We start from the raw sequence: 243793 nt of genomic DNA, 5'->3' as shown, positions 1-243793 counted from the left end.
TGTGTTTGCGTGCTAACATTTGAATGTATGAGACACAGACAATCTAATGTTACATAGTTCCGTAAAAAAATGTTCAACCTATTGAAACCATGAATATATATATATATATATATATGTGTGTGTGTGTGTGTGTGTGTGTGTGTGTGTGTGTGTGTGTGTGTGTGTGTGTGTGTGTGTGTGTGTTTTACTCCAAACCAGAAATACTAAATTGCTAATGGTGCTAGATAAACTGTTGTAGGGTTACTACAGTTTGTTTGACTGATCCTTATAGGAGCCATTTCTTTGCCATCCATCCAGTAGTTGTTGAAACATTTCAGGATCTGACTGACCAACATTTCCATCCCTAGAGCCACACCACCAGCAAACCTTAAAAAAACTAAACTTGTCAGACACTTAATGACACACACACACTGCTCCTTCACCACCCGAGGCCCTTTACTAGGTGTGATCCAACTTATGGCACTCACATGTACTTGTGACAGCGTGTGAAATGTTCCAGTCAAAGCGGCTGCAGCGGCTCGGGCTATCGGCTGCCTCCTTTAAGGCCTATCTGCTGGGCTGGCAGTCGCCTGATGAGAAGTAGACAGAGACATGGAGGGCAGGAGAGGGGGGGGGGTGCTGTCACACACAATGTGATTGGCAGCTTCTCTCTTTTGCTTGTCTTGTGAGAAACTAAGTGAGGGGATTTTAGTGGTGGCATGTTGCATGTCACTGACACCTGAGTGGTGTTATTCAAGGGAAAATCCAGTTTTTGGACTTGGACTTACTGTCACCGACCAGAATTTACAGGCCTCTCGTCCAACTATTCTCCATCATATCATATTGAATTCAAAACTTCAAACAAAAGCTTTATTTATAGAGACACCACTGATAAACGACACGTCACTGGAGCTTATGGGATCAGTGGAGCACATTTTCGTCCTTGAGAGTCAGGCTTCTGCTAAGCAAGCAATACAAACGGCTGCAAATAAACATTAGATACAAGGTTAATGCACTTTCAAATATAGACTTATTACTAATTTAGAGTTTAAAATGTGAAGACTAAGAGAGTAACAGGCCAGGTAAAGGAGGCATACATTTTTTTGTGCAGGTTTAAGACACATTTCACATCTGTCAACAAGAATCCGATCACCTGACCACGCTACAGGTAATGCAAATATTCTAAACTAAGTCAAGCATGGGGTCAAATGATTACATCTGTATGTATAGGATGAAGAAAGGCATATGTATGGTGTATCTTCTGAATTTGCAATATGAGGTTGATGCAGCATCAGGATAAAATAAGCATTTAATTTGAAGAAAATACCTGCTAATCTGAAAAAAGGGCAAAACACAATATCTTTCTTTTGTGTTGCATTTTCTGCCTATCAAGATGCATTCAATTCCAGTTGTAAGACATTCTTGCATATCCAATTCTTGTGTCTCTATTTTTCTAATGCAGTGTGTGACAGTAGAGGGCGCTCTAAACTGCTGCAATGTGTGGGGTTGAATTGAGGAGAAGCTCCTTAGTCAGTCTAGTCTCGTTACTGGAGGAGTGATGTGTTTTAGGTGCAGTTTGACTTTCAGCAGCCATGAATACTGCAGAAACAGATGGGGAAATTATGTCTTTGGCAAGAGGCTTGATATTAATCTCTCGAAATCATATACATAAATCTAAAGTAAATGTTGTTTATTAAGCATCATTATGGCTAAAATTAATGAGATCAAGAAGAAAAATCCATTTGGATGCGAGATTTAGAATAAAAACACACTAAGAGGCATTCAGAACCACTGTTCTGTGTAAACTGTTAATGTAATGTTAGCTGTAATCAGATTATCATAATCAAATCACATGTCAGTCACCAGCTTTCAGTCCACATTGACCTAAGAAATTCAGTCTTATGTTGGTTTATTATGAAAGTTTGGTTATAAATTATACCATAAATAATTGGAGTCAACTGAAGCCTGATATTTCATAATAAACAAATGTTAAATTGTCTGGTGCTTTAATTAAATTCAACATGAGTTCCTGATTTGAAATAATAGCCCTGTTCATTATTATATCTTTTCGAGTGCTTTTAATTAAAGGCGACCCCTTGCTTTGTTCGCATGCTGTAATGCGGGTTGTCTAGATGAAGCTCAATAGGAACCCAGCATAATTCAAGTTTTGGGAGGGAAGAAGATGAGAAGGAGGAGGAGGAGGAGGAGGAAGAAGAGGAGGAGGAGGAGGAGGAGGAGAGCTGGTGGGGGTTATTATACTATTGTCCGCCCCTTAATCCGGTTGGCTCAGAGACTGCCCGCAGGGCAATTTGTAAGTGGTTTGCAGAGCTGCCAATCAAAGCAAACATCCTCTCCTCAGGCTGTGGCTTCGAAACCTCTCAGTTGCTGTGTGGAGAGATTTGACGGTGGGACACTCCTGTACATGGACCCATCACTGCAATCCCCCTGCTCACACACACACACACACACACGCATGTAATGCCTCGGTGAAATTTGGACGTACACGGTGGAGAAAACACGCATGTGAATATTTCATTTTTGCATGTCAGAAGAGGAGGAACTGGTCGCCTTGTCTGCGGCTGTTTGTCTTTTCTTATCGCTTCTCCCCCCCTATGTCACTCTAATTAATCGGAGGCATGTGGAATCGCACCAAGATTTGCTTCCCAATAGTGTGCCTGCTGTTGACGTTATGGACGGAGGTAAGGATGTTTTAATTCAAAATATTTTTCTTCTGCTCCCTCACAAATAAAATATTTAAATTACAAATGTCAAAAGTTGGTGGGCGTGGGCAGATGTATTTGCTCTCAGGCGTTGCATATTAGCATCACATTAATCGATAATTGATTTACGTAGCGGTCAGTTGTGGAGCATGTGCTCATGTTACCATGACAAGATTGAAGTCTGAGGAATTGATACAGGCTACTCTCCATTTTGGTTTATATTTCTAAGAGCCCTGTGCATTTATTTGTTCATTTTTTTAAAGGAGAATTAGGCCTGAACCAAGAAGTTGTAAGTTGCATGGCATCAATTGGTTGGTGCAGCGGTTAATTTGCCCCCGTCAGAGTAACGTGATTGTCTAAATCCCCAACATGCAAGCTGTAGGCTGTTCACGTGCTCCCTTCATGATGCAACACATTATTTGGGAATATTAAACCCAATATGGTTTAACGATTTTAATTTCCCAGTCAGGCACTTGTTAGGCCACTTGTCCCAATAATTTGACGGACCAATTTGAGCGAATCACGCCGTGTAAGCATGCGAATATATAGGCCTATATTTAAATGTGGTCTTTTTTAAAATGTTGTTTCTAGGTGTCCCAGTCAACCGGCTATTTCGAGCTGCAGCTGATCTCCGTGGAGAATGTAAACGGCGAGTTGGCGGACGGGGAGTGCTGCGACGGCTCCAGGAGCTCCACAGACCTGCGCTGCATCCGAGACGAGTGCGATACGTACTTTAAGATCTGCCTGAAGGAGTACCAGATGGTGGTCAAAACCACCGGCTTATGCACGTTTGGAGCTGGATCTACGCAAGTTCTTGGTGGAAATATGTTTTCTTTTAAGGGAGCGAAGAATAACCCGAATAAAATCGACGAAAGTGGCAAGATTTTGATCCCTTTCCAGTTCGCCTGGCCGGTGAGTTCTGTTTTCTTGCTCCAATTTAGTGTTTATGTGTTGTATATGTTTGTACACAAGCCGTGTGAACGTCAAACAATCATGTTAAAATAGATTGGAGCCCCTCTTCCTTTCAGAATTCATTTAGTAGATTACAGCAGCACTGATACAGATAGAAGTTCACATTCAGAGTTTGTTTGCAGACTACAGTACCTGTTACTATCATTTCAATTAATTGTGTGGTCTATAAAACCTCAGAAAGCATTGCAATATATCACATTCTTCTTTAGTCAGACAAGCAACCAAAAAAACCCCCAAATACTTACGTTTAATATCATGTTAGACCAAGAAAAGTAGCAAATTCTGACATTTCACAACATGCAAACCTTGGATTTAGGACGCTGTTCTTGAAAAGTGATTTATTGATTATTTGACTAGTCCTTGCATCTGTAATTTCAACCATCTTCTAGTGCAGAAAACGCTATAGCTCTACAGTGGAAGGCTTCACAGAAAGATCCTGTTAAAAGTTAAACCTTTATCAAAATAACTAATGGGTAACACTGATGCCAAATTGACCAACAGTCCTTAATGAATTTGTATCCATTCATTCACGTGTGAATGAAATGCAGACCATATTAAGTGTCCTTTGCAGCATCCTGTTCTTATGAGAATTGACACACATCACAGCTAAACGGGTGCATGCTTCTGGAGGATCCTATTGCAGCTACAGTGGTTCGCAGTGTCATCTGGGTCATCCTTTAAACTTGCCCTGATATATGAGGGTTGGCTTTGTTCCAATTCGCCAGCTTGCACCTGCCAAGCCCATGATAGGGTAATTAGACTGGGGAAAATGCTTTGATATGTAGACCCTGGAGGGGGACCTCTCTTACATATCCAAAGGAGAAACGGTTATGGCAAAGCTGCCTCCAGAAACTTGACATTTCCCTGATTGACGAGGGTGCTGCAATCTTATCAGAAGGCAATCCATCAAGCAGAATTTGATTTATTAGGACTTTTCGGATGAATCCACATTGCTTAATCCTGCCACTGTTGTTCGATGATTGTGGGAAAACTCAGGGAAAGTCTATTTACCGTTGAATTGGTTTGTGTTTAGACTTCCATAAGATATTTCACTTTTACTTTAAAGCAAAACAAAACATAAACTATCGAATCACCCCCGGAGTCAGGTGTGACGCAGGAGAATTGCATGCACTTGGTTTGCAGATGCAGCCCGGCTGTATGTAATAGATGGAGGCTCCAATTAATTCCCTATTATAATGATGATGATGAATGAGTGACATTATGCTTCGAGTGTGAATTATGTTCCATGCCTCTGGGCAGTGGCTTGGTGCTTCTGCTGGATGGTTTTGACACCTCTCGTCCCCCCCCTCTGCACCCCACAGCTTCCTGCTGTGGGGTGCCAGGTGGCCCTTGTGGCCCCTCCAGGGCAATTAAGCTGGTCGGACTTCAGAGGAGTGATTGCTGATGTATTAGGAACACGACTAAGGTGTGCTTCTGATGTCCTGGAGCGCTGAACACACCTTTAGCTGTTAAGAGGGCAGCGATCCAATTTTTTTTATCACTTCTGGCTCTTGATACCAATGAATTTGAGGGGAAATATTGTTGATTGTTTTGGACAATGTAGTGCTTTTAGGAATGTAGTTATTGTTATGTTGCTTCCTGTTTTTGTTCAGGTTTATAATGGAATAGATGTTAAAGGAACTAGACTATAATTTGAATAAAAGACCAGACCTATTATGCTTTTGATTTGGAAGTAGTTTGAAGATGGACAGAAAAAAATCTGCAACTATTTTGATGATTACTCTGCGAAAAATGGTCTATAATTAACTTGTTTCAGCTATTTTAGAGTATATTTTTGGGATTATTTGTGGCATCTGAAGACATCACGGTTGGCTTTATGAAATGTTGGTAATTGACCACATTTTCCTCAATTATTAGCAGGAGAACTGATGGTAACATATTGCTTTCTTTCAGCACTATCTTAGATTGTTTAATACCAAAGAAGTGAATATGACTGCGTCTCTTGGGTATTTGATGATAGGTTGGATAAAAACAAACCAATTTATTATCTAAAAAACACATCATTAGTTTCATGCAGCCCTTTTTTAAAAGAGGAGTTCCTTAGACTTGATTTCCATAATTGGTAGTTCCAAATAATCGGCAGCACCTCGTACTGTTCTCCTGACAGCTCGGCTTGTTTTTCCATCTTTTGTGTTGAAGGCATCACACGTTTGATCCAGGGTTGTTCTTTGTGTATTTAATGATTTCAGGGTTTCCCGCAGCTGTTTATAGCAGAGGCGGTCCTCCTTTTAGTGAATTAGCAGCCGCCTTTGTTAACATTTTTAAGCTTCAGGGGAAAATGGCAAAGGTGTGATTTCACACAGTAAAAGCCATATACTTAATAGACCATCATGAGGGAAGGTGGGTTATGGGCGGCGTTGAACCCCTTAGGCTAAGCAAGGTGCCACAGCTATATGTTAATAAATCCAACATGCCTGCATCACACTGAACACGGACCAGTGTTATTCCTTTATACGACTCATTGACTGACACCTGGAGGCAGAGGTGAAGAGGGCTATTCTGGTGTGTTGTCTCTCTGTTAAGTGGCCCTGGCTGATAACGCTGCACTATTCCAGTGCCAGATGTCACAGCAACTCTGCAGGGTCACTTGCTGTGGCGTTGTCGCTCTTCTGGCTGTAGAAACAAAGATGTAGTGTGCTATTGGCTGTGTCATCGGGACAAATGCCAACTTCAAGCCCTGATGGGAACCAATGAGGGCTGAACTCTACCATCACCCTGAGATTTAGCAACTGAAATATGAAAAGTGCAGGATATTTTTGACTGTTTGCTCCAAATTCAGAAATATTCAATCTTTTATAACCCCTTAAAAATCTGTGTGGATGGATTCAAAGTGCATGGGTTGAATATCTTTCTTGCAAATCAGTACATTTCAAATGGACCCTTTTATATTCTGAGTTGTGACAATACCCCTTTGATGCCCTTTAATTGTCTAAATATGCACTTATTTTTATCTTCCAGTGGAGTCTCTCGCAACACAGTGAAAATCCTCCTGTATGTCTGGGAAATGCTCCTTCTTCCGCTGTTAACGCATGGAGACATAATAGGCTCTTGTCTTATTGGCCCAGTTATCACCACACCATTGTGATGCTGTCGCTAATGGCAGATTTTACTCGGATTGCACGATGCTTATCCATTCTTTGGAAGTCTTCCAGTGGTTATCCAGCTCTGCCTTGTTCTGCCAGCATGCCAGTAAAGAGACTGAGTATTGATGCTGCTGCCACCTCTGAGCTCAGCCTACACTCAGTGGTTCCCCACAGGCTTGCATTTACAGTAAATGCTCATTGCTTCTGCTTTCTCTTCTGATTTTGAATACAGGTGTCATTGACAATATATCACGCTTTGAACCTGAGGACGTTTTGTAGGAAAGACTCGTGTCATGTCGCACATTTTATGGACTAAAATCATTGTAAATTAAATATTTTAATGACTTTTTATCGGTTAAACTTCCATTTTTAAGTAGCTTACAGACCAGAAGGAGAACGTAGTTAGCATAGCTTAGCAGTGATGCTACACATTGACACAGTGGTGCTTTTAGCTAAATGCTAACATGCTCACAAAGACATTGCTGACATGATGAAGTTTAGCATGTTCACCATCTTGCTGTAGCATGCTACCATGCTAATGTTACACTGCAGCTGAGGCTGAGAAGCCCAAAGGCACCTTTTCTATGCTCTCATATAGCTATGAATATGAATGTGTATGTGCTAGTTTGTGGTCTTAAAATGTGCTGAGTAATGAAACTTGCACTTGTTGCCGGGCAACATTGCTGTGACAACACGAGTCTTGGCAGTTGCTGTGCCTGGCTTGTCATTTCCTAAAACCACAAATTGTTTTTAACACTGTTTTTGGTGTATAGATTAAACAAACAAAGTATAATGTGATTATCGAGTTTGATAGGTGTATTTTTTGACTTCATAAAACCATGCTAGCTGTTTCCCCTCTGTTTCCTGTCTTTATGCGAAGCTAGACTAATCACTTACTGACACCATCTCCACATAACACTAGACCAATGTCAATCTGACATGTAAAGGTATACAAAGTGTATTTCTTAAATGATTTAAGCTACTGTTTTATGCATCAAGTTATTTTGCACAGTCAGCACTGTAGCATGTGGATCTTCCTCTACTTTTTCGAACTGCGTGATTGAGTTTCAATTTTGATGACCCATGCTGTGTGAGCACTTCAGGAGAGCGATGGAGGGAGAGAGACACCACGTCTTACTTCCATTTGATCACTAATGAAATTGCCGGTGGAATTTCTCTGCCTCTCTCTCTCTCCCCCTCCCTGCCCCCCAGCTACATTAGCCGGACGTCCGTTTGAGCCATCCTGTAACTCTATCTGCGCTGAACTTGGATGTGTATCAGACCTCCCTCAGCTAGTAAATAGATGCATGTAGCTGACCTGCAACCTCATTAAGAAGTTGGGCCGTTTCTGAAGTAAATGTGTTATTTCGACAGTCATGACAATTATTAAACCTCTGTAGAAATGACACCCAGCCTCTTGAGAGTGTCTGTGATGAACAGATGAAGTATGTGTTCCGAGTTGCTTTGTTTGGTCTGTTGCTCGTGCACTCCCTTGTGTGGCGTGCTGTCAGTCTCGAGAGGCTGATCATTTCTGAGAAAAAAGTGGGTGGTATAGACAATCTCATTCAAATTTAAAAACGTGTTGATCTGCACAGACCTGCTAAGATTGTTGTTCTTGGAACAAACCCAAATTATTTAAATACTCTTGGCTTGCTGCTCTGCCCAAGTGTTCCCAAAATGCACACAGTGGTGCTGGCATGCTTTTTATGTTATGTTGTGCTACTGTCAAGCCTTGTCCTGCCCGTCGCTCATAGTTGACTTACCCGTTGCAAGTTATTCAAGGTTTTTGACTCATTGAGGTGTTTGGCTTATTCTCTTTCTGTAGATTTAATAATATAATCATATTAGTTTCTTTAGAAATTGTTTAAATGTCAGAAATACTGAAATGTTTAGGAGTGCAAACCCATTGTGTCGGCACACATTTGTTTTATTTAAGCTAGCTTTCTTAGGTGTATGCACCCTTTGTGACTATCCATAATATGGGATCTCTCGGATACTTTTTGTGGTTGTTTCTCAAAATAAATGTGACTAGTTGTATCTGATTCAAGCACTTTGACTCTCTCCTCTTCCTGAGACTGCAGTCAGCTTTATTTTGGTCACTCACTCACTCACTCACTCACTCACTCACTCACTCACTCACTCACTCACTCACTCACTCACTCACTCACTCACTCACAAACAGACACACTCACAGACCCAAAAGCTAAGGCAAGATGCCGTGGTTAGCCACACCTGATGCGGAGCTTGTCAAAGCTGTTGCTAGGAGACGACTACATAGGCCTCTTGTAAACAATTATCTTTCCTCTCTGCCGCTCCCTCCCCCATCCTTCCTCCTGCTGGTCCCAGGGCTGCTGCGTGGAAAACCACTCACAGGGGTCTCACCTGTGATTCAGCTCCGCTCCGTATTGATTATGCAATTATCCGGCCGGGCTGAACTCCCAAGGTGAAATGACAGCGTGTCCTGAGTGCTGTTTTCTTCAGCCCTTTTTTTTACTTGTTAGGAAGACAACAATAATAGCAATTAGCAACACACGTGTGCATTGAATGAAATCTGTTTATGTTCTCTTGATGAGCAGCTGTTCAACTTTTGTGGAAACACAGCATTCCTCTTTTCTTTATGCGGAAAGTGTCTTTAGTAATGCAAAGTGTTGATCTGGAGCATGATCAAGACATGCTCATCCTTACTTTGACTAACAAGTGTATAAGCCTTAGTTTGGTCCCTTCCCTTGTGTGTGTTTTGAGCTTACATTTAACTCCCAGTAGTAAAAAGTAAACAAGGTAGACTAATCGCAATTTAAGCCCTAATGTTGGTGTTTTTCCTGGTCGACTTTGTCAATGTGTGAAAATAAGATGATCCTGCTTTGCTTAAGAGTCTGTGTTTGCTACCATTTAACCTTTGTGTGTTCAAACCTGGAACTTTATGTACTTGGGTGGAGCACCACCGACAAATATTGGACCGCATATTTATTCATAACAGACCAGAGTGAATAGTATTCCTCATGATTTTAGCGTGTAGTCCACTTGTAAGTGACAGAACTGTGATGGCTTGGATGGAAAAAAGATGATACATCAGTCACAAAGAGTTGATGAAATATGTGTCTACTTTTCTAATATCACACCATTTCTTTGACAGAAATCAGCTTATCTTTCTTTAATAATCATACATTTGGCGTTAGACGTTATTTTAGGGTATACTGATGGGGGAAAGTTTCAAAAAGGAACTCTTGTAGTGCTGTTGATGGCTTTCTACACACATCAGGGTATAGATTACAATTGAAAAAGATCAAGGTAGCCCATTTAGTCCTGTTGTGTTGCATTGTGTTAAACTATGTAAAGGGTCAGAGGTTCAGAACAGCGTCTTATGCACTTTCTTGCAAGCATTAAACATTGAGAAAAGACTCTAAGCTGCTGCTTCAACTACTGCTCATTTGCACCAATAAAGGGGTAAGAGGAAAACCACTGTCACTCCTACTCTGACTCCTTCCCAGCAGACCTTCCTCCTCAGACATTGCGCATTTTGTGTCCTAGAAATCTAGCGTACCGTTGCCTGTCGTCGGAGCCCGCACGCCTGACAGACATCTGTGTTGTTGCTTTGCTCATCAACAAAGATGCAGTGTAGTATTGACTGTGTGATCTGGACAGCTGCCCTGTGCAAACCCGTGTGGACTGAACCCTTGTCAGCGCCATCTGACTCTGACTGCATTCTCGATTATTAAATGGATCTGTGTGTGTGTGTGTGTTTTGGTGTCGCGAAGGAGGCGGCGAGGATTTCCTCTGAGAACACTTTGTTTTGTTCATTCTGTGATTTCACAAAAGGTACAGCATGTACGAGTGGGTAGGAGCCGCTTTAAGGATACAATAATTAAAAGTTGTGTTCCTTCTCGGTGCCTCGGGGAGATGATGTTTTTTAACTTTGCTCCATAATGTTCTTCGTACACATCGAGTTCAAACGAGGATCGGGTCCATGTGGAGGAAGTTTCTCCTTTCATAATTACGGCCTTTTAAACTTTATTTTGATTATTTCTGTGATGCTTTTAGCCTTTACACTACTTTTGGACCTATTTCTGCCCCTCGGTGTCCCTCTGGTGGTGCCCTCCTTACCTAGTTATCTTGCTAAGCTACATCCAGAAGATTATCTATATCAACAGTTGTCCTAAAGTCATAAATCAGCTCTGCAGAAACGGTCTTTCTTGTTGGCTTTCATCTTAGAAGCCATGCTGAAAGGTGGTGATGAAGGAGATGAAGTGTTTGATTTTAGGTGGAGCCATCATGATTTGTTGGCATATATCATTTCTGTTTCCTTGAGCTTGTTAACAGCTTAGGTATTCAAAAGAATTTAAACATATTCTGCAGCGAGAGTGTATGCAAAGTACTCTTGTACTTCAGGCTGGTGCCTCATTGCAAACCACTGCGCTGTGAAAAGCCCATGTTGAATGTGTTAGCCAACATTCAAATGATGTAAATGTTTGTTCACAAGGACCCTGTGCACAACTGATGCAAGGTGGGCAGACGTGTGCTGGTGTTCTGTCAATTCTCCCTGATAAATGTTCCCATTATTTAACTATAGTACCACATCCTGTGCAGTCAGGCTCCCAGTGATACGACCAGGTGAAAGAAGGGGAAGGATAGCACCGCTCTCAAACATAATAATGATGGGATGTTGGGTTGCGTGAGTCCTTTTGTTTGTTGTGCAGGTATTCCTCAGGGTGCATTCACAAGCATGTTCAAGATGCTCTCCTGGGTCCAAGCTCATTCGACACTTCAGAAAGCTCCACTGCCTGTTTATATCTGCAGTATCCAAGGCTAAATTTATGCTTTTTACTCGGCTACTGTACCAATATAAGCCTGTACAATGTGCCAATACGACGTGTTTTGACTGGGATTGAAACGGTGCCGTTTGTCCTTTTTTATACTGGAAAGGTTTTTCAGTTATCTAAAATAAAAAATGTATTCGGACATTTCTATTAGTCCAAAACAAACAACAAGAATACCAGGTAACACATAACATGTTTTAGAAGCAAAGCTGCAAGAGGACATACTCCTTAGTTTATTTCAAAAACCCAAATAAGGTAGCACTCTGACTAGGTTAGAAAAAATGGCATTCAGATTTGCTCCCCTTTCCTCTTGTGCATTGAGTATTTCCAACGATGGCATAAGAACTGCTTTTGCAGAGAGCCTAAATATAGCGATGTTGAGACGGTCAAAATGAGAGATAATGTGTTCTTTACACATTAAAGCATGTCCTACTGGAAACACATACAAGTATACATCTGACAATTAGCATAACACTTTAAGTGAAAGCATTTTTTGTACATATTTAGATTGAGAAGTGCTGCTTCTGCTGTAGAGGAGGCTTGTTAACGGTGATAAATTGTCATCACGTCAATAATATTGACTCAAATCTTCTGTTAACCACACGGAGAAGGCTGGACGCCGCTACAGCATCCTTTTAATCTGTGGTTTGGTAATCTATAGTCGTGTCTGCTGTTCAAACTATTTCCTTATAATTTTTGCATGACTTGAAACATCACTTGTAGCCTCGTGGTGTTGCAGGCTGCTCAGATGCTGCTGTTCATCACACATCTGTAGTAATGTGTGTTTTCTCTGCATTGATTATACTGTATGAACACACCGTGGTTGCGTGTTGCTGTGGCCCGCTGCGTCCCCTGCCTCTTGTTAAACGAATGGTGTGCAGGTGCCAGAGGCTCCTTGTGGGGGTAATTAAAGCATGTCGTTACATGGGCAGTTAAATTGTCACTGTACTGGTGAACCTGTTTGAAATGATAATGGCTCTCGGCTGGAGGCGGTGCCGTGTTGCTCTCCGCTCAGGCTCCCTGTTGCTTCGGATCAGGAATTAGTCTGTTACTGTTTCTGAAGCATGTCTGTTGCTGTAGTAGCTCCGAGGCTACTTCCACACCAATTTGCAAGTTACACACAAATGATTTCTGTCCATACTGACTTGAAAACTTGTATCACATGACCTTAATGTCCCTGTCACAGGAAACAGATTGCTGCTTACATTTTAAAGTATTGAGGCCTGCCTTTTTTTCTGTCAAACACACACACACACACACACACACACACACACACACACACACACACACACACACACACACACACACACACACACACACACACACACACACACACACACACACACACACACACACACACACACACACACACACACACACACACACACACACACACACACACACACACACACACACACACACACACACACACGCACGCACGCACAAAAAAAAGAGGAATGGATACAAATGAAAGTATTACTTCATTGTGGTTCGATAAATTTTTCAAAATGCTCATTGGTTGTTGGAAAAGCTAAGATCTCTTTGGTTTAATTGATATTGAAAACATTTTTTAATGCCTTTTTCAAATAAATGAATAATCATGTCAACGGAAAACAAGATTTGCAAGATTATTTGTGCAGAAACTCTTCCAATAAATAAACGTATCGATTTTTTTAACTAAAGTTAGTCAACTAAGACGCCGAGGAAGGCCGTATTCATTGATTTGTAAGCTGACATACAGCTCAGTGTCTGCGTCCTTTTAAAAATCCTGTGCATTTGATTAAGTGTGTAACAGTTCATTGCTCACTCGGACATCTCCATCGTTTGCCTGTGAATTGATATATGCTAATGCTCATGTGTTGCTGTTTGTTTGACGTGTTGCATACTCTTGGATCAAGCTGGGTAATTAGCACCAGGAGGGGAGGGGTTTGTTGTATTGGAAGTGCATGGGTAATGACCCTGTTGGCATAGTAGCAGCATGCTCAATGGGCCGTGTGTGTGTGTGTGTGTGTGTGTGTGTGTGCACAGCCGGTGTACATCAGCCAGCCAAATGCCTTGCCTTCAGTGCGGGATCTCTTGGCACACGACTCTGGCAAGAAACTTGTGTGCAGAACCTAAAACTCTCCACCTCTCCAACCAGCAATGATATGACCGCCTGCAACCCGCTGTAGTGTTTATGGTGTTTACGAATATTGTCTTAAGGTATTGGCCAGCGGTGCTTGCCACAGAACCTGATATTGAATCTGGTTTGTCTACATTTCTTGTCATGTAGAAGAATTTCAAAACAAGTGCTTGCATAATGTTTTGATTGAGGTTTGATGCGCTGGAACGTGGCAAAGACAATGGGACTGGGTTCAGTGGAGTATTTGCAGACTCTTCCTGTTCGTTTCGTAGAAGCACTCTGGCTTTAATGGAGTGTACAGCTACAACAATCAGTCACTGGACTAATAACTCAGCAAATGATCAAATGAGGCAAAAACTGACACACGTAATGGTTTAACCCTTCAAATGTGCAGATTTGTTGCTTGCATGCTGTTCAAATGTATTGTATATCAAGATATTGTTGTGCTCCAATTTCGTTTAGCTATTATCCTGGAACATGAGAGGTTCAGAGCTTTATAAATGACAAAAAGGGTTGAAACCTTTCCACCTTTATACGTCTCTGCCTGCCAACCCCACCCTCACATTTGCAAGGATTGTGCCACTGGAGGTCTTTGATCCTTGCCTCTGAACAGATTGAGGAGCTAGACTGAGAGAGATTTGCATTTGGGTCCACCCTCCAGGGAGAAGTGACGGTAAAAGATGGTTCAGCACACATTTACCTTTTCTACTTTTCGCCCTTGATTGGAAGACGCTGCTACCCCAACCCCCAAACAACCCCCCCCGTCCCATCTCAAATCACAGAGGGTGTCTAGACTTTGTGACATTCAGCCTGTTTTGTTGCCCAATTCTTTAATTACCCTTAGTATCATTGGGAGTTAATTATACCACATTGTTTCTCTTCCAGTAAGTCTTAACTGCTAATTGGAATAAAAGATGCAACTGAGTTTTCTGAAAAGATTAGGATCACTTTATGGGATGTCTCTCACTCTATAATTCCTAATTAATGCCCATTTGTGATCGAGTAACACTGTTGCTCCTCTATATTTGTACCAGTAATTCCAAAGATCAGTGTCTGAGGAAGTTAGAAGGTGGTGTTGTGCGCAGAGATGGCCTTACTGGAATAGTGTAGTGTAGCCCGAGTAAAAACCAAAAGCTGGGATTGACATCACAGATTAATGAAGATTACATGCAGCGATTACTGGCCACGGGATGAATCGTGATGACCTCATGTCCCATCAGAAGGCAATAAATCAGGAGATTTTACAGGGAGGTGGACATTCAGGTCACCTATCCATGACATAGGTGCAGAAATAGCTCAGTGTTTTTTTTTGGGAGTGTGTTTTAAGTAGTTGCATGAAGAACAGAACCTAGAAATAATCAACATTCGAGGTCCACCACTTTCCCTAAGAGGCAGAAATAAGTCAATCAAACCTCCAGATCCACAAAGCAGCCTTCCATTGATACCAATTTTTTGCCGACTGGGATGTCCCATGGGATTACGCACCAGGCCTGGATCTCACATTCTTAGTATTCTTCGAATGCAAACATGCACATCGCCCCACATGCAGAGGGCTGACCCCTCTTTTGAAAAGAAGCGTGCAGATCCCATGCTTAGTGACCCCGGCTTCCATTTTCCATTGCTACCTCTCCCTGTTCCCTGTCCCCCTTTTTAAATGTATTTCAATGGCCACCTTCCACTCACAAATTCACCCCTCATCCAGCGTGGGAACCTACACCTGTGGCTCTGTTGAGAAATCACCTCCACTTCCTCTGCCTTCTCAAAAAGACCTTTAGAATTCAATCCATCGATGAGGTTTGATCTGTTTTGTGCTTAGTGGTGCAAAGATGGGACTTGCATCATTTGACACAGATTCACTGAGACAAATAAACATGTATTTTTCTTTTTTTTTTACCATGCCCCCCTTCTTGACTAGAAAACTAGGATTTCTGAGAGTAAATCCTCTAATCCATTAGGGGACGGGCCTGGTTGGGTTTTGGAGATTTGACTGACAGAGGATTCCTACTGGTCTCGGATGAAGTCTTTCACACTGTCAAATGTAGCTGACGCATGTTTTATTGAGTAAGGTAATGAAATCAAGTTATACCTCCGATATTTTGTAATTGGAAATAACATTAAGACTCATGCGAGATCGACTGGAAGCTTTTTTTGACTCTGCCCCTGCGACTGACTGCCCAGGCTCAGCAGCACACATGCTGACACTAATTGTCCTGGTGCTGACTGTGTCTCTTCGTGGACAATGGTTTTGATTGGGATGGGGGTGAGTTATGATGTCGGGACAAGGGCCTTTGTTCAGTAGCCTTTCCCCCTTCCCTCCCCCACACACCTCCCCTTTATCCCCCCTGCACATCCATCTATCTTGTTCCAACCATTTGGGCAGCTGTCACTTAATCCAGCTAATCACAGAGTGGGATGGTCTGTGGGAAACCAGACTAGTCCGTGGCTTTGCTCAACCCAACATGCATCCACTCTGGGAACTACTTACCCAAACAATTACAACATGTAGGCATGCAAGGGAGCAGGGTTTTAGGTGCTGGAGGTCACAATATGGCCACCTGTTCTTCCCTTGATCTTCTGATTCTGCTTTGTGACGAGGTTTGTCTGCAACACTTGCAAGGTCTACCCATACAGGCTTCCTCCCCAGATCTCCTGCCACTAATTCATTCATTGCCACTCACAGTCCCTCTTGTGTGCATTGGCATATGCACACACCCACCCACATGCTCAGACTGGGGCAGCTCGCCCACCCTATTGTGGTGGGGGGAGGGGGATTGGGTGGAAAGGTCAGAAGCCGAACTACATGTCGTGGGATGATCCACGTTCATGTCAAATAATCCATCTTTGAGGCTGCATCTGTTGTGCGTCTGTGGTCGGACGGGTTGGTGGAGCCTCCAGAAACTGCGGCACGAGTGTCAACAAAACCCCCACACTCACTTCTATCTTCCATAGCCCCTTCGTCCTCACCCTCCTCCCCAAACCAAAGCCTAGTTTTGCCTAGTTTTGATCTGGTCTTCCCGGTAGCTACAGTCTCATGCAGTTGTAGCCCCCTCCCGTGTCCAAGGTCTGACCCAAGCCCTTTAGCTCACCCCTATCCTGTCATCTTCTATCCCCTTCTCTTGTCACCCATGGTCTTCCACAATAACACTCCCCTCCCCTTCCTCCCGCCACCACCCACAGCCAGACAAGCCTTCTTAATCCCACAGCCCAGCAGCAACCAGCCTACCAGCTTGTTGGTCCCCCAGATCAACAACACAGACTGACACACACATCCAATCCCCCTCCCTGGGGTTTCTCTTCCCCGCTTCATTGAAGCATTGAAGTCCCTCAAATACTTGCCTTATGCTTTTTTTTTTTTTTTAACCACCCACCCCAGGCCAACGTCCTATCAATGACATTACAGTAGAGGTCACAGCAGTCACACTGTGGCGACTACAACTGTCACTGGTGGTGACGTAATGACTGTTATTTAGGTCAGCTGGTTGCCTAGCAGTGTGCCCTGCAGCACACCAGCTAGATTACTCCTGTGATGCTGGTTAGCTTGGTTGGTTTCCATCTGTGTGTGTTCATGTTTACTCATCCCAGTGTCGGCTCATGTTTTTTGCTACGTCATTGCAAAGAGTTAGCCATCTTTTCAGAACAATCCCCCAAAACAACCATAGAGTATCAGTGGTACCAAACAGTACTAAACTGACAGCATGGAATATTTCAAACAAACAAATCCTTGACATATTTATTAAATTGCTAAATAAATCAAATGTTTTGTGATGCATGCATTGGTAAATGGTTTCCTGGATAACACTTGGGTCACAAATGTATAATCTGTTTGTTTGTTTATTAATCAAATAGTCCAATAAGTCGCAAAAACAATTACTGATAGCAATCCTATTTTACAAGAGCTAACATCAACAAACAATTCAAACCAAACAGAATACATAAAACGACATCAAATCCTCACACTTGCCATTTCTGTTTATCCAGATTGATTTCATGAGATCCAATTGTGTTTAATAAACTAAATCATTACAGTACAGAGTAAAGAGCTTTCATCCTTGCACCACTACTGTTTTACTGGTCAACTGTTATACTGATAATCCCCTTAGCTGCTGATTTACCTCTCTGTCTGACGGGCAAGGACAAAGCCAGGCAGAGTTCATCTCAGACAGCTAATATTGGCAAAGTGACCTCCTTAATGGACAACATACCTGCTGAGGCTTTATTTTTCCTAAAAAACATGGTGACCTGCCAGAAAATGTGTTTTATACTTCAGCTTTTGTTCGGATGAAATGATTCTAACATAACATGTTTTAATGTACGCGTTTGTCCATGTGATTGATATTTAAGTGGAGCAAACGCATACATTAAAACATGTTATATTAGAATCATTTCATCCGAACAAAAGCTGAAGATTGATGATTATTTTTGGGTTAGTATCTTACATCTAATTGTATTTTTATACAAGCAATTAAAAGGTTTCTACCACATACTTCATATTTCTTTCATGTGATTGATATTTAAATATGAAGTATGTGTTAGGGTGTGGTAGAAACCTTTTAATTGCTTATATAAAAATACAATTAGATGTACGATACTAACCCAAAACCGAATATAATCAGACGAAATGACCAGTACACTTTATATATTAGAGTTTAAATGGAATTGGAAAGCTAGCCGGCGGTTTCTCTCCAATTTTTGGCTCCATGCTAAGCTAAGCTATTCATGCAGAGTGACGTCAGTTGTCTCGTCTAACTGTTTGCTACCATTTGTTTTTGCAGAGTGTGTAAAATGTCTGATTTGAATAAAACTCCTATTATTAAACGTGCACCTTCACCGCGATTATCATCGTGTGTCTGCGGCCTTCTACTCAGTTGAACTCAATGACACATCTAATAGCATTTGTGTCCAGGATTTCTGCAGCTTCACAAAACTACATTACAGTTAGACCTAGAGGAAAGTTTGCTGGCAGTTCCCTAATGTCCTCCTCGCATCCCAGTCCTGCAGCTTCTCTTAGCTTCTTCCCACAGTTGTACTTACCGTATGTTGCTCCCTTATCTTTGTATCATTGGGTTTCATTGACGGTGTAACTCAAGCGCACCTCCGAGTAACGGGGCCAAGTTTCATACGAGACTCTGTAGTAGCAGTGAAATCGATTATGCATCGTGTTTGTGTGTGTGTGAGCTGATGCTTGTAGAAGAGTTGTATGACTGTCTCGGTAAAGATCATCCTCATTATCCTCTCCATATTAGAGACACATTGTGATCATTATTCATGTTTGCTTCTTAGTACAATTGGGAACAAAATATAAAATGCTGTTCTTTAAGGGTCCCTTTTTTAACTGTGAAGAGTAAAGGAGGTATTGTGTAGTCATAAGAGATCATTAATGTAGATATTGGCAAGTATTTGATGCCATTTCTCTGGGGTTATTCTAGAATTTACAGAAAATACGAGAACAAAAACTAGCATTATCCTGTTTAAGAAGTCTATACTGTCAGACTTTAAGTAGGCTTTGACTAATTCTAAAGCTCATTGAAAGAAAAGGAGACTTAACTTAGAGAACATTTGATAATACACTCTAGGTGCAGCTTGAGGCATTGAAACTCCAATGGACATCAGTCTGATCGCTCACTTAGGCTTACCTGCACACAAATGATCAAACTCGTGCACTATGTGTTGGGGATATGAAGAAACGCCATATGCATTTTGTCCAGATGTTCACCTGACTCACTTCTTTCTTCCTTCCTCTCCAGCGGACGTACACGCTGATTGTAGACGCCTGGGACTGGGACAACGGCACACGCAACAGTAAGTCTAAACCTCACACACCTCTCACTGCTGTTGCTTCACCTGACAATAATTAATGGAGAAAGAAATGGAGGTTGGATTTCTAAAACCTTTGCTGGCATGCCATCATTTTAACATGTAAGGCAGCATTGACTTTATGATGGTTGTTTTTTTAAGATTTGAATCGATCATTTAAAGCAAAATGCCCACAAAACATCACTAATGGCTGCCACTAGGAGGAGAATAGCTAATGCTTTTCTTAGATCTGCATATGCTGTATCTGAAACTGTTTGCTAGTTTCTTTTACTGCTGTTCAGACGTAACAAATTGAATATGTTAGCTCATCTTCGGAGTATTATAAGAGATGTTTCATTGAGCAAGCAGTCATATCATCTTTCTATGAATTGAAAATAACCTTGAATGTTCGCTTCAACCCTGCTTAGGTTAAGGGAAAACTCAAAATAATGAACGTATGACATTTCCTGTTCACTTCTCTGAATCAAACAATGTGTATTCAGGGTGTAAATGGAAATGTTTGCTTAAAGCCTGTACTGTAGGTAGCAGGTGAAAACATGTTGTACCGTATACTGTAGCCCCTTAAGATGCTTCATATAGACTTGGTTCTCCTCGGCTATGTTGGCTGTCGCTCCAGCTGTATCCTGTTTTCCTTCGGTTATGTCCGCTGGGTGGACTCCTGTATAACCCCTTTTTCCCGTCTGAGCAGTAGCCCAGTCTGGGAGGAAGAGGACCCATCTAAGACTGAAATGTCTGTGTGTGTGTGTGTGTGGCTTTGATCCGTGAGCGCGGTGACATTTTTCACGGCTTTCTGTACATTGAAATATGTACATGAATGTATTTTTATTCCATACTGTCCTTCTGTAGTCTAAACACGCTGCAATTGTATTTATATGAGGTCATCACATCCTGTTTTGTCCACGACTTCAAACGCACTTCCACTCGCGGACGCAGACAATAGAGAAGAAATAGATTTGACATCATAGCGCTTTGATTAGACGGTTGCATTCCTTGTGTAGTCGCCTGGCCTCGTGTAATTGTGTAGATTCACAGTAATTAGCTCAGATGTTTCTGATGGATGTAAGGCCTTAATGTTGCGTTAGAAGCCGTCCAATTGATTTTCTGCCAGCCACTCGCACTTCAGTCTCAGCCAAATTGCTTTAAGGTAACAAGATAAATGCAAAGAAAGACATTTTCAACACTTCCTGTTTCCTTTCAGAGGCATAGGATTAGGAGACGTGTTCCTTTGCTCTTATATCAAAGTAAGTAGGAGTGAGATAAGACAGATTTTTAAGAGCTCACGCAGGTTTGAATTGTTTCTGTGTTGGATGCTGTCCTTAAAAGCCGCACTTCGTCTGCTGTCAGGTCGCAGACATCAGCTGACTTCAACCTTCATGTCATGGGTTCAAGAAACACAAACGTCTGGAACAAAATGCTCCTTTCAACCTCACTGGGAGATCACAAGGGGCATCTGTTTGAAGTGGAGAAACGTCTGTGGGGTCGCAGAGATTGTGAGATTGTAGCCTTTGTCCTTCGGGTCACACTCATTATGTTATTTTTTTTATTTGTGTTCTCAGTTTAATATGCGATGTCATGGCACACGCATCACTTCACAAACATTTCATATGAGAAATCAGAGCGTGGGTTTCACAGTTTGTGATCAAATTTGGTACAAAGACGTGTAGAAAAGCCACCTAAAATACTTGGTTTAGGTCCTTTTGTTTCATACACACACTCAAGGTCTAACGTGATAGACCTTCTTTGTTATTTAATGGGTGTCCCTAAAGGAAAGCTCAACCATATTTATCACTTTCAGGGACGCCACAACCCATTTTTAGGGAGTCATAGTGTGTGATATAGTGTAATAGGTTTTGTTTGAACTGCTACTTGTTGATAGAGCTGGCGTTTGATCGTGTGAAAAGCAAGATGTCGTGACATTTTAAGGCTCCCAGCAGTCCCACCATCAACACGCATGGCCTTGTTTTTGTTATTCAGACAACAAAACCAATTTGTTTTTTAGTTTACTTCCCATTAGCACTGGATCTCCACCTATTTCCTTCAGACAAACCCGGACAACACAGAAATCTGCAGGCTCGCATCCAGCCACATGTTGATGAGACTATTGTCAAGGTTTCCATAGAACAGCCAAATACTTTTACTTAAAACAAGCATCCAACTAAAGACTGTGTAGCTCTCCAATCATCCGGACCCGCAGGTGGTAGACATGGAGTTGCATTGGGTAGTTTTGTGACCACATGGCACATCTGTCTCTATATGAAAATGTTTTTGTCGTTGCCTCTGCTTTCATTTTTGTTACAAGCGTGGTATGGTACATTTTGAGCATGCAATCCCCTCCCAAGTAGAAGTATGTGAGAAAGCTTTGAGTTGATGCACGCAAAAACAGACATTTGCAACAAAGTGAGTCGTTGAAATTGTTGACGGTGTGCATCTGTGGAAGTTGTTCGTTGGCATGAGTCAGCACCGGCCTGATGTCTTGTCCTACGTAAGAGCCCATCAGTGTGGTGTCAGTGAGATTCCTCTCCTCCGGCGTCACGTCCTCCAGTACGCCTCCCCACCCCCCTCTCTTACCCCTTGTGTTCTCAGGAAAGGCAGCCGGCTGTTTTCCTTGTGTTTATCGAGCAGGAAGTGGAGTGGACTGGGCGGCCGGGCTCAGTGTTTAGACACCGAGGTAGCAGAGCCCGGCTTGGGCCCGGAGCCCATTGTTCTCTATCTGGCAACTGCCGGGGTTTATTTCTGTTATTGTTGCTTAATTCTGTCTGACATTGTGTCAGTCCCACAGCAGAGGAAGGTGCATGTGTGTGTGTGTGTGTTTTCCTGCTTCAAAATGTCTATGGTGCATTGCAGGCTAAAGCCATGGTGAACAAAAAAAAAAGGAAATCGCAGACCCCCTCTTTCCACAGAGATTGTTTGCCAGCTTCGATCCCACTGTGATAAAGATTGCTTTCTTTCTGGAAGCCGGCGCTGCAGCGAGCCCCACAGAGGCAAACAATGTTTAATGAGAGCGTTGGTGCGCTAGAGGCTAAATGGTAGCAACCTCCCGACATGACGGTGCACATACAGGCGGCTCAGAGGCACCGCTGCTGCGTGCTTTCACCAGAAACAGATCAATTTGCAGACAATGAATTTCAATTGCGTACTTAAAATTCAGTGGGTACTTTCCACACAGGCACATAATGTGATATCAAAGCCTCCCTCTGCTGAATAACAATCCACTCTTCTGGTGAGGGAGTCACTTTGAGTCAGAATCAGGGAGATTCCACATCATTTTCTGTGTTTCAAATAACTATTTTTTACTAAATGCATTGACAGCTGGGGCCTTCTGGGTTAAGTGTTTGTGTTCCTCCTTTTAGAACGGAATATAACGCAGTTGTGGCGACTCATGTTCACTGGTGTCATCTTCTCTGAAAGACTGAGATTTTCTGCTGATGGCTGAGATGCTAACGCATACAGATCGTATTGTATCCTCTGATGAATTCAGTACGGCATTGACAGCCTATGCACTTTTTGGGCCATTTTTGGGCGATGCAACAATAGAATTATCATCATCTTTTAAGTTGATATTGAATGGTTCTTAATTCACACATCCAGAGCATAATTAGCCATGACTCGGAGTCGCGTTTTTGTCCACTTCATGAATGTAAATCCAATATTTCGTCCCTTTTTTTTTTTTAAGCTGTGTGTTTTTTTTGGACTCTTCCAAATCCTGAGGGAAACTATTTAGTCAAATATTTAATCGATATACATTTATGTAGTGCTTCAATCAGCTCTAACCCAAGTCAGCATTAACCCAATCACACACCTTTTGGGCATCGGGACCAACTTGGGGTTAGATATCTTGCCCAAGGGACCCATCGACATGTTGACTGCATGGACTGGGGATTGAACCACTGTCCTTCTGATTGGTCCAGGTCCTGAGCCACAGCAGTAAAGCCCTAATTGTTAAACAGAAATGAGTCTTGATGGTAATGTATGCTCCTGGTCTTCCTGGTTTTTCTTCAGTCGTCTTTGGTTGCAGGTGATTTGGAAGGAGAGTAGAGGGTGTTTAAATGGTTTATCTTCTTAGTTTTATGGTCGTCTGATTTGCCTTCATCTGCTCTTTGTTCCAGTTGATGAGGAGCTTCTGATCGCGCGCAGCATCCACACGGGTATGATCAACCCCGGAGACAACTGGCAGACCATCCTGTACGACGGGCCGGTGGCTCGCATCGTCTACCGCATCCGAGTGCGCTGCGACGATAACTACTACAGCAACAAGTGCAACAAGCTGTGTGTTCCTCGGGACGACTACTTTGGACACTACGACTGCGAGGCGTCGGGGAACCAGGTGTGCCTCGATGGCTGGATGGGCTCAGACTGCAGGACAGGTGAGCGGATTAAGACACAGTATCTGCAGAAAAACACAATGAGGATTTTATATTGAGTCATACAAGTCCAGCCCACAGTTTCTAACCCTAAAAGGATTTCTAGATTGGTCGAAAGAAAAATAATCTGCAATTTTTTAAAGATATAATTAGTTAAAAAAAGATCTGATTGTTTGATTTGTGTTTTTTGTCGTATTTGATAATAAAATATATTTTGGTCTTGAATGGTTGTTATAAAAATATACAATTGCAATACAATTTTTCTCCTAATTTACAACCAAGTATTAATTGATTCATAAAGAAAATAATTCCTGATTTATCGATAATAAAAATAATCATTTTTATTGATCAACAATGTTTTGATGCTGCAATTTAATAATTTACATTTCTTGTAGAAATTTGAAAAAGCGTGGTGCAAATGCAGCATTGTAAACATAGCAGCGATGTGTGGATGGTGTTTGAGAGAGAGTTGGGGGCCTCAATAAATCACCCAACTGACCTTACAAGACGAAGGGTGAAAGGAGGAGGGGAGAGAGCGGGGCTGGGTTGTTTTTTAAGAGGGGGGAAGAATTGTACACGCAGGCTATAAAGTTGTCCCTTCCTCGTCCCCCCGGCCCCGCTCAGGGTGCCACAAATTCTCACGTCTTGTTGCACTCGTTAGAGCGACGACAAACAAACAAGCGTCTCCTCCGCCCACCTTTCCATGTCGTCGCCTCCATTCTTACCCCCCCCCCCCCCACCTCTCTCTGGCCCTTCTTTTGAAATGAATAATGTGAAAATGTCTCCAATGGAGTTCAAACATCACCTTTGAGTTGTTTCTCTCTGTCTTCTTTGTGTTTTTTCTCAGCAATCTGCAAGCAAGGCTGCAACCTGTTACATGGCAGCTGCTCCGTCCCGGGGGAATGCAAGTAAGATAACCAGGATTCATACACAGAAATGTGACCTTTCTTCTTCAGGATCTTCATTTCTTTCTGATTTGTTCAATGCAGTTTGATTTCTTTGCTTTGTTCTTCGCTAAAAACGGATGGGCAACTGCAGGAGTGTTTGTCCTATTCAAAATGAGACCAGCATTCATGCTAAATGTGTGAAATACAAAAAGAAAGCTTGGATTTTAGATGCCAAACGGAGGCACCTTCACTTGTTGTAGCCTGTTTTTTTTGTGTGTCAGCCTTTCTCTTCCCTCGTGGGCATCTCCACCTCGGTTCAGAAGAAAAGGGCAAAGCCGCGCCTGCCTTCTTGTATTTTTAGCCACCTGAAATCCGCCGCAGAATACCAAGCATCTCATCCTCCCTCTGCTGCTCGGACAGAAGAAAGGGAGTCGTGAATTTGACCACTGGTAAACGTGCTGGGAATTTTCATATCCCCTCCCCATCCGCATTGCAGTCCTTTCTCGAAGGGCAGGGGGCAGGAGAGGAAGTGGATATCCCACCGTGTTATGTACATTTCAGAAAGTGGAAATGACAGTTAGATAAAGTGACGTAGAACGGCCCCATAGGTCCACGTTTACGGGAAGTAGTGCATCCCGTCGTCATTTGTAAACCCCCCTCCTCCCACCTGCCAGATGGAAAGAGACACTTCTTCCTTTATTAGGAAACGGCTTTGGCTTGGAGCCGAGGCATGACAGGGGGATGACCAGTTTAAGGAACCGGCTTCAAATTTTTGTGTGTCTGCCTCGATGCTTTTTCCAGCTTACAGACAGACAACAGGGGGAAGCAGCTTATTCTTCCCAAATGTCAAGTCCCAGTCAACAGGAAAGTGACATGAATAGAAGAGCGGCAGTGAAGACTTTTCCTGCAGTGGCACGAATTTAATGAAGCCTCGGGTCACGCAAAAAGCTGGTATTAAATCCCTCGCTGTCTCCTTTCATTGCCTCTATTTCATCACAGTTTTATGGGCTTTGCTTCGTTTGCCACAGGCTTTAAGAAACACAAAAGCTGGTACATGCCTGTTGTCACACCGCTGCATTGAGGCTTTTTATTAGCACACATTAGGCTTGTTCTGACATGTCCGTCAGAGGCTTGCCTTTTCACAAAAATCACTTGCACACTTTGCAATGTAACACCATTTTTCACCACTTTGCAAACTTCAACATGTCAAAGTGCCAAGATGTTGGCAACATCACGCCCACGCCCGAGAGGGCTTCAGGAGTAATGATGATACCATTGTGGCAGAAATGAAACCACAGAATACCTCTAATTTCTGTTGTTGTATACCTTCAAGCATAAAGAGCTGTAAGCGATTCTCCTTGCCATAGGTCTGTTAGTGTTATTGCCACATTGCTGTCAGACCCTCTGAAGCTAATCATATACAGTGGGAGAAGCATGCCAAGTATTCCCCAATGCCCCTCAACCCACCCCCCCCTCAGCCTGAGATTTCCGAAGGCCTAGTCTCCGAGAGAGACAGCGGTGCCGTCTGCAGGAGACTCAAAATAGCTGTCAATTGACAAGACAGCTGGCTCGACGACACCGTAGCCTTGGAAGTGCCGAGCGCTGTCGTGAAGCTGCAGGCTCTTGCGCGCACACACGAACACGCACCGGACCGTGGACACACACAGTTGTCTCCAGCCGATCGCTCGCTGTCAGTACCGCCGTGCCACCCTCGTAGCTTCAGACTCATACCCCGAGCACAGGAGCCGCTGGAAGTATTCTTAACCCTCCTGCCCTGGAATGTCACCCTCCACTAAGATTAGTTGGCAGAAGGCCGTGGGATAGGCTGACACGAGGGCAGATACAATATTAGGTGTTTCCACTGTGGGGCAGGTTACACGCAACCGCTTCAAGCAGCCACAAGTTGACACTCTCTGGCGCTTTGTGCATTAAAGCTCAGTGCTTTGAATCCTGCATCAGCCTCTTCTTGCTCCAATACTGTTGTTCATTATTCATAATCATGCATAAAACAAATTCAGTGCTTTGGTTTTGAGGAAACCTTTTTGGCAGACTGTCACTGGACTTAAAGACAGTGATAAAGACCTCTTTAAGTTTTAAGTTTTGCTTATCAGCCACTCCTTTATGTTTCACTGAGTCAAAGATCATGTGTTTTCTTCAGGTTTCATTGACTTTCTTTTAGATATATCCACACAATGAGTAGGAAATGTGCTCAACATAATACAATTGTTCCCCCAGGTAAAAGATACCTCTGAATAAATAATCACAACACTATTTTTGGTGATACAAATGATTGATATCCGATGCACTTTAGTATATCCTGTAGAGTTTATAGGAGGAAAAGCTCTGACTCATTTAAAGCCTGTTCAATAGAGACCTCTCAACACTTTGTCTTTTCCAAAACTGTTATCACATTTATAATGCCAAGACAGTCTTGATCTATGACCAAGAGAAAGAAACATCTCTCAACAGCCAATGGAGGAAGAAGGGATTTCTCAGGGATCAGGTAATAGGATGAGACGAGTGAAGTGCTTTATGCGTGTGTGTGTTTGACAGGTGTAACTACGGCTGGCAGGGGCAGTTCTGTGATGAATGTGTGCTGTACCCGGGGTGCGTTCACGGGACCTGCAAAATCCAGTGGCAGTGCAACTGCGAGAGGAACTGGGGCGGCCTGCTGTGCGATAAAGGTATGGAAAATTTCATGTTTTCTTTTCTTTAATCGCCTCCCACACACAGTGCCGGCTCTCATCCTGCACGTCCCCTCCAGCGGCCTGGATGTGGTGAGTAAGAAGCGAGGGAGCAACTCGGAGCAACAGAAAATACTGTTGAAGGAGAAAGTCTCACCGTGTAGAAAAGTGCAAAAGTAATCCTGCTCAGTTTGCAATTGGAATTGAAGAGTCTTGGAACTCCAACACCTGTTCTGGCTCCTTACAGTACAGTAGAGAGATATTCGTTAAAATTCTCCAACTTTTAACCTAACCGTCAAACGAAAGAGGTTATTAGAGCAGAAACGATCCGTCGATTAATCCAATACTCAATGAGCATATTATAGAAAATTAGCCACTATAAGTCCTTGTTGCAGCCTTACTGTGATGAGGATCTTGCTTTTCGTCGTTTTATGAAATAATGAACTGATTTTCTTTATTTTGGGGATTCAAAATGTCCCTTCAGACACTATTTTGACATCTTATATATCAAACTATGTATCAGTTACAAAAACTAAAGCATCCTTGAGTCACTTTTAGGCAGATTTAATAATGGGACTTATCCTTAAAGCCTTTATTTAGTTGAGCCAACAAATACAGAGAAAATACACACTGATAGAAACATATTAAATCAAAGACTAAAAGGAAAAATGTCAATGCCAATCACATCTTAGAGTATGATGTGGTCCCATCAATAGGTTAATGTAATACAAAAGAACATTGAGGAAAGAAATCATGGCAATGGTTGTTTTTAGAAAATATTTTAGGTATCATGATATTTCACAACACTCTAACCTAAAAAACTGCATTTAAAGGTGTCTTAACATACAGTGCCTTCATATGAGGTCTGAGTTGTCTGGATAGTTTTACTGCCGTGTGATCCGAGCAGCAGCACGGACACTCGATCCCTCCGCATCCCTTCGTCACAGAGGGCTCTTCGGGGGATGAGAATGGACCTAAGATCCCCGGTGGAGACAGATCCCTGCTCTTTTATTTACCACCCTCTAGGCTGACCTGGCCTTTAGCCTGAGGCAGTGTGCAGGGATCAGATCGGGTCTAGTTGAGTTTCTTCTGCATATGGAAACAAATAATCAAGAGTGAAATAAAGGTACATCTAGGCGGCTCTGTATTCTGTATTCTATAAAGGCTCCATCATGATGCAGTGCAGCAGAGTGTGTGTGAAAACACTCTGAGCTTCCTGTCAGAGCTGACAGCTGGTGCTCTGTACCGAGCGAAGATCCCGACAAGCTTTCTGGGAACTCCGAAAGGTGAAATGGTGAAACAAACAAAGAGTGATCTCCGGGGTCGATCCAATTAACACAGGCTGAAGGTGTGGAGCAACGAGGAGGCTATAACTCTCCTCAAATAAAAATGTGGAACAAACGTATATGTGGGATGTATAAAAGCAACTATTTTTAACATCTATATAATATATTGAGGTTTATGTCCTCCCCTCCAAAAAAAAACACATCAACAAACTGGAAAAAATCCTCAATTTGACTTAAGTAAACATCAGTCTGTCCTTCCTGCAGAACAGTGTTTATGCTCTTCAGAAATGCTCAAATCTATCCGTGTGCGTCTTCATCCAGATCTGAATTACTGCGGGCGGCACCAGCCTTGTGTGAACGGAGGAACCTGCATGAACACCGAACCGGATGAGTACAACTGCGTCTGTCCTCAGGGATACTCCGGCAAGACGTGTCAGATAGGTGAGAGAGAAACCAGGCTGCTGCTGTCTTTGAGCGAGGACATGTTGTCACTTTTTTGTTCAGTCAAGAGGGTTCTGAGATTGTTCTAGATTCTCTGAGTAGTCTAATTTTTTATTCTTCCCTCCCTCCAGCTGAGCACGCCTGTGTGTCTAATCCTTGCGCTAACAGCGGTACATGCCACGAGGTTCCTTCAGGCTTCGAGTGCCAGTGTCCGCCGGGCTGGGAGGGTCTGACCTGTGCCAACAGTGAGTCGATGATCTACTCTCACCTGCACTTCTTTGCCTGCTGATACTCACAGCTACATCTTTTACTCTGACACGTCTTTTTACTCAAGGCCCTCTTAACACAACCTCTTCATCTCTCCATTTCCGTTTTCTCTATGTCCTTAGTGCATATAATCTGTCTCAGCTCCAACACTTTCTTCAAATGCGAAATGTTTCCCTCAGATTTGGACGAGTGTGCCTCCAGTCCGTGCGCTCAGGGAGGGACCTGCATCGACCTGGAGGATGGCTTTGAGTGTGTGTGTCCTCCCCAGTGGGAAGGGAAGACCTGCCAGATAGGTGAGAGTCATGCTTCCAATAAACACACACAGTATTGTTTAACAGCCTCTGGGGAGAAGTGCAAATAAAAAGAAGGATAAGATTTCCTGTGTTTCAGTTTTTCTGGCAAACAGACTCTCCATTTCTACAGGGAGACATGTTTTTGCAGCCGTTGTCTTCCTGTTTGTTCAGCAAGACAAATGAAATGGCCTCTGAGACTTGAACGCAGTGCTCAGGATATATGTTTTTCAATTACGATTGGCCACCAGCAACCTGAGCCTCGCTGCACGCTGTTGATATCCTGGGCAGCTGCGCGGCTCTTTTTTCTCAATGACTTTATGAGTTACTAGTGTGTCTATATCTGGCTGTTTGTTTGTTGCTGCTGGTGGCATCGTTTTTTTATATCGCTCCCTGTCTCGGAAAGCGGACGTGACCGGCATGAAGCCAGGAAATGGATTACGACTGGTAAACAAGGTGGTGTGTGTGTGTGTGTGTGTGTGTGTGTCAGAGGGGATGAAGGTAGGAAAGAGATCCCCAGAGTACAGTGTCATTTTACCAGCTCAGATCTCAGCTTACAGGCGGCCATTGGCCTCCTGTTTTGTGTGTGTGTGTGTGTGTGTGTGTGTGTGTGTGTGTGTGTGTGTGTGTGTGTGTGTGTGTGTGTGGTTTAGGGTTTCAGAGAGAGGACAGGTGTGTGAGGGAGCACAGCAGGACTCCCCCTTCCCTGTGCATATTTGAGCAGCGTTGCTTTTCTTTGTTGTTACACTTTTGATGTCTTTGAAGGTTCTTCGAGGGAACCGAAGACTTTTCTCACATTTTATTGATATCGAACAGATGAAAAATGAATGTCTCAGCTGCTGGGACGTTGAAGCTTTCCTTCATGAGGTCTGGGAAACTTCAGGGAAAAAAACTGTTGATGGGGTCTGATGGGGTCCCAATGGAATTCACTTTCAGTCTAACGGGATACTTCCCACATCAGGAAACACTATACATTCCTGAAATGTTTTATTCAAGTTAAATTATTAGATTTATTTAAAGACGGATCTATAATTTTCTTATGGATGGGTTAGCTCACATCAGACAAAGTAAAGTGAATACTGCGGAGGGACAAAAAGAATGGTATGACGCGTAACGAATGTCCAACGCCACGTTTGAAGCTTGTGTCTTTCTATTTTAATGCCATCGGAAGCTCCGTCATTTTCCCCACAGCTGCTAGAATTTCACTGTGTTCAGTTACTTAAATGTGTATATGTGCTGCTTCTGTGTCTCTAAGGAAATATATTTGAATTGTTAGACTTGTAAAACATCACCACTGGCTCTAACGACACGAGAGGGTCACAGTTTGGCATTTTATTGATTAAGTAGTGTATCAAAAAACTCACAAACACATTTATCGATCTGTTTGTGGAACTATAGCTATTATTGATTCATAATGTTATTTTCTCATTGTTTTGCTTTATTAAATGTTTTGAATTGTATCTTTTTGTTTTCTATTCTGAACTATTTACTCCCAAAAAGAGGCTTAACAAACACAGGGTCCTACATTCAGCTGTATGCAACCAATAGCCTCTCTTCTAGCACACAAAAGCTTTCCGTTGAATATTTCAGTCTCCAAGCCGACCTAACTAACCAAATAACCCCGATGACAACGTCAGGGTTTCTGAGGTTGGGTTTCTGGTCTCCTTTCTTTGTCGTTGACCTCTCCTTTGGTTTGTTTTTCAATTGATGGACTCGGTCTCTCTTTACCTCCTGCCTTCACAGATGCAAGTGAGTGTGCGGGAAAGCCCTGCGTGAACGCTTACGCTTGCAGAGATTTGATTGGCGGCTATCGCTGCGACTGTTTTCGGGGATGGTTCGGACAAAACTGTGACATCAGTCAGTATTTACCTCCTCCAAAAGTCACTTCTTAAATACCCTTTCACTGGCGTCCTCTTCTTCTGGCTACCTCTCACTTCCTGGACTCACAACATAGGCGTAGCTTAGCGTGACTCGCTTTCCCACATGTGTTAACACGTCGTATCTGAGTTTGCATGCATGCCCAGTCCCTCTTTCTGGATCCAATGCTTGCCCATTTTACAACCTATACAAGGTCTTTTTGGCACACCCTTGGCTTCACTAGTGATTCATTTTCCAAACTCTGATAATCCGTGCACATCCCACAGTGTAGATTGGTGGAAAAGGGTTCTTCTTAATGTTTAATAATGAAATGTAACTTGTGCCTCCTCTTCAGACATCAACGGCTGCCACGGTCAGTGCCAGAACGGAGCGACATGCAAGGTAGGATGTTTTTTTAAATGAATTGATATTCGACCTCCGTTCCAAGGCCCCGTGTTTGTCGTTGCATCTGAAACTCATCTCTCTTTGTGTTTCCTGCAGGAGGGTCAGAGGGGCTACCACTGCCAGTGTCCTGCAGGTTTCGTAGGCACTCACTGTGAGATCCAGAGGAACAAATGCAAGAGCGGACCCTGCCAGAACGGAGGACAGTGCCACGCAGTGTTGGACGGCTTCGTGTGTCAGTGCCCACCGCAGTTCGCTGGACAGCTGTGTGAGGTGGGTGTCATGTTACTCAGGTCACATTGGATTATTGTGGATACAGTGACACATTAAGAAGTGGTGTTAGCCTTTGTTTTGAATAGCCTTAGGACTTCATTAGCGACACATTACATGTCTGAGAAGGAAAGTATTTTTGCGATTAAGGTCTACAATCCAAACTAAATTGTGTAAAGGTCAATACTGGTGGGCGGTCTAGAGCTGCACCCTTCCAATGACTTATGGGTCATTTTGGTCTGAGTCGACTACGTTTTCTTTATGCTTTATTATTGCTGAATGACTTATTTCCAAACACTTATGAGCACATCTCTGGTAAACACAAGATTTAAAGTTGACTTTTGCATGATTCTTCGTGGAGAAATTCAGTTTTCCAGATCTGTTGATTAAAATAAAGTACTTGCAGTACTCACAATATCTTAAGTCGAGGAATGCCCTTAGGATTCCTGTTTTCTGTGAACTGCTGTACATAAACCTTTTTCCTACACGTTGGATGCGTAGGCAAAAGTGTCAGAATGTAGATAAACATGCCAAGGAAATTATTGAATCTAAGCCAAGGTGATATGGTGAAAAGAATAGAATACCATTACATACTTCACAGCTATTTTGATTCAGAAAATAGCAGCTTGTTATACTGTGCAAATACTCAAACTGCAGTAGTCCTTACAGCACATGTAATCCAACTACCAACACTTCTGTAGTAATGGATCATTGAGTTTCATGCACACACAACATATCGGTGTCTTTGCTGCAGCCTTTTTATGATGGGAGTGTGTGTGTGTGTGTTTGAAGCTAGGTTAGCAGGGAGGGAACTGACCCTCCACTGCATCTCCTGGGCCCTGAATGGAGGACATTGCTGGTCATGAGCCAATCCTGTTTTAGCATCTCTACTATAAATATGAGCCTCTCTGAATGAGGCGCAGCTGGAGTTCTGCCCGCATACTACAGAGCTCTGATGCCTGCTATGGCACGGTGTACATTCCTGCCCTGCGGTGCCAAAACTACAAAAGCCTCCTGCGTCGTGTTGCTCTGATTTAGTGTCCCCACCCTTTCAAATCCAGAGAAGTTTGATTGTGTTTGTTCTCATTCCTAATCTGACTCATTTCTTTGGAAGAGATAAGGAGTTCAAGGAAAGGGAAGCACAAGTCTCTCAGTAAGTGATGTGGTTGACACAACCATGGTCATTGTGGCTCTATGGATGTTGACTCAATAACTTTGGTTTGAACTCGCATACCTCAGCAATAGTCATGATCTCCAAGTGATGCATCCTAGTGATTTTGGCAAACCCTCGTGTCATCCTGCGCTGCAAATGTTAGCATCATTGCAAAGAAACTGTCAACTTTTCATGCATTTTATCTTTGTTGCATGTGTTTTAAAGGAGCCCTTTCCTGTAGTGTGTTATATAGGTTTCTATGCATGTGAATGGTCTGCAAAGGCTACAACTCCAGTGGGAATTTCTCTCCGACACACTTGTTTACACAAAATACAAACATGAAACTTAAAATGAGGCATAACCAGCTCACGGCAAGCTTTATTTCTGAACTTTCTGTGATGTTTAGAGGTTTCGATTAAACCACGTGATCTTTAACGTCTATAAGTGTTAATGAAATTGTCCAAAATTAACAGAAAGTATTAAAACCAGCAGAGGGAAAAGTAGGAATTATGACAAATTGATTCACCCATGCTGGTAAAAAGGATGATCTCCAGATGAATTAGTATATGGACGTCACAATGATATGTGAGCTGCTTATTTTAAAGGATAAAAAGGACTTTAGACCTAATTTTATAAAAATAATCAAAATTCATTCTGTAATGTTGGCTTGGAATGGATCAGAATTTTTAAGAAAACACAACAAAGGTGCTCTAACCTGCATTTGCTTTCTTAAATGGGAGGTATTTGAGTTATTTACTTATTGATTTACATGCTTTGTTTCAAATATCCTTCACCATTTGCTGTGTAAAAGAAGAGTAAGGTCCATTTAATGGTGCAAGCGATCATCAAAAGTCCGTTTTATTGCAGAGTGTATTTATAGTTGACCTCAAGTCATTTATATGACGTCGCCTGCTGGTTTTCTGCTATAAATAAATTCTCAATCTGTCTGCAGATGAGAAATGTCCCTTGTGCTGTGAATAGTCCAAACAGTCGCGTTAATGTGCTGAAGATTTATAGACGCTCTTGCCCTCGGACACGCTCCCCTGACCACACACAGGCAAATAGTAAAAAATGTATCTGGCCCTGACACTTAGGGTAAATTAAACTTTGTGTGACCGCAGACTTCACCCTCGCTGCTGCCCTACTCTCACTCTGTGTTCAGCGCCTTAAATGGAAAGGGGTGCAACACAGTTTATGCAGAGTAGGCTTCTGTTTACATAAACCGAGGGATTTTTACTCCAACCTCTGTGTTGCTGCAGGTAGAAATGGTAAAATATGTCACCTAGTTCCTGTGTCACGGTGGTATGACGGATGATTTATCTTCATCATGTTCGCTGCGGCTCTGCACGATGTTGGACCAGCGTCAATATTTGCATTCATAATGGGCTGTTTTTTCTCGTGTATGCTCTCTGTGTACTGCCATGCTTCTGTCTCAGAATAATCCTGCAAGATTTAGCAGGGCGCACAGATGTAAAACCAAAAGCGTAGATTCCCTTGATGAGCTTAGGGACGGTTTCTGAGGCTTACTCTGCTCGTCCACTTGGTTCTGAACAGCGGCGGAGGCTTGAGCCGAGCTAAGCCGTCACCTGCACAGACTTAAGATCTGCTTTCTCCGTCGCTCATTCGGCTCCACTTGGATCTTTACTTGTTTTGACAATTAGTTAAGAACCATTTCCGTGAGGTCCAAGTGGCATTTGGCAGTTACCGTACTGATCAATGGAAACTGAGGGCTGTACTGTAGTTCACCGCTTTGAATGTGGAATTGTTTAGATCTACTTTCTCATGAGAAATAAATATAAAGAGGAAGGCTTACTGTCCTAATCATACTTAATCAAGCCTAGATTATTTGATTATTGACACACTTTGACACAACATTGACATACTATTACCTGTTGTATAAGTTGTTACGGCGAACAAATGTGCTAATTTATTCACCCATTAGACGTGGATTAACATTCGCTTCATTTGAAGTTTTGTTTGTGAATCTGAGTCTCAATATTTCCGCTGGTTTAGCTTTGTTTTGGAGTGTTTAATGGCCAAAGAGGCAGTTATATGCTCACTTTGTCCATCTGCCAATCAAAATAATCAGTCGAAAGACACTAAACTAGTTGCTATGCTACTTAAAGTAGACAAGCTGCAGAACTGGGTGGTATGTTTATGTGTCAAAAGTGGCTGGTGTCACTCACAATGATAAACCTACTGGGATTTAATGAAGAGTTAATATAAAGGTCTTGATTTATGCATTGTTAAGTAAATTCACCTTTAACTACATTGACCCCTTTTTGTAAATGCAATATCTTTCTCTCCTCTTGATTTTTTTCCTCAGATCTCTGGCTGGGCCCCCTCAGATATGTGCGATCCAAACCCCTGTGAGAACGAGGCCCAGTGCCACAGCATGGAGCAGGACTTCTACTGCGCCTGCCCCGAAGGCTACGAGGGGAAAACCTGTGAGCGGCTGAAGGAGAACTGCCGAACCACCCCGTGTCAAGGTGACTGAAGTCGTCTGCAATGATATACCAGGACTGAACAAACCTGTCAAAGAAAGTTATGAATTTCAACTGTTTTTTATTGTGCTTGTGCAGTGATTGACAGCTGCACTGTTGTCGTGGCGACCAACGACTCAGCCGGAGTGCGTCACATCTCCTCGAACGTCTGTGGGCCGCGAGGAAGCTGCATCAGCCAGCCGGCCGGAAATTTCACCTGCATGTGTAACCCGGGCTTCAGCGGCATCTACTGTCATGAGAGTACGCAGAGAGTCATCTCTTAAAATATTTACCTATCATATCTGGAACAGAATTTCTTAAAGTAGTTTGAGTTCATTATCAGAAAACAATTTAACAATCTACTTCATATCTATTCAAACTTCTTTTTAGATGTGATTTTCCACAAAACACATCTATTAAAGGGTTTTTTTCCTCCTCCATTTATTAAACAATTCAAAATGTATTACATATTATAATCTGAGATGATGATTTTCAACTCTTCAAAGAAGTTTATCACACCACAACCATTTTAGAGGAGAACACAGTATATCAAAAAGCCTGCTTCATTGCTTTTGAACTACTTGTAAATATGCATAAACAGGGAGGGTATAAATCGGGTGTTTCTAGGAGTCTAACAGATAAACATATCCTAAATGTTTAGTGGTCCAAAAGTGTTTAATCCGCCTAAATTTCCCCCTCACTTTTTAGATATCAACGACTGCACCAGCAACCCCTGTGGAAACGGGGGGACCTGCATTGATGGAGTGAACTCGTTTCAGTGCGTGTGTCCTGATGGCTGGGAGGGTCGACTCTGTGACCTCAGTGAGTCCATCGCCTGCAGCATTATTCATCCAGTCTATGCAGCATTTTAAACAGTCGGAGCTTCTGTGTACTATGTTCTTGACAGGTTTGGTAAAGATTGAATTATGTATGCCTTCCTTTCTTCCTCCAGATGTCAACGAGTGCAGGCACAACCCGTGTAAGAATGGCGGGCGCTGCGTGGATCTGGAGAACGACTTCTACTGCGAGTGTGCCGACAAGTGGAAGGGCAAGACCTGCCATTCCCGTGAGTTATGTCGCCTCTGTGTTAATCTGTGTGTTTATGTTCTGCAGCTTTTTGAGGCACAGACGCCACCATGCTTACACATCTTTGTGTGTTATGAGTCATTTTGATGTCAAGAACAGAGGTGGACGGAGCACTCAGATCTTTGTTTAACGGAAAGTATTGTTACCACAGCGTAGAAATAACTGGTTAAACTCGAGTAGAAGTCCTGCCTTCAACATTTCACTTGAGAAAAAGTTTAGTCTTTGCATAAAAAAGTAAACGTAATTCATCTGCTAAAAGACCCATTTCAGAATAATGTAAATCAGACTTTTCGATGCATTAAAGTGTTCATAAAGGAGGCAATGTTTGTTTTATTACATACGCGGTTGGGTTTGATAAATATATACATCTTTTTATTATCTGAATATGAAGTAAGTGAAGTTATAAATATACCTAGTACACAGTTTTTTCTTCTGAATTGTAGTGGAGTAGATTGGAATTTGTAATGTTCAGTTTAAGTACTAGCTCTTTGAAGTTGTACTTAAGGCTATTACTTGACGAAATATAGTAAGCGTATCTCAACCCCAGCATTAGAAGTATCCTTCCTTACTGATGTTATAATTGTTCTGAACTCGGTGTTTCTCTGTATTCCTGGCCAGGTGAGAGGCAGTGTGATAAAACCACCTGCAGTAACGGAGGAACCTGCTACGACAACGTGGACACTTTCCACTGTGCCTGCCCATCGGGATGGGGAGGAAACACCTGCAACACAGGTGAGGCCTAAAGATGCTGTCTATCACTGAACCTATTCAAATCAGATATTAATTTATTGCTTAAACTGCTAGTACAGGTGGTATATTCAAGGACACAACACAGTAACAGTTTAGCTATTCGTTCAGTATAGATTGAGGGCTGTCCACTGGTGTTCACTGTACCCTATATAGAATAAGTTGATGTCAAGCACTCAATCTTAAGCACCACTACATGCAGCTCCTCCATGTCGATAAAGTTCCAGAGTATATCAGCTGCTCCATGCAAGCCTAATGGGAATGACAGGAATGTTTCTTTGCAATATTATGGATTCAAACAGATTTCAAGCACCAAGTATTTGAAATGCCTTCATTTGAGTTTCCTTGCAAAATCTCAGGTTAGATCAGGTCAGGGAAATGTTTTTATTGAAGGTTTTATTGCCAAAACATCGTAATATTTGACTTGTAGGGCAAGCATACTGTATATACTATTTCTGTTTGGATGTGTGATCCTTGACTAATGCCTCCTCTCCTCCCACAGCCAAGAAGAGCACATGCGCCTCCAGTCCTTGCTCCAACGGTGGGACCTGTGTGGGAGGAGGAGACGCCTTCACCTGCATCTGCAAAGAGGGCTGGGAAGGCCCCACCTGCGGCCAAAGTGAGTTTCTCTTTGTGGCTTTGCAGAAAACTAACTAAAAAGTCAGTATACTTACAGCTATAAATGCACTTATGATGCCTCTTAAGGCCCATAAACCCCACATCTAAGCGCTTCAAATGTCACAGCTTTGCAAGTAAAGGTTGATATAGGACTGAAAAGTGAAGATGCTTGATAGTAGATATTTTATCTTTGCATAATATCAATACATTTTATATTTATTTTATAAAAATCCCACAATTATGGCGCTGTAACTCAGCACTAAATGTCTCTCTGTTGTTTCTCTTCAACAGATATAAACGACTGCAACCCTCATCCATGGTAAGTACAGTTTCCTCCACCATAACCCCACCCAAACACCCCCTTATCCCCATCTCCCTCATCTGCACACTTCACACAGACCTTGCAGGCTGGAGGGGTGAAGGGCTGCTAAAAGCAGTGGAAGTTGTCCTTAAATCAAGCCTCAAAGGGGCATCTCTCAGAGGAGGGGGGGCTTCGATATTCAATAGGACAGAGAGGTGGCGTTTTTTTTTTAAAGGAGGAAGACAACAGTCCCACCTTCCCCATGGTGAATGCAGGTGGGGGGTGGAGTGGCGAAAGGGGGGGTAGGGCGTACGTGTCCATTCTTCCCGTTCGACCTGGTGGGGGGGGGAGTCGGGCTTTGAGGAGGAATGGAAGGAGAGGCATGATGAGAGGAGGGGAGGGGAGTCGCTGGACACGTCAATTAGCATCTGAAAGGTGGAGGCTTGTATTGATGAGTTGAATTGAGCCTTGTGACCCCCCCACCTCCACCATCACACACACACACACACACACACACACACACACACACACACACACACACACACACACACACACACACACACACACACACACACACACACACACACACACACACAGAAAAGATGTGCTTTGTTGCAGCTGGAAAGGATGTGGCTCCTGTACTCAAAGGTTCAAAGGCTTTATTGTCATATGAACAGTAGCTAAAGTGTAGAAATGGCAATGGAATTCTGAAGTCCCAGGCTCCTCCAACAATGCAAAAATAATATAAAATAAGACCTAAAGCAATAAAGTAAAAACTGTGCAACAAGAAGCAGAGTAGAATACGCTTTTGCAGAGACCGGTGTGCAAGAAATGCAGATTTTGTAAGTGACAGAGTAAAAGCAGGAGTCTGTATGCATGGAAATAGGATAAGATGGACCACAACAGAATACAGAAATAAACAATATGCTGTTTATTGCATTAATTGTTTTTCATTTCTTTCCTCTCTGTAGTTACAATGGCGGTATCTGTGTGGACGGAGTCAACTGGTTTCGGTGTGAGTGCGCTCCTGGATTCACCGGACCAGACTGCAGAATCAGTGAGTAAAGACAGGAGGTTCACATCCTTTATTTGCCCGGGAAATGTACATTATTACAACAGCAGAAGTATAGTGCAGATTAAGTATAGTATTTATCATAGTTTACCTGTTTCTGATTAAGAAGAGAATAGACTAGAAAATGACTAAGTATGCACACGATATTAATAATAAAAAACACAAGGAGTAAAAAACAGTTCCATTAAGGAGGTAGCCGGTACTGTTTGCTGATTGCAAATAACTTCTAAATAAAGCTTGAATTACACAAGGGTATATTGCACATATTTCAGAGCAAATATGTAAAACCCCGACTGGATTATTCTGAGATCCTGAAGCTCATTTAACATTCACAAACCCTAACAGCCGCAGTATGATTAAGAGGATGGATAGGTGGGGAGAGGAAAGGCCGAAAGGGAAAGGGGGGACAAGCAGGAGATGGACACATTGACACCTAAATGTAAGACCAGGACGCCGCCCTCTCCCTTTTTTCTCGTCCCTTTAACGCCTCAGGGGTCAGAGGCCGTCCCTCCTCCATACTCACACAGTTACACAAACACACACGGAAGACAAATTACCCAGTGACCCTGAAATTCTTCTTCTCTGCTCCTTTGTTTCGGCCGGATAGCGTTCACCTTTTCTGTCAGGCTTGAATTTGAGAGTCCTCATCCCCACTGTGTTCATGTGGAATCTGGGTGACAATGGCAGCGGTTCCCAGTGATTTCTATGGGAAGGGACAATTGATATGTGTCGTTCAAAGAGCTTCTTATATAGCAGATGTGTTCATAGTCCAACATACACGATTCACTCATCTATGTTGTCAGTCTAAAACAAGCTACTGTATGTTTTAAATATTTGGCTTTGTGATTCAATTTGAACAAACTGAAACGTTACGGTCTTGATCCGGTGTGATTCTCCCCCCAAGAGACCAGAAGATAAACCTGAGTGTTCATGAGATGATTGGCGTAATTGCTAAAAAGAGGTTAAAAAATTGTAGTTTATTTGTGAAAATGCAACGTTATGCAACAAAATCAGTACATTTCCTTTCAAAAGATGCAGTGTTTAGTGGATTTGTTGGCACGTAAACATTTGCAGTTTACCTTTTTTACAAGTTATTTTTGACCTGTTTTTAAAGTGAGTTGCAAATTCCAAAATGGAGGAACATCAACTTCTAACCTCTTCTGTCAGAAAACAATGTCAATGTGGTTGGTGGAGCTTAAATGTGTTTGTCAATATATATAATCCCTTTAGCTAACTGTAAATAAGCAATTTTGTATGACTCAGTAATTTGGAAATAGGCCTCATAATCGACTAATGCTAGCATGTTAGCGGTTAGCTAAAGCTGATTATTTACAAGAAGTTCCTACGTTGCCAAGTTCATTTTTTTGTGACGACATGTGGCAAACTTTGCTATTCCACTTCCTGGTGCATTTTCTTGTCTCTGAAACCAGTTCAAATGTTAGAATCCAGGACCACATTTAAGGTAATGCTCCTCTTCCCCTTCACAGACATAAACGAGTGCCAGTCCTCACCCTGTGCCTACGGCGCCACCTGTGTAGACGAGATCAACGGTTTCCGCTGCATCTGTCCACTCGGTAGAACAGGGGCCCGATGCCAAGAGTGTAAGGAAACATCTCTAATCTACTTCAGTCCATCTAATGCTCAACATGTACCCATTGTGCCTAATTTGATCTAAATCTGTACTAGGTGCTTATTACTGCTACAGAAGTCTAACATGTCCCCGTCTGTCTGTAGTTATAGGTATTGGGAAGACTTGCCACTTTGCTGGGCTGCGGTTTCCACACGGCAGTCACTGGGAGGATGACTGCAACAGCTGCTATTGCATTAGTGGCAAAGTGGAATGTTCAAAGGTAATTCTTAAACCAATTACTAATATTGAATGGTTTTGCTGATATTCTTTGAAATAAATTATAGTAACTTATTGAGTTATGACGACTTGATAATTTCTATGGACTCCTTAAAAAATAATAATTAAAAGACCAAATAAAAATACAAGCTTCAAGTTTTGGCCTCTTACAGTATTTTACAGGTGGTAAGACAAGGCTGGTTTTTATCAATTGACTCTACTAAGTGGGGTTACTCTGTCTTTTTCTAATTGTATAATTGAACTTAGTACAGAGTTTGTAAGTTTGTACTTTTTTCACTATTTTCTGAAAGGTTCAAAGAAAAAATAATCAATGAATCTATTGAGAAAAATGGGTTCAGAGTCCATAGTGTTATATCTATGTGTGTGTGGATACATGTGTGTGAATATGTTTGCCTGTGTGACACCAGGTGCTGTGTGGTCGTCGTCCCTGCCGGCTCCAGACTTCAGGCTCAGAGCAGAGACATCAGTCCTGCCCGACTGGACGCCGGTGTCTGGAGAACAGCTACCTCACCTGCTTCTCCCCCCCTTGCCATCAGTGGGGGGTTTGCTCCATGGCTGGTGCATCACCTCCAGAAGCAACCACCAAGTGCCAGCCAAACACCGGGCATTTGGATAACAGCTGTGGCCGCATAACACTCCTTTTCAACAGAGCCAAAGTACCAACAGTGAGTCAAGTCTTCACGTCAAATCTTTTCTTGCTGAAGCTATTTTTTAAAGTAGCAGTGTGTTTTGTATTTTTTCTTATAAGTATGTATGTGAACTTGCAGGGAACAACAGTGGAGAGCATATGCTATGAGCTGAGGTTTCTTCCTGATACCCGAGGTTTGGCAAAAGACCACTCCCTCCTCCTGCTGTGTGACCTCTCTGAATCCAATCAGGATGCTGTAGAGGTGGCTATAGTAAGTACCTTATTTTGAATAATATTCTTGGCTTAACCCACTTTCTACTACCAATTTCCACATAGAATGAAAGTGTTGTAAGTCATCAGTTCATAGAGACAGTTGGGACGGTTTTGGTCTAGGGTTGAATGTGTTTCAACTCTAGTTTTGCTTTCAGTCTTTCCATCCAGAGGATCTGCCAGACCACAGCCTCATCCAGGAGGCAGCCCGCACCATAGTGGGCACGTTGTCCAAGCCGCAGAACAGCACCGTCATTTTGGCAGTCATTGAGGTCAAAGTGGAAACACAGGTCATGCCCCCCTCAGTGGGTGAGTAATAAGTAACAAAGGTGTCCCACAGGGGTTGGTTGTGGGTCCCATCAGTTTCCCATTAGTGACTTATCACTACTTTCTACTGATTTGTATTCGTTGTACTCATCTCTTGTAAATCTTGATGCCAACAGATTACCTGGTGCTTCTTCTATGTGCGATCTTCTGCTCGCTCTGCCTCTTCTGCATCATCGTATGTGTTTGGTGGACGCGCAAACGGAGAAAAGAGCGTGAGAGGAACACAATCTCTGCTGATAACGTGAACAACCAGTGGCAGCCACTTCGGCTCGTTGTTGGACGTCAGCAGCAGCAGTCGCAGCAGCTGAAGGAAAGCAACAGGGACGCCGAGCAGGAGTGCAAAAAGCTCATGGGCCCCTCCTATCGGACGTGTGGCGAGGGGGAGGAGGAAGAGGAAGAGACGGAAGGCGAGCTTGACCTCGAGGAGGAGTGTGGTGGAGCAGAGGCGGGAAAGCAGCAAGTTTATAAGTACTCTAAGACTGCATTGCAGTCCAGTGGGGAAGTGATCTGTACCATGCACAGCTCCAGTTCACCCCTCAAAGCGCCCCACCGGACCCCAGACTACAGCCCCAAAGACAACCGCTGGAAAAATGTCAGTGCCGTCTTGGCTGGTCAAAAAAACCTCCGAGACCATTGCGTATAAGAACTTTAAACAAAGGACTCGCGCTTTGGAAGCGAGAGCAGCTGGAAGGCAGCGACTTTCTTATTTTCTGACTACTTTTTGAAAAAAAAGGCTTTGTGTTTATAAGTCTTTCTTTGCTTTGTTTTCATGGTTTTGTCACTGTTACCTGAAAGGAGTTTTTTCAGTTGGCTAGAGCACAGTGAACATCCTAATTTGCTTCTGTTCACTTATTTTTCTTTAGTTATGTACAGAAGGAGCTAAAATGTAACAATGTTTTCAGGAGGCAAAAGAAGCTCTCTGCATTTTTTGTTTATGGAGTTATTCCATTTAAGAAACGATGAATCATCGGAAAGGAGAAAAAAACAAACCTGTATAAAGACTTTTTTTTGTTTACAGATGATTATGATTTTGTTAAATTGTCAGCGGGCTCCTGTTCGGTGTCTGTGGTAGGGCAGATACTCTTTAAAGGGACAGTAAAGCAAAGTTTTAGAGGGAAACGGACTGTTGCAGCCACAGTAACAGAGGAAACCCTCCTTTTGCTCTGTCTCTTCCCTGCTTTGCCCACCGATCCACCTGTGGCCGTCATGCGCCAGCCTTACCAAAACACTTGGCCTGGAGGGGAGAGGGGACGGAAACCCCAGTGCCTACTATGTGGCCTTCCATTTTTGTTCTCCTGTCTCTCAGTTGTCTTGGCTGAAAGCTCTGTTTGAGGATTTTTTGCAGTATTTGAGTTGGTAGCAAGTGCCTTTCCAAGAGCCGCCGTGTCGAGGCTCTGAGTCGCGCTGCCAAGTTTGACCTCCTTGTTCTCAAATCTCAAAGGGATATAAGTGTACATCTAGAGAGTTCAATTTCACAGCAACGCCATTCAAGGTATTTGATCAAAACAGAAATGAATACTCTGTATATATGTGTAAATACTAAAGGAGTCGCTGTGTATATTTGAAATAAGTAACTTAAAGACAAGTCACACATTTTTATTATTATTATTATTGTTATAATTATTATGATAAATATTATTTTTATTTTTTTTACAACGCCATTCCTTTTATTTATGCCAGTCAAAATAGGCACGTTTTATAACACTTCATATCCAGAGTCCCACAGTTAAGAACCTTTACAGTGAGGTACCACCTATGAAGGACTTTCTGAAGGGTTTAGAGATGGTCAGCAATGAGGACGCTTTATTTTGCAGCCACATCAGCAGTTGTTGCTATGTCTTTTTTTAGTTATGGCAAATCAGTGAGGCTTTTCAACATTAGACACTTACCATAAAAATAAATGACCTTCCATTTCGGGGTTTATATAAAACCCTATCTTTCATGGATCTCAGTAGTAATCAACATTACTAGATTTGGTCGCAATTTTAAACTTCATTTTTTGTTTTGTTATCAACCTATTGGAAATGATGGGCTTCATGATGATGATTTTTGCACTTAACTTTCTCTAGCGAAGGAAACCTTTATTTAGAACAGGAAGATGTATAAATGATTATTACTGTTCCTAATATTTCATAATTGCATTGCAAAATAGATTTTAACTAATTCATATTCCAAGTGGTCGTCAAAAATATATCATAAAGGGCAAAAAAAATGTCGACAATAAGTAGATTTTCTGCCCATTTTAAAGCAGAGCAGCCGTCTGTTTGATCCTATTATAACTTATCCTTTAGTCATTTTTCCCCCTGGTCTAATACAAGATGTCTCACAGATTTTGGTGGTTTCAGAGAGAGGGCAGGCAGTGTTGCAAAACTGCCAACATTTTTAGCCTTAAAAAGTCCTCAAACTGTTTCTAAACCCGTCACAAACCCTTTTGTTTCAGGTGCCTTAACGTAATGCATTGTTTGTGTATCAATGGTCATCTTTTATGTTGGTTTGTTTTCAATATTAAGGAAAGTAACTCTTTAAAAACATTGTGTGGTGTATAGTGGCGTGCTTTATTCGCCTGAGTAAAGTGCTCTCCTTGTGTCGCTTTGCTATCATGGAGTTTTCTGGAATAAAACACTTTATGGACGGAGGATAAAAAAATAAAGCGGTCCACCATGACTCTTTTGAGTGTCATGCATGTGGATGTCGGTAAATCAATTGTTGAAGCATGCGTTAACTTCATGTCTGGTTAAAAGGCTTTAATGAAGGGAACAATATTTGCAGTTTTTGTTTTTTTCTACCATGCAGGTGTGTGTGTTTTTTTAAGTTACCAACTCAGTTCAAAAATGACCCCTTTTTCATGTCACTTTCTCAAAAGGCATCGTATTTTCTGTAAATGGGACACAGCAAAATAAAAAATTAAAGATGCATCACTGCTGGTGTTAAAAGCTGAATATGCATATTGTATACATTTTATTCTACAAGGGACATGCGTTCAATTTATACAAAAGGAATCCGTTCTTTCGGTGGATGTTTCATTGTTCTAAATAATCATCCCAGTTATTTATTAAAGCAGTTTTGACACATCTTGATCACGCTTGTAATATTTGGTTTCCACTTAATTATGCTGGCACCTTTGACCATATCAGAGGACTTCCATCAGCAGAGGCTTAGTCCAACATTACTGGGTGGTAATGTTAATAAACACAGCACATAACTTGTGTATTATGCTACAAATTGAACTCATCCCATCTTTCAATGAGTTTATCATCATGATACCATGCCTTGAAGCTTGAGTAAAGGATGTTTTAATACTGAAAATATATCAAATGAATGTAAAATAAGAGGTTGCTTGTAATGCAAAACACACAGATTATTATTAGCACCCTGTCTGCAGCTCTAAATCGTATTTTAGTGTCTTTTGGCTCATTGTTTTGGCTTTAAGGCCTCTACTAACTGGTTTGATTTACTCTTAACACTCTTATGAACCTAATTCAAGCTGCACCAGGTTTATATTTTTACCAAGGCTCCGATAAACCCACTCTACACACAAAACAGCTGGCACTCAACCAACACACTATCAAATCCAGAGACTAGCATCGAGCAGCTTATGATATATTTCATATATTTCCGTAGGAGTCGGTGGAGACCAAAATCGAAGCTAAAAGCAGAGTGAATTTTAGGGAATATTTGACTAACATATGTCGGACTGCCAGAGACGCATCTACAGATTCTGCTGATGTTGCTCCGTCTGCTACATGGCGCAACCATTACAAAAAACTTGATTGAAAATGCTACCTGGTATCATATTTTATATCTTCCCTGTTCTTTAGTGTAGTCTAAACAGGAACGACACATTTTCTGCAATGCTAACACAGGGTAAACTAACCCTAAATAAGCACATTTTCTCACTTCATTGGAATATTTCTTACAAAAGAGAGCCGTTTGAGCTTTTTCAGACCAAGTAAGAGACTACAATTGAGCTTTTAAAAACTAATCTTTCAATGTTAACACCAAAAATAAGCAGTAGAGGAGAACATATTAGAGACACATATTTCAAACTTCAACTATATATTGATTTATGGCTACTGTGGCTCTAAGTGGACACAAGTCAATTAAGCTCTGCTAGGCCTAATCGCATCATTCCTTATGTGTTAGTTTTCATCCCTCTAAAAAGTCTTATATATTTACACATCAAATCATCTTACTCTCACCCTCTAACTGTTGCAACTCACACAAGTATAACAATCTTCAGAAACTCTGCAGTCCTTGCCCTCGTCTGTGTGGGCTGAGGACGGCCTGGATTGATCGATGTGATAACCTCACCCGCTTCCCGCCGTCCCACCATCCCCTCTCCTCTCTCGCTCCCATCACACCAATAGAACCTCATCTCCTGTTCTGGGCCGATCCGCTCTCCGCCAATGGGAGGCTGGCGTGATCATCCTGGCCACATAAGGATGTGAATGTTTCATGAGTAATGTTATGGTGCCGGGCGGAGTGGTGGGACACTTTTCCCTTCCGGCTCCCATGGGTGCTACTGGCTGGCGCTATTAGGACCATTCCTTTGCCCGGATCGACTTACACAGCTTTGAGGAAGTGGTGTAGTCGCTGGGGGAGAGCGGAAGGGAGATGATGAATGTTTACGGATATATTAATATGTGGGTGACGGTAATATCACTTTGAAATGGGTTTGAAACTGCAGTCCAAGCATAATTTGATCTTAGAATGTTCCAATGCTTGGACTTTTCTTGATGCTGTATTTTTGATTATATAGGTACCAACTTTCACTGAGGGTGGAGGCCCAGTCCCTAACCAAACCTTAAGGGAGTAGTATGGATAAACCCAGCTAAATTGTGTTGTGTTTCTCCTTATTCAACTTAATTTATGCTGATATATTATTCCTCCAGTGTGTTTCCAACTTGTTTTCTTTATTTATGCTCATAGGTTCTAAGGAAGGCAAATCCTAAAGGGTAGTAGCATTGTACTCTCATAACAAAATGTCTTCATTTTCCTTTTTATATCTTCTTCCTCGTCAAAACCAGTTTCCTCCATTACCCACAATACATCCACCAACAATCAATTAGTTAATTAAACAGTGTTTGCATGATATCAACTATTTTTATTTGTATGTATATTTTGCACTAGTAGGTGTTCCTGCAGTTACTACAGTTTCTTGCACAGTCTTAAAGATGTGTGTTGGGGTGTTGGAAACAACATTTTCTGTAGTAAAGTAAGTTTTATTCATTCAACCCTAAAGCCCTTAATGGGCTTTAGGGTTGAATGTCAAGTGAACACTTTGCAATGTTTTACTTTGAATGTATATTGTCTTATCATTATCAAACTGATATTATTGCCATAGCTTGGTAAAAGTTAGATGCCAATTTTGCTTCATGCATCATCAGTACCCCCTCCACCACCCCTCTGATCCCAGACTGCATCAGTAAACTGACACCAGGATCCGAAAGTGGCTCCTTACGACAGCCAAGGACATCTCAGCACTCGGCGTTTGTAAACACGTAGTACTACTGCACCGAGCTCAAAATGGCTGAAAACATTCACGAAAAAACACCCCAGCCAAAATGTAGAGGACACGACTGCTTCATCTATCTTACAGTACAAGCAGAGAAGATTGCAGTGTGTGTGTGTGTGTGTGTGTGTGTGTGTGTGTGTGTGTGTGTGTGTGTGTGTGTGTGTGTGTGTGTGTGTGTGTGTGTGTGTGTGTGTGTGTGTGTGTGTGTGTGTGTGTGTGTGTGTGTGTGTGTGTGTGTGTGTGTGTGTGTGTGTGTGTGTGTGTGTTTTCTGCACACACAGTGCAGACTGCAGTGTGCTGACTTACTGTGAGATTTTCTGTGTGCTCTCTGCTCTGTACATCTGTTGATGTGGGTCTTTGGGACCATCTGACAGTGAAAGCAGCTGGGTGACAGGATTTTAGGCTAAGCCCTCTGTCCCTTTAAACACAAACACATGCACACACACACACACTCGCACAAACACACAGTTACAAACCAAACATGGCCCTTATGGGGCATCGGGCTGGCGCGTGCTGGTGGGCAGCGGGCTGCAGCTGGCACAGTGGGTTGACAGAGGGAAACAAGCCACAGTGTACTGACTCTGTGTGTGTGTGTGTGTGTGTGTGTGTGTGTGTGTGTGTGTGTGTGTGTGTGTGTGTGTGTGTGTGTGTGTGTGTGTGTGTGTGTGTGTGTGTGTGTGTGTGTGTGTGTGTGTGTGTGTGTGTTGGCTGGCACTGCAAATCTGTCTTGCCACTGCAGTAACCCTCACATGTACCCTCTGCACCAGGAGGCGGGGGAGCTACACTTCGGTAGAGGGGGGAGAGAGTGCAACTGGGAGCCTTGCAATGTTGTAGCAGCTTTTCAGGGACAACTGCTGTGTGTGTGTGTGTGTGTGTGTGTGTGTGTGTAAAGAAACAAATGTGTTAAGAGGTTACTTCAATGATTTTACTGGGTAAAACTGATAACATTTTACTTTTAATTTGAATTGATATACAGGGGCTAGGAAAATAAGCCCCCTATACTGTAAATAATAAAGGTGTGAACCCTTAAAGTTGAGTCAAAAACACTGTGTTAGTGAACCATGGTTTAAGTGAAAGCAAACTGAAAAATACATTATAATATTGATGTTAAAAATGCTAATAATTTCCTTAATTGACTGGACTTTTCTGTCTCCCTGCTGTAACAGCGGCAGAATCCTGCTATGGAAGTCATTCAAACCTCACATGCTGGATTTTGTGCAGGGCAGAATGACAAGTGAAAGGTAAGACGAGGCTAGACAAACTGTGAATGTGCATCTACTTTCCTACCTCAGCAACAATGATGGCATTTCTTCACACAAACACACTCATGCACACACATACTCACGCAGTGGCATCAGCCATACTGGTCATATCGGCTGATGAGAATCTGGCCTTAAGCAACCAGTAGAGGACAAGAATCATGAACTTATCCTGAATATTTATATGATACACACACATAGCTTATGTTTACGTGAACTGCAAGATGGAAAGTCGATGTGTATGACCCTGTCCTTTCCTGAGATTTCATCATGTAGTTTTCCTTGCCATGTTTCCCTCTGCATATTCCATGCATGTCTGTTTGTACATGCTCAAGTGACAGTGTACAATGGAACCCAACACCCCGTACAGTGATATGCAAGGTCAATTTGCACTTCTCCCAGCATGAGTGACACCAGGGAGTGTAAAACACCCTCAGGAGCTACTCTTAAGCTGGTAACAGTTTGTACAGTACATCACAATTAAAAGCTACTGAATGTGCAGCGTTCAAAAAGCCATACAGATGTCCTCCCTGTTTTCAGGCAGTTATAAATGCCAAAAAACTGAGAAAATATTACATTTTAACTGATCCACAGCATAGTTACTTTGCAGTAATAAGAATTCAGAAGATAAATCAACAGCAACACACTGTAATGCATTGTTTTAATGCACTTAAGAAACTGATAAGTATACAGTAAATACAAATGAGCTCCAGATCTAGCAGCTGCAACATTTATTGATTAACTGACGGCATCAAAAATGACAGTGGGGTGATATAAAATACTATACTGAAATTGGCCATTCTGCACAGGGCGTTTGATAAGCATTTCAGTAACATGTTGAAGGACTTTTACTGGTAATTCCTGAGGCGTTCTTCCACCCCCTGCATGTGACAAACTCCTGTGGCTATGACATTAATCAAGTGCACCCTTTACTGTATGACAGTCCAATTAAGCTGCCCTGTTTTCAGATATGCAATGCCCTGCTGCTTGTCTGCAAACGTAGCTGTAATAAGAATGTAAACTCGCTTTTAATGCTAGCAGGATAAAGTCAAATTAGCCTGCTAGCAGTCTGTAGCCTAAATGCTGCTATGAGGAGGACAGACTCCACTCACTACTAGCGAGTTTGTTGTACTTATTTTGTCTCTCTTCGTGATGTCAAGACTTCCCTAAAACGATTCATAACGTCGAAGATAACAGCTTCATCCCACCTACTGTAAGTATGCTGCTTGTGCTAACATGCTATTGTTTGTCAATGTTTAGGCTCTGTTGAATCTTGTTTATGGGCTTGGTAATATTTGATGACAGCCAACACTGCTGAGTGTAAAGTTGTTCTCTGTTTGTCCCGCTTGTCTCTCCTGGCATTACTTTCGTTGCTTGTGGACATTATTAGGTTTATTGCTTGGGAATTATTCTCTTGAAGTTGATGAGTTTATTTAGCTTTTGGCGTTGGTCTGGCAGGTTTGAGTGTTGCAGATCGAAAAGAACACATTTAACATTTGCTTTGAGGCTATTCCACACCATAACAATACTGTTTCAACAAAAGAAGTGCATTCAAATTATTTTTAATAATTGGCACCACACTATACCCTTAAGGATTTTGAAGTCTAAGTACTCCTTATGCATGCTAATAATAGTATGGATCCTTTAATGCGCAATTGCAACTGGTAAAGGTGCTGCTAGCCTTCTGCTGAGTAGCTTACCCTTTAATATACCTGTTTTTAATTATCATGTGAATCTGCAAAGTTACTAGTAACTGAAAAAATATAAAGAGTGTGAAAAGTATTTTCTTTAAATATGTATTTGTGTAGGATAAAATGGAGTTGCATAAATAAAGTACAATTGTGATTAAATGCAGTACTTTATTTTCGCCCTAGATGTCAATCTTGTTTTGGGGAATGGTCCCCATTGGCACATTGTAAACCAGGTATCTTATACTGTATGTTTTATTTTAAAGCTCCATCAGAAATATTGCATAATTGTTCTGCAGTATACTTTTAACCCATGTACACTGCTACTTTACTTAGTTTTTTTGTATACCCCTTTTTACCCCCCCTTTTTTTCTAGGCTCTTATCTTTTTATGTTATGTGTTCTTTTATATTTGCACTGTGGGACTGCCAGAGACGGTATTTCAATGTTCTGTATGTATAACACATGTGGAAACTTTGACAGTAAAGTGGACTTTGGCCTTCATCTGTGACTTTATGGACGTCATCCTGTCTTGCACACCTCCTATCTACGTAATAATCCATGTCAAAGTCAAATGTTTATGTCAACATTATATTTAGCTGACTGATAACATCTCACCTGTGGAGGTCCTGTGCCTTGGTTCATCATATACCCAACCAGTATCAACTCACGTCCTTGGCATGGACATAAACCTTTTTATTTATTGGATGTTTTGGTATCTCTTTCCATCTTCATACCATCACCTCCCACTCTCCCAGATACCTGTATGTTGGGTACGATATCAGAAAATGCTATTTAATTTCCATGGAATAAACCACAATGTTGCAACACTGAAATTCCCTTTTAATAGCTTTAGGGTGAACTATTAATTGTGTGTGCGTGCGTGTGTGTGTGTGTGTAGGTGGACGGTGAGGCAGTAGAGCTGAGAGCATGGCAGGTTGCCACAGTGGTAACAGTGATTTTATCTATGTGTTTCAGCATGTTAACGTTTCCCCTATTGCTGAGGAGGAATGCCATTTAGATTAGACCCTTATTGAACTGATATGCAAGTTATTTTTTCAATTATAGGAATAAAATGGTAGAAACTGGAAAAATGCACATCCCAAGTTGACTGTTTGAAAACAAATTTTGATCAAAGTTTCAATGCTTACTGTGAAAGGTATCTCACCACAAGTCTGCCATATTCAGAATATCTGTTTCAGTCATAAAGCACGATCATCCGCCGATTGAAATTGTCATAAAACGGTATATGTTAAATTTGTAATGTTTTTCCTGATCACATTCCGAACGCTTCATCATTTTTGGCTTATAATCTAAGATTTATCTGCCCCATTAAGACCAGGTAATATGATCAAAGGTCTAAATGGACCTTGAGTTGATCAATTGATGTTTCCAGGGTCAAAAATGAACCTAAAACCTCCACTTTTCTAACTCAAGGAATAAAACCTTTTTATACAGTCAAAACCATCTACAAACCAATCAAAACTTTATAAAATGTAGTGCAAGTAAAAAGAGAGGTTAAGTTTTGATAATAAAAGAGAACACATATGTTTGAAAGAGAGGAGGAACAGTCTACTGTACATTTATACCTTTTAGCTAATATTTTAATGTTGGCACCACTCCTGTGTGACTCAGCATCGACTCACTTTGTCCACATTGAGTAAGGAAATAATGAATGTAATATCACACATTCTTTGGTGAGCCTGGGCATGTCAAAGAAATATGTTGCCTTGAGCCACGTCAATAGTCGAGCCTATGTGTTTGAACAAAAACTTTGGGCAGAAAGTGATTAAGCGAATTAAACACGTACCTCTGAACCACCTCTCAATCTTTTCAGGGACATGTATTGTACCCTTTCTTCCGACTTAAATGGTTTAGAGCAGTCATTGAGTTTCTTATTTGATTTGGTTAAATGCAGCGTGTATGGGCTTGATGCTTTACAAAAGGATATCTTATATCTTATACTTCCTGCATTCCCTTTACACAGTCGTACAGCCTTTTTAATTTTCAGTCAACAAGCACAGGCACGGTCAGGACTGAAAGCAGGGTTTCGACTAACGATTATTTCAATGATCGTTCATTTTGCTGGGTGAACTACTAGATGAATGTCTTATGGTTTTCTACAGTAAGTGCTTGTTCTGTGAGTCAATGCATCCGGTCTCACAACACAGCTGCTGTCATTGATTCATCCTCCGTAAAATTGTGATTCAACACAAGGTCATAAAGACTTAGAGTAGCCATCTGACAAGAGGAACATACACATCTGCATTATGCATGCAAAATACATTCACAGACATGTAATTAAAGTTATAGACAGTTGGCTTCATCCAAGCTCGAGACGTTAGCTATTATTTAATCAATGAACTACAAAAAGCAATGATTTCAGGCGGCAGCGCTTTGCTTATGAAGCCAATGCTAATGTAGCTTAGCCTAAAAAAAAGTCCCATCCTGATCTGTCTGCACACTCAAAGACTGTGGACAAAACAAGACATATGACAACATGTGGACTTTAATAAATGATCACAGGCACTTTTCATAGTTTTTTTTAAATGTCCATGACCAATCATATGGAAATGGGCTCTATAATCATCTCTAAAGACTCTTTATTCATCATATTGGCGAAAAAGAAACTGACTTTTTTTGCAATCATCACATTTTTATCATGAATAAGGCTCAAATAGAAATGATATACACTTGTATTTTACACAATATAAGACACAGTCAGAATTGAATATGCTGACACTATTAATATTTAATCATTTAACCTCTTCTGAACTGAAAAGCCTCCAAAATAGAAAGAGGTCACCTTCTGTGATGAATGTCAAATGTTCCTCCTCTCTGTGTTTGATGGAAAGGGATGAAAGTGACACTCTCCAGAAGGAACAATCAATTAATCAGAAACCCATTCAATACTGAATTCGATTCTCTCAACTTGACACTTGACAGAGGCGACCTTAGATATCTGATCAGGGGTCAACTCCATCTGAGCCCAATCAATACAATTACAGAGCCAAAATGAAATGATAATTGAAAGTTACACGGGGAATCCCACTTAAGTGATTGCATTGGAATTATGGATTCAAGTTACATGTAGTTGCAACTACACTGCCCAGCCAAAAAAAAGGTCACCAGCCTGTGGGGGCAGTGCTGTGATCTGGGGTTGCTGCAGGTGGTCTGGTCTTGGTTCAGCAACGTGCCCAAAGAATGAGGTCAGCTGACTCCCTGAATATACTGAAGGACCAGGTTATTCCATCAATGGGTTTCTTTCTTCCCTGATGGCACGGGCATGTTCTAAGAGGACAATGCCAGGATCCATCAGGCTCAAATTGTGAATGAGTTGTTCAGGGAGCATGAGACATCATTTCCACACATGGATTGGCCCCCACAGAGTCCAGATTGAGAATCTTTGGGATGTGCTGGAGAAGACTTTGCGCAGTGGTCCGAATCTCCCGTCGTCAATACAAGATCAAAAATGTTTTAATGCAAGACAGAGATAAATGTTGTGACGCTGGGGAAGCTCGTGGAAACGATGCCACAGTGAATGCGTGTTGAATCAAAGCTAAAGGCGGTCCAACGAATATTACAGTGTGTGACCTTTTTCTTTGGCCAGGCAGTTTAGTTCATGCTTACTTGCCTTCATATGTAGCAAGAGAAGCTCAATAACCTTTTTTTCTGAAATGTATTAGTCTAGATTTGGAGTATTTGTGTTAATCGGGATTGCGGAGAAAATCCCTAAATGGAGGTTGTGTGAGGTCAAGCTAGGTCTCAGTGTGGGCAATGGGGCGATAAGGGCACAGCTGGGAAAAGCAAGCAGAGGGATGTGTCGCTTGGCAAAGTGCCCGATGAGACAGCTGACTTAATAAGGAAGACCTTTTATCCTGCAGACGAACATGTGGCCGATGCTGTCGGAGCCTCCCTGACAGACAGACGGTTTCTCTGCTGCTGTCCACGGGAGGGGGGAGGGGAAATGTGACCTGCTGTGGACCCACCTTCCCATTAAAGATCAGTAAAGCTGATATAGTGAGTATAGAGTGAAATATGCTTTGATTAGAAAGGGAGTGAAACCCAGCTAAATAACCATCTGCTGACTCACATTTGTGTCAATAATGGACATAAAGCTGGGTTTCCTTAAGGGATCTTTTACATACTCTAGTAATAATACAAGAAGTTCACTTAAATACTGGAGCAACTCAAATATAGTTCAGAAATCTTAACGCTTGTCCAAAAGCCAAGCTGCTGATCGTTAAAGTGCATCAAAAAACAATCAATTGAGCAAGAAAATGTGCCTTTATAATAAAAAATTACCCAAAAATCTGGCTTTATTTTGTTAAAACAGCTTGATTGTAAACTTTGTTTTATCAACCAACTAATAGGACAGTAGTGAAATACATTTCATCAAAAAAAAAGTGATATATTCAAATTCTTGTCAGTCCAAAACTAACATTTTTTTTAATGTATAGTGCTAAACAGGAACAAACAGCTGTTCTTTAGGTTGGAAAGGTGTTTTTGTTTACATTTATACTTTTTACCATTTTACCTAACTTATCATTATAGCTTGAAATGTCAGCTACGTATAAAACAACAACCCGCCAGCCATTAGCAAGTTTGGCTAAAGGCGTTTTCCACTTTTACCCCTTTATTACATTCCTAACCTTTACTCTTAATGCAATTTATTTATAATTCACATCCTAATTATAACCTATAAACCAACTCCAAGTCCTAATCAAGCTAATTGGACAGGTAAGGACTGACAAATTTAAACTCAACAGGGTATTTCCACATTTTTCTATTACTGGGTAGACAACACGCACAAACATCCACCAGTCAGGTGACTTATCCACTCACCCACTGCCACCCCCTCCCCTCCCCGGTCTGTCTCACTGAGTTCCTGTTCTCATCTACACAGAGAGCCCAGCCACTGGAGATACTAGGAGAAGAAAATGCTTAGTTTTACGACATTAAAGGCCTTGTTACAGCGTGGCTGTATACCTCTTTTGATAGGGAAATTGGATCTAGACCTGAGAGGGGAGTGTAATGCAGTTAAAGGCATCATGAGAAGCCAGCTGTAACAGGATTTCATCTTCTGCCGAGCTCTGACTGACTGCTGCCGTGAGGCGAGTCATTAAAGGGAGAACCTTGTGTTTGTGTGTAGGTGTGTAGGATACGATATGTAGGAGGTAATACATCATCCTCAGCAGGAGTCGATGAGTCTGTCCTGCAGAGAAGCCACCTTGTACCTAGCAGAAGGTTGTAAAGAACAAATGTTTAGTCATACTGCAGAGGGAACTGAGGTTGCATAAAGAAAGAACAGTTGCAATATTATGTAGGGTGTATGTAGGGCTGCAGAATTAACTCAAGTTATATGGACTAGATCAAGATCGTGTTGCTGTAAGTGCAATATTTGGTAAAGGCAAAATATGTGAACATGACACAAAGTCTTCTACTGACCTAATACAACCTTGTTTGGTACAGATTCTCTTAAGAAAAAGTCAGCAATACTTCCAAAGTTAAACTGCTCAATCTGAGGGATGTATTTGGGAGTTAGACTTAGCGGTTATTTGAGTTAAAGGCTGCAGATGAATCAAATACACAAATAACCACCGGTTGCAGCCCTACAATACAATATGATAAGGAACTGTAGATTAAGGGTCGATAGATGGGTGTGATTTGATATGGTGGACAGCAGGATACAGAAGGATTGTTGGATAGACGCACAAATAGAAAACGTTCCTCTGGTTTTCAGTGCAGTCATTTTGTTTCTACCCACCGCCCTTTGTCTTCTCAGCCAGAAGCTGTTCCAGAATCATGTTTTTCCGCATGTACGAGTGTGTTTTTGTGTGCCAAGGTGACTGTACATACATGTGTGTTCAGCGCAGAACAATTTTAATAGCTTCTCTCCAAGGTCAGCGCCTTCACTGTGCTATGTGAGGAATGAGCGAAGGCCTTTGCTTGCAGTGCCTTCAGCCGACTCCAGAGAGTCGCTTTCATTGTGTGGCAGCCCGGGGGGAACAAAGACATTTCCACTGGAGGAACTTTGGGTTCCTGTTGATAAGGAGGGCAGCGTTGTGAGTCCGGGCCGTGTTTATGTGCTTGTGTACAGTGGGGATCGACGGTGCAGCAGAGGCTCGCACTTTCCAGACAACAAGTGGTGGCTGTATAAATAGTCACCCTTGGAGAAACATCAAAGGGAGAAAATTCCACCGGATGATCACGATATTCCCAGCCCTGGATGAAGAGTGTGTGTTTACTGGGGTTTAAGATTTAGACTGAGGTGCGTTTTCAAACACAACCTGCACTCAAAGTTGACTTTCAAACCAGCTGATGTTCAGCAATGTCACTGTGATAGTGTCCAAACGTTGGTCCAGTTGTTTTTGAAGCAGGTGTCAAATACTTTATTTTCCTTTAGTCACTCCATTAGAGTCCTTACCTTTACTTTTAACCCTAATTTGTTCCTAATTAACATCTTGGTTATACATAGGGCCATATGGGGTCAGTTGCCCTACACAGTAATGTTCCTGTACAGTTTCAAAACCACCATCATTCATGCCTTCTGTAAAGTCAAATCACAAGTATTTACTGATCTGCTGGTAACAGTTGTCTCTCCTTACTGGTGTTTGTCTGTCAGGTAATAAATCAATGCAGAGACCATTTACGTGCACAAAAGCCTGTAAGAACACATTGCAGGAAAGGGAAACCCCAAAAAGCATAATAGGGACCCTTTAATATGATCGACAGCACTATTAACGTTCTCTAGGTAAGTTTGTCCAGCAGTGGCTCAGTCAGTAGGGGCTTGGAATTGTAGGGTTGCCGGTTCAAGTCCCCGAACAGACTTGAGAAAATATGGAAAGTGGACTGCTACTTGGAGAGGTCCCAGTTCACCTACTAGGCCCTGCTGTGGTGCCCTTTAGCAAGGCACCGGACACCTCCAATCCCCCCTCCCCATTGCTCCCCGGGCGCTGCACAATAGCTGCCCACGTTAAATGCAAATCACTGTGTGTGCTCTGATGTGTCATCCTCCGATTCAATCTTCTTGAGCTGCTGTATAGAGCGCTACAGACACTAAGTATTACTGTATGTCTCGTAGTTAGCATCACACCTGTTCCATCAACAAAACTACAGTAGGAATTTTGAATTGGATTTTTGGTTATTGCAAAAACATTAACTGAAATTATCCTTGCACATTTTTTTCAGCGAGTAATCTTCAAAAACCTATTCACCAATTGCATCATTTTTTTCATGTATAAATGCAAAGGTTAAATCTCATGTTACACTAAACAAACTACACCATGTTCCCGCCACTACCGTAAAGGAAGACCAGTGTTCGGATTCAACCTCTGTAGTCTCATTTGAACCCATGTTAGCAATGATGAGTTATTTACTGACAAATTTGATGCCGTAGGTCGGACAACGCTTTTATGACAGACTTGGGCATTTAACGAACAGCCCATTCATAAAACCATTTGACTGCTCCTTCCTGCAGCACTGTTTGTGGACGTTAACATCTTTCCGTAGTTCTCAGGAATCACTAATGTGTTTTTAAGCATTACACTTCACAGGAAATTACTGAATAAATCAATCAGTGCGGCTGTTCCAGACAACAAAGACACACGTTAACATAATTAGGCTTCTAACCCTATAAAATTAAAGGGGAAGATCAATGGCTGACCGTAAGGAGACAACCTGGTGATGCTCGCTGAAGGACAGGAAGCCGGAGACTGGTGGAGTGAAACACGGATTCTGTTGATCACCACACTGCAAAACCTTCCATGTGCCCGAAGAATAAGACTGAAACGACTTGTCTTGGGAACCAAAGGGAAGCTGTTTCATTTCGGATAATATCATTTTTTCATTACACCCTTTAAGAGAACCACTGCATACATCGAATCACCCTTCAACAACCTGGTAATCGACTGCTTCCTGGATTTGCTTTTGTTAGCGTGAGACAACTTTTCTCTCGATCCTGATTCTGTCGATGTTGCATCCAAGCTCTGTGACATTCACACTGTCTGCTGCCTTTCATGCCCACTTATCAGCAGCTAATTGCCGGTAATGCCGAGGAGACATCGTTGCATCTGAACTGTTCATTCACTTATCCTAGTGTTGAGACACAAGCTTTCATGTCCAGTATTCCCACGGTTGGCTTTGGGACTTTCCAAACTTTGAGTCTGCAGACGGAACAGGATTGGACTTTATGAGCTAAGCTACAGTAGTTCATTGATTAAGTGATTCCCAAACTTGGATGATGCCAATTGACTTTAACTATGTATTTTCATGCATAAAGCAGATGTGTATGTTCCTCTTGTCAGATGGCTTCTCCTTAGTCTTTATGACCTTGAGTCAAATCAGTTTTCCAGAGGATTAATCATGGACAGCAGCTGTGTTGTGCGACCGGATGCATTGACTCAAAGAACAAGCACTTACAGAGACTTAACTGTTTGATTGTTTTTACATTTTAATGTGTGTGTGATCATATACAACCTAAAACAGTATGTTATCCTTATTGGGGGTGAATTATAAACCATTGGTGTAGTATCCACCCCCAAACTGAGGCCTAAAACTATTTATATTTGGTCATCCAGACAATTTAAGACTATTTTCTGCTCACTTTAGGACCTATTTTCAATGAATGATTATCACAGTCTAAATAAATATCAATGATATAATCGTAGCATCTTAGAAAATTACAAAAACGCAACATTTACTTTTTATAAAATAGCACGATATTGCCAAATCTGCAATATCACAAAGTAGCCCAGTAATACCAGCCTGTTTGACTTCGATTCTCTCCGGCATACAGTCTGGAACAGCATCATTGGATTTGGATTATTGTAATGGGTGGATACTTGTCTGAAGTTTAAAATCATTGGAGTTCCCTTAACCAATCACTAACGTTTGGTAATGACGTATATTATGCGCCGAAGGGCAGGCTCTGACCTGACGCTACCTACTTCCGCTTTCACAGTAGTAAACGAATCGCTACCTGCGAGCGTGGCTGTCAAAATGTTGTCAATGTAACCTGAGGATTCAGGGGACAATTCGTAACTCGAAACAGTTATTTGAATAAAATGAAGAATTCCGTCAAGAGTTGAAACAACCGAGCGGATAGCTAGTAGCGTCTCTTCCTCCGTCGCCATTGTTGAACTACAGACTAGGGGCGTTTCCCAAAGTCAAGGAAGCACGCTCACCTGCCGCCCTTTTAAGGACGCTACGTCATAGAGCGCCGCCAATCACCGTTCCAATGTCGAGAACACTCAAAAACTCGCGCCCTTTGTTTTTGAGAATTCTGAGAAATTTCAAGGATGCATCGATGGATTCTCAGTGAGCAAGAATACCCACAATCCTCTACGTTCACGCTGCGCGGTGTATTTGAAATGGCGGAATCCAGGCAGTACACACTCAAATGTAACCGAAGTTAGTTTAAAGTTTGGGAAACGGCCTAGTAGACTACATTCAAACTCGGCACCAACTTCGACGTAATCGCTCTCACCCCCTCCCCCTGTTCGCTGATTGGACCAACAAGATTCTGAGTTCCAGTAATCGTACCTAATGAATTCTTGCCCAGTCTGTTGTAGTTGATATACAACATCATAAAAGGAGATGTCATTAAGCATCAGGCTGACAATTAAGTATTAAGTATAATGAATTAAAATCATATCATTTGCTCTGACTCTGAACTGCAGAGTGAATTTCATCGTGTTATATGGTGCACGTAAGAAAGCAGGGCAAGAAGGGAAGTGGACTGTGCTTCAGCGACACCGAACCCACCTCTGACACCTGATAAGGAGCTCAGCGCGGCATGGACACCAGCCGGCACGCAGCCAAAGATACTCTGGCAGCACATCGCGATGAGGGCTGAGAGTGCTGAGAGGTGAGAGGCATGTGTGGAAAGGGGAAAGGCTGATGTCTTCACATTAGGCCTATCAGAGCCTTCTCTATGTGTGTCAAGCATCCACGAGTATGTGTGTGTTCAAATTCACTAAACACAATGACACACACTGATCTGCAGCCTCCTTTTTAGATTTGAGATAGTGTTCATTATGATCGTTTGGTGTGAGATTAGATAAGACATTTTTGAATCCCCATAGGAATCAAACTCAGCATGGTTAGAGACCCCGGTTGCTTCCCCAGTCACTCCTGCGCTGATGGTCTTATAGTGTTACCAGTACTCCTTCCTCCAGTGGCTGTTTTGACCCTCGCTTATTGATTTTTCTCCACAGAAGGAGTCAACGCGGGGATGAGCACGACTGCTGCAGCAGAGAGGGTCAGGAAGTTTACAGCCAATGAGGGATGTAAGGATTTGTACCACACACACACACACACGCACACACACACACACACACACACACACACACACACACACACACACACACACACACACACACACACACACACACACACACACACACACACACACACACACAGAGGAGAAGATAAAGAGAAGAGGAGGCAAGAAGGAAGGTTTCTTTCTCATGGGGAGCTGGTTTATTTTTAAACGGTGGCCAGACTTGGGATGCAGTGTTGAAATGAATGTTATCTTTTTGAGAGACTTTCTATAATCTATCTTTGTTGTATTTTCCATTAAAGTTAGGCTATTAAATTCTGTCATGCAGTTGTTAAAATGTCTCACCCACAATGGATTAGTTACCGGCGTTAAAAGGAAAACAACCGTGTAAACTAAAAGGAGAGAAGAAGTCATCTTTAACCTAGCTTGAGGCATTTGAGTGTTTTTAAGTTCCAATCCATCAACACAAAACCCCCCTTCGCTTTTGGGGTTTTTCCCTTTCCTCCAGAGTGTTTTTGTGCATGTAAATGGCCTGCAGAGGCTCAAATCCCAAAGTTCCTTCCATACACTCCCCCCCCCCCCTCGCCTGAAACGCCTCCATTGGACTGCTTTGTTTACTTCTGTAACATAATGACATCACGATGTAACACTTGCCCTTCTATTGAGTAGAGCGCACTGTCAACATACAGTCATGGTACTGATGGCGAACTCACACTCTCTCAAAGCAAGGGGTGTGTGTGTGTGTGTGTGTGTGTGTGTGTGTGTGTGTGTGTGTGTGTGTGTGTGTGTGTGTGTGTGTGTGTGTGTGTGTGTGTGTGTGTGTGTGTGTGTGTGTGTGTGTGTGTGTGTGTGTGTGTGTGTGTGTGTGTGTGTGTGTGTGTGTGTGTGTGTGTGTGTGTGTGTGTGTGTGTGTGTGTGTGTGTGTGAGTGTGAGGAGGCATTAACATTGTTTTTACAGTACATGCACTACACATGCTTCTACTGACCCCTACTGTAGGAAAATGGTCCGTACAACTTTCTCTACACATCGTTTTGTCTTGGTTTAAGTCAGCCAGAGCTGCGCTTTGGTTTTACAGCTTTCTGTCTTAAGGATTCAGGGGTAAAAAAAAACCAAACAAGTAATGAAAACTGAAACAGAAGTGAAGGGAATCATTTGAACTGCTTCTAGCTCTTCACTATTTCATTTGGTTGATACGACTATGTACATGCCCTTGTGGTTTGTGGAATTTAACTAAGAATATTAATCAATTATGCTTCTACTTCACTCCTTTTAGAGAGAAATATTGTTATAGTTATTGCACAACATATATTTGAAAGCAGAAGTTAATTTCGGTTATACATATCATGCAGATTTGACTCCCCAACTACAAAAAGCTGTGAACTCACTTTTAACAATCCTGTTTAATGGCTTATGCACCAGTAGAAAAACCCATAATCCAGTCCTATCGTAAGAGAATATGTAACCCTGACTGGGGCCAATCTGCTGCATAATACATACTTTTACTTTTATTACCTTTTGCTGATAATGTGTACTAAATTAGGAATTTGAACACAGGACTCTTAGTTGTAATGGAGTATGTTCACACTGTGTATATGGTGGTGTGTGTGTGTGTGTGTGTGTGTGTGTGTGTGTGTGTGTGTGTGTGTGTGTGTGTGTATACAGAGTTGCTTAATGATTACCAGTGTCCCCATGCAGAAGCACAACACACCGCCTAATTAATGGAGCGTCCAACATTCCTGGCTTTTATACCGCAGCACAAAGGAGGCCTTTTTGAGACACAGCAATAAATCAGGGGCTGCAGTCAGTCAGCGACCCTTCAGCACAAAGTAACAGTGACGTTCCTGCAGCGGACACGGCCACGTCTCTGACCTCCTTAGTGTACTGCTTTTCACGTATTGTTCACCTCGCCATGAAATCGAGCGTGAAGAGAGGTTAACTTTTAACCAGCAGGAACGTGAGCCGGTCAGCAAACAACCGGAGCGTTCTCACGTCGCCTCTTCAGATTGATGTACCGGTGTCTCTCTTTTTAAAACAGAAAAAGCCATTTATAAGGCAAGGAAAGTTTATTTACATAGCACATTTAGACAACAAGGGAATTCAAAGTGCTGGGCTAAACACTTTAAAGTAATAAGACATAAGGAAACATTTAAATACATTTCAAATCAAATCAAAGCGTATTTATATTGGGAAATATCACAACACACGTCTCAGTGGACAGATTGATAAACAGGAATCACGGTGCTAAAAGATGAATACAATTAAAGAGACAATATATTGTAGAATACAAATTAAAACCTAAATGAGAGACCTTTTTAAAACCAAGAGAATACACATTAAAACCCCTAAAAAGATCAGTCTTGATGTAACCGTTCTGTTGTCCTGGGGTCAAATTGAACCTGTGTCTTAAATGCTTTTTATTTTAGAACAGGTGTTCATTCAATCTAAATCATCTCAAGAACAAAAATAACACGGATTGTTCAATATAGGTTATTCCCAAGAACATTTGATGATCACTTTTAATAAATGATGTGCTTTTTATTTACATTTTTAGCATCATGTGCTGCGTTTCAGGAGGTTTCAAAACAGAATCCTGACTTAAACCTTTACATAAACCAGTCTGTGATAATCCATCAATAAATCTTAACCATAGTCAACATAATTTTGTCTTTCAAAGTTAAAAAGTACGTTTTATTTTGTGTAAATGTACACATAAACCATATTTGATGAAGATGAGTCAAACTCAATGAGTTGTAATGAAGTTGTCTTAAAGTTGTAACACAGATTTTGGTGATGATTTGTATAATTTGCTTTATTAAGAGTCAAACCAGGACAAACGTTGGACCACAAAGGTTAACAGAAGTGAATTGAATAGATATTGTAGAGACTTTGAGCCTTTTCTTACATATAATTAACCAAATACTTTATTCAAGCTAGACAAGGCTTGTAAGACCCTCTGTTATTTTAGTCTAGCTCACTGAGCTGAAGAAAAATTTGATTAGGTTTCACTTAACTCGTGCACCTGCAGATTAAGCCTCAGAGGGGAGTAAAGTGCACTCGGGCACATGCATGCTCTCGCAGCAGGCCGAGCTTTGTGCCAAACGTGTCGTCCCGCTGAGCGCAGGCTGTAATCGAACGAGCAGGTGGTAAGAGCGGAGAATTAAACTGATCAGAGCAGGAGATTTTAATGTGCAGCTGGTGAAGTGCTGAAGGTGTAATCAGGAGAGAAATCTAAAGGGTATGTTTCAATAGGCTGAAAGAGAGCTCTGGGAGAAATGGCAATCACCCAATTCTATCAATTGAGGTTACTTTCATTTCTTGGTTCGCATCAAACCCATAACCATTAGGTATTTGTAGAGAGATTTATTGGTGAATTGACAAACAAATAATTGCCAACTTTTTTTATATTTGACGCCTTTTTTATATAATTTTTCAGTCAAGTTTCTTCTGTTTTTCAGCTGTTGAAATGTTATAAATTGCTGTTATTCTCTGGTTTGTGTCTTTATAAACTATTTTTTATGACTGACGGCCAGACAAAACAAGACATTGAAAAAATATCTTGGACTGTGAGAATTTTAATAGGTGTTTTTCAATATGCTCTTTTATTTTAGACGCAAAATAATGAATTGGAAAAGTTTTGAAGATACATCTAAATTAAAAATAATAGTAGCAGTCCTAAAGACAAACTTAAAGCATTCAAATAACCAACAAAGCCCCTGAAAATAAGAAAGTGCAGTGTAAATGTGCTTATAAATTACAGTTAGCACCTGCAATTGAATAAGCCACATCAGACCGTAATGAAACCTACACACTATAATTTAAAAGGTTGCAAACAAACCAGGATTCATGAAACTGTCAGGAACCGAAATGAACTGACAGAGAAGACCACCAAAAGAAAGTTTGTCCATAAAATCTAAATGAAATGAGATGATTTGTGTTAAAAACCTTTGGTAGAATATCTCAGAATAAGTGATGGGTCTCTACGAGGGGATTGTTGGGAGCAGCAGCAGATGTGAGGAGCATCCAGAGGGGGGAGGAGGAGGGTGATTTGGGGCAGAGCAGTGTGGGTGTCTGGTGACGAAGCGCTGTCTTTCCCATCAGCCTCATTAGTTAATTATATTGTCAGGGATCCCATTAGTGTTTTTACAGTTCACTGAACTCCTCCCTTTGTATCAACATCTAGTGTGTGTGTGTGTGTGTGTGTGTGTGTGTGTGTGTGTGTGTGTGTGTGTGTGTGTGTGTGTGTGTGTGCACCTTGTTAGACAATATAGATGTCTGTTTACCATGTGGCCACGCAGAATACATTAATTCATGTAAATGGTCCCGGGCAATTTGTAAACGTTCGGTAACAACATATAGCTTTTATGTTTTGCTGAAAAATGTGTTTAAAAAAGAGGAATAATCAAAATAAAACCATTTTTATCAGAGATTTTGTACAGATTTGAGTAATTCTGAAGTAAATGTTTCATAAAGACCAAGTTTTATTGTATATTTAGGATAATATTTGCTTGAAATTGAATCCAGTGTAGTTCAGAACCACTCATACCTGATATTTCCACTGAATAGCCATCTCATTATTCATTCATTTTATTCAAATTGCTGGATAAGAACTGGAGGCAGTTATTCTGAGGTTCATACTAAACTATACTTCTTAAATCATGTTGAACTGGCAAGGAGTTATTTAATATCCATAGACATAATCAAACACTTAGAGGATTTACAAGGGAAAGAATATCTAAAAGGTTTGGTCCCATTACGTTATAACAAGGGGACTAAAGCGTTAAAATAAATGAAGTGTAATGTGGTGAAGTGTAGGAGTTTTCAGAAGAAATAAAGCGCCTCATTAAGTTTTAGAGCCTCCGTGTGAAAGCGGGAAATTCAGTTATGTTACAATGCATTATAAAATGTTGGTGTTCTGTTCCCTAAAAAAAGTCTCCCTGACTTAAAGACCTGTTCACATCAACAAGTAGTGTAAATGCTGCAAAAAAAAGAAGCTTTTCCTCCAATTTATGACATGTAAATGTTTGCAGAACGTCAAATCTCTTCACAATTTGGGCTTTACAACGCTTTGAGAAAGTACTGATCCATTCCTCCAACAGGAGCAATGTGTAACTCCTGATAACGATGGTATTATCAGTGTGGATGTGACTGACAGTGGTGGTAAAAGGATCAAATACTGCAGCTCATTGAAGACATGTAGTTGTCTCAAACACTGACCACTAGGGGTCACTGTCTTTCTTCATGTATTCATTTAGGCTTAAAGACAAATGTCCAAAAAGTACACAGAACACTTTCCATTGGACTGGAACAGTGAACCCAAAATTTAAAGGAAGTGGAAACAAATGCATGTTCACAACATCCATGAAAAGAGTGTGAAGTCCAGGTTACATCATTTTAATTTGAACTTTTAAACATTAAAATGATGATTCAAACGTTTAGCCTGTTTGTTTTGTATTGTTATTCTATTGATAAAAAGCCACAGCTGAGTGGATATTTACTTTTTAGAGATGATCTTTCTAAATCAGTGAAACAGTTCAAGGGGGAGAGGTGATTTCCATACCACAATATTCAGAGTTTTATGGTGAAACTGTTGTAATGTTTAAAGCATCACGTATCACATTTAGGTGTTAACATGAGGCTGAATGAAGATGAAGTCTTTCAGTGAATTTTGCTCCAAATATGACGCTTTAAATTTGATGCTCAAAACTAATGTCTTAACAAGAAATTTAAAGAAATTATTTCAGACTATGGGACTATGGCCTGTTATTTCAGAGACACAATTATTAATTGACAAGACACGACGAAACTGCTTTGAGCTGTCTTCACATTTTCTGTTCACTCTCACATCTCTCATAGGATATTTTCCAGCTGTAATAGGCAGCTGTTTCTAAAGACAACGCTTTTTAATGTAACTGCTGAGCACCAACAGCAGCACACTGAATAAAGCGCGTAGCAATGAAAGAACCAGAACTCTCCTCAGAAGCTAAGAGCTAAATAGATTTAATATATCCATTTGTCAGATGCCCAGAGTATACCACTCCAAATGATTGTTGCTCCATAACTGTGCAGCTTGCTTCTGCGTCCCTCTAGTGGTGACATCAGTAACTGCAGGTTCATGTCAGGAGGGGATAACATAGTTTTGAGTCGTGAAACTGATCTTTCCCATCCCTCTCTAATATCTGCAGCTAACCCCTTTGTCTACTCTATATTATTTCTAATGAAAATAATAAACCCTAACCTTAACCCAACCAGCAGTCCTTTTTAATTGGCTATATACAGTATGTGCTCGGCTAACCTTAGGGGAATATCAGAATCACAGCGGGGAAAAGTACAGTGTAACAGAAGGTATGAAAAGGCATGCAATAAAAAGAATCAAATGTAGAAAAGCACAGGTTATACTAGTAGAGTCTAAATAGAGACCACTAAGTGTCTATGTACACATCCATGGCTAAAATTGATTAGCAGCAAGTTAAGAATTTCGAAGAGCTGCATGAGATAGTTGGTGTTTCCTTACATTCTTATTTGATCTGGTTATAAAGTATTCAGGGTCAGTCTTTAGTCTGAGTCTGAGTTCTATATTAGTTATTCACCAGTGCCTTCAACAGAACAGAATACAACCAGTGAATAACACAACGTCTGTACGTGTTGACTCCTCTCTCAGACTACACGGTGGCCAACAGGCTTTTAATCTGTCTAGGAGCAGCAACTCATGAAACAGTATAGTCTCCCTCTCCTGCTCGGTGTTAAGATTTGGTGATTCATCTGCACATTGAAACTGCACGAAACCATTAAATGGCTTTTAACGTTTTGCTCAAATTTGTATGGATTCCCAGAAGGGCTTTTGTTATAGATTCAGCTGATTCTGATTTGAACCGAACTGACATTGAAATTAGTTTTTGGTGAAATTTGAGATGAAATGACTCTGGTTGAAGGAGGAATAATTATGATGCACAGATGTGGCCCTGCTGGAGAAAACATGAATAGGGTTTTATTGGTTTTGCTATTTCTTTACATGGGCATACACAGAACAAACCGGGGGAGAAAAAAGCACACAATTGTTATTCATATCTCAATATGGACTACTGCAATATCCAAATTAAATGCAATATTTAATTAAGGCATTACATGTGAATATTTTATCCTGTAAAAGTTATTCCCAGCTAACAAACGGTACTCTGAAAGGTTATAAAAAAAGTCCTGTTTAGTACAAATCACCCCCTGATCATTCTAATACATTTATCAATGGTAAAGTGAAGAAATTGCAATACCAGTAACAATGATTACCCTATTATACACATTTTCAGGTTCATATTTGTATGTAGTGTCTCTCCTGTACATGTCTCCATGCTTTAATGTTCAAAAAGCTCTTTATTGTTCTCATACTGCCTGTGGTGCAGCACCTCTTTTCACCCTCTGTCTGAAACCAGAGCCCAGTCTGCTCTGATTGGTTAGCTGGCTGGCTCTGTTGTGATTGGTCAGCCGTTTACAGATGTCCCGCCCCTTAGCCTATCATGAGAAGCGCAAATGTTACATAATGATGTCACTATGTTCCGGATGTAAGTCCAATGGAGGTGTTTCAGGCAGGGGGAGAGAAACTTTTTAGCTTTTGCTGACTATTTACATGCACACAAACCTATATAACACGCTACACTAAATGGAAAACCCCAAAAGGTATAATAACCCAAGCCGAAACACAAGCAACTGATTAGAGAAAACGTCTCTTGAACACAACGTTCAATATTAGCGTGGGCTCCGGAGTATTTTCATCCGGGATGGTTTTAATTACTTTTCAGCAGAGCAGCATTACTCCCACATCGCAACATGTACCGGGAGAGAATGCCAGGCACGGCGCTCTCCAGCAATAAATAACCTCTTCAGCCTGTAACAGGAAGCCAGCAGCAGAGTATCCAAGGGACACACACACACACACACACACACACACACACACACACACACACACACACACACACACACACACACACACACACACACACACACACACACACACACACACACACACAGCCTCTTCAACCCTTTCTTTCTCAGACAGTATCTCGCCTTCTTCCTCTATCATTACTCTCTTTGTCATATACTCTGTTGTTTCAACTTCTTAAGCACACTCCAGTCCTGTCACACAGTCTGCCCGACACTGCTGTGGCAAGAAGAGTTCCAGTATATCCAATATATTGAAAAGTTCGTACAGCAGCTATATCTCAACATGTTCTCACTGATCTGAGAGCCATGGCAGCACGTGTTGATTCATTAATTAAGTATTGTCTGCACAGGTTTTATAGTTCTAATCTAATTTCGCTTCAGCGTGTGTTTTATTATTATGTCCTTGGATGTGTTTCATGTTTCCTGTAGCTGTCTTCCTCGTGTGAGGAATGTGTTTTTTATGGATGCACCATGGCTTAAAAGAGCAATCCAAATTTCCTACGTGAATTAAAGTAAATCTTGAAGTAGCAAAATAAAAAACAGGAAACCAACCTGGTTTGTTGTTGACCTTTCCTTTCCTTAAAGCTGTGTAGAGGAGAATCTTCTTCATACATCTTGTTAGGATTTTAGCTTCTATCAGTGCACACGTGCAAATTGTTGAGCTCGGTTCAAAGCAATCTATTTGTTCCAGGGCTTTACTGTTCACTAGAAGTACATTTGGAGAACACAGACTTCCACCAAGGCCAAATATATCATGATTAAGCATCTGAGCACATTACCTTTCGACCCCCTCAAAATCAATTCTCCCTCATCTCGCGTGGAAAATCTCTGTGTTGCAAAACTGCGCTTTCTAGAATATGTTTGATGAAGATACAAAAGATTCATAGATAAAGCCTCGAACTATAGCTGTAAATCCAAACACATAAATTACTGACCTTGATTCCTTTGATCAAAGCTGTTCCTCCTCCTTAACTCTTTATCTTCCCCACTAATCACTTCATCCTTTATTCTTCTTTTAGTTTATAGCGTGTACCATCAGCCTACAGCTCTTAAAGAGGCCCTATAATGCTTCGGGGATTTTCCCTTTCCTGTAGTGTCTGAAACGCCTCCATTGGACTCTTATTTCTTTTCAGATCATAGTGACATCCTTATGTAACACCGGTGCTTCTATTGGCTAGCGCTCCAACACATTGTACCTGAGGTGGTTAAGGGGCGGGACATCACTAAGAGGTTGACCAATCCCAATAGAGCCGGCCAGCTAACCAATCACAGCAGACTGGGCTCTGGTTTCAGACAGAGGGGGAAAAGAGGTGCTGCAGCACAGGCAGTATGAGAAAAACAAAGAGCTTTCTGAACATGAAAGCATGGAGACAGGTCACAGTGGAGGCACAAGATACAAATGTGAACCTGAAAAAGAGCCTATTTCGTTCTCTTGAAGTTTCCCTCTGAACTGGTTCGTCTATTAACTATGTCTTTATCCTCCCACAGTGTGAATAACATTCTCTTCACCTGCGCTGTGCACGTCTTACTGTAATCAACGCTACCTCTTAACTGCCCACATTTATGCTCCAAAGATTACCTCTTTGTTTTCTGTAATCTTCCTAATAAAAAAAGTAGAATGATAAAAACTAACCGTCTTTTGAAAAGGTAAAGGTTGGATGAGCTAAAAGCATTTATTATCCCCCGCCCACACAATGTCCCTGCGTCTAAAAGCACCAGTCCACCAAACCCAGCTGAAACAGGCCTTGACTCATCCCTGCCACGATTAAATTACAAGAAGAAAAACTGTTCCCCCAATGGGTCAGCACGTGAACCCGGCTACCCAAGATGCAAAGCAGTGGCCTCGGTGTGACCTCGTCGGCCAGGTTGCCACAATAAGAGCAGCAACTTCCCACTCTCACTTCTACAAAGCTGGCAGCATGTGACACGTGCCCGGTCCGTCCCGTGCCTTAAGAGGTCAACCTGAACCTCTGACCTTCGTTGGACCCTTCCGGTCCGGGGGTCAGGCAGTTTTGATTCCTTGTTTTGATGCACATTGTTCACACAACTGTTTTTAGCATATTTGTTTATGAGTTGTTAAAGACAGTATGTTTGTTTTGCAGGGATACTGTAAGGCTGTAGTTTCTTCATTAAGCAAGGCCCGTGCATAGAAATACGTTAATTCCCAAAAGAGAAGCGATGATTTATGTCAGATATAGCTGAAAAACACATTGAAAATATTCCTTTTACACTTAGACTCTTACAGACACATCAAGGTACTGATCTATAAAATATAATTACCAGAGTGTCAGTGCTTACTGTAATATTACAATAAACGTCAATTTAAAACTCAAATTACGTTCAATTTAATGCTGACAAGACACATTTCTAAAAATCCTTACTCTTTTTTCAGCACAGGAACATATCGAATGCCATAAATAAACTGAAAAAGCAGATTGTGGAAAGGCCATTTAACATGTGGGATGTGTAATAGTGGGTCAGTGTTCAGATTTCCATCAGATTAAGTGTCCTACAAATGTTCAAATACAGTTTTTTTTTAATCTTGGTCATCAGTAAATAGACCCAGCAGTGTAATGGGAGGTCAGCTCTTTGGGGCGAGTGGATTTGAAGGGGGCATAACATTCTGTGTTCCTCTATTGATGGATCCATCTCTCCCTGGGCACACAGGACTTCTCCTTTCTCGGTGCCAGCTGTTTCCGCACCAAAATCACAGTCTTAGAAAAAAATCCATGCTCATCAACATTATAATGTATTGACTGCAATATAGCAATTTCACATCATCACTGTTATCAGTTAAGGGCACAGTCCCCCGTTTAACATGCTCACTTTTTAAATGACGACTGTAATAAACACATTAATACAGGTTGTTGGACCCACTAGTTCTACTGGTTGTAGTAGCGTTACACAGATGCTGAATGGTGCTGGAACACGGGGTACATTTTTAAAGATCTGCCTGTCGTCTGTGTTTTAAAATGTGTCAAAATAGATCCCTTGTCTTATATCTGCAAACCAAATCTACCTACTGGTACGAATAACTGACCTGAACCTGAAGCTATTATACATATTCCTTGACCGACTTTAATCCAGCATTACAATTGAAGCTGAGAGAAAAGACGGCGAGTGTCTCTATACGGTGAAACAAGCAAAAAAAAGAAGCTGCAGGAGTCTTTTGCAGCTTATACGTTGCTTTGTGCATTTCTTTGTTTCTCTAAATGATGAATAGAGTCACAAGGGCCACATTTCTGGTAATGATGCACGGTTGAAATATACTGGAACTTGCCTTCTAACCAAGGAATTGTGTTTCAAAATATGACGTGGACTGTTGGTAAGCAACAGGAAACAATCAATGCTCTCTTGTGTCAAAATCAGTAGTTTTTTTTTACCCATTTAACAGTTCTTGACATTCTTTGTTATGTCTCATTTTTACCTTCCTTGATCCCGATTGTTAGATGTCTCTTAAGCATAGACATGGTATAATTTGTGGCTTTTTTCCCTAACAATTGCTGTAATTTCCTAAGGCAGGCAAGTCACCCCAAATTCCTCTCATGCGGGCTGATGTCAATGGAAGAAAAAAGCCCTGAGAGAGTTTAGATAAAGCACTCACAAGCTGACATTATTTTCCTGCTTTTCTGCACAAACTGAATATTCGAGCTCAGTTGTGGTGACTGAATTTTGATTTTACACTAATGGAAAAAACAACAATGTCCAGCACGGAACAGTCGGAGGATAGTTCTTGAGCCACCGCATTAGCGAATAAAAAAAATAGTACACCTTGTGAAGAGATTATGAAACGTCCGGGTCTAAATCTCAGTAATGTTCATTCGTAGTACGCCATCATGACAACCGAGGGTTAAAAGCCCAATTTGAGAGGTAAATTGCTCCTTCAGTCCTTGTAAAGTAAATGACAGAAGGACGAGAGAAGTCTGAGTCCCATCTCCTGGCACAATTTGCACCTTGCAACCCGCGGTGCGCTCATTGGGGTTTGGTCAGAATGTGAAGACTCTAAGTCCATTACCCGGTAATGTCAAATGAACTTCTGAAGGCTGCGGAGCCACAAAATGTAATCACTGAAATTGGATTTTAAGAGGAGAGAAATGAGCGCATCGTAATTCTGAATGATTATCCCGACAGGTGTGCCATTAGTCCCTGACTGGAAAAAGCTTTTAACTTTTTTTTTGTTACTTTAAGAAAATTGCTAGGGTGAAAGCGCTCTGTCAGAAACACACACTCTGTCCTCCTGCCTCCAGGGAGAGCAGGTGGAGAGGGGGATTGCATTTTGAGAAAGTATTCCAGATACTAGAGCTAATAAATGGTGCATTATGTACTATATTACTTCTGAAATTGCGAAATAAAGCGTTCATGCTTTTTTCCTCTGAGGATGTTGCATCAGATGTGCAGCCCTGATGAACCTGCTGATCCACATCACTGTGTGTTTACAGCCTGCAGGGACCCAATACATGAGGAACAGAAGACCAACAATTAGCACAAAGCAAACTGGCATGATGATGTGGAACTGGATGAAGGTACACTTTGTACAGCAACAGCTCGGCACGAAGTGCTCCTCTTCAAGGAGAGGTTTGCATGTCAAAATGTCTTTGAAGTTATTTTATGGAGACTCCAAAATGCATGTGATCTTTGTTCTTGGGTACATGTCGTGCTGTAAGGATTGATAGATTGTTATTAAATCATTCAACAACAATGGCTGTCATTAAGGTGGGGCCTTCGCTCATTACTTAGCTTGTTTTGTGTTATTATATTTTGCAAATGTTATGCTCTGCCTCTAAACGAATGAGTGAATGCTGCTGAGCAGATCTTTTGTGGCTCACACACCTGTACAAATGGCAGTGGCTGATGTCTGTGTGCAATACAACTCTACAATTAACCATTTGAGTCATTTTCAAGCCAAATTACAAACATTTTCACTTAGATTTTATCTGTTTTTGAGTATTTGTCAATCAAATATCTTTAGTTTTTGGACTGATGTCTGGACCAAACTACTTGAAGATTCAATTTAAATGATAGGTTGAATAATTAAAACAAACTTGTAGTCGCTTGTATGTATTTATCCAATTTCCACTGCTTTATAAAAAATATCCCATCAGTGTAATTTAGGATGATGGTGCTGATTATTAAATAGTGTTCATTGAATGATTTACATTTGCATAATCCCTCTTGAAATGTAATCGAGGGCTATCATCATTTTTGTTTTCAGCCCTGGCTGCAGGATCATAAGCCATTTCCTCCCTGGACTTTGAGCTAATGAGCTCAGGGGCAACAAGGGTCAGACTTCCACATTAGTGATCAGACAGTGAGCGCCGGTATTTAACACAGCACTGCTCCAAACATGCTCTGTTGGATGACCAATGTGTTGTTACTGTCAGTCATGCATAAAATAAACCACAGTAGGAGGTAAGCACATGGAAGATGAAGATGCCGGAGATGCAGTCACAAATGATTTAGTTTGTTTTAGCTTTGCCGAAGAAGTAATAAACAATTAGGAGACCAGGATGCAGTGCAGCTACCCAACATGTGTCTCACTAATGTTTCTCAGAATTTAATGACGGGGTGTTATCAGTCAATTGTGAATAATAAGGGTCAGTTAAATCATTTCTATTTCTATATCATAAAACTGAAATTGCTAGAAATATTCAAGCTTATACGTAAGGATGAGATACTAGAACACCTCACCAAACCTCCATACGTCCATACTTACAGGACTCCTGTTTTCAATTATATATTGAATATACAGTAAATCACTGTTGATTCTATAAATTTGAGCTTTTTATATAAAATATGAATTGATATGGGGTTTTTTTAATAGCAATTTTTTCGATTGAAGCCTCTGATAATGTATGTATTTGTAAAAGATTGTTTTAAAAAGTAGACTTTCTGTTGCTTTGCTTGATTTTACATGAAGGGTGGTTCCCTTAAATACTCAAGTGGCTATTAAAAGTACATTTTACTAAGATACTAACCGGTAAAGGTGTTTTCAAGTAACATGGACACTATTTGCACTCAGTTGAAGTGAACATTTAGCCAAGTCAAATAATACAATAAGAAAACTCTTTACATTTAGAGAGAACTATGTAGTTAAACTAATAAGGCACCATTACGATTTTATTGACAGCCAGGAAGGTGTGGTTTATTCTGACCTGCTGTCAAGTTTACATAATTATCTAAGAGGTAATTAAGGTGAGTCCTTCAAAATAAAATCACATCGTGACTATTGCAAAAAACGTGATACTTTGTGTGAAGCCATCTTAACATTTCTTCATAGTATATTTGACTTGTTTATAGTACTTTTTTCCTCATGCAGAGTAGTTTGGTAGCATTGGCAGTCTCTCATTCTTTATCACACTAGAGTAGTAACATGTAGTTATCAAGCAAACTATCTAAATATATATTTATAAAGAATAGGTTATATTTACGGTTGCTTTACATAAAAAAAAGGAGAGTTATTGCACGGTTAAAGAGCCTAAGAAGAGGGAAAATCAAAGTAAACATGCCATTAACTTTGTTTTGGGGTGCCTTAATAAACAGCTGGGTCACTATCAATACACTTTGTCAAAAGCACAACCAATATACAAATCAAAATAAGAGCTTCTTTCAGTCCCCTAATATTGGGATTCTATCATGTATGCGAATAAAACAAAACCCAGGAAAGTGTTGACGAGGGATGATTTTATTTTGAAGGCACTGACCGGATCTTGTGCATCTTATTGTGTTGGACCTGACGTCATCACCCTGAACTCAGCCGATGGTTTGGCTCGCGCAGCAGCAGCGTCTTATATCAACGCTCTCTGCCCGCCAGTGAACTTACTGCGTGTTGTGTGTCCCTGCAGATCACAACAGCTCCACACACAACAACTCCTCACTTCTTTCAGCCTCTGACCCCACAGCTGGACTTCATATTGTCAAAACTTTCTCTGCAACTGATGTTTGTGGAACAAGAGGTAAGAACATTTCCATATTTATAAATACTTAATCCTAATGTTGGGTAACAACAGGCAACGTCCAGCTCTTGCCAGCAGGGCATCAGGCTGGAGGCTCAACTGTCCCTCTGATGTGTTAATAATATTTAGACTGCAAACAAGTAGGAGACCTGTGCCTGTATGAAGTATCAGAAGTACTGGTTAATAGTGACAGAGTAAACTCCTGCAGGAAATCAGGACCACTACGACAATATTTTATTTAATTTGTTCATAATATTAACTGTAATCATCAGCTTCTTTGTATAGAAGTTATACCTGCACATGTAAGACCAGGGCTCATGTGGAACATAAGTTAATTGTGCAGGCAGTCAGTTAAAGCTACTTATAATATGAGTATTTCACCACAGTAAGCATGAATCCCTGATCTGATTTGTTTCTATTTGTGGGTCTTTAATGTGGTCTGAGAATCAGGCTTGTTCATTTATGACTATCCTAATGTGAATATTAGCATGCTTCAAAAAGCACTTATCCTTGTGTAATCATGTGGCTGCTATCAGCCAGCTACTGTGGTAGGGATGAGCTCACAGCATTTCCTTTCCCCTTGTTTGAACCCTGAGTCTGATGCTGGATCCCTACAACGTTTCCCAGTTAAATCAATTATTTTTCCAGCAGAGTCCTCTAGTCCAACAAGAGATTGCATTTTGGACACACTAAAACTGAAGCGTTGCACAAACCTGTTTTCCTCCTTTTTATTTAGAGAAATGTTTATGCAATTTGTCATTTGTTTACTCTGTGAGTGTTTGAAGGTGTTGTAGTGTGGTGTTTTGCAGGGCTTTTATTCAACTAAAGGTTAGGAAATGAAAGGTAACACTTGTAAAGGTGCTATACAGTTAATTGTTTTCAACTTTTCAAGATGCTATACTGGCTTGAATGCCTGGCTCTTTCCTTTTAAGAAGGTATTTATCGCTGCCATTCAGGAAAAAGTCACATTAGAAGCCTGTCTGTACAATGACAAAGAAAATGTTTCTGTAAAATCAACACTTGAATCAGTTTTGGTCAGATGAATACTGATAACTGGTAACTGTCATTGCCTTTAGTGAGTTTTACAAAGCATACACATTTCAATCAGTGCCACTTTGCCCCACCTTCAACTTCCACTGTAATGTATTATAATCACCCAGATCTTCAGATATGTTTCAGACCAAAACATATCCTCATGAATTCGTGACATATTTGAACTGAAAAGACACTTTCTGATATTGTGATGCTGACAGTGTTGATTCAGCTCTGTGGTTAGCCTATCTTATTTTCTGAGGTTTTAGATTACGACGCATCGAGGACATAAAAGCATGAAACATCCTTAATTATAGAGCAATTTAGTAAATACTTAGTTGATTCAATTATTTCTACAACTTTTTTTACATTACATTAAATATGATTTGTATCTTCTGCATAAAGCATGAAATGAGCGCATGAATCACTGGCTGTCAGTTTGAGGTTTTTCTGCAGTGGGGCGAACAATTCAATGAGATTTTTCACATTCTCTGGCGCTAACCACCACTCGTACTCCCTCCCTGTGTAAAGTAAGCTTCGGCTACTTTCTGCAGAGCCGCTTCACATCCGTTTCAGCCTGATTTTAGGGAGGCAGTGAAGATTTGGATGGGAAAACGACATGGCCTTGAGCTTTTGTGTAAAAGGCATGCGTCTCTGGCTAATGACCAGGAAAAGTTCTGTCCCTTCACGTTTAGCTTTATTTGGCTTTGACCTTTGTCTATATTTTAGTGGGATGTGTGTGTGTCTGTCTGTGCGTGTGCGTGTGTGTGTGTGTTCCTGCGTTAGTTTGTAAGCCAAACCAATCTGCCCTTACAAAGCCAAAATGTTGTAACTACATATATAGACATGTTTTTATTACATTTACAGTATGCTAACTGCAGTGACTGGACCCAGGCTAGTTACGGCTAGCTGGTGATGTAGCCTTAGCTAAAGTAAAAGCATCTTTTTTCTGTTTCCTACAGTTCAAAAATGTATTTTAGATGCTTGTTTTTTTAGTAATTAAGTTTGTATACCACACACATGAGACAGTAGGTCAATCAAATTATAAAGGAGGGGAAAAAAGTAACTGAACGCTAACTAGCCTAGCTTAGTTGAGAAGCGCTAGCTGCTTACCGCCACTGACTTTTTGTAGTATAATGGGATTTCATGTCTTAGATTCCTTTTTAAATGGCATATTTAAATATATTTAGTTACATTTAGATGTAAAAAACAAGGGTACGAGTTCAAATAGTAAAGAGGGATCAGAGGAGACAACAACATGTTTGTTGATGTGTGTTTTCTGCACAATAGATTGCTAAAAGCATGAGGTGCGTTATGAAGTCAAAACATGTTTTGGGCTTTATGAAAGGTCTGTGACATTGATTACACTCAGCATGAAAAGAGATGAACCTTCTCCGTTCCTTTAATGGGACAAGGGTTTATTCTTCAGCATCTGTGTGACAGGATGAGCAGGAAATTTGGGAGGTTTTCCTTTTAAATGAGCTGCCAGCTGCTGGAGATTGTTACAGTCGGGAGGTTTGAAGGCAAGGTCAACGCTTCAAAGGAAACAAGACTTTCCCACATCTGCTTTTACCCTCTAATGGTTATTCAAGCATCGAAATCTCGCCACAAACTCTTAAATTGACTCATTTGTTTTAGGAGTCTGCTCATTTGCTTCAGTGACAAGGTCATCGGAAACTTGGTGCAACTAAACCCCACGCTTTACTTTTTTAATAACCGGTAGATTACAAACACTATTGTCATATTAAGTATAATCTTATTTCTGTGGTATTACTGATCGTACGGCTGCATGTGTTGATAAGCCAGGGCATTACTTTATAGTATCAATCACTCCCCCACGAGTGGAGCCGAAACAGATGAGCTGGCAGGCGAGTTATTAAACCTCAAACGGAGAATAGCTTCAACTCTTTGATATCGTGGAATGTCATCAGTCTAGATGTCAGGTAAGACATGATGAAGACGAGGGTGAAGCCGTCCTCCCGCGGCCAACACACACCCGGTGTTATCATCCAGAGATGGACAATTTGTAAATGTAATTTTAAAAACTAATATTTAGTTGTCTTTGAGCTGTTGTTACAGATTAGAGTAATGCTTTTTGTTATTACATGTTGGCATCAGAGTCAATAATCATCACTGTTAAACACAATACATTTAGACCCTCGGTACTAACCTGCACCACAGACACAAGTCCTAGTCACTATATGTATTCAGTTACTTGAAGAGGCCCTATTCTGCTTTTCCTGTTGTGTTTTATAGAGGTTTTTGTGCATCTAAAGGATCCCAAAGTTCCCTCCAGAGGAAGTTTCTTACATTCATAACCCAGGGCAATATGGAGTAACATTAACATTCAGTTGGAGTTGCTTTCTTTTGTGTTAACCACTTAATTTGTCAGGTTCAAAACGTTATTACAATACATTACACTTAATTGGAGTGACAATTTTAATCAAAGCAACTTACAATAAGTGCAAGGATTCAAATTCAGAGCCATAATCCTGAAAGCACATTCGCTTCAAACATCTTTTAAAGTGCTTTAAACAAGCCAAACCTTTTAAAGACATACAGAACTGGGGGAGGAAAGTGTGTTTTGTTCCTCAGACATAGTATGCTTGTGTGCATCTGCTATTGGAGGAAAATGCACAAGAAAGCTTTAACTTGTAAGGTTTGTCGAGTAAAACAAGATGGTTCTCTCCTTACATGTAAATAGTGACCCATCATGCATCCACGATGAGACATCTGTTTCAATAAAAAATGTCTTCCTCACTTGTTTTCAAAGCATCAATCAAGGTTCACTCATAGAAAGTGATTTTATATTGGAAGAGTATGAACAAAATGTGTCCCATACTGTTTCCAGTCTTCATATTTGATATGCTTGTCATCACGTTCTCATCAATAACTCAAGGAGTAGCTGGAGGAATAAAAACCTGACAATGATCTGATTAATGATCAGCACACCTGAATAAGTGTTTCCACAGCTGGAAGAGTGGTTCCTCCAATAACATTTGAATGTGTCATAAAAAAAAGGAGTGCTTTTTACTGCATCCCAAATAATGAATGTTCGCCTGTGCTCGTCGCGGCTCAGTCAGTTTTATTTCTGAGTTCTCCTTTTACACTTTAAACAGTACAGGAGTGCAGCTTCTCTTACGGATTATTGGGTTTTGTTGGCGAGACACACCAAAAGTGTCTCAGCCGTTTGGGAAGATTACCGTTTTCTTCTGGGTGAATAATGACTTTCAGAAGTGAGTCTAATGCCAGGGAGAGGGAGACAATCTGTACCAGTTCTGACTGAAGACTGAAGACTGAAGACTGATGCAGAACAGGAATGATTAACTTATCTGACGTAGTAAGAGTTAACCTGTGTGTGTGTGTGTGTGTGTGTGTGTGTGTGTGTGTGTGTGTGTGTGTGTGTGTGTGTGTGTGTGTGTGTGTGTGTGTGTGTGTGTGTGTGTGCGTGCGTTAGAGTTGCGCGGATAGGCTATTACTTCATCCGCAACCGCATCACAAAACTCATCCGTCCGCCATCCATCCGAACCAACGTTTTTTGACCAATTTTCAAAACCGCACGCGCCCGCCACCCGCCGGTTGTTTTTTAGGTCTATGGGTTTATTTTTTTTGCAAAAAGAAAGAAAGCCCGAATATAGCAAGAAGTCATTCACATTATAGGTGAATTAACTAGAAACTTATCCAGGATGAGCCTGTTCTGAAGACGTTCATTTTGACTGCATGGGAAAAGAGCTCGTCTTTTTTCAATTGCAATTCATTTTATAGCAGCAGGCCTAACAATCATACAATACACAAACTATGGAGGCTCGATATGAAAGAAACGCCTACTCTACTCATTCGCTTAAAGTCCACCGCACAACAGTGCAACGTGCACCTTCACATTTGTAATTGTCCATAACAACCCCAACACTTGCCTGCTTGTCTTGCCTGCACTGGTGTCATCCTGATTCACCACTTCACAAACGTTATTCCAGGCAGCACTTTTCCTACCTTCTTTTCCCTTGGTTTTTAGTTCTCCCTCTTTGAGTTTGTCATGTACCACCTTCGCCGGCGTTGCCATCTCTGATAATGAACAAAGCAGCATGCGTAGACGCGACTGGGCCCAATTACTGCCTGATGAAGACTGGAGTATTTCAAAGTGTGCCCGCTTTTTTCGGATGTAGGTAACAATATTTAACAATGTCTATTTTTTCCTTTCAATATTATTTTTCGTCACGTCATCTGCCCGATCCGACCGTGCATCTCCTGTGTGTGTGTGTGTGTGTGTGTGTGTGTGTGTGTGTGTGTGTGTGTGTGTGTGTGTGTGTGTGTGTGTGTGTGTGTTGTATTTATTGATCTAGCAGCTGTCTGTCTGAAGAACATTATAAATCCTAGCGTCCTATTTCCACTTGAGACTTTTCAGACACTCGTTTCTTTGAAAGAAGATGAACTCCACGTTGCAGAGGTAGTATTTAAATGCAACTGGAAGCCTGGATTTGTACATTTAGCAGCTTTACTTTATCACAATTATAAACCGAATCACTTTTAATCGATATCCCTAATGTTGCATCAAAATCAGATTTTAGATTACGTTTAATGACAGGTTTCCTGTAAGGTGTTTGACCGTAGAAAGCCAGAACACTGTTTAAAACACCTTGTGCCAAAAGAGAATCATTTCCTTTTGTGTTTTATTACATTTTGTTGATGGTCTTGAATTGAATGTGTTTAATAGACGGTGTAAACCTCCTACATTTAAAGAAATATCATCTTTTGCTTTTTGATCTATAGAAATGCACAGGAAATATTGAATTGAATAGAGTTAAAGTCACAATTTGTACCTTAATTTATAGACACATATACATTTTGCCAAAGGATATATTCTCTTGAATTTCAAAAACATCTCATTAGTATTTCCGTAAATGTTATCTAAGATCTGCGACTTAAAAAAAACTAGTCATATTAGTGAAGTGACAGGAAGAGGAACAACCTGAGATATAGGGTTTCCTTCTGAAGACATCTAATGATGCGTCACCTCAACAGTGTTTTTGTTTCTCTCTTCTTCCAGGTGGAAAGGCTTGTCACACATCCGACTCCTCTTAACGATGTGAGACTCGTGAACATCCCCCCCGCTGTGGAATAAGCGACTGTCTTCACTTTCATCGGGATGATTTCACACCGAGTGATTCACTCCAACTCTTCAGTGTCAGTGAGTCAGCCTCAGGGGTTATTAAAGTCATCCATCACTCTGGGAGTTTACAATATGATCACCCGAGTGACATTAAACACCCCCGCTCTGTGTAGGTAGCTCTGCTGTCTTTATTCTTATGGCCGTTTCTCTTAAATAAGTCACCGGGGGAAAACTCAATCCTAGACTCGTATCTTTTGTCGATGATGTGGAAAATCTGGTGATACCGAGATCGTCTGTAACCATGATGGCCGCCGCCTCCTTTCAAGAGAAGGAGCATCCCCTCCTCCAGATGCAGGAGGTGGACTCCAGTCGAGTTGGCAGCCACTTCCCCCCCCCTCCCCTCAGGGCCTCCTCTCCTGGCTTATCCATGGAAAACCAGCCCATTTGCATCCCCTCCCCTTACACGGACATCGGCCACGACTTCCCCTCCCTTCCTTTCTACAGTCCAACCATCTTCACGTACGCCGGTCCCGGTATCTCCGACTGCCCCTCTGTCCGTCAGTCACTCAGCCCCTCCTTATTCTGGCCCAGCCACGGCCATGTGGGACCCCCCATCCCTCTGCAACACGCCCAGGCTCGGCCCCCGCACGGGCAGCCAGTCCAGAGCCCGTGGGTGGAGCTGTCGCCCCGGGACAGCGTCCTGACAACCAGGTAGGATGGAGCATCACTTCCTGTATCTGGCAGGTTTTGATCACCTTTCAGAAGCAGGGATGCAACTGAACATTCTCATCATTGCTTAAATTGTTTTTTGAATAATAGATATATTGTTTGGTTTAAAAATGGCTTATCAACATATTGAGATCCTTGAGAACAACAGAAACAATAGTGTTGTTAAACTTAGCTTGAAGATGGGTATTAGCTACAAGTTATAAAGCCTAGTTTACCCAAGTTTACAGAGACTGCCAATCACGATATCCAAGACCCAAGTCTTCAAATTGCACATTTTGCCAGACCAGAAGTCAAAAAACCCTCAAATATTCAATTAACAAAGATATAAAACTGAGAAAAGCTGACATTCCTCACATTTGAGCAGCAGGAATGAGCAAATATGTAGCATTTTTCGCTGATAAATGGCCTTAAATTATTAATCGATTAACATATGTATTAACAGATATCTCTCAATCAACAAACTGATGAATAGATTCATTGTTTCTGTCTAAGTCAGCGAAAAGATACCATTTCAAAGATTCAAAGGCTTTAGTTTCAATGCGGAAAAGCTACAGCATAATAAGGGCAATTAAAATCAATGAATGAAGTCCCATGCTCCTCCTACAGGGCAACATACAGAGGACAGCGAAAAAGTGCAAGAAGAAATGTAAAATGGAAGAAGAGAAATAAGCTGTCTCTCATCCTCTCAAGTGTTCCCTGCTTAACTAAGGCTGCAATAATCCAAAACAAGCTGTAATCACTCTCCTGAGGAGGTCATAATAAACCATTAGAAAGGAACAGGCAGCACACTTCATTAAACCGCTCTGCATACTCAGGACAGATTTATTCCCCGTGTTTCTCTCTTGAAATGATGACTGAAGTCTCTCGGTTAGTAAGAGTGTGAGGAGGCGCTCCCAGGAGAGCGAGGAGGCCGTGGTGTCGTCCGGCGGGAAGGCCGACCTCCACTTCTGCGCCGTGTGTCACGACTACGCCTCGGGCTACCACTACGGCGTCTGGTCGTGCGAGGGGTGCAAGGCCTTCTTCAAGAGGAGCATCCAAGGTGAGACACTAAAACAGAGAGGGTGTTTGATCGTGTGATGGGGGGGGGGGGCTGGGATTTATCTGAAGCACCACAATATTTAATTTAGAATGATAATATCCCATATTGTGCTTACTGCACTTTAGATATTACACTAATCTGAATTGTAATTTTGTAGCCCTCATTCCTAAGAGCTGGATCATGCAGACTTACAGTCAACTATCAGATGGATTGCCATGACATATTCTCCTACCTGCTACCTTTTATCTCTTCTATTTTTCATCATTTTAGGGTCAATTGCATCATCACAGGGTCAACATTTATATTAGTCTTGTGAAATTCAGACTGTAATAGGTTATCTTGCATCATAAACGCACGTGTTAAACTCTCAGTCAGCCTTACAGGGATTCTAACACAACTACAGTTACTTGGTATCCATATTTATGAGCTCCTGCAAGATTGAATTAAATCACAAATGAAAAACCAATACAAACATCTGTTCGTAGCTGTGGTTTGTAGAGTTGACTTCATGTATTATTTTCATTCCATCTCTCTCCTTCTCGATCCATTTCCCCATCTTCCTCATTGTCTTTTTGTCGTCATCTTCTCTCTTTTGCCCTTCTCGTTGTTTCAGGACACAATGACTACATCTGCCCGGCGACTAATCAATGCACGATAGACAAGAACCGCCGTAAGAGCTGCCAGGCGTGTCGCCTTCGCAAGTGCTGTGAAGTCGGGATGACCAAGTGCGGTATGTGTCTTTGCTTCCTCTGATTCGTTTTGAATGTGTGTTGGTTTCCTCCTCCTCGTCCCGTCATGGTTTTTGCATTATCTCTCAGAAACTGTCTCCAGTCAGGATATTTATTTCATTTCTTTTAAATCAACCGGCGGTGGTATCAGGTGATCTGAAGTTTCCCGTGGCTTTGGTTGTCAAAGAATGTCCTTTTTTTTTTCCTTTTTCCAAGTTGTTGTTTATTTCCATGAGAGTTTGATCCGTTCAACAGCTGTATGAAGCGGAGCGTCTTTCTGTTTGCTCTGGAGGAATTCAGGTCACCCATACTGTATTTATTTTTTTCAGTGTAGTTAAATGCAGAGCTGTGTAGTGAGCTCCAGCTCGTTGTTGAGCTGCACGACTCACAGTGTTTGCGTCAATGCGGCATTTTTTAGATGCACATATTGGGGCGTTTGGCAACTGAAGAACCAGACACTTTCCTCAGGAGTCAGTGGAAACCATGAACTACTGCTCACCGAATCAACATGAATCTGACAAACACATTTAAAGGAAGATGCGATTTGCATTAATCAGGGTCAGAAAGAGGACTCAAAGTAAATGGCTATGACACTCGTCACATGCTGCTTGCTAATGCCTTCACCATATTGTGATTATATGACAGTGTTATGTTCACAGATGGATCTTTTTCTGCCTCAAAGTAGCCAGAAAAAATGTGTTATTGAAGGTTTTAATGGAATTCAAAAATGGCAATTTACAAAATATGTAATTGTGTGAGTTATGTTTCACAAATACAGTGTGTGTAGTGTGATATGCAAAGGTGGGATGTACATAAGTACACTCGGTACTTAATTACTCAAATGTTTGGACAAACTTTGAACCTTTTATGTTAGAGGCAGGGATCACAGCTTTTACTCTAATTGTATTTAACACTCATAGTTCCTACTCATTATGTTCCTGTTACAAACATGGTATGACACAAAGCAATTCTGTACCTCCATGAGTTTCTAAAATTGGTTCCACTTATTAAATATTATGAATGAAGTGTTGCATGTTTCCAGCAGTAATAAGAGAATGATTTAATATTCTATCATAATGTGAAAGGAGCCAAAACAAGTACTTTTACTTTAGATATTTTATGTGCATTTAACTGATAATACTTCTCTTCTCAAATAATATTTAGAATTCTCCGTATTTTCAGTAGTATTTCTACTCTAACTTAAGTAAAGGATGCTAGTATTACTTCCTCCTCTCCGTATGTCAGCAGTAATGTAAATCTTTTCTTATCTCAGGTATACGTAAAGAGCGTGCAAACTACAGGAACCCCCAGACGAAGCGTGTGACCCGTCTGTCCTCTGAGAGCAGAACCAACCCACCAAAGGCGTTAATCCGACCGGCGGTGGAATCATCAAACGCACCCCTTCCTCCGGCTCTGACCCCGGAGCACCTGATCGGCAGGATAATGGAGGCGGAGCCGCCGGAGATCTACCTGATGAAGGACATGAACCGCCCGCTGACCGAAGCCAACGTCATGATGTCGCTCACCAACCTGGCAGACAAGGAGCTGGTCCACATGATCAGCTGGGCCAAGAAGATCCCAGGTGTGTGTCGGGGGTCCGGGCGGGGACACACTAAGCACCAAGAAATATTTAAATGTACTGGGATTATCCGTGTGTATGGCTCTGTGCTCTTGTCTTATTAAATGTGCTTATGTGCTATCACTGTGCTGTTGTTCTTACATCTTGCCTATGTGCTTTCACTTTTTGTATGTACTTTATTTTCCCTCGTAATGCCATCAAAGCTACCAGGGCGTGCAGATGAAAGTGAGCATGAAGGGCTAAATCTGTCACATTCCCATGATGATCAAGTGCTCTTGTTAAAGATCTACTGTCCCTTCTCAAATGAATACAGAAACATTTCATTGGCATTACGTTAAGCCACCTTTCCGTACTTTAGATCAAGCTGCAAAACGAATGCACCTTCCTGAGTGTGGTAACAATCTTCTCGTTTAACTCTCGGCGAAAAAAAAGGCAATGAGAATATTTCCCAGGGAAAAAACTGAAGACTTCCTCACTCAAGATACCATTCAGGTCACAGAGTTGAGCTAAAACAGTTTTAAAGAAATGTCTATAATCATTTATGAAACCTTTTCTCGTGCCATTGCAAACATCGCTGTGTTTGTCTTAAGTTCTGTAGAGAGAATTTGGACCTAAATGTTGTTTTTCTCATCCTCCGGCACATCGCTGCGGAGCGGACACCGAGCTAATGGCTGTGATTGTCTCGGCTTTACTTAGCATCGGGTCCGTGCTAATTGATTCAGAGTGTCGGCACAATATGAGCGTTTTGAACAAAGGCCATGCTTCAGGCTATTTCAGCCTCCTCTTTGCTTCTGGCAAATATTGTGTCACAGAAACCACAGGGACAGTTTCTACACGGCCACCAAAATACTGCTCATGATGAGCAGCTCATCAGTGTTTGGGACCTCATCTGGGGCATAACACATAACATAATTACGTGTTCAAATTGGGGCTGATTTTACAACCGTTTCCCTTTTTTATTAAGCTGTTTTTAGTTCTTCTAAATTAAATATTTAGCTTACAGTATATAAGACAATGGTTAATAATGCCTATGTCAATTTCCCAGGATCAAATGTGTTGTCTTATATAACATTTCAGATATCACAGTCCTCTAAATTACAGAAAAACCAGACAGTTTTGGGGCATTATGATTTACTTTATCAATATTCGATCGTGTGTTTTCCTCAGGGTTCGTGGAGTTTGGCCTCCTGGAGCAGGTGCACCTGCTGGAGTGCTGCTGGCTGGAGGTGCTGATGATGGGGCTGATGTGGAGGTCAGTGGACCATCCAGGGAAACTCATCTTCTCCCCGGACCTCAGCCTGAGCAGGTACCACCGCCAACACCTCACATATCCACGGTTTTCATTATTATTGTGGATGTTATGGATTTCAATCACTTACAAAGGCACTCTCACATACAAACACCTGTTGATGTGGTCAAAGTAGCTCGATTCAGCCAACAAGTATCTAGCTAGCACCCATGCTCTCACACTTGACAGTTTAAAAAGTGTATTTAATGTAAATGCTGTGGTTAAAACTGTCACTTAGGGGCTTTCTGCTATGCACTCAAACTGTTCCTTTTTAAATAGCTTTTATGCTACATGTTGGACTTAGCATAAATATTGGCCCATAAATAAGAAACAGCCGATGTGTTAAATATGATGCCATTAGGTCATTTATCCATTAGAGAGCTGTTGCCATTCAATGTCTTATATTCTGTGATGCGCTCCCTATATAGGTTTTCTCAACGTTTCTCCTTTGCATGCACAACATTCACAGGAAAATGTGTGTTTGTGTTCCACTCTACTGTGAAGTTGTACACCTTGTATGGGAAAATGTAAACTGGCAGAGACAGCGTTACCCCGTTTTATTATTGACTTTTTTCCAATCTCCATGATCAACATCAGTATCACTTCAAAAAGGAAGAACACCATGTGCTCCAGCTCTGACCTTTGGACGGTTTTAGAGCAATTATAAATCATCTACTCCACCACAGTCTGACGTGAATCATGTTGGTAATGAATGATCATCATTTCCTCTGAATTTAGGAGGGAAAACGGACTGTCATTCAGAAACTGAAGCAGCAGCTCTGCCTTCCGATGTTCTTGCGTTTGGTTTCAGAGTGAGATTTCTACCGGAGATTAGCCGCTTCTACAGCTGGAACAAAGTGTCCCGGCCTCTCTCACTCTACCACAGCAACACTTCCTTTGTGGTGTCTTTATCATCACATCTAACCAGTGAACAGTGCAGTGCATGCTCTGCAGTCATATGAAGGGAAAAAAGTGTGTGTGAGAAGAAGTACCGAGGTCATTTATAAGTAAGGGAAGTCCACCATAATGAACTCCTGCTGTACTGCTAAAGTCATGCAGAATATAGATAGGGTAAATAAGTTAGAAGGATTTAGTTGTTGTTTTAAGATGCATCCTATTATTATTATTGTAAGAAATCATTCTCTTAGGTAACTGGTAACCTAATCAGTCAGTAAAGCACAATATGTCCTTTTGAAATGTATTACCATAGTACAAATAGTGCAGTTGTACTTAAATAGTGTGTAGATATACGAAGCTACTGTCTGTAAATAAAGTCTTGTGCTCTTTGTGCAGCCTTACATTTAATCTTGTAGTTATAGAAGTGTCACACAGCTAGGTCATCTTCATCCCCTTTCCTTCCTAATTTGCCTTTTAATAGGCACATTAACAAGTGTCTGTGTGATAAATATATTGTTGTGTTTGTCTTTTCGTACGGCAGAGAAGAGGGGAACTGCGTCCAGGGCTTCTCAGAGATCTTCGATATGCTGATAGCTGCCACATCCAGGGTGAGAGAGCTCAAGCTGCAGAGGGAGGAGTACGTCTGCCTCAAGGCCATGATCCTCCTCAACTCCAGTAAGTGTGTGTGGGTGTACACACCGTCTTATTTGAGCAGCCGGTGTCCTCTCCTTGTTATTATATGTGTGTAGGTGAGACAAAGAAATTAGTGTGTGTGTGTGTGTGTGTGTGATTTAGTACGTGAATTCACAGCTGAGTGTTTGATCGGCGTCTCAGCATGTAATCTGGACGGTGCATGAGTCTGCACAGGGTGGTTGGCTTGGGGATGAGCTAAATAACTCACCAGTGAAGCCCCTAATGGGAACACTGTGTCTTATTGGAGTCTGTGAGTAACAGGCTCTCTGTGTGAGGACCAATAGGGTCAGAGTCCTCTCCGGTGAGCAGCATCACCACACAGTAATTAACGTCTGACTAATGATTCTGTTTTCCTTTTAATTGCCTCCACTAGCATTTTATGTCCATCTCTTCCATTAAAGCTTTTGGCCATTTGAACATTTGGTCATTTGCACAGTGCAGAAAAAATAAATGCCTCTGAGAACCAGCGTTTTAGAAATGTAAGGGTTGTTTAACCTTTAAAACCCAAAGTAGAAAACAGAATACTTTCACCAGCTACACACAGAATGGTGCTTCACTCTTCTGCCGCTAAATCTATTACAATCATGGGATTATATTCAACAAATGACTTGAAATATACCTAAAAGTTGTTGATACGTTGATGTAGAATTCTCCAATCACACCACATGTGCATTAATTGAAGCATTACCTGTTTGTTCAATCCAATGTCTGCCTTGGTGTGTAACAGACATGTGCCTGATCTCGTCAGAGGGCAACGAGGAGCCTGAGAGTCGCTCTAAGCTGCTGCGTCTCCTGGACGCCGTGACGGACGCTCTGGTGTGGGCCATCGCCAAATCGGGCCTCACATACCGCCAGCAGTACACCCGCCTCGCCCACCTGCTCATGCTGCTGTCACACGTCCGCCATGTCAGGTACAAGGACTGACGATGGCTTCTTGCATGATGTTTTCAACATACTACTCGAGGACTTTCTTCTTTATATTAATAAACTATTCTATGCTATGACTCTTTTTATTTTTGACATACGTAATCACTTTTTCAACATACATCCTTTGTTCTATCATGATTTACTTTTCATCCTCTTCACTTCTCTCTTCCTTCCCTCCCCACTTGCAGTAACAAAGGCATGGACCACCTCCACTGCATGAAGATGAAGAACATGGTGCCTTTGTACGACCTCCTGCTGGAGATGTTGGACGCCCACATCATGCACAGCTCCCGCCTGCCCCCTCAGCCCCCGCAGCAGGAGCCCGGGGACCTGACAGAGGTTCCCGATCGGCCACCGAGCTCCGGCAGCTCCCTGTCAAACACCTGGACTCCTGGCAGCACCGGGAGTGGAGGTGAACCGCAATGAATTCACCGCTTTGCACATAGTTCACAGAGATTGATCTTTTTTTTAATGGAACATTCTGCTGGATCTGTGGACGTTCACAGGGGGAAACATTGACACACCCTGCACTTATTATAGGGAACTCAGCTTTGGAGATTTGAGGACTGAACTTGCTGCTTTCTTTGCCTTATCGACACATATTGGAAAAACAAACATTAATTCTTGCTTAGATGTATATGCAATATGTCAATGCCATGTTTCTCTTGGGCCGAGCAGCTAATTTCACATCAGATCATTTTCATATTCATCGTCCATGTCTGCTATTATTCTGGAGGTCCAATAAAGGAAACATTGTGCCATTAATGACTGAAGAGTTAACAAGCATGCCAAGAATAGGGTAACATGCTGCTATTCCGACATACCTCTACTCCGACATTGACGTCTAATTGTCGGAGTAGAGGCATTTCCATTTTTTTTAAAAACGTGCCACTACAACAAAAAATGTTCCATTGTCGGAGTAGCGGCACTTTCTTCCGACATGGTGCGTTGGGTCTGCATAGCTCTACTTAAGTGGAAGCATTCGGAGTGGTAGTTGACACTGTCAGACACGCAGGGCCCCCATCCTCCCTCATGGACGCTTCTGATAGTCAGTCAGTCAGTAGGGGCTTGGACTGGGAAGCGTAGGGTCGCCGGTTCAAGTCCCCGAACAGACTTGAAAATATGGAAGGTGGACTGCTACTTGGAGAGGTCCCAGTTCACCTCCTAGGCCCTGCTGTGGTGCCCTTGAGCAAGGCACCGGACACCTCCAATCCCCCCTCCCCATTGCTCCCCGGGCGCTGCACAATAGCTGCCCGACTGCTCCAAGTACTAGGATGGGTTAAATGCAGAGGTCAAATTTCACTGTGTGTGCTCTGCTGTGTGCATGTATGTGACTAACAAGAGGGTTTCATCCTCCGATTCTATCTGATAGCCCTCCCGAATCCACCGCCACTGCTCCTCCAAGTCTCTCCATCGTCATCACATCAGCTCCGGTCTACAGCTCCGCAGAATTGGGAGCAGCCTCGATGGCTTGCATAGCTTTAGCTTTCTTTGAGCGACTCCCTTGCAGATCGGATGCAGGGCGATCGGACAACAACGAAATTGAGTGCCAACCAGTCAGTGCATCCATTACAACAGTAGGCTGTATTATATTATACAAAATAAACTGAATATGTTAAAAAAGTATATTTTAAAAAGACACACAAACAAAAATGAAAGAAAGGCGATGCCCGACGCGCCTGGGTAGACTGTCGGAACGGCGGTACTAAAATTGTGTCGTATTAGGGGTATGTCGGAATAGAGGGTGCACCCCCTGCTGGTTGTAGCATAACACACAATCCTCTCATCTGACTTTCGCCCACAAAAGGCAAACTATTGTATTTCCTGAACTGTCAAACTCTACCTGTATTACAGAGTCACATCAACATTGAGAAAGACAATATATTTATATTAGCATTTAGCAACTACAGCTCCTGTGTTTTGACAAGAGCTGTTGCTTAAAGCTGTTGTTGCATATATTTCTATTTTTACAGTTCAGTGCAGTATGTTTTATCCACAAGCTTCGAAAATACACAGAAAACTCTTCAGTGAAGCCACTTAAAGGCTGGAAAAGCTATTGAAAAGCAGATTCTGGTTTGTAACACGCAGATGTCCACTACAGGGCGCTGTACAGCACACACTCACACTGCAGTTCACTCAACATGTCCGTGCACAGTGTGTCTTTGTCATCACAGACATTTCATTTCTTGTTTTCTGAGAAGAAGATCACTACTATTGCTCTTAAGACAACATTGCACTCCTCAAGTTTTACTTGAAGAGAGTTATTTTTGTATCTTAGACCTCTCTGATGCAGCTGCAACCACCAGCAGGACCACTGCAACAAGAGTGCGTTATGTAAATATGTAGACTTTTAAACATCCTCTCCATGAACATCTGTACACGTTCAGTCCTGTGTCTTTTCCTCTGGTCACATACGTATATCACCATACATCACAAACTGTTTCTTCACTGTGTGTACTTTGATTGTATTTTCTTTACAAGTTTATCAAAAAACAAATTCATGACAAAGCTTTTGAATGTTTTGTAAATTGCTGAAAGCTAATTAAAAAGTTAGTAAGTGAAGGTTGGGATTTCGTGGTCTGACCTCTGGTTAGATTTTTAATGAATGTGTTGATACATAACACATTTCCCATTAAACACCATGGCTCTGCTCTGGTGATTATATATATATATTTGTATTTCTTTTTCTGATTTGACCTTTTTAAAGCCTCTTCACTGACCACAACATCCTCTCTCTTTGGAGGACAAATGTATATCTGCGTATCAACAATGCCAAAAAAAGAGACTTCAAACTGATTTAAGACAATCAGTGTTTACTACCAGAAGATTAGGATGAATCCCCCGTTTGATGTTATAAATAAGCATTATATTATCACATTCTGTACAACACATCATCGTGATAAATCTACAGTGTTTCAGCAGTGCTCACAATCTACTCAAGACCGACAGCATCTAACAAAAAATATACAACTGTGTGTATAAAACTGCCACCATTTTGTACAGTTGGCTTTATAAAGACAACATTACAATTTCAACCAGTGTCTTTTCTTGTAAAAAAACCAAACCTTTTCAGTCTGACATAAAAAAGATCAAGCATGCTTTTGTTTGCGGGGGAAACGAAATGTCAACAGTTGATAAAACAACATGTAAATGATCAGGATAATGTACACATGTGGAATAAAAATCTGATGAAGGCCAGGGACTTGTTTAGCGAAGTCTACGGATAAGTCTGTGTTTGGAAGGGGAGATCTGTATGAGGCTGCAGTAGTGTAAAGACCATTGAATTATTAAAGTCAAATATGTGCATTTCTGTTCAAATTAGGTGTGATTCCTGATTAAAATGCAGTCAAATGGTTTTGTTTATAAAATAAATACAATTTGTTCTCAGATCAAATCTTTAACAATAGCAAGATATTTTTGGACGCTTTTTTAGAAGACTATCACTTCAGCAGCTTTACATTATTGTACACGTTTGTTCAGGGGTTCCACCGGGACAGAAAGGTGGCTTGTGTTTCTCAGTTTGCCCTCGGGGGTTGTTAGGTGGGCGGGGGGCCGTTGGTGTATTTTAACATGGGGTAGAAGGAGCGGGCGAAGTTGTTGGCTCCGGTGCAGCCGGGCTCGCTCTCTGACCAAGGGATGAGACAGGGGAGCAGCAGCATGAAGAGGAAGAGGAGGTGCAGGGGGAAGGCGGCGCGGAGGACTCTGTAGAAGAAGGAGGAGCGGGGGGGAGACGAGTCCCTCCTCTCTCTGCAACAAACACAGGAATAAAGGTTGATGATAACGTACATTTCAGTAATTCAGGGCAGCTAATGGATCGCTGTGATTGAGAAGATGCCTGTGTGTATTTTCCACTGATTTTGCACACGGTGGTTTTATTCCTGGAAGCTCTCCTGTTCAGTAAAGTGGTCCTGTTCTCTCTGTGATGTTTCATTTGAACTATTAATAAATGTCTAGCGTGAATATATAACATGTTATTTTTCTGCTTACCGTTTAGGAGAGGAACCTTTCTTTGGATCTGCAGAGGCACTTTGTCCATGGACTTCTGATGCTGATTCACAACCCTGAAGGACAGACAAAGACATGTTATTGTTTCACCATCTCTCATGTCAGCAAAGACAGGAAGTCCAAAGGATCTTTACATTTGATCATATTTTTAATTATGAAATCATGTTACTGACGAAAACTGTATGACCAAACATTGTATGACACTACTTAGATTAAATATATGGACATACCCCTTCATATACAATACCTTCTTTTAAATCCATAAGGTCTATAAACTATAATGTTTGACATGACAAAGAGTTCAATATGTTTAGCCCTCACCAGGTGCTGCTGCAGGGTGCTGAGGTCCTGCTCCACCTGCCTCAGCAGCAGCTTCAGTTTGCTCCCCGTCACGTGGAGCTTCTCCCGGGCCTCGGCGCTCTCCTCCTGCCTCGTCCTCCGGCTGCAGCTGAGCCCACAGTGCCTGCAGAGCGGCCTGCTGCGCCTGCCTGGCCTGCAGCTCCTCCTGCAGAGCCTGCACCACACACAGTACAGAGTGTGATGGAGCCGCACAGCAGGAAAATGAATACACAACAATATGTGGTTGTGTGCTTACTGTGAGCGTGTTGCGGTGTTGTTGCAGAGCTGCCAAAGGTGTGTGTGGGTCTCTGATGTCCACTGCGTAGCGTCGGCTCTCTGCGTGGGCCAGCCACAGCAGCAGGGAGTGGAGGCTCTCTTGGAACTCCTGAAGGGAGAAGAAGGGAGAACACAGAGATGGAAAAATATTACATAATTTACTTAGCTAATTGTACCAATACTACAGGGAACAAATACTCTGTTACAAATAAACATACAGTATTAGCATCAATATAATATAATATAATACATATGTTTATAATTAAATAATATTAATTAAAAAGTATCTACAGACTACAATGCGCAACCAGCTGTTCTACCAGCTGTGTGACTTGCATTTCAAAGCCGCAGTAAAGGTGCATTTAGACTACAGTCTCCCGACCTGGCAGCGCATCAGTGTGCTCCTCAGGCTGCTGTCCCACAGCTGGAGGCTCGAACTCGCTTGGCTCCACCCTCGGTTCATGGCGGCCGCTCTCTGCTGCAGCTCCGGAGCCTCCTGAGCCCGCAGGTTGACGGAGAGCATGATGGACTTGTAGCGGGTAAACATCTTCTGCATGTCCTACAGGAGAACAGACATGAGTATGAGCAAGAGCTGAGACCTGATCATCAGACCGGTTGGATTTGGTCTCTAAGTTCACCTTTAGTTCTTTGGCTCTGGCTGCCATGTCCTCGATGCTGGCTGCCGGGTCGGACTGCTGGAGGCGCTCTAACTCCGGGGTGACATTTTCCAACCAGGAAGTGATGTCATCGAGGTCAGAAGAGAGATTTTGAGGCTCCTGAGAGTCGGCGTTCAGGTCGCTCCTGGACTGAGCCTGGAGCAGCTCCCAGCGCTCAATCACTCCTGAGAGGGCAGACGCTAGAGGTTATTGACAGTCACAATTACTTCACTCCCACAGCTTACTATTCTGAAACCGAACTTCTATGTTTGTTTACTTAAAAATGCAATTTCATTCTCTTTCAGGCATCAATTTGTAGTTGGAAATCATTACTCCCAGCGTCTCTCACCCTGACTGTTTGTCTGAGGCCGTCAGTCCCGTCAGACCGAGCTCCTCCAGCCGCTCCTCGTCATCCAGGATCAGAGAAACTCTTTTAATGTCCTCGATGCTGCCGCTGCACTGAGACATGAGACGCAGCTGCACACACACACACACACACACACACACACACACACACACACACACACACACACACACACACACACACACACACACACACACACACACACACACACACACACACACACACACACACACACACACACACACACAGTGTGTTTAAAGCTGGAGCTGCAAACTGTCTGAAGCACGTACTCATCATGCTCAGTTCTTGTTTCGTTAAATGGTTTACTGAACGTACATAGCCCTGCTTCAGAGGGGTGCTGGTGAGGGTGGGCGGGGCCTCGGGGTGGCCCTCAGAGTCCAGCCGCAGGGACTGGACTGTTTCTGCGTCTTCCTTGGAACGCCATCTTGGAGACTCAAGATCGTCCATGCTTGAGACTGAAACACAAAAACAATCGTATATTATTTCCCAACAAAAACATGCATTCACGTGATAAATACTTCCAAACTTCCAAACCTTTTGACATCACAATACGTCATTTCAAAGCCAAGAAAAGATGCCATCCAGACCCAAGTATGAATCATCCACCAGCAGGAAATGAACAGCCTGGTATCTGTGTGGTAGTTTTTACTTTATGGCACATTTCACATGTTGGAGCAGTTTGAAACCAGCTCACATCAGGCTGAAAACATCTAAGGTATCAACTTCCAAAGATGCTTCATTTTGATCTGAGGAGTTGAACCTTTTACAGTGTAGAAAAGGACATTTAAAGAAACAGCATGACTGACTGAGGGTCATTTAGAGTTTTATGGATGTCTGTAAATGAACGGAGCTGGAGAAGAGGAACAGAAAGGCGGTAAAACAAAGTGAGAAAGGTCAAAGGGAGGAAGATTAAAGACAGGATGTTGGAGGAGGATCAAAGGTCATGAAAGACGGCGCTGAAATCAACACAACAAAACAGATACACCGGTAAAGGAAATGAAAGTAATTCAATGAAATACCGTTTTAAAACTTCAACACTTTAGTTTGTTTTAAGTGGAAAATACCTCCTAATCATAAATGTGTCAGAGAAATAAAGTGTTTGCGTAGGCAGTGAAGGATTTTCCAAACCACCGCTACAGGAAGGAGAGTGTCTGAGCTGCTGGGAGATGGAAACTTATTCCACCATGAAGAGTCGTGAGTGGGTTTATTAAGCAGAAGGTGAGGATGTCCTGATGCCTACCCTGAGAGGAGGCTCGCTGGGCCTCTGGGGCCTTGACATATTCCTCCTGACTCTCAGTCACCTCTGCAGGAGAGAGGAGCAGAGCAGAGCTGTAGGGGCGTCTTTGAGTGTGTGTTTGTCTGTGTTTTATTTTCGTCTTTTTCTTCTAATCTATTGTCTAGCAGATTCATTTTGGTATGTCTAACAGGCTGATCGAAAGTAATAAGGAGCTTTTCCAGTAAACCAGGGACTAAAAGGCATTACTGGGCTTTACACTTTGGGGAAAACTTCTAAGCTTCATGCCCTAAGTGTCCTATGTCTCTATCTTTCTGCTGTTTTTCAGTGACTCTTTAACTTGTTTCTCATTTACAACTACCTAAATGTTACACTAATTTAAGGAAGGGATTCTCAAAGTGGGGTCTGCAAGATAAAGATATTCTGGCCCTTACTTCCAGCCATGTCAACAAGTTGTTGGTGAGGTGGTCTGCTAAACATAAAGATGGCATTTCAGGTTTATTACCAGGTTACATTGAAACCCCTAAAAATAGGAATTAGTTTTTGTCCACAAATCTTTGTGTTTCTGTAAACCTACCTGACAGTGCACTGAAGTACGTTCTGTCACCCTCATCTTCCTCTCATCCTCCTCGTGTGACGACCCCCCCACGTCTCCGGTGTGGTCCCACTCCAGAGGCAGCGAGTCCACGCTCACCGGGGTCTCTCGCCCTGAGCGCTCCAGCGGGGTGGCCAGCAGGTGGGTGGGCGTTGCCGGGAGGCTTCCTTGGCTCCGCCCCAGCCACGGTCGGCCAATCAGCTCCAAGCTCGACTCCAGATAGAAGGTGGTTCTAGAGAGCTCCGGTTCTTCTTTTATCATCTACAGTAAAGAAATAATTGGTATTCAGTGAAAAAATAATAATTGAGAAATAAAATAATTGCATACATTTAGTTTTGAATGGCTGTAGTGTGTGTGTGTGTGTGTGTGTGTGTGTGTGTGTGTGTGTGTGTGTGTGTGTGTGTGTGTGTGTTGTGTGTTGTGGCTCACCGGCGGCTGGCTGAGGCGCTGGTGGAAGCGCACCAGTCTGCTGAAAACCTCCTGGCAGTATGAGTGCAGCTCCTCCAGCTCGTCCTCGATCAGCGCCGCGTCCTGCGGGCAGCTCTTCTGGATCAGACCCTCCCCAAACACGATCAGGCCGTCAATGCGCTCGGTGTTCAGGGTGATCTCCTTCTGGAAACTCTGCAGGAAGAGGGTTGAATGGTTGGATGAATCTTAACGTGCAGGTTAGAAATCAGACACATTTAATTGAAAAATAAACAGAGGACTTTTTTCTCAAATCATGTGTCTCTGTGCGTCTGTTTTGTCCTCACATTGAGCTGCTGGATCTTGTGATGGACGTCGCTCTCTGAAAAGTGTTCCACGTTGGTGAGCTGCAGGTCGAGCTCAGTCAGCCAGACCAGCATGCTCTCTCTGGTGCCTTCAAACTCCTCCCTCTGGCTCGTGAAATGCTGAGAGAAAAAGTAAAGAAAAAGGTGAATAATAGGGCAGGAGGACATGAGGATTTTAGGGGCATTTTATGACCTCTAACAGTAGGTCATTGACAGGGAGGCCCTGTCTCGCCCTCTGTCCCTGTCTCTACCTTGAGTCTGCGGAGGATGGCTGCCACTCGCCGATGCAGCGTGTCCCAGCGTCGGTTCCCCTCGTGGACCATGACTTTGAGCTGGCTGGCTCGGTCTGTGCGGTTCTCCCGGGCCAGGCGGCGGTACTGGTTGTTCACCAGTTCCAGATGTGTGAGGCGCTCATGAATCTGCCTTTGGAAGCCCTAAAAAGAACAGGGGAAGAGGGATGAGCCACGATCATGTAGAAAATAATAAGGGATACAATAGTACAACAAGCAATCACAAACGGAACTTCCTCCCATCTGATCCGTCTGTCGACCTCACTACTGACCTCGAACTTCTTGAGCTCCTCCTTGGCGACCGTGTACAGGACGTCTGCGGAGTTGGGGTTGGCAGCGGTGCGCTCGGCCATCTTCAGCCAATCCTCAAACCGCGAGTAGTCATCGAGGAACTTACACCAGAGTCTCCAGGTCTCCTCGATCCTACAGACAGATCGGGTTGTGGTTAGAGTTACTCAAAGAAATCCTCTCTCTTTAAATAAAAATCCGTAATCATTTAAACTAGGATTAAACATTTTGATGATAAGAAACAACCTAAATAGACACGATTCATGCCTACTTACAACCCTCAATATGTATTTATGAATTAATCAGCTTAGTCTGTTTAATAAAGCAGTGTAACATCATTTAAATGATGATATACAATATAATAATGTGTGTGAGTTCCTACCTGAGCCTCCTGTCCAGGGCCATGGAGCAGATGGCCCTCCAGCGCTGGTCCAGGCTGTGGCTGGTCTCCTGCAGCGAGTCGCTCTCGGGCTCGGTGCCGCCGGCGGCGTCCTCGTCCCGCAGCAGGACGTCGCACAGGCTGAGCACCGACGCCACGCCCTCCGTGTGCTGCTCGATGTCCCTCTGCAGCTCCTGCACAGACACATGGACGGACATGAGGACAGACATCAGGACATGCCAGTGAACGCGTGTGGTAAACATCAGCTCACAGACACACAGACGGAGGGCTGCAGGAGACCACCCACTCCCAAAATTAAACAAAGGACAGGTATGAATTATTAATCATAAAGAGAGACAAAGAGTTAGTGGGAGTGACAGTGGGCAGGAAAACAACTGTGTGAGCAGAATATTACATTAAAATATAACAATACAGACTTTAATGAAAGACAAAGAGACAACAGGAATAATAACACAAAACAGAAACAGAAAGTTTAACATTTCTTCTCAAATTAAAATAATAATAAAACATTAATAAAAAAGGAGACAAAAAAAGAAGTGATAAGAAAGTGAAAAACAGAACAAGAAAATAGAAGTGAAAAACAGAACAAGAAATAAACAGAAATAATTCAAAGAAAAGAAAGAGGTCATTTCAGACATCATTTAGAGTTCAAAAACTAAATTCCACAGAGTTTAAACCTCTGCTGCACTACCTCAGAAATAACAATGTGTGTGTGTGTGTGTGTGTGTGTACCTGCTGCTCGGCCAGCCTCCTCTGGATCTCCTGGTGGTGGCACACGCTGTAGGTGACGGGGCGGGACAGATCGGCTTCGATGCGACAGAGCCAGGATCGGAGGTTACTCATGTTCTTATCGAGCTGCTGCACCGCCGCCAGAGTCTCCTTCAGCTTCTTCACCCTAAACACACACAACACACACTGCTTTACAAAAGCATCCAAAATGTCCTATTTAGTAAACATTTACCATCAATTGGGATTACATAAAGTAGATATTTTGTGACAGAGCTAGCAGCTAAATCAGACCATCTCCTCTCTTTGTATCAGATGAATGTTTATAACCCTGACCAGATAAAAGTAATTAAAAAAAGACAAGAAACACAACAACGACGGATAGAAGAAGACCAGAAAGACCAAAGAAAAAGAGGTAAAAATAGAGAAATGAGAAACAAAGAGAAAGAAAGAAGAACTTGAAATATCTTAAAACTGTCTCAGGTATCCTACAATAGAACTGGTAAAGTTACCATGGAGACTGGCTGCCTCGTACACACACACACACACACACACACACACACACACACACACACACACACACACACACACACACACACACACACACACACACACACACACACACACACACACACACACACACTGCACCGCACTGACGGGTGTCATAGCAACGCTTGGGACAATGCGAGCCCTCTGAAAGCCTGAAGTGTGCCCGTTTGGGAGTTTGAGTTAATTTCCTCATTTGATCCTTCCTCTGCTGTCGGGGTCCAGCAGGGAGACGCTCTAAAACAGAGTGAGGGGCTGAAGTGTGTATGAAAGACTCTCAACAGATGCCGGACGTTGGGACGACGATAGACAAGTTGAGTGTTTGTGAGATCTCTTATTATCGGGTTTACATCAAAGACCAGATGCCATTCCTTCAAGAGGTACTCGAGGTAATGGACTTGAGTTAATGGTTTGTCGATGGTTTATGAAAAAGCAGCTTGTGTTAAGACAACAATAAACAACCAAGAAATGTGGCATTTGTTGATAAAAGAAAGCAAAAGTAGCAACACTCTGATCAAAACTTAGCTAAAGTTCAGGAATGAGGTGCAGTGTTGAGCCGGTGGATGTTTGTGCGTGTAATGAATGCAGCTTCATGTTTCTGCCCGTGTGATGAAGACATAATGGCAGTGTAAATTCTGTCCCCTTCCTCTCTGCAGATACTACCATCCTTGTCATCTAAATTGTCTCCGTCCCTCTCTCTCTGCCTCTCTACCTCTGACACCCCAACAAAGGACAGCAGCCGCATGCTGGGGCCCGAACAAAGACACAAAACCCAGTCAGGGGTCCTCGCCGAGGAAAAAAAGGACAAGGGGAGAAGGGGAGCAGAAAGAGCCGAGGATAAGTGAGGATATATGGACAGAGTTACAAAGTGCAGCGGACCACAGGAGGGCCCGGAGTTACTCTGTCACGTTAATGCTCATGTGCTCCGTCAGTGGCTAAGGTATCATTTGACTTTTACACACTGAATTACACTTCATTACGTCATCGCATCAAATGAGGCGTCGCTAGCTGCTGATTTTAAAGCATAAAGACTCTAGAGATGTTTCACTGCACTAGTTCTTTACTCAAAGGAAAAGGGTGAGGTTTTCTCTCCTAGTTTAAACGTCTAGCTTCATATTTTAAGGAACTTCTAGACGAAATAAGAAGGATTTTGTTTTACAGCGTCTTGGAAATGATTTTGTGTTGTTATGTTTGGTTGCTGCAGAAACTTTGGAAATGTAATCCATGTTTTCAGGGACTGTTATTGAGGTTTTGAGAGGGCTTAGATCATTTTAATAAAATGAATAGCCTGCAGCGGGTAAAAAGCTCTCACTGTGAAAGGGTTATTGATGTATAACCCAACTTTAAGAGCCTGAAAAGACAATAGAACATACATTTGTATTACTTGTGTCTCTCTGGGATATCTGGGTTGTTTTGTTGTTGCAGATCTATAATCATAGGATAACAATCACCTAAAATTGTTTGTATTTCTCCGTTTGGAGTATTTTTCATGTTGCATGCATACCATATGAGCAGCTCACGTGATGGGGTTTGAGACTGAATCAAAATTAATCTATATATAAAAGAAATATAAAAATGTCAAGAATTCACGGCACGGGATCAAGACCCCTGAAATCTGGAGGGGAGCTAATTTTGAGGATCAGCGATTAATGCATGCCGACATACCCCCCCCCCCCCTGTACACACCCCTCCCTCATGTCATCCCACTCTGACAGACTAAGAAAAGCGGGGGAGTCAGTTTGGACATGGGTTAACATATGGTACTGTCTGAGACGTAAGCACATGGTGGTTCTGTTGGTGGTGGGGTGGGGTGGGGGGTGGGGGGCTTGGTATGTCTGTATCTGCAGCTCGTCCACAGGACCCTCCATCTGTCTGTGGGGACAGCTCCTCATCACGGGGCTTACCCTACAGTCTGTACATCACAAACCATGTCTTCCTGACAGCTGCAGAGCCCTGCTCATGAGACAGCAGCTGGGTGGATGTACATCAGAGCTCCTGTTTAATTCAAAGCCTTATATCCCATAATGATGCTTCAATATAGAGTATGAAAATAAAAGATGCTTGTGCGGAGGGCTAATGTGAGGTGGTACTGTACGTGGTATTCTCTTAGACTTAATATAGATAAGATCCTATGCAATAAGTATGAAAGGTCAGTCAATATAATCGCCATTTCTTGTCTTCCCCCAAATCATGCACGCCTAGTCTTCTGTAAAAACCTTGGATTAAAAACACACATGCATGTAAGCGGGCTCCTAACTCTGCTCCCAGCCTCTCTGGCAGCTGTCTGCGTCTCACCTGGCCTCGATGTTGTGGAAGAGGTTGTGCCAGCGCTGGTTGACCTCCTGCAGAGAGTCGTGTACCTGCGTCTGCTTGGCCTCGTCGCTGGCCGACAGCAGCTGCTCCCCCAGCTGCTTCAGGTGGCTTTTATTCTCACTGAACAGGTTGATCTCCTCCATGCAGTCCTGTGAAAGCGTGACATGATAAAGTATTGCTGCTTTATGAACACCATGCACTGAAGGAAAAGCAGAAATACACCTCACAAAGAATGCATACTGGAACTTAATGGACTTTTGTTTTATTTGTGTTTAAAAATAAAGGTATTTTTCATTATTTTATACAGAGCATTATTAAATCCCTGTAAACCATGGATTTATGTCTCAGCCTGAGTAGGAAACATGACTTTTTGATGAAGCATATCATTATTTTAATGCGTGTTTCTATACTCATAAAGCCAATCTGTGATCACTTTGGAGCATTGCATCAAAAGTAAGAGAATTATACACTTTTAATTTGACCTACTCGTGTCAATAAGAGCTTTACATCAGCAGCAAAACACAACAATAGGAATTCAAGTTACGTTTATGATAAAGAGAGGAAAAGCTTTAAAGGGTCAAGCACACACTTCTACTCTCAAGTGTCCCGTTCATCTATCCTGCTGAACACCTGTTCTCATGCCCTGCAGCAGTGTGGTATCACCAGGAATTGCCCTCTTTCACTCCCAAATAATTAAAAGGGGACTCTCAAGTGCCACCAATTCTCTCATCTCATCTAACAGCCCTAAACAAAAACACTGCAATGTTCAGACCAATTATTATCTAGTTGAGTAAATGGGCATGCCTCATGATGACACAGGAAGGTACAAAAGGCTTTCAGTCACTGAAAGGACAACTGTTGAGTGAGAACAAAGGGCCGGCGCAGTCCTTCCATTCCAGGCCACCATCTGCTGTAAACAGCACCATGCATGTATGGAGGTTAACCTACACAAGAGGTAAACAAGGCCTGCATCGTGGGAATTACACTAAGTGTTGGAATAATGAGCAAGAACAATCCTGTATGCATGAGCACAGGAGGATGCAGAGGGAATAAAACCTGCTATGTAATCCAGCATTCATATTTCAAACTCTTTAAAGTGTCCTCTTTTAACCAAAGTAATACAAACATACCACTCATGATCATCTCAAAAACTCATCTTCAGGGTCTCTGACACAAACGGTGTTCTGTTTGAACTCTAATGTGTGTGTTTTTGAAGTTTTGCACATGACAACATATTATATGTATAGGAAGATATTACACTTCATGAGATCTTGTACCTTCTTCAGTTTCTCCACCATTTCCTCGATGCTCAGATCTCCGCTGTGGCACACCTTGTTCTCCATCTGAGTCAGCCAATCACAGAACTCCTTGTTCTTGTCGTTGAAGATAGTCCAGGCATTGAGGCGGTCTGCGATTTCCTGTCTGCGCACGGATACCTGAGCAGAGTCAGAAGGGCATTTAGAGACTTCATGGCAGGGAGATGAACATCAGAGTAGGTATCAGAATACGGATAATCATCTTGTTATGATTTGACAACACAGGGGTATAAATATATTAAAGCTCCCTACTGCAATGCCATTAGCTAATAAAGTCATAACAACCTTTGTATTTCTGGCAGGAGATCTAACACTACGAGTCACAAACAGTGCATTTGATTCTCAAATTATACACGGCTGATAAAACTATTGCTTATATATCTTCACGACCAACCTTTAGGGAAGTTTAGGGGAACAAGATGAAACCAAACCAGGTGTTATGGTGCGTTGTCAACACCAATAACTAAACATGATTCATACTATTTAAACAAACCATCAACCGGACAACATTTACACCAGCAACACAAACGTGTATCAGTTACAAATGTACTTCTACTCATGTCCAGATTTACTTTAACTGCACATAAGGTCTCAACTGTCTGACGTGCACAAACAGAAGCCTCCCAGCAGCGGAACTATGGATACTGAATGATATCACTGCCGGCTGAGACACTGATCTACATAACGTGGTAAATGAGTGCAGAGAAACAGATCAAAACAGATTACCCACAAGTGGATGAAAAAACAGCCAAATGAACTGAATATTAAGTGTTTTCATATATTACCAGGGCCATTTAATCTCCATCAGAGCCAGTAATCAACTGGATTGAGAGGAAATCCCAGAGGGGCTCTGGCTGTTTGATAAAATTAACAAGGTCCATTTTCCTAATGACAGCTTAACGCCATGAAAACACCCCGTTACATCTCTGAGGAGGGGGCTGATGATCTTTTTGAGGTTAAAGGGCTTAGCGAGCCCTCGGGGCATGTTTGAAACCGGCTATATTTTACTCCTCTCTGGCATTTATTTCATTTCAATGAGCCCTGTTTGGTTTTAATGCACTAACACCGCTTGTCTGGTGAATTTAGGGTGCATTGTGAACTGCTGTCACCCTGTGAGGACTTTGTGCTTCCCCTGGAACAATAGAGCCCGTCCCCTGAATCCCTTTAGCTCAGCCAGGCCATCTGCTCAACGGACCCCTTCCAGTGGCTCCCCCACCTGCAACCTGTTAGCAGTGCAGAGCACTCTGCTGAGGCTCAGATCCCCTCCGGCCATTTCAAGAATTAAAAGGGATGAATATCTTGTGTGTGATAAAACAACCAACTGAAATAAGTCTGTGCTTTCTTAAATAACCTGAGCAGTAGTTTCATTATCCAGCAACAAAGACGTTTAATATTATAAGACACAAATATGACCCAACCTACAGTATCGATAGCATGCATGTATGAGCTCAGGAACTGTTTAGTAACAAACATAAGAAGGATTTGATAGGAGGAGCAGCTTCCATACTCAAACAGATAATAAAGAGACTATAACATACAGAAGAAACATCAACAGAAACATGCTGCTGCTGAGAATCCCAGTAACGCCTGCCAACACAGGAGCAGGTGGGAGCGGCCGCTGTAACTGGGGACCCAATTAACACGGCAGCCAATTACCCTATAACCCAAATCACCCACCAAAAAATCTGAAGCATGTCATTATGGTTGGTTTGTAAAGAACAAAAGTCTGTTGTGTTTCAGCCTGGAGATTTAACTGTAGGAATTTGAGCCTGTGCACATACTGTAGAGCCTGAGAGTTAATATGATGGTTCTGGAAGCACTGAATCCAAGGCAGGAGCTAATTACATCCTGAAACACAGTCAAGTATTTCAAAACTTTGGACAAAGTGCAGGAAGAAGCTTAAAGAGCTCCATTTGGAATGCTATAAAGCAGCTAAAGCCAGAGCTTTCAAACAGCATGCATCTAACTCAAATAATAAGCTCAAGTTTTGTCACTTTTCTGAAGAAATGTTAAAAGAACAAACTAATTGGACCCGCATGTAGGCGAGTTGTTACAGGATAAGAGGAAACGATGTGGTAATTTTCCCTCCCACATGTTGCTCTTTTGTCAAACAAATGAGTGTGCAAGAGTGTGAGTGTGTGTGTGTGTGTGTGTTCAGACCCAGTGGTGCAGAGGCTTTGTGCTGCTGGTCAGCGCCAAGACACTGCTGGAAGCAACTTTTCCCTCCCTCGCTTCCTCTCTTCCCCTTCCTCTCCACCTGCACCATCTGCAGGCTCTCCCTTTCTCTACTTCAGCTCATGGCCTCTCTCTGTTTCTATATTTCTTTTTCCATCAGCTCTCACCTTGGTACACAGCTCTTCCCATTGGCCGTGGAGTTGCTCCAGCTGCTGCTCCAGCAGAGCCGAGTCACCGGCGGCAACGTACTGGGTCAGGTCCGTCTTCATGGTGGCCAGTTCTCTAAATCCACCGGTCAAACGCTGCAGAGAGAAGTCTGTCTCCTGCATAACACAAACACACAGCGACAGGCGGTCAGACAGCCATGCACAAGCTGCATGCTCACACACTTCTATAGCTCTTTCTGGCTCTGACCGTCCAGATTAAAGGGCTGTGCAGGGGACAGGGGGAGGGGAGAAGGGGTAGAAAGGGGGAGGGGAGTGAAAGCATGAGGGCATTAAATAAGGGAAAGGGGGGTAAACTCAGAGGCGCTGTGGTGGGATGTGGGGGGGAGCTACTAATGGGGGAACTTTGGCCAGTCTGCAGCTGACCGGTGCTGCTGATGCATGGAAGCAAACTTTATTCCATGCAGGCTGATCCATGAGTTCCAGCCTAATGACTCCAATATGGTTTGCAATTTCTATATTAAACCATGACAAGTTGATTTTTAGATTACAGCATGAACACTTCAGTGCCTCCTACCAAATGAAGCATGGATAGGAAACAATTTAGATATTAGATGACAATTCTTTTTTTATCTGAAAATGATCCCTTAATGGGTTCCGGCTCCGTTTCAGCAAAGGGTTTTCAGACAACAGGAGGAACTATAGGAACTCTGGCAGTTTTGTGCAAGACTTCTGTGTACAAAATGTTCTCCAGTAGTTGGTAAAAATCTATACAATCAAACATTATTCATCATTACATTTCTGACCTTGTTTTTGGATAATTCTAGTGCTCAACGCTTCAACTTAAAAGCTGCGATTTTGCGAAGAGAATCACAGCCACAGATCTCCATATCAGGGACAAAAGATCATTATCTGAGTCACTGTTCTCCTATTCAGGGCCCAGTAAAGGTCTTCCCTACAGTGTGGGTTACTGGTGTTGTGACCTATGTTATTATTCATCCAGTAGTTAGGAAAAGTAACACGTCAAGGTTCCACACGGCTGTGTTGTGATCACCTGAATGTGTGTCTGGGCCTCAGAGTCCGGCGCTCTCTCAGGCAGCGGCTGTTTCAGCGTCGTGTTCAGCTCATCCAGCTCAGACGTGATGCTCCTTACCCTGTCCTCACACTGAGACCACTTCTGAATAAACAGCAGAGCACAGGAAATATGTTTTTTGGATGTTAAATGAAACTTATAACTACTCTTTGATATTGACTTTCATTCCTCGGTTACAAATCATGTGTTTCTTTCAAATCATTGAAGTTATTTCGCCATAATATTTAAGGTCTTTCACCAGAAATGTTGAATTTGGATTACTCAGAGAGCTTTTTTCTTTTCAAGCTATGCTCTCTGCCCTCATCTTTCAAATACTTTTGTTTACCTTGTCTGTATAAATATAGAATTAGTCGAATAAAAACCTGTAAAGTTTAACCAGAAGATCTGGACCTGACGTGTTATGAAAAATCCTAAATGGTTTATATGAAGGAACTACATTTTGTTAATCACATCTTTAAAACATTCATCTCTGCAGAGGAAATCTACTTCTCTACTTGTCATATTAGGAGTACAACATGTTATGATTTTGCTTCTGGTGCCTTTGCCTTAAAGTGATGTGAAACAATAAGGTGTGCTTTCGAAAAATGGGTTTACAGAACGGTGCAAAGGGCAGAATCGCACAAAGCCTTCTCTGTTCCGTAAAATACATATTTCCACAAACATAAATCCTCCTGATGCTGAAAGAAAGCTTTGTGAAACCTAACTATTGACGTCAAAAGTTCAAAGGACCTACATTATACTGTTCAGGTAACACAAGTCCAAGGTATGGTCACAAGCTCAAAAAATCCACACTTTAATGGAGCAAAAAACCCAGCATCTTTGTAAACACTCAAATCTTTATGGAGTATTTTATGATGACAGTGAATGAAGTCAGTCGGTTGCATTAAAGCTTCTCGCTGTGATCTTTGACTTGTTGCTCGGAGGGATTTCCTTTCCCCCGGCAGGATCCTGTTTAGCTTAAAGGGGTTTACAAAACTTTCCCTGACCTTTCCTTTCCCTGGACTCCAAAACAATCAGACACTGTAGTCAACACAGCTCCGTGATCAGTCAGATCGGAGGCAGAACGGCCATCATTTCAAGCATCAACCAATCAGTGTTTCTGCCTGCTTGGTATAAATCACTTCATCTGCATAATCTTTCTCTGGACTGTGTTTGAGCAGAGCCGTGTACAGTGATGGAATGACAGGCACAGACACTGATGTGGATCATGGACCGATTTGAGCTTCTCTTTGATCCTTCTTAGCATGAGGTCGGTGCCAGGGCAACACACCAGGTTGCGTGTGTGTGTGTGTGTGGAGTAGGATCAGATCCTGGATATGGGTCATGTACTGTAAAGCTGAAATTCCCTTGTTAATTCTGTAACACATGCTCCATAGCTACAGAATACACAAAAATGTGGATTCTGCTTCCTGTTAAGGACGAGCTGACTGATCTAACTTTCCCTGCAGCATTAAAAAAGTATTTCTGAATACTGGTTTATGCTTGTTTGCCAGTCAGTTAAGATCATTCCTCGGACATTTAAGAAATCCTAACTGTCCTTAGGATGTAGGAGACTGAAGAGTTTATATTATATTGTTCCATGATTTAGTAAAATTCATAGACTAGACAATGATTATTTAATTTCAAGTCTTTTATTTTGAAACGCTAATATTTTAGGGGTTCTGATTGAGGTATCTGGAGTGCAATGTCTAAAAAATGAGTTTAGATTTCCCAGTTTGCGGGAACGATCAATAATAAAACATATTTTATTGTCAAACATTAAAATAACTTATGTAAAACTTAACCTAAAAGGAAAATTATAAGTAAAAGAGTGATGGTATTGAATGGAAATGTCACCTGGAGTGTTGTGTTGACCAGGCCTCCCCTCCTCTCCAGCAGTGTGGCGGTTCGATCCCAGGCATCCTGCAGGGTCTGCAGCTCCGCCTGCAGCCGGCTGTGACACTCAGTCTCTGTCGTGCTTTCACACAACCGTCTGCCAGCCTCCAGCGTCTGGGTGCACACGGTGGAGTGCAGACCCAGAGCGTCTTCACACACTTGGAAAGATGAGAAACCCAATGTTTAGCATCAAATTTGACTTTGAAACCTCATTGTCTCTTTCACAATGACAACATATGGTGTCTTGTGAGTTAATGTTACTCCACACACTCACTGGTATCCCTTCACCCTTACCTGGTGATCATCGGCGCAGCTTCGGAGCTGGTGCAGCGGACACACAGCGGGTCCAGCAGGCGGCAGTAACGGGTCAACGTCTCTCAGCAGCTTCCACATCAGTCTGGAGCCACGACGGTACACTCTCCACTCGCCCAGTTGCTCTTTTATAAAGGACCTGCGCTCTCCAGCCAGAGCCACGGACTTTACCCAGCTCTCCCTCAGAGAAGTCACCTGGGCCATGAGTTGAGAACTGAAGAAGCAACACGAGAGACAACACGTTGTTGTATTTGGGAAAACACAACCATTCAATAATTGGAATAATTCAGAGATCCATCAGAAGAAATGGACCTTAGGTTAAAGGTTCATTATAGAGGTTTCCATTAGCTTCAAATAAGCTCTTTCAATACCGCCTTGATTCTACAGTAGCTCAAAGAGGACAAACAAAATACTGGCTCTAGAGGTCCGGACATTATTTAACCGTAGTTTTCCGTCACCATTTGGATTGAGATGAGGAGACTAAGACTTTGACACTATCCTCCACCCGTTGTTCGAACCAAATCCCACACATCCTGCTTCTTTCATACGGAGTCCTTGTACACATAGAATAGGACAATAAAAAATGTGTTCGTCATAGTCCCTTCACAGGCAACTGCTAATCAACACAAAACCTGCAAAATTTAAAGTCTAAAGGAGCCTTTCAAGAGGTGGATAAGCCTCATTATAGTCCTGAAAGGAGGCACAGGTGAAGAAAAGAAGGGAAATTATGGAGAGGAAGGAGATGAGCCCTTACTGACCAGGCAGTGTTTTGCCTGGTATATGTTTAACAGATCTTGTTTAATATTAAACCCTCAAAGACTTTTCCGTTGAATACCTTTTCTCTCCCGTTTCTTTTTCCATGGACTTGACTGCATCACAGAGAAGAGCCTGCAGCAGCTGGTGTCCAATAATCATGTCAGTCTGAAGCCTCTGTGGGAAAGACAACAGGTGTGAAGTGAATTTGACTATTTATTAGACTACGTCAGACGATAAAGCAAAAGCTAAACATTATGTGAGAGCAATCAAGACAACTTTCAGCCTCAAAATAACATTCACTATTTAAAAAAGTTGCTACAAAGCTTTCTAATGTCCTGAAATAACCAAAGTAATATTTGAGACAGTTTGGGGCACTAGTCCCAGTTGCTCAGATACTAATCTAATCAATATCTCTGAAATGAAAGAAATGTAGAGCATCAGTGGATTGTACCTGATGAACAGCGAGCATTTCTTGGAGGCTGGAGAAACTTCGAAGTTGTTCAGACATTGATTCATCTTCAAGCTTCTTCCGGAGAGACGTCAGGTTCTCACACTTCTCCTGAAAGGCCTGGGAACGCTGAAGCTTGGCCTGCAGCTCTCTGGTGACAAAAAGGGAGAAATAAAATGACAATTAGCCTGGTCAGTCAAATGAGTCATTACAGCCTTTTACAAATTTCAGCACAAGGCCAGAAATACTCAAATCACTTCAAGGGCTCCCACAAAGAAATATTGATAACAGATATTCTTTTCAGCAAAAATATTTTGTGAATCTTCAAACAGAAACAATATGAAACAACACAACTTGATTGGATTTCTTTCTGAGCTGAAATCCTCACCTGTTCCTGTCGGATGCATGAGTCATGCATTCAGCCCAGAGCCTGCAGAGCGTGTGCACTCTCTGCCTCTCCTGGTCGTTAAGGCTCACGTAACCACTCATCTCCCTGACGTCAACCAGCAATGGAAACATATCACTGAGCTCCAGGAGAACCAGCTGCACATCCGAGAAATGAAAAGAACAAAAGAGTATGTTCAATTCAAAGTGGGCACCTCCAGACAGAAGGAGAAAACTGCACACTAAGTTAAAACGTCAAATCAATGGATTTTTGCGACTCCTACTTTATAGTTAGCCATCTCCCAGGTGTTGTTTTCTGGTACAATTTAACTTTGGAGCCAGTTAGTGCTACAACTTGAGCTATGTATCTTTAAGCGTACATTTATTTGGCACTAATAAAATCCTGCCAAATTAGCGGTTAGCATTTCCTGTTTGCAATGAACCCATAAACAACACTAGATACTTTGATTCTAAAGAACAAACCTCAAAAACATGATGAGTTTGAGGCAAGTTCTAGAGTTATAAGGAGTGTCTCTTTCTGTGACATCTAAATGGATGTATAGGCATTGGAAGATCATTAGAGATAACAATGTTCTTGCTCAGTCACGCTGTCTGTATGTTAAGATTTGACTGAGTTGTGATGAATAATGCAGATGATGCCTTCCATCAGCTTTAGATTTAACTGATCGATTTGATTGGGGCCAACCTTCACAGAGTCTGTGTCTTCAAAGCTTGTCTTCAGTTTCTGTTGTGTGTTCTGTGTCTGCTTATCCACGGCCTCCAGGCGACTATGAAACAGTTCCCTTTGCTCCAAATCATCCTGAAAACAAGAGAGGGATGTGATACTGGTAATATTAAACTCATTTGTAAGTATCAACAGTTGGACCTTTGGTGATGTTGATGTCAGATTATAAATAGGTTTCAATATTAAACAATATTTCTGTCGTCTTCCTCACCTGAAGACATTTCTGTTTTCCTGACATCGCCTGGCTCAGCAGCACAACGTCACGTGACAACAGTCTGGTCTCTGATTGGATTAAATTTGCGGCCAGAGGTTCCAGCCGTCCAATCAGGGGCTCGGAAGCAGCAAGCACATCTACCATAGTGCTTTGCAAATCCTCAGCAGCATCCTGCAACTTCTGATGTTAAAGTGCGAGAAAAACTACCAGTTAGAAGAAAGGAGAGATTAAGATTTAAATCATATGTTTATTTACTGTCTTTTAATATAATTTGATAACTGTGCTAATCATTTTTACATGTTGTCATCATCTCTCATCTTGAAAAACATCATTGTAGAGCTTTTTCTCCTCTTTAAAAAAAAGAAACGTCCACAAATTGTTGAAATGCTTCAGCTTTGGGTAGTTTTGAAGTGGGGTAGAAAATGGAAACTCTAAAGCTTTTTTTTTTTCATGTACAAAACAACAGGTAGTGCAGTAGGTGGACGAAACAGGTAAACGTGCATGAGATCAGGCGGGCTAATAAGTGCATCTTGTCTGTTTCTGTCCAGTAATGGGGGGGAAAGCATTGACTGAAAATGTGAAGGTCAAACAGAGTGCAGGGTGAGTCCGTTTGACAGAAAAACGCACATCTGTACAAAAAACAAGTCCTTTTTTTTCTTCTAAATGACTTTTTACAACGTCGGAAAGACATTTCAATTCAACTATTTAAAGTTCTACACCTTTTAAAATATTTCTGAGCTCTTAATAATCGTTTAAGGGTTGCTTGAATACTTTGATCATCTTCATTTTGTTGTAAAATAATTGTTTAGCCAGATTCGCTTATTCCCTGCCAATTTACAGATGATTTAACGTTAGTAAACTAGTTTGAACATCTTAAGTAAGGCAATTTCGAACTGAAATATGTAAATATGTTCATTCAAATGATCAACGCTATACCTCGTTGTGATATCTTGTTGTAACAGTTACTCTATAATTGTATTTTTAATGCTTGTATTACTTTATGTGAATCTGTTTTTCACCCTCTCTGTTAGTGCTTTAAACCCCTGCATTTCCCCACAGAGATTGATAAAGATCCATCTTATCTTAATGCTAAGATTAAAGATTTCTGTTGCTTTATTTTGGTATATTGATGTGTTAATTCAAACAAAACAAAAGTATGTGAACAAACACACTGTATTTCAGAAGCCGTGATAAAAAATGTGCTTTAATTAGCCACATGTTTAGTGGTAAGCAGTAGATGCTTTACTCAGTATATACTGTCAAACAACACAAAGGGTTTGTATTGTTATATTCATCTAAAGAAATGATTGTCTGCAGATTCAGCTGACAAAAATAAACACCATTGATCAGGGCTTTAATGTTATTCACACGTGATGATATCCTGTAGCATTACACCAGGGATAAACAGCTGGATTTAGTTGCACACTTGCACTATACTGCACGTTCACTCACCTCCACTGAGTGAAGCGTGGCCTGAGTGTCCTGCTGAGGTGCAGATCTCCACAGCTCTTCCCACTGAAGCTGCAGGGTTTGCAGGTGAGCGGAGCAGCGATCTGAGAGGAGAGAGAGCTCCTGCCAGAGGGAGAGAGTCTCTGCAGTCTTCATGTGTTCATCCTCCAACTCCTGCTCCACGGCCCTCCACCTGAACACAATACACCAGAACTCGATCATGCTTATAAGGCTATACTTATCTGATTGGCCGCTGGTACATGATTATACAACAACAAAGCAACATTTAAGTTTGACCCACAGATACTGTATGTGTTTTGGAACCACTGACCGTTTCTGCTCCCCTCTCATTTGATCATCCAGCGCCTGTGTTGCTCCAGGGTGAAGAGCCTTCACAAGCATTTGATAGGATTTGTCCAGAGATACCCAAATCTCTTCTCCTTTCCCAGCCTTCTCCTGGAGTTGCTGTGAATGAAAGTCCACTTTTATTTAACAGGTACATTTATTTCTAGGGAGAAAGAAGAAGTGAAGTGACTGGTAGTGTGGGCTTTACGTCCACTTAACTGAACCTGTCAAAGCTCTCAGGTGAGGCTTTGTACTTCAAACAGTTACAACCAGCTGACAATTTCTCAGTTGTAAAGCTTTTATGGGAACATGTGTACAACATATGATGGTCAGTGCTTCTGCTCACCAGGAGGAAGTCCACGTGTCCTTCTGCCTGCTTCAGTGAGAAGAGAGGTTGATGATGCAGAGCACAGCGCACCCTGGTGGTCTGCAGAGAAACCTCCCTCAAATCGCTCCCAAAACAACTCCACTGGTTCACACTGCGCTGTACGGCCGGCTGCAGAGCCTCCATCTGCAGATAAACACAGAGGAAGACCAGGGTAATTAAAATATAAATATAAAAGAGGTAAGAATACTGGTATCCCCGGAAGATCATTGGCTCTGGTTCTTTAGCTGATATGCCAACAGCTATTGTGATAGCGTTTCTTATTTTGCTAAAATCACACAATAGGGAATCCACTTAAATATTAAGAGTTAGGTAGGGTTGGTGGTAATTCGTTTTAGTAAACCCCTTTCTGTTGTTGCATTGATGATTAAGTTTCGCTAAATTCATGAGGAACATTTTGCATATTTTCTGATTACTGACAGAAAACTGTGAGATGTGTCTTTTATTTAGATGATTTAGACTCTTTTTTCCTACTTTTGACTTAAAATGCATCTTAAATCTCTTGGTAAACATCTTTAAGTGCTTCCTTCTGGCACTCATTTGTCAATCTGTCTTTGCCCTGTACCTGTTGAGTGAGGTCTGAACTAGCTTGAAGAACACTGTCTGTCCGGTCAGAGAAGAAGATATCGCACGGGTGATCCTCCCCCTTTTCAACGTGAACTCGTGTAGCTTTCAACTCCTGCAAACGTGAAGCCACCTCCTTCACACTGCTCACGACAGTCTGGAAGAAAAACAGGAGCAGTCTGTTATCAGAGGACAGTATCAGGGCAGGCAGTTCAGACACACACCTGCTGTCATCCTGGGGCTTTACCTCCCACTTCAGCAGAGCCTCACGAGCCAGAGTTAGACTGGTGGGATGTTTCCACTGATTCAGCAGTTTTTCCTGCTGTTCTATCCAGCTCTGAAGAAGCTGCAGCCGCTTCTCTCTGTCTGCACAGGTGTGATGCATCTGCTCAGCTTCATCAATCTGAGGGGGAGCAAAGCCAGAGAGATTGATTCATGTGGAGAAATAAAAGTCATAAATGAAAGATTGCATTTCTTTTAAGTCAACTCGGAGTGCCAAAAGCTTTTTCTATTGTTGTTGAACTTTGGATTCTTTTGCTTCGTTGCTGGAAAAATACATCTTAGTCCAGATCTGAGCCCCATTTAAAAAAAAAATGAACTCTCTTTCAAAGCACTTCACACATAAATATAACATAATATCCGATCCCAAAAGTATAAAACAAATCCTAATCTGTTTTGTTCACAAGTGCTTTGCTATTCTTAGTTTTAATACATTTGATTTCCGGTTCTACAGCTTGTGGTGATTTGGATATTGATATCTGAAGGACAGACCTGGCTTTCCAGCTCTCTCTGAAGGAGCAGCCACTGCAGTCTCAGCGCGCCGAGTTTCTCTGCATGCATCGTACGCTCCGAGCGGAGATCACTGACGTCCACTCCCAGCACTGGAGGGCCAGACTGGCACAGGAAATCAAGAAGGAGCTGCCCGTTCACCAGGCCTGCCTTTAACTCCTGAGACAGAACATCAAACAGATTGAAATCAATACCAAAACCCATATAAATAATTAATTAAATGAGTAGATTGCCTTTTTTAAATATATATCTCGTCAAATAAAACTGTTCTTGAAAGCTGCACAGAGAAAACTGGGACAGAGGGGATATATTTACCCGGTAGCGTTGCAGGATTTTTGTGATCTGAGCAGCGTCTTCGGCCCTGGGGACGGTTTCTCTCTCGTGGTCCAGCTGAGCCTGCAGCTTCTTCAGCCACTCCTCCAGATCAGAGACAAGCTTCACCGGGGGCCACGCTGCCAGCAGCCGCTAAAACACCCCAGACAACAGAGAATATTTTACTTAACTACATAAATAATTGAACATTTTTAATCTAACTTATCCAGCAATGTATTTCCATTTAAATCTGACTTTCATGACTTCTGAATGATCGAACCCATCTGTTCTTCCTCTTCTAGGGGGGATTTCCAAAGTGTAAGACATTATATTTAACATTCTACAAGACACATTTGGCAGGACTGGTACTAAACTTATTGTGAAAATAAAATATCTTGTTCCATTCACTGGTGATAAATACAGGGGGGGAAAAGTCCTTCAACTCTTTTTTAAGTCCTCCCCAATTCCCTGTCCTCCGTTAACCCTAAAATGATTTAAACAGGCTTTACACTCCCCTTCACTCGAGGGGATTTCTCAACGCCTAATTATTTCTGAAATCCAACAGCACTTCAATGAAAATAGGGCCGATAAATTTAAGTGGAAAAAGTCATGTTTAAAGTTAATGGGACATTTGAGGCCACTGGAATAAAGTCATCATGACCAAGGCATCGTTTTTTTAATTATTCAACAGTAACCTTTAATCTCAGTGTTTCTGAAGTTGAAAACTCTTTTTTGTTCCTGTACCTGCTGCAGCCTTTCTTGTATCTTGGAGAGGTCGGAGGTCAGCTGGCTCCAGTTTCCCTCCAGCTGTGTGAGCTGGGCTCTCAGCCCGGGGCAGTCTGCCTCCCTCAGGTGGAGCAACTGAGTGGCTTCCCTGGACGCTGACGCCCTCTGCACCGACACGGCTTCCATCTCCATGGAGAAGTCCTGGGTGAACAGAAGAGTCAGAAAACAAATCTATCATGTGAGGATGAGGCATTTCAAACTGCAGGATGTGTTTCATTCAGCAACAACACATTTTTGTGGTTGTTTTTATTAAAAAAGACAGTAATATTTTATTTTATTTTGGCTTTGATGTCATTTTCTTGGTTCGATATTATAGACCTAAGCCCTTTTGTTAACATTGTGTAGTTTTTATACCACTTTCCCATGTTTCACCTGCAGTTTGATGCTGTTAAAGGGCTTCAAATCATCGAAAAGGACTGAAAAAATATGTTTTGCAAAGGTTGACCAGGGTTATTTTCTGTTTATGACAGAGTTATTGTGGAGGCCTTACCAGCAGCTTGATGAGATTGTTGTGAATACACTCCTGGTTCAGGTCCGAGGTGTCGGCCAGGTTTGACCAGGTCTTCTGGTGCTTGTTGGCACCGTGCAGCCATTCAGTGACCGAGGCAAAGTCAGTGTGGAATCTGAGGGGAGGATGAGAAAGACAGCTCACGACTGCTCCTTAACAAAGAGGGAATAAAGGACTTGGCATGCTTATTTAGATTGTAAAGTCAAGGATGTTTGTTAGATAAAGTTAATGATAATTCAACCCCCATGTCTGTTTTTCTGGTGGCACTTTTTTTGGAAGAAACAAAGACTAGATTCCAAGAAATGTCCCTAAAAAAGACCTAAAACCTAATCTAGGACTAGCCCCGATAAGGTTGTTATAAGCCTGAAGATAAGTACATATTGAATTTCATAGACAGATTTTCCTCTGATCCATTCGACCTTCAGCATGTCCCTTCTCAAAACAGGCCTTACTGCTGTAGACTTTTGCCCAAACACCTCCCATTAATACTTCCTGCCGCAAACCTTATCATTCCCTTAAGAGAAACAAAAAAGAACAGAGAAGGAATGAGTACGAAAAACATTATTGAGTTTCCAATTCGCACAGTAGGTCTCATTTATGTGAAAATATACTTAAGGACGAGACTGATCCTCATGAAATAAAAATAGAACGAAGCTCTGCCACATTGAAATCATTGTCTCATCTTACATACGGTTTCGAGGTCATACATACCATACAAATGTGGGTGTTTTATCGTCTCAGTACAGCTTCACATTGCAAACCCTAAACCTTTTATTGAGTATCTATCAAATAAAGTCACTGAAGTAGATGTTCCAGACAATAAAATGAGACAAACTGCTGAAACCTGCCTGCTGAGAACACTCTACTTGAGAGAAGCCAACAATGTGTCTTGTATTGAAGTTGGTATTTTCTCTCACCCGGCCCAGCTCTCCTGGATGTCTCTGCAGCGCCGGCTCTCCAGCTCCGTCCGCCTGTAAGCGTTCTGCCATCGCAGCTCCAGAGCGCCTCCTGCCTGACACACTGAGGCAGCAAACTGCGGCTTGGTCTGTAGCAGCTTCCCCTGATCCAGGATCAGCCCCAACACAGCTCTGCTCTCCTCAAGCTGGACCAGGGTTTGCTTTGAAGAAGAAGAAACAAGAGAGCTTAGGTTGAGTTTACATCAAACAACACGAGACACTCTGAGAAGTCAAGGACATCTGAAGAACCAGCATGGACTGACTGTGATGTTTAGAGGAGACAATGGTGTGTTAATGCAGCAGGAATTGTAAAAAGTAGACAGAAGGAATACAAAACAGTAGGGAAAAGTGCTGTGATACTATAGTTTAGCTTCATTTTATTATTTTGTTTTAATGAAAGTACCCAAGCTTTCCCAGTAAGCTTTAGAAGTATCAGTTCCTCAAAATCAAAAATTCAAGGCCTCGTTTAAAGCTGATAAATGCGCAATATAAACTCGTATATAGCTAAAGCAGAAAAAACTGTATCAACACAAAAGACTTAATAGCCACATGTTGAGTTTTGAATCAGTGTAACGATTGTTTTATCCCACCTGGAAAAGTTTCCTCCCTTGCCCTCACTCTGCTTCCTTGTCTCTTACCATTAAATTGAAACATACATGCACTAGTTCTGCCCTGTTCTCTACAGGCTGATTAAATCATGCAGGGAAATCAGAGAGAAATAAACTAAATACAATAGATCAGTGAGCAGAATGACAGGGTTTACCTGGCAGGCGTCTTGTCTCTGCTGTGCTACTGTCTCGTCGTCTCCCTCTGGTTCCCCACTGCTGATAAAAACTTCAAGATCATCCAGCAGCTCGCCAAGTCTGCGACAATTATCCTCCCAGCAGGTCCACTCCTGCAGCAGGTCCAAACAGAAACCCGCACCATAACTTTAACATTTGATGTGTGAGCACAAACACCAAACACATTAAATGAATGTGCATTTGTTTATGTATGAATTCATGTAGCACTCAGCAAGTGTTCACTACAGACCTGGAGCCTCCTCTGAGAAGCCACTTCCTGTTCCAGAGCCTGATGCTGCAAAGCTGTGGCTCTGACTACCAGCTGGGCCCGTTCATCCTCCTGACACCAGAGCGCTTCTGGCTCACGTTGGAAAAGATGCTGCACGAAAGTCAACTGCGACCTGAGGACTCTCAGGAGCTTCTGGATCACCAGGAGAGCAGATTAGTGACAGGAGGGAAGTGAATGCACATCTGATATAAAACACATTAAGAGGAGGGAAGCGACACAGAGTGTGACTCCGATGGTTGTGTAACGTCTAATTATGAGTTTTTCTACACTGTACAACTCTTTGAAAACCATAAAGGGTCTACACACTCTCTTGGGAAAGGGTCTGAGTTTTTAGAACTTTCTCAAAGCGCAGCGAGGTACCTTGTTTCTGCAGAGGAGCGCTTGAAGTTGGCCGCGGTTGTGAACCTGGCTCATCTGCCCTCCTGTTATGCATTCTTCGCCCAGTTCCAGGAGGCGAGTTATCCCCTGAAGCAAGGAGCGGGAAGCGTGCTGCAGCTTCACGTTTTCCCCCGGACTCTCCCTCAGATGTCGGCCCAGCACACACTGCTGAGAGATGCAGGAGAAGTAAGAAGAAATCCAGCTTTTGAAACACTGATGAGGCATCATCTTTACTTTGATACTATTCCGTCATAAGCACTGGTAAATTGCTGGTTTCTTTTTCTCTTTAGGGATAGTTAAACGCCGTTTTCGATTGGATACTCTGAGGTTACTGTTTTTTATTTTCCTAAAATAATGGCACACACTTCAGCTCATTAACGATTTAATTAAAATAGGTTTTTTCTCCACACTGTGACAGTTATGGCCTTTAACTACTTTCAAATTAGAATTTCTTGTAATGTAATATTTGTTTTATTCAAATGTTTGCTGGGGATGTCATACTGCTGTTCATGTACAAAGACAAATGGTCAAAAGCACTGGTTACCTCTAAACTTGGAGCATCCTTTATGCTGGGGAACATCTCACCCTGTCCCAGTTCAAACTCATCTAAAATACACAGCCGGTTGGAGGCGGGCTCCTAGGTGACAAAACATACTTTGTGTTATAGCCGTAAACAGAGGGGGAAGATCATTTACTTTTGAATATTGATTCAGAAATAAGTATAAGTAGTCATTCAACCACATAGTAACATTTCTGTGATTTAAAATGTAGTTATTATAACAGGAGTCGGTGAAACCTGATGCATTCCTGGACTAAAATGAACTCTGTGACTGATTTTTATTCCAAACCTGGTGCTGGTGTGCGTGTCCCGGGTGTTCACTGAGCTGGTGGTGTGATGAGGTGAAGAGCAGCTGGACCGTGTGCAGACCGTCCTGAAGGGAGGTCAGACAGCGCAGAGCTTCTGGTTCTTTCTTTAATGGTTTGTCCTCTGACTCCACTTTACCCAACAGCTCAGACAGAGTCTCCAGCTCGGTGGAAACACACTGGGAAAACAAACCAAAAAATAAGTAAAAATACACTATTTCTGCTCAACAAAGAAGAGGTAGCTAAATTAATCCAGTGCAGGTATGTATATCATACTGTGTGTGTGTGTTTTGGTAGAATTATGGTCTCTCACCTCCTGCTGTAGCAGCCTCAGTTGAGGGTCATCGTCAGCAGGAGTTAACAGAAGGTCGGTCAAAGCATCCAGACAGAGGAGGACCCTGCGTGCCGCCTCGTACAACTCCTCCCTTACACCTGGAGAGCTCACCTGGGGAATAACCAACACACAGAACATCTCTTTTAAGTATCCTCGTTAAGCCACACAATCCATTTAAGTTTATTATTGATCACTAACAAATCTTTTGGACTAGGGACAGACATATATGCTAAGATTAATCATCTGTTACTGTTGTGCTAGTACTACATTACATAGCCATAGCCTACATCTACCTTCAGCCCACATCTACATCCTGTAAGTCAGTCTAGTGGTGTACGTACTATTTCTCTCAGCATGGTGATGGACTCATGTGTCCGCTGGAGAACAGCAGAGGACGACCCTGTGGATATTATCTCCCTCTCTGAGTCCTAAACAAGAACAGGAGTAAATGAATGATGCATGGAGGAATAATATCAACGGATGATGTACGCATCCATATTGAAAGTCACTTTATAGAATTGTGAAAAATAAATCACAAACACTCAGCATATTTCTGTTCTCTGCTACCTTCTCGTGGGTCACCGTGTCCTCGGAGCTGATTTGATGCTCCTCTTTAACTTTTTTCAAAGTGGTCAGCTTCTGAGAGATCTGGGTATGAAGTGTCCTCCACCTCAGCTGCTCCATGGCCCCATCTGCTGCCAAGCTAGGGACCAAAGAGGACACACAGTACGCCTGACTCCATGGTCTCTTATCCGTTGCAAAAATCGTACTCATCTATTGGACTGTCACTTGGTCTTTTACCTGATCGGCTCCTCAGATGACTCCAGGGCTTGTTTGGGTTCTTCCGAACCACTATGACTGGTGCTGACTTCACTTTGCTGCTTTGACACATTAAGAGCATCCTGAGAATTGGAGAGAAACAAGGAAATGCATAAATCAGTGTTGATTCAAGACTAAACAATCAAACATTTTCAATCATTTAAAAAGCTGGGTGTCATTGATGGGTTGATATTATTTTACTTTGAATCATTTTTAAGAGCATCTCATTTATTTCTCAGACACTCACCAGATCTTGAGGAGGAGCCGTGGTCAAAGACAGATGTTTGTCTTCTTCCTGTACAGACTCATCAGATGCTCTCGTGGCAGTGAAGGGAGTTCTTGGTCTTGCAGGAATCAGTCTTGTGTCTCCCACTGCAGCTTCTGCCTGAATGGACTTTGCACGAGCAGGACTCAATGCTTTACCATCATCTGCTCTAGAATCTATTGTTATTGATTCAGTTGCACTAATTTGTGATCCAGAGTCTTTTATTTGAAGTCCAGGCTTCACAGATAACAGTCCAGCTCCAGCGACGTTTGAGCTCGGCTCCACTTCGGAGGAAAACTGAGCGACCAAACTCTCCACTGCCTGGAAGAGAATTAGGATTATTCAATATGTAAATGCCAATGAGTAGTCTCTGTGTCATCATTTCTCATCATGTTAAGCATTCAAAACAACTGTGCTAAATGTCCAAAGCGCCCATAAAACAAGTCCAACCTCTGAAACTAAAACATGCTTCACCTGAACGTCTGACTGTGGCTTCCTTTCAGCATTATCCTCAGTTTGCACATCTGAGAGGTGGAGTGTTTCCTCTGGGTCCTGACACATGAATCGTATTATTATACAAATGCAAATGGGTCCATTTACACACACACATACAGGCTATTGTTTGTGTTTGTATGTGTGTTTGTGTGTATGTGTGTGTGTGTGTGTGTGTGTGTGTGTGTGTGTGAGTGTGTGTGGTGTGTGCATGCGTGCGTGCATGAAAGGAAAGGTTTCTGAGGAGCAGCACGTTTCAAGCAGCTGCCTCTGACAGGGTTTTTAGGTAACAGGACAGCCTGCCTGACGAAGCACCATTTCCACATGCAGAAATAAACCGTGACCACAGAAAAGTGAAGCAATATTCATGTTAGAAATTATTGTGTGAATCAAAACAAAATGAATGGAGGAAAAATAGAAGGAGCCCGAGATGTTCAGTTTCATTCCAACACACTTTTTAGGATCTGTCAAATTCAGATCTTTGGGATAGTAAAGATAGTTTTCAAACTTGGGAATGAAGCTAAAAGTTGAGAAAGCATGCTCTCCTGAGCTGTATCTAAGGTTTACCTCTGGAATACTGCATGTTAGTGTGTCAGAGGACGACGAGTGACAACTCTCGTTTTCATCATCCTCCTCTTCCTCTGAATTAGACACCACAAACATCTCCTGCTTATAGATGTCAGGGTGGAGGAAATGATCAAGACTGTTATTTGTAGGAAGATGCACCAATGACTTCACATTCCTCTTAATGTCACCTCTCCTTGATGTGATGTTAGGATCAATATTGGGAAGAGATTCAGGATGCACACCATGTCTTCATTTCTACTGTATTAACCGCCACTCAGCTTTTCACTACATGTTGTAGGAGAGTACCAGTGGAGTAACTGCAGTGCTAAAACTACAGTATACCTGTTTAACAAGAAAAGGGCTTGATCAAAGGAGTCCAATGGAGGAATGCATGTTCATTTATGAACACATTAGTTTAAAAAGATTGAGAACAAATATAAAAAGTATTCTCTTCTTTCATAGAAACAACATTTTTTTAATTGTTATGTTCAGTTCTTTAGCCATCTTAATGTCTAAAGACATCCGAAAGATGACCGAACTGAGTCCAGATGATGGTTCTGTATGGCATGTCAAATACATATCTAGTTTGCCACTTATTTAGTTTGCATAGTTGGTCAATTAAAGAATTTTTCCCCAAAAAACAAACAGTAAAGGATTTTATTTGAGCCTGCCTTACAGCCTGGTAAAATACATGTTCCAATTCCAGATTACAAATGTTAATCATCAAGCCGGACTTCCTTTGAGGAATCATAAGGACGTGTTGCTTTAATTTGAATTCAAAGTGGTGCAAAATGTTAGCATAACATGATTAGAGAGGACCGGATTGGTTTGATTAGAAGATCATTCGGACACTTGATTTCAAAAGTCACACAAGTGTTCATGTTTTATCTGTTTGAAGATGAATTATAATGATTGTGATCAGCATTACCTGGAATAGACCTCTTTGGGAAAACCTGTATGGCATTTCTTCAGAGACTAAGGGGATGCCAAGATCGCTACAGGTTTCTTCCTCCTTGATCCGGTTCTATGTTAGAAAACGAGACATGGGTAAAAGAGCTGATGGAAAACACAAGGTAAATATTGAGTGTGTTTTGCACAGATACACACTGGTTTGAGTTCCCTGCTGTTCACAAAACATCCCTCCATTGCTTCATTTAATTGACAATATTTTCATTAATACCTTGTATCTAACCTATACTCTTCTACAGTTACGGATCAAATCACGTCTTTGACTATATAGAGTGATTCAGACTTCACGCTGTACCTCCAGCAGAGTGACTTGTTGCTGGGTGAGATGTTCGAGCTCCTCCAGCGGCTGCAGCAGATGACTGGCTCTGGAGAAAACCAGCAGGCTCCCCCCGGCTACCTGTGGGAAGGGAAGCTCTCCTTTGCATCTCTCCATCTCTTCCAACGTCCTCCGCATCGACTGCATGTTGGCCAGGATCACCTGGATGTCCAAACAGGAAAGAAGAGGGTTAACGGCTTGCTCTGACGTTAGGGGTTGTATAAATGTACTATCTGGGTTTCATATACGAAGTACCGTAATTTCCGGACTATAAGCCACTGCTTTTTGCACAAGCTTTGAACCCTGCGGCTTATAGTCCGGTGTGGCTTTTCTATGGATTTTTCATGATTTTTGTGATATCGTAAGAGGTTTTGTTTTGGTTTGTTCCGCTGTTGTACGGCACTACTTTGCCTGGCGGAAGGGCATGTGATCAGACACACAGTCACGGGGGAAAAGAGTGGTATGTTGGTCACATGTCCGTCCGCCAGGCAAAGTAGTGCCGTACGAATTAGCGTGAAAAAGAGACTACATTAGCAAGAGCAAGACGAGTACACTAATTTCCGGACTATAAGCCGCTACTTTTTGCACAAGCTTTGAACCCTGCGGCTTATAGTCCGGTGTGGGTAATGTATGAACAAAACAGGATTTTCCCCTAATTTTAGCTTGTGCGGCTAATATTCAGGTGCGCCTTGTAGTCCGGAAAATACGGTACTCATCTTGTATTCAAAAGTTCCCCTTTTCTTAAAAATACAGGTGTTATAGAATATCTTTGCTAGATTCCTTCCTTAATTGTACATGGATCCCAGCTAAGTTGCTTCACTGTTTCTCATAACAACTTACTTGGGAGTGTCCTATGAATCAAGACCAACATCTTGATTTAGATATCTCTGGATGTATTCGGGGTATTGCCTCACCTGTCGGTTTTGTAGATGCTCCATCAGAGTTATGTCGGAGTTGTCCACAGAGGATAAAATTGCCTGGATCTTCGGGACGTTCTTCTCCATGGTCTTCAGCTCGGCTTCTATCGCCTCCACCTCCTGAAGATTGCCGGAATTATATAAGAAAACTCTGTGCATAAGTTTATCAAATGCTACACCTTAAGGCCTAGAAAACTGTCTTGTTGATAAAAGGCAAATCATTTTCAAAGTGCGCCTGATTACATTTCTCTTCCTCTTCTGTTTAATCAGCTTCATTTTAGATCTCAAGTCAAGCCACACTACAGTCTGTTAAGCTGCTCAAATGGAAGTAATCAATTACTTCTGATCCCTGAATGGGAGAAATGTAAATGTAGAAAAGGGCAAGCAGTTTCTCATTACCAGTGTTGGTCCCTGAAATCCCTCTCATTAAAAATATTGACCTTCGCAGTCTGCAGGAGCTGCTCCAGGACCCTGCACTGCATTTTGTGGACTAGTTGGTCATTCTTGTTCACCCTCTCCTCGTGGGAGCTGATGTCACACACAGGAGAGATCTCCTCCAGGACCGGCCTGAAGTCCTGCAGGGTGTGTCGGATCCTCTCAGAGTCTTCCAGCACCAGCTGCAGGATTTAAAATGATAGTCGTCACCAACAGGAAACATGTGAAAACGCCTGGTGAAAATGATCAGAGGTTAGGTTTGCTATGCCTGACCTGCAGGGAGTTCGCATGGTTCTGGAGGCCTCTGGCTGTAGTGAAGGAATAGGGAGAAGTGAGCCATGACTGGGCCTCGTCTAACCAGCAGGTGGCGCTGTACATAATGTCTTCAAACTCCTGCAGGCAGGCCGGGATCTGACGGAGTACAGAAAAGATAAGGAAGCACAATGGAAGCATGTTAACTGCTTAATAAGTCATGATTCCTGTTGCTTTGCTGTTTGTGACTTCACATCTTTTTCTTTAATATATTACACAGTGTGGCTGACCTTGTTGAGGAAGGCGGTGCGCTGCTCGGCCCTCTGGGCTGTGTCTTGGTACAGCTGTAGCGGTTGTGTGAGTTGGTCAAACAGCAGGTGGGTTTGATCCGGATGCTCCTCCGCAAGATCCTGCACCTCGCTCTCCAGCAGCATCAGGCGGCTGTGCCAGGCGTCCAGCTCATCCCAAGCATGCTGCGTGACAAACAGTGTAAAGAATTTGAGGGCTTTGAAGAGAGCATGTAATCGCTGTGATCGACTTGTTCCTTTTGTCTTTATTATTTGGTTACGTTATGTTGAGCTGTCGTTTTTTGTGGACCAGTTGGTCCAGATTCTTCCTCTGTGAAGAATCTGGACACATTTTTAAACTCTTCACTTTAATAAAAGCAGGTTTATGAACAGTAACTTGCCTTGAGCACATTTTGAGCTTCATTGACTGTTGGACTCTTTTGCTCCAGTAAGACTTTCACTTTCTCCAGACCAGATCCCAACTCTGCTGCGTCTCTAGCCAGCTTACGGACTGGGTCGCTTGTTTCCATGAGCTGTGGATGCCCAGGCACATATTTCAGTTTTTATACGAAACAGCTCATGGGACATTTATATTGAATGAATTCCTGGAGCAATTTACCTTCTCCTCTTCTATTTGTATCGACAGCTGAACTTCTTGTAACCGTCTGCTGATGTCAGCCGGTATCTCAGCGTACCGGCTCTGCACGGCGGCGGTGATAGACTGGAGTTTGGTTTTCTGAGAGGACAAATCTTCTCTGAGTTCCTGTCAGAGTTGAAATGCAAGAGAATACAATTCAGAAGGACAGGAAATATAAAACAGAGAGAAAGGTAGGGTGAAAAGTTAAGCTTCCCTCCAAATTGGTTTAACTAATTTTCTACTCAAAGATTGAAGGACAGCTTAAAGCAGCCCCTAACATGTTCAGTATGCTCACAGGCATCAAACCATTTACTCTATTGCACATTTCTCACACAAAAGACAGTATAGATCACAGTCCACTTGAAAAAGACCACTTATGGCCTTAAATCTAATTATCGTAAAGCTATCGATTATTTCCCCCACCCCTACTACATATGAATCTCTAGATCATTATCTTGCTTAAATAAAAATGTCATATTTGTCACTCACTCTACAGTTTTTAACAAACACCTCATATCCCAATTTAAAGCTTTCACTCTAAAGCACAGAAAGGTTGCCTGACCTGTTGTTTGCCCGGATTCGAACAGTCTTCCAGCGCAGGAAGAAGGGCGAACATGTGTTGTGCCACCTCTCCTAGCTCCTCCTGGACGTGCTCTCTCTCTTTCTCCTCTGCCTTCGCTACAGCGACTACCAGCAGATTTCTCTCCTTCAAGCTGTGGAGAACAGTATCACCTCAGCATCTCTGACATTAACAAGTGAGTGCTATCCACACGAGTGTTGAACAAACCCCACCTCCTGACATTCTCTTGGATCTTCACTAGTGTTTTGCCCACAGGTCCAGGGCTGATGGGCTCCGGGCAGCTGGATAAGCTGAGGGCGTGCTCCAGCCGGTGCTCCAGGGAGGCTAAGGCCTGCTGCTCCTGCTCCAGCCCAGTCTGGTGTATCTCCGCCAGGGCCAGGAGCTCCAGGGGTTCCTCTTCAGTGAAGTTCACAGTGGAGGAGTCAGGAACGTCAGCCTGGAGACTGGCCAAAGAGCTGCAACACTGGCCCATCTGTAGAAAATGTAATCCTCAAAATATTTATATATAACTTGTTTATATCCTGTATGGACTTTGGGAACTGTAAGACTGGCTTTCATAGAAAAATTATGTTTCATTTATGTTAAATCCCCCACATTCAAAAGCCAGAAATAGAATAAAACTGATAAAAACACGTTGAATTTCACTTCAATTAATAGATATTACTTCACATTAGGTCAGGTTTGGATACAAATGCTCCAAAATCATTTTGTTGTAGGTAAAACTCACACTTGTAGTGATGTCCTTCCATTCCTCTCCTTTCTGTTCCGTGTGTGCCATGAGGAGGCCGACACCACGGCGTAAAGACACCCAGCGCCTCCAGAGGGCGCCCAGCTCGCCGTCCTTTCCGACACCACAGCCCTGCATTGGACAGCCGGCTCTCAGATCTTCTATCTTCGCTGCGAGGCTGCGAAGGCCTTCCATCAAGAGCTTTGTGTAGGGAGGAAATGAAGTGAAACTGTAAGTTTTGAATCAGGCAGTCCTATTATGTCAAAAAAAGGCTGGGTGGCAAAGGGTGCTTTTATAGCTTAAAAAGATGGAGCTAATGGAAAATGCACATTAAAAAAAATATATACTACTGCATCAAACCTACCGTTGCTGCTTTTTGTTGCACCACACATTTGTCATATGATGTCACTTGTTCTGCAGCACATTGTGAAAGCTTGGCTTCGGAGCCTGACAGGCGCTGACGTACGTCTTCATGGCACTTTCTGTGGCTTTGCTGTCTAGTTTCACAGCTGTGGGAGAAGTGTCCTTTAGTTGTTTTACTGAGGAAAAACAATGGCACTCTTCAATGAATCAAGAACCACCAGTACCTCTGCAAGGACTCCAGCCTGAGCTGAGCCTGGGCTTCCAGCATGCCTCGCCCCGCCAACAGCTGACTGAGGATGCTGATGTGGAGCTGCTCCGTCTCTGGGCGGGACAGGCAGGGCTGTTGGGGCACCAGTTCCACAAGGTGGCAGATGTGAGCCTGGAATCCATCTTCAAGAGCCTCTAGAGCCTGGTGAGTCTGCCTTTGCTCCTCAGTGCAGTCCAGAAAGCCTCCAGGAGCCGATAGGAAGGTGGCCTCTGCATTATGAAGGAAGCCTATTGCTCCCTGAGCCGCCCATTGGTAATCTTTCAAGGATTCTCTCGCCTGGCATAAACTCTCCTGTTGGATACATGACCGAGCACAGTTTAGAAAAACAACAAACAAAAGTATGATTTTAAAGGATGAACATTTAAAGCTTACCATTCTTAAGTGGCACTCTTGCATGGCTGCCTCCCTGAGAGAGTAAAGTTCCTCGTAGCTCTTCAGGTTCACTTTTTCTTTCCGTCCCAGACCTCCCAGCACCCTCATCCCAGACTCCATATTTCTCCAAAGAATCCAGTTCCTTCTGAGTGCAATATCTATTGCTTTTTCATCTGGAGGTATCGGTTCTGCTCCCTGCAGCTCCACTCGCGTCGTCAGGAAAAGCTCTATCAAGGCAGGAAGCTCGGAGGAGAAGCGCAGACCCAGCAGAAGCTTGGCCTCCAGGTTTTGGATATCACCTGCAACAGAATGCTCCCAGGAGACTAACGTTTCCACTGTGCTGTGGATCCTTTGCTTCTCTGAGTTATACTCGGATGGGTATAACTCCTGAGCTATGGCCTCTAACTGGTCTGCTGCTTCCTGACACTGCGTCTTCACCAAAGGAAGTTCAACCAGGAGGGTTTGGCATAGTCTCACCCTCTCACCCACACTGACTGTCTTATCTTTGGCACGCTGGATTTGCTCTTCGGCAATGTCCCTGGATTCCTCCATTTGTCTCCCGAGGTGCAGATATTTGTCCTGCTCTATGGCATTAACACAAAGAGCTTTGCACTGGTCCTGCAGCTCTCCGATGGTGCACAGCAGCGAACATCTCCTGGCCTCCTGGGTGTGCTGCAGCTCTTGTACTTGACACTGATGCTCTATTAGCATGTGCTTCAAATGTGCGCACATTGTAAGGGTTTCCTGCGTCAAAGGGAATCTCTGCTGCTCTAAATCAGTGGATACCTGTTTTAAACTGGCCTGGATAGTTGATAGCTCTTCCTCTGATGTGGTTCGCTCATGAATCAGCTCTTCTAGTTCCCAGCAGGCAGCCTTCTCATGAGCTAGTAGTCCCTCTAGTTCTGTGCGAAGTCCTGACAGTCTGTTGACGAGGTAGCGGCTCTCTCCCGGACTCAACCCGACAGATATCTCCCTGCAACTGTCTGCCATTGGTTCCACGTCTTTGAGCTGTCTCTCTATCTCCGCTGCGGCTGATTCATGACTTCTCAGCTTGCTCTCCAGCTTTCTGATGTCTGCTTTTGAAACATTCTCAACATGGGTGCAGGGGTCTCTTTCGGCGTGTGTTTGTGCTAGCCAGGCATCCATGCTAGCAAGCTTGCTCAACAACTTCTCCCTCTCCTGCAGACTCTTCTTCATGGTGTCTAGAACATGGTCCAGGCTGTCAGCGATGGCTTCATAGAGGTCTTCTATTGTCTTCAACTCTTGGTCACTTTCTTCCTTTTCCTTATCGGAGAGTGTCTCTTTCATCTGCTCAACTTCCACCTGCATCTTGGATTTTCTAAACCAAATATCAGTCTGAAATTTCTTCATCTCGATGATCTGAATACGGGCCTCCTCTGGGAAAAGGGCTAACTTCTTCCCGATGGAGATGTGGTTTTCTGCCTGCTTGGCCCCAATGATCAAGTCTTGTAACTGCTTGCTGATTTTAGCCGAGGAAACGTCGCCACTGCTGGGTGTTGAATTGCCGAGCTTGCTCTTGGTGACACTTAGCAAAGACTGTAGCTCCTGAAGACTGCGCTTGATCTCATCCTTCTCTTTCTGACCCAGAGAGAAATGGACCAGAGCGTCTGCCTGGGACTGTAACTGCAGGTAAAGCTGGTTGTACAGTTTCAGGTCTGTTGTCAGACAAACGACTTCTAAAGCGCTTTTATTGTCCTGGCTTTGAAAGCTGGATTTCCCAAGAGCTTCCAGCTTGGCTTTAAGCTGTTCGGCCTCACTTAATAAAAGAGAGGACTGAGAGGTGGAGCTCGAGGCATGTTGGAGAGCTCTTCGGATGTTTCCTTCTAATAGCCTCCATTCCTCCTGGACATCTCCGAGCTGGGCTGGAAGAGCACCTGAACTCTCTGCGTCGCTCAAATGGGCCGACAACTGGCTGCTCAGCTGGAGGAGCTCTTCCATTAAGTCTCTTTTCTTCACCATGGTTTGCAGCAGGGCGTTGAGTCTGTCAGCTTGAACGGCGCTGCTACCCAGAGAACTTCTGAAGGAAATACACACAACCAAAGAAAACGTATTGTGAGTGACAAACAACATTGATTTAAGGTTGAGCTCATTTTAAATCAAACGTGTACTCACAAGGTGATCTTATCCTTCTCAGCTGCTACGACCTCAAGGAAAGCTCTGGTGATCTTCATCTGCTTGTGGTACTGATGGACCTGATCCAGCTGAGCTGCTTTCACCTGCACTGTGGCAGAGGCGTCCAGCAGTGCAGCACTCCACTGCCCTTCCACTCTTTTCAGGGCTTCTGGGTCACATACACTCCCACTGCGCATGCTTTTCATGGTAGCAACTTGCTCCTGCACATGGCACCTGTAGTCCTACAGCAGAGAGAACAGACAGAAGATAAGATGATGTACTTCTCTGTATGCTTTATCTAGAAATAAATGCCAGATACACTGAGGAAAAGGGCTTAACAGACATGCATACCTCTGCCTCCTGCAGCTGTTCAGTCATTGCTGACACATCGAGTCGTGCTGGTTGATAGCGGCATGCCAGAACCTTTTGAACAGTTCGTACCAACCGGATCTCTTGTTCACCAGGAGAGGACTTCAGGTACCAATTCAAATCAATGTGTGGGTCCCGCTATGATAACAAACACAATGAAAATAGTGGGCAAATTATTCATAAATTAAAAAAACTGTCAAACAAAGTATGTCTGTTATTCTCCAGAAAACATTAGTCCCTAAGACTAAGATCATGTTGGAAAATATCTTGCTTAATAAAACTAAATGTACACATTTTTATTACAAAAGACTGAAAAAAACTGTCCAATCTTCATATTCGAGTAGCTGCAAGTAGAAAATGTTTGGTATTAAAGCTTGAAAGTTATTCAAATTACCATAAAGTCCTATAAAAAGAAAATGCCAAGCTTAGATTGTTTGATTTCTTGGAGGTGTACTTGTCTACACTGTCACACTTGGCATCAATAAATCAGTCAACCTGTGTTAGTGTAAGGGAGAGACTGTACATGTATACTGTGAGTAATTACTCCCGCTAATGACCCTGCAGGAAGTTATTGTAGCTCGTTGGTCCATCCTGTGGACCTTCGTGTCAGCAGCATCAGGGGAATATACACAAACATCCATCAAAACAATGCTGCTCTTATCTGTCCACTGTTTCACAGATAACACTTCCTGGCCTGACAGGACACTTTGATCCATGCAGTTATATTTAACATCAGAAATCTAAAAATGCTCAAAAACGAAAAGAGGATTTTCCTTTTTAATGCTTATTATTGGTAATGTGTGCACAGGAAACAAATCAGTGCCACGAACAATAAAAAAATAATCTGTTTTTGACTCAAACTCCTAAAACCAATTAAGCTAGATTTTTCCCTAATATCTGACTTCAACGAATCAGTTTATTGACTGTAGTTTAGTAACATGTGTTGCATCATAACAAGCCACCCGTAGCTCTAACCCTGAGCAATGTGCAGCAAGCAGTTTAAACAACTCAATAATACAAGTGAATACTCACATTTATGATGTTACTTTTCTCCACCAAGCTCTGGAGGTCTGACAGAACCTCCTGCATGGTGGACTTGGGTTTGAAGGACTCTGGTGATTCACCTGTCGCCCCCCCTGTCTGCACATCAGCTGTCCTCTCAGGCTCTATGCTGTCCTCCATCTGCGGCTACATACACAGAAGAGACAGGGGTGGTGTCACATTTTAGCCTCCTTCTTCCCCGTGTTTGTCCACAGATAATGACAGAGCTTCCTGCTGTCCTGTCCCTGCAGTATGTAGCCGGTAGCTCGGCGAGTCAGTACAGTCAACGGAAAATGTGAGGGGAGCAGTCGGCCTCGAGGGAGAAGTCTTTTAATCTATAAAGTGCTTCCTCCCTGGTCTCTCTAGAGACACAAGTGATCTTTAGAGCTCTGATAGACAGGACAGGCACCACAACATGACACACACAGCAAGGTAGCTACAGCGGGGGAGGTGTCCTGTGAAATACTTTAGGCATGACCACAGTGTGTGTGAGAGGAAGGTTCAGGTAGAGCGGGAAGAGGGTTTGAACAAACGTGCAGCAGGTTTCTGATTCGCTAAGGGGAAAAGAGCACAAGGAGGAATATGTAACACTGTTTCTCTCTCAATAGCAGTCAGCATTTAGGTGCATATGACCAATGTACCACCTTTAAATTGAAGGCAAATTATTTACTTTTTCAACCACAGTCTGACATTTTCTGTGGTTTTGAAGTAAAAACTTTTTATATATCAGATTTTTTTTTCAGAGATTTTATTAAAATGTACTTTTTGTGTTTCTGAAGGATTTATTTGTGTTCCTTAATATTTCTGGTTAAATCTTGAGTAATGAAAGCCATTTTCAGTCATGAGTTGGAAAATTAGGAATAAGTTAAGTTAAAAAATGGTATACCTTTTTTTTCTATTCTTTATTTTCTTTTAAATTACCCTGTAATTGGGAAGAGTGGAATTCCTCTTTGTTCCCAATACTGGTTGGTTTCTTAATTATAGAAATGTTGGGGGAATATTTTGGGAGCCTCAACATCGATCCTGAAAAACAAATGTCTGTTCTTTCAAAGAGAAGCGTCTCTGCCATTACTAACAATAATGACAGGCTGTCTCAGAGAGAGATTCCTAAATTCCTTTGAGCACTGTGGCTTGTACTTGGAGGTTACCGCGCGTCTCTGCAGATATCGAGTGACCACAATCACATCTATGATGAATCATGATGAATAACAAGTTTAAAGCACTAGACTGGTTACAAAAATCACAGTTTTTTAAATTTTATTATAAAATGTAAGCTTAGTTTTGATGATTTGAGAATTATTGGCATTACGGTTCGACAACTTTCCAACACTGAGCTAATGCATGTGCTGTAATAACCCTCTGAATAATGTGGGTTTTGTGGCTGAAATACGCATTATGTAACAAATGGCCTCGCAGACATTGTAAAAAGTGTTTGATATGACATCTACCTGTGCCTGGGTCCCCTCTGTGTCCTCCAACGATGCGGCTACCTTCCATTCACTTCCTTCAAACAGCAGCGCGGCTTTGTATCGTCCTTTCGGCGCTTTAAAAACGTTGGCCTGGGGTCGTTCAGGGCTACTCTCTCCTCCTGCGTTCCCTCCCTCTACTCTCTCACGCGGTCCTGTACCTGTGCTCTGTGCAGTGACAGCAGCAGTCAGATGGTTGATGTCTGCAGCAGGTATTTGTTTGTCAGGTAAGGCTTCTCCCTTCACCGTGGAGTTCATTGTTTGCTTCTGAACGTGACAGATGGTTGTCTTGTCCTCTTGTTTCACATCAGGACATGTGAGCTGAGATTCAGTTACAACAGCGCATGATTTGGAGGGATTCAACACCTCATTTTGCATTAACTGACTGGGTTTGTGACTCTTCTTTGCATGATCCTTTGGCACTTGTAGAATCCTCCAATCCCGTTGACTCGATGGGGGTCAGGCTGTCCTCCGCTTGAGGCTCATGGCTCTTTAAATGATGATGTTCAAGTCTGTTTCATCTGATTCAGGACTCATTAAAGTTGAAGAGACTCCAGATTTGTTCTCGAGAGTACTTGACACGTACACGTTGTCCTGTGGCTGGAACTCAGGCCTCTCCATGTCCAGCACTATTGTAAACACCTTAGCTGGACTCACTCCGAGATCCTCACAGGACTCCTTCTCTTCTTGAGCACCAGTAACTGTTGTAAATGTCTCAGATCGTGCCATGCCAACACTGTCACTTTCCTGCATGTGCTGTGGATCCATGTCCAAAACTATGGTAAACACTTTCTTCTGTGTCACGCCACACTGTTTCTCTTCTTCTTGAGTAACTGACTGTGCTGCTAGGTGTTCAGACACATTTTCAGGGGTAGAAAGGCGGAGGTTGTGTAGTTCTTTCGCTTGGGATCCACATAGAGTTGTGACCCAGTGTGTTGAATTGACTTTTTCCAGAGTGTCTTCGCCAATAGCTGGAAATTGTGAGTCCTGGGTTACAATGGTGTCCTTCTGCAATGGTTCAATGTTCTGAGTTATTAAACTCTTGTTGTGAGCAGGAAGTGAGTCTGTATTTCCAGAGAGCGTCCTGTGCACTGGGCTTAAACCATTGCTATCAGTGTTTACTGTGCCATCTTTCAGCACAAAACAAGTCTCCACGTTCCTTTTTGTCGGTGCGGATGCAAACTGTTGTGAATTGACACCATCTGGGATATCTGGGCTTGAGAATTGATAAGCAACATCTTCTTTGGCTTGTTGTGTGATGTCATTCTGATCACTTTGAGAGTTGTGCTTGTTTATTTCAGACGAAGAAGCAGGAAGATAAGTGGCTGGAGTTTCATCTGGTGAAGGAAAACTTGGTGCATCACTTCCACTTGTAATAGTTTCTTCACCAGCTCTGTCTTGCAAATGTTTGTCCAACTCCACTTCACCATGACCTTGACTGACCTGTGAAGCCTGTTGAATTGAACACAAATATTAAACACAACATCCTTGTGTTATCCTCATCATTAAATTTGATTGTACAATTCTGTGACTGAGGGGAAACTCACCAGGCCCTGAGATAAAGCTTTGAGTGCATGCGTGCTTTCACTGAGAGCCTCTGAGGAACTTTTCTCCAGCATCTCTGTCACTCCTGCTCCCAGACACTCCAGAAGAAAATCTCTTTCTGTGAGCACTTCATGAAGAGCTTGTTGAAGCTGCAAACCCTCATCCAGAGCGGCCTATGAGAGAACAGACAGAGAAATAAAAAAAGACCCTTTCACAGGAAGACTATATTCCCCAAATTGACGTTTAAAAGTTATGACAGTGTCAATTATTGTCCCTCTTTGAGTCATTTTGTTCTTTAAATGTACTGGAAATGCATCTCATATTGGTTAATATCATACAGAATGTTTTTCAACTGATTCTATACATGTGCATACTTAAATATATAGATTTACAGGCACACGTTTGGTCACATTGATGTGTTTTACCTGGCTGGGGGTCGAGGGTTCAGCTTGAACTGTTTGTCTCCACTCTTTCAGCCGGCTGATGACCTGTCTCACCCTGTCCGCAGTGAGATCTGCACATTCCTGCTTGTCTTGTAGAATAGTGGTTGTGAGGCTGCGGTGGAAACACAAGAGAGACAACAAGGTTGAGAGGGAAAAGAGTTCAAATACATAGAGCCTTTCCTACTGGCATATTTAAGAATACATTTGAATAATAACATTAGAAATATTATTTTAATTCCTGCCATGAGACCCAGAAAACCTTAAACCTTTTTGGGGACGATTGATCATTATTTTTCTTATTTGCGGCATAAAAAATGTGGATTTTTAGCTGCATGTATGTCCATATACATCTATTTAAGGTTACCCTGAAATAGTGAACAATTTCCTTAGAGGACTAGAAGTTTGCTCCACTGGATAGCTCAGTGCGGAGGGCTAAAAGTTCATTTAAAGATTGACCCTAATAGTAGATAACAAGATAGGATACCTGTCAAGATCTTTAGTAACTGCGTCAATAGTCAAAGTGACGTCTGCAGGAAGCACTTCTTCAGTGAGGCTGGACTCCCCAGTCTTCTGCAGGTCGGAAACCCTCAAAGACAACTCTGTCAGTCTGGTTTCACAGTCCTGAGTAACAGATATAAGCTTCATTAGGTTAGAAACCTTGGATGCTTGTATGCTTTTGTATTCCTCATGAGCTTGTATATAGGAAACATCTTTAAACAGTACCTTTATTTTATCCCACTGCTGTTTGAGCTGACTCACTTCAGGCAGCACTTCAGGCTTCCCTTGCAGGTTTTCAGCCACGCCTTTCAGAGCTGTTTGTACACAGGTGACCTCTTCCTTCACTCGCTGAACTCTCTGGTTGTTGTCTTCTGTGATCAGAGCCAGTTTGTCTCTGATGCTGCTGTTTAGCGCCCTCTGGTGGTTTTGCAGGTTGCTGATTTCCTGAGAGAGGCTCGCCCGGGCCTCAGCTGTACTGGTTGTAATGGTGTCCTTGAGTGTTGCAATTTGTAGAAGGTCTTTTTCTATGTCGGTTACTTCTTGTAGCAAAGCCTGAAAAGTGTTAGATACACACATAGATAAACAGTCATACCATATAGGTGGCTTAATGTTGGGATACTCTCAATTATCTTCAAAGAATGTGCAATAAAATATGTAACAAATATTGTTCATGACCAGTTGACCTGATGGACCTCACCTGCAGAGTCGGTGCATCAGGGGTCAGAGCAGCGGAGCTTTCTTTCTGGGCTTGACAGGCGGACATCTTTTCCTGCAGGGATGTCACTTTATGATGGACAGCCTGCAGGGACTGGCCAAGATGCTCCTCATTACACACACCTTCCTCGAGGCGGGAACACACACCCTGTGGACATTTTAGGCACACCAAGTGTCAGACAGAGGGTGTGTGTACTGTGTCAGATTTCAGAGACTAAACTGGCGTATCACCAAATCAGAGGCGCTCAAGTATCCGTTCATTGGCCTGACCTTGAATATTGGTTGAATATTATTTGGATTTTCAAGGTTTGCATTCTAAAGCCACTTTGATTAATTATTATATGATATGATAACTGTTGAAACACAATGATCTGTCACAGCAGGGACTGGAGAGATTTTAATTTATGCAAACTCATACATCATGACAAAACGTTTTCACCAACGACACATGGGCACTCCTTATTAAAGAAGTGTAAACAAATGTAAAGTAAATAAACCACAGATCAGTGCCACACCCTCTGTATTACATTACACACTACTATAACAACTAACATTTCAAAACTACATGAAACAAAGATACTTGCTAGTGAAGATTACATAACAAGTTTAGCTTTTTTGTAGAATGTCCAAACTAATAATAATACTTTCTTATAAGATCACACTTTACCGGACTCTGGGGGCAGAGGCTTTCACCAAGCGGAGGGTCAACAGTTCTCCTCAGATCTCCAACAGAGGGTTGAGTCTGAAACTCCTCCATGTTCCCTGTGGAACCCTGTAGAAAGTTGTGGTAGTGTTGCAGCACTTTCCTGCCCTCCTCCACCACAGCACACTGCTGAAGTGCGCTGTTCTGCAAGAAGGACACGAGCTGTCTGAGCCCCTCCTCCCTCACCCTTTAGGAGAAACAGAGCAGAGTTAAGGCTCAGCTATTTATAATTAGAGGGGGAAATACTGTCACTTCTCATGTGGAATAGGAAAACAAAGCTTACCTTTGCTGAAGTGCTTCCTCCTGCAGGACACTTAGATCCTTGTCTTTGGCTGCTTTTCCCTCAGCGCCTTTCAACCACTGTTGCAAATGCTCACTCTCCCTTTGCAGCCTAGAGCAAACATACAGTGTAAATGCAGGCATGACACAGACTCATATGTGCAGTAACCATGTAATAAAACCAACAGTGAGAAAGCGTTTGTACATATCACATGAAGGCTACCTGTCCAGATCCTTGATACTCCTCACGGTCTGTTCTTCTACCTCAGAGAAGAGCTGCTGGGTGTTTCGGACTTTCTCCTGCAGCTGGGTCCCGTCTGCAGACAGACTCTGCAGGATGACCGGACTCGCTATGGAGGCCATGACGTGCAGATCCTCTTGCAGACTGTCCGCCTGCTCATCCTGCGCCTGGAGCTCAAACAGCAGCTCCTGGAGAGAAACGTAGGATACTGTTAGTGATTTTTAAAGTATGAGCTATCAAGAACTTTCTCTTTTTCACTCCTGAAACTTTTTCTACCTTAAGTTTAGCAAGGACTGCTGCAACATCTGCACCAGTGAGCGTGAGGAGGGAGTCCTGAATCTTTTGCAGGGAGTTGAAGCACTCTTCCATCCTGACAGTGATTTGTCCCTTAGCAGCCACCGTCTGCCTGTAAACGTCCTCAGCTTCAGAAACAAGCTCCAGCAGCTGCTCTATCTTGTTCCTCATCTGGGTCTCCACCACCTAAAGATGGAATAAAGAGTCAAAATCAATCAAGAAATGAGTTGTAACTCCATCTGATCAACTGAATCTGTCAGGATTATTTCAGCCTGACACAACCACCCCCTAAACATAGAAGCTGAAGCTGTACCTGCAGCTCCAGGGGGGGCTCTGTGCTTTGAAGCAGCGACTGAATCTCTGTGGATCTTTGGTGGAAACGCTCCATATTCTCCTCTTGAGTCACAATGTCGTTCTGGAGACAGTCAGAGGGAGATGATCCTTGTTTTAAGCAACCGAAAAATTAAAGAACATTTCATTTCCTAAAACTCAGATCAACCAGTGTCTACCTGCAAGGCACTGATGTCTTCTTCTGTCTGAAAGGACGGACACTCAGCAAATGCTGCAAGTTTATCGGCCGTCCAGCTCTCCACCTCCTCCCCCAGTTGGATGACCCCCTCCCACAGAGTCAGGCCCCGGTGCATGCTTTCCAGGTGGGAGTCTGTTCTCTCTGATATCTGCAAGAATTGTATTTCAATGAATGCTAGCACTAAACTTAGAAAACAGAACTCAAGCTCATCTTAAAATCTTAGAAATTCAATAATTGCAATGTATGATAGCAAACAATCTACTAGAGGACGCTTTACTTTACATATGAGAGCAGCAGGAGATACAACAGTGGGGTAAAACACTTTGTGTAGTAAATATTGCTCTAATAACAGTACATAAAATAATGAATAATCTGCAAAATAATTGAAAAATAATTCTGAAATCTTCTGAAATTGAATTACTTCTGTACTAGATATTTTTGAAGGCAATCATTTATCATCAGAGTCTAAGCTTCTCTGTGCTGATTCAGCATTTAACCAAACAAAAAACCAAAAGTAACTGAAACTCACATCCAGCCAGCGGTCCATGAGAGCATCCGCCTCGTCCTCATATGGGATCATGGTGCATTCTGGGATCTGACGCAGGTGAGTCTGAAGCTGCCTGCAGACACTGCGGACCTCCTCTATCCCGTCACCGAGGCCGTTCAGCTCTGCTTTAGTTTCCTGGACCTGAAACATTACACACACACATTTGAAACACACTTAGCCATTGTTATAATGAAGAACCAGAGACACAAGGAGTCTACCTTTGATTGCACTTTATTTGCAAGTGAATGCAAAGTGAAGTATACCTTAGTGTGGAGTCTCTGCAGGTTGTCTCTCCCCATGTAGGAGGCTTGCTCACTGATGGTGCTCTCGGCCCTCTGCAGAGTCCCGCTCAGCTCCCCACGGAGGCTCTGAAACCTCTTCAGCAGCTCAGTGAGCGTGTTACTCTGCTCCAGCCTTAAAGTGATAACACAACAACCAGCTCAGCTAAGATCTAACATTTGAAATATAATAAAATCACAGAGGACTGAATCTCCTCCCGTTACCGTTCAGATACAGCTTTTGTGGCCTCCTCCCAGAGTTCCTCCGTCTCCCCGGTCTGACTCCCATCAGAGACCGCTGACTGTGAGGATTCCTCTCGCATGTGCTGCAGTTCAGAGAGGAGGGCAGCAAGACGACTCTCCAGCTCTGTCAAAGCACGAGTCCTGCAGGAAGTCAAACAATCATGGGTTAAGGGTCATTGTTTGATTTGATTAGTTTTGTTTGCTATCTTTGTATTTAGTCTTGTGTCAAATGTCCTTGCTGGTATTTGTCATATTAAGTATTTACCTGTTTAATTCAGTATTATTTAGACTTATAGTTGACTAAAATCCTGAACGTTTTAGTGTTATCTTAGTCAAACAAAACCATTAGTATTTTAGAATACTGTAAAAGACAGAGTCATTTCAAAACAAAATAATCTTTACTTAAAACCTTAGAATATTTCCATGTTGACAATGTGTTGCAGCTCTACAAACATGGAATCTTAGGTTGAAATATTGAACTAACTTTAAGCACCATTAGCATGAAGCAGTTTTTGTGTACCTGTGCTGCAGGGCCGGCAGGCTGGGCTCCTGTAACCTCAGCTGCTCAGCAGATCCTCTGATCTCCCTCAGGGCCCCCAACAATGCAAACCTCCTCTGGACCATGCTCTTCTTCTCTCCTTCTGTCTTAATCTGGCTGCTCCTTCTTCTTCTCTGGTCTTTTAACACTTCCTCTTCAGACTTCCGAGCCTTGTGCTCCTCCTCCTCCTTTAGCGTCTTTTTATCATCATCATCTTCTTGCAGCTTTCTGCTCTTGGCCTCCACTTCTGCCTCCTCTTCCATATGACATGTAGTGAGTCGCTCCTGTGCCCCCCCCTGCTGTGCTGAATCATCCCCAGGTTTTGTCTGATGTTTCTCTGTAGGATTCAGCTCCATTCTTACTGAGAATAACCCATCTTTGCCCTCCCTCTTCCTGCCTGCCATCAGCTCTTTCTGTGTTTCCATAACGTGCTGGGACAATGATGTCACCACATCCTGGCACGTCACATTGGCACCATCCATAGTCAGAGTCATTCCCACTGCCTGTAAAGTGCTGTCAACGCCGTCAGATTGTGTCCTGGCGGCGTGCAACCGCTGCTGCATCGCTGCCTGCCAGGAGAGCCCCTCCTGCTCCCTGTCTGACTCTTTTTCCTGTCTTCTGGAGTCCTGGTTGGCCTGCAGGGCTGGGCTCTCTGCCCCGACCGCTCTTACTGTGGCCAGGAAGCATTGCAGAGCCTGAGCCGCAGACTGAATCTCGTCCAGCTGCTGCCTGAGCTGCTGAAGGTGATGGAGTCTGTTGTGGAGAGCCTGGCAGAGCCATGAAGGGGATTTTCTTTCCTCTTCTGCAGCTCGTTCTGATAGCTTTCTCATTTCAGACCGCAGTCTGTCATCCATCTCCTGGGGAAAACAAGAGGGATAAATACTCTGCATATGTCACTATCTGAATTAAAGTGTCTTTAAACGCCTTCAGTACTTTTAAATCAGATTCCAGTCTGGCGTGAGTCAGGGAAAGGGAAGAAATGTCCACAGACGCTCTGATGATCCAGTCCAGGTTTTCAGTGAGCAGCACCATCTGATCATCTGCAGATTCAATCAGGTCAGCAGTACTCTCCAAAGATTTCATCCTGAATGAATAAAAGCAACTTTTACTTGTTGGAATAAGATATGTAGACTTTGCAGTTCAGGACAATTGCAACATCACCCTTATTAAAAACAAAACAAAGACTAACTGCATGGCCAAAGTACAAGATAGGTTATTTAAACAAAGGAAGGACAGGTAAACAACAACAAACAATAAGTCTTACAGATGTGTTGTTATCTCGTGAGAGATTAATCAATACTTTATAATTGATCAGTTGCAATGTACCTGCTTTGCTGTTCTCTCCACTGCTGAGTCAGCTGTTCCCTGTCTCTTTCCACCTCACCTCCATCTTCCCTGGTCATCAGAAGGGAGAACTGGGAAAGCTGGGAATACTGGAGTTCAAACTCAAACCATATTGCTTCTGTCTCCTGTTTTAAAGTCTGTGAAGGAGAAGATCAATTTAATGATATCAAATATGTTCTGAACTTTGTTGTGCTTTAACTTGCCTGTAGGTGCTTCTTTTGGTCCTGCAGGGTAGATACGGTGACAGACTCTGGGATAAACTCCTCCAAATGTTGCTCGTTCTTCTGGAGTTGGGACTGAAATGCAGAGCAGGACTTTCTGTACCTGTAGTGGAAGATTTACACATGTTTCAATAAGACATTCTCTGACACTGAAAAGCTAAATGGGAACAGAGCCTGCTGCAAAATCTGTCAAATTAAGTTATTTAACTTGATTTAATTTGGGGTATTTATTTTAGATGACAAACAGGTGGAATCGACTTTATCTCACATGCTGACAGTTCTTCAAACAACACTCATGTAAGAGCTGAGGTAATAACCCCTACCTTTCCAGTACTTCCTGTCCAGAGGAGATCACTTCCTGCTGTGAGGCGGCCGTCTCTGGGATGACGGTCCACTCCGCCTCCTGCTTGGTCTCCACAGTTTCGCCCCTGACCACCGCCTGGGAGATGGGAGAGTCACAGAGTAGCAGTTCAGTGCGGAGAAGAGGAAGAGGAGCAGCAGAGCCTATCCACTTACTGAGGATTAGCCCTGCTGCTGCTGCTCGCACAGCTCAGTCTCAGCCAATCACAGTGCAGAGTCCTGCTCTGACCAGGAAGTCTGAAGGAAATGCCACTTCAAATGCTATGTATGAAGTGAATAAGATTTGTTTAGGGAAATGTACAGATGCAACGATCTAATATAGTCATTAGTTTTAGACTACAAGTCAAATAACAGCATTTTACTTTTTGTTACCATTTTTCTGGAATTGTTAGGGTAAGAACTGTCTCATATCAACTTCAAATAGTAAAGCTACAGTAGGTAGGGACCATAGAAATAAGCAGAATGTTTCTGTTCCGGTTTTTATTGTTTTTATTTACTTCAACTTTGTTTTCTTTCTTCAGCATCAGCATCCTGAAGAAGGCAATATTGCAAAATGCACGTCTAGTTTTTAATAATTAAAACATTATGTCTGAGTTATCATAAGGAGCATTCTGTCTTTTGTGTAAAGCAATTGAAATATTTGATGCATTTCAAACGTGACAATCTATCGTGCAATCTAAACCACTTCTTAATCACCATGCGTGCTACATCTAAAGACATAAATATAAAAGTGAGCACTGAAACTACCCCCATCGTGACCACACACTGCAAAACATATTTTAGTGTGACTTCTACTTCACAGAACACATTTTTTAAGGAGCTCACAAAGTACAAAAATGTTTGCATTTGAAACTTTGAAAATGTAATTTTTTTAACCTACAAATCCTGCTATGTGGAGCTGGAAAAAAACCCGGGAAAACAAAGAATCAATCAAAAGCACAAATTTCTTCATTTCATACCTGTAAATGCGCCTGGGTCTGCTGGCTGCTCTCTGCAGTGTGCAGCAGACGAGCTGTCAGCGGCTGCTCTTTGGATTTAAGTGCAGACTTCAGTTTCTTCTCCGACCAGCCGCCTCTACGTTCTCCCTCCCTCTCTGTCGGGACACCCTGAGCTCGCAGGTGGAGGATATCACCGTGAAGCTGCGCTGTCACCGCACCGCACACAGGTGAGAGGTGTGGATGTTGTCTGTCCACGCTTTGCTTCTGAGAGAGACGGTTGCTGTGCTGTGCGTCGGCCAACATGCCTGTCCCTCCCAGCGGGGGGGTTCCCCGGGGCTGCTGTCCCCTGCTGAGTGAAAAAAAAGGTTTATTAGGGGGAGGTCGAGCCGGGTAATTAGGAATCTCCTCAAGATTAATAGACTTGAAGGATTACACAGGGACAATTCTTAATAATTAGGTTGTCTGCTTCCATTAAACAATGCATTTTAACTTCAATTCAATTCATATAACCTGAATGTTCATTTAAGGGAACATTTTAATGCCAAAAATGTGCTTTTATTCCTGTCTGTCTTTAAACATTGGGTTATGTCTAATATATTGCACCTCATGCTGCATCTCCTGACTAATATCTCACCCATCAGAAGTGAGCACTGTGTCATTGGGTTTTGTTTCCTGTGCTTCATCTGACTCCTGAAGCTGGTCTGTTGCTTGGCAGAAGGATTGTCCCTGTGTGAGTGTTTCACACAGCTCATGGAGTGACTCAACCTCAACAGACTCAGCTCCGTCCATGACGACCTGGGAGGAATGGGAATGTTTATAAAGTCTCTTTCTGATCTTCTGTCAGAATCATACAGCTTGCCACACAGCACAATCAGACGTTAGAGTTACAGAGTTAGGACATGTACCTCATGGTCAGTCTGGTCAGTGGTTTCGAGCAGATTGTTAGTTTGAGTTTCACATGGCACAACAGAAAATGACTGATTTCCATCTCTGATCTGAGACCAAAAGATGGGAACAAAGGCGGCCATTTCTCTGCGTACATCCTGAGAGCGACACAAACAAGCAAACAATGAACAAATACAAAAATGTTAGTGGTGCTGCATGAAAACTGGACTGAAACCAGTAAAATGTTTAGTTTATTGGGCTCTTCAGTTATGAATTGAGTTGAACTGTTATAGGATAACACCAAAAATTAGGTATTGTGAGTAAAACAGTTAAAACTGGAGATGATTTATTATTTCATTATTTTTCAGAAAGAGATTTTGTGCTATCTTGAAAGAGTTAAATGAGAGGATCAATAACACTGTCCTGTAGTAGGTGAAACAGTTCTTTATGTAAAGTCCCTGTACCATACCTCCCACTGCTTTCTGACTGAGTCAGAGAGGAGCATCAGGTCCTGGAGTTGGGGCCCCGTGCAAAAGGCCCCCAAACACTCCACAGCACTGAGGAACTCATCGAGGACGGCAGGCTGCAGAATCTTTAAAGCTTTCTGCACAAAAAGACACAAAGCTGGACAAACATGCAAACACTAGCAGCAAAGCAGGACATAGAGCTCTGAACAAATGTGCCATCATTCTGGATGATGTAGCACAAAAAGCATTTTCAAAATCAAATCAAAATCCTTTTATTGATGTTATTATATAATACTATATAATATACTTATTTAAAAGAACAATCTGTTAAGGTTAGTGATGTCTTTTTCTATCTTAAAGCTGTACCTGTTTCTTCTTGGCCTGTGAAACGGATATCTCGCTGCCACCAAATAACCTGATGGCTTGCTGGATGCGTCCCTGCAGGCGGGACCGGGCCTTCTCCAGCCTGCTCCGCGCCATCGACTGGGCTCTGGAGTGAACCTCACTGCGCACCATCACCAGCGGCTGTGGAGATAGTTTATCACTCGGTCCAGTGTTGGGCTGCCCTCTTGTTCTGGTTTTGGATGATTTGATTTGTAATGGAGAGGAGCTTTGCTCTGGACTCCTCACATGTTTAGACAGAACTGGACTTTTTGGACACTTCGGTCCAACAGGTTTTTGGATCCTAGCAGGTAGAGGATGATCCGTTTGACTTGGACCTGAAACTTGAGTGTGGGATTTAGAAAATGACGCAGGCTGGATCGTGGGTTGAGCTTCAGCTTGGGTTATAACAATGGTTGGTTTATCCTTTGTATTCTCCAGCTGATTCTTGGTCCGACCTCGCAGACCTGTCATCCTTTGTTGAGGCGTTAATGATGGAGTCTCGGGTGAAGACAGACCTGGGTCCTGCTTTGGCAGCTTCACATTCCCAATGTGGTGCACCTGCTTGGTTCTGGCCACAACAAACAACCCTGCCTCTGGCTCTCCTGGAGACTGACAGGGTTTTTCAACAAGTCGCAGAAACCCAAGGGAGCAAAACAGTCCAAAAATCTCCTGAAAGAAGAAGAAACATACTCAATAAGCCAAAGCAACTTTTAACCGACTGTAATAACCAGACATTCATCGAACTGACCTGGCATCGTGAGACTGACTCTGAGATCCTGTCCTGCAGGTCAGAGGTGCTGAGGTTCTGCAGAGGAGAGGTTTTCTGAACTTGTGACACAAGATCCAGCAGATCCTGTCCCTCGGATACAACCTGGTTCTCCAGCTGTGGCCCTCGAGAGATCAGCACCTAGAGAGGATTATACCCAGTTTCAGCACTTTTTCAGTGAGCTCACATATCACACGCTACTTGTATGTGGAAGAGATGCCTCTATGCTAACAAATTGCTTTGTGTAAAGCGGATCATTTATGATGACTTTGACCTAAAAACAACAAACAAACACAACAAAACAATGCCTTATTAGAAGTTTCGTTTTGCTGACTTTGGCTGCAGGTTCCAAAGCAGAGCGTCCTCTGTGCTTGTTGTCCTCGTTGTCCTGGTACCAGTCCAGAGCCTCTGAGCACCAGTGGTCCAGCTCAGCCAGACGGCCTTCCAGCCCGGACGCAGCCCGCTGCAGCTCTGCACAGCGACTCTCTGCTGCAGTGAGCATCTGTCACACACACACACACACACACACACACACACACACACACACACACACACACACACACACACACACACGGAATCTGGACTTAACCTCAGTTTGTTAAAGTACCACAAAGTAGAGCTATCCTACTTTTTTACAGGATAAGACCAAACATAAATACATCTTATACATTTTTTTCAAATGTTCTCTTACAATTGCACACATAATAAAGTTTCAGTATGGGTTTAGCCACAAACTACTATAAGGAATGAGGCCTATTGAAATGCATCACAGTTGCTCAGAGAATGTTTGAGCACCTGAGGGAGAGTTTTTTGGAGGTTCTCTGTGCTGCTTGTTTCAAACTCTGTGGATGGACTGAGACATGAAAGATCCACCTCGGCCATCTTCTTACTCAGAACCTAAAAAGTAAAAAAGATAAACCAGCAAAGGCACAGAAGGATTTACAAATATTGTCTACTGCTGCAGACTTTTTATTTAGTCATCCATTAATGAATATGGTACTTGGCCAACCTGCAGTTTCTGCCTGGTCGCCTTCAGTGGGACTGAGGCCACCTCCAGTGGCTGCCTCAGTAGCCAGCTGGCCTCCTGGGTCAGTGAAAGCACCGTTTGAAGAGACGGTGGACCGACACTGGGCTCCGATGATACTTCCTGGATAGAAAAACAAACCTTTATTGATGTCTGTTTGCCTCTTATGTCTACAACAGATATCCTGTAAATAATGAACATTTAAAATCCTTTGTATGAATGTAATTGTGTACTTACAAACATGGTCCTCTTCATGCACTCAGCCCACTGCTGGTTCACCTTGCTGAGTTGCACCACCAGCGTGCGGCTGGTTGCAGATTCTGTCACTTCAATGAGCAAGTTCCCCGCCTCGTTTAACTTAGCCTGACATGACGTCCACTCGCTCATGTCCTACAGTAACCAAACCAGCAGGGCAAAACCAAAAAAGAAAGTGATCTCAGCTTTCAAACTTTGGACTTTACAGTGAGAGTCATAAAGGACTGTTTTGAGTTATCCATTGACAGAAGTTACCTTCGTCCTCGCAGCAGGGGACTGGGCGGGTGAGTTATTCTGTGCCAGCCACGTCTGTAGAGAGGAGAGGCATTTGTTGTAAATCTCCCACGCAGACACCACTCTCTCCATTGTCCCTCTGATGGCCGTCACAGCCGGTGTGATCTGTTCCACTTCACTGACTGCCTCCTTCACCTGACGAGCAACCAGCTGGGAATCCTCACCTGGGGAGAGAAAAGTGAGTCGAGGTCAAGACTTTTTGAACTAGAACAAAACTATCATCTATAAAGTATAACACATTTAGCTCATACCTAGCGCTGCCTTGCTGGTGTAAGTGTTTGCCTTCTCCTTCAGGGCTTGTAGAGCATCCGTTAGAATCAAAATCAGGCCTTGTCGCTCCACAGTCTCCTAAACAAACCCACAAAGTGACATTTTTCAGGAAGCGTAATTTATCAGATAATTCAATACTGATTTAAATGCAAATAATATAACATTTTATACAATTTCTTTAAGAGTTAGTGTGCTATTTCCTTTTATATCCCAATATTGAGGGTCAATAGTATGTAGTATTTTGTCTGCATACTCTGATACTTACATGCCAGTCCTGCAGAAGCCCAAGAACTGCATCCTGGGATCTGTAGGCAGCTTTCCAGTTCTGAACCTTAGCAGTGATGCATCCCAGGAGATCCAGAACAGTGTGACGGGATTCCTGGTATTCCAGCTTGATCCCTTGGTACTTGGCTGTGACTCGGATATTGGTTAAGCTGTTTTCAAAAAAAGAAGATGTTGATGCATTATTTCTTTATTTCTTCTGGAACCAAACTGTGAATCATTTGGTACAAGACACTTAAAAAAATGTATTTGAACAAACTCAGATGTATGGTTTAAAAGATATAAATAGTTATGTCACATACCGTCTTTTTATCTCATCAAACCTCTCAAGGGGCACTAATAAGTTCCCTGAGTCGTCCATGTTGCGGTAGGTTTCCATAATATTGAGGTAGTAGCTCATGTCCTTCATTAAAGTCTAAAACAAAATCATGTCATGTCATGAGTCTTGAAATATTGTTCTGCTCTCGTTTCAAATATGGCATTTTTTGGGACAATATCTTACAGCATATGTTGTTTTGGAACTAAAAAATGTACTTTTTAAACAGGAATCAATAAAAGTTACCTTCTCCCTGTCTTGTTGAGCTCTTGCTTCTTTAGCAGCGCCTGCATGATCCTTCACGCCTCCTCCCTCTTCTGTTAGCGCTTCCTCCGCACGCTGCAGCCACGCCACAACCGAGTCCAGAGGAGGAGGGAGGCTGGAGTCCAGGTCTGCTTTACATCTCTGCAGCTGGGGAACAACAGACAGAAAAACCTGGTGTAAGCACAAAACCCAGTCTGTGTTGTGTAGTCTGATGAGTGCTCTGTAAGCAAGAAGTGAGGAGACAACTTCCACAAGAACCTCTAATACCCTGACAAATTCATAAAAAATTAAACATGTAAGACACAGCGCAGGAAGCAAAAAGGAGCAGGGATTTTCTCACCTCTGCTTCCAGACGATCCCACGCTGTCCTGAGAGCACACTGCTCTTGGCTGAGCTCAGGGCAGCGTCTGACGGCAGCGAGGAGAGTCATGACTGGTCTCCTTTGCTCAGTGAAGGAGCCGGCCAGGTTCTGAAACACCTGATGGATCAATCACAGTAACAGCTTCTAATCCCTGTGCAACAATACCAAATAATACACAAATGAATGTACTCGTCATCTCTCAAGCTCACCTGATACTTTTCTGAAAAGCTGGATTTCTCTGTAGCTGTCCGAGCCTCTGACAGTTCATCGTAGGTTTGCTGCAGCCAGCAGGTCACCTCCAGCGCCCGCTCACTTGGAGAGACCTACGATTTCAACATTTAGACAGTCAGTAGATATACTAACGAATTAATCAAGGAGAGAGCTTTATATTTACTGGAAAATGCGTGCGCCATACAGGACAATTTTTAATAGCCAAAATGTACATGTTCAATGCAAATAAGAAATAAAAGTGCACAAATATTAACTTGCAAAGGACTTTTGTGCCTGGTTTATAGCTACCTGGCGTAACGGTGAGACAGCGACTGCTGGAGTGAATTGAGCAGGAAGGTTGACAGGTGAGAGAGAAAAGGACTGGACCAGAGGAAACAGCTACAGCACCGCCACCAGAACAGAAGAAATAACAACACCACTCAGTGTCATGCAGGAGATCAGGATTAAAAGAGGGAAGGGAAACCGTATGAAACCCAGGCACAAGTACTCCCAAGTAGTTGCTTTAGAAAGTGTGGAAGTCAAAGTAACAGTAAGATTTCTGTAGGTTGATTAGCTACCTGCAGATGGTCATCAGGAGCCGGCATGTCATTGGAGTACTGCAGAAACTGAGCCACATACGTCATGATGGACTTCTCATCAGGGTCTGGAACATCTACATCTAAAAGGTGGAGATACATACACTTATTGCTATTTGTTGTGGTAGAAACATGATAAATGACATTAAGTGAACAAGCTTAGCGTTTTCTGCTCAAGAATGTAGAAATATATTCGAAAAATAACAACAACAAAAACATCTCTTGTATCTCTTCGCTTCCTAAGAGTTATCATTTTTATATATTAGCAACAATGTCATACTGGTCCAATTCAGCCACACATCAAAATCGAGGGAAACTAATCAAGGGAAGGGTAATTGTGTAAGGTAAAATGGGAGAAAAAGTACCATCATTGAAACCAAAACCCTCATAACCCTAAAGCCCTCAAAGGATTCCTTTAAAAAATCTAAAATCTATGCTAGCAGTTGCCGATCGGTATAGTTTGTTGCTACTTGTTATTTGGCGATGCTGAGAAATATTATTGAGAACTACTCAACAGTACTTAGTGAGCCTCACCCTGGAGGTCCAGCAGGCGGGGGATGTGGAGCTCCCTCTCGGCCAGGTGGAAAGCCTCCTCCAGGTTCTCCTGGTTGCTCCTGGAGTGAACCAGTGAGAGGTCAGTCAGCTGCGGTCTGAGGGAGCACAGGATAGCCAGGAAGACCTCTCCACTTCTCCAGCTCGACTTAAAGTTCTTTACACTGACGGAGCAACCCACCCTAGAGAAAGAAAAAAGATGGACAAAAGAAAGAAGAAGGGGAAGAGGAAGATCTGTCAGTGTGTCCTGTAGCAACAGCACAACTTCAGTCACTCTTTCCCTGTAGCAGTCACGCCGACAAGCCGTCAGGCTTATCCATCTGTTTTGCATGTCTTTGCATGAGCAGGAGTAGCTGTAAGTGAGATGACATCATGGACGCTGTATCTCTTCTTAAACAGTCAATCCAAACTATCATAACCCTCTAAAAAACAAGAAAATGAGTCACATTCCAGCATTTAATCATTTGAGACATTGAAATCAAATAGTTTTGAGTTTCCTGTTGGTTGACCATTTTTTTGTTTGCTGCCTTTCTTTTATTTTCCTGCTATGAGACTATCATATCGAATATACCATTCATACACAGTTTATAGTAGATAACTCACTTTTGGCATTGGTCCCTGACCCACATGAGCAGAGCCTTCTTGGCTGATATGCGGAAGCGTTTGTGGAGAGGAGACGTCCGGCCTGCAGGGAGCGGAGCAGCCGGCACGGGGCTGCCGGACCACGAGTCCAGACTGCACAGAGAGTCCAGAGAGGAATGACACGAGCTGTAGGACAGAGTGCTTGCCAGCTCCTCGATCTGAAACACAGATGGTAAAACAATATAATGGGTATCAGTTTATCTGTACATATAAAACAGTCAAACAATTATGATAGAATAAACATTTGGAGTCAGAACAGGCTCCATTTCCCCCACAGGATCTTTATAAATGGAGGCATAAATACAGTAAGTAACACATATCTTCACCTTTCCCATGTATCCCTAAAAGTGTTATTGATGCATTTCAAGATGCTGTTGATTTTATGTTTCTTAAATAGCAGATTGAGATGTTTTAGCGTTAGTTTAGAACCAGTACTCACATGACAGTGGAGGATGATGGTCCATATGAGTCCGAGGATGATGGAGGGCCGTCCATCTATGATATCTGGGATGTTTATGTTCACCAATTTGATCTATACCAACCACACCAGAACATATATTTAAAAAAGAAACACACCACAAGCTTCAGATGTCATGCTTGTTTTCTGAAAGGGAAACTCACAGACTTCTTCTTCAGAAAGTTCAGTGCGGTCTCGATGTTGGCCCTCTGCTGGAAGACCCCACGGCCCCTTTGTCTTTTCTGTGGAGACAAATAACAACATAAGCTCTGTTGTGTTTACAGTATTTTTACCTCCAGAATACTTTTTCTACTGATTAATTCCAGGATGAATTAGTAAGCAGTCTCTCACCATAGGCTGGCCACTCATCACCTCCAACAGGTCCAGCAGCTGAGACCCATCTCTGAGGTCGGAGAAGAGGTCCGACACAAAGGAGGGAGGGCATCTCTGTAACAACACACAAAATGAAGCCTTAATAATTCTGTGCTAAATGAATGTCTAGGATATTTATTTTACTTGAATGACCGTTAATGGTTAACAATGAAAATCCCACTCTGTACTCTCCTCTAAATGGTTCAGTCCATTTAAAAGCCCACTGGATGATTTCACTTCCTGTTTGGCAGTTTTGACGCAGAAGTGAATACATAAATAAAGGATTAAATAGATAGACACAAATCAGGCAACTGGATTTAAATAACCCTGGCATATTTGGTGGGAAATGTGCTGAATTGTCGTATAAAAAGGGAAGTTGTTAATTTCCTCCTGTCATATGCTGAAAAAGAGAAAGGCAGATCGAGAAATAATTTCTGACATGTTAATCTTTTTGAAAACCACAGAAGAAAAACCTTAAGCGCAACAGGAAGCAAAAATGATTTATAGGAAAGGATCTTCTTTGTGGAAAACAATAAATGACTGTGCATTAATGGGATACATTTCTGTCTTCCATCCCAAACATACTCCTATACAAATGGAGCAGAGTCTGGGTCAAAGCTTTAGGTCAAGTCACAACAGAGAAGTTTGACCTCTAGACATAAAGGGAGTATTTCCTGTCAGGGGTCGTCAGTGCTCCCTCCCTATGTGTGACAGATGGTTGTGAACCGGTGACTTTCTGGACATGAGGTTATGAAGAGGTGCCTGGATTCAAATTACGTGCTGTGCTGCTTCACTGAAACACTATTTATACTCCAGCCAGGCGTCACCAGCAGATCAAGGACTCTTTCCCACAGATCCACCGTGAGCGTCTTCACTGCACCTCACCTCAACAATGAGTCAGCATGTGTGCAGCCTGACGTCATGTCATTTTCCAACAATTGAAGTATAGTTTTTAATAATAATAATGATAATAAGTATATTAGCTTGTGACGTATCATTCATTTATGGTGTTTTTTGTACAAAAAAACCCTCAAACTCTAAGTGAACTCAATGTGAAAAATGTGGAAACAGGTAGTATTTAAATATTAGGAAAATAAAGCCAAGCAATACATGCAAAAGACTGATTCTCACCTGCACGTGAACTATTGCTGCAGACATGTTTAACTTGTTCTAATAAGAGTCTTTCTGCATCACTCTATCCTCTAATACACTCATTTAAATAATCCAACAGCCAGAAATATAACATCCTAAAGATATATCCTATTTTAAGCCCCAGGCCTTTATTTAGTTGTAGTTCTTTGATACTTTCTGCATTAGGAAAACTGCTTAGACACGTATAAAAGAGATTAAAACCATTCTGCTTTTCAACAAATAAGATAAGTTAGTTCATTTATCCCATGACACATAAATATAACATCTCAACATACCTTAGAAAGTTGAGCATTTATCCAGTTGGTGAATGTCCTTTTCTGAATCTGTTCGTGCTCCACTGTTGGGGAAACAGACAAACACATTGTGATAAAATTATATATTCAAGTGAGATTCTGATCACTGGCTTCATCAATCAGACTGATTTATATAAAAAGCTGAAGTCATTAACAGGAAAATGTGCTAAAGCATGTTTTCTAAGACTGTGAACTATTTTTTTGTTCATCTGTAGCTGGACTAAGAAGAGAAACTAATGCGAACAATGCACAGAACCTTTGTCAAATATATTACAGTATCTTCCTCAACATGACCTTTTCTGACTTTCCTCTCTGCAATATGCTTCTGTAAAGTCCGTAATAATCCACACATTTCCAAGTAGCAGTGACGGCTCTGATCTTAGCAGCAGGTAGGCCGTAAGCTACTCACCGACAGCAGAGGAATAAAGGACCTTTCGACCCTCCATGCTTATAACTAATAGTCAATAAATCCATCAATAATAAGAGTAGATTCTACTTTCAACAACATATATCTAACACCACGGTGACAGGCTTCCTGTTGGAGCTAAAGTAAGGCTACCGTCTCAGATCTGGCAGCAGGATGGGATGTCTTCCAAGACAGTGACAGACATAGATACTGAGAGACACAGCAAATACACACAGACACACACACAGCAGTGAGGATTTCTGAAGCAGACATATGCACACACACAGCGAGGGGGTTTTTGGGCATACATGGTTCTGGAGACGTCCCTAAGCTTGTGTTGCCAAAACATGAATCTTTAACTATATATATATCATTGAAAACCCTTTTTTCATATGGTATAATGGAACAGAAAACTTAAAGAAAATGCAGGTTGTTTTGGAAATTGCTTTTAGGCTGAAGGGTATACTGACAAGTGGAAACTGTTGGTGATTGCTTTATCTTTTCATCAAAATAAATAATTTCCTTGAATTAATTTCAATTACTTTAATTACAAATACTCAGAAACATAATATCGGACATACCGCAGTGGGTGTGGCTCATAATTACATGCTGTTAGTCTCTTAAACCTCAAATTTATTATGTTTCTCAAGAGGTTGCACTGCTCGTTAGACTGCACATCAAAGGTTTATTTCATGCAGACAAAACACTGCTATCATTCCAAACAAGCTGCGAAGACAAGTTTATGATTCAGTCTGAACTGCTTGTGTAGCGTGCGTGAGCATGCCAAGGCAGGAAAACCCTCAGCATTTTAATCACCCCACTCCACCCAGTCCACCTGACGTGCCAGAGCAAACAGCAGCAAGAAGCTGCAGCAAATCAACAACACAACGCTGCTACAGGCCATTATAAAATGCATCAGGCAAATATGTTCATGAAGAAAAACAATTACAGATTCTTACACTTGCTTACACAATTTAATGACGTGCGTTTGCAGGTATTCACTTCTAATAGTGACACGCTGCTATGGACAATATGTTGCACTCTCATTTTTTAATATATCCTGCATTCTTCTGAAGTAACGTTATTTGTGTTTGTGTATATATTGAGTGTTCTTTTATTTACATCTTTTCATGTGTATATATATATATATATACATATATTTATATATATTTGTATATTTTTAATCGAATATCTCGGGACTGTGGGAAACATCATTTCGATCTTTCTGCCTGTTCACACAAACTGAAAGATTTACCATAAAGTTGACTTTGACTTTTTTTTTTACTTTGACTAGAAAGTTGTAGTTATAGTTAAGGTACCATGTATATCTCATATTGTTCCCATTTTAGCATGTACAGCATATTAAAAACTAACTATTCAAAATGTTAAAACATCATAACAAAATTGCTATGACCAGCATGTTTGGTAACTAAATACCTGTCTGATTAATGAACATGGTGGTAAACAAGTTCATTTTAAAAGACCGGAGCAACCATTACACATTTACTTTGCAGTGGTTCCCCCGCATGAAGTAACAACAAAAAATTCTGGGTAAGCAAACTTGATTTAAAGCAACGTGACACAAGAGCAGTTTAGACCAGGAAAAGAAATTGTCCTTTTAACTAATGATAAGAGTCACATGGAGACTTGTTGATGTTACCCAACAAACAGATTTTCCTATCGCCTTATTACAACACGTCCTATCAAAAATCATGTATGCTATCACATGACTGGTAACACAATCAACAATGAATGATAAGTATTGCAACGGAGAGATACAGAGAGAGAATATGAAAGCATTTTGTAAAGAGTGCATACTTTCATACCAAACAGAAGCCAGGAATCTTCTCCTATCTATCATTGTCAAAATTAAGAACGTTTGCGAGCCTTCTTTTGTATGTGTCTTTGAACAAGCTGCTAACTAGCTCACTTAAAGAACAAATCTCCACACATTCTAAATAGTAAACAGATTAAACACATTGATAGTTCAATGGTCAAGTCTACAGGATGCTGAACACAGGGAACCCTCTGTATCACCTCCACTCAAACACTCAGTTCACCTGCCTTTAAAAATCCTTTAATCACCACTTTCATTTTCACTTTTCATGCACTTCTGTTTAATACATAAAGACCACATCATAGTAATGCAAAAATGGATTGAAATCTCCTCCATACATTTCAAAGTTTGGCCAGCACTGTGATTCTCGCTGCAGCACATCACATGTCACAACATCTACTCAAGTACGGGAATAGACTGACCTTGGAGGAGCATGTGCACGTTGTCGATGTCCAATGGAATGCCTCCATCGTCTTCCTCTGCTCCACCTGAAGCCATGTAGCCTCCGACCACAGCAGAAAATCCACCTCAGCAAAGGTACACTAGAGGTAGATTAGAAAGTCATCTAGTTGAGAGAAATCCACAACACCAAGGGTAAATACTGCAGTGTCAACGTTTCTTCCACAACATTTAAGTGAACCGCCTCGACTGCTTGATTAGTCATGTTATCAACCCACCCATCCACGCCCATACCTCACCACAGACAAGACACAAGTTCACACATGCAAACATTCAAACGAAGAAAGAAATAGCTGCTCTGTATGGAAATAGCTAATACCTCTCAACCAACACACACAGAAACAACAGGCCAGGTCACAAATCTTCAACATACCTGTAGTGAGGCTGTAGTCAGGGAACACAGCTAGTGCATAATGTCTAACAATGAAGAACAGTCGGCGTTTGACACGTACAATAAATATCCTCAGCTGTGTCCTTTCAAATTGGCACAACTCTGCGATGAAGTCTCTTCAAATAGGACTTGGCCTGAGGTGCTCATAAATGAAACAAGGTGCCTCTTTCCTTTTTGAGCATGAGGACAAACAAGAGTGGAAAGTCCCGCCCATGCTCACTACAGGCCCAAATCACTCCTGCCGGCTCTCATTCAAACTCTTCTTGGCTAAAAAGTAATCACATGCTCACAAATGCCAGAGTCGACTGTTTTGGTTTCAGCTTTGTTTGCAAAAGCAGATCCTTGATACTGATGTTTCAGGAAACAAAAACACACAGTCTTTTGTTTGATGCATTCGTGAGAAAGGGATTTAATTTCCTTTTAGCAGTGAAAGCAACTTATGGCTCGACATGTTTATTAAACAAATAAACTTCCTCTATTCTCATTTCGTTTCATTTGGAAGTGCTCTTTCAAGGATTTCATCCACCTGAAGAGAAACAGGTTACACCGACAGTGGAGCACATTACACAATGCCATCTTTACCCTTGACAGCAGTGTCAGTGTATTATTTGTTGTTTCACTATGGTGATCAGACATAGTTGACAGTCAACGTGGGCAATGTAGCAGCTGCACCTTCACCTCAAATTCCCAACTCTGTTATGGCACTGGCAAAGGCACCAAAAAGCAGTGCAGCAAATAAGATAGCTTAATTGTTCCTGTGGAAAGTCTGAAACAGTGTCACAAAGCATGACTTTTGGAAGAAAAAAAACCACCATGAGGTGAAAGTAAGGCAGGGGTTAAAAGGTTATTGTAGAGTATGTTCACTGTGTTTTTCTCCACAGTCATGTGCATCAGATAGTTGACTAATCCATCAATACGGTTGGCTTTGCACAGAAATTATCAATAGAAAAAAACTTTAGAATTACACAAATAGGTTTCATACCCTTTGTTGACATAACTGATAAAAAAAAGTTCCATAGCTCAATAGAAATGGTAGTTTCAGTGACATTAAATCAAATTTCCATTGGTATTAACTCAGTCTTAACTATAATGAATGCATTTATAGTAATAACCATTTTAAAATAAAATCAACACCTTCTTAAAGACTTGATTTAATACAATTTGACTGAATTGTTCTGCATCTGTGAATATGGAAACGACAGTGCATCTTGACATACATCTGTGGTGTAAAACAGCAAATAACCTCCATAATTCAGATTCCTTTAAAGAAAAGTAGAAAAGATTACTGTGTTTTGTCTTGTCAAGTCCTCAAGGTGGAGCTAGCTAGACAGGTATCATAACAAATGTATTCATGTTGCCTCCATTTGGTGGCGCTGCATGTCAAAACCTGTAGAAAACACTAGAAGAAGACTTCACCACGACTTTGACTATTAGCAACAGCGCACTGACCTTCTCACTGCAGGGACAAACTGAAAGGTAAGAGAAGAGTTTACACTTATCAAGCAAGGTCACGTTATTCTAAACAGAAAAACAGTTGTTGTCTCACGCCAGCAATTTAAAATGAAGCTGCTATCTCTACTTGTTGTAGCTTTGGTTGCTATTCTTGCAGGTGTACTCGGTTAGCTCGCTAGCTTCCTGCTCCTAGCATTCTCTATGGTTGTACAGATGAGAACATGCTAACACGCTAGCATGTATCATTGATTGAAACAGTTAGATATACAAGTTTAATTAAATCAACATTGATATCAGATACATGTCGACTTTGAGCAATCTCCTGCTTGATTTAACCGAGGTGTAGTGTAAACATGTAAAGCTAACGGTGACTTCCATGTTGTAATGTTAGCACTATTAGCATTAGCCAAATAAATGACGTTGCTGTCAGTAATAACTTATTTGACACGTCAATAAAAGTAATGCATATTTTCCCTCTAACAGTAAGTGCATTGAAACGTGATTTAGTGCTGTTCTTTACTTCTGCTTTTGGTTCAGTATTTCATAAGTACCCAAAGTCCTTAGCAGGGCCTGACATAGCTAAGGGTCACTGTAGCTTTCAAGAAACCAAGTTTACTTTGTATTAAGTAACGTCAACAACATTGTGTAAATGAAGGATTCAACTCCGTGGCTTTAATCAACATGACAGCAGCATAGTCTCTCAAAAAATGAATGACCCTTTAGGCTAGTGTTTCTGATGTTCCAGGGATCCCAACACTGAAATAAATTGCTTGTTTAAGTTGTACATAAGCACTGTAATAAGACTATGCCGTTGCTATTTTCCTCCCACAGATGGCTGGGAGCGTATTTGCAAGCTTTTTGTCCAGGATGAGCCCTTATTACACTAAGGCCTACCAAGAGGTCTGGGTGGGAGTTGGCCTCTACACATTCGCATACTCCAGACTTGCTTTTGGAGGTGAGTTGAACACTGTTTTGTACAGTATGTTTAAAATGCAAACCATAATACAAACAGTATGTAGAGTAAGGTAGTGTGTTATGTAATGTGACATCTGTTTCCAAATGTTCTGACATCATTTTGATCACGTATTGTGGTAAACCACTACAAATACCGATTTATGGGCAGTTATTTTGAGATTTTTCTAATGAATTTATCAATGATAGTACCATCGTACTGTTAGTTTGACTTGTTACAAATATTTGGGATCTCCTGACATGCTTAGTCCTGAGTAAATGTAAGCAGCTGAAGTTGCTTGGATTTATTTTAAAAAGCTGTGTTTCAGTGGTTTGGGTACATTTGAATTAAGACTTTTCTGTTTCCTTGTTTTCCAGGCAAAAAGGCTGAGGCTGCAAGTAAGTAGCCATACATTTTTACGGTTTATACTATAGGAGTACCTGGTATTGGTAAATGACATAGCACTCGTGTGCAAAAGCATGATTTTTCTCACACACAATATAATGCTACAAAGCAGATCTTGACCCACAGATTGATTAAAATCCAACCTGATCCTGGACAGCTTTCTATCAATGTTAGTTAGCTTGTCTGCAACCAACTTGACTCAATATGATGTTAGTCTGACTGTACGTTTTTCATTCATTTTTTAAACGTGTCCTTTTTGTGCTCCTCTTTTGCAGAGCCTGCCCATTAAGTGTTCCACCATGCTGACCACCCCTCCCCCTGCTGTGAGAATATGGCCCCATCGTTAGTCCAGAAGTCCGGCTTCACTTTGAATTTTTGTTAATATGGAAACAATAAAGTTGCTATCTAAAACTTATCATTTTGTTGTTGACTTTTACTGGGTTACTTTTGGGGGGCTAAAGAGTATAGTCACATTAATTTGTTTTAATCAGCGGTAACTGTTGTTATAAAAACAGAGCAGATGATGGTGTCTATAGAGAAATAGGACTGGGTAATATATCAATATTGGGATATTAGACAGATTTAGTTTATCATAATATGGCATAAATGTAGGTTATTCATTGTAATACATTCAATTGATGCGGTCCTTTTTTGTTGTTGTGTTTTCCATGCAGTCGTGCTACAATGAGTGAGCTATTAAAAGCCAATGAATCACAGTCTGGGGTTTATGTTTTAACTAATTGACCAGAGAGAATGAACTACAGCAGTGCCATATTTGGTCATGAGAGGATGTGTGAGTTGTTTAGGCAAGGCATCACTAATTTAATCATCAATGTGTGATGGGATTATTCCAATTGAGCCTGCACTGATAACCTGCATCTGCACACCACCCTTTTGCTTTTACATCGAAACTACTCACTCTGGGATTTAGCACAATGGATATGGACTGGCTTCACAACTAGTGTGTTGGCAAAAATAAAACGACAACAAATGAATCGGTTTCGGTTTTCAGTTTGGTTCAGTGAACTAAGAGTGATTTGACCAGAATCCTGCCTGGGGCAAAAGAGGTTTAGTGCCGAGTGAAGGGATGGATAAACTGATCCCACTTCTGCCACATCACTACTGTATGTAGTGTGTGCTAGTAATGGGACTTATTTAAACAGAGTCAATACTTAATATATACCTGCATAATTGGTGCATGGATCATGATATTACCTCTATATTCTTATAATAAAGACAATTGTAAATATGAGAATATTTAATGTTGACCTTCAGACAAAGTTGTCTTATTTTGAAACTAACTCTCGTTCATCTCATTAGTTATATTAAATATAAACCTAAAACTCACCTCAAAACCAATTCGAACATTTAAAAGATATGAACCTTTTAGTAGTAGTATTTTTTTGCAGAGCTGCTCTCTTGCGACTGAGGAGAATTGTTTTTGACAGGAGGGATGAGATGGTCTTGTGTGTGGGCATTCATGAATTTGTTCTACCGTAATGTTACATCATTAAATAAATGTCTGGCCTGAGTGTCTAGGGGAGCTGTCATGGTTGCTTACTGCTCCTGGTTTCAAGATGATCATGCTACCGATGGCTAAATATATAAAGTGCATCAACTAAAACCTCATTGTATATGGTGGCACATTATATTGCATGTATGCTGATGGTATACATTTAGTCCATATAGTATATAAGTAAATTATACTGGATTACTTCTGGGAAAATATTTAACCTTGAAATTGGCCAAAGATTATAGAGAAATGTTTAAAAAAGAAATCAGTATTTTATACCCTTCTTGTTTTACTTGAACTTGTTTCAATTTGAATTATCTTGGCTTTTTAATGATGATGTTAAATGTATTTAAATGTAATTTGGCATGTCTTAATGCTTCTATTGCTTTTTTGTAAAGCACTTTGCATTGCCTTGTGTTGAAATGTGCAACATAAATGAACGTACCCTGCCTTACTATTCCTGAGAACATATTTGATCATACAGTTTACCAATCGAGTAAATGAACTACCCTGTAAAAAGCCAAAAATAAATAACTATGGAATTTATTAAAATTAGTTTACGGGAGGCCAAGAAATGCTGAGAAATACTACCTAGAATAGTGCCTGCATCGTTCACCTAACCTGCCTCCCACACACCAGATTAACCTCTGTGGACAAAGTGGTGCAATACTTCATGAGTAAACATGAAGCTTCAGGGCAGAGTGTCAAACAAATAAGCTTGGCCAGATAGAAAAGCACGCTTCTTGATATATGAACGCCGTTATATATGATAATAAACTCGTTTGTGTTGTCTTGTTCTCGCGTATGTGTGGGGGTGGACAACTACTGAATGACAGAGAGGGAGAAAAAGAGAGAAAGATCTTACTCTCCCTCCCACCCCTAGTGCGCACCGACTGTGACTGCGCTCCCTTTTTTCCTACATTCAAACATGGCGAAACTCTTTGCCATCATACCACCACCATCTCCATCTCCATCTCCACCACCACCGCTATTATCTTCCCCGCTGTCACCACCCTTATCTCCGGTAGCGTGATGACCCGTGAGGATGGAGAAGTTGTCGGCGAGCCTGTCGGAGATCACTTGGAGCCCGTTGGCGCTGCCTTTGGACGCGGTGGTCAGCAAGTTCCGTCTGCCTACTCTGGTGCGCCTGGCACACGGTAAGAGACTACGGTAACCGGGCGAAACCACCGTTAGATAACTTTGAGCACTGTTGCATTGGTTTTTACAACTGTTAGGTAGCTCTAACGTTCCACCCTCGTTACAGTAACCATGGCAGTAAGAATATTAGTGACTATGATACCGCATCCAAGTCAGGAAAACCGAACACATCTTCATGTTTTATCGAGGTGGATGTGTTTTACACGGCATTTTCAACAATAACGACGCAGGGTGTGAGAACAAGTGTAGCAATAAGCAGAAAAATCTCCACAGTATCAAGATGGGAGGAAAAAAGTATCACTTCCGGTCAAAGCTTTCAAAATAAATCCCCAACCTTGAAGGCATTAAAAGAGAGGTAACCCCTTTTGTAAGACTAATGAACACTTTTCAATAATAGAGTTACAACATAAATGTAATCAGTGTTTAGTAGCTAAAAGGGTACGTTTGCATAATCTTGGCAATATAAGTTCTATTCTCTCCAGCAAACAAATACAATATATTTTAATTGGGATTAATAGTCATACACGTTTAAAATAGAAAATATGTACATAGATGGTTGTGTCTTCTGAAGGAAATATGGACAAATAAGTGCTGCTTATCTTTCTGAACTGCAGTGGTAGATCACAGTCAACACACTTGAGGTTATGACCCAACTTTGACATCATCCCATGTTAATGAATGATAAATTGTAACGTTTACACTCTTTCGTTTAACTGTACAGCAACTATTAACAGCACTATAATGCTTACCATCATTTGAGGATGGTGAGGTTTTTTACTAAATGACCATTAGAGATTAGTTGTCGATAAGTATTATGCGTTATTCTTCATTAATGAATATGAATAATAAGTTCCTGGCAACTGAGTGTTTTGCTCATGTAACGTCACTTAATTTGGCTAATGGGTTAAAACAAAACGTTGCATAATTGCTCTAAACTAAAATAGCTTTATAGTGCATACATTATTCATAATAGTTTCAATAAAATTGGCACTGCCTTTCAAAATACAAACAGAGACTGATTGTAGTTTGTTATACTTTATCATTTGTGTTTGCAATGTGTTGTTCATTATTGAGGCAACTATAAGAAAATACTTGGAGAAGTCAAAATATTTTATATATTTTTGAGGGGAAAAGTATAACATCTATTGGCATATTTGGTGCTCTTATTTTGAAACTACTTGCGCATTATTTCCGTTATTGTTTCGTTTAAATCTGGCTACCTTGATGCAGAGCAGCATTAATTATCCTACATCGACTTATTCAGTTCATACACCAACCAGCGAATCAATGAGTGACTTTAAGTTTTAGTTTTCATTGAATACGTTTCATGTTTTTCCGCTAACATGATTCTCTCAGAGTCGGTGTCTTCACTTTGGGAACGGTCGCTGGCTGTCATGGCCAAAGTTGTTCCAGTCCAGCGACTCCCGGAAAGCCACAAAGTGTCTGTTGTGTTGCTCAAGTGCTGCTCAATTCTTTTCATATGTAAATGCTGTAATCTGTCGGTGAATGTGATGAATACTAACGAGAAGCGATGAGGAGGAAAGCCTCCAACTTTCCTTCGTGGGCAGAAGCGCGCACCCGAGCCGTGTCCGAGAATTACGCACCTTACATGGGGTGGCGCGCGTGTCATTGAGAGCACCCGTAGGTGTTTATTAACTGCTCTGAAGTTAAGTCACAGATGCCTGCTTGTTTGCACAACCAGCCAAACCAGATGGTGGTTAGTTATTTACAAGAGAGCATGATGTCAGTATTTCATGCAAACAACAACGATGTTTATCCGCATGGAGAGAATGTGGTTCACTGGAAGCCTTAGTGAGTGTGTGGGGTGTGATGGAGGCTACAATACAATGCTATGAAATCAAATACTAACCGTACAGATCCAGGAAAACATTTTCTCATGCAAATCAAGTAGAATGTGCTGTTGTAGTAACCAGTAGAAAGTAAGCTGTACATTAACTTATGCTGTAAAAATCCTCAAAGCAGTTTTGTATTGTTTCATACTCTACTCAACGACATTTCTGAAGGAGTACTGACTTTTTTGCTTCACTACGTTCATGAAAATCCTCAGTTAAAAGATAGAAATATATAAATATGTAAAGTTGGCATCCATCAGCAGCAATGATGACATACTGTTGGTTCCTCATGTCATTATTGAGAGTATGTTTGGATTATTGGTTTGAAATGAAATCAATGATAAACTAAAATGTCTTTTAACTCTCTTCCATTGCACCTTTAAAAACATACTTTGGGGTGTTTGCAATGGCTTCTTTTCACAAAGACTCATGGCTTGTTGCATCCAGCACCCTAATGACTAGTGGATTCTTGCAGTAACTCATATAAACAGCAATGTTTGTGAGTCATCCAGAGCAACCATATTGTTTATGGAAAATGGCAATACTGTTGTTTACAATTCTTGCTTTGAACGGAAAAGAGTCACATCCATTGTTCTGGGCTGATTACAGAAGTTTTATCGATGAGGAATAAAAGTTTATTCGAGTAACCACGCAGAACATAGGAAAATCTGTCTTTCTGTGATTTGGGCCTAAAAATAATTTTACATTTTGACATGTCATCTCATCTGTCCGGTGTTTGTTTTCAAACCGCAAACTATCCATGAGTAAGAAGAGCAATACATGTGCATCAATGTAATCTGTGTGTGAGTGTGTATGTACCACTGTGCTATCAGCAGAAATCAATGCTGTTGTGCTACATGATGGCTCAATAGCTGTGTGTGTGTGTGTGTGTGTGTGTGTGTGTGTGTGTGTGTGTGTGTGTGTGTGTGTGTGTGTGTGTGTGTGTGTGTGTGTGTGTGTGTGTGTGTGTGTGTGTGTGTGTGTGTGTGTGTGTATGTATGTGTGTGTGTGTGTGTGTGTGTGTGTGTGTGTATGTATGGGGGCTGTGTAATAATGGGTTGCCAGTTATATACCGGCATCCTGATGAGTAGGTTAGGGGTGGTGAACCGTCCCTTATAGTGGTAATTATGGACATTGAATCCTGCATGTGTGTGTGTGTGCTTGTCTGTGGGGAGTGTTTTACATTACATAACATAATGCTGACGTTTTTTTCCAAAGTTACTTACAATAAGTGCTTTTCATTTGCTGAGTGTGTGATCTTAGAAATTAAAAAACAGTTTTTTCATTATGTTTCCTAAAGCCGGTAGATGGTTTGTTAATCCTAATTCATTCCTCTGTGTGTTATGTGTGTGTGTTCCAGGTGAATGTGTGGAGGGTCTGTCGGAGGAGGATGTGGTGCTGTTACACTCCTGTCGTCAGTGGACCACAGTGACTGCCCACAGCTTAGAGGAGGGACACTACGTAATTGGACCTAAGATAGACATCCCTCTGCAATACCAGGGTGAGCGCACACAAACACAACACACATATACTCTGCGCATGTAAAGAAGCACGCCCACAAACATGCTGCTCAGTCCAGGGTTTGTTCTCACTAAATCCCACTGGGGGGGACACATGTCACTAACAGCTCTGGCCAAGTTTAACATTTTCCACTTGCTCTATTTTTGTTGGAAGAAAAGGAAACTAAACGTTAGATGCTAAAGACATTAGGACAGCAATGATAAACTGATGGTGGCAAGTAATGTCTGGCATGCTCTAAAGATAAATGAATGATGTACAGTAAGTTCAAGTTTAGTATGTTATTCCAACTTGAACCCATGAGATATGTCTTGAATGAACACTTAAGGAGGGGAAAGGTCTTCCATTTGTTGATTAACGGAAATCCATCATGAACTTGGCAGATAAAATGAAAAAGATAACATGTTTAAAGTAGGACATAACAGAGGAGAGTTATTTCGAGAATCAAGAAACGAGTCCCAGTTAAAACTAGGAGATGGCCCTATTCAAAAGTATGTGATATACATGGAATTTTGGCTTTGAAGAGACCTGGAACTTATGAATACAGAATGGTACTGTCAGAAAATGTGGAGTAAGATTAGTTTAACAACTGCAAAGTAACTTAACAAGAACCAACAGGAAAACTCGTCTTTTAAGGGTTGATAAAATAACTTCACGCCCCAACAGCTAGGTGCAAACATTTAAAGTACATCTTGGATTAGATTATCATTTCCAACATGTGCTGTAAATGTTACATTTAAGTATATTGATTAATGCGGGGACGAATACTCACAGCTGTAGAGTGTAGATGTGACCTTCTGAGTCCTCCTGTCCATTGGCCTGTCATCTTCCTTCTGAATGAATCCAGCCAGGATGACCTCACCGGAGCTCCATCCCATTGTTGAATCTGTATGACCGGTCGCGTTATTCGCTGTGTAACTGGATCCTAATGCCTCTTCTTCATTGTTTCCTCCACTGATGGGAGTGCTGATGTCACCTCACACTGCTGCCGCCTCTCAGGCTCCTTTACAGAAGAAGGGGAAAAAACAAAACCCTTGAGTGGTAGGGGGTTTGGTGAGATCATTGCCATTTTAGCATAATATTGGCAATATTAGCAGTTAGCAGCAGACGGCTACGTCCAGCATATATAATTGTAAAAGTGATGTTATTAATAGGAGCTGTCAGGAGGTTTCATTATATTAGATAGGCTTTGATTTTGCGATAATGGCGGTCCAAGCAAAACAAATGACTGTACCCACACCCCAGAAACGTGTGGCTTGATATAAGGCTAGCTGAGTGTAAATTCCCAACGCGAGGGGAACTGGCTTTATGTGCAGAGTTGGTGGAGGTCAAAAATATACCTTTTGATAGCCTTTTTTATGTCTCATGCTAAACATCTCCTCCTTAAGCTCTGCTGAACCTGTACTGATCAAGGCTGATTATATACTTTACTATAATTTGTCTGAATCCCTACCCGTCATGGTAGTTTATTGGGGTCACAATTATTTGTTTTAACCATAATCTGGCTATCTGAGGAGCAGATGGATTTCTGAAGTGTCGGCCCAGCTTTAAAAAATACAAAGCAGCAGGTCCATGCTTTGTGTGTGTACATTTTGCCAGCTTGCATGTCTTTTCTAGGTCAAAGTGTGCAAAGAACTAAAATAGTTGCATGATGCAAATGACAGGTGAGTCGTTGTTGAATCAGAGGCCATCGCCGGTGATGAGCTAATGTCTGTGAGATGACTTCATGCAGGAAGTCTAAATAAGCTTAGGAGGAGAGCAATATAGGTTCCTCCCTGGGGATAGACAACAGGATGCTCCCTCCTTCTTATTCTCTCTCTCTCTCTGTCTGTATCCTCCTCTGTCCATCAGTGAGGCAGTCAATGAAGACTGAAGGGTAGAGGACAGAAAAGCTGAATGAATGGGTTTCACGGAAGCAAGTGGCGCCACTGCCACCCTGTAATGTGAAGCTGGTGACCAAAGCCTGGTGTGTGGGAGTTAAAAGTCTTCTTCTTGGAACAACATTTTTCTCAGAGTAATAGCATGTTTATATGTTGTTACATCTCAGTTCAAGCTAAATAATCCTCTCACTTATACAAGTTTCAAGGATGGGGCTGTAGTTTTGTTTGATACAAGGGTAATTCTGTTTAATTTCCTCTTCAGTCCTTCTGGGAATGTTGGTGGTGGGTTTTATTGAAAGAAGCACTCGCTGGTATTGTTCGGTGGGTGGAGGCTCCTTATCCTGGGGGCTCTGTTTGAATTTGAAGGCGGGGGGTGGAGGAGAAAGAGAGGGCGAGAAAAAGGAGGGAGGTGCTGGCGTGGAGGATGGTGGAGTTTGGTATTCAGCTCTGCCTTCCAGACAGAAAATCTCATGTCACTTTCCCTCACCCCCACAGACTCTGGGAGCCAAGGAGAAAAAAGGAAGATCCTTCAAGGGTTGCATTAGCTAAATGCAATTCTAGAAAATGATAAATAAGAGGAACGGATAGTTGGATTGTCTGCATTCCTAAATGGTTCTGTACAACCTTAAAAAGTTGCACAAACCCTAAAAAAGTGGTTTGAAGAACACAAACCCAGTAACTGGAGTCTATGAGTGTAAAAGATTTACAGACGGAGGAGGGGATGAGCAAGAGGAAGAAAGGGTGAAAGTGTGCGAATGTATGTGTGAGTGTCTCCATGGTGATGTGTCTCTGCTCTGCGTGAGAATGGGGTTCCTTTATTGGTTGCCATGCCAACCCCGTCGGCCGTTGATTGGCGGAGTGTTGGTGCCAGGTCAGAGGTCATGGAGGTGCTTTTGTATTCTCCTCGTCCAAACAGTGTCTCCTGCGGAAGTATGTGTTTGAAGTAGGACAGCAGGGAGGAGAAAGGGAAAAATAAAGACAGGAAAAAGACAACCTCTCCTTTCCTTCTTCCGTTTCTCCTCTTTCCTTGCCCACCTTCCTCTTCTTTTGCCCCTTTTCTTCCGTCCTGCTCTTTATCCTGGGCACCCTGTCTTATCCTTCCCACACTTGCTTTTCCAACTGACTTCCTTTTCCTCTCATCTTCGTACCTGCCTCCCTCATCCTTCTCCTCTCTTTCTTTACTCTGTAGGGAAGTTCAAGTTGTTGGATGAAGACCGAGACGTCAGGGATCCAATCCAGTATTTTTCCAGTGTGGAGGAAGTAGCTGGAGTCTTCCCTGACCGGGTCTTTGTCATGGAGACGATCACTTTCAGTGTCAAGGTTTGAGAAACATCCTGCTTCAAGTGTCTGTCATGCAATGTCATTTCCACACGTTCATACATGTTTATGCTGCAGGTGGTTTCAGGGGAGTTCAGTGAGGACAGTGAGCCCTACAGCTTCACTCTGCAGGCTGGAGATGAGCTGTCGCTCATGGGGAAGGCGGAGCTTCTCTGTGCCACGCCATCTAAGGAAAAGACGGGACTGACCGCGCTCTTGAGACGCCTCGGAAAGACTCCTAGAAGTACGTAAAGTGGGACTGTTGAACTATATGTTTTATGGAGTGCTTCATCATCACGGAATGAAGTGTTCATTCATCACCCTGTCTCAGTATGCATCCACATGTGGTCTCAATCTGGCCTTTACTTCCTGGCACTCTTTGACTCTTTGGCCTATCCTCCTCTCTGCCTCTCCAGGTAAAACTCCCTGCCTGGTCTGTATGAACCACCGCACCAATCAGAGCGTAAGCCTACCCTTTGGTTGCCGTGGGCGCTTTTGCACACGCTCCCCTCTGGAGCAAGGCATGCTGGGAGGGGAGCACACGGTACGCAGCATCATCGAGAGGGTTCGCCTCCCCGTCAATGTGTCGGTGCCTACACGACCCCCAAGGAACCCCTACGACCGGCATGCTGTCCGAGAGGGCCACCGCTACAAGCTGCTCAACATCGTCAGCAAGACAGTGGTGCTCTGCATGGTGCTCCGCCGACAGGAAGTCTCCCCCTCCCACTTCCTGCTGCTACGCTGCATGCCGCGGTTCAACGTGGCCGAGGCCTCGGGTCACACAGCCGCTCTGGAGAGCCTCCTGTTGAGACACGCCTTCGACCCAGATGCCTACTCTCGAGCTGTGAGGGAAACCAGGCCAGAGCTGGAGTGTATGACAGAGGAGTGTGTGAGCCCGCGGCGCTCTCGCATGTGTGTGTCGACTCAGGACTCCTTGGCACCGGCACTGCAGCACCTCTCCATGTGCGGGTATGGGGGTGGGGACGGCCTATCACAGCGCTGCAGGGACTCTCTGGGAGAGCGGCTGGGGGAGGGGCCAGGTGAGGAGCGGGAGTATGTGACTCCCGAGTGGACTGATGCTGAAATGAGGACCAGTGAGGAAATCCCTTACGAGGAACTCTGGACCAATCAAAACGCAGAGGGCTTGGGGAAGGAGCCGAACCTCATCTCCTTTCATTCCACGTCCTCATTGGACGGGTCTCTGGGTACCGTGGTGACCAGAGTGTCTACCCCACCGCCTGTACCTCCCAAATCTGATGCTGTGAGTCCACGTCTTCGCCTCCTGTCCTTCTTCTTGTCCTTCTGTCTCTAATCCCTCATATCCATCCCCAGCAGCATCCGGCTGTTAAAGTCAGGATGCGTGGTTTGAATTATTCATACGTAACAGCTTTTAAATCTCACTGGCCACACACACACACACACACACACACACACACACACACACACACACACACACACACACACACACACACACACACACACACACACACACACACACACACACACACACACACAGATTTCCTGGAAAGTCTGCCACACTCACAGCACATAAATACTAACGAATATATAACCAGTGACGCAGCTACACCTGTGCTGGAATACAAACTGTTTGAGCAAGTAGCACAGAGGCTGCTTAGTCCTGTGTTAGCGTGCAATACTGATGGAGCCTCTGGTCTTAATAATGACTACATTATTATTGATTTCACGATGAAAGATGCTTATAAAAACAGCAGTCTAGCTATTTCTGTTACAGTTGAAATAAAAGATTGTGATTACCATGAATCAGCTCTACACTGAAAATCCATTATCAGTCAAACAGGGAGGAGGGTGTCTGCTTTGTCTCGTAGTGTCAGTAATCGTCAGGAAAGGCGACAGGACTTTTGCCCTTTATTAAAGAGATAAGCGATAAATGTAGGGTAATTGTGTGAACAATATAAAAGTTGTTTGAAAATAATGTTAACCTTATCTTTGATTGAAAATGACCTGGAAAGCCAAAAAGCATCACTTCTTATACCAAATGTTTTCATGTTTGATTTATTGATAACTGAATAATTGAACATCAAATATTTCTTAAACGCGTTTAAGACATCCTATTTTTTTATAGGAGTATATTTTTAACTTGAAGGTTGTTTGTGCGATAACAAAGCTCAGTGTAAACATAACACTCTCTCCCTCATGTTCAACTGTAGTCTTTATAGTTCATCTACACAAGACATTCAAACTGAAAACAGAGCTAAAAACAAGGTTTCTCACTTGGAATTTTTAAGTTGTTCTTCAAGGCAAGTGTTAACATGTTTGTGTTTGTGTGGGGGGGGGGGGGGATAATCACACTTTGTTTGGCTTAATTAAACATTTTCTGACGGCAGCTAGCAGCGGCACACAGAGAGTGTGTGGGTGTTGAAGTCTGCGGTGCAGCTGGATTATACCCTGCCACACACAGTGTTCTTCATTCCCTGATATGCAGTCTGCCAAGACAGTGTGTGTGTGGGGCGGGGGGGGGGGGGGGGTTTGTTTGAGGTGTAAAGGTCACCAAGTTTGACATTTACCAAGCAGAACACAGAGACTAGCCAGCGCTCGCACACACGCACACACACACACACACACACACACACACACACACACACACACACACACACACACACAAAGCCTCCCGAGTAGTCAAGTTTTGGGAGTTAACTTTTCTGCTGTTGTAATTCTCATTGTGCGTGTGTGTGTGTGTGTGTGTGTGTGTGTTTGTGTTTGTTTGTTGGTGTGTAGGTAAGAGAGGAGTGTCGCTACTTGATCGCCCCTCCTGTTCCCCCCCGCTGCTCTAAAGGAGGCTCCATCTCCAGTCCGGTCCCCAGTCCTCCTGTCCCACCGCGGTTCCCCAAAGCCTCCACCTCCCCGAGGCCCAACCTCTCCTTCTACTCCTCTGGACTCAAGGACAGGTACAGTAGGAGGGCGCCGTTTTTTATTTCCACCAATCAGCAGCTGGCGATGTGCTTTCAGGTGAAAAGAGCAGAATGAATCAGGTTTTTCTAATCAAATGATGCGACCAAATCTCCTTACTCTTTGAAGAAGTTGATGGAGGGAAAATATTAACTTAAATTTAGAGAAATTCATGATTCATGGTTTCACCTTTGATTTGGTGTTTGGATACCAAAAGCTTACGTCACTTTCTCCTCCTCTGCTCCAGCTGCTCGCCCTCTCCAGATGCCTCCCTCTACTGTTACCCGTGCTCCTGGGGGGATTGCCCGGCCCCTAACCCCGCCAATCCTGAGCCAGTCTCTGCCAGCACTGCAGACACCACCGCCGCTCCTCAGCCAGCACAGGCCACCTGGGCCGAGCCGTGGGTGGACTCCTTCACCCCCTCCGGACCTCGACTCAGGCCTCCACAGAGTCGATTCGCTCCTTTTGGGGCGTTAAACCCCTTCAACCGCCAATCCCCCTGCCCCTCTCCTGAGCCCACCCCCAATCCCACGACAGATCTCTCCAGAGGTGCAGAGGGAGGTGGGACGTCCACAGGGGTCACCGAAGGCCCTGACCCCACCTGGCGGCCTCCTGCTGACCTGTCTGTGCTGTCATTGGAGGAGGTGTCTGCCTGCCTGCGGTTCATCGGCCTATCAGAGGCAGCGGTGGGCGTGTTCCAGAGAGAGCGAATCGACGGCAGCCTCCTGGTGCAGCTGACCGAGGACATCCTGTCACATGACTTCCACCTGAGCCGACTGCATGTCACCAAGATCACACAATTCATACAGGGCTGGAGGCCCAAGATCTAACACACACACACACACACACACACAATCCTGATAATGTGCCTGTTGGCTTCTGAGCCATCCTGAATGTGCCTTTCGCTGTGACCAAGTGGCTGCTGAGCCCCACTGACTGAAGCTGACACTTTGCTGAAGAAAACCACGCCACCCTGTGGCCAAACTGTAGAACTGACACTTGAGTCTCAGCAAATTCCTGTCTGAATCACAGACTGGGACTAGTTTACTAACAAATAGCTACATCTTTATTTACCATCAACAATGATTTTACACCCACACAAAAATATGGTGAATTTGACCTGTAAGGAATTTAAAGGTAGGACATATAACAGCTCAGATGTAACACTGAACCGTTTCCCTGCCCGAGTCTCATGCACAGCCTTCTTAATTTGTTTTTATTTCTGTCTCATTTGTGACGTGAAATTGGCAAAAAGATAAAAAGTATTAGATTTGGAGTTTGTTGTTGGAGTTAAAGTTTAATGAGAAAAGTCTCAAAGTCAGAAGCGCCCAATAAAGTAATTGTTGAGTTTGTGTTACTGATCAATGATTTACTGAACAGTTTCTTAAGGCTATTATGTGCGTTGATAAGTGTATTAACAATTACCATTAAGGGTAACATGAGACGTCCTTCTTTCTGTTGTAGGAAACACAGATGTGTTGCCATGCTATAATAAAATGTTCGACTGCGTCAGAAATAGAGTTCTCAAAATATACCTCAGATATCATTCATTTAGCCATGCGTAGTAATAAATTAAATTACATCTGTATGTTCACATAGCTATATGTCCACTTTATATGAAATGTAAGGTGCAGTAAAGCGTAAGAAACAGGGTGAAAGGTCCAAGTCTCCATCAGAAATGTAACAATCATAAACTGATGATTCACTCCAGCATATACCAGGAGATCACAGCAGTGTGGTACGGCGATGAAGAAATGTCACATTCTGAAAAATACCCAGAGGATCCACAAGCTGGTGCACTAGACCCATCTTCATTGCTTTATCTGCCCTGAGGTTCCTGCCTGTCAACATCATTTCCATACATCATGGGGGTTGCAGGTATTGTGAGGTGGCATTCCCCCAAGTAAGGCTCTTGACCTCATAATGTGTTGCCTTTACAAGCTCCAGAGCGCTTGCTGTCGTACAAGTTTGAAGGGCAAAAATAAACACATTTTCATTTAAATCTAGGAGTGATCACACATACAAGTATTAGGAATCTCTGTTAAAGCCCTAGGAAGCCTACCTAATGTCTGCCAAGGTGATGATGCAGCCGGGCTTGCTTGACATGAAGACAGCACATTTCACAGCTCTGTTTGACCACATCTCCATCAGACTGAGTCTGCCACAACAGTGTGTTCACCTGGCACCTGCACGCACACACACACACACTGGGATTTATCATGTCACATCTCAGTGAGAGACAGGTAGTCAAGACTGTCACACAACACAATCCCTCTGACATGTATGCATTGCCTCTTACTCTGAAATAAACATACAAACAAACTAACCTAATGTTTTAAAATGTAATCCTGTCCATCAATTTTAAAAATAGAAAAATAATACTAAAACCTTCACACTGTTATTAGCTTGTCTTCACAGTCAGGCGACTCTCTGACATGGTAATAATGATGATGATGAAGAAGATATCAAGCACTCTTTTTTTTTTTAAAGTAAGCATTACACTGGACACAACAATTAGGGCTTTTTAGTACAATTAAATACAGTTTTAACCACCTAAGTAATATATCCAGACCTTTAACCATTCTCAGTATAGTTTCACAAATGACTTTTAATCAGTATTAAAAACAAATACTGATAGCTTTAGGCCAGTCGCTAACACCAAGCAGGCCTACAATATCAAAACACCATGAACATTTTCTTCAATTAAACATATGTTTAAATATTAATAATGTATAACATACCTAATGATAAGAGATATATGGTAGTTGCAAACTCTATAAAGCTCCGACAGCACCAAGTAATCTTCACCTGAAACTCTTCAATTACAACACCTGACCTCGCGCACAATTAATACTCTGACCGTTGGGGGCGCGAGAGTGCGGATTACAATATACGCCTAAATACTGCCGTTGCATAAAATGTTCTTATTCTCAAGGAAATCTTTTCTATTTGACAAAAACAATATTAAACAATGTCCATATAACAGGGTTCAGTTAAAAAAAAACTCCTACACAAAAGCAAGTATACACCCAATAATTACTTGACCGTGGTTTTCTTTCAGGCGTTATCTTGGTCAGCTAACACAAGTGTGGGTCCTTGAATGCGTAGTCCGTGTTAGTCTTGTGGAACCGATCGTTTGACAGGGAAGAGGTGTCGACGGAGACATAACACAAATACAGGTAAGCCACAAATTAACTATCCATATTAGTAAGACTAGAAGACGACCAGACATTGTAGAAACTCTGTAAATGTGTTATTTTTCTTAAAGCATAGCGGAACAGTTCAAAACTGAATGGAAACTTTAGCTAACATGTAGCTACGTAGCTTCACTAGCTTGCATTTTGCTTTGTTTTGGATTCAAACATGTGTCTTCTTTATCTGTGTAAATGTAACTTTAAGGCACTATGTACCTAATTAATCTGTAGGCGGATCTGAGCCTGTTTTACTACCGTGATCCTGACTTTCTGTGTCTGTCATTCTCCAGCAGAGGAATCTAGGTGAAGGGTCAGAGACTGTAGGGGGGTTGGGCTTCGTGACCGTCATTGATATGACACATTGTCCCATATAATAAAACATTTGTAAAAATATTAAATTATACACGTCAAGTGCAAAAGTATTGGCATCAAAATATACTTCAAGTACCAAAAGTAATAATTCTACAGTATGGCTTAGATCAGATTTTAAAATATTAAATGTTTGTATTAATTATTAATATTGCACTTGGTTGTAAAGGTTATTTAAATTACTTTCTATACTGCTTGTATACTATTGTTTGATTTATATTCTGTGAAGTGAAGTACATGTACCTCAAAATTGCACTGAAGTACAGTACGTGAGTAAATGTACCTAGTTACATTCCACCACATATATACATTATAGATATTCCTGGCCTTTCTAAACTGCAAAATAATACAACAAACAATTACAAATGTCATTAAAGTTATCTACTCTCAACAACTCCAGTAAGTTTGTTATGTCTGGTAAATACAGACACAAGTCACAGGGGCTTGAAGGACCTTTGCCCTACCGTAGATCTGAGTACTACCTGAGAGGCTATGCAGGGTGGTTGTCACTCTCCAGGCTGCACTGTCAACAGCTGATATTGGTAATACAGTTAAAACTGTCTTAGAGAGGTTTTGATTTCACTGCAGGTTTATTTTGGATGTGTAGTTTGAGGTGCTATTGAACTGTATAACTATATACAGAGTTATGGTGGTCCCAGTTTGCTTTCCAATGTTTTACTAAAGAAAAACCAAACTGGTAAAACCAAGGATTTACATGTATTTGTATATGTTATTAATTGTATACAGGTTCATGAACCTTTTCATAACAACCCTGGTTTATGACTCTGCATTAACATAACAGTTTCTCCCTCTGCAGAACATAATGGCCGCCATGTTGCTGAACACAATGCGGAGCGGCAGCCCTTCCTGGGCGGTGCGGTTGGGTAAGTCTTCTATCATTTTATTTGTTTTACAGAATATCGGATTAATAAAATCCTTATGCTGTATAATATATATTCACTTAATCATTTAAGATTTCCCTCCAACCGAACATTTGGTGGATTATTGAAATAGAAAATAGATTAAATCAAAAATGTGATGATTCAATTGAAGTTGATAATATATTTTTTCTCTGTGTTTCTCAGCGGCGCGCTCCCTCAGTACCACGTCCCCTCTTCAGGCACAGGGTAGGTCCTCAATCTAAGTGATATGATTTGCAATCACATTAAAATCCAGATTATAGTTTGGTGTTTCAAATACAAATCGACTATCAGAGTCTAACTGCATGATGGTTTTCGATATTTTCAGTTCAGACAAAGAGTAAAAAGACCCTGGCTCGGCCCGGTATGAAGAACATAGTTCTGGTGGAAGGAGTCCGAACCCCTTTCCTGTTGTCTGGAACCACGTACGTCTCTGCATTTTACTTATGGCCTACTTCAGTGGCTGGAGCCTCTGGCTGCCATGGCTTTGGGGGGGAAGGGAAATCTGTTAATCCAAAAATTATAACCTTTTTGTTTGTGTTTACAGATATGCTGACCTAATGCCCCATGACCTGGCCAGAGCAGCTCTGCAGTGAGTGTTATCCTATCACACTATCAGATATAATATATATAGCCGTTAAAACATATTAATGCGTCTGTGTCAGACAAGGGGAGATATAGAGGAACATTGAAGCAATAATCTAACGGGGGTTGGAATATTTTTTTCAATGTCTAATCAGTCTCGTTCCCCAGTTTTTTCAATCTTAATAAAAAAAAATGTGTGGTTTAAAATGTTCCGTTTGGGTTTCCCCAGGGGTCTGCTGCACAAGACAGGATTACCCAAAGATGCTGTAGACTACATCATATATGGAACAGTCATTCAGGAGGTCAAAACCAGCAATGTAGCAAGAGAGGTAATGTCTCCCACACAAAATGGCTATATTATCACACGCTTCAGGTGCCTTTTATATGTTTCATGTAGTCTCTTTAAACTTGAGCTCCGAAAGCTAATTACTAAGACATTCAATTAAATAAAGGTGTTTTTAGGACATATTCAGGACATACTTTTATGCAGCTTCTTTTTTTTCTCCTGTGATTGCAGGCAGCACTGGGCGCAGGCTTCTCTGACAAGATCCCAGCTCACACCGTTACCATGGCCTGCATCTCCTCCAACCAAGCAATGACCTCAGGTTTGTCAGGGGAAGAAATCTCACAATCAGTCACAAGTGATTCTCAAAGAACACTACATCATAGCTGCACACAACAATATGGTATATTTTGTTATCCAATGGAGAAAAAGATGTACATACTTTGTCTGACCTTTGTCTGCCTCCCTCCTTCTCTCCAGCTGTAGGTCTGATCGCTGCGGGACAGTGCGACTCTGTTGTGGCGGGAGGCGTGGAGTTCATGTCCGACGTTCCCATTCGTCACAGCCGTAAGATGAGGAAGACCATGCTGTCCCTCAGCAAAGCAAAGACCCTCGGCCAGAGGCTCAATCTGATCGGCAGCATCCGGATGGCACACCTGTCCCCAGAGGTGTGTATATCCACGCTAAAAATCTCTTTGTTTGTTACATTTGATTTGCAACATCAATAATCACACTTCTTCTCTTGGATCCTGGAGAAGCAGGACAGTATTTCCTCCTGAAACTTTTTATTCTGTGTGTAGCTTCCTGCTGTGGCGGAGTTCTCCACCGCTGAGACCATGGGCCACAGCGCTGATCGTCTGGCTGCTGCCTTCGGGGTCACCAGACTGGAGCAGGACGAGTTCGCTGTGCGTTCACACACACTGGCCAAACAGGCCCAGGACGCCGGTCTCCTGGAGGATGTCATCTCCTTCAAAGTGCCAGGTAAACACCGGTTTCACTCTTTAAACTGAGATACGCGAGATCACACATCGAAGGGGAAAGGATGGTTGAATATGTTCATTGACAGAGAATGTATATGTAACTAATTCAAGAATCATATTACTGTTGTAGACAGTCATCAGAATAAAAAGACTCAAATCTTATTACATTTTATTACAGAATCCTCTTTAATTTACTTTTTTTCCCTCTTTAACAGGTCGTGATATTGTTTCCAAGGACAACGGCATCCGTGTGTCCTCCATGGAGCAAATGGGCAAACTGAAGGCCGCCTTCATCAAACCTCACGGCACAGTCACTGCCGCCAACTCCTCATTCTTGGTAAACACACACACACACACACACACACACACACACACACACACACACACACACACACACACACACACACACACACACACACACACACACACACCAGGCTCAGTGTCCTTAATTCCTCTACTCTGGATCAAAAAAACCTCCAACATAGAACTGATGTATTTGCTTATGTGTGAAAAGAACCCACAATGCTGCACACACTTAAAGCTTCACTTTGTGGCTGTTTGCATCTTCTCTTTTTTATTTCTTTAGTTAAATACAGTAAAAATGGTCCATAGCTCAAACTATCTCCCCCTATTCTCTTTCACCTGTTTTTCACTGTGTCCTCAGACTGACGGTGCCTCAGCTGTGCTCGTCATGTCAGAGGAGAAAGCCTTGGCAATGGGCTACAAGCCTAAAGCCTACCTCAGGTCTGCATGCTCTCCATTTCAGAAGATTGAATTCCCCCTAATGAAGCTCTTTCAGAAGTGCTGATCGTATTATTTTCGCATCCTTGCAGAGATTTCGTCTACGTGTCCCAGGACCCCAAAGATCAGCTGCTTTTGGGGTGAGTTTACACATTTTGATTAGCGGAACATTTCAAAGACATTACTTGGGTGGATTTACAGTTGTGGAAGTTAAACTTGTTCTTGTGTTGTAAGATACTTAACATCTGTTATTGGAAGCATAGATCATTTCATTTTGAGATACATGGCCCTTTTCTCTTCCAGGCCAACATACGGTACACCAAAGGTCCTGGAGCGCGCCGGCTTGAGCATGAGTGACATCGACGTGTTTGAGTTCCACGAGGCATTCGCAGTAAGTTATCACAACTCATTTAAGTGGGAAAATATACATGAGGTTATGAAATGTTGGTCCTGTCAATCTCAAATATGTTTAAAGTAACAGATGTGCATTTCTTTAATTATTCATTTGAATCAATGTTGGAGTGAGATAAGTCTACTGCACTCTTGAATCAGTTGAAATCAATGTGTTTTCTGTCTGGTTTCGATGGTAACTCTTATATTTGTGTGTTTTTCAGGGCCAGATTATGGCAAACCTTAAGGCGATGGACTCAGATTGGTTCGGCCAGACGTACTTGGGCAGGAAATCAAAGGTAAAGATAGCTGCTGGTCATACATCACATGTAAATGAAATGTATAAATAATATGGATGTACTCTCACACAAATGGTAAAACCAAAATGAAAAAGTAGAGCCCAGTTTGCACGTTTTGTTTGATTTGGAGCGGAATATTAAGCCAGTCAGTGAACATCAATACAAAAAAGTTGACAAAATGTCAGTAATGAAAATCTAGGAATAAATGAAAAGCAATCTGGAGGGAAAACCTGAAATACAGTTTTCAATTATCCATCCAAACTTTAACGTTTTCACAATTGTTTTTGATTCTAATTTTGAAGAAAGACATACTTCAGTCCTGACTAAAAGTCTATTGTGTGTGTGTGTGTGTGTGTGTGTGTGTGTGTGTGTGTGTGTGTGTGTGTGTGTGTGTGTGTGTGTGTGTGTGTAGGTGGGAGCTCCTCCCATGGAGAAGTTCAACCTGTGGGGAGGCTCTCTATCTCTGGGACATCCGTTCGGAGCCACCGGCTGCAGGCTGGTCACCACCGTGGCTCACAGGCTGAAGAAGGAGGGCGGGCAGTACGGCCTGGTGGCGGCTTGTGCTGCTGGAGGACAGGTAACAACAGAATCACACAAGACACAACTGACTCCTGACATCTTCACAATTTAAAGTGTTAAATAGTTAGAAATCACTGCCTCAGATGTAAAACAATAAGTATAAACAACATTTGCAGCTGCATTTTGATATTTGCAAAAATGTACGCTGTAGTGATTGCAATGATGCTATTGTAATTAGAAAATAGATTTCTTCCAGATTACACATTTTAAAAGAGCATCTCTGATGAGATCAAAGTCATTCTTTTATTCTATTTGTTGTTTTTTTCTGACAAACTTGTATTCTTGTGTTTTCCAGGGTCATGCCATGGTGATCGAGGCCTACCCCCAATAAAAACACTGAAAACCCCATCTGTGATCTACAGGTTCAACAAGATGGACACACACACAAACACACTCACACACACACACAGACTAACATCCAGACAACAGAGTGTACATACTAGCACCGCTTTGCCTTGAGGAGTCGGATACAGTATGTGAGTGCGTTTTAGGGATATTGTGTAAATTCAATTTTGCCTAGTGGCCGTTAAATTATAGCAGAATGTTGCTGATGAGTTTATGGACTTGGAGAGGCATCATGTCAGCGGTGTCACCGTGCCGATTGTAACATAGAAAAACAAAAGCACTCAGAGGAGGTACAGTGATCCTAATGTTTATATACGCTGTAATATTTTTGTCTTACAAACTGTTGGAAATAAAGGGTGTGGTAACCACCACTCTGAAACTCATTTCTTGGCCTACTGTTCCTATTTGTCGCTAGCTAGTAAAAAGTCATTTTACTGCTTTTCGAAGCTAAAAGTTTACAATTTACTTAACAATTAATACCTTTGACTAAACAATCTGCAGCATTTCAGTTGAATAAGCCTCTGCTTCATTACTTTGTGGGCGTAGTTTGATCAGACTTGGACATTTTACCCAATAACTTTTATTACGGTTTGACGTAATTCCTTTTTTTCATAATGAGATCTGCCAACTTCAGACCAGCAAAAGAGACATAGATTATACAGAAACAACCCGAATTGTTTCAACTTCAGTAGAATATGTTGTGTTCCTATGAGGAAACATCAGGGCTTTGGACATATTCTCCTAAATGAATGGATTTAGCAGAAAAGCTAACCATTTGTTTTACCTCACCACAGTAAATAATGAAACCAGGGCCTTCATGTGTACATTGAGGTAGTTATGTTTCCACTAAATTAAGCTAAGATTGGAATTGTTGGTTTATAAAACATAGTTACTCTGACTTATTTCTTGATATTTTCTTACATATTGTTCTGATTGAAGGCTATGATGCATGGACAACAACTTCAAAAAACGATGTTTAATTCAGTAGGGACTGAAACTACAGCAAGGATTAGATCAATGTATAGAAAGCTTTGTGCTGCAGATAACAACAACAATGAGTTTTGGGGGGAGAGGGGGTGTACAGTCTGCTCTTTTTAATAGATTTTAAAATTTGCATTGCCAAAATATTTAAGCATTTGCATCCCGGCCTGTGTATCAAGATGTGTCAGCAGCAGACGGGCTCTGGATTGCCGTGCGCTTTAATTGATGGTGAATAATGCTGTCTGCCTCTGACAGGACGACTGATGTTAATGAGGAGGTAAAGAGGGATGCTTCCTGGTGATTTAGAACAACATGAATATGGAACATTTAGGAATATGGCTGCCGGGGTACTTTAAAGTTCAGGGTGCGACGTTGTTTTCCTGAAATTTGGGGTTCATATCGTGCAGAAAGCCAACTTTTACACCTGCTTAAGTGTTTGTGTAATTGACGGCGGATGGGTAAATTTATATCAACACTTTGCCTCTTTTTTTTGCTTTGGTGTGTACAATCCCTTCAGCGCTCAGCGGGGATGCTGCTCTACTCATCACACACACACACACACACACACACACACACACACACACACACACACACACACACACACACACACACACACACACACACACACAGAGGTTGGGGGAGCTTGTTAACCTGACTTCAGTCAGACACTTCCGTTTAAAATGTATTTAAAGATGTAATTCCTCCAGTTTAAGAAATCCGTGACTCTGAGCGGTAAAGAGTTGATTAATGCAGCCGAGCCTGTCACACGCGGGCTGCAGGCGGAGGGCATAAAACCAATGTTTCACTGCCAAGGCAAAACGGAGCTCGAATGTAAATAGCGGGGAGAGAGAGAGACAGAGAGGGTTTTTGTGTTTTTAAAGCTTCAAAACCGCCTCAACCCTGCGAGACACCGGAGACACGCAGACACACACCGACACGCCGACATCGCGGGCCGCCTCCCTGCCTCAGCGGGGCTTTGATCAGACGGAAGCTTTTATGGGGAATGACTGGCGAATGCACCCGCTGCTGTCACTACAAATCTACCTCACCGAGCGCAGGGAAGCAGGGAGGAGAGAGGAGGGGAGGAAGGTGGGTTCACGGGGAGAGGGGGGGAGGAAATCGGTGTGCAGCGGTGTCTTTCATCTCGTCCTAGCCGCCTCACGCGGGGCGGCACCTGCTGAAAGCTGCACTTGACTCACACTTCCTCCACTTGCTCGTGCGCTCGGTGTGTGCGTGTCTGTGTGTGTGATGTTAAACAAGTTTCGCAGCACGGTGCTGTAATGTACCCTAACGCCTGTAAGGAAAATGCTCAAGGAATGTGGTTAACAACCTTTTTGGCTCTTGACCCCACAATAAAAAAAAAATGGCGCATCTTATAACTATATAATAAAAAGCAATACTAAATTATCCAATATCTCACCAAGACACATCAAACATAGAGAAATAAGTACAGATTTCAGTATAAGATTTTCTTTCTATCCTCTCCCATGAATTGTCTGACGACCCCTCAGATGCTTTTGGCGACCCTCCAAAGGGCCCAACCCTAGGTTTGGAACCACTGCTACAGGGTCAGGGTTTGTTTTTTTCACACTAAAAAACCCAAAAGTTATAAATGAGTAAAAACCCACTCACACCCTGCTCAGCTTGGCCTTTAACGTTGTTTTAGCTCCAGACTGCTATTAGGCCACATGGTTAGCTTTGTCCTTCAAAAGGTAATCTTGTGGGTTAAAAATAAGCATTCATAAAACAGCTGTAAGAAGCAAAAGCTCCAACATTTACATTTGTGGAGCAGATGAAGATACCTATCAATATTGCTTTTCACACAAAAATCCAGGGTTAAAACTTCTGTCGGCGGGGGTGACAATGTTTACCATGTTTGAACGACATTTGCAGTACAAGTGTAATAAATCAGAATGTCAGTTTCTACCATTTGTTGATAAGATCTTCCCTTTTCTCGTCTGTACTGTGTGTGAGATTGATGCTTAACCGGTTTTCCATACAGCTGTCTTACTGTAAGTGTCAAAATTGAGTGTGTGGGTGTGTTTGATGTTTAAAGTGTTGTTATTAACTGTACAAGTGACAGAACTCTGCCAGTGTTTGTGAGGGAGACACCTTTGATGACACATGATTTAAAGTTGTTGCAGGCCAATGACACTCAAAGTGTGTGTGTGTGTGTGTGTGTGTGTGTGTGTGTGTGTGTGTGTGTGTGTGTGTGTGTGTGTGTGTGTGTGTGTGTGTGTGTGTGTGTGTGTGTGTGTTGCACTTCCATATGGCTATTAGATCGCTGTTTCAAAGTATAACAATGCATACAGCAGGCTCAGTGATATTACACAGCATTAACAGTGACATTTTTAACTTTGCGGGTGTGTTGATATTATACAGTTATCTACCCCATAATACTAACTGTTCAGTGCTCCTGTTATCTGAATCTTGCTGGGAAGACATCTATACACCGTTCGAGGAGTGAAGAAAGCATCTAAGAAGAGTTTGATGAAGCACGTTTGATCATATCTCAGTCAGATAAGTCATTTTCAGTACTGCTTTTTTTGTTTTCTTGCAAATACATGTAATGTGATTACAAGAACACACTTTTTATTACATGTGCGTGTGGCATGAACACATTGAGATATCTCTACTCTTTAAATGAGATGTTGATTTGAAGCTGTCCATCAGTGCTTCCTGTCCTGTATTGGAAAGTAAAATCTATCCCTGGTACAATATTTAGACTTCTCCAACCTTTCGTAATATCAATTCTTTCTGTTTTTTAACCGAGCCACAGTCACACAGTTGCTTGGCTTCTTCCAGCCTCTAGAAACAACAAGCCTAACCCTGATTCTCACTTTGAAACACAAAATAAACACCACAAGTTTCCATCTTCAGCAGACCCTGCCGTGTTTGTCCCTGCAGGTACGACTCGATAAAATCCTGAGACATTAAACACTTCAGTTCCTAACATGAGCAGCCAACGCAGCGAAACGTGCTGAACTACCAACGTGATCTGATCAGGGGCCTGAGAGCTTAAGACTGCGTATCTTTGTGGATTCAGGAGGGAACTTTTGGCATCCTCTGTAACCCCCAAACACGCACGCACGCACACACATGCACATGCACACGCACACACACACACACACACACACACACACACACACACACACACACACACACACACACTCACTCAAACATCTCGACGTCTGTTGGTCGTACACAGGTGGATGACAGAGGCGGTGTGTGGAGCAAGTGGATTATGAGGAACGGTAATTGGCTGTCCAGAGAAGCTGCCCATATGTATCTGTGTGTGCGCGTGTGTGTGCGTGCGCGCGTGTGTATGCGCGCGCACTGAGTCCGGAGTTCATCATGTTCTCATAACGGTCAGTTAGGTTTGTCCGCCAGGCTCGATCTCCTGTCGGGATTGTAAATGTTATTGATCAGACGCATACGCTGCATCCATAATGAGAGCTGAGACACTGTTTTCACACACACATACACACACACACACACACACACACACACACACACACACACACACACACACACACACACACACACACAAACACACACACACTTGAGTACAAGTCATTAGTAGCCGTACACACTCATAGACATATCCTCATTAACACTCCTGAGTCATACACACTAAACATCCATACACATCTAGTTGTCAGAAAACACACACACACACACACACACACACACACACACACACACACACACACACACACACACACACACACACACACACACACACACACACACACTGACTGATTTAGTTGAGTGAGATGGGGGAGAGTGAAGGATGGGGGGCACAAAATGTGGACATGAATGGTGTGTGTGTGTGTGTGTGTGTGTATGTGTGTGTGTGTGTGTGTGTGTGTGTGTGTTTGTAGCAAGTCAGTGTGTGAATGTGCGTGGACGTGTGTTTGTGCCTGTATCGAGCGTGACATTTGTGTCAATGTACGGCTACGCACAGCAGTGTGTATCACATGATTTTGTGTGTGTGTGTGTGTGTGTGTGTGTGTATGGCGCGTGTCAGAGTCTGTCAGCCCTGGCGTCTTGTGTCAGGGCGAGAGGCGAGACATTAACAGCTTCTGTCATTCTGCTGACAAAATGGTGGCAGAAGATTTCCCATGGTGCCCTGATGACTGCTGGCGTTTGTCAACAAGCCCTGTCACCACGGCAATGAGGGGAGGGTGGAGGCAGCATGGTGGTGGTGGTGGTGGTGGTGGTGGTGGTGGGGGGGGTTAGTGACAGGCCCCGGACCCGTTCCCATGAGCATCAGGGAGAAAGAGAGAGGGTTTGGTGTGTGTGAGTGAGTGAGTGTGTGTATATGTCAACGTGGGTATGTGTGTCAGTATGTGTGTGTTTTGGAAGGGGGAGAGGGAAATCGGGGGAGGCAGGGGGGAGGGAAGGGTTGTCTCTCAGCAGCTTTCATACACAGACTGCGAAAAAACCAAAATGAGCTGTCACTGCAATTCCCAGGATGCCTTGCTGTTTAGCATAGCAGCAACAGCAGCAGCAGAATGAACGGTGTGTGTGTGTGTGTGTGGGCCGCTAAGCTGATAAGCTAACTCTCTCTCACACACACATTCTCAAACACACACACACTCAGATAATTAAGCAGAGCAGAAGCTCCCCCTGACGCGAGGCAGAGCTCATCTGCATTTTGGCCTCCGGCGCGCAGTTAGGAGCAACGCCTGATGGAGGGAGAGAGAGAGAGGGCAAGTGAGGGTGGGAGGGAGCAAGAGAGGGAGGTAGAGAGAGAGTGTGTGAGGTAAAGAGAGGGTGAGAGAAAAAGAGAGAGAGAGGGTAAGGAGCCAATTAGCCAGCTGGATGGATGAGTGACAGCACTCCTGACACACTGCTATCCAGGCTTTTCTGCTGCACACACATACACACACACACACACACACACACACACACACACACACACACACACACACACACACACACACACACACACACACACACACACACACACACACACCTTCCTCTCAGTCTCTCCATCCATCCCTCTTTTGTCTCAGCCTCCTCTCTCTCTATCTTTCTCTCTCTCTTTCTCTCTCTCTCTCTGTGTTGGTGTGTCTTGTATCCTGCGCTACACTCACGCCCCCCACGGGAACTCAAATGTCCGACAACCTTGTCCAATGAGAACGCCCGCTGGGATGCGAGCCCCGCCTCTTAGGAGCTGGCATGTAAAGGGGTCAGAGGTTGTCATCCCGCCACGATGCAGACACACACTCTATTTGTCAGGGGCCTGTTGCAGCCCTCCGTCTGCTTCCCGCTGCACTGTGGACTCCATTTCTGATTCTAAATGTGTCGTCCCTCTTTCAAGGCCATCAGTACAAAAGTTCAAATTAGGATTCCTTAGAGTAAGGGTTTATGTGCAGGTTTAAGTTAGCGAACTATAGTCCTCTAAAGGATGTGTGTTCCTGTGTGTCACCCTTAAATCTTACAATAGAGCTTACTCCTCCTCTACTGCAAGCGTCACCTGATTCAAATTCCATTATTAGATTAAAATGAATCATCGATGGATAAAGACTTTACCAAAACCGGCCTCTTTTCTCTAGGCTTTCCTCTACGTACAATCTCAATACATTTTCATTGTGACCTTAAAGCTGCTCTGACTGTCGTCAGTTGGAACTTATCAGGGTTAGTTGTTTTCTTAATTGGAGCTGTTTTGTTCAGTTCAGTTCAGTACTAAACCGGCTCATACCAGCACCGGTTATAAAGCCGATAGCTCTGCAATCCACCTCTTCAGTCAGTGATCGTGGTCAAAACACAGCTAGAGGCATTCATTAATGTAGATGTTGAAAATCCATAGCATCATAATACCAGCAGCCACATTTGATAAGGTTTGGATCCAGCAAGGATCTTCCCCCGGTTGAACGAGATCACCTGATCTGATGGTGATGGCTGCTGTAGCAATTAACCACTTAATATGCAGGTACAAAAGTCACTTTGTCACCGTGTATCAAATCTTACCGGCTCTCCATTGCTGCAATATGATGTTTACTCTGGATTAAGACAGCATGTCATTTTTTCAGTTATCTTGTGAATGAATGAATCTCCAGATTCAGGCAGAAAAACTTAAGGATTCAACTGGAACTTCAAATATAATTCTGTGTGTTTGAAAAATGTTTCTGATGAATGTCCCACTGGTGATCATGTAACAAATGAACAAATGAAATCTCATGCATCTGATTTCAACCCTTTTTTAAAACAAGCATTTCTCATCACTCCTCACTGTACTCAAATAAAGCAATACAACCATCTATAGAGAAAATATGTGACACCAAAATGCTTCTGTGGTGCATTCTTCTGATTCTTATCTACAGAAGAAGGCCTGGGTTTGAACATCAGCTGTCCAAAGGTAAACATCTAATTAATATGTAATATGTGCTTTCAGATTCTGGTGGTGTTAAAACACACACTTGTTGAAGCATGTATTGGAGAAACTCTTTTAAATGTAGTTAGAAAGGAATGCATTCAGAGTGTAATTCCTTGGGTCTGATCAGTCAGATTCCTAGCATCACAACACCTTAAAAGTGTGGATATTTAAGGTGGTAGTAATCAGGCTGCTGAGGCTCCATCCTGATCCAGCCAGGGACTGACAGACAACAGGAGAGGATGTGCAGGAGGATGTTGTTACAAAATGTATGCTAATTTGTAACAACTAGACACCAAGACAGGGCGAGGAGTCGCTGTAGCACGCGTGTGAGTGGAAGTAAACGGTTGGAGAAGGGGAAGTACCGCCATTAGGATGACAGGAACACAGCTGGCGGGAACAGGAGGCCGGTTGGATCCTGTTCGCCCGCAGAGAGGAGCACGAGAGGGGAGGATGGAGGGAGGAAGAAACGGGTGGGGGAGTCACAGCTGGAGGGGGGGGGGGGGGGGAGCAGACACACACCTGCCTGACAGTGGGGGGGGAGAGGTACAAGAGTTGTAATGGATGGTAATGATCACTGAAACACTGCAAGAGACAGCTCAATTCTGCATTTCCATCTCCCTGCACATTCAGGACAGGATGTGCAGGTTAAGAATTGGATGAAGTTTATGATGAAATATCAAACTGCATTTTTTTAGTTTGACCTGTTTGGATTTATCAAATAGTAGGAAATGTATTTTATTTTATTTTATAAATAAATATTTAATAAATGTGCCTTAGCTTTTAAAAAGTACAGCTACAGTAACTTTTATTGAATTAAATTGCAAAATAACAACATTTATTTATAAGTATTCCAAGTGCAATCAGCATTTGGTACTCTATATATATTTATACATATATTAACAACCATCAATCAATGTTATATAAAGTATTGTTTTTAATTAAAAGGTGATTCTTTTATAAGTTATCTGCTGTACTGCTAAAAGTGTTATTTTTAAAAATATTATGAACACCATCTTCCACTCCTTACTTTAATTTTGAGGGCATTCGATGTGTGCTGATTGTGCTACAGTACATCATTTATACAACTCTCTAAACTTTAAATGTAAAGCACCTCTAAAAGAAGGAATTCACCTTATAATGACTTTTATTATTTAGAGAAATGTCTACAGGTGAAAGGTAGTGTACTGACTGCAATTGAAAGCTTTTATGTAGTTAAGGGGAAGATCTTTTTCAATTTGTGGTCCTATTCAACTTAGCATTCAAAAAAATGCACCTCCAAAACAAGTGCCTTTGTTGCTATGACGGAGGGATGGATCAGTTTTGCTCCATTTGTTCCGTCATACCGTAATATATTTTGGTATACCTGCTTGTCTTCTTTACATATTTGCACTTCAGTGAAGAAGTAATGCCTCACAAAGGCCCAGAACAAATGCCTATAGTGTAAACCTAATACTGTTAATGCCTCTTTGTTTCAGTTTTTATAAACATAACGTCTTATCAACTCTCTTTCTGTCATTTTTGACAAATATTGCGACACATTTCTTCACTTCTGCGTTGATTCCTCCCTGTTCAGTCCAATGGCTTTTAGGGAACAAGGACAGGAAATGGAGGATGATCAGTGGAAGAGGAGGAAAGAGAAGGGGAAATGGACAGGGGATGATGGGGGGGGGGGGGGGGGGGGGGGAGAGGTGAGGGTCTGAGTGACGGGTGGCGAGGTGGTGGTGTGCGTCTTAGAGGAAGGGATGGAGGGAGTAAATCCTTTTCTTCATCATTACCTCGTCTCTGCCACTGCCCTCACCTTAATTAGTCTCAGAGCAGCGCGCCCGGCCAGAAGTCTGCCTCACCCCTCCATCCATCCCTCTCCCCCCCTTCAAACCCTCCCTCCTCATCCCTTTCACCTCCTTCTCTTTCTTCCTCTGCTCTCTCTTTTTCCTCCAGCGATTTCCACACTTCCTCTGTCTCTCTCGCGCTGCGCTTCATCTCCGTCTCTGTGGAGATTGACTGAAATACCAAACCCCTAACCCCACAATATCAACAGCTGTGCAGCAACACACACACACACACACACACACACACACACACACACACACACACACACACACACACACACACACACACACACACACACACACACACACACACACACACACACACACACACACACACATACACACACACAAAGCACAAAGAGTTTAATGTTGGTAAATACCGCACACACACACACATGGAAGAATACGTGGCTGCTCCAGGCTTGGCAGCTATAAATACGGAGGATTGCAAAGAGGAGGAAACTCGGTTAAAAAGTTAAGTGGGGAAAAAAGCGGCGCGCTGAGATTGACACCCCAACGTCTCAGCTCTCTAGAGGCTAAATTAGGAGATCCACAGCTCCTCACACACACACACACACACACACACACACACACACACACTGACAGACACCTTTCGAGAATGCACACTATTTTGTAAGGCAGGTGTGTGTGTGTCATGTCAGTCTTCCTGGTCCCCCCGCTCCTCCACACACACTGAAGGCCCGTCCAATGTTTCCGCTCTGCTGCTGGATGCTGATGGCCAGCAGGACAGTAAGAAGAACCTGCACATTAGCTCTAGAACCCCAAACACTATGGTCCCTTATTCTATTAAACTGTAAAGAAGTTACTGCGATGGCAGCCCACCCAGCAGTTTGAGTTTGCCCTTTCTGTATTTGCTTTAACATGCCTTCAAAAATGTTTTTGGAGGCTCTTTCGTTGGATAAAATCCTTTAAATTTGTCCAGATTTTTAAAAAAATAATTGTGATGAGTGCATCGGTTATCACTTAGGTTAAAATTGATGAAAACATGACAAAAAACTACAGAAACTCACAATTCATCAGCACAAAATCTCAGGTATAAAGACGGATCCTAAACGAAAGACAGAATGAGAGTCCAGGCGCCCAAACAGCTTTGTCTTCCCTGCAAAGATGATATAAAACAGGGATGTCAAACGTAAGGCCTGGGGGCCAGAACAGGCAATCTTAAAGGTCCAATCACAACTGGATAACTTTGCAAAGTGTACAAAATGACAGAGAAGCACTAATTGATAAAATGATTGATAAAATGTACTGCTATTCCTGTTCTTCACCGAACCATGCTGTCCTCAGAGTAGCAGGCCGTATTCTAGAGACGTTATTATCCGGTGTATCACATGCTTGATCGTACGGGCTGTGTGACACAAGACTGTCAAGCGAAGGCTACTCTTCATGCACGAGCTGTCGGTGGAAAATGTGAGTCCAAAAGGAGAAGAGTGGACACAGAGTGATGTGTTTTCCACGAAAAAACGGACGGTTTTCTATTTTTTAACAGCAGAAAATGCAAGGCCGGTGTCCTGGGTGTGTTCACAGCGCAAATTATATATTATTGGGTGCCACTGTCAGGCTCTTCATACCAAAAAAACCTGGAAGGAGGAAGGATACATTAATTGTTTGCAGGTCTGAGAAAACAGCCGTCTGTTTTTAGTGGTGGCCAAGAGATCAGTGAGAAATCATGTGTTTGGATTGTTCATTAGACATTGTCAGCACATCTGGACGTGTTATTAAATGGTTATTATTCAGAGCTTTACTGGTCACTTCAGGTCGGCCTGCACTGTATATGGCCCATGGAAGACTATCACTGAAATCTGGTTAGTTGTTATATTCTTCTCACACTACATTAAAAGTAGCTTTTTTTAATGCTTTTTATTTGCAGTAGGAAATTAAGGAGTCTAAAAGAATGTCTTTCTATAAACTGAACCATAAATATTTGACTTAAATCAGAGATGCATCAGTTTGCATTGCACATCTACTTATAATTAACAGCATCAGTATACTGTAAACCGAATGCCTAACATTAACTCAAATGTATTTCATTCACAGCTCAGAAGAGATCATTTCTGCAGACAGATACAAATCCAAGAGAAATAATGAACAGTTGCTTGTTTGTAAGAAAAAGACGCTCAATTAAAAACCCTCACATCTCTCTCTGATGACGGCCTTAGCTGCATTTCTGCCTAATGCTGCAATCATTTAATCAATCTGTGTCCAAGAAAAACTGATTTCCCTCCAAGTCAGACTTGAATGCCACCACTTTATCTCCGGTGTGATGAAGTGAAGAGCGTCCCCTGCAGAGGGCGCTGTTGACATTGAAGTCTCTGTGTGACCTCTGCTGCCTCCTGCCGCTGGGCCCAGTCGTGCTGCCACTAGATGGCATTCAGGCTCTTCAAGGACCCAAACCACAGCTAACTGTTCATTTGTGTGCTGACTGGCTGCTTCTCTGCCCTTTTGTCTCCTCTGGTTACTGTGTTTTTACTCATTTTACCCACCTGTCTGTATATTTAGGGGGTTCATTTGAAGTAATGATTAGTTAGCATCAGTAAACTCCTGTTGGCTACATGAAGAAGGGTCCTATTAAAATTAATTGATATTCTTATGACAAAATGAGTGTATGCAATCAAAATATAAAGTCCTACTACAACTACTCTTTTACTTGTTGTTTTTTAATTAGTTTGCTATTTTGGGGTCACATAATAGAATTGATCCGCCAATCAAACTGTTATCAATACTATGTGACTCCAAATGAAGAATTAAACATTAAATATACATAAACCTCATTAAGACATAGTCACACTCATTATCTGGATGTGCATTACACACTACTAATATTATTTCTATGAATTGCATTATTTATGTGCTATCTTATGGCCTTTATATGTTCATTTTTACCCCTGGATGTGTACTTTTGTTTTTTAGATTTTATTTGATTGGAATAAGTAGCTCTTAATACAACATGTTGGTCTATTTTGTTTTAATCTTTTGCCTTTTATCCACACTGTACCTTTGTTCTAAAGCTGTACATCTTCTCACTGTTGTATGAATAAATACTTTCTGGGATAAAACTAAAAACACACACGTCACATTTATCGAAATGATATAAAAAACTGAACGTAACGATGCCTTTAAGGTCACACATGACCCTGCCTTTACTGTGTGTAACATATATCTGTGCATTATATTATCTGTTTCAGTGTTTGTGTGGTTTGTCAGTCAAATATGAGGAGGGAAATAAGGACAGAAGACAGTAAGGAAGGATTGTAGGAAAGGAAACAAAGGTGTCTTGTAAATCCTGCACCTAGAAAGGAGTATAGCTTTGGATTGGAGTTTATTATTTAAAGACTTGAGTGGCCACACACACTCACACACTCACATGCAGAAAGAGACAGTAACTATTCAGCCCATTCTTGCGTAAATCACTTGGCCTCAGGGCTCTCTTAACCCTTTCTCTGTGTGAGCAAGTGGGTTAGTGTGTGTGTGTGTGTGTGTGTGTGTGTGTGTGTGTGTGTGTGTGTGTGCGTGTGTGTTAGATGTCCCTTTGAAAGCAGTAATGCTGGTGGACAGTATAACTGCTTGCTGTGATGACGCTGCGTTCTCTTCCTCTGGATCTGCATTGAACCTAACGCAGCATCAAACTGTTGGGCAGAGATCCAAAGCTCACACGCATGATATCATCGGAGGGATTTCCACAGTAATATCATGCAGACTGACCTAATATTTCAATAAAATACCAAATACGTCTGGACAATTCCTATTAAGGTCCTGAAATAAAGTAATAACACAACAGTAGGAAAAATACTGACCGTTGTGTAATGTGCACTAAGTGATATAACAGGATCTACTTTGATAAAGGATATCTTTTTGGGGATTCATATAAAAAAATCTGAAGGATTTTAGTAAACATAGCTTACCTGGTCTGTGACAGCTTAACATTATGTAATTGGCAGACGTTTTTGTCCAAAATAACATACAAAAAGTGCATTATAACTTCACTTATAACTCACGGAAAAAGAGTAATATATCCTCAAGAAATTGAAATGCAACACTTCAAAGTATAACGTTTGTAAAGATGGGATGGGGAGCATTATTTAACAAATCAGAAGTAGAGGGAGACTACTCGTATGGTGAGGCAAATTCATTTTATTGAAACAGAAAGTAAAATGATATAGAATGTTCCTTCCATGTGTGCTCCTTTCTCGTTCGATGATGGTTTAGTTTTTAGCATTTAATCATTGCCTGTAAACCCGCCCCCCAAAAAAGGAACATGAAGTTTGAACAATATTGCATGAATTTGTACTTTTGTTGAGACTTTGTGTTTCCCAATAGAGAGAGTTTCACTTCAAGTTGTCAGGATGTTTACCTTGCAACACACCTTTACTTAATCTACATTACTGGAGTTGATCCTACAGTAAGTATTACCACAAGTTTCTTTTACAGCGAAAGATAGAAACTACACCCTTTTTTGTAATTTAAAATGTATTCTGAAACCTATTTTTTTTCGTCACATTACTGCCTGGAAAGCTTGAATATCAAGAATGTCATCCAATATTTATGATGAGTTATAATGTACATTTTACACAAAAGTTCCTGATTTCCATTTTCTTTAACGTGGCAGGAAGCCTCAAAACATTCGCATCCAAGAAGAAGTTTTTACACACCTTTTAATATTTTTGAAACCTTGTAAAGTATATTTCCTTGAACGTTCTGCAGTTCAACAATAACCAGACTCCTTATTAAATAAAATAACTGTTCAATTCCTCTAAAAGTTACTGTAGAATGTTTCATTTCATTGTCTCTACTTTTTTAGCTTATTCACAAGTTGAATAATATGACTGAATGTCCAAGTATCACTAAAGTACAGAACATAATGACACTTATTTTATATACAGATTATTAGTATACATGTCAGAGTTGCCTTCATACTTTTGATAACTATAATAATAACTTTATAACTTTTATTGTGAATGAACTTTATCTGTGTTCACATCTCTATGTGCTGAACTGCCTTTTGTTGAAATGTGTTCCCTCGCTGTGCGATGACAATAAGGGCAAAGCTAACATTTACACTAAGTTGTTTAATAAATACCACCCTCTGAAACTTCGAGAAAAAATAAAATAAATAAAAAGGAGTTTTACAGATAATTCTGACAGGTATTGTGACAGATAAAAGTCTGGTGGAGTAATTAGTGGAGCAGGCTCTGTGACAGAAACCAAAGTCGACATTAACCCCGTCAGTGTGGAGTCAGAGGGGTGATCTGATGGCTGTTTGTGGCAATTTTAAGCGGGGAACACACACACACACACACACACACACACACACACACACACACACACACACACACACACACACACACACACACACACACACACACACACACACACACACATCTTCACTATCAGCAAGTTGTCTCCGGCTTGCTGAACCCCCGTAATGCTCCTATTAGCAGCTTCAGTTAAAATGGCATTTCATCAGGCAGCTGACAAGTGAATTATCTCTCCCTTTTTCCTCCCTATTTCCCGGCCTCCCTCTCTCTCCCCCATGCCTCTCTCTCTCTCTCTCTCCCTCAGTCTGTCTGCCTCGGTCTCCCACTCTCCCCCCGGCTCAGTGACAGTAGCCTTAGGCCTGAGATAAAGAGGAGGCGCGCGGCGCTCGGCGCTCTCACACACACTCGGCAGAACTGAAGTGACATCCTGTCAAAACAATAGTTTACTACAACAGGAACTTGTGTGTTCTGTCAGACAGAGGCTGAACTTCAACTTTGGGACATATAGATTCCTCTTTCATATTGATCTCCCCCACTTTGTGTGTGTGCGTATGTGTGTGTGAGAGCATGTGTTTCATTTGGGCCAGTACGCTTGGATCCCAGCCCAGAATCAGAGAGTGTGTGTATGTGTGTGGATAAAAACTCAGAGGACAGTTTAGATACTGTTCATCATACAAGCGTCTGTAGAGCTCCGGGGAGGAATTGCCATCGTTGACAATTCTCCTCCAGAGCGCCGCTGCACTGGAGAAGAGCTCTCCGCCGATCCTTTTCTTGCTTTTGAAAATCTGACTTCCACATTTCCTGCAGGATACCCAGCAGCAGCTGAAGGAGCCAGCTGCAGCTGTGAGGAGTAAACACACTGGTTCCCAACACTTCCAGCTTGTGACCATTTAAAAAACGGCTGCTTTTAGCATGTCGCATTTGTCTTCGTGGTGTATTTCCAACTATTGGATGGATTTACTTAAAGGATTGGAGGTGTAAACACTGTACAGTATCTCCCACGAAAACAACAACGTCTTCCATCGCAGAGTATATAGATGTGAGCTTCTCATGTAGGCCTTCAGATTCATGATGTCACCCCTTGTTCGATCCCGATCTTGTTTTTTTAGATTAAGATCACCTTATTCATTTTGGTTCTCATATTACAAGTTCCTCCTTTAGTCTGATTATTGCTGTACGGTAGTGTCTCCTTCCTGATAGAGAAGTAAGATATATATATTTTTCAAACCTTGAGATCACTTTATGTACGATGGGATTTCCTATTTTCTAGCTGATCGTTGTGTGAAAGAAAGGCTTTGAAATAAATCTCCTCCTACAGGCTTTTGTTTTGAAACCTCTCTGAAAGTTGCCTCTGTGTCTCACTCACCCCCTGAAGACAGACAGGTCTGATCCCAGCCACCAAGGGGCGCTGGAGAGTGGGGGTGCAGAAGGGGTGGAGGCCTCTGGTACACTCCTCTCGGCCTGTTTGAGACAGAGAAGTGTGACTTAAAGAACGACCTCTGGGTGTCGATAATGTCTGATTTTATTTACAGTTTCACCTCGCACTAAATCCCTAGACTGAGCGCTCTGTAATGAAACTAGAAGTACTCTGTTTTTAAGAAGGTTTTATGCCATTTCCTGTCATTGAGCTGACGCTGAAACGTTAATAAGGAGAAGGCCCCATCATCGGAGCAACATTAAACTGTATGAAAACCATGAACTGCACATTCAGCTCCACATTTCCTGTGTTTGGAAGCCTCTCAAATACCATATAAACATAACTGAGGCCCAGAAACCCTGCTGCAGCCACAACAACAACATCTCTTCTGGTGATGAGTTCACGAGAGACACAAGGTACGATCTCTCTCTTATTTTCACCAAACATTAGGTTTATCAGTTCCACCTCTTCCTTGTTCTTCCTAGTTGTCAGAGGAGGTTTGGGAGCAAAGATGGAGGCCAAACGACGCTTCCAATCCAAGCTAACGACCTCCGCTAACAGCAAGTCGACTGGACCTTGGATAACAATAGGCGAGAGATGGTGTGTTTGTGGGTTTCCTGTGTGCAGTATTGTGTGATTTGGAGGGTATAATTGCGTGAGGGTCAGATGGTGAAACCACACAAAACGAGCACAAAGAAAGCCCCCAACTCATGGACAGACAGAGACGGACACATGGATCCATATATAATATATTCCTGTGTCTGTGTGTGTACACGCAGGCACAAATATACAACGTGTGTGTATGTGTGGAGTGTGTTATGTGTGTTAGATGTGTGTGTGTGTGTGCGCTACCTGGCCAGCAGTGGTAACAGGCTCTGAGGCCTTTAATGGGATTTAGCCCGAGGCTGTTTTATTAAGATGTCGGCTTTCCCTGCTGCCTCTGCAGCTGACACCATTCCCCACTGATACCCCCCCTCCCCACCAACCCTCACCCCCACCACACACCAGCCTCCAAGCTGCACCCCACCTCCCGCCTTTCCCCCCCGCCCTGCAAATCCCCTCAACTGTCACCCCCCCCCGTCCCTCCTCCTTGCCCCGATGCCCCCTCTTCCTCACTGATCTGCACCCTATAATGACCCTGCCAGCGCCAAATACCCCTACCCCACCTCACCCTCCCACCCCGCTCCCCTGCATCACTGCTGTTTTATTCATTTTATTTCTCTGATGTGGGGACTAATTATCGGTAATTCTCGGGACAAGAGAAGTAGTAGAGAGGGAAAATCCATCCACCGATCTGGACGTTTCAAATCATTTATTCAGTCGTTGGCGTCGAGGCCTCATGGTGTAAAAGATAGTGATAGAAAACTTGTGTTATAAAAGGTCAACGTCCAACTAAGAGTTAAAGGCAACTCAAAGAGCGACGGAGCCTCCTCTCTAATCCTCCGTCAGTGAGCTTCACACTTCTACTATTACACTAAAGTAGGGTCATTTTTTCCAGAGAGTAGCTCAATTTCTAGCTTCAGCCCTCACATTGCATAACTAGTCTTCCCTCTGGTGTGTGACTGACAGCGTTTCATCACAGGGCAGCTTAAAGGTCCCTCTGAGTTTACACACAGGTGGAGGTTCAGATAAACTCACACACTTTATCTGCATGACGCTCTTCTCGATGGTGTATTGAATAGAGGTGAATGAGAATAGATGTTCATAGACATTTCCAAGCCCTGGTGCATGTATTATACCCAGGTATTCAGATCTCAATTCAAAGCCCACAGTTTAAAAATACTCCATTACATTCAGAATGTAGTTAAAGTAAAAATTAAGACATTTAATCAGCACGATATACCGTGGAGTTAGTGTGTTAGTCACACATTTTAATATTTATTTTTACTTGAATAATTGTAGTAAGATACGTTCAACGCAACACTTTTTGTTTGGCAAGTTATCCTTCATTTTTAATTAGTAATTTAATGATGAAAGATGACAGAATTACTGTTTTGATTACGTAACATGATGAAATAAAGTCTAGCTAGCGTATTGTGCTGATGATATGAGTGTTAGGATTCATGCAATAACTGTTTAACCTGCTACACCTGTATCACGGTCTGATGGGATCATTACTTTGGTGTTATTTACATTAAATCACACACAAATAAACACTTGCACAATCATGACCTATACACATGCAGTACAGGAGAAAAGCTGCCAATGGTGTCGCAAGGAAGCAATCTGGGGTTAGGGTTTTGGTCAGATTGGATATCTGGGGAACCTAACGGTCACCGGTTCTACTGCCTATCCCATCGTGTGTGCACCATGAGGGAGGTCTGGGCTTTCCAAGTGCCATAGCTTTATTAACTAGCATCAAAAAGGCCCCAACAACCTCAGCTCAGAAGGACAACAAATGCCGAGAGAGAGAAAGGGACATTTTGAACGGATACACACTCACAAACTCTTGTCTGCAGTTAATAACATCCTTTCTTCTTTATTCCAATTTGCTTTCATGGTTTCCCGCTGCTGACAACATTTGCTCTGCTATTACACCCCCCCCCCCCCACCCTCCCTGGAAACGCTTTGCCCCGATCCTTCGCCCCCTAACGGAGCCGGTAGCGCTGATTCCCGTCTTCCCTGGGCTCTGGACCTCTAGGCACTTCCCCTGACTGCTGCCTCCCAGGTACTTGCTTCCTGTGCCCCACACCCCCCAGCTCCAACCCTGAGGTCCCACCCCCCGCAGGCGCTGGTGCAACTCGAAGAACATCGACGACGAGGCTCAGCTTTGTACTCGCTCGTTCGGCTGATATTTGGGCTATTAATGAATCCCCTCATGTTGAAGAGGAGGACGCTGGGTAGGAAATTAGGATTAAACATTCTAACGTCACTTCGGTGTGTTTCTGCCAAAGCATTTCTTTGTCTTGGAGCTTGGAGGCAGTTGTGGCGCATGCAGGAGTGTGTAGTGTGCTGTGCTTGTTGTTGTTGTGTGTGTGTGTGTGTTTGAGTGTGTTTTCTCCTGGACGATCTTGAGTGCTTTTGCTGTTTTCCCTGGCAGGTTGTTCTGATTGGCTGGCCCTGGGGAAAGGAGATATCATGTTTAGCCCCAAACCAACATGCATCCCTCATTCACCATCCACTGCTGCCACGATTGTGAGTGTTTGTGAGGTTGTGTTTGTGTGTGTGTGTGTGTGTGTGTGTGTGTGTGTGTGTGTGTGTGTGTGTGTGTGTGTGTGTGTGTGTGTGTGTGTGTGTGTGTGTGTGAGAAAGAAAGCAAGAGAGAGAGTGTCAGAGGGAGGTCTGTGCGTTCAGGCGATCACACACTCTGCTCTTTCTGCTAAAGTGCTTCTCGTCTCCTTGGCGAAGGCTGATGAGGTATGACATCACAGCACTTTGTTTTATCTTTAAAAGATGAGCAGGGAGCCCTTTACTTCCCCTTAATGAGGCCGAGGTGCCCACAGAATATATGGAAAGTGTGTGTGTGTTCGTGCTCGCTCACATTCCTGCTTCTTCTTTCCTAGCGTGCGAGCGGGGTGCATAGGTGTGGGTGCGTTTCTGGTTTCCTGCACACTCCCGCTAACACCCATTTTACCCATAACCCCTGGCGTTTCCTGTCCTGAAGCCATGTGTCAGACCTCATTGGCTGCTGCATCAATAACAGGGCGCTCGCTCGGCTCCCAACACCACATCCTACCGGCAGCATATCACGTACCGCAGCTCTGACCGATCCTCTCTCTCTTTCTGTTTCTGCGGCGCCGCTGATTGGGGTCGATTTGGGTTTTGTTTACACATCTGATGTTGATACAACTGCATTTCACATGAGGAGGACATTACTAGAATTTTACCCTGAATTAAAATGATATATAAATGTGTATTCAATGTGTTTTACTCGTGTTTATGCTCATCCTTTTTTTTTGTATCAAACTACACCTGATGAAGAACATATCTGGTTAAAATACGTCCACTTCCATTTTTCCAAGTATTGGGAAATCAAAAACAGTGTGAGGGCGTTTCTCTTCTATCATGCTTATGGAAAATTAGCAAAACGTATTAAATATTTGCACAAAATATTACTTAATTGATGAAATTGTTAGAAAAACATTAACTGATTAAGCTTTTATGTATGAACATGATCTAGTCATTGAATTTTATGGACATTTTAAAGTTGCATTGTTTATGTTTTGTGAAGTTTTTAGTGGATTTTCTTTGGTCAGAATGTTTTTATAAAGGCTAAAATAGGAATATAAAGTATGTGGTATGTCTCTGGTCAATGCCAGTGTTGGAAGAAGTATTCAGATGCTTTACTTGAGTAAAAGTACAATTTATTAATGTCAAAAATATCGATTAGAAGAAAAAGTCCTGCATTCAAAATCTTATCCAAGTAAAAGTACAAAAGTATTGACTCAATAACCAAACACACTGCATCGTATCAGAGAGCACTATCTGATCTTCACCAAAACCACAGGTAGCCTAGTGTTGTAAATATTCATTTATATTTGTCTCCCCTTTCCCGCAGCCACATGCTGTTTAACACTTTACTGAAGTGTGCATGCATTCAGATGTATCTCCATATTTGTTGTCCATAATAAAATAAACAATAGGGGGTCTTCTGAGGCAGGATGGAGGCAGACAGTGTTCAGCTTGCAAAGCAGATGAAGGATATAAGGATAGTGAGGTGCAGTATATGCTCCTGAAAATATATTCAGCAAAAAGATGAGACACTGCTGTTTATTCTTGCAATTGCAGTTATATTATTCAGTTTAGAAACAAAGTTTATGACAGAGAAATACACGTTTTAGTTAGGAAGCTTAACAAATGACACAGTCTCTCTTAAATAGGACTTAATCCAACACTGAGAATGAGATTAATTGACACAAAGAATTGAAAGTGCCCCATTTTGAGACAAAATCATAAGAACCCAGTTAAATAAATGTATTTTAGGATAATTGATGTAGGTTTTAAAGGTTAAATGTAAAGTTTTCTTTGCAGGACAGTGTGTATGTGCTCAATGCACAGCCAGGGATAAATTATACACTCGTTATTGATTATTTGATTCAAACCTGGGACAAGTAAACAACCCTTCCTGCTTATTTAAAGTCGTCTTTTCATTGGTTAAAACCCCTCATATATTGCCAAAAAAAAGACAACCTTAATCCAATGACTGACAATTGTAAAAACAAAGTGTTTTGAACAAAGCGAAAAACAAACGTACACAACAGCAGTCGATATAAAACAGTATGCTGTTAGTGATGAGCTGAACGCTGGCAGAGATGTGGGCTCCAAACATGTCTCGTTGCTAATCCTCATGGGAAGCCTGTGTTTGCTGGTTTCCCTGATGTGTGTGCCATGTTGCCAGACGTGGTGGTAGCTGGCTAGCGCGGCTGCGTGTGTGATTACCCAGCGTTAGCCGTCATTAGCCTCTGCGTTGCAACGCAGCAGCAATTAACCCGCTAATCCGGCTAATCCACTAATGGAGCTAATCTGATAGACTGGAGAGAGGCTTTTCAATAGGCTTTCTCTGGTAACACACACACACACACACACACACACACACACACACACACACACACACACACACACACACACACACACACACACACACACACACACACACACACACACACACACACACACACACACACACACACACACTCTCTCTCTCTCTTTCTTTCAGTCACATTTACACAGACTGTTTCAAACACACATTGGCAGTCAGTCCGGGTTAAATCCAGTGTGTCCACCAGCAGTGAATTAGAGGAGCAGATCCGTCTCCCAGACATCTCGCCCACAGCCATTAGTCAGCCCGGGGCCTCTGTCACACACTGACCACACACAGCAAAGTGAGAGGGGAGGGGGGGAGGATAACGAGAGGGAGGCTGGTGGAGGGAAAGACACATTTTGGGTTAAAGCTTTTGTCTTTAAACAAGTGTCTTAATTCTGATCCATTAAACACTCACACCGTGCTTTAAGAGATTCTTCCCTGCTGCGCCCAACTCTTTAAAAGCTTTGTTTCATGAGTTGTGTTTTCTGTCTTTAGGTCCCTAGCATATATAACTTTAAATCGTTCATTTCTGGGGATAAACTGTTTAAAAATAAGGCAATTGTAGACATTTTACTCCCCATTAAAGGATGTCCTTCCCCTCTGGGCCATCATGTCACCGTGTTTCTGACCTGCAGTTGTGGCGCCCTCTTTGGGCGAAATACCACCTGAGTGTCAGGGTGAGGTTTGAAACTGTACCTCTATTTATTTACATTTTGACAAGGAGAAAGAGTCAGTGATTCAAAACAGACATAGACAAAAGGACAGCATTAAATCACAAAAGTGATCAAATGTTATACACTAGAATAATTTAAATGATAACCAGTTAATCCGGTATTTCATTGAGTGTTTCCCTCAACCAGACTGTGTGCATTTCCCGTTTGGCCGCAAAAACTTAAATACAGATGGAAGAAATGTAAATATAAATACGAAATATTGTAAAAACTTTTTATAATTAGCTTAAATATTAAGTACATTTCGAAAGACTAGATGCTTTAAAGTATATTTACGTTGATTTGATGACTTTTTTGTAAATTTGGCTTTGTTCTAAATCTGAAATATTGGACGCACATGTTTTGGGACTCCTGGAAATACTTTCAATAAAAGAATATGGGAGCGGAAAATCTATATTTGGTTCAATACTAACAAGTCATGTCGGCCATAAACTATGTGATGAGGGGTCATGAGGAGAACATGTATTATATCTAATCTTCATTCTAAAGTGTAACAGCATCGTACAAAGTGCATTAAAAACCTCTCTTTTATACTGCTGTTTAGAAATACGATTACAAAAATTAATCTAGTGTCACAAATGTAACACTGAGCTGAGAACCAGTACCAGATAAGTTAGACATTGGTAGAATATTACTTAAATTCCCCATGATTGATGATGAGAAACTGCCGTAAAGAGTCGCCTCACAGACAGAGATGTGATGCCATCGAAGTAAATGAGAGGCTGAATAATCCACGAAGGGGTGACATCTTTTTTCATCCTTTTTAATTAATTCTCGGAGGAGTTGATAAATCACATGTGACCTCGTTCCTCTCTTGCAGAGAAAAAGATGGTGGGAAACGCTTGTTACTCAAACGGGCGGAAAGGGCGACGACATTGTGTTGGTTTTATAGTTGGTTTACTATATCTGTTCTTTTATCCTCATTTTTACCCTCCTCTCTTTTCCTCCAGTCTAACTGTAGCGTGTGTGTAACTTTGGAGCTGTAAAAGTAGCCAGGCGACATTTTGAAAAGCTGGTTGAAGGAAGATGGAGGTCGCTCGTCTGTCTCTGTCTTCAAACACTGACCTTGGCTGCTAATGATGCCAATGATGCTAACTGTGCTAATGACAGCTCTCTGTGTGTGTGTGTGTGTGTGTGTGTGTGTGTGTGTGTGTGTGTGTGTGTGTGTGTGTGTGTGTGTGTGTGTGTGTGTGTGTGTGTGTGTGTGTGTGTGTGTGGGTGTGTATGAGCTACCAAGTGTGTATTAGCAGTGTGTGGGTAAGTGGAGCATGTGAAAGTATCATAATCAGAGCTGCTAACGCTAATGAGCTAGCCCTTTGAAGAGAACCGCCCGGCGAGGGCCCCACTCCTGCCAACTCATTAGCTGACCTGAAGAGTGCCTGATTAGAATGCTTTTGATGAAAATTTCAAGGATTTTCCTTTAAAAAAAAAAGAGAAAAACTTTAACATTTTCTGAAGTGAGATAAATATTGCACTAGTCTGATTCTTTTTTTATTTTGGGGGGGGGGGGGGGGTTGCAGTTGATGGGGAAAGTGGGAGGTCATTTACTAAGAAGACTTCAAAGGGCCCTCTGAAGAGCTGGATGAGATTGATTTGCTGTTTTTATTGGCGATGAAATGTACAAATATGTTTAATGGGAGGAGAGAGCGGCAGAATGTTTCCTTTCACTCTTCAAACGCCCCCGCGTCATCCCTGTCTCTATTTCTCTCTCTCACACACACACACACACACACACACACACACACACACACACATACACTGATGAGCGTACATAAGCGTGCCTCCCTGTCTTTAGTAGAAGTCAACAACTCCTTTACTGCGGTGTAAGAGTGGCACCAACATGAAAGGCAGCGTGGGTAAATTAGTCTTCAGGAGAAAGCGAACAGGACAGGTTCCTCGGCACTGAAACACACTTCCTTTAAAGCTGAGAGAGGAGCTACACACACGGCAGTCACATCACCTCTCATTTCACAGCGTGAGCATAGCGCGCGGATCAAAGTGAGAAGATGCCAGGCCTGCACGCCAGAGAAGGGAAATGAGCCGCCGTACACCGCGGTGACAGGAAACTTTTACAGCCTTTGGTGTGTTGACCAAAGGAATCTGTTATCGTGTCGCATTGTTCACTTTGCATTAAGAGCTGTGAGCAAAAAGGCCGCTTTCATCACCTCCAACACCTGTTGACTTAATGTGGGGAAGACAATGAAAATAACACTGTGTATATTTCACCCTGGGAACACTACGGTGGATCATGGAAGGAGGAAGGAAACTGTGCCCTCTCTTTATCCCTCTTTGGGCTTTGAGGTGGAAATGTGATGTCTCCATACAACGTAACCCAGTTATGTTTCGAGGGGGACAGATTTTCTCCTGGTTTACTCCCCAAGCTTAACGTTGTACATTTAAACTATCTGTATAGTTTATGTATATTAAAACATGTCAACTTGACTTTTGGGGTCATAGGGACACAAACACCAGTCTACTGGGTAATTGCTTTTCACAATTGACCGATTGCAAATCATCTGGACGAAGTTTAGAATCCCTGGTGGGCAACAAACGGAAGAAACAGTCACTATCCAATTTAACACACTCCTGTTTTTCTGAATAAAAATCAACTAATTTTAGTATCAAATTCTGCAGAAAGGTAATTTACTTGCACAGCCCAGCCACACTCACCAATTTAGGATAACAAATGGCCAATCAGTAGAAACTATTTTCAATTGATTTCAGATTAAAGCCGTCAAAACAGAGTCGCTGGTGCATCCATTTCGACAGAAAACACAATCAAGAAGTGTGTATCCGTCCCACACAGTTTAGGGACAACAGAGGACACCTTTAATACAATCCTAGCGTATGACTCTATAAACAAAATATAACAAAACCAAATTCAGAAGAAACAAAGTCAGGACAAAGGTGGCCCATCTTATCAGAATAAAACTCGTCATTTAGCAGCACGTTTTTAGCTTTTCAGGAGTTACAGTAGGTCCTGATTCTGCAGATAATATAAATATATATATAATATATTTATATATTTATATTAAAGATTGTTCAATATCGGACTCCATGAAGAAACCAAAACCCTCTTTCCAAAAACTTCTGCAGAAAGGTAAGGAGCAGCAATTTGGAGTGTGTTTCCATCAGTGTGAGTGTGTGTGTGTGTGTGTGTGTGTGTGTGTGTGTGTGTGTGTGTGTGTGTGTGTGTGTGTGTGTGTGTGTGTGTTTGCCTGTCTGTCTGTCTGTCTGTCTCTGGGTTATGTATGTGTTTCTTTCTTTGTGTGTGTTTGAGCTGCAGTAGTTCAGGCAGGCAGAGAGCTGGATATCTCAGGGTGAATTTGGACAGACTGGAGTCTGAGAGGCAGTTCAAAGACCACAGGCCCACAGGCAACAAGCAACACTCAGACTGCTGCCTCTGTGTGTGTGTGTGTGTGTGTGTGTGTGTGTGTGTGTGTGTGTGTGTGCGTGTGCGTGTGCGTGTGTGTGTGAGAGGGAGGGTTGGTCTGTGTTTGCATGTTTTTGTCTTGACGTGAGCGCTGATTTGCTTGTATTTGTGTGGTTTTGCTTTAACGGCGGGTTAGCTGTTATGCTTATCTAATACACACATCCACCATCCTCACACGCACGCACGCACACACACTTTGCACAGGACCTACACATGCCATTTTCTGCAGACCCTCTCAGCAGCTGTCCTGGGCTCCGACCCCGCTGTGAGTTATGCACGATGCCAGCGCCAAAAGAAACACCACACAATTAATTATAAAAATATTTCCTGCTAATTGTTGGGCTGTAATTAATGAGCTAACCTTTGGAGAGAGGCAGAGGAAGGTGGAGAGGGAAATTATTCATGTTGTGTTTGCATATATGAATATGCAAAGGATAATTATCCCCTCTGAGAAAGGACAGAAAATGGCCCAATGTCTCTATCTGAAGCTCTCTAACTGATGCACACACACACACACGCACGCACGCAGGCAAACACACACAATCATACACACACACACACACACACACATTATCTCTTCATCTCTCTCTTTCTGTCTGCCACTCTTTCTTTCTCTCTTCAGTGTGTAGTCTGATGACGGCTGGCTCTGAGCGATGCACAATATTAAATAGATGAGTGTTTTTCGTTTGACGAGTGGGCATATAACCTCTGGCAGATTCCTACAGGTAACACCGGCTCTGTTTTGTCAAGAATTTATCCCCAACGTGATGTTAGGCTGACATCTGTTCCATGCTGACACACAGGTCAGAGCGGTGGCATGTTTGCTCCACAAATGTCTCTGATGGTTTTGGGTGAAAAAGTCGTCGGAGGTGACATTTTAATTATTTTTCGACCACAGATTCATCCGCTGAGCCATCACTTTGCTACACAGAAAGTAAGCCTTTCCCTGCTGGTTTGAAACAGCAAGTTATTATAATCTTTAAATATTATGGGAAGTTGATTTGACATAAATTGTATCGCTAAGATTTAAATGTTCTCCGTTTCAGATGATAGGAGGGATCATCACTTCAACTTATTTTTATGCCTTTTAAAGACTGAGAATCCTCTGTCACCTGACATGGCCAACCCTAACCTCCACAAAAGTGCTGGGTGCTTTCTTTCTGTTATAATATTCCTTAAATAAAGCCGGAAAAGACGTAAGAATGTATTATCACATATGACTCACTTGTCCTATCTCCAAATTGTGGGGTATTTTTGGGAAGGAAAGACACGGAGAAAGGAATATAGGGGTTGCAAATCGATGTTGCCTTATTCCCTGTTTAAAAAAAAAAAAGATTATAAGAGGGTGTTGGAAAAAGGAATAAACACAAAAGAAAAAGATTACTAAAAAAAATCTTGAATACCACTTCAGTACTTGAAGGCCCCATAATTAAAAAACTGCATTTCTAGATCTGCATTCATATGCTTATCAATGGGTTAGCATTTAGGGTTAGCAGTCCAAGGAAAGGAAAAGGCTGCGTTAAAAAATATTTAACTATCTAATGTTCCAACACTGTGTCAGGTAAACATTCATATAAGGAAGCGGGTTTTACAGACATGTCGTTTGGAAGGCCACTGTGGATTCCACTACTTTTGTGATGTGGCTAAATTTGTGCGATTATTTACACTCTTTGCCTTTTGCCGTGATCCCTCTAAAACATAACAGATATTTGTTTAATAGCACTCAGTAAAAATAGATGACACTCCAGAATAAATGAAACCCTGCATGTGTGCTCCAAATGTCATATCAGTTTACAGTCAGACCTTTACCTCCTCTTTATGTACAGTATGTGGGTTTTCTGAATGTTGTTTGTCTATGAATACGTGTGTGTCTGTGTGTGTGTGTGTGTGTGTGTGTGTGTGTGTGTGTGTGTGTGTGTGTGTGTGTGTGTGTGTGTGTGTGTGTGTGTGTGTGTGTGTGTGTGTGTGTGTGTGTGTGTGTGTGTGTGAGTGAGAATCTGTGTCATTGCTGCTAGCCTGCTGGTATGGTTTGTGGTTTTAAGTTGGATTTTCCATTTCAGATTCTGATCACAGTCCATCTGACCTCTCCCCGTGAGGGTGTGTGTGTGTGTGTGTGTGTGTGTGTGTGTGTGTGTGTGTGTGTGAGAGAGTCAGACAACGTACATTGCATATTATATCCGTTGCTCACATTGATTCTTTAGGTTGACTGAGGAGAACAGTAGCTAATTGAATAGATGAATAATATCTTTTTCGGAATAATAAATGAATGTTTTGTTCGGGTGCCTCTCAGCCAGAGAAAGAAATTACCTCTCAGGTGGGATGAGCGGTGTGTGTGTGTGTGTGTGTGTGTATGTGTGGTCTCATTAGTTTCAATGCATTACCATACAGAACAGATAAGGTATGATGGATCAATGCTATTGATGAACAGCAGACCATCCCACACCAGAAGTATCGATCTCTGCAGGCAGACACACATTGTTTGAAGGACACACACACACACACACACACACACACACACACACACACACACACAAACACACACACACACTGAACAGACCGCACTGACCTGCAGCTACTATGGTGGTTTTGCATGCAGTACAGAGATGGCATATTCAGATGAAAGCTCTGGTGCCTTTGGGCATGCTAAGCGATCTGAGCGGGTGCATATGGTCCTCAGGATGCCTTCATCTCCTCATTCGCTCCTTTCTTCTTCTGTGGTGCTGCCACAACACCACAGACCCCGCCCCTCTGCTGCCAGCCGCTCATCAATAACACATAGACCTGCATACCTCACTGACCACGGCTCACAGCCCCATCCATCATGCACATTTCACACACACACACACACACACACACACACACACACACACACACACACACACACACACACACACACACACACACACAGCATTGTTATGGAGGTGCCCGTCCCAGGTGGGGCTGATTAAGTTTTCATGGATGTCCTCGGGGCGAAACACTTAAGGGTTAACCAGCTTCCTCCAGCAGAATTAAAAGAGTTACAAGTCTGCCTCGTCTTTCCAAACGTCCCTTCATTTCTCACCACCCATCTGCTCAATGGTGAGCTTCTGAATCAATGATAGGTCATTTAAAAGAAGAGCTAAAAGGGAGGATATCGTCAATGTAAACTCATTCGAAATCAAGCAGAGAATCAAGCAGAACTCTTGCGGCCTGGCCTCCTTAAGACTGTGTTCCCATAGAATGAATTGTGTTTTCCTTTGGTGTTTTAACGTATCATATTAAAAACTGCTGTAGTCTGCACTGGTATGAGGTTAGGGTGGTAAAACAAACTCAATGTCTACATTGACTTATTTTTCTTTACTGTCTCTTAAGCCAAGCTATGATATTTTATAAACCTAACCAAGTAGCTTTGCTTTGTTCAATTTTCTATTGAACCATGATCAGAAAATATGTTTCGGAGTCGGGAGTTTAGTTTATCTGAAAGGGAGCCAGGAGACAGGGTTGTAACAGTGTCTGCAAAACATATAAAGGATGTGAAAAAGTGTTGTACTGCGCTTATTATTTTTTGGGCAAACTTATCTGCAGATAATCAATGTCCAGTGATTCAAAAAGTATGCCGTGACAGATGTTGTTATACCGCTCATCACAGGCAATTTCTATTCCGATATCATCATAAGTAGGTCAGGCAAGTCCATTTATACCCTCCGGTTTTTATATCTATTGAACTGACATTAACCCTAACCCTTTCATAATTATACGTCTGCATGCTTGGTATAATGTCAGGGTTCTATGCGTTTAGAGGCAGTAAAATCATCTACATGAAGGTTATTTTAGTTTTAGAGTTGCAATATGTCAAGAAAGCTTCTCCAGTTCCAAATCCAATGCTGTAAATATCTCAAATTGTGTCAATAAATCACCAAAATGAGTTTGTGCTTTGACAACACAAGATATCAATGTTCTATCCCCGCCAAAAGTTCTTGTAATTTCAGTAAAATCTCTTAGTTAATCCAAACACAAAGACAGTTTAAGAAACAGATGCTTTCCCTTTGAGCTGAACGAGACAGACATCTCAGCAGCGGCGCTCGTCGGGGGGGGGCTGACAGCGGCGTGTCGGAGGTGACGCGGCGGGTTTCGTGGGCCGATTCGGCTTTAACACATCTGTCAGTCGTGGGAAACCTCCTCGCGTCGCTCCGACGTGCCGAATCCAGCCAGACATCCCAGACAGACGGCAGCAGACACAGCCACAACCTCACATCAGTCAAAGCCTTCGTTACTGACAAGAAAAACAGGCCGGTGTCTGTCCGTCTGTCAGACGCCTGATCATTTTAATTCGAGCTGTCCTCTCTCATGTTTAATGACTCAGAATTTAACAGAGCCTCAGCTTGAGATTTGTTTCACCACACAGAGCTATAGGGGTATAATTGATCAGTGTTATTTCATTATTGTCGTCACAACATGTTATACCGTGTTTATTAGAGAATCCTTTTGAGTGAATCACATAAAGGCTGCGAACATAGATTCTTTATCAGCTAGGAAAGCAGGCCGTGTTTTAGATCTTACTGGCCTGATTTTAATGAAACTTGCTGGATGGGTGAAGCATGGGCCAAGAAACAACCCATGACATTTTGGACTGGATCAGAATCATGGGGTCCAAACAAGCATTGTTTTCACTAATGGAGATGGCCTTGCTAACGGTCTGTGTTCTCCAGAACCCTTGTCGTTTTTTGAACTGGCAAACATCTTGTTCAACTAATAATTGTTATGTTTTTAGTGTGGCTTTGGTTCTTTTGAAAGAAGAAACAACACAGCCCTTCTTACATTGGAAAATAGTAGATTGAGATTCTACTTTTATCAGCAATAAAACACACTGTAGCTCGTTTCGATACACGCTCTGCAGCAATCCTACTTGATTCCAGCAGCCCAGAGTTACTCATGTACTGTTGCAGGAGATAATCCCCAAAACTATTCCAATAATACATAACTTTAATAGATAATATAGAACATCTGAATCCCCTCAAGGTCCAGAAATGAACAAACCTCACAATGTGAAGATGTTTCATTTAGACTCTCAGCTGTCCTGACGGTAAAGTTGCAAGAAGTTCCTCAAAGCAATGCTAGCTATAACAATGCCACTAACGAATCAGCCAATCACAGCCAGGCAAGTGAGAGAGGGAAACAGAGAGAGAGAGCGAGAGAGAGCGAGAGAGAGAGAGAGAGAGAGAGGACACAATGTGGCAGCTTTAAGCAGCTGAGACAGAGCAAGAGTGACACACACATACACACACCAATAAACCTGCTCACAAACACACACCATGCACAGACGCACACATATGCACAATGCTAAAATACATTCAGATAAACACACACACACATACACACAGACACACACATACACGGTGACACAGACGCGTAGTGACAGCCTCTCTCCTCTGGCAGGGAGTGGCAGGGCTGAAGCCCCCCAGGCAGTGCTGCTGCTTCTGGAGTAAAAAAAACAAAAAAACAACACCCCCCCGCTCCTTACCAAACCTCTTTCTGCTTATTATTTGACCCCGACCCCCCCCCTCCCTTTCCTCACTAACCCCTGTCTGTCAACACTAAATGTGTGTGTGTGGTTTCCGTTAGAACGATGCTAAATGGCTGATGCCTTCTGCCTCTAAAGCTGCATGTGTCTGGTGTCAACTGTACTTCTGCAGATTGCGCGCGTGTGTGTGTGTGTGTGTGTGTGTGTGTGTGTGTGTGTGTGTGTGTGTGTGTGTGTGTGTGTGTGTGTGTGTGTGTGTGTGTGTGTGTGTGTGTGTGTGTTTGGCATAAGGGGGCTGGTCGAGGGCCTGAGGCGAACGTCCCCAACGCTCGCTGGAGGGAAGTCAATAATCATTAGTTTTCCAGGTGAGAGGGGCTCGGAGCATGAACCATCGACCCCTTTCTACCCTTCATGTCCGATTGCCTCCTGCTCCATCATATAGAGAGTGTGTGTGTGTGTTTGTGTGTGAGTTTAGAGTATGTAGTTCACATGTTTGCTGAGGTGTATAACCCTGTACAACCCGTCGTAACTTTGCTTTTTAAAATGAGTAGTAGAGGTTATTTCAGCTCACAGTGGAGGCAACAAAAGCATTATTAAAACACTTTTTACTTTCAAATTGTTACTTGAAATTGTGACGGATATTTGACTATTCAGTCCAACAAAGTGATTAACTTCCTAAAAAGAGGCCCTATAATGCTTCTGGGTTTTTTCCCCTTTCCTGTAGTGTGTTAAATAGGTTTGTGTGCATGTAAACGGGCTGCAAAGAGTAAAATCCCACAGTTCCCCCAAGAAGGAGTCCCCCCCTGCCTGAAACACATTGTAGGTGATAGGCTAAGGGGCGGGGTATCTCTAAGCTGTTGACTAATCACAACAGAGCCGGCGAGCTAACCAATCAGAGCAGACTGGGCTCTGGTTTCAGACAGAGGGTGAAAAGAGGTGCTGCAGCACAGGCAGTGTGAGAAAAACAAAGAGCTTTCTGAACATTAAAGTAAGTAAAATGTCAGAGCAGAGGAATAAAACATAATATGAAGCTGAAAATAATTATTTAACGTCCTCTTTAAGAGAGTCAGTATTTCAGCTTTGCCATCTATAAGAGAAACCTGAACATGTAGAGTTGGTGAGTAATGTTTATCCGTCTCTTAATGTGAATGCATGATTTAAAAACAAGTGAAATATTATTTAATTGCTGTGTCGATATGCAGATTTATCCTGTGTGTGTCTGTGTGTGTATGGATCAAAGACTCCTCACAGTGTGTGAATGTGTGTGTGAGCCTCCCTGTGTATTTAGCTGCAGGTTAGTGGCCAGTGCATGCCTCTATTACTCACAATACTTCCTTATGGCAGCCTCAAGGATCCCTGGCTATGCACCCCGAGGCTACTGTTACGTCCACACCTCGAGCAACTAGCCAGTGGAAACTGCTGATTTTCAACGAACCGAGGCAAGTTCGCTGATTCGGAAAAAGGTTCAGTGGGTTACCGGTTGTGTCTTTATTTGTCTCTAAATGTGTGAGGTAACTCCAGGACGACTGTCTGTTACAGTGTAGAGAAGCTACGTAGAAATGAAAACGTCAGGGTGGTATTGACAGATGTCAGCACTCCTGAAGGAAAGACATTGAACCAGGTTTAACGTTTATTGAGCTGATGATGGCTTATAGTTTGAAATCAGACAGGCATGCAAACTGTGGATGTTATTCTGAAAATCTGTCAATACTACACTAACCTGAACAGATACAAACACAACACAGAAGATTTCAACGAGGTTTCAGAGTCCCATGCGCTTCACATGAAGTTTTTCACTGTGATAAGATGCAGTTTTTGCAAGTAGTTTGGCCAATACCCTTACAGAAAACTAAATGCAGGACTCTTCTACTACTAATATGCAGAGTCCAAAGTGTTTCTGTCACATATGCCATGTCTTTGCATCCTGCTACGTGCAAAACATGCTCCAATAAAAGTAATTGTCAAATCCAGTATATTATCCTGAAAGGGAGTATCAGCTTTTACAACCTGGGTCTTTTTTTGGCAATTCTGGCCATTATTTTACCCCATTACAAATAAATCAACACAATATAGCTTGAATTGATCTAATGACCTTTTGGTAATTGTTGTGTTATGTAAAGGAACAAATGCAACTTAGTTAAGGTAAGGGAAAGACACTATCAGAACTTTTTAACAATTAGGGATCGACTGCGGTCTGGGTTAAAGTAAATTATTGTGGACAGTGTGAATGTTGAATATTAGAGGACTTATGAATGGACTGCCACAACATCCAGAGAGTTAAATCCATCGAGGATAACGTGAAGTTGTAAACAACCACCCTCTTTCAAAATGTTGGAAGGGAAAGTTCAAACTATCTCGAGGGAATGTTTGCTATTCTTGACGGTTTACTTTGGAGAAAGAAATGTGGGACGCAGGGAAAAGGAATACAATATTAAAGGATTCTTCTGGATTTGAACCAGCCACGTTAAGGTGTACAGTTTATTGATATTAAGCCTCAAACGGAGGTTGGTACCAACATGTGTGATCATACACATTTTAATACCTTTTTAGTGAGGTTGGCATGCTCCCTAGTCGGGGTCTTAGGTATCTCTTCAATCTTTAACCTACAATATTGAGATCCTCTCAGCTTTATATGCGTTATAACTCAGCAGCAGTTTGTGTCATTACTCTTTACTTTCACCACTTGGTCCAATTTGACCACAGGCAGGCGCATTGATTTTATATTCCATATGATGTAAAGTTAAGAAGCTTAAGGGGGCTCATGGAATCACGGGTCATGCATCCTTCTTTATTCCCTGATGGAGTCTGTCCTGTTGTTTACTGGATCGTACTCAAGGTTTAATTTGATGTCCCCACATCTAACCATGACTCTGAGTTCATGTTCTGTTTGGAGAGTTAACAAGCTGAGCGTGTGTGTGCAAGCTTAAGTGTGTGTGGGCCTGTGTGTGGGTAAGTGTCCATGAGAGTATGAGGTTGATTAGTCCAGGTTTTAATGTGTTGTGGTCGGCATAGCCTCGGGTCATGCAACAGGCCTATTGTGGGAGACAGAGAGAGAGACAGGGAGTGGTGAAGGAGAGAGGAAAGAAGAGTGTGTGTGTGTGTGTGTGTGTGTGTGTGTGTGTGTGTGTGTGTGTGTGTGTGTGTGTGTGTGTGTGTGTGTGTGTGTGTGTGTGTGTGTGTGTGTGTATGTGTGTGTGTGTGTGTGTGTGTGTGTGTGTGTGTGTGTGTGTGTGTGTGTGTGTGTGTGTGTGTGTGTGTGTGTGGGAATACTGTATGTGTGTTTGTATGTTAATGTGTCTAATTAAAGGCGTAGGGGATCATGCTCCAGCACTGAGCTCTAGCAGCCGCCTGACGCAGATATGACCTCAGGCCATGGTCTGTCACACACACACACACACACACACACACACACACACACACACACACACACACACACACACACACACACACACACACACACACACACACACACACACACACACACACACACACACACACACACACACACACACACACCAATGAAGCTGCACTTGGAAACCACAAAAGATATACCCATGTACACTAACATAATTTATACGCATATTACACACAATGGAGACCTTTTCACAAACTAACACACGTGCTTGTATAATTGGAAACAGGATGGAACACACACACACACACACACACACACACACACACACACACACACACACACACACACACACACACACACACACACACAGAAAAGAAAGGAAATGATAAAACAATACAAATACACAGTCCTGCTCATCGATAAAAAAAACACCCACATATTTTTGAGAAACTCTCTTTCTTTACTCCCAAATGTTTCCTCACATCGTCCGCGAGCTGAGAGTGTGACCGATCACTGGACGGAGCAAAGACCCGAGGAGAATCCACCGAAAGCACCAAAGTTTTTTGGAGCTGAGTAAATCTGTCAGTCGATATGTCACACGTTTGTGAACACAGTTTGGGAGACACAACAGCTCCAGCTGCTCTGACCGCAGTCAGAGAGCTCAAGTCACATTCCCAAAACTGCCTCGTTTGTGGAAGCTGAGGTGAGAAGTGGAAAGCAGCTTAGTGCCACACACTCGGCTGAAGCTGGAGCTCACAGTAAAGTGAGCGTTACTGCTAGCTGTGTTAACATCCCTTCTTCTCCAGCAGATTACTGTAATCCTGCCGTGGATGGACAAGCTATTTACTGTTTGTTAAATGACTAACTAGAGGAAAATAAATGAGTGAAATGCTTCAAAAGGAGCACAGAATTTGAGCCGCTGCAAGGAATCTGATTTACAGACTGCCAGCTGGTGTCCAAGCGTGCCCACACCACGTACTGTCTTGTACTTAACCCGGGTGTTTTATTTGCCAGTTTGAGACTATTTGGAGCAATTGTGTCAAGATTGTGCTAAATCAAATTAGCTTTTGATATCATAATGGTGACATTCATACCGGATAATCTGACCCAATTTATTTAAAAATGAAAACTGAGCACACTTAGATTTTAGGTCATAATTTCCAATAGCAAACCAACCCTGTTTTGCAAGGACAGGTCAAAGATGGGCCAGACTTGGTTTCATAAATTCTTGAAGGTTTGGTTGGCTTTTGTTTTCTCCTCCAGGGACGCTGCATTAATAAGAGAGTTTAATGTCACTAAAAAACAACAACAACAAAAAAAGCTTGAGTTTAAATAAGCCAAATTCATCTAACATCGCTAAACACTGCAGTTTTTCAGCAACGGCTTACAGAATGGAAGTGAATACTAAAAATATTAGTAGATATAAAGTACCTGATAAACCACAATTAAATTCAGTTCTAATTTTAAACAGATAATATACAGGAAGGCTCCGATGTTCTTTTTGTGATTACATTTTTATTGAAGTGAATACACAACATGTACAACCAACAGCACAATATTATCCTTTTTTTTAAATTAAATAACTAAAATTACATAAGAAGTAGAACAATTGGTGCATATCGTAGTTTAAACACAACCCTGTGAGTCGTCGACAGTTTGTGTGTAAAAAATATGGGGTTGTGTTGAACTTTGTGAAGCAAAAACAATGTTTTTTTAACCTCAAGAGCTCAAAGTTATCCAAAGCATCAAGTCAACACAAATTGGTTTTTTTTTAAAGATATTTTTTAGGCCATAGAGTGCCCCTTGTTAGAGAATCAGAGTTGAAAAGGGGAGATAGAGGGGATGACTTTGTCTGAAACGGAGTTACCTGTATGACGACATGCAGGTCATAGAAAGATAAACTGGGATTCTACATGCCAGGAAAATATCAGTCCACCTGGGTAACGTCTCAAACTTTAATGCAAGGTTTATCCTCTCCTCTCTCTCTGTCTGAGCTGCGGAGGACGGCGCTGCTCACATTATTTCAGATGGAGATATTAAAACACAGACAGTAGAGTCGGAGCTGGAGCTAGCTGTGCCGTGACAGTCTTCGTGTGGGTGTGTGTGTCTCAGTGCGTTCACCGCGAGTAAGAGGAAGGTGGTGTCGGTTGTGGGCGGGCGGGCAGGCTTGCTGGGCGAGGGGAGGGCGGGGGTGAACTGGAGGGGGGAGGAGAGGGGGGAGTAATATGGGTGTCAGGGTGCTAGCAGTCTGTCGCCCAAGGCTGTGACATTACCGCACTTCTGCTCCGCTTCAAAAGAACCAAATCTAACTGACGACTGCAGAGATGGCTCTGTGTGTGTGTGTGTGTGTGTGTGTGTGTGTGTGTGTGTGTGTGTGTGTGTGTGTGTGTGTGTGTGTGTACATACTTTATGTGTGTGTCTAAATGACGCTTGCTGTGATCTGAAATTGGGATAATGTGCTGTGACACACTGCATAGCGAAAGGCTTGAGACTGTATTACCCTACTAAACCGGCACCCAGGGCTGTGTGTGTGTGTGTGTGTGTGTGTGTGTGTGTGTGTGTGTGTGTGTAAGGCCTAACACAGATTGATGGATTGATTGACAGGGGGATAAACAGGTTGTGTACAGAGACATTGAGAGTGTTCTGTATTGAGTTTCCACTGTGAGTAAGCTGAGTCGTTTTAGTGTCATCGACAGACTGAGCGTTATTGAACGATCAAAATCAGTTAGCATCTGGACTAATGGAAAACCTATAGAGCCCAAGGTAACTGCCCTGAGGTTTGTTCTGCCAGGCTTTTGATATAAATTCACTGTACACAACTAAACTAACCCAAAAAGATATTTCATTTCTAGCAGCACTCAAACTTAAAGAGACCCCGTTCTGCTCTTTTTCAGGTTCATATTTGTATTCAGGGACTCTACTGGGACATGTCTCCATGCTTTAATGTTCAGAAAGCTATTTTTCCTCATACTGCCTGTGCTGCAGCACCTCTATTCACCCTCTGTCTGAAACCAGAGCCCAGAGTCTGCTCTGATTGGTTAGCTGGATGGCTCTGTTGTAATTGGTCAACAGCTTAAAGATGTCCCGCCCCTTAAGGTAGAGGTACAATGTGTTGTAGCGTTAGCCAATAGGAGCGTGAGTGTTACATAGTGATGTCCCCTTTTTCCAGAAGTAAACAGGCAGGAGGGAGGGAGTGTGGGGAGAATCTCCTTCTGGGGAACTCTGGGATTTTTGTCTTTGCATCCGTTCAAATGCACCAAAATTTACACAACACACTACACCCAAAAAAAAGCAGAATAAGGCCTCTTTAAACTTTAATTTGGAAACTTTCTTGAGACTTTAAAAGATTAATCTTGGGGACGTTGTTAAGTCACTCCTGCTCTCCAGATCCTCACCTCCTTTCTTTTAGGGAGGTGGACACATCATGGGTAGGTTAAAAAAAGAGTTGAGAGTGGTTGAGTTCACAGAATGTGTTGATGAGCGGCATGACGGCATTAAAGATTTACGTTAAGTGAAACTTTCATATGGTGACACGGAAAGTAAACATGTGAGGAGTGGGTTCTTGTACTTCTGTAGACCACTTTTTCTTTATATGTTTACATATATAGAGTTTATAATGGGCCAATAGCATGTGGATTACTCTTATCTCAGTGTGTGTGTGTGTGTGTGTGTGTGTGTGTGTGTGTGTGTGTGTGTGTGTGTGTGTGTGTGTGTGTGTGTGTGTGTGTGGGTGGATATGTCAAATTTGTGTTTCTGTTATTTCAAAATCTCCTTTAATTTCTATTCCACTTGCTTAAAATGAAATGTTTTTGAAGCAAGTGCTGTATAGTGTATATAAAGATATTCCTCCCCTTCATACAGTCCACACACACACACACACACACACACACTCTCTCACACACTCTCACACAGTATGGCACTGGCAGGGCTATTTGCACTTCTAAGGCACTTCCATGTCACCATGCCATGTTAGCGCTAACAGCTGTGTCATGGCTTGCTGCACACGCTTTTATCACGTGTGTGTGTTGCTTGTCTATTACAGCGGTGCAGATACTGTACGTATGATTGTACATGTGGGAATGTCCAGGTACAATTTAGTGAATGTGTGTGTGTGTGTGTGTGTGTGTGTGTGTGTGTGTGTGTGTGTGTGTGTGTGTGTGTGTGTGTGTGTGTGTGTGTGTGTGTGTGTGTGTGTGTGAGAAAGCAAGTGTGTGTGTGTGTTTTGCGCTCATGAAAGGGAGGTAATTTCACGCGTGGTCAGACGGTTGCATTTCAGCTTTAGCCTGGAGTGTAGCAGGAACTCCTTAACTGTTCAATGACTTTAGCTTGAGGCAAGGTCCGCCTACACACACACACACACACACACACACACACACACACACACACACACACACTCAAGCACACACACCTACGAAATTACAACCATCTACTTGTTCTGCTTCCATAGCCACACAAACACACACACACACTCTCTCTCTCTCGCACACACACAGGCGTTTGTTGCTGTAAGGTGTAGTTGTTTTACGCCGGAAGGGAAGATCGCTGCTTTGTCTGTTTGATAAAGCTACAACGTCCATCTCCTTCAAAGAGAGCCGTGCTGATCTGATGCGAGGCGAGCGTGTTGATGGATTTGACGATTACGCCGCCCAGGGCGCTGAGCAAGAAACAGTGATGGTGCCACTGTGTAGGAACAGAGGGAGGGGAAGGAACATGAACAACTTGATTAGAGAAGTTAAAAGGCGGGAAATGTCCCATCGTGGAAGTATACACCAGCTGATTGTCAACCAGTAATCTAGATTCACAAGGCAACATATTCTCAAGGCTCTAAACAACTGAATAGGGAAACCTTATACAGAACATTCATTTTGTTTTAAACACTTCATTTATATTTTAATGAATCCCTTCCTTTCCTCATGCAAGTCATTGTAAAAGTGTTTTAAATGAAATGCTCTATTTTAGTACCAGCTGTCATTTGGGAGAATCGATTTGACTTTTTAAATATTTTTCTTGAGCAAAACTTAATTTGTGTTACAATTTAAAACATAGAAATCTGAGTTTATTTGGGATTTTGAAAGGTTCTGTATATCTTTCCTTTTAATTGACTGTGGAAATGCTCAGCTTTATGATATTATTTGTTTTCATTTATTTTTAAGTACATTTCACTCAAACAGAATGGTTCATAAACTATGCTTTTTAACGCCAAGTGAAATGGTGAAGAAATATTTACTTTAATGCAATAAAGGTTAAAGCATTTTGTTAAGAAGCATTTTTCTACGTTTTATTTATAGCTTATGATCAAAACATGTCAAACGATTAATGGGTATTATAGATGATAGCATAAAAGACAGAAATAAATACAATAATAAATCAATCAGAATAGCCCTTATACAACATTATGCCTGATTACAACCAGAGCTGAATTGGTGTCAATAATAACAATTAGAAAAGTGAAAAAGTACTATAGATACAGTGAGTATATAGACGGTATAAGATAAAATAACCACTATAGTCCAGGTATTTCAGTCCTGACTCCTCAGTTCCTGCTCTCTCCTAGCAGCCAGTTAATAACCTCCACCTGCTGCCCGCTGTAAATCCATCCGCTCCGTCACCACCACAACACCTGTCTGTCACTCATGTTGATTTGCTGTCTGATGAACTCGGTGGGATAATCCAGCACCGCTATCTCTCGCTATCTCTCCACATAGAAAAAAGAAGAAGCTGGAAAGCATCTGTCATGTGACCTGCAGCCCTTTGTTTCCCTTTCCTCTGCTGCCTCACCTTCATGGCCACATCTGGAGCTCCAGAAGGCACCACCTGTTCCAAAAGAACTAATTACTGCTACCTAATATTTGTAGAATGGAATAAGGACAAATGCTCATTGCATGCTTCTAAATGCTTATTTCGTTTCTGCACAACAGATAAAAGCTCAACAGAACTCAGATTGCAATGACACACGATTCAGAAAAGTAGCAACTTCTCTGATTTACAGATTTGGGATCACATATTTTTCAAACCATTGTAAGTGCTACTGCTTCCTGCTTAATCCTAAAAACAATAACTCAAATATGACGAAATACAGATTGGAAATTAGCCCTTCAATGCAAACCAATGCAAATATCATAGCTACAGCTTGGATTTCTTTCGTTAATTGGCAAGTTTTCAGACATCAAACTGGTACTACTATTCCATACACTTGATTGACATCCTACACAATAACTGTCGTCCATTAAAAACCAAAATACAACAATCTAAACACAAATACACACACTGACATTCCTCTGTCTGACACAGCTTTAGAAACCCAGACAGACGCAGAGCAGCATCTCTATTGATTACAGTGTGAAATAAAGTTACAAATTGCATCGTCGGTTAAACATGAGGATGCTGCGGCTTCCTCCGTGTTTCTAAAGCGCATGTTTAAGCTAATGCCGGCGCCTAAGCTACTTCCTGTGCCTGACAAGCTGCTGTACACTTGCTAAGCTGCAGAGACCGTCAGCGAGTCTGCAGACGGGTCCAGCGCTGCTTAGCAAGAGGAAGAGGAGCCCTTCTGATCTCCCAGGATTACCGAGTGTGTGCGTATGTGTGCACAAGTGTGTATGTGGGCATGTGTGTGTTAGTTCATGGCTTAGGATGGACTGTATATTAGAGAGGAATGTTAAGAGTCTCCGGAGTTTCACACCTTCCTCCCCTCTAAAACGCACCCGGCTAATGAGAGGGAGAGAGACAGATGTGGAGAGGGCGAAAGAGAAGGAGATGGAAAACACAGACAGCCTGTCTCCCCATCTCTGACGTATTGACATGCAGGCCGTGTGTGTGTGTGTGTGTGTGTGTGTGTGTGTGTGTGTGTGTGTGTGTGTGTGTGTGTGTGTGTGAGTGAGTGCATTTGTGCAGTAGTAGGCTGCTGGGTTAGAGGATAATTGCCAAACCGTTGGGACCTGAGCTCTGCCCGGCCTGTCAAAGCAGGCGTGACAAAACCTCCAATCAACCCTGCAGCAACCAGAGAGAAGGAGAGAGGGAGGAGAGAGAGAGAGAGAGAGAGAGAGAGAGAGAGAGAGAGAGAGAGAGAGAGAGAGAGAGAGAGAGAGAGAGAGAGAGAGAGAGAAAGGGTAAGGAAAAGAGAGAGAGTAGGCTCATTTTTCCTGGGTTTTTTTAATGATATAATTCACATTCTCTGCATATATTTCATGGTAAATTAATTTGTATGCAGATGTAGAAAGCACACCTGCACTATCTATCTATCTTTCAACAGAATCAGTGTGTATCTATCATTCACACACTCACACACAGGAGGGACTCACACACATGTTGACTCCAAGGGCTGGGATCGAACACACAACCTCCAGATTGGAAGATGACCTCACAGCCACAGTCGCTATGTATATCTATCCATATCTCTGTCTGTCTATCTATAGTATCTATTTCTATAGTCTGTGTTCTACTATATCAATATACCTTCATCTATCCATCTATAGTACTTATCTCTAACTACTGTATTTATCCCTCTATCTTTCTATCGACAGTATGCATGTCTTTTATCTATCTATTGAATCTATGTCCATCGTTTTATCTATACTATCCATCCATCCATCAACCTCCCCATCTATGTGTGTGTGTCGGTCTGTGGTGACCTTGTGTGATGGCTTTGGACCTTTCAACCTTTCACAGTGGATGTAGGATTGACAGACGTGATCGGACTACAGGTCTCTAAATCAGATACTGTGCATAAACACAACACACATGCATCTGCACACGTCCACAAATAGAGCTACACACATGCAAACGAAAATATACAGCCCTACAGTACGCACACACACACACAGACACACACTGACACACACACACATTGCCTGTGGTAGTGACTGAGTCCTGTGGTTATTACTGTAGTGCCGCTAGGCTGATGGTTTAGGGCTAGCCACAGATTTCACTCTCTCTCTCTCAAAAACGCATAACCATACACAAGCACACACAAAGGCATACATGTGTGCTGCACACACACACACACACACACACACACACACACACACACACACACACACACACACACACACACACACACACACACACACACACACACACACACACACACACACACACACACACACACACACACACACACACACACACATACAGGTTGTGGATGTCACCCACTCTCGGGGGATAGAGGCGGTTTGCCTGACGCTGGGTTTCTTCCCAAAGTGCTGCAGGGGAAACCTAAGGAGGGAACACGAGGGAGGAGGAGGAGGAGGAGGAGGAGGAGGAGGAGGAAGAGGAGGAAGTTAGGGTTTGTGGTTTGGTTTACTGTGACGAGGAGACAAACCACAGAGATGAATATTGAGAGTGAAAGTGTGAATCGGATGTTAAATTAGTTTTTCGTATGATATTTTATTCACTTCTGCGAATAAGCAAGTTCACTTGATGCGAGGAGACACAATATGAGTATTTTCTGTCATAGGGACTCAGTTCTTCAGACATTTGAATGCCTTGATTCATTTATTACTGACGCTTCCGCAAGACAGAAGGGGCGCTGCGCTGTATGAGATAATATGGGGATAGATTTAGTGTTGTGAGAATTGCAGCAGTGTTCAGAAAGTGCATTTAAACATTTGAGAATATTAAATCAGGCTTTATTTGCACTTGCCACCTCAGTTGTACAGACTCAAGAGTCTACCAAAAGTTTTACCAAAAGTAAACACAAAACTCTAAGCTGGGTGAACTGCATAGGGATCGGCTACTTGGAAAAACACCCAGAAACTACAGGAGCTGGCTTATATGGCATTATACATGAATAACTCAAGAACACATAATGCTGGTCAGCAAACGGAAGAGTCAGTGAGAGAAACAAACGTAGTGTTTCCCAAAATGGATCAAGACCAACTTCTGATGTCTGTCAAAGACAAAATAAAAAACAAATGCACCGAATATTTTTTTAACCCAGGCCAGAGAAGAGGAGGAAGGTGTCTGCAAAAAACTCTGCTCTCTGGAGGCCTTGGGAGTTTCGGCAAAAGTTGTTGTTCAGTGAAGGGCTCGGTTCCGCTCTGCAGAGACGACCTTATAGAGCTGAGTGTGAGCATCTCAGCAGAAAGTTTAGGAAATGAAGCAGACAAGGAGGAACATTGGCACTCATTAAGGCAAAATTAAGTCTAACATTCACCTTACTTTCAGCTCTGCTCATCACCAAGAGGGGAAATATCTCTATTTTTAGCCGATAAATGATCCACTATGTTCACCAGCTCGTCACTCACGGTGTCCGTCTGTCTGTCACAGTGCTGGAAGGGTTTGGAGCTTCTTTACACTGTCGAGACTGTAGAAATATGACTGAACCGAAACAGTTCGATTGCCAAAACAATGAGCTGATAAAATATCATTAAAATGATGGTTTTGTCCATAAGGGTTACATTTTTTACCTTTAACCTTTCATTTTAAAATGTAAGAGAGTATGCAATTGTTTATACTTGGGGAACAGAGATATAGAGAAGATATAGGCGTTTTAAATTCAATGTTTGAAAAATGTTCTAGAACAATTATGAGGACTTTAAACATCTACGAAATAGCAACGTTACCAGGCAGCAAAACACCTTAATGCCAGTGCAAGGTTCATCTACTAAAGAGTGTGTTTAAGGTACCTTCAGTCCTGTTTCTATTACATTTTACAAAAACTTTTTTAAGCTGTCAGAACCTTTAGGAGCTCTATAAGGGAACTCTTACAGTAGAAAGGTTGTAACTGGGGAAAAAGACGTTGTTGATTTACAGCCGGGTGCAGATTTATCTCTGCCTCCTGTTTCATTCTCATGCAGACTCAGCCCTTCAGATTCCCCTCGTACTGTAACTAAACAAAAAAAAACTGAGCGTGTCACCTCTCGAGAACACGTTGGAGACAGCTTGCCGTCACCGCAGACATGTCAGACATTTTAAGAATATGCAAATCCTGATACAGTAACATTTCACCGTTTCCCCTCCAGTGGTGAACAGCAGAAAGGAGTATTGTAATTTCAATTTGGAGAATGTTTTTAGTTTGGAACGTGATTGTGACAGAGCGTGTGTGTGTGTCTGTGTGTATGTGTGAGTGAATGTGTGTGTGTGTGGACCGAGGTCACCTTCCCCCCCCTTCCCCACCTGGGAGTGTGTGTTCACAGGGTGTCTGTGCTGAGGGGATCCAGGGTGAATACAGAGTGGAGCCACACTGGGAATAAGCTGTCAGATGAAACACTGAGGAACTACTGAGAGACACTAAAAGAGAGGGAGAGACTTTCTGTGTGTTTGTGAGTGTGTGTGTGTACTTGTCTCAGTGTGTGTTTGTGTATGTAACAATGTGTATCACTATCCCATGTGTACTTGAGTCTGTGTGTGCATCCTCATCTTCATTTCCCCCGTGTGTGTGTGTGTTTTTTCTTTCCTGTGCATGGATCTACGCACTTGGTAGTGTCTCCAAGGGTGTGTGTGTGTGTGTGTAGAGTCCAGGGGAGCTCTAGTTGAAAGAGAAAGCCCTCGCTCCATCTACAGACTGACTTAGGATTCTCTCTACCTTCCCCAGAGTTCACTGCAGCGGCCTGCACACTGGACTTTCTGTACACACACACACACACACACACACACACACACACACATTCATGTAATATATCTACCTCTTAAGCGTCTCCCTCTCACACACACACACACTTTCAGTCCCTCCACTTGGACCGTGCACTCTTGAACCGTGTTACTTTGAGCTTGTGCGAGTTCAGTTGTTATTCGAGGAAGGAGGAGCTTTTATATGCAGCGTACACACACACACACACACACACACACACACACACACACACACACACACACACACACACACACACACACACTTCTAGAAGTCCAGCGCAGAGCAGCACATTAAAGCAGCAGGAGGAGGAGGAGGAGGAGGAGGAGGAGGAGGAGGAGGAGGAGGAGGAGGAGGTCCAGACACTCGGTGATTAACGCAGCGCTGGTTTGACTTCAGAGGAGGACCGTCATCAGGATCTGGCTCACCTTTAGGAGCAGAGCGGCGTTACATCAGATGCAGCTGCAGCTACAAACACTGCGACAGAATACACAACTTACAGTTCTTCAGTCTGACTTCAGTTCAGAAAAACTTCACAGTCTACAAAGTCCTCCTTATGCTTTCACCGAGAAACTTCATTCAAACTTGAAGTATGAGCAGGATCTTTGAGATGACGAGATGTACACTTCTCATCTCATCCATGAGGTGATGTTTGGATGCAAAAAGTCAACGTAGTACAGTGTAAACTTTGGTTTTGGGTTCAGGTTTTTTGTATTTTGTAACAGGTGAATATTAAGTTGTGATTTTTTCTGGGTAAATATCAATACTATTAAAAAAAGCTGCATCCAAAATTCCATATAGAGGCTAATTATATACAATACTGGATATATTAAGCCAGTTTTTGCATTAAGTGTATAAGAAATGAACCAAAACACTGGACCATTTAATACTAATAGGAAATGACACAAGACTTGCACTGCTCATCAAAATATAATTCAAATGCTTTATGCTTACTGTTGTTTTATGGTAGACATTTTTTCTGTGCAACTAGTAGCATCTAAAGTCCAAAATGCAAAAGAAAAAAAAACATCCACAGCTAAAACTATCCAAGTGTATAAGTAAGGGCTAATGTGCAGCGAGCCGGTCCTTAAGGGGAAAAGAACACCCCACAGGCTGATCAGGGAGCCCGACGCGAAGCGATCTCTTGCTCCTGGCTGAGCCTACATCTGCATTTACAGCATTTCTTTAGGCCTATTCATTTAATTCACTTGTTTGGGGTTTGTTCTGCACCATTGTATATGTGGTTTACCTCACTACATCTGAAAAGGTTGGGAGCCGCTGAAGTAAGGTATCCAACGTGGATAGGACTTAACTGGTTATAAACAAACTTAGCATTCATTTGAATCCAGATCAGCTATTTGATAAAGGCTGGAATTAAGAGAAGCTCCTTCACTCTTAAAAGTCATTTCCCCACCTTTACTTTTCATGTGGTGATTGTGAATGTGTTATTTCTGCTAAATAAAGCTTTCAGTGTGGCTTTGCCTGAAATACATTTAGAACTTCGATTTACAATTAAGAAATCACGAAGGATTCAAGCTGTCATTTTCTTAGTGTGCCAGTATCTATGAACAGATTTGCCTGTGAGAACTGTTGATCAGTTTCTACAAGATAAAGTTGAACAGATTTCCAAGAGAAATCACGTCTAGCTCGAGTCAACTCGCCTTTTTAGTTTTGTTAAGTTTCCATGTGAAAACTCCACGCGACAACACCTCCTCATCTTCTCCACAGTCTCTGTGTTTCCGCGGTAGGAAAGCGAGGCACAGATGGAAGTGCACCGTCAGGAAGTTGTTGGTTATTATCAGTGAGAGGAAGAGAAGAGTATGGTAATGGCGCGGCGATGAGCAAACGTGTGCATGTGTCCCTCAGGTAAAAACAGGGGAACATGGAATCAAATCTGAGCCAACATCCTGAGATTGTTCCTGTTGATAAATTGATATCATTAAATATAAATGCAGAGTGTTCCATTCCCTGACGCCGCGGGCTTGCAGCGCCCAACAGGAATGCTTTGAATCCAAGGCTGGAAATTTCCACCAAATCATCAAATCTGACAACAAAGGAAAACTCAAATAGACTCCCTTAATGAGTTAAACACACACGCACACACCCGCACGCCTACACACACTCGCAGTCTTGATCTAATGAGTCTTTTAACCATCTTCCTTATCCATCTGTCTCCCACCGACACACAGACACACACACACACACTTTTTGTATGATCAATCCACATCAAACAGTAACTCATTTAAATATTCATATAAGGTTTTAGAAGATGGCTGCTCGGCCTCTCTCTTTTTCTCCCCCGTCTCTCTTGCTCTCTCCAGGTATATTAATAATTCCCCGTCTCTCCACCAAACAGAGTTGGAGGTTTTTCCCTTCAGACAAAGTTTCTAGAAGTTTCTATAAATTAATAAGAGTGTGTTCTCTGTGAAGCCGGCTGCTTTGAACCCGGCGTATTGATCTTGCAGGTGAGTCGGCCGTGCCGGATCACGACTTCAAACAGAATCCGATGTTCCTGTGAAGAGGCCGGTCCAGCCCAGAACAATACCCACATTATCGCTCCACATGACGGGTCCAATCTGAGGGGGGGGGGGCACAGGGACAGACAGGAAGTAGCTGCACGTGGTCCGGCAGGTTAAGATGTTCTGCGGGGGAATTTTGATCATTATGATTTTGAGGGGAGACGTGGAGGGTAAAATCAGCCGTGGTTATCGGATGTGAAAGGGATGTTGAATTAATCACAGGAGGATGCTGAGGCTGGATGTGTGTCTGTTATTACAAAACAGATCTGGACCTGCAGATGGAATTTTGCCTCCATGGCTAAATCTGGAATTGATACATGTTGGACTGAAGCGCTCATGTTGATTAATGTCCACTGTTCAATAAATAAAAACAAATTGTATTTCTAACTAGATGTTGTTTTGAGTATGTGGCAGTTATGGAAGTTTCAATGCAAAAAAACTGACCAAATTTAACCGAAAATGTTCAATTAAAAAAACTAGAATAGGTCCAAAAAGTCCCAACATTACCTTTATTTCATTGTTTTGATAGTCACACGGTACCTTCAGGTTTTATCTAAATTGCATGTAGTATCAAAATAAATAAATAGGTAATACGAATATGGTGACCAAATTTTAACAAACGTTTAAACATCTGACAAAAATAAATACAAATAAGGAATTAACTCAGTATTTCAATTAAGAACTAATTAGGTTTTCAGTCTAAAAATCTAAATGTTGTTTGCCTCTGTGACGGAGCGTTGTGAATTGAGCGGTGGGAGAGACAATGCTCCGCCACGAGCAGATTGCTTATTAATTTTCGCAGTATTGGGAAAAGCTGCATCCTGTGATCGATGAGAGGGCATGTGACGTCTGAGGAGATCTGCAAGTGATGCATCAATATGAAGAGTTCTGTAGTGAGAAGACATGTAGTCTATTATTCTACAGAGGTATTTTTACACTACACTTTACATTTCCTCTAATCTAGGTAATAAATATGGCACATCTGCATTTGAGTATTTAAGAGTTTTACATTAATACAAATAAAACAAAACACCTGCTTTGTGATCATCAATCTCCATTAGTGACTTGTTCAATTATTTTGAGGGTTATTTCACATTAATACTTTAGTTGTGTTCTAAGAAATGTGTGCTTTAACAGTGTTGAGCGTCAGAAGTGTGAGATATATATTGAGATCCATTTCTAGTTACACTACCAGTCATTTAACCCGGAGAAGCCGGTGTTCATTATTACACACTATTTAAACAGGATATAGTAAAAGTGACCTACAGAAATGTAAACATATCCCTAAATGTCTTACCTAAATTATATTTCACATACAATTTGGAACTTTCTGTATTCGATACTGGTTTGTCAGGCTGCGATCTGAAAGGACATTGTACGTTTGAATTGGTTTTGGGATGCGTCTCTTTCTGTTAAGTTCATTAATAGTGGGTAAAATTAAAACCTGATAAACAAAATAAATCTTAGATACAGTTTGTATTTTAGGCAGGGCATTTAACTGCAATATTTAATAGACAAAAGTGCATCATAGAAAAGTGATAATGTATAAGTTCATGATACGTTTTTGCTTTCAACACAAACACATGATCCTATGTGTAAATGGTGTCAACCTGTATATGTGTGTGTGTGTGTGTGTGTGTGTGTGTGTGTGTGTGTGTGTGTGTGTGTGTGTGTGTGTGTGTGTGAGAGAGAGTCAGACAGAGGCTGTGTAAGTGCTGATTAGCGATTAGCAGGTCTTGAGGCTGACGGCAGAGCTGATCAGTATTTCCTCCGTGTCGGAGCTTTAGGGAACAAATCCCAACATTAACCCGGCTCTCATCTGCCTGGCAGAGCGCTAGCAGCAGCCTGCCAGCCATAGGCCCAACATTCAGCTACAACCGGCAGCTAAAGCACGGGAATCCTCCTCTGACGGCGACTCACTGTTGTCTCGTTTCAAATCAAAACCACACTTGATCACGACAGAGCATCTAATGTTGCTCTCAACATCAAGGTTGATGGGCTGTGACATGCGATATTTAATAAGGAGTCTAAAGTTTGTCATAATCTGCTTGACAAAAATGACATTTAAGTAGTACCCCTTGAGGGAGAAGTAAGTGAACTCCTATAGTTCTATAAAAAGCGTAATCCCCTTGAAGAGCACTAACTGGAGCAAAATGTTCCTTTTAAGAGCTGATGTGTCTCTCGCAAGACGCTGGAGGAAACCTGACACATAATTGTTCTGGCTTTAGTTCATATAGAGAGCACGTCAGGCGTCACAACCGACTGTCACCGGGAGATGAACTGAGACCTCTGTTTGCCTCCAGAGATCTCAAATGAGGCCACGACCCCCCCTCCCGCAATCGTTTCCACTTATGACGGTCAGTTGATCAGAGATCATCTACAATGCTAATTTTCTTATTCAAGTTCAGAAGATGAGCTTGGAGAATCCCCAGCACTGCAGGAGAGCTTCAGAAGGTTTCAGACAGGTTTTTGGGAGGGTTACAGTCCACAACCCACATGGGAGGAGTTACGTGGTGACTAATTAAATGACCTCCCAAAACATTTGCAGAGGTTAATGAAATTCACTGAAACCTATCATATTTAAATGATTGTCTTTTTCTGAATCTACATTTGGGGGAAAAGGAGAAGTCTTTTTGGACTGAAGGATTAATGAAGGTTCACATTGAAAGGTGTAATATATTAATATTGTTTATAATCTGTGTTCAGTATCTCATTGACTGACGGCGTTCGCGTTTATTTGTTGCTTACACCTGTGTGCAGCATAGTCCAAACTTTTTCTTTACAAATTCTGTGACAAATCGATCAGTGTGTATGAAATATTTCAAAAGAGCTTTGTATTTTACTTTACGTACCTTTGTCGATGTAGTTTTTCAATATTTAGTTTTGTGCCAAATTCAGTTTCAATTTCCTTCTGCTTCTTCTGAAACCTTTTTTGATTACGACTAATGTTTGTCAGTGGGATCTTCCCAGAGGCTTCAAGCACTCTGGTGCGGTTTGACAGCTGACTGGTTGGAGTCTTATTGGTGGTGACACCTGTCAATCATCAAACGAAGCCCCACCCACTGTGGACAGAGCGAGCAGAGCCAGTCGAGCTGCTGTCAGCCGCTCATCACACAGTCCTTTTCATGTTCCCCTTCTGTGTTTGTGTGTGTGAACAAGAAAAGAGTGAATTCCAGTATGGTTCACACACACACACACACACACACACACACACACACACACACACACACACACACACACACACACACACACACACACACACACACACACACACACACACACACACACACACACACACACACACACACACACACACACACACACACACACACACACACACACACACACACACACACACACACAAATCCCTCCACCAGCCCCTATGTTGTCTGCCAGGAGGGCAACATCAAAGAGACTCTTGCTGTGGGCATGAGGAGCCTGGAGACTAGTGAGGGCCTGTGGAGTGAAGCGTGGGCCTGCAGAGGCAGCTGCAAAGACCAGTGGCCACGGGGAGTCTGGAGAACGGGGCAGGCCTCGAGAAGAAGGGGTGCCTGGGGAGCGAGCTGTGGTGTACCGAAGAGCGAGGTTCGGTTCCACAAAAAGAGGCCGAAGGTGGTCCTGGAGAGCGAGGTGGGCCTCAGGAGCGAGGTGAGCCTCAGGAGTGAGGTGAGGGTCCATGAAAGGAGGATGAAGGTGGTCCTGGAGAGCAAGGTGGGCCTCAGAAGCGAGGTCAGGGTCCAGGCAAGGAGGATGAAGGTGGTCCTGGGGAGCGAGGTAGGCCTCAGGAGCAAGGTGGGCATCAGAAGCAAGGTGAGCCTCAAGAGTGATATAAGTGTCCATGAAAGTGGGATAAAGGTGGTCCTGGTGAGCAAGGTGTGCCTCAGGAGTGAGGCGGGCCTAGTAATGAGGTGAGGGTCCAGGTAAGGAGGATGAAGGTGGTCCTGGAGATGGAGGTCATGTGATGTAAAATACTTTTAAAGTAGAGAGAGAGAAGTGGGAAGCAAGTTCAGCCTGGAGAAGGAGGCACAGTAGCGGCATGAAGGCTCTTGGAAGGTTTAGTGAAGTTTCTCAGAGCCGTTACGATGTCAGCGCGGTGCTCTTAAATGCAGCGGTTGCTCTTGGTGACAAGTCTGTTGTATGTTTCATTTTATTGTCATTTCTTGATGTTCTCACAATAGCCGGACAGACAAACAGAGAGCGAGAGAGAGCACTCGGGTCCTTGTAAACAATGCATTTCCTCCATGAGATGTTACCACTTTTTATTGGCTGCAGGCATAGGAGGGAGGAGGGCCTGCGGGAGGCGATGGGAGGCGGGCAGGAGAGCAGGAGGAGGTGGTGGGAGGTGGGCAGGAGAACACAGGACTGCTGCTGTTGCCTCTGAGGCAGAGATCGGCTTCTTGCTCTCATCTGCCCGTCAGAGCCCTCCTCTGGGCTGCCAATCAGAATGATGGACAGCTGCTGCCGGATGGAGGAGAGGATGGAAGGGACCGGCTCCACTGCACAATGTTATCTGTGAGTTATCTGCCTTTGTGTCGGAAAAAGAAGCAGCCTGGGACCATGACTTCCACAATCACATGTTTAACAGGTGAATTAAAAGCTACGTACATGAAAGTGTTTTCAATTCATCTTTAGCGTAGTCCATAAAGGTAAAATGATGAACTGGTTTCAGTGCCCTATTGTGGATAAATATTTAAAGGCAATGAGGGTTTGCAATGCATAGGGAATTCATATAATTTATAAAGCAGACAATAGTGTTGGATATACAATCGTTCCGCTCAAACTACCAGTGCCTTAATACATTTTTTAGGACATTTCTCCTCCTTCTTTAAAAGAAGCCAGATTCTCTTACAGGATTTCTGGATTTCCTTCAGTTAGTTTTACCAATTTCCAAAATACTGACACTCTATGCTCTTATACATTTCCTGCCATTACTCTCTTTGCAGTCTACGATTCCAAATGATTCTTTTTAAGATTTGTTACCCCAAATAAAAAGATTATGGGACAGAAAAGCTCTTAATAAAACTGTCCTAAATGTAACAGCATCTTAGCTTTACTTGTTAATATGTCCTGTTGAATGCACATACTTGAATGGATGCAGAAGTAAGGGGAGGGGAATGAGGTGAGGGTGAAAGAGCCATCCTTCAAAGTCTATTTGATGAATGCGTCAACATTAGACAAACTGAACTAAGAAACTAAGACTGGATGTGTCTTCATGATGTTGTTCTGTCTTTACACGCCTCCGCTGCACTTCCACCTGGACTTCCCTTAACACAGAGGTGAAGAAAGAGAATAAGGAGACCCTCTGTGATCATAACACACTGATTCAATCATAGTAAAGATGATTTCAACAAATCAGATGCATATTTGCGTCAGGAAAAGAGAGACCGCAGTGGTTTATGTTATACCTGTCATCGTGTCTGTTAGATGAGAGCAACAAACACACATCTGTTTTAATTCAAACACTTTCTGAAGTTATAGATCAGCTCTGTGACTTTTTACTGTATTTCAGTTGATTATTTTCAATACAAAGACGCACCTTTCATCCCAGTTATAATGATGCTTACTCGACTGGTTTGAAGTCTCTGGCAGATTGTTAGGTGAAGGTTATTTACTGTATGGTATACACGACAAATTAATGATATCTCACAATCAGAATTGAGCTCTGTAAACCAAGTTTCTATTAACCCCAAGTATTGAAGTCTGGTTCCATGTTTACATTTAATAAATCCCAAACTAATGGGAGAAAAATCAGTTGAGTGTATTTACGATGATGGGAGTGTACAGTAAGTGTGAGCATTTTGGGGATTTGATTGTATGCTGGAAAACTGTAAAGCCCTCTAAGCTTAATTATTTTTAATTTAGAGCCATTTAAACCAAACTTTTAAATTACAGTTTTTATTTTATGAAACAAAAAGCACATGTGTGAAATGACTCCAACTTCTCTCAGTTTAATTTAACAAATTCCTTTGTTTACCATCTGCCGAGCAAAGGATCGACTAATGATACTGCAGCAATTAGTGAGGAATGAACGTGTGTGTGTGTGTGTGTGTGTGTGTGTGTGTGTGTGTGTGTGTGTGTGTGTGTGTGTGTGTGTGTGTGTGTGTGTGTGTGTGTGTGTGTGTGTGTGTGTGTGTGTGTGTGTGTGCAGGATCAGTATTCTAATGAGGACAGACAAAAGAAGTCTGTAGCTCAGAGCCAATTGGACAGAGCGGAGCAGAGCATCAGAGAGAGAGAGAGCCGGGGAGGGGGGGAGGTCGGTTGGGGGCGAGAGAGGGTTCAGGCTGGTGGCAGTCACTGCCTCAGGCAGGGTTTTGGGGTCAGGCCCCCCCAGACGGCCACACCGGCCCCCCGGGCCCCGAGAGGGGGGACACCAGGACCACGCTGGCTAAGGGAGGGGCGTCAATTAGGGCAGCGTTCAGAATGCTAGCCTGGTGCTTCAGAGGAGAGGGCCACCTGATACCTTTACACCTCAAACATCCTCCACCCCCCCACCCTGATGCAGGCACCCACTGCTGATTGACACATGGGGGGCTTTGAAGGCTGAAAATAATGCTGGTTTTTAAAGTTATGTAACATCCTTTTATTTCACCTTCCTCTGCGTCAACTATTGTCAAATAATCTGTCCATCCCCAGAACTTGAATCTGTAAAGGAGGGAAAAATAGGAAGCTACATCTCTCCATTATAATCATTCTCATATATTACTATCTTAAATGACTATCTGTACCTGTGTCTAAACAAACAATGTCATATTTCTGGATTACCCAATATTAAAATATTCTTAGGACCCCCAAAGATTTACTCTAATGATCCCAATTTGGGATTTCTTTAAAGATGGTTCATCTCAGTTGGGCTGCAATTGCATCCAAGTGTTAGGCAAGACTACCAATTTAGCAACAATGACAATTAAGTATATCAAGACACACATTTAGAACAATGTTTGGGCTCGCTGAAAGATTTATTTCAAACCCTTTATCAGGAAGATCGGATGAAAAATTGCAGGACTGAATAAGAAATGTGGAATGGAGGGAGATGTGTTAAGATGGGAACTAACTTTTCTACATCCGGAAAAATGGTGTGGTTCTTGAAACTTTGCGATGCAGCCATTATTTTAAGGTCTATTTGGCAAATTATAGTGAGCTGTCCATCAACTCCTCATAACTGTCTGTTAACCAGTCCTCCTTTCTGTAATAGTTACCAGCTTAAACAAAAAGTAAGTAGAGGGTGTAACACAGCTCAAAAGCCACAATGGTTTCATATGATTTGGACTCTCTGCTACATGATAATTGTCAACTTCACACAAACAGTGCTCTATATAGGCCACATGGTGCATGCTTTTGGATCTGTATCCGGAGTAGATTTCTTTCCTGAAATCCATAAACAAGTGTTTTCAAATATCCATCCAACTAACTGAAGACTGCACCATATACGTTATATTTGAGCTTTCAAGGATCAAAGATCAAAATATATTTTGTATTTGCTTTGGCCAGGGTGTTTGTCTCTGAGGTGCCGCTGTGTGTGTGACTGGCCGGTGTCACACAGTTGCATAATTAGCATTAGCATTAGCATGCCTAACATCTCAGCTGCTGCTCCACAACACTCCCAGGAAGAGCCCTGTTGTCCTCCCAGTAACTGTCACTCTCTGGCTCTCACAGACAGACACGGACACACACACAGACACAGACACACAGACACAGACACACACACACACACCCCCTCGCTCTCTGGACAACATTTCCGTGCTTCATTGGCAAATGGACATTATCGCCAGGCAGCAAACCATTTCATCTCCTCTGTTTTTTCTAAGTTAACTTTACTATCTTTCTACTTATTCGACAGATATGTGGAAACATTTGAGGAGTGGGGGGGGGGGGGGGTTATGGGCTGTGCTGTAAGCAGGCAGTCCTTGCTGATGTGCCGCAGTCGGGCTAATCAGAGTGTCACTGCAGCGCGAGATCTAGTGTAATTAATTGGTTCTTCTGGGGGTCAAGTGGTTTCATCTCATTTCAGTCGCTGTACATCAAGCAGCCATGTCTGCACCTGTTTCCTGCTCCCAGCAGCTGCCAACTGGGCCTCCTAAACCACTATTGATCTCATCAGATCACGCACACACACACACTCTCGTGCACACACACATTTCAAATGCTTCATTCCAATCTGCTAAATAAATTGGCCAGAGCCAGCCTTGACTGTTACAGAAGTTCAGCAGGATTTATTTTTAATTTGTTCTTGCTTCTGCTTAACTAACCGCCAGACTGTGGAGCACATTTGGCAACACAAGTTGAACATGATTAAGATGAGGGAACACGAGTGGACGTTGAAGTTTAAGAAACGATGAATGTTTCAACAGTATTGTCTTAACAACATCAGGCTCCGTGTGTGCTTTGCTTCTGCTGTAAATCAGGATTTGTGGGCAGTCAGCTGCGAGGCTCTGTCAGATGCTATTTGAAGCTACCGTATATTTATTCTGTATACCATAAATTCACAAATAGTAGCTGGAGGCTTTATTTACCCCAACTGTAGAGAGGAGCAGTCTTTTATTTGAGATTGGAGAGACTTTTACCCCTCATTTCTCCTTTATTTTTCTTTGCACAGTAGGATGTGCCTGCCTTTTTTTCTGACAGTAGAAATTAGGGACTGCACGATTTAAAATATAAAATGTGATTTGATTAGCAATATTAATGGGGATTCACTTTTTGAAACATTAATCACATTATCGTTTTAAACCTATATTAAAAAGATCATGTTGCTTACTGCGTTTGGATATTGCATTTGCTCATATTTTGATAAAATGGGATTATTTCGGCAGCCAAATAGAATTGTCCAGTGCAGGAATCAAACCTAAAGCGCAGTTATTATATGGTCCTCTTAAAACCCAATATCAGCAGGACACCCAATACTTTTAAATATTTTTTAACATGAAGGGTTCTTTTTCTTCTGATGCTTCAATTTACTGTCAGCATTTCGTCCACCTGACAACAGAAGCCTTCACAGGGTTTTGTCTACACTGTAAAATGCAGATTTACTCATAAAACAATATTTCTGTTCGTCAAAAACTACTCCAAAAATATGGAAATCGTGTCAAATAGTCAGACGACATAGACAGCTTTACTTATACGGAGCTCCGACGATGCGTTGTTGTTTACGTCGGCAGCGACATCTTGTATACGCTGTCATGTTCTCAGGAGAATTGATCAAAAGTTTCAGCAACTTAACAATGACAGATAAACCATTAAATTATTAAAGTATTTCTGATACATTAATGATGAAAAAAGGGAATTAAAAGACAGAGTTTCTCAAGAAAGAGTACAGGAATGTTAATGTACTGTAGAAATGAATTTAATTGAATGTAAATTATGAAGATGAAGAAGATTCAACTTTTATTGTCATTGCACAGAGTACAAGTACTAGGACAACGAAATGCGGTCTCTGCATTTGACCCATCCTAGTGTTAGGAGCAGTGGGCTGCCATTATGTACGGCGCCCGGGGAGCAGTGTAGGTAACCAGTGTCTTGCTCAGGGACACCACGGTGGCACTTGGTCTTTCGGGGACTTGAACTGGTGACCTTCCAGTTCCCAGGCCAAGCCCCTATGGACTTCGCCACCACCGCCCTAAATTATGCAGAATATCCCGGTAAACCGTACGTTTTTTTATCCTTTCCACACTTTTTAATGTTCATAAAGCTATGATTTCAGATAAGGCCTTCTTCAAGAACAGCTTTTGTTTTGAGAAATGACACTCAACTGGTCCAAGGACCCTTCAAGATGAGACAAAGTGCACACACTCTGACACCTCACATCCATGTGCCTTCAAGTACCCTGAACAAAAGGGGGGAGGGAGGACACTGGATCTCAGGACTCCTCGTGCAGAAAGAAGCTTTTGTCGACGCCTGACAAAAGGTCTCATTCTGGAGGTTAAAGGTTAAGAGAGGCCACTTCCGATGTTCCCATTCCACAGTTTGCCGACATTCCTCCAGAAACATTGATCCAGGAGCTAAAGGATTCATCTTTAAGGAGTCCTTAGATGTTTACAGGTGGGTTTTTTAAATTAACACTTAGTAATAATCTATAATAAACAGAAGGCCTCTGTTTCATAGCATTGGTTTTTCTCTGCAAATCATCTTAATTTGGGAGTTTTCTAAACCAAACTGAATGTTGTTAATGTGAATATGTGTTCAGTATCGTACTGTGATTGTAACGAGCAGACTTAGACAACCCTTTAAAGTCCTGTTAACTAAATTGAACAAAGGAACACCAAGAGAAGGAGCATGGAGCAAAGCATTCATACAGTAGACCTTGGTAATGCAGGACATTTTGTTGCTCTATTTTTCAACTTTTCAGTGTGTTCAGATGGAGATGCTACAACAACCCGAATAGTAAGACTGTTAGAAACCAAAGTGTATCTCTACAGAACCACGAGAAGACTCAAAAGCAGGAGGAAAATGTCGGTATGAATGTCCTCAGTGGACAAAAAAAAAAACTGAAAAGGTCGTTTCCAGTGAAGGAAGAAGAGTTCAAGATGCCCCGAAACCCAGAAGGAGAAACTTGGGTTTAACTCAGGTTAAAATAACTGAAATGTTTTAATGTGCTTTTGGCCTTTTCAACGAGCACGGCTGTACCCGAATGCCCTGCAATGGGCCTGTGAGTTCTGATGCAAAGCACGCTGGGATGCCATGCAAGTCTCTCAGAGGAGAAACTCTTAAATTAGAGATTGTCAGGACACAGACACATACACTCACACACAAACATGCAGGCATGGAAAACAGCGCGACGCGTTTTAAAGTTCATCTGCAAACTGATTCTGTCAGGGAGACTTAGTGACGTGCGGCTGCCTCCTACAGCTTTCCTCCATAACGCCGCCGCTCGGCATCGGCGTTGTGCTGTCCACCGGGGAGAAGGAGAGGCGGCGGGCTCTAAATAGAGCCTCCACGGTTAAATATTAACACTCGCCTTCCTCTGACAGAGAGCAGCCCGCCATGTCGCCTTCCATCTGCACCACGGGGAGATGCAACACAGCATAGCACTCAACCACACACACAAACACATGGACACAACACTATGGACACAACACATACACACAAGTGAAGTTATGTATGCACTTTGAAAAGATGATGGTTTTTATCCAACATTATAAAGAACTTTTTTGGTCTCTCTTCTTTCCATGATTCAAATATTGTCTTATTTCTATCAACAGAGCCTCGAAATCCACAATTTGTAGCATGTTCAGGCAAAATATGTTTCATCTTTCGATACTTCTCCAGTTTTTAATATCTTTAATCCTTTTGAGTTGAAACACAAATTAAAATTGAATTAAAAGTTATTCTGAAGCAGCTTCTTCATGTGAAAATAAACATAAACTAACATGCGAGTCTTGTTTCACTGCAGGTATTCAGAAACCCTGCTCAGTGTTACCTCTCACACACACAGAAACACACAATTTGCATAACCAGTTGGAAAGGTGTCCTTGGAGGAAGCAGAGTGTGTGTGGAGGGAGAAAGAAAGACGACAGATTGACTTATCTGACAAGTCAAAGAAAAGCAGTGTGTGCAATATGCTCCTCCTCACTAGAGACCTACTGTATTGAATAAAATGTCCTTTTAAAAAAAGTGATATGAAGATCTATACAGTGTGCGTGGATGCTACGATGCAGTGTGGTTATGTCAGCTCAGTATCTCCAGGAGTTTTGTTCATATTGGAGACTTTTGCGCACATTTGAGAGCAATAGGCTCAAAGTGAAGGTGGGGGTCAAGTGGAGTTGGTGAAAGGGCATTTGGCACATTCAATTTTTATGCAGAGGCCTGGGAGTCATGTCCTGTCAAAATCCAGCAGTAACATTTGCACAATCTTCCCAAGTGATTCAGTTGCCTAACCTTAACCTTACCATTTGACATAACAACCATGATCTTTCCCACCGACAATCAAACAGCCCTGACATTTGCAACAGATAAACCCTGCTTTCCAACCAAACACCAACCTTTACCAAATTGTAACACCATACACTTCAGTTAAAAACCAAACAGACCGGCAAGAATGCAGAAATCTCAAACCAGACACACACTCAAATAATACACACTAATAACTGTACTGACATATGGCAATGACAATTTAACACAATCTGAGAGGAGGTTTACTACGTGCTTTGACATGACAAAGGAACCAATGACACATGGAGCACAAATCCATATGCTCTAAATTAAGGCACGGAGCATAATATGACAACAGCTCCACCAATATATCGATAGTGCAATTTACAGCCACAGTGTATAATAACTAGTACTGAAGGGCCAAAATGCATATTACAATAAGTTGTGTTTAAATAACACTGCACAGTCACAATGCAACATATAATAACTGTATCATATTATCAATAGCCACAGTTAAAATCCCAATAACTTCCACATCCGTTCCTCACCTGTTGATGCTGTCTTCCCTTCCCCCTTCAGCTGCCTCCAACTCTGGTAATCCCCTTCTGTCTATCGTCAGTTTCTGAAACACATCAAGTCTCCAAATGGCAATTGTTCATCCTCTTTTTCTCTTGTTTGTTTTCCTGCTCTTCCTCGCAATGTCCGTGTGGTCAGCCATGCTAACGTTAGCACTGCTAGCTGAAGCGTCACCGTTGCTAGCAGCTAGCTACACCTGCAGCCCGGCCGGTGACCTTAATATATTAACAGTCTATGGGAGGAACATGTTTGTTTCCTTTTTGTTATTTTCCACAGGTTGCCTCTCTTGCCATCATTGCTTTCTTCGCCTCTTTTATTGTTGGTAACTCAGTTCATTTACTTGTAGCCTGGCAACGCTGTCAACGTCCAATTCCATACCCGCTCAATTTCCTATTTCCGCCCTCACTTCACTTGACCTCACTCACTAGGGCTCATGGGAAAAATGTGTTTATTGAAAGGTAGGGCAAATGTCAATTTTGTTCTAAATTCATATAAAACCAACATCATATTCATTTTAAGTGTCCCAAGAAGACAATAGTAGGCACCCATTCTGGCATTTGCCAACTTTCCAGCAGATTTCCAAATGTCAAATCTGTTACTGACCTTTCACTATTCTTGACCATATCATTGGTGCAATGCAAAGACAAAGAGGACATAATCTAAGGTTTTGCAAAATCATCCAATCTAAATATTCAATCTGACAATGGAAATGTCAATTTTACCGCAAATCCAACTTTGTGCAATTGTTAAATCTTTTATCTTAAGTTAAAACATTAGGATGATTTTCACAGTGTCAAGAAATACGTTATTATTGTTGCAAGATTTGTTCTTTCATTTATGTCTTGTAATTCCTGTGATATTTTCTTTTCTTTTAATTGATTTATCAGGAGCTTGTAGTGAAATGTTTTTGTTATGCAGTATATCCCATTATTGGAAACACCTATAACATTGTTTATCAGCTTTTAAATACAGCTGCCAATATCCGAAAAGGATTACATGAAAACCATCCGATAACAAAATGATCGTTAAACCATTGACGTGTTATCATATACAGCAAGATTATGTTCAAAAGCTCCCCAAAAGCTGCTTAACAAACGTTTTCTTTTCATTCCTACTTGAAGAATAAACTCTGAGTCTTTAAGACAGTGTGGTTAAAATAAAAACATGTTAAAAATATTGTTTTGTCAACTATATCTCTAACATTATTCCTGATTTCCACAAATAACCAATAAATCCTGGTGTGTTTTTCAAGTGGCAAATCTTACAGCAGGGAAACAACCTGTTACATTAAAAGAGCCTCATTTATTTAAGTGTTATAATGTTATTATTAGAGTAGACAGAGCCACATAAAGAGTATCCCGGTGAGGCTGGGAGGAGAATCATGAAAAGAACTACTTCAAAAAGCATTGTTGGAAACTATCAGTGTACACACACTCACACACATTTTGTGCAGTAAGGTATGGATTTTGCAGAGGTATTATGCCCATATGTTTAATTCATAACTGTTTTCCTTCTTTCTGATCAGAAACATGAAAGGGATAGTTTTGCCCGGAGACAAACAAAATGGCTGAACTCATCAATACCCCGACTACACTCGCCTGCCTATTCAGCAGGTGTAGGCAGGGAAGGGAGAGAGATGGTCAAACTTCGTAAAGACATATTATTTGAATGGCTATCCATGCATTGGCTTTATTTGTATTATTTATTTATTGTTATGTTATTTGTATGTTCTGCCCCAAGGAAAAAGCTTTTCAAAGATTCTCTGCATGTGAATGTCTGAAAAAGTGCAAAAAGAGCAGAATACATTCAAAGTAGACACATATAATGATGATGGTTTAAGGTTTTTTATTTCTGGACATATTGTTCCTCTTGATCAGGATTTCTAAATGCATTTACCTTCAGCTTTACACCACCAATCTGTGCTTTTATTATAAAATAAAGTCAGGAAACCGACACAAATGTTATACCGGCATAAAACACAATCAGTTATCAGTTTATTAAACTCTTTTTTTGTACAATTTTGTTTATACTGGATGAGTTGGGGTATAATTACATTACATTCAACATTTCAAAATGAAACCAAAAAAGGAATTAGCTCCAAAAAATATTTAAATGACATAATACCAATTGATGGTAGAAAATACAAAAAAGGGTATTTGAAAAATAACACCAATGTATTAGAGAACAACAGAGTAAATGAAAATGGTTTTCATTAAGTTATATTTCACCCTAATTCATGCTTTGAAACATACAAACAACAACAAGACACACTTTGCAGTTTAATACAGCGTTCCACATAGAGGGGTTTCTATTATGTATTATGAGTGGACTAAATGACAGACTCACTTATTGCAAAACAGTCGTCATTATTTTGTGATGTACATTACTGAGCGCATCTTCAGCTCCTCTCTCATATCTCAACATCTGTCAGCTGTTATATGCAGTAAACCCCCCCCCCAAAATAATACAACTTCAAACTGTGACAGTCTGTCAGAGAACTCTCAAATAATTGGAGAGAAGTCAGAACAAAGTCTCAAAGAAATCCTAAATCCAAGTCAAGCCAAGTGATATTAAGTCTAGCCTAAAGCAAAATTGAGACGAATGCAAATTAAAAATGACAACTTTTAAAAGTAAGTCTAATGTCATTTGAGACAACTCCAAATGAAGTCTTGAGTAATTTGACATTACATACAAGCTATTTAGAAAACACTTTATCCAATGAGACCTACATACACTTTA

At 42.3% G+C, this 243793-nt stretch overlaps 6 protein-coding genes and 2 long non-coding RNA genes across 10 annotated transcripts; 6 read left to right on the top strand and 2 right to left on the bottom strand.

Moving 5' to 3' along the window:
* The first annotated feature begins 2352 nt into the window (after window positions 1-2352).
* jag2b (jagged canonical Notch ligand 2b) lies at window positions 2353-45899 on the top strand. Of its 2 annotated transcripts, XM_063902286.1 has the most exons (26): window positions 2353-2678; window positions 3291-3611; window positions 19456-19510; window positions 23632-23889; window positions 24734-24794; window positions 27327-27457; window positions 29065-29184; window positions 29316-29429; window positions 29631-29744; window positions 31485-31598; window positions 31954-32000; window positions 32100-32273; window positions 35750-35912; window positions 36006-36167; window positions 36615-36728; window positions 36859-36972; window positions 37611-37724; window positions 38242-38358; window positions 38649-38676; window positions 39630-39715; window positions 41218-41331; window positions 41465-41580; window positions 42005-42262; window positions 42365-42496; window positions 42654-42804; window positions 42939-45899. In XM_063902286.1, exons 1-26 carry the CDS (start codon window positions 2616-2618, stop codon window positions 43463-43465), a joined length of 3768 nt encoding a protein of 1255 aa, XP_063758356.1. In that variant the 5' UTR covers window positions 2353-2615; the 3' UTR covers window positions 43466-45899. The 2 variants fall into 2 exon arrangements, with proteins under 2 accessions (XP_063758356.1, XP_063758357.1); XM_063902287.1 differs by lacking the exon at window positions 31485-31598.
* A 4719-nt stretch (window positions 45900-50618) lies between these two features.
* Window positions 50619-74063, top strand: LOC134876598 (uncharacterized). Its single transcript, XR_010167477.1, has 3 exons — window positions 50619-50809; window positions 61501-61572; window positions 73938-74063. It is a non-coding gene; the product is annotated as an uncharacterized LOC134876598 (long non-coding RNA).
* Window positions 74064-76303: 2240 nt separating this feature from the next.
* Window positions 76304-93505, top strand: esr2a (estrogen receptor 2a). Of its 2 annotated transcripts, XM_063902570.1 has the most exons (10): window positions 76304-76451; window positions 82528-82668; window positions 82764-83301; window positions 84180-84358; window positions 84972-85088; window positions 86360-86668; window positions 87833-87971; window positions 89392-89525; window positions 90271-90454; window positions 90659-93505. In XM_063902570.1, the coding sequence occupies exons 3-10, from the start codon at window positions 82892-82894 to the stop codon at window positions 90894-90896; spliced, it is 1710 nt and encodes a 569-aa protein (XP_063758640.1). In that variant the 5' UTR covers window positions 76304-76451; window positions 82528-82668; window positions 82764-82891; the 3' UTR covers window positions 90897-93505. The 2 variants fall into 2 exon arrangements, with proteins under 2 accessions (XP_063758640.1, XP_063758641.1); XM_063902571.1 differs by having other exon boundaries at window positions 82528-83301; window positions 84192-84358.
* Window positions 93267-157507, bottom strand: LOC134877163 (nesprin-2). Its single transcript, XM_063902572.1, is given in 116 exon segments — window positions 93267-94217; window positions 94458-94531; window positions 94797-94908; window positions 94910-94989; window positions 95071-95199; window positions 95473-95649; window positions 95729-95935; window positions 96101-96223; window positions 96447-96586; window positions 97372-97460; window positions 97948-97987; window positions 97990-98221; window positions 98390-98581; window positions 98713-98850; window positions 98982-99164; window positions 99293-99443; window positions 99691-99881; window positions 100441-100603; window positions 103276-103442; window positions 104571-104729; window positions 106952-107107; window positions 108003-108125; window positions 109878-110082; window positions 110218-110442; window positions 111064-111158; window positions 111436-111583; window positions 111821-111975; window positions 112523-112636; window positions 112773-112955; window positions 114228-114417; window positions 114556-114689; window positions 114916-115080; window positions 115520-115675; window positions 115766-115921; window positions 116290-116466; window positions 116623-116772; window positions 117364-117546; window positions 117896-118028; window positions 118831-119030; window positions 119633-119764; window positions 119902-120072; window positions 120301-120486; window positions 120863-120955; window positions 121167-121361; window positions 121496-121627; window positions 121858-121944; window positions 122084-122219; window positions 122318-122418; window positions 122583-122921; window positions 123075-123152; window positions 123660-123761; window positions 124588-124683; window positions 124924-125106; window positions 125859-125981; window positions 126302-126478; window positions 126570-126707; window positions 126839-127021; window positions 127237-127368; window positions 127455-127598; window positions 128035-128185; window positions 128265-128524; window positions 128780-128980; window positions 129144-129288; window positions 129367-129701; window positions 129783-131820; window positions 131916-132157; window positions 132267-132422; window positions 133317-133472; window positions 134774-135175; window positions 135177-135296; window positions 135299-136243; window positions 136339-136509; window positions 136762-136891; window positions 137264-137400; window positions 137503-137829; window positions 137975-138139; window positions 138659-138881; window positions 138978-139085; window positions 139197-139402; window positions 139491-139694; window positions 139822-139923; window positions 140018-140185; window positions 140567-140725; window positions 140848-140998; window positions 141088-141246; window positions 141626-142500; window positions 142577-142727; window positions 142970-143124; window positions 143191-143311; window positions 143532-143647; window positions 144528-144855; window positions 145141-145301; window positions 145412-145549; window positions 145861-145995; window positions 146225-146911; window positions 146991-147149; window positions 147343-147510; window positions 147804-147905; window positions 148018-148155; window positions 148270-148422; window positions 148543-148745; window positions 148833-148929; window positions 149117-149285; window positions 149436-149548; window positions 149696-149860; window positions 150054-150191; window positions 150284-150397; window positions 150863-150963; window positions 151415-151614; window positions 152036-152232; window positions 152514-152606; window positions 152696-152773; window positions 152883-152978; window positions 154331-154392; window positions 157014-157133; window positions 157424-157507. Coding segments are annotated over 115 exon segments (21984 nt in total). The 5' UTR covers window positions 157090-157133; window positions 157424-157507; the 3' UTR covers window positions 93267-94006.
* Window positions 157508-158758: 1251 nt separating this feature from the next.
* On the top strand, window positions 158759-160665 carry atp5mj (ATP synthase membrane subunit j). Its single transcript, XM_063901546.1, has 4 exons — window positions 158759-158917; window positions 159725-159848; window positions 160223-160243; window positions 160526-160665. Exons 2-4 carry the CDS (start codon window positions 159725-159727, stop codon window positions 160537-160539), a joined length of 159 nt encoding a protein of 52 aa, XP_063757616.1. The 5' UTR covers window positions 158759-158917; the 3' UTR covers window positions 160540-160665.
* A 1895-nt stretch (window positions 160666-162560) lies between these two features.
* On the top strand, window positions 162561-173769 carry gareml (GRB2 associated, regulator of MAPK1-like). The gene is made up of 7 exons (XM_063902003.1): window positions 162561-162920; window positions 166135-166275; window positions 169362-169492; window positions 169568-169733; window positions 169906-170750; window positions 172247-172416; window positions 172665-173769. The coding sequence occupies exons 1-7, from the start codon at window positions 162809-162811 to the stop codon at window positions 173245-173247; spliced, it is 2148 nt and encodes a 715-aa protein (XP_063758073.1). The 5' UTR covers window positions 162561-162808; the 3' UTR covers window positions 173248-173769.
* Window positions 173327-175225, bottom strand: LOC134876833 (uncharacterized). Its single transcript, XR_010167500.1, has 3 exons — window positions 175159-175225; window positions 174480-174603; window positions 173327-174372 (listed from the first exon to the last, which is right to left on the bottom strand). It is a non-coding gene; the product is annotated as an uncharacterized LOC134876833 (long non-coding RNA).
* Window positions 175226-175367: 142 nt separating this feature from the next.
* hadhb (hydroxyacyl-CoA dehydrogenase trifunctional multienzyme complex subunit beta) lies at window positions 175368-181485 on the top strand. Its single transcript, XM_063902004.1, has 16 exons — window positions 175368-175596; window positions 176798-176864; window positions 177066-177107; window positions 177229-177325; window positions 177448-177492; window positions 177715-177814; window positions 178003-178090; window positions 178249-178436; window positions 178569-178749; window positions 178964-179085; window positions 179413-179492; window positions 179582-179629; window positions 179793-179880; window positions 180104-180178; window positions 180591-180755; window positions 181053-181485. The coding sequence occupies exons 2-16, from the start codon at window positions 176804-176806 to the stop codon at window positions 181086-181088; spliced, it is 1416 nt and encodes a 471-aa protein (XP_063758074.1). The 5' UTR covers window positions 175368-175596; window positions 176798-176803; the 3' UTR covers window positions 181089-181485.
* The last annotated feature ends 62308 nt before the right edge of the window (window positions 181486-243793 follow it).

This window comes from Eleginops maclovinus, chromosome 15 (genome assembly GCF_036324505.1).
Source record: "Eleginops maclovinus isolate JMC-PN-2008 ecotype Puerto Natales chromosome 15, JC_Emac_rtc_rv5, whole genome shotgun sequence".
Classification (NCBI taxonomy): domain Eukaryota; kingdom Metazoa; phylum Chordata; class Actinopteri; order Perciformes; family Eleginopidae; genus Eleginops; species Eleginops maclovinus.
This window is presented reverse-complemented; position numbering and strand designations above follow the sequence as displayed.

Coding starts and splice junctions, on each gene's coding strand:
- jag2b (XM_063902286.1), top strand. CDS start 2,616: ATGTGGAATCGCACCAAGATTTGCTTCCCAATAGTGTGCCTGCTGTTG. Junction 19,511..23,631: donor GGACAACGGCACACGCAACA/GTAAGTCTAAAC, acceptor TCTTTGTTCCAG/TTGATGAGGAGCTTCTGATC. Junction 29,185..29,315: donor CGGCAAGACGTGTCAGATAG/GTGAGAGAGAAA, acceptor CCCTCCCTCCAG/CTGAGCACGCCTGTGTGTCT.
- esr2a (XM_063902570.1), top strand. CDS start 82,892: ATGATGGCCGCCGCCTCCTTTCAAGAGAAGGAGCATCCCCTCCTCCAG. Junction 85,089..86,359: donor AGTCGGGATGACCAAGTGCG/GTATGTGTCTTT, acceptor TTCTTATCTCAG/GTATACGTAAAGAGCGTGCA. Junction 87,972..89,391: donor CCGGACCTCAGCCTGAGCAG/GTACCACCGCCA, acceptor TTCGTACGGCAG/AGAAGAGGGGAACTGCGTCC.
- atp5mj (XM_063901546.1), top strand. CDS start 159,725: ATGGCTGGGAGCGTATTTGCAAGCTTTTTGTCCAGGATGAGCCCTTAT. Junction 159,849..160,222: donor CTCCAGACTTGCTTTTGGAG/GTGAGTTGAACA, acceptor CTTGTTTTCCAG/GCAAAAAGGCTGAGGCTGCA.
- gareml (XM_063902003.1), top strand. CDS start 162,809: ATGGAGAAGTTGTCGGCGAGCCTGTCGGAGATCACTTGGAGCCCGTTG. Junction 169,734..169,905: donor CCTCGGAAAGACTCCTAGAA/GTACGTAAAGTG, acceptor CTGCCTCTCCAG/GTAAAACTCCCTGCCTGGTC. Junction 172,417..172,664: donor TCCTCTGGACTCAAGGACAG/GTACAGTAGGAG, acceptor CCTCTGCTCCAG/CTGCTCGCCCTCTCCAGATG.
- hadhb (XM_063902004.1), top strand. CDS start 176,804: ATGGCCGCCATGTTGCTGAACACAATGCGGAGCGGCAGCCCTTCCTGG. Junction 178,750..178,963: donor CATCTCCTTCAAAGTGCCAG/GTAAACACCGGT, acceptor CCTCTTTAACAG/GTCGTGATATTGTTTCCAAG. Junction 179,630..179,792: donor AAAGATCAGCTGCTTTTGGG/GTGAGTTTACAC, acceptor TTTCTCTTCCAG/GCCAACATACGGTACACCAA.